At 52.5% G+C, this 243003-nt stretch overlaps 3 protein-coding genes across 4 annotated transcripts; 1 reads left to right on the top strand and 2 right to left on the bottom strand.

Annotated features, from left to right (window-relative positions):
• Positions 1-24618: 24618 nt before the first annotated feature.
• On the top strand, positions 24619-28607 carry RMI2 (RecQ mediated genome instability 2; the record flags this gene model as incomplete). The annotated part of the gene is made up of 2 exons (XM_080830688.1): positions 24619-24934; positions 27372-28607. The coding sequence occupies 2 exons, from the start codon at positions 24619-24621 to the stop codon at positions 27518-27520; spliced, it is 465 nt and encodes a 154-aa protein (XP_080686814.1). The 3' UTR covers positions 27521-28607.
• Positions 28608-67724: 39117 nt separating this feature from the next.
• LOC308359643 (uncharacterized protein) lies at positions 67725-191575 on the bottom strand (the record flags this gene model as incomplete). The annotated part of the gene is made up of 71 exons (XM_080830851.1): positions 67725-67738; positions 67852-67993; positions 68147-68260; positions 68476-68585; positions 69337-69514; positions 69671-69876; positions 71413-71594; positions 72223-72320; positions 72397-72536; positions 73460-73664; positions 73794-73886; positions 74114-74298; positions 74698-74866; positions 76174-76338; positions 77714-77881; positions 78470-78598; positions 78698-78811; positions 80389-80529; positions 81090-81217; positions 82957-83119; positions 84741-84878; positions 87799-87880; positions 88977-89089; positions 90222-90388; positions 92939-93146; positions 95621-95737; positions 95847-95996; positions 98605-98736; positions 100633-100986; positions 102179-102532; positions 103489-103848; positions 105111-105188; positions 106368-106597; positions 107340-107648; positions 114147-114340; positions 115910-116127; positions 125678-125770; positions 126815-126934; positions 127026-127163; positions 130673-130759; positions 130868-131030; positions 131977-132116; positions 132536-132724; positions 134285-134496; positions 139058-139238; positions 144720-144878; positions 145982-146115; positions 146475-146630; positions 147496-147682; positions 151247-151326; positions 151466-151625; positions 153670-153833; positions 155127-155218; positions 156408-156590; positions 157625-157809; positions 158454-158609; positions 161514-161708; positions 164361-164485; positions 165027-165185; positions 167247-167391; positions 168648-168800; positions 168933-169118; positions 172779-172944; positions 175405-175508; positions 180430-180560; positions 182845-183025; positions 183640-183774; positions 183858-184023; positions 185680-185750; positions 190230-190390; positions 191563-191575. The coding sequence occupies 71 exons, from the start codon at positions 191573-191575 to the stop codon at positions 67725-67727; spliced, it is 11118 nt and encodes a 3705-aa protein (XP_080686977.1).
• Positions 191576-211731: 20156 nt separating this feature from the next.
• Positions 211732-240246, bottom strand: LITAF (lipopolysaccharide induced TNF factor). Of its 2 annotated transcripts, none has more exons than XM_080830359.1 (4): positions 240184-240246; positions 220067-220291; positions 217424-217580; positions 211732-213333 (listed from the first exon to the last, which is right to left on the bottom strand). In XM_080830359.1, exons 2-4 carry the CDS (start codon positions 220284-220286, stop codon positions 213225-213227), a joined length of 486 nt encoding a protein of 161 aa, XP_080686485.1. In that variant the 5' UTR covers positions 220287-220291; positions 240184-240246; the 3' UTR covers positions 211732-213224. The 2 variants fall into 2 exon arrangements, with proteins under 2 accessions (XP_080686485.1, XP_080686486.1); XM_080830360.1 differs by lacking the exon at positions 240184-240246 and adding an exon at positions 239305-239323.
• Between the last annotated feature and the right edge of the window lie 2757 nt (positions 240247-243003).

Raw genomic sequence — 243003 nt, 5'->3', positions numbered from 1 at the left:
GTCTGGGGAGGCCAGCCTGAAATCGGGTGGCAGCCCTCTGGCTGTCAGGATTACGGGACTGGACAGCTGCCAGCCCCACCCCTGCCACCTGGTCTGGTGGGAGGTCATCCGTCGTTTTCCTACTGGGATATTGGGCAAGGGTCAGCTAACCGTGGGGAGCCTGCCGTGGCAGGGTAGGGCGACAGGTGAACACCAGCCCTCAGGCTGCCTGGCCACGCACTGCAGCTTGCCCATTGGATGAAAGGACTCTGCAGGTGGAGGGAAGAGAGCTGTCCGTGGAGTTAGGGGGAGCTTGGACAGGTGTGTTCAGGCCTCCGAACCTCAGTTTGCTCATCTGGAAACAGGGCTCATCAGCACAACCTTTGAGGGTCTGTGTAAAGATTAGAAGCAACACCCTGGGGGCGCATGGGTGGCTCCATGGGTTAAAGCCTCTGCCTTCGGCTCAGGTCATGATCTCAGGGTCCTGGGATCGAGCCCCGCATCGGGTTCTCTGCTCAGCGGGGAGTCTGCTTCCCTTCCTCTCTCTCTGTCTGCCTCTCTGCCTCCTTGTGATCTCTGTCTGTCAGATAAATAAACAAAATCTTAAAAAAAAAAAAAAAGAAAAGAAAAGAAACAACACCCTGATACCTATGCCAAAGGGCCTTGGAGACGTGTGGTTATTATAGACGTTAGTATAGACGTTCTGGAACAAGGCTACTTGGTTCAAAGCTCTCCCTTGCCAGTCGTGTGAGCTTGGGGCCAGGGTTTAACATCCCTTCTATTTATACAGTCCACACTCAGCAGATACTTCCTGGGTACTGATGCTGTGCCCGGTGCTACGGAGGGGCTCTCTGGGCCTCAGTGTGCCCACCTGCCAAATGGGAATAATGGCGCTTGCCTCGTAAGGTTTGGGAGGATGAAACACCGTATTCTCCGAGAGGCCTGAGGGCGAGGCCCAGACCCCAAATGCTTGGTTTGTTGTCCCCAGAGCAGTGGCCTTCCCCGAATGGCGGCTTGATGACCAGGAGGGCAGGGAGCATGAATTTGGCCACGGATGCTTTCCAGATCAGGCTTCTCTGCCTCCCGGTCAGTGTGGCGTTTGGAACTCTTTGCTCGCTCAGGCTGGCTGAGCCCTCTTGGTCCTCAGCGTCCGTCCCTCCTCCGGGTGGTTCATCCAGGGATGCGGATACCTTCTTCCAGAAAAAAAGAAAAAAAATAAGGTAATATTTTATGACTGCATTGGCATAAAGATCCATGTACCCCAGGCTGGGGTCATGGTAACACATTGGTTATTAACCATATTTGGTTTCCTTTTTATTTTAAAAGGACCTAAAACATTTCCATGGGCCCCTAAAAGCATCCTAGGCCCAGGCACTGTGCCCATGGAGCCCAGTGGATTATAAGTCGCACCCCTTCCCTCTTCCCGGAAGGGCATCCCTCCCTTGGGCTGGAAAGCTGGCTCAGAATTTTGCAGGAAACAGTGCTTCCCCTGCAGAATCCCCCCTGGAACTTACCCCATGAGCCCAGACCCCTGCTCTTTCTGCCCCTTTCCTGAAGGGAGGAGCCAGAGGTCCTGGGCGGGGCTTACCAAATTCCCGTGACAGCCACCACGGCAGTAGACAATCAGGAACGTTAGCGGCTGGCTCTGCGGAAGTGGCCACCCGTGCAGGTGGGCACATGGCATCTGCACCCTCCGGTCCCTACTTCGTGTAATCCGCCACTCCTGTCATGGGACAGATGGGACAGGTGTCACCCCAGAAAAGCCGGAGAACATGTCCGAGGGTACTCAGTGAGTGGGAGGTTCAAAATCAGGCAGACAAGGGAGGGATCCCCAAACGTTTGCCATCTCCCTCCTCATAACGACATAAAGCATCAGCAAGAACGTCTGTGTATTCATTTCCGGGGGCGACAGCAACAAATGACCACAAACTGGGTGGCTCAGAGCAACAGAAATGTGTTATCTCACAGTCCTGGAGGCCAGAAGTCTGAAACCAGGACTTCGGCCAGGCTGGTTCCTCCCGGAGACTCTAGGGGAGGGTGGGTTCCCTGCTTCTCCCCTGGCGTCTGGTGGCTGCCGGAACCTTTTGCTGGTCCTTGGATCATAGACCCAGGCACTGCGATCTCCACCTGGGTCTTCACACAGCCTTCTCTTAGCAAGATCCTTGTTGTTGGAGTCAGGGCCCACCCCAGTCCAGGATGATCGCGTCCCCAGAGCCTTCATCACACGTGCAGAGAGGCTGTTTCCAAATCGCCCTCCCAGGTCTCAGGGTTAGGACTCGCATGCGTCTAGGGGCGCTACTCAACCGGTTGCAAGCCAGATGCAGATAAAGCAAAAACCAGGATATAAATAATAGTAATATCTTAGCATGTGGCCCGGCGCCTGACTCGGGGAAATTATATACACATATACTTAGGTCTGTAAAATCCCTAGTCTCAGAAAAAAAAAGTTTGGGTACTCCCATGTTCCCCGATTTTGGAAGCGCTAGCTGGTGTGACTACAGCTGGGACCCCAATTCCCGGGTCTTTGTGGAAAACACCTTTCGTCTCGTTTTATGTTTGGCAAACGACCCGCCGTTCCTGTTCATGCAAGCCTGGCCTGTGCCACGGTTTCCGGCGAGTGGGGCCCTTTGTTTTCCCAGCCTCGGGCTTTTACTCCTGCCTTCCTTGGCCCGATGGGTCCACCCACGCCATCTCTGAGATGTATTTTGTAAAAGGTGCTTACTCCCTGTTTACCCCCCAGCTCCCAGAGAACTGGACCTCGTCCTGCCTATTCATTGCTATATCCTCTGGCCTGGGAAAGGAGCCGGGCGCACACACATTGGGTGATTGCACGGATTAACTCTCTCATCCTGCCCCTAATTATCTTTGTGATCTCCTCCCACCATCCATTATGTTTGAGGCCCTTGTTCCCTCTTTCAGTTCCTGGAATTAAAATCATGTTCCTGCCTCAGGGCCTTTGCTTGCCTTTTCCCTCAGCCTGCAATGCCTTCTTTCCATCCAGATCTCAGCAAAAGGTCACACACCCATCCTGCCCTCCCAGGCCCGGCACCGACCTTTTGCACTTGCTGGTGTCCTCGCCCCACCACATGTCTGGATGGATCTAGACCGTGCTTTGTCCCGGCTCATTATGTATTTGCTGCCTGCCTCCTTACACCAGTTCACAGTACCCTTGGGAGCAAGGGTATTCTCTGGCTCCCAGCGGCAGCCCTAGCACCCAGCAAATCACACGTGCTCAGAAAATAATGTGTTCAACGTCGGGATATATGGTTCTCGCTCTTTAAGACAAGGTGCTTTCATCTGTCGTGAACCAGCGGGCTTCAAAGATTGCGGAATCCTCTGTAATTGCAGGCAAAACAAGGTCCTCGCCAAAGCGTTTTCCCAGAGACAGGGTCCCATTGTACCCACCAGATTCTCCATGGGTGGGTGCTCCCCAAAGACTGGGAACCGTCACTTTATTTAAAACATTCATTTAAAAAAATCCCCTGTCTTCACCGTCTCTCTTCCTCTCTGTGTTCAATTTCACCTTACTTGTGGTTAAAGAGAGGCCAGGCTTTCTGCCTGGGTCAAGGGCACGGAATAACATCAGGGAATATCTCTGTCTTGGCCATTTGGGTCTCATGGCACCCGGCATACAGTTGGCGCCTCATTCATTCTGGCTAAGTGGAAGGAGGAAGTCAGATCCACATCAGTTGCTCTGTCTGTGGGACCCTGGACTGGTGGTATGCCCTCTCTCTCTCTCTCTCTCTGAGCCCTGATTTCCGGTCTGGGAAACCGTGCCCTTAAGTCCTTTCCTCAAATCTGGATGGAGGGACCGCAGGGACCGTGGGCTCAGCAGCTGTTGGGACCGCTCCCGACCACCGGCTTTGCAGAATCTCATCCTGCTCCTACCCTGCTGACTGAATGGATCAGCGTTTCTGGGGTAGGACGCCCCCCTCCCCCCCGCTGTGTAACAGAAGACAAGTAGGGCTTGGGTCTTGGGAGGGCCTTGGAAACGTGCTCCATGATGGAAGGCAGACACAGAAGACCGCGTATTGGAGGATGCCCTTTACATGAAATGTGTGAAACAAATCCATGGAGACAGAACATAGATTAGGGCTTTGCCTAGGGTTAGGGAGATGGGGCCAGGGGGAGTACATGGTACATGTACATGGGTACAGGAGGGTAACCGTTTGGGGTGAAATGCTCTAAAATTGATTGTGCTGATGATGGCACAACTCAGCCTAGACTAAAAACCACTTTAACTGGGTGAAATGCATGGTATGTGGGTTGTATCTCAAGAAAGCTATTTTTTTTTTTTTTTTTAATTTCCCCAAGAGAAGAACTTCTCACCCTTGGCGAGCCAAGGGTTGGGGCCGGTGAGCAAGGAAGGCCCAGCCACAGGCCCCCAGCTGCAGAGGGAGCTGGGGCGAGGCAGGCAGTGTAGTTTCAGGTGTGGGCTGGAGCCCCTCCCACGGTCCTGGTAAGATCCCGGTTTTGGGGTTCACCCCAGTCCTTCATGGAGGGGAGGCCCTTGGGGATGTGGGTTTTAACAAACCTCCAAGGGAAAGGAGCAAACCCCTGGCTTAAGATTGTGTGTGTGTGTGTGTGTGTGTGTGTGTGTGTGTGTGTGTGTGTGAAGGGGGCCCAAAGATGCCTTTGGACAAGCCACTGAGCACCAAGGACCTTCGGCCCAGAAAACCACACACTCAGGATGCAGAGGTCTCAGGGGATTAGGACTCTTGGGCCCTGGGGACATGGGACACGCCCACAAGCTGCTTATAACTAGATACAGCCCCGTGAGAAACGAGCTCGCTGGTTACCCGGAACTGGAGGGGAATAAACTAGAGCTAAAACTGGGCAGTGTTCAGTGACCCCCACTAATTCACTCAGTTCCTAGGAAGAGCCCCTTCTGCCTCCTGCAAATCCATTCCAGCCTGGAATTGAATGTCTCTAGGCTTTGGGCAAAGAAGACAGCCTTGGCATTGGCCGTCCTTCACAGACTCCTCAGGGACTCTCCTGACCTTGGCTTCACTCTGTAGGAGGGACTGCCCTCGGGAGATCCTGACCTCCTCTAGGGTCTGGGAACTGGGGGAAGAGCCGTGTGTGTGTGTGTAGGTGAGAACAGGAACAACGGGGTAGCTCGTACTGATGGGACCCCACGCTCTGCCAGGCCCGTGCTCAGTGCACACCATCGCCCAGTCCCCCAAGGACGGCAGGGTTATTCAACCTGCACAAGGTCCCCCGACCTGTCAGTGCCTGGCTGGGTCCCCAGAACTCAGCTTCAGAACCTCTGTTCTGCCTTTGCTTCATTTGTGTGTGTGACACAGTAAAACAAAAGTGTCGTTGGGGCACCTGGGTGGCTCAGTTGGTTAAGCATCTGGCTTCAGTTCAAGTCATGATCCCAGAGTCCTGGGATCGAGCCCCCTGCTCAGCAGGAAGCCTGCTTCTCCCTCTTCCTCTGCCGGCCGCTCCCCCTGCTTGCTCTCTCTCTCCCTCTCTCTAATAAATAAAATCTTAAAGAAAAAATGGCATGCATTAGCACACCCATGGTCGTCGCAACGTTATACACAACAGCCAAAGGCGTAAGCCACCCAAGGGTCCTTCAGTGGATGAATAGATTAAACCCAGTGTGGTCTCTCTATCCCGTGACCTATCATCCAGCTGGAAGAAGGAAGGAGATTATGACACTTACAACACGGGTGAAACTTCCGGAGATCATGCTAAGGAGAGAAGCCAGTCACAAAAGGACAATATTGCCCATTTCTTAGATATGCCTAGAGTCCCCAAAGTCACAGGGACAGAAAGTGGAATGGTGGTTGCCAGGGGCTGCAGTGGGGCCTGGGGCATTCGTGTTTAATGGGGCAGTTTCAGTTTTGCAAGATGAAGCGTTCTGGAGATTGGAGGCCCGACAACGGAAATGTACTTAACACTATTGAACTGTGCACTTAAAAACACTTAAGGGGCGTCTAGGTGGCTCAGTTGGTTAACTGTCCAGCTCTTGGTTTCATGGTCTCACGGTCATGGGATCGAGCCTCGGGTGGGGCTCCATGCTCAGTGTGGCATCTGCTTGGGATTCTTTCCCCCTCCTTTCCCGTCTGCTGTCCTCCCCTCCCCCTCCCCCCCACCCTCGGCCCCTGTGCACACACGTACTCTCTCGCTCTCTCAAGTAAGTAAATAATTAAAATCTTTTTTAAAAAGCAGTCCAGGGGTGTCTGGGTGGCTCAGCGGGTTAAGCGTCTGCCTTTGGCTCAGGTCATGATCCCAGGGTCCTGGGATCCAGTCCCACATCGGGCTCCCTGCTCAGCGGGAAGCCTGCCTCTCCCTCTCCCACTGCTTGTGTTTCCTCTCTCATTGTGTCTCTCTCTGTCAAATAAATAAAATCTTTCAACAAAAAAGCAGTCCAGACGGTTAAGTTTATGTTATGGGTATTTTACAACAATAAAAAATAAAATTATTGTGGTTTACCCTATAAGTGGTAAAGTGGTTACAATCTTGAATAGTGGGTACAATTTGACTTGTACACTCACTCGCGTGGGGCCCACCAGACTGACGGAGAAAACGCAGCTCCCGCGGGCCCCCGCACCCTTAAAACCTCTCCCCAAAATTGGTCCCTGGCGATCAGACTCCCGTCTGACCAGCATCCTTCCCTGTTCTCAGATGTCATAAATGGAGTCGTGCAGCGTGTCCTCGTTTGAGTCTAGTTGCTTCGAAGGCTGTGTGTGCAGGGAAGCTCCCGTCCTCTCGGGGCTGCGTGCTGTTGTGTTGTGTAGCTGCTGTCTTCCTGCAGAGGCCCGCGTTCCCAGTTTGGGCTGTTAGGAGGGTCGCCGATCTGAGCGTTCTTGTGCGTGTGCATCTTTTGGCGAACTCGCGACCACGTTTCCCCTGGGCATATCCTTGGAAGTGGGATCGCGAGGTTGCAGCCTGTGTATGTGTCCAGCCTTAGTAAGTGCTGCCAAACAGATTTCTGTGAAGTTGGGCCCGCTCACATGCCCGGTGGCCATGCCCGGGAGTCCCCCACCCCATGTTCGCTGTACCTGCTCTTGTCTTTTTCGTTTCGTGCCTTCAGGTGAGTATGTCCTGAAGTGGCTTCTCATTTGGGGTCTGGTGAAGCCCAGGCCACAGGCCACAGGGTACAGGTGAACGTGCGTGAGACCTTTGGTGAAAAATCCCTAGTGCGAGGGCCTTGATGACCAACCCTTGTCTGGTACAGGACAGAGGGCCGCTGCTAATGGGCTTGTTTTGAGAAAGTTCTACAGGGCTTACGGCAGCGACTCCCACAGTGTGGTCCCTGACCTGGAGCATAGCATCCCCTGGAGCTTGTGAGAAATATAGACTCTGGGTCCAGCCTTGCACCTAGGGGTTTAGGAACTCTGGGGGTGGGCGGGGCCCAGCAGAGTGGGTGTCAACAAGCCCCGCCCCCAGGGGATGCTCGTGCCTTCCCATACAGGAGAGCCCAGCCGTTGCCCATAGCTTCACGGTGAGGACGTGGGCTCTGTCCTGGGTAGCTATGTCACCTGGCCGTGGTTCTTAACCTCCGGCCTCACTTTTCTCCTCTGTGAAAGGGGCGTAATAACCATACCTACCTCAGTATGTTTTTGAGGATTTGATGAACTAATATCTCTCCTGTTCTTAAACCCAGGTAGCATTCCATAAACGAGTGGAAAGGGAACAGGTAGGGCTGCCTGGTCCAAAGGAGGCAGGCACCCACGTGTCCTCATACATCTGCCCCACGTGATTGTTGGTTAAGTGAACACACCAGAAAGTTTCCACTGCCTTCCAGACCCCGGTCCAAGGCAAAGCTCAAGTCCGGGAGGTTTTGGGGTGTGTGTGTTGGGGGATGAAAATCGGGTGAGGCTGTCACCCTAGGAGGTTCAAGGAAAGGGAGGCTCCCCTTCTGGAGAAGGGGCTGCACGGCCAGGTTTCCTGCTCTCAAGGAGGCTCGAGAACTGCTCACAGTTTCTCTGGTTCCATTTTCAGTTTCTTGGAAAGCACCGACCTTCCCTACCCTGGACCCTTCCTGTCAGCCCCCACCCAGGATATGCACACCAGAGGCGCCAAGCATCTTGGAAGCCGTCCAGAGCTGGCAGATAAGGAGAGCTCCTTGTAACTGCCAAGGTCAACATCGCACACAGCAGCAGGGGCGGGGCTGGTCTACCTCTGGCAGGCGTCCTGCAGCGACGCCCCACAGGCGCAGAGGAGCCCAGGGCAAGGTGAATTATGGTGCTTCCGCACCATAACCCAGGTTTTATGTGCTGATAGGGAGACGAAGTACAGGGTGGTAAAAGCAAGGGGCAGGTCTGGTGGCAGAATAAGCTCCCGTTTGCATGAGGAAGAGAAAACATGAGTTAATTCCACAGGCTGGTACCAGCAGAGCATCTTTTTGGAAAGGCACACGGGAAACTGACCAGAGTAGGTGCCCCCAGGAAGGACAGCCAGGAGGCTGCGGAAGGCTGGGAGGGAAGCTGTCTTCTTTTTTTTTTTTTTTTAAGATTTTATTTTTTATTTATTTGACAGAGATCACAAGCAGGCAAAGAGGCAGGCAGAGAGAGAGGAAGGGAAGCAGGCTCCCCGCTGAGCAGAGAGCCTGATGCCCAGGACCCTGAGATCATGACCTGGGCCGAAGGCAGAGGCTTTAACCCACTGAGCCACCCAGGCGCCCCAAAGCTGACTGTCTTCTGAAACCCTTTGGAGGCTTTGAATTTTTTGATTAAATCATCAGCACGCATCATTATGGTGGGGTTCTTTTTCAAAGGAAGAAAGAAAAGAAAAGAGGCTTTCTTGCTTAAACCAGCTTTCTGGAGGGATGTCCTATGTGGCTCTCTCTCTGAGAGATTTAGTAAAATCAGGGCAGACTCAGTCTGGGTTCCCATCTGGACTGCCCCACTTTGTTGCACTGTCGGGCCAGTTGTGAAACCTCTCCAAGGTTTGGTTTTCTCCCCGGTGAAATGGCACAGATATGGCATGGCATATGAATATTGACATTAATACGATAATAATAGTTTCTGCTTCATAAGCTTGTTTTGCAACCTGAGAGCGGCAAACTTGTTTGATATGCTTGAGAAAGTGCCCGGTGTGGGGGCTGGAGCGGGGGGGGGGGGGGGGATGAACCCCCTGGGGTCTTGTTCAATGGAAGACAGATTCTGACCCACTGGGTAGGCGTTGGACCAGGTAGGTGCTAGACAGGCAGGCAGATCTGCATTTCCATAAGCTCCCTGGACAGCTGGGTACCGCTGGCCTGAGGACCACACATGTTGTAGCCAGGGCCTGAATCGTGATGGGGGCAGTGACTTTCAAGTGTGTGTGTGAAAACTGATCGAGCCGCACGCTGTATGAAGCAGACACCTCCGTGGAAAGGATCACAAAGGCGCAGATGGTTTGGGGTGCTGTACGGATGGGGGGAATGAAACAGCATTGAGCGACACTGGAGAAAATACCCAGCCTGGGGATGGTCTCAAGAGGAACTCGCTGGCCTGGCCACCCACAGTGCTCTCTGTAACCACCCCGCCTTCCTAGCAGGTGCTGGGGGAAGGAGCGCCTTTCTCAGGAAATGCGTGTGGTCCCTGGTTAGGGAGACAAAGCCACCCGCACTGGTGTTCGGCCCCCAGCAGGAGGAAGGGGAGCATTGCCTCAGGGCAGGTTCCAAGAAGTGGGATTGAGGCTTCAAAGGGAAGGCAGACGATGATGGAGGGGTGGAGGTCGAGGGCAGCCGCTGGTCCCCCCACTCCCCCCACCCCGTCACACCCCACAACCCGTCCCCACCCCCACCCCATGCCGCCTGTCTGGACACACCTCCTGGCTCAGCGGCACCACCCAGGCCCCTGCTGGGGCAACCCCAGCGCCTGTGTAACCCTGCCTGCTCCCCGCCCGTGGTTGTCCCCACCCTGTCTTCCCTGGTCCCTGTGTCTCTTCATGCTGTCATTTCCTCACTGAGTCCCTGGTCCCCCAGGGCCTCAGGGCTGAATGATGCACTGTGGCCTCTGGAACGCTTGTGCGAGGTCCAAATCAGCTCCACACAGACGTGCTGTGTGACCTCCAGCGGCTCCTCAACTTCTCTGTGCTTTGATCTCCTTGCCATAAAACCCAGCCTCTCCGGGTTGTTGGCGAGGATGAAGCGTGCAAACCTAGGAGCAGCCCTTGGAATTCTGACCCGTAGTAAGTGCTGCGAAGCCCCCAGCCGCCACCCACCATCACTCACGCCCCTTCTCCTCCATGTTGGCTGGCGGGGTGGGGGGGACCCCTCGGTCCAGCCTGGGAGCTGACCTTGCCCCCGGGGTCCCCACCCCTCCCACACGGGTCGCAGCTCCTTGCCTGTGGGCTGAGCCCAGCGGCTGCATTCCTCCTGGGAGTCCTGCCCCTGGGCTCTCTGGGGACGACAGGCAGACCAGAAACAGTGGGCTGGTGTTGCTGCTTCCGCAGTTTCTCAGAAACCCGAGATCCCCAGGTCAGGAGCAGGAAGCCATGTTTCAGAGGCCGCAGCTGGGACGGGCAGGTTCTGTAGATCGTGCCTCAGCCTCTGGGTCTGCGATCTGGCACTCGGCTCCGTGTCCCAGACAGCTGTGGGGAAATCGGGTGAGGTGGAGGGACCCTGAACCCCTCCTGGGACAGGCGTGGCATCTGCAGGGGGAAGTGCCCCCGCCCCCACCCCCAGCTTCCTTGGCAGAAAGACAAGGACAGTGGATGGATTTGGAACCTGCAGCGTCCCTCTTCCTCAGCCTTGGTCAGGCCAGGCTGGAGGCTTGGGGGGTGGTGTCCAGAAGTGCCTGGAGGGCCCCAAACCTGGAACTCTCCCAGGCTTGGAGGCTCGACGCATCTCAGTTTGAATCCTTGCTCTGTCCCCTAGCGGCTTGGTGGCCTTGGGCTCACACCTTCAGCTCTGGGCCTTAGCGTCCTTGGCTGTAAGGTAGGAATGTTCTCCCTTTGCAGGACAGGTGACCATGAAGGGCCCCTGGGATTTTTGTGGTCCCTGGCAACACCCCTGTGGTGCCGCTCAGACTAGCAGGGTCAAGGCTCCCCTCTGGGTTCCCTCTGCCCAGGTGAGGCTCTAAGAAAATTCAGGCATCTGGGGAAAGGCCCCACCCATCTCCTGAAACTACCCATTCCTGATCTCTCCCGAGAGATTTCCATGGAAATTTCCATGGAAGCCAAATGTTGTTTCCTATGGGGTTGGCATTCCCTGAAGGGGCCCAAAGGCCAGCTACCACTGCCATTTCAGTTTCAAGGGGGCCGCCAGGGAGCCTCAGTTTATCCACTTGTGAAAGGGCCGGTGACCTCCCATCTTAAAGCATCGGCTCCCTGATTTTAGGATCTCAAGGACCTTAGACTTGATTGGAAAGTTAACTACCAACCTTAAAAACTTACCAAGAAGAGTTTTTTTTTTTTTTTTTTAAGATTTTATTTATTTATTTGACAGAGAGAGATCACAAGTAGACAGAGAGGCAGGCAGAGAGAGAGGGGAAAGCAGGCTCCCTGCTGAGCAGAGAGCCCCATGCGGGACTCAATCCCAGGACCCTGGGATCATGACCTGAGCCGAAGGCAGAGGCTTTAACCCACTGAGCCACCCAGGTGCCCCCCAAGAAGAGTTTTGAAGAAACCAGTTAATATCTCCGATTTTCATCCCCTTCGAAAAAGGAATGTGCGCACACCAGGGGAAGCTCCTGATGTCCGGGGACGGCCAGTCCCTGCCGTAGGATAATTACAGGGATTAATGCACACTTGCTCAGTGCCAGGTGCGAACTTGAGGCCTCGGCGCAGCCCTGTGCCCCAGACTTGATCATGACCTTCATTTCCCGCGGGGAAGTGATGCCGGGGCACAAAGTGATGCGCCTGAAGCTACACAGCTCTTAGGGGTCAGATCCCAGATTCCAACCCCCCGGGGTGGCCGGCTCTCTGTCCGGACTTTGCACCCCTAGGCCGGTGGTCCTTAAATGTTGGCATGCTTCAGCAGCCCCTGGAAAGCCCTGTCTGCAGCTTTTGAAGCTCTGGAGGGGGCCCAAGGATGTGCATTCCTAGCCAGTCCCCAGATGACCCTGATGCTGCTGGCCCAGGCGCACCCTCAGAGAGCCAGGGCTCCTCCTCTTACTGCTCACCAGGATTAGCTTTGACTTTATGAATCAGCTACGAACTTGTCCTGCTTTTCTCTTTTTGCTTCAGAGCCATCGTTGGGGGTCAGATGTGGTCTGCAAGCCAGCACGTGGGACCCTCACCCAGGGGCAGGACCCCAGGGCAGCAGCTGTCCGTCCCGCCACCCCTGGAACTCAGTATTCTCATCTGATAAGTGGGAACATCGTGATAGTCCCTGCCTGTCTCGGGGTGGGGACAGCAGAGAGGGGAACCCAGGGAGACACTCGGTGAGGAGTCCTTCGGAACATTACCACCCACCTCCAGATGTGTCTCTTTGGCATATAGATTATTTTAGGTTGATTATTTTTAAGAATCAGGAGGCTCGGGGAGGAAGTTTGACCTTCCCCCTTAACTGTCTGAAAGAATTTAGACAGGGATGCCTGGATGGCTCATTCAGTTAAGTGTCTGACTCTTGATTTCAGCTCAGGTCATGAGATCGAGCCCCGTGGTGGGCTCCACACTCAGCGCAGAGTCTGCGTGGGATTTCCGTCCTCTCCCTCTGTCCCTCCCCCCAGCTTGTGCACTCTGTCTCTCTAAAATAAATAAATAAATAAATAAATAAATAATTTTTTTAAGAAGAAAGAATTTAGACAGAGGACCTGCTGTAGGGAGGGAGCTGTCCCCACGGATAACCACAACATGAACTAGATGATGGTAGACAGGGAGGAAGGTGGCAAAAGTCTGTTGATTAAAATTCTTCTCTGTGTCCCACTGCTTCTCAGGGGCCCTGCAAATACTTACCGAACATTCACTCTTTTTCATCGTTCTGTGAATTGTCTTCCTTCCCTTTGAGGTCCCAGAGCCCTACCCCCGTCTCCTCAGCTCTAGATACCATCGAAGTCTCAATTGCCTGACTGCCCCTGGGCCTCCTGTTCTCATGGGTCCCCTGCATGTGTGTAATTACATTTGATTTTCTCCTGCTGATCTGTCAATTTCATTCTTAGACCAGCCAAAAGAACCTTAAGGAGAAGAGGAAAATTTTTTCTCCCCAGCACCTCCCTCCGATGATAGTTAACCTTTACTGAACCAAGTGTGCCAGACATGATTTTATGTATTTATTTATCAGATATTTATTGAGAGCTTTCTAGGTTCCAGGCAGGCACTGTTCTGAGGCTTTATAGGTATCAACTCATGTAATTTCCATTTCCAAATGAGGACTGTCTTATCCTCATTTTACATGTTAGGAAATGAAGGCACAGAGAGGGTGAGTCACTTGCTTGAGGTCCTACAGCAAGTAAGAGGTAAGGTCAGGACTCCGAGCCATGTTGAAAGGCTCCAAAATCTGTCTCTTGTCCCACCTCTGGTCATGTTAATGATATCCCAGATAAGGGGTGGGATGTGGGGAGGTCTCTACCTGGTATTGACCCAGGCTCATCAAATATAGTGGGTTGAAGAGTGTCCCCGAAATAAATAAGTTCACATCCAACGCCCTCAGACCCTGTAAATGGGATCTTATTTGGGGGACTAAAAGGTCTTTGCAGGTATAATTAAGGGTCTTTTGAGGAGAACATCTGGCTTTAGGGTGGGGCACAAACCCAGTGACAGTGTCCTTAGAAGAGAAGGGCAGGGGATTTGGGCACACAGACACAGAGGGGCAGAGGCGGAGATTGGAATCAACTGGTTGGAAGGGGGAAGGAAGGAGTCTCTCCCAGAGCCTCCAGAGGGAGCATGGTCCTGCCAGCACCTTGATTTCAGACTTCTGGCCGCCAGAATTGTGCGAGAATCAATTTCTATTTTTTTAAGATGCCTAGTTCGTGATAATTTGTTACAGCAGCTCTAGAGACCCTACGTACTGGGTGACCCTGGGCAAGTCCCCTCCCCTTCAACCCCACTGTGCAGCTGCCGGGGTGCCTGCTGCCTGGCCCCCCAATGCCAGCCCACAGGGGACCCTTCCAGAATCAGTGGGGCATCATGGGCCAGGGTGCCTCCCCCCGGGGACAGCACTGCTTTTACAGACATGCAGGGCTAGAGGCAGAAGATGTGCAGATCTTGGGGCTCTGGACAAGACACCATTACCTTTGGGGCCTCTATTTCCTCTTCTGCAAGATACGAGCCCACCTGCCTCCTGTGGGAGCTGAGAGCCTCCACGGCATTCCACCTGTAAACACAAAGCCTCCCAGTTTGTTGTGAACGTTGTTTTCGGTCCCTCAGCAGGCTTTTCCTGAGCACCTACTTTGTGCTCAGCTGGCCACGAGCCCCCTCTGGAGGACACGAGTTGTTTTTCTGACTGCGATCGTCTCTCAGGTCTCCCCCTGCTCCCGGGCAGCTGTGATTGCCGGGGTGGGGGGCTTCCCGGTGGACAGGGTGGTAAGAGTTTGCCATTTGGGATGGAGCTGGTCCGCAGAGGGAGGGGCGTGCGGGCCTTGCCCGTGTGTGCCCGCAGGCATCAGTATGTGTCCGTATGCGTGTGTGTGTGTGCGTGCGCACACATGTATGTTCCTCTGTGTGCATGCATGTGTGCATGTGTGAGTTTTGCTTTCACATTTGCTGCTGCTCAGAGGCCCTGATTCCTGTAAACCTCATGGTCTAGTTTCCAGCACACGCTACACGGCAGTGACAGCAGGCACTGTGACCGAGGCTTGGTCTGACCCGTGGCTTCCCCTTCTTTCTGCTCTGGCTGCACGGTGTGCAAGGGATGTAAATGAAGGCAGGCCATCTGGCCCTAGTGGCAGCTGCGGGCCCAACTGGCTGTGGCCTTTGTGGCATGAAGCCAACCGGGGGGGCCTGAGGGAGGGCGTGTGTGACCAGGGCTGTTGAGGGCACAGCGCCTCGGGAAATGTGGGTGCCTCTGGGGGACCCGTCTTGAGGTCCCAGCTGGCCAGAGAAAGACTCGTGAAGGAGCGTCCCCATAACATATCCATGCGTGGGCCTGGGCCTCAGTTTCCCCTCCTGTAAAGGCAGGCGAGGAAGTCCTCACGATCGTGCGTCCGTCCATCGGGGACGTCTTGGCGACTCAGTCCTCCTGCTGGGCACCAGCCTTTTCATTCACCCAGAGGTGCTTCCCTGGGTTAGCGCAGGGGTCCAGGGGCAGAAATATCAAAGAACGCCTGCTTCCCCCGTGCCGTTTCATTTCCGTTCCACCTGGGAAAAACACCGTCTAACCCTTGGTGTCACTCCTCATGTTCTAGGAGCTGAACGAGCGAATGCACCTTCTTTTCACTTGCAACTGCCCCAGGGTGCTCGGGACTTAGATTTTCAACCCCATTTTGCAGATGCAGAAACTGAGTCCCACGAAGGAACTTGCTCAGGAGTACGTGGTAGAAGGAGGTCAAGGTGGAATTCAAATCAAGGAGGCTCTGGCTTTGGAGCCGCTGCCCTGGCCAGCCCTTTAGAGGCACCCTAACATGGGGGTGCAGGGTGGGGGGCCTCCTCCCAGCCCAAGGAAGCAAGGGCCTCTGGCAGGATGGACTGGACTGAGGATGGACTGAGCGGCAAAGGTGTGGGGGCGGGACAGAGATGGCATGTCCGGGGACAGACTGGGAGAGACTCTGTGCCTCGGGGAACAGCGTGAGTTCAGGATGGAGAGATGGAGGCCAGGAGCGATAGGAGTATGGGGCACTCTGGGTCTTCTCCCTTGGGGGGTGATGGGGGTTGCAGGAAGAAGGAGGGACAGTGAATTCCTTGCATACAACAATGCTTGCATACAACCGGGTTCTTCTTCCCTTGTCCAAAGGCTTTCCTGGAGCCCGGCTCCCTCCCACTGCCCAAGCCTCCTGCCCAGCAGGTGCCTGGATGGAAGTGCCTTCCTGAGAATGCCCCAGGGGTCTGCAGCCCAGCCCTCTGCAGCCAGCCTGCTGCCCACCAGTCCCGAAGGTGACGGGGGTGGGGAGGGCTTGGCACCTGGCACCCAACCCAGGGTCACGCAGACTTGTCCCTGGCCCTTGGGAGCACCTGAATACAGCCGTTTTTCAAGAACCTCTCAGGGTTGACTCAACTTCCTTTATTCCCAGCTGGGTTCGCTCAGGAGTGTCGCTGTTTTGCAAGGCTGAAGTTGGAGTCCTTTAGAGGTGAGGAGCCGGGCTCTACGCCTCGGTGAACCTCTGATGAGGGTCATGGCCCCCGAGAAAACCGCAGTCCCAGCACAGTTGGGAAACTACCCCCTTTCTGGCCGTTGAGGTATTGAGATTTGGAGAAACTGCTTTGAGGCTTCGGAGGGGGTGGGGCGGGAGGGAGTGGGTCGGGGTGGGAGGAGAGATCGTCCTGTCTGTCCGGGTGCAGCCTAGCCTCCGAAGCCCACGCCCTTGCTGCCCTTGGGGGGGCCCCGTGTTGACATCCCATGCACCCCCCTTTTCCTGTCTGCCCCCGATCTAAGGCATTCCTGTTCACTGCTTTGCTCAGGCCGTTTTGCTCTTTCTGTGCAAACACACAGAGCATGGTTCATTCTAGGCCGTGTCGAACAGCTCTGCTTTCACAGAAGTGTGATCGTTTTGGGAAAAGAGGTCCATGACAAGTACAAAATACTGGCCTGGGTTTCTTATTTTTTTACCTATTTGAGAGAAAGCACGAGCGGGGGGGAAGAGGCAGAGGGGGAGGGAGAGAACCTTAAGCAGACCCCCCCCCAACCCTGCTAAGCGTGGAGCACCCCCCAACGATCTCACGACCCTGAGATCACGACCGGCACCGAAACCGAGAGTCAGCCACTTTGCCGACTCAGCCACCCAAGCGCCCTTGGGTTTCCCATTTAAACACCTGAGAGGATTTTCACATAAATCAGGTCACACCACTCGGGGAGAAGGCAGCCTGGACGGGACTCTGTCCCCATGTTCGATGTGGGGAAATGTGTTCTTCCAAGTCACACCTACCCTGATCTGAGGTCTTTCGTGGCAAAGGAGAAGCAGCTGCCCAGGGCTTCCGGGTAATAGCTTCCAGGTAATAAACGTCACTTTTTTAACCCACCTTGTCACATGATGTCCAGTGGAAAGGATTCAAGCATGGAAGCCTACTGACCCAGAGTCACCCTCATACTGGCTGTGTGGCCTTGGCCGAGTCACTTGATCTCGTGTGAAGCCTGGTTTCTTGGGGGTAGATGAAGGGCATAGGGTTCTCTGGATATATTGTTGTTGTTTTCTGGTTTGAGATTTTTCCCCCCCTTTTTTAAAATCATGGGGGATTTTTAAAAAGATTTTACTTATTCATTTGAGAGAGAGAGAGAGAGAGAGAGCCAGGGTGCTGGGGGTGGGGAGCAGAGGGAGAGGGAGAAGCAGACTCCCGGCTGAGCAGGGAGCCCGACACAGGACTTGATCCCAGGACCCTGATATCATGACCCTACCTAAAGGCATCGGTAGAGCCACCCAGGCACCCCAAAATAAAGTTGAAATTTATATAACATAAAATATATATAAATATATATATTTTATATATTATATAAATATATATTATATATAATATATATTTATAAATATATTATATACTTATATATTTATTATATATTATTTGTATTTATAATATATATTTATATATTATATATTATATGTTATATAATATATATTATATATAATATATATTTATATATTTATATATTTATATTATATATTTATATATATTTTTATATTTATATATAAGTATATATATACTATATATATATATATATATATATATATATATATAACATAAAATCTACCATCTTAAAATGTACAGTTCAATGGCTTCAGCACATTCACAGTGTTGTACAACTGCCGTCTCTACCTAGTTCCAGAACATTTTCATCAGTCCTGGTACTCACTCTAGAAGCATTAACGTAGACGCAGTTGAACTTGCTTGGTCCCCTGGGCTGAGCCCCCTGAAGAGGAAGTGGGGTTTTCTGGCTGGGCCAGAGCCCATGCCAACAGGCAGCCTGCTGCCATGTGCACCAAGTATCTAGCCCGGGGCTGGGATGCTGCTGCACTGAGGGTGTGTGTGTGTGTGTGCACAGTTCTATGAATTTTAACACCGGTAGATATTTGTGTAATGACCACAGCCAAAACCAGGACACAAAATAAGTCCGTCACCCCAAAAAGTGCCCTCCTGCTACCCCTTTCTCTATTCAGTCCCTCTGCTTCCCCCAGCCCCTGGCAACCACTGATCTGTTTTCTGTCCCTATAGTTTTAGTCATGCCAGGATGTCACGTAAGTGGAATCCTACAGTGGGGTCTGGTTTCTTTTGTGCCTAATCCTAAGTTGCTGTGTCTATCAAACATCTATTCTTTTTTCTTGCTGAGTAGTATTTCGGGGCGTGAATGTGTCAGTTTGTTTCTCCATGCACCTGCTGAATGACCTCTGGGTTGTCCCCAGTTCGGGGCAATCATGATCAGATTATTATAAACACTCATATTTTGGGCGTGAACCTAAGTTTCCATTTCTGGAGGGAAGATACCCGGGACGGGAACACAGGTGGGGTGAGGTACAGTCAAAGTGCATGATTCTGCTCCTGGGCGAGGTAAACCTCTTTGGGCCTCAGTGTCTTGCATCTGTAAAATGGGTATAACAAGAGTATGTACCTCTTGTTATCGTGGGGATGAAATGAGATGTTGTATGTGAGGCACCGTGTAAGTGCCTGGTAATTGTCACTTCTTGCTCTTTATTTTTTTTTTTGGGTGGGGGAGTGGTTCCTGTGTGTCTTTGGTTGTATTTTTGTCTACGGTGAGGGGGTCACCGGCCAGGGTTGGCATGTGGAGAAGTAATTTCCTTTGAGGCACCAGAGGTTGGAGTCCTGGGAAATTCATGACCAAGTCTGGCTGTAGACTTGAGCTCCCATTTGCAGGGAAGCTCCTTGATTCCACAGAAGGGGAAACTTAAAGCTCAGAGAGGGACAGAGTCTTGCCCAAGGCCACCCAGCCAGGCAGTGGTAGGGGAAGACTTAGCCCCAGGGCTTCTGATGCTACAGCCTGGTGAATGCCCCCCTTGATTCCAGTGGCCGGGATCTGGGACATGAGTGAACGAGTGAGGGAGACAGCGTAGCAGGTATGAGCACAGGCTCTGGAACCAGCCTTCCAGGGCCTCTCATCCTGCCTTTTCCTTATGAGTTGTATCCCTCGAGTACATTCTTTGACCCTCTGATCTGTAAAACGGGCACAGTGATTTTCTCCACCCCATAGAGACGTCTAGAGGCTTACGTGCAAAGACCTGTAACAGTACCAGACTCACAGAATGTGCCTGATAAAACTTTTTCTTTCTTCCTTTTCATTTATGTATTGAAGATTTTATTTCTAAATTATCTCTGCACCCGGTATAGGGCTTGAACTTCTGACATGCCTGTCGAACGAAGGCATGTGTGTTGGTGGGAACTGAACTGGGCAGGTGGGAGGCATCGGACCTGCCTTCAGGACCGAGGGGCTCACTCCCCAGCTGCTGGCTGAGTTGGCACCTGATGGCGCCCAGCGGAGTCCATCTGTGGGAATGGCCCTAAGTGACAACCCCCCGTCCAGTGACTGGTCAGCAGGGAGCACGAAGACCCAGTCCCCTTCCCCTAGGTAGGACCCCAGTGCAGGGCTGCTTCAACGCCAGACCTTTTGGAGTTCACTCACCTTACTGCAGACCTGTCCACCTGTCCTTCCCTGCATCCAGCCACCCGTTCGGAGTGAGTTGGAGACGTCCATACACGGCCCCTCTTGGCCTGTATCTTCCGGCATGCATCTCATTAACTAAAATCCAAGATTTGTTTGTTTTATAGAACTGACCTCCTCTTTCCTTTCTTCCTTCCTTTCTTCCTTCCTCCTTCCCTCTCCCTCCTTCCCTCTGTCCCTTCTTTTCTTGAGTTCCTCAGGGAATTCTACCCTGGATGACCCAGGATAGTGGGGAAAAGTCCCCCTCATCTGATGGGGGCCTGATGATCAAGATACCCAAGAGGGACCTTTTGTTCTATTTGGGGATCAGAATCCCTGACTTCACCTCTTACTACTGTGTGGTCTTTGGTGTGTGTGGGGGGGCGTGTGTGTCACAGCGCCTCTCCAAGGATCAGTTTCTTCATCTATAAAATGGACTTACTGGGGCGCCTGGGTGGTTCAGTCGGTTAAGCGTCGGCCTTCGGCTCGGGTTGTGATCCTAGGGTCTTGGGATCGAGTCCCGTCTCCTGCTCCCTGCTCAGCGGGAAGCCTGCTCCTCCCTGTCCAGCTCCCCTGTGCTTGTGTTCCCTCTCTCGCTCGCTCTCTCTGTCCTAAATAAACAAAATCTTAAAAGAAAAAGAAAAGAAAAAAAGAAACACGCTTCCTGGGGCATCTGGTTGGCTCAACTCCTGATTTTGGCCCAGGTCACCACCTCAGGATCATGAGGTCGAGCCCCGTGTCGGGGCAGAGTTTGCTTGAGATCCTCTCTCTGCCCCTTTCCCCACTCATACGCGCTCTCTCTCTTTTTCTCTAAAATTGATGGATTGATTGATTATTTAAATTTTTTAAAAAATAAAAGGCTTCTTGGAGCAGTGCTGAGGAGTAACCAAGACTCTGCCCATGAAGCACATGGCCTGGTGCTTTGCACAGCTAATGACAGTTACGGCTCTTTTGAAGAAGCTACTGCGTGAATGTTCTTCCAGAACAAAGTCCTTTCCTTAGGGCGGTCGGGTTCAGTCTCTGCTCTGGTTCACCACGACGCATTTCGGCCTGATCCTCCCGAGAACTGGTGAATGGGTAGGTTGAATGTGAGGTCAAGGCCTGGAAATCCCCTTGTCTTACCTTTGTCCTCAGGTGGCCGGAAACTCCCCGCCCAAGGTCTTTGATCTGGCTAAGAAGCGGGGGCCCAGGGAGGGTGCTTCAGGTCCCCGCTGAGGGTGGCAGGTAGGGAGGGAGATCATCTCCCATGGAGGGAGGGCTCGCCCAGCGTGGGTCCACGGACCCCCGTGGTCTGTGCACTATGGGCAGTGAAGACACCGATTTTGCAACACCGGGAGCTGGTGACACGTGGGAGGCCCTTAGACGTTTTCCCCGAGGTTCCAAGGAGCTGCACGTTGGTTAACACACGAGGCCTCCACTCCCCACCGCACCCCCACCCCATGGGGAACTAGAAGAGCTTGCCTTGTAGAGACCGAGTTTGCAGACTGGCTGCTCCCAGGCCAGAGTCACCCGTGGACAGGGTTTATTTGGTCGTTTGTTTAGAGTTGAATACGTTGCCAGCATTTTTTTTCCATCTTGAGACATCAGATCTGGCAACCCTGGGCCCACCTTCCTCTGTGGCTGCCATGGCCCAAATCGGATCGGCCCGTTCACTGGGACACACGGAGACCAGTTTTTTGACTGCTCTGTGAGCGTTCCCTGCCTGGCACAGCTGGGCTCTGAGCTTGGATCCCTGGCAGAGCTGCTGAGGACACAGGTCCGCGCTTATGGTTCAAGACAGAGGAAAGCGAGTATTGAGGGGGGAGCAGGATCTAGGTCTCCCCGGGACACTGACGATGACTGAAGCCATTTCTAGAAGCCACGACTCCAGGAGGGGGCTCCTGGCGCAGAGTGGGTGGAGGCCAGAGATGCTGCTGATGTCCTGTGGGCACCTCGGGCAGCTTCCACAATACAGACTAACCCAGCCTCAAGGGTCAGAAGAGACCTTGGATTAGGGGTGTCAGCAAACAGCTCGGGAAGGGAGGGACTGACTCACATCGTTAGCTCGAGAAAGTCTCCCTGAACAGGTCTCAGTGGCAGCAGGCACTTGGTGACTAAGCCAGGGTTCAGCTGGGAGAGACGGGGGGTGGGGGGGTGGGAAGGATGTCAGGCCAAGGACAGCCCGAGCCGTGGTGAGGAGGCATCTTCGAAGGGGGAAGTGGGAGAGAGTGTGCACGATGAGATGACGCAAGTGGTTTTAAGAGCATCAAGTTTGGTGGACATGAACGTGAATCTTGGCTCTACCTGGCACTGGCCATGTGGCCTCAGGCCTGTCATTGACCTGAACCTCCTTCTCATCACCTGAAAAATGGGGCTAAGAAATGAGGTTACATAGGTACAGCCTTGTCTCCTCCGCGCTCCTCCGTTGGCACTCCGCCTCCCAGCCATCCTGAAATTCTGGCGGTTTGCACCATGCTTCTGGCTCCTTCTCTCCTCTCTGGGCTCTCCATGTGGGGTGCCATCTCTCCCCAGGATGCTTGTATTCCAGGTGTATGGATCACACCATCAGGAGGTTTAAACTGGGCACTGATATGTTCAGACTGGTGTTTTGGAAAGGTCACTGGAGCTTGAGGGTTGTGTGTGCCTGTGTGTGTGTAAACTTGAAGGCCAAGAGAATGGTGGGAAATTCCCAGGCTCAGACAAGAGGCATGGGTTTATCCCATGCCTTTATCCCAGCTCCTTTCCCCATCCTCTCTGGCCCTTAGGTAACCTAGGGGAAGGCCAGTGGGGACCCACCATACATGAAGGGTTGGCTTTCCTTTTTCCTTCTTTTTTTTTTTTTAAAGATTTTATCTATTTATCTGAGAGAGTGAGCAAGCATGTGCACAAACAGGGGGAGGGGTAGAGGGAGAGAGGATGCAGACTCTGTGCTGAGCAGGGACCCCAACGTGAGGCTCGATCCCAGGACCCTGAGATAACGACCTGAGCGGAAGGCAGATGCTTAATTGACTGAGGCACCCAGATGCCCCAGAGCATTGGATTTTCTATGGGTTAACGTGCCTGCTCCCTGCTCAACCCAGTAGCCTGGTTATGCTGCAGTGCAGAGCTGAGGTGTAGAGGCCAGAACCCCATAGAGGTTACTGCAAGAGAGCTCAAGGGTAAGTTCCTTAGCTTTCATGTGCCTACTTCCTTATCTGGGTAGAACACAGTCTTTCTAAGGTGTGGGAGAAATACTCCCTACAAAGCTCTTAGGACAGGGCCTGATTCAGTGTCTTAACTGCTTTATAAACATCGAGTTCTTGCTAAATTTCCTCTCTGTGCTCTCTGAATGCAGTACCCTCTGTACCATGAGGGGCCCTAGGAGTTCAGAGTCTCCTAAGGACTGACCTTGACTTTCAGGATTTGCCTGGTTAAGGATTTGTGGATTTTGCTGACTGGGGACATACAGTTCTAAGGGAGAAATTCCATTTCTAGGCATTTATCTGAAACGTATGTACAAGTAGGTTCACTGTAGGGGTTTCATAAAATGAAAAACTGGAAATGGTCTTAACGTCCAACTGTATAGGACAGCAGTTAAACAGGTATCTGACAAATGGAATATTATGCGGTCATTTGAGAGGAACCAGAGGGATATTTGTTGTTATGGGAAAATGTTATTAAGTGAAGAAATATAGAAAATGTTATTTTTTTAAAAGATTTTATTTATTTATTTGACAGACAGAGATCACAAGTAGGCAGAGAGGCAGGCAGAGAGGGGGGGGAAGGAAGCAGTCTCCCTGTTGAGCAGAGAGCCCGATGTGGGGCTTGATCCCAGGACCCCGGGATCATGACCTGAGCCGAAGGCAGAGGCTTTAACCCACTGAGCCACCCAGGCGCCCCTAGAAAATGTTATTTTTTAAAAGATTTTACTTATTTATTTGACACAGAGGGAGAGATCACAAGTAGGCAGAGAGGCAGGCAGAGAGAGAGAGAGGTGGGAAAGCAGGCTCCCTGCAGAGCAGAGATCCCAACGCAGGGCTCGATCCCAGGACCTGAACCGAAGGCAGAGGCTTAACCCATTGAGTCGCCCAGGTGCCCCAGAAAACGTTATTTGTATATCAAAAATATGTATATATACACACACACACACACACACACACACACATATATATATATATATATATATATATATATATTTTAAGATTTTATTTATTCAGGGGAGAAGCAGGATCCCTGCTGAGCAGAGAGCCCGATGTGGGGCTCGGTCCCAGGACCCTGAGATCATGACCTGAGCTGAAGGCAGAGGCTTAACCCACTGAGCCACCCAGGCGCCCTATATATATCTTTTTTTAATATGGATGTTTATATACTCAAAAGTTAGCAGTGGATATCTCTGAGTGATTTTTACAATTTGCTGGGTGATTCCAGATTTCCCTTTCTAAATGTTCTACAATGAATGTGCATTTCTCTTGTGAAAAAATAGATTTTAGGTTTTGAATTATTTTGTTTTTAAAATATAACAATCAAAAAAATAACAATAATCAAATAATAGTAATAAAATAAATAAATAATATAATAATCAAAATAGTAGTAAAAGGGGCAGTTTTGGCAGCCGTCTCTGGCCCTCATCCCAGCCTTCTCCCTGGACTCGGTTCTTCCATCACTCCCAAAAAGCATGGGCTCACGCTACTGTTCCTTCCAGCATCGACTGGTATTGATGAACCTCAGAGTAATCCCGCCGTGCGAGGCGACGTCAATACGGACATTGTCCGGGTGACTTGCATGCACATCAGGTTTTGAGATGCGCTGAAACAAGTTCTTCTCCCTCGTTCATTTATGTCTTCTCTGGTAATTCGCTTCGCCCATTCATTCACAGCTTGGGAAAGTTTATTTACTTGACACACGCATGCGCACTCCGGAAGGCTGGAGGAGGCCGCGGGACCGGGAAGCCCCGCCTCCCGGCGCCGACCATTGCTCCGTTCCGCCAGAGCGCCTCTGATTGGTGGCTACGGGCCGGGTCCCGCTGCCTATCAAAGTTGGCGGGAAAGCGGAGGCGGGGCAGCATGGCGGCTGCGGCTGCGGCCGCAGAGGCTGGGGACTCGGCTACCGGCGGCGGCCCAGCGGCCGTGCGGCTGCCGCGGTCACCGCCGCTCAAAGTCCTGGCGGAGCAGCTGCGGCGCGACGCGGAGGGCGGCCCGGGTGCGTGGCGGCTGTCGCGGGCGGCGGCCGGCCGCGGGCCCCTGGAGCTGGTGACCGTGTGGATGCAGGGCACGGTGGTGGCGGCGGGCGGCGGCGAGGCGCGGCTGCGGGACCCGAGCGGGGCCTTCTCGGTGCGCGGCCTGGAGCGGGTGCCGCGCGGGCGGCCCTGCCTCGTCCCAGGTAACGGCCCGTCCCGGACGCGGAGCTGACCCTGGTTGTGGGCGGCCCGAGGGCGGGGCCTGGCGGGTCCCGGGACGGTCCCTGGCAGGTCCCCCGCCGGTCGCCCGCCGCGGTGCCCTTTCGTCCTGTTCGCCGCCGGCGGCCAGGCTGACCTGCTGATTAGCCTCCCCTGCAGCCCGCTTAGACGCCGCAGGATCCAGACGCTCCCCTAGATAGAATCTCCGGTGGAGGAACCAGCCCTCCATCGGTATTTGTAACAAGCCCCTCCCCCACGGGTGACCTTTTTTCCCCTCCCCCATCAAGTCTTGGAAAACGCTGTTACGAGGAAGCCTCTGTTCATCCCTAACGTCTAGACTTGAGTGTGCCTTCCTCCTGGAAGCCCTCCCTGACTTCTAGGAATGGAAGCTCTCTGGCACCTCCCCTTCGTGGAACTCCTTAGGCTGTATAGTTATCAAATGTTTGCCTCTTAAATCAGCGGAGTCCTCAGACTTACCCTGAGGGCTTGTTACAACCCGGAGGTCTGGGTGAGGCTGAGAATTTGCCTCTCTAAACCAGCTCCCCGGTGTCACCGATGTGGATGGCCTTGGGGCCACACTTGGAGAACTGGAGCACCAGCACTCTTTCTGACCTCTCTGTCTTCGGCATGCGGTTGAATTCCTGGCTCTGCTCTTTACTCGCTGAGCCTCCTTGGAGCACTTTTCTTAACCTTTCTGGATCTGTCCTGCCTGGGTCAGAAAGGGGCATGTTGTGTGGCTTCACTTGAAAAAAAAAAAATGGTCTTAACACAGCGCCCGGCTCACAGTGAGGTTCAAGACATTGTGCTGTCCTTACTACGCTCTCCGTCCCTTTTCGCCCCATGCCTCGCCCCATCCTTCAGCCTCCTCTCTCCGCCCTCTCCGCTGTAGCATTATTGAAGCACACGGTCAGCAAACCACAGGCTGCTGCCTCTCCAAATGGCCACAAGCCTTTTTTTTTTTTTCCAATTTTCAGATGGTTCAAAAAACTAGAGGATGATTTCATGACATATGGAAAGTATAAGAAATTCAAGTATCTGGAAGGCCAGAGCCACATTTGGGGAAAATCGCGGCCCCAGCGGGGTGGGGGTAGTTGTGGGTCTGTGAAGAGGAAGCAGCTGGAGGCGGAGCTACTGGAAATGGTGTGGTCCAGGCCAGCAGATGAAGGCCTGGTGTAAAGGAGGGGGCGTGGTGGGGCAGGAGAAGGGAGACAGTGTGGAGACTGTGCTGGGGGCAGAGAGGGTACGGGTAGGATGAACCCTCCTAACCAGACTGTCTCATTGACAGAGAAGCAAGTTCATGCCAGCTAGCTCATCCCTCTAGCCGATTGTGCCCTCATGTAGATATCCTGTTACGCTCCCCTGGCAGGGATCTGACTTGTTCATCTTCCTTGGGTCTTCAGTCATTCTTTTTCTGAGGGTTCTGCCTTTACCAGCACTGGAGAGTCCCTTGGGAGGTATGGCAAAGTGTAGTTTTAGCACTCTCGTCTGTCACTGAGGAGCCCCACGTTATTTGCTCAAGTAGAATCTGGTGGTGGGTTCAGAGGAACCAAATTAGATGGTGCATCGTGCAAGGGGTAGCCGTCCAAAGAGGCAGGTGTCAGCTTGCCAGACTTCCTTCAGCCAGAGCCCGGGGGGCCTGCGTGCGAACTCAGCCCTGCTGTTAGAAGCAGTGTGATTAAAGTAGCCTCGCAGGGGCATGCAGTGGGGGCTGGCAGGGTGCCTGCCCTTCCTGCTGTGTTTGGGGTTTTTTACACAATTGAGTTTTGTGTGGTTAAGCCTGGCCAAGTTTTGCTTTCAAGGAGAGCCACTTCCCCAAGGGAATGGGAAGAGAGTCGTGGTTAATATTTCATGAGATCATCCCAGTGGCAGCCCGTTCTCTTGTTGATTTGCCGGCATGTGCCCGGCTGGTGGCAGGGATTGGCCCCGGGCAGCTGGAACAGCTGGGTGGCCTGGTGGGGTGCTGTGGCCTGCCCAGCTCTGAGCTGGGCATCAAGGGAAAGTCAGATTTGCTTTGGGGCAAATCTGGGGATATCTTTGCAGAAAGAGGACTGCTCCCGTGCACAGAGATCAGCCACATACCCTGTGGCACTGGGCAAGAAACAGAGATAAGAGAAAAGCTTGGGGGTTTTGCCCCTGCCTTAGAACAGTCGAATTATAACTCCTAACTCTGTTGTGAGTCTCTTCCCTTCCTTAGGCATGATTGTTTCGTGCGTGATGGTAGCTCGCTGCAATTTTATGTTACGGTTTTTAAACCAGAAGCCAGAGTTAAACATTGATATCTACTTTCCATAGTTTTTTGGTTTTTGGTGTGTGTGTGTTTGTGTAATTTGCTTCTCTGATAACGTTAAGCTCTGAAGGATAGGGGTCTCTGTTTTGGTTTTGTATCCATGCAAACATCATCCCGGGCTTTTGTTCTTCCAGGGAAGTATGTGATGGTAATGGGAGTGGTGCAGGCGTGCAGCCCCGAGCCGTGCCTTCAGGCTGTGAAGATGACAGATCTCTCCGATAACCCCATCCACGAAAGCATGTGGGAGCTAGAAGTGGAGGATTTGCACAGGCATCTTCCGTAGATGACACTGGAACCCTTGCTAATAACAACAGGAATTCTGAAACAATTTAGGTTCTTATACCATGTAGACTTCACAGGGAGCATTCCGCGTACATTTCTCATGAGTTTCTCCAAGACACTGTACATTTCTCATAAGTTTCTCTAAGAGTTTTGCTTTGGTTGACCAAGGAGTCTGGAGATGGGATTTCTATGCACTAGGACATTCCTCTTAACTTAGCCCTTGATGCCTCTTGCTTTGACGACTGTAGATGAAAAGCAGATGTGTGCTCCGTTTTTGTTTTTTTTTTCCCTTTTGGTTTATGTGTGTTAATGCTCTTTAAAGCACGCGGAAATCTCATGTTGCATTTTCCAAGTCTTATAAGTGATGGTACTTTTTCCGTTGCCACTGGAACCCTGTTTTTACGATGTCGAAGTTGAATCTCGCTCATTGCCTGCGGTGATTAAACTGTGGTTGTGGGCTCGGAAACAGACAGCGTGAAATGGGAATGACATCATGGCCTGCCTCTTCTCCCATCAACAACTTCCATGCCCAGCTTGCAGGTCAAACAGCGTTTTCCTGCTGCGGGCACCAGCAGCCTCTTTCAAAGACAGCTCGCTCTTTGTGCTGCCGGGGCTTCCAAGCCATTAAGGTACGCTTCCTGGAGATACCGAGGGTTAACATCTGCCGTTCTTCCTCTCTTGGAGCTGTTGAAACACTCGGAAAATGTCTCGTTGAAACTAAAATCAAGATTGAGAATGACTTTTAGGCATTAACCAGACTTCTGCCTCGTAGCTTCTGGTGAGACGCCGCAAGGCAGCAATGTCCTGGTGCAGAGGTTTGGGGGCTTTTTTTCCCCCCTTCCAGTGTTACTGAAATACAATTGACATATGGCACTGTTTAAGGGGTCCTGCCTAAGGATTTTAGAGTTCTAGCATTTTCTGGACAGAATGATTTTTTGTTGCAATTATGTCCAGCGTGGGTTTCTGCTGTCTTACTGGTGCCTGTTTTTCCCAAGATTGTAAATATCAAGGAATCATATTCCTACGCTGCTGTACAGTTTTGTTGGGTTATTGATCTTCTACCACTAATAAATTATTTTATATGCTGTAATTTTCTTTAAGATTTTTTATTTACTTATTTGAGAGAGAGATAGAGCAAGGGGAACGGTAGAGGGAGAAGCAGACTCCCCGCCGAGCAGAGAGCCCGATGTGGGACTCGATCCCAAGACCTTGGGATCATGACCTGAGCTGAAGGCAGAGGCTTAACCAACGGAGCCACCCAAGTGCCCCCTTTTTAAAAATAGACTATTTTGGGGGGCACCTGGCTGGCTCAGGATCATGAGTTCGAGGCCCACATTGGGTGTGGAGTCTACTTTAGAAAAAAATAGAGTACTTTTTAGAGTAGCTTTAGATTTATAGAAAAAAGGAGAACGTACAGAGTTCCCATGTACCCCATCCCGCAGGTTCCTCTCTTGTTAATACCTGGCATTGGTGGGGTCCATTTGCTATAATTCCGGCACCACACTGATAAAGTATCACTACCTAAAGTCCGCAGTTTTCATCAGGTTCTTGCTTTGTGATCCCCGGTTCTACAAGTTTCTCCAAGACAAAATATCGTGTATCTTCCGTGACGGTGTCCTACAGAATCAGAGCATCGGCCTGAAACTCCTCTGTGCCCCACCGGCCAAGCCCTCCTTCTCCCTCTGGCAGCCACTGATCTTTCTACTGTCTCCATAGCTTGCCTTTTCCAGAATGTCTCACAGTTGGAGTCCTGCGGAATGTCATCTTTTCAGACCGGCCTCTTCTCCCTTAGCAGTATGCGTCTAAGCTTCCTCCGTGTGTCTCTGTAACTTGGTGCTCATTTCTTCTTATGGCTGAATAACACTCCGCTGCATAAATATCCCTTAGTTTACTTTTCTATTGAAAGACCCCTGTCTGAATCCAGTTTTTGCCCGTTATTAATAGGGCTGACAGAAACATTTATGTGCAGGTTTTGTGTGGACACAGGTTTCCATTTCTCTGTCGTAAATGCCTGGGAGCACCCCTGGGGGTCCCACGGAAGCCTGTGTTAGCTTTTGGGAGAAAATGCCGGACTGTCCCAGGCCACTCAGGCTACTCTCACAAGACGCCATAGACTAGGGGCAGGGGCTTGAAAACCAAGGACATTGATTTTTCACAGTTCTGGAAGCTTTGGCAAGTCCAAGATGCTAAGATTCAGGGTGCCTCTTCTTGTTCGTAGATGGCCGTCCTCACATAGTGGAAGGGGTAAGGAGCTCTCTGGGGCCTCTTTGCTGGGCACTGATCTCACCCATGGGGGCTTCACCCTCGTGACCTAGTCACCCCCCAAAGGCCCAAATACCATCACCCTGAGCGTTAGGTTTCAGCGTAGGCATGTGGCAGAGGGGACCCGTGCTCAGTCTTTAGCGCTGTCCTCTGAAACGGCTGTACCCCTCCATTCTCCCATCAGCCGCGTATGAGAGCGTTCATTATCCTATATTGTCGCCAGCATCTGGTAGTGTCAGTGTTTTTGGTGTTTTGGATTTGCTAGGCTTTTTTTTCCCCCCGATACTAGTTCTATTTTATGTTTTTAAACTTCTAAAGGCAAGGCAAATTGGAAAGCGCCTGCTGTCTTTTATTACTGATCTGAGTTCATGGACTGCTGGAAGCTTGGTTTCGAGCCAGCTGCCATTCAAAGTTTGGGAATTTTTCAGGCCCGGTTACTGAGCTTTATCAGTAACTTTGCAGGGGGCGGACCTGAACATGAGCCGTTCTCACGTCATTAAGCGTGCTGTGTGACTGTGAGCAAGTTAACTAACGTCTCTGTGCTTTACTTAGCTCATCTCCTAAAAATACAGATTTTCCCCAGCCCCCGGCGCCAATATGAAGAATAAAGGAGGGTGCACAGAAATCACACGTCCGTGCACCCGGCAGGCGTCAAGTGATTGTTTCTGGGAGGAGGAGAGAGTTCTTAGAGCCACTGACCGCCTTTCAAAAATTTTTTTCTAAAGAATAATTTTAGATCCACAAAAAAACGGCTGAGAGAGTACATAGAGTTCCCATGCACCGCAGCCAGTCTCCTTTATTATTAACATCGTATGTTAACATGGCATATTTGTGACGATTAATGAACCGCCACGGAGATGTTATTATTAACTGAAGTCTGTACTTTATTCAGACTTCATTTCTTTTTTTTTTTTTTTTTCCTAACGTCCTTTTTCTATTCCAGGATCCCGTCCAGGATCCCCTGTTATATTTAGTCGTCGTGTCTCCTTAGGCTCCTCTCGGCCGTGCCCGTGGACCTGTTGCTTTGATTACACGGATACTAATTCCGACATAGTCCGTGGGATCTCCATTACAGGACCCTCTGCCTAAAACATGATTTCAGAGTTGCTGTGGGCCTCCCAGTTGGAGTCCTCGAGCTGGGAGTGTGGTCAGCTCCTCGACCCCCCGGCCCAGAAGTCTGCCCTCCTGAGCATTGCCCGCCCCTTCCCCAGAACCCGCTTTCCAGCTAGAAAACGGAGTGGGCTGCCCAGAACCTTCTCATCTCCCTCGTGTTTGTCTTCACCTAACTTTGGTAAATAGTGCCCCGTTGAGAAATGCTGATTTAGCTGATAGGGTTGCCTGGGCGGTGACCTCTGTCAGGAGTGTGGGAGGTGGGGACCAGAGGGTGCCTGCACTTTTTCCGACAGTCCCCACAGACTGCCTGCGGCTCCCAGGGGCTCCTGCCGCCCCAGTGTGGGGGCGCGAGCCCTTGTGGTTCCCCCAAATATTAATAGCTCTCACCGATTCATAGCATTTTCTCCTTGACATCGCTAAATGAAAACGCATCTCGGTTGGGGGTTTTAGTTTTCAGGAGCCAAATCACAGTCGGTTTATCAGCAAGCACCTCCCCCCAACTTCCCCACCAGATGAGGGCAGGCTGTGTGCGCTCCTGCCACCCAGCTTCCCTTTTGAAATGGGCTCTTTTCTAAGAACTGAAAATAAGCACCCTAGGCCGTGACTTCACTTTTCTTGGAACTGCTTTACATTAGAAGAAGAAACACACACACACACACACACACCTTCATTTAGCTGGTTTTGGATCACTGAGTTCCCTTGTCGTTCCTGCTGCGTCTTCTTGTAAAGCTGAAGTTTTACCGCAAAATTCTGATGCATCAGGTGAAGCAGGAAGGAGAAGCAGGAACCCCGCGAAACAGTCGAGGGTGCTGTGTCCTGGCTGGTTCCAGTACGATTTAAAGCCGGAGGAGGGCACGAGCTGGGATGGACACACTGTGGGGTGACGTTCAGATCCCCAGGGTCTCAGGCGTGAGTATGTGGCCCCGAGAGCCGTCAGGCCACCAAATGGGCTAGGGCTGGTGTCACCAACCCCCAGGCCACAGTCCAGGTCACCAAAACAGCTGCCTGTTGGCAACGATAAGGAGAAAAAAAAAAAGCACTTTTCAGCTACAGTGACCTACATTATAGTAGCCATGTTGGAGCCGGTACAGGAGGAGGTCTCCAATAGCCCCTGCCCGCTTAGGATACGGGAGAGCGTGGCTGAGCCACACCGGGGGTCCAGTCGTGGTCCTGCCCTTTCCTGTCTAACCTTGGACTTGGAGGTCAGTCTCTGAAGTGGAGCTAGTTCTTCCCTCACAGAATGCTCGTGGGAACTGGCATAGATACCCTTCTCAGTGGGGATCTCTGTAGATAGGCACATACATTGTTCTGAAATCGGCTGTTGGTATCTCTGTACCCATCGGTGGAGGCTTTCCCCTGGTGTGATCGTGGCTTATCTATCTCTGCCCTTTCCGGGGCCTCGAAAAACCGATGTGGGCTGTCAGTAAATGGGGGGTGAATGGTCAGAAGACAGAGGGGGTCCACGGGGAACAATGCTTTTGAGTTGACACTCGGCACACAGCAGTTTTCCAATGAAAGGAGCCCTTCCAGGCCAGGCCTAACGAAAAGCACCCTTTGACTTGAGCACCTGGCTAATGTATAATCAGCCTGAGGGTGCTTGCTAGAATATTGGAGAGAACATGGCGTTCTGAAGTACAGAGACAGCTTGATTCAAAAAGGGCTGGAGGAAAAGAAAAGAGACAGCAGAGCGCCCCCCCCCCGCCCCAGCCTGGCAAATGTATGCACTTTGGGCAGAATCTGAAATTACAGTCCTATGGGAATCAGTAAACATCTCTTGATTTAAAAAAAAAAAATGCAAATTCAACCAGGAATTGCATGCCAGGGACTCTGCTAGAGTTCCCCTGTTACCTCATTTTATTGTGTCAGTGCCTCCCGGATGTTCATTTCCTCCTCCCCGACCCACCCACCCCGGAAAAGGGATGCAATCCTTCGCCCGAGAGCATCTAGCCAGCAGCCTGTGGCAGAGACAGGTGACACAGGCCTGCTGATGTTCCACATTGTAGGGGAGGTGGCCGGCGCCTTCTTTTGGAGCTGGCTCTTCTCCGATGAAGTCCTCAGACCCATTCTGGAAGCTCCTGGTCTTTCCACTTAGGTGCTGGCTCCCCCTGCTGGCCGGCCCCAGACACTACGGCCCTGTGCTGTCGGAAATGGGATGCCTGCCTGACAGGCGTGGAAAACCACAGAAGGGGGCAAAGGAACAAACTGGGGCCATGAGAAGCTTACAGATGTCCACCCTGGGAGTTGTGACCATCGTGGCCAAGCCATCTTGGGGGTGGGGGGTGGAGGACAGTGTTGGATGGGTTCCAATGGCTCGGCTTTTGAACCCTTGCCCTATTGCCTATTAACTGGGTGACCTTGGATGAGTGGGTTTCACTCCTCTGAATCTTATTTCTGCCATCGGTACAGAGGGGTGACTTGGGGTCTGAGAGGTGAAGTCGCTCATTCACGTGGGTGCTCAAAAAATGTTCACCTCATCGGTCTTTCTATCCCTAAGCGCTTGCTGAGCGCCTGCGGGGTTCCAGGCTCTGGGGACCCACACAGTGACCAAAAGACACGTGGCGGCTCCCTGTGGAGCATGGTGTCCACACATGCTTCACATCGCTGACCTCCCACTCTGCCTCCTCTCTCTGGCTTACAGCCCCACAAACCTCTGTGGTCAAATCGGGCTTACCGGGATAGCCTCCCCCATCTCAAGGCCTTAATCTAATCACGTCTGCAAAGGTAACATTCACAGGTTCCAGGGATTAGGACTCAGACCTCTTCGAGGGAGGCATTCTACCTACCCAGTCTGCCCTCTGTTCCCCCAAAAAGTGCATGTCTGTCCCAAAGGCAAAGATGCAGACCCTTGGTCCAGAGGCCCCGGATCTTCCCTAAATCTCATCTTTGAAATAATCTGGGTGTGCTGTGGGCGGGCCCTGGGTGTAACCCATCCGGAGTGCCGCTCCTCCCCCACAATGGGTGGGTGACAACCCGGAAGGGACACCGTCTGGTTCTGTCTCTGATCCAAAGGACCAGACATCCGGGCAAGGACGGTGAAGAAGAAGAAACAATGAAGCCCATGGAAATACCTAACTACTGGACATCCCTTCCCCCTGAGCAAGCAGGGAAAGGAAAGGAGCTTCTAGAAAGATCTGTCGGCACTTACCTCTCCGGGGCACGGGGAGAAAGTGGACCCAGCCGTTTCCATCAAATAGGTGGGGCCTGTTTTAGAAAGTCAGCCAGGGCCAGACCCCACCCTGGTGTCCTCCAGGGCACGGCTGTACGGCCTTTGGGTGCCGAGACTTCCTCCAAGTACCGCCCAGGCCGGGCGTCCCCACGGGAGCCTCAGGACCATCGCACGTGACTAATTATCAGCCCCACCTGGGCTGCCTTGAACCTCGTCTCTCCCCACATCTTTAATCAGAATTCGTGTGGGCAGGGCTCAGGAAGACGTAAGCATGCAGAAAGCTCCCCGGGGGGTCTTATAACCAGCCAGGTGTCGTAGGCCCAGATCTACAGCTTCCTGGCTGGGAGCACCTGGGGGGAAGTCAGAGCTGCCCGAGCCTGGTCGACGGCTGAACCTTTTGCCTTCTCAGATGGGGCCCCCCGGAGTCCACAGGAAGGGTAAAGGAAGAACTCGGGAACCCTGGGGACCAGGACCGAGGGGGGGGGCACCCATCCCCCAGCTTCCCTGAGGAGGAGGAGGACCAGAGCATGGGAAAAGCCCCCGCTGAGGAACTGGGCTGGACCGCTGCTGCTAAGGTGTCGTAAGGTAGTGATATCAAGACTTTTTTTTTTTTTTTTTTTTTAAGAGAAAGCAAAGGGAAGGGGAGTGGCAGAGGAGAGGGAACCGCAGAGGGAGAGGGAGAGGGAGAAGCAGACTCCCCGCTGAGCAGGGAGCCCCACACGGGGCTCAAACCCGGAACCCCGGAATCATGACCTGAGCCGAAGGCAGATACTTCACCGACTGAGCCACCCAGGTGCCCCTCAGATCTCCTGTTTAAAAAGTGAGTCCGTTTGAAGGAAAAACGTTACGTGAACCGTAGTACCAGTGGTCCGTGAAGGCCTGTGTTTGGGTAGCCCGTTGCCTTCCCTTGACGTGCAACAGAGCCGTGCGGTCCCATGCAGCAGCCGCTAGCCTCGCCAAGCTATGGAGCGCTTGTCATGCATCCGGGGCTGCTGGTAGGGTTGCCAAATTTAGCCGACAAGTACAGGACACCTCCCATTTCCTAAGTGTGCGTCGTGCGTGGTGGCTTCCGTCCAAAGAGGACCCGGTGGGAAGGTGTAGGGGAGAGGGAAGCTTTCCAGTAGAGAAACCTGGGCCCCCCCCCCATACCTCAGCCAGGTGACCAAGGCGAACATCAGCCATGGTAAGTTCTGCTGAGTGCCATTTGTCCTTGGTTGGGTGTGGTGAGAACGACCCTTCCCTCTGCAACCTTGCCCCCCAACCCAAGCCCTGCCTTCCGTCATGAGAAAAACCCGAGACAAGTCCGGTTTGGTGGGCATTCAACAAAATCCCTGCCCAGGACTCCTCAAAACTGTCAGGGTCCTCAGAAACAAGGATCGCTTAAGAAATGGTCATGCTCGGGGTGCGCTGGGACCACAGCCACAGGTGGGTGTTTAAGAGCAGGCGAAGCCTAAGGAGACCGGACAGTTCAATGTCATGTGGGATCCTGCAGGGAGGAAGGGCACAGGCCAAAAGGAAATCTGAACAGTATGCACTTCAGTTAATAACGTCTGGACAATGTCTGTCTGTAAAAAATGTACCATAGAACGTAGGATGTTACCAATAGGCAGATGTGGAGGTGAGGTACTTGGGAACTCTCTACTTTTGTCACAGTTCTTGTAGATCTAAAACTCGTGTCCCTGCCCCCCAGAAGTGGCTTTTATGAATTAAAAATACAGGTTGCCCAGGTAAAGTTGAATCTCAGATAAACTAGTACTCTTGGTGTGTAAGTATGTCCCGTGGGATATTTGGAATTTAGATATACTAAAAAATTGTCCGTTGTTTATCTGACTTTCACACTGAACTGGGTGTCCTGCGTTTCATCTGGCAATCTTACCTAACTGAATTCCTAGTTCTTTTTTTTTTTTTTAAAGACTTTATTTATTTAAGAGCGAGAGAGCGAACAAGCACAAGCAGGCAGGGGGCAGAAGGAGAGGGAGAAACAGACCCATTGCCAAGCAGGGAGCCGGACGCGGGGCCCGATGCCAGGACCCCAGGATCAAGTTCTGAGCCGAAGGCAGATGCTTCACTGACTGAGCAACCCAGGTGCCCCTGAATTCTTAATCCTTAATGGATTTAAATGTAAACAGCCCTGTGCAGCCAGTGGCTGCAGGTGGTACGGGAGGCAGGGATCTGGGTCCTGTGGCCCTGAGGTCAGCAATGAGAGGCAGGTGAGGCCCTGGAAACATCTAATTCCAAGTCTGGTCCTCTTAACTGCGCTCACCTGGTTCCCGCAGAGGAGGATCAGTGCTCCGAAGGACGTGCTGGGAGCCCAGTGGAGCAGTATGGGCCTCCAGGAGCCCGGGAGAGGCACGGGAGAGCCCTGAGCCTTTGCTCGGTGTGGCAGCTTGACACCATGGCTTAGGGACCACCAGGCCATGTAACAGATTGCCACGGGCTCAGCAGCCCACCTGAAACAGCATGGTTGGGTTTTCTGCTCAGAGCCTCGCTAGGCAGAAATGAAGGCGTCAGGCTGGCTGAGCTATTAGCCGGAGGCTCTGGGGGGCGTGGAGGGGGAATATACTTTGAGGCTCATTCGGGCTGTTGGCGGAATCTAGATCCTTGTGGCTGCAGGACTGTGGCCCCCGTTCCCTCACTGGCTGCAAGTTGGGGGCTGCCCTTCACTCCTAGAGACCACCCCCATTCCTTGCCCTCTATTCCCCCACCCCCATTTTCAAGCCAGAAACAGTGTCACATTCCTCTTTGGCTTCCAGTCCCCAGTTTCCCCCTCTGCGCTCTAGGCTCCTGTTGGAAGCACACATATGATAAGGTCAGGCTGGTCTGCCTCAAGGTCGGCTGGTCTGGGACTCTGATGACCTCCCCAGATTCCCTTCATAGCAACGGGTAGATTAGGGTTGGGTTGAATAATGCGGTGGGGATCTTGGGAAGGCATCCTAGAATTCTGGCCACCACGAGGACCTGTGACGTACAACCACAGAAGGGATGAAGGGTTCTAAGCCAGAAAACATGGCTTCAAATCCCAGCTCCCCCACCACTCGGTGTGTGGGACACCTGGGGCACATGGCCTCTATGAGCCTGTTTCCTCATCAGCAAAATGGGAATAAGTGTGACCTTGTTGAACTCTGACCGATCTCCGATTGCTCTTGGTGCCATTCTCCCTCCCCTGCCCTGCCCGTTGCAGGACCTGCCTTGTCTCTGTAGGCGTGAGAATGGCATGTTCCCTGCTTTCCCCACATTCTTTGCCTTTCTGGCTTGCGACAAGCCTCTTTCAGAATGAGCTCACTGGCTTGGGCTCTTGATCTCCCCAGTTTGGCAGGCTGGACCAGACTTGGCATGGGAGAGAAATGTCAGTGGGAAAAAATCTGTTTGAAAAAAAAAATGTATGCATGTAGTCAAATGCATATCCAAGTCCAACATAAACATAATTGCACACGTTGGCGTGTGTTAATGAGCCCGAGGTAGGAAATGTTTGGTGGGTCTGAGCGGATTTCCATCTGCTCCCTTGCTGCATGGCTCATGGAAGATGAGACTTGGGGCTTTAGCTATCTGGTGGAAGCATTTCTCTGCGAGCATCCTGTTTGTTCCATGGTCATGGGCCTTGAGAACCAAATGTGCCCGAAAGCCCTGTGAACTTACTAATGGAGAAAGACCAAGCAAGGGATCTTGGGTAATAAGAAAGCCAGTGGCCAGTTTTGCGCAAGTTCTAACATGGGTGGTTTATAACTAATTGGAAAAACATGCGTCTTTTCAGTTGACTTAATCCTTTCTGCAGTGCCCAGGACTTAAGTGTTCCCAGAAGGCTTACGGGGGTGTACTTGGCTCCCAGGGTGGTCCCCACAGTTCCACAAGGGACAGAGAGCTTATGCCTACGTCTCAGGGTCTTCCTAAGGTGTACTGCCCACTTGGTCTCGGGGAGCAAGGGCTCTGCCCGTCACCAGCTGTCTTGGCTAGGGCATGGGGCTAGATGTCAGGGATGGCAGAGAGGAGGGACTCGTCCTGGCTTTAAATTTAGCCTTCAGAAGGAAAGGCTCTGGAGGCCAAGTTTGGGGTCCAGGCAGGAAAAGGAAACAGGCAACGTTTGCGTCCTCTCCGACCCGAGGAAGCCCCCACCCTTCGATTAAGAAGTGCACAGTGTCGGGTCCCTCTATCCTTCTGCAAGACCATCTTCAGAGACAGAAGCAGACCGTCCTACTTTCCCTTCCTAATTGGGGTTCTCTGTTCCCAGGGACAGATGAGCTGGCTGGGCCCTGGGCTCCCCAGTGTCCTTCAAGAGAAACCTCCGTCAGCAGAGTGGACCTGGGCCCTGGCCCACCCCGCCAGCTCCTCTGGTCCAAGCGCTGCAGAAGCCAACGTGTGACCTCAGGTCCCCCAGGCCAGAGGGACCCAGAGCATCCCTGACCCAGCTTTGCCAGCTGGTCTCTGTCCCTGGGCCTCCTCTCTCAGAGCCACTGGGTGATTTCAGGGTGAAATGCAACGTGTGGAGCTCTGCCCCCCACCCCTCCCTCGTCACCACAGCGTCTGGCTAAGGGGGGTGCTGACCAAGAGGTGATCCCGTTATTAGAGTTATAAGCGTTTGTGGTTTCCTCTCTCTGTCTCCGCTTCCTTCCTGAAACCCCAAAAGAGGCTTCTCAGGAAAGGAAGGGCCTTTCAGATGCAGGAGCCCAGCCACGAATGGCTGGTCCCAGTTAGGATGGCTAGCTTGAGCCCGGAGTGGCCAGCTTGAGGTACAGGCTTGATTCACCAGGGCCACTGAGACACAGCTGGTATGCGGCTGAGCTGGGCCAGCCAGTGTGCCAGTGTCACCTTTGTGCAACCCTGGGAGCTGTCCCACCATTGGAAAAAAAAAATTTTTTTGTGGAGACTTGTCCTGCTCAGGACAGGCCACTTCCAGGGACCCCCATAAGGCCAGCCTGGGTCCTGTGCCTCCCAGGAGTTTTTAGCCCAGAATGCATGTGTACAAGGGGTGTGCAGTGGACCCACTCTTGTGCAAGTGGGATCACGCTCTTGAAGGCTCCTTTAGGAAGTGGCTACAGGATGGTTATTCCAGGGCTCTAGAGATTGGGCGCCCTGTTTGGAGGGCTCTGCGCTGGCCAGCCCCTTGCTTTATGGAAACTCTGGTCGGTTTCAGGCACCTGAGAACCTAGGGATGGGCAGCTTTGAAGCAGAACAAGTTACGTAACTTACCGGGCCCAGCCTAAAATGAAAATGCAGGGCCCCTGGATCAAACACTATTAAGATTCAAGATGGTGACAGCGGGGCACTGGGACAAGCATGCGGGTGCTTCTGAGGGCAGGGCCCCGACTCTCCAGCGTGCGCACCCGTGAAGCCAGACCCGGTCTGGAGAGCGAGTGCGGGGTGGGCGGCTGCTCTGGGCACCCAGATGGATTTGTTCACCCCACCATCTTTTCTGGGCTGCCAGCCTGCGGAGACTAGTGACATGAGCAGGGCTTGCCCTAGTCGAGGCTGAGAGGCTGGTTGGGTGTGACATGCAGTGACGAAAAGGTAGGGACCACTGGAAGGGGACAACAGATCCTCTGGGCCAGGCAACATCTCTAGAATGGGAGGTGCCTGAGGATGGACGCCTGACATCATCATCTCTCACAGGACTCAAAGCGAAATACAGAGGACCAGGCAATGATGCATCGAAGCCGCCACTCCCCAAGTCAACATGTTCTAAAACCACCTGCGCTTTTGGATGATAGAACTTTTGTTACTTCTATCAGAGAAAACCAACCCAATCGATGACCTTCAAAAACAAATCCATCCCTGCCAGGAGACTTGACTGCATGTGAACATGGAAGTGTCACCCAGACTGTGATCCTTGCTTCTTGTTTCCTTTGCCTTCAGCCCACAGCCCTGGACCTTCCTGCAAACGTTTTGCCCGTGGCCAACCCTGGCTTCCGTTGTTCCTAATGAATTCAGTGGTCATTCTTCCTGCCGTTCCCACGAGTGGAATGTCTCTTTCATCCTCAAGCTGCTTTTAAGATTTTTCTCCTTTTCTTCAGTTTCCATTAGTTTATGGTGTGTCTAGGTGTGGTCGTTGTGTTAATCCTGTTTGGGATTTGCAGAGCGTCTTGGACCTGTGGATTGGCATCTTTCATCGATTTTGATTAATTACTGGCTATCATCCCTTAGGATAGTCTTCTAGCCTATTCTTTCTCTCTTCTCCTCGTGGGACTCCAATTACACATATATGAGACAACTTGATGCTGTCCTGCAGGTCTCAGACATGTGTCCTTACATTTCCCTCCCCTCTTTCCATTTCATTTTTAATTCTTATTTCATTCTGTGCTTCAGTTTGGATAACTACTAATGACCTGTCTTCAAATTCACTGATTCCTCTCTTGGGCTGTGGCCAGTCTGTGGTTAAATTCCTCTGATAGATTTTTCATTTCAGACATTTGTATTTTAAATTCTAAAACTTCCTTTTGGTTCTTTCGTAGAGTTTCCATTTTTCTCTTAAATTTCCATCTCTTCCTCTTCCATCCCGTTTTACCTCCAGATTCTTTAACATATTTTCAAGTCTTTGTGTATTCCAGCATCTGGGTCATGTGTGGCTCTACTTTTATTAATTGTGGTTTTCTGGTTCACACAGCTAGTAATTTTGGATTGTATGGTGAACATCGTGGGTGACATGTTGTAAAGATTCTGGATTATATTATTTTCCTCTAAAGAATGCTGAGTTTTGTTTTTTTTTTTTTTAAGATTTTATTTATCAGAGAGAGAGAGAGAGAGAGAGAGAGAGAGAGATAGCACGAGTGGGGAGGAGAGCGAGAAGCGGGCTCCCAGCTGATCAGGGAGCCTGATGCGGAACTCCATCCCAGGACCCTGGGATCATGACCTGAGCTGAAGGCAGACACTTAAGCAACTGAGCCACCCAGATGCCCTGAGAATGCTGAATTGTGTTCTTGCAGATAGTGAAATTGACTGACTGATCAGTTTGCACATATCAAGGCTTGGTTTCAGCTTTATTAGAATGGGTCTATTTCACATCCTGCCTCCTCTTCTCCCAAGTTCTAGTGTCTGGCCCCTACTCCTAGAGTATGCTCCACACTCTTAAAGCCTGGCTTTTTGGGGGTGTCTACTGAAAGCCTCAGATGATTAATCAGAATCTTTCCTCCTAGGAGTTGTAGGACCTCTAATATTTCTGTTCAGTTTACTTGCCCTCCCTGCCTGCGCACATCTGAGCTGTTTTCCACTAGACCTCAGAGTCTCGTTCTGCACTTCTGTAGCTCAGGATCTGGTCAAGGATCTGAGGTGAACCTCCAGGCAGATTTTTGGGGCTCTCTGTGTGGCTCCTTCCTCTTTAGCACTTGCCCTGCAAGTCTTAGGTGTTCTAACATCTCTGAACTCTGATCTCTGTTACCTCCAGTTAACAAGACCCAGTTAACCAGTTAACAAGTGTTCTCTGTTGGGGCTCTACATCCCTGCTCAGTGTCTGTCCTTTTTCTCCTTTCCAAAGAAAGCCAAGGTGAACATGAACTTCATCTCAAGTACTTCTCTCCTGTCAAGAACTGCCTCTCTGTGCTGTGCTCTCCAGTTCCTGCAAATGATGGTTTTATGTATCCTGCTTAGTTTCAGAGTTGTTTATGATAGGAGTGGTAGTAATCCAGTGAGGCCAGTTTGCAGACTTCTTAAACTTTTTATTAGTTCATAAAAGATATATATATATATATATATATATATATATATATATATATCCTGGATCTCTGGGGTTTGAGTCCAGCTTAGAAAGGACTTTCCTACCAAGAAATGGTTAAAAGTTTTTTTTTTGAAACTTTCCTTCTTCTAGTACTTTTACAGATTCATTGTTTATGTTTAAATCTCTGACTCCTCTGGAATTCATTTGGATGAAAGAGAAAGGTAGAGTGGGGTCAACTGTTTTTCCCAGATGCTACCGAGTCATTCTAATACTGATAACTAGAGTGCTTCCCTCCACTGATTTGAAATGAAGTATTTCCTTATATGTTAAATTTTTGAATGTATTATGTGTATTTTTCACTTCTGTTCCATTGATAGGTTTTATGTACATTTTCACACATATATATGTTGGTATGAAACTGTTTTAATTACTATAAGATCATAATCTGTTTTAGTACCCAATAGCTTTCTTTGTTCTTTCAGAAATTTCCTGGTTATTACTGTTTTTAAAAATTTCATGAACTTTATTTTTTAAATTTTTTAAAAGATTTTATTAATTTATTTGTCGGAGAGAGACACAGTGAGAGAGGGAACACAAACAGGGGGAGTGGGAGAGGGAGAAGCAGGCTTCCCACCAAGCAGGGAGCCCCATGCGTGGCTCGATCCCAGGACCCTGGGATTATGACCTGAGCCGAAGGCAGATGCTTAATGACTGAGCCACCCAGGCACCCCTTTCGAGAACTTTAGATTCAGATCATCTAGTTGAAAAATGATGTGTGGGCACACACTCACACACACACACACAGAGGCACATATATCCCTGTGGGGTACTTTCACTGAGATTATATTTACATGTTAAATTTAAGAAGTTGCTTTTTTAGTGGCTTTATTTTTATACCTTAACAAATCGCCGATTTTAAGTGGACGCATCAGTGATGTCTAGTGAATTTATAGAGTCGTGTGTCATACTATGGTCCTGTTTTAGAACACTGCTCCCACCCCCAAGAAGAGCACCTGTGCTGCTGGCGGTCACTCCTCGTTCCTACCGCCAGCCCCCGGCAGCCACTCTCCCGCTCTCTGTCGTTACCCGTTTTCCTTTTCTGGACGTTTCATGTAAATGCAGTCACACAGCCTGTGGTCTGTGGCATCTGGCTTTTTTTGCCCAGCCTACTGCGTTCGAGACTCATCTCTCTTGTAGCGGGTACCACTGTTTCCTTTTCACTGCCGAGCAGCCTTCCATAGACTGGACACACAACAGCCTGTCTGTTCATCAGCTGGAGCGTCCTTGTGCACCAGTCTCTGTGGGAGCTCACGCCTTCATTTTTCTTGGGTAGCAGCCTAGGGACCTTGCTGAGCCATATGGCAAAACGGTGTGTAACTTTTGAAGAAATCGCCGACCTGTCTTCCTTCTGGATTGGCCACATCATCTCACACCCCCACCACGTATGAGGGCTCCACATCCTCCCCGACACTCGCTATGGACGGTTACACTTTTCCTCGTGTTGAGTTTTCGCTAGATAAGAATGTATCCACGACAGCTTTCTTTACAGTTGAAGTCTTTTATTTCCAGCTGCTTTAAAAAGATGGCTCCATCTGGATTGCATACACTCTGAGTTTTCTTTTTTTGGAGTCTGTTGTAAATGGAACATTTACTTTTGCTAACTTGTCCAACTGCTTACTGTTCGTACATAGGAAAGCTAGGTATTTGGGTATGTTGCTTCGATACCCTATCCCTTAGGGATATCTCTTTCCGCTTGCTACATTTTTCCATTGCTCCTTTTGGACTCTCCAGAGTAAACACAGTTACTTTTCTTCTTTCTTTCTCCTCAAATTTCTTTTTTTTTTTTTTTTTCCGCTTAACTACTTTCATCAGCCAGAATCATCCAAACAAAATAGTAATGATAGGGGGCATTCTTTAGTTGCAGAGTCTCATGGAAACTTCTCTTGTTTCCAACCATCACAGACGATGCTGATTGTTGGCTTGATGGATGTATGAGTCTGTGTGTGTAAATTTTATCATGTTAAGAAAGCATCCTTCTTTCTAATTTGATAAGAGATTTTGTTATAAATGGTAAATTTGGTCAAATGCCTTTCAGCATCTATGATGAATAGATGCTTTAAAATGTTAATATAAAGTATCCTTTAATATAAAGCCACTTTAATACATTAATATAAAGTAAATTAAAGTGTCGTGTGATACTGTACAAGTCTCACTTGGTTCTGGTGATCTCCCTTTAATGATCGTGGTGGATTTTATTTGCTAATATTTTATTTGAGATATTTGCATTGATTTTTTTAATTAACAATAAATAATAATGTATTATTTGCTTCAGGGGTACAGTACAGGTCTGTGAATCATCAGTCTTACACAATTCACAGTGTTCACCATAACACGTACCCTCTCCAGTGTCCATAACCCAGCCACCCTATCCCTCCCCACCAACCCTCCAGCAAACCTCAGTTTGTTTCCTGAGATTAAGAGTCTCTTATGATTTGTCTCCCTTCCCAGTCCCATCTTGTTTCATTTTTTTTCCTCCCTAGCCCCCATGACCCCCTGCCCTGCCTTTCAAATTCCTCATATCAGAGATATCATGATAATTATCTTTCTCTAATTGACTTATTTCGCTTAGCATAATACCCTCTAGTTGCATTCATGCCATTCATGCCATTGCAAATGGCAGGATTTTTGATGGCTGCAAAGTATTCCATTGTATATATATACACCACATCTTTATCCATTCATCTGTTGATGGACATCTAGGTTCTTTCCATAGTTTGGCTATTGTGGACATTGCTGCTATAAACATTGAGGTGCATGTTCCCCTTCAGATCACTACATTTGTATCTCTAGGGTAAATACAGGTAATGCAATTGTTGGGTCTTAGGGTAGCTCTATTTTCAACTTTTTGAGGAACCTCCATGCTATTTTACAGAGTGGTTGCACCAGCTTGCATTCCCACCAACAATGTAGGAGGGTTCCCCTTTCTCCACCTCCTCACCATTTCCTGACTTGTTAATTTTAGCCATTCTGACTGGTGTGAGGTGGTATCTCACTGTGATTTTGATTTGTATTTCCCTGATGCCGAGTGATATGGAGTACTTTTTCATGTGTCTGTTGGCCATCTGGATGTATTCTTTGCAGAAATGTCTGTTCATGTCCTCTGCCCATTTCTTGATTGGATTATTTGTTCTTTGGGTGTTGAGTTTGGTAAGTTCTTTATAGATTTTTGATACTAGCCCTTTATCTGATATATCATTTGCAAATATCTTCTCCCATTCTGTTGGTTGTCTCTTGGTTTTGTTGATTGTTTCCTTTGCTGTGCTAAGCTTTTGATCTTGATGAAGTCCCAATAATTGATTTTTTTTCCCTTGCTTCCCTTGCCTTTGGCAATGTTTCTAGAAAGAAGTGGCAGCTGAGGTCGAAGAGGTTGCTGCCTGTGTTCTCCTCAAGGATTTGGATGGATTCCTGTCTCACATTGAGGTCCTTCATCCATTTTGAGTCTATTTTTGTGTGTGGTATAAGGAAGTGGTCCAGTTTTATTCTTCTGCATGTGGCTCTCCAATTTTCCCAAAACCATTTGTTGAAGAGACTTTTTTCCATTGGATATTCTTTCCTGCTTTGAAGATTCTTCTATTCTTGAAGATTAGTCGACCATAGAGTTGAGGGTCCATTTCTGGGCTCTCTATTCTGTTCCACTGATCTATATGTCTGTTTATGTGTCAATACCATACTGTCTTGATGATTACAGCTTTGTAATAGAGTTTGAAGTCTGGAATTGTGATGCCGCCCACTTTGGTTTTCTTTTTCAACATTCATCTGGCTATCCAGGGTCTTTTCTGGTTCCATATAAATTTTAGGATTACTTGTTCCCTTTCTTTGAAAAAAATTGATGGTATTTTGATAGGGATTCATTAAATGCATAGATTGCTTTAGGTAGCATAGACATTTTTACAATATTTGTTCTAATCCATGGACATCGACAGTTTTTCCATTTCTTTATGTCTCCCTCAATTTCTTTCAGATGTACTTTATAGTTTTCTGAGTACAGATTTTTTGCCTCTTTGGTTAGATTTATTCCTAGATGTCTTATGATTTTGGGTGCAATTGTAAATGGGATTGACTCCTAAATTTCTCTTTCTTCTGTCTTGGTGGTGGTGTATAGAAATGCAACTGATTTCTGTGCATTGATTTTATATCCTGACACTTTATTAAATTCCTGTATGAGTTCTAGCAGTTTTGGAGTGGAGTCTTTTGGGTTTTCCATATAAAGTATCATATCATCTGCAAAGAGTGAGAGTTTGATGACTTCGTTGCCAATTCCCATACCTTTTTGTTGTTGTTGTTGTCTGATTGCTGAAGCTTGGACTTCTAGTACTATGTTGAATAGCAGTGGTGATATTGGACAGCCCTGCTGTGTTCCTGACCTTAGGGGGAAAAGCTCTTAGTTTTTCCCCACTGAGAATGATATTCGCTATGGGGTTTTTCATAAGTGGGTTTGATGATATTGAGGTTATGTATCCTCTATCCCTATACTGTGAGGAGTTTTGATCAAGAAAGGATGCTGTACTTTGTCAAATGCTTTTTCAGCGTCTATTGAGAGTGTCATATGGTTCTTGTTATTTCTTTTATTAATGTATTGTATTACGTTGATTGATTTGCGGATGTTGAACCATCCTTGCACCCCAAGAATAAATCCCACTTGGTCGTGATGAATAATCCTTTTAATGTATGTTGGATCCTATTGGCTATTATTTCGGTGAGAATTTTCGCATCTGTGTTCGTCAAGGATATTGGTCTATAATTCTCTTTTTTGATGGGGTCTTTGTCTGGTTTTGGGATCAAGGTAATGTTGGCCTCATAAAATGAGTTTGGAAGTTTTCCTTCCATTTCTATTTTTTGGAACAGTTTAAGGAGAATAGGTATTAATTCTTCTTTAAATGTTTGGTAGAATTCCCCAGGGAAGCCATCTGGCTCTGGACTCCTGTTTTTTTGGGAGATTTTTAATGACTGCTTCAATCTCCTTACTAGTTATGGGTCTTTTCAGGTTTTCTATTTCTTCCTGGTCCAGTTTTGGTAGTTTATACGTCCCTAGGAATGCATCCATTTCTTCCAGATTGTCAAATTTGCTGGCGTATAGTTGCTCATAATATGTTTCATATAATTATTTGTATTTCTTTGGTGTTGGTTGGGATTTCTCCTCTTTCATTCATGATTTTATTAATTTGGGTCCTTTCTCTTTACTTTTTGACAAGTCTGGCCAGGAGTTTATCAATCTTATTAATTCTTTCAAAGAACCAGCTCCTAGTTTCATTGATCTGTTCTATTGTTCTTTTGGTTTCTATTTCATTGGTTTCTGCTCTGATCTTTATTATTTCTCTTCTCCTGCTGGGTTTAGGCTTTTTTTGCTGTTCTTCCTCCAGCTCCTTTCTCCTTCAGGTGTAGGGTTAGGTTGTGTACTTGAGACCTGTCTTGTTTCTTGAGAAAGGCTTGTATCGCTATATACTTTTCTTCCCAAACTGCCTTTGCTCTGTCCCAAAGATTTTGAACAGTTGTGTTTTCATTTTCACTTGTTTCCATAGATTTTTAAAATTCTTCTTTAATTTCCTGGGTGACCCATTCATTCTTTAGTAGGATGCTCTTTAGCCTCCATGTATTTGCGTTCTTTCCAACTTTTCTCTTGTGGTTGAGTTCTAGTTTCAAAACATTGTGGTTTGAAAATATGCAGAGAATGATCCCAATCTTCTGGTACCAGTTGAGACCTGATTTGTGACCCCAATTGTCATCTATTCTGGAGAATGTTCCATGTGCACTAGAGAAGAATGTATATTCTATTGCATTGGGATGGAATGTTCTGAAGATATCTGTGATGTCCATCTGGTCCAGTGTGTCACTTAAAGCCTTTATTTCCTTATTGATCTTTTGCTTGGGTGATCTGTCCATTTCAGTGAGGGGGTGTTAAAGTCCCCTACTATCATTGTATTATTGTCAATATTTCTTTGATTTTGTTATTAATTGGTTTATATAGTTGGCTGCTCCCATGTTAGGGACATAGATATTTAACATTTTTAGATCTTCCTTTCAGATAGATCCTTTATGTATGATACAGTGTCCTTCCTCATGTCTTATTACAGTCTTTGACTTAAAATCTAATTTAGCTGATATAAGGATTCACTCCCACTTTCCTTTGATGACCACTAGCATGATAAATGGTTTTCCACTCCCTCACTTTAGATCTGGAGGTGTCTTCCAGTCTAAAATGAGTTCCTTGCAGATAGCATATTGATGGGTCTTGTTTTTTTTTATCCATTCTGATACCCTGTGTCTTTTGATTGGGGCATTTAGCCCATTTACATTCAGGGTAACTATTGAAAGATATTAATTTAGTGCCGTTGTATTGCCTGTACAGTGACTATGACTGTATATTGTCTCTGTTCCTTTCTGGTCTGTTACTTTTAGGCTCTCTCTTTGCTTAGAGGACCCCCTTTCAATATTTCCTGTAGGGCTGGTTTGGTGTTTGGTCTTTTAGTTTTTGTTTGTCCTGGAGGCTTTTTATCTTTCCTTGTATTTTCAATGACAGCCTAGCTTGATATAGTATTCTTGGCTGCATATTTTTCTCATTTAGTGCTCTGAATATATCATGCCAGTTCTTTCTGGCCTGCCAGGTCTCTGTGGATAAGTCTGCTGTCAATCTCATATTTGTACCATTATATGTTGCAAACTTCTTGTCCTGAGATGCTTTCAGGATTTTCTCTTTGTCACAGAGACTTGTAAGTTTTACTATTAGATGATGAGGTGTGGACCTATTTTTGATTCTGAGGGGGTTCTCTGTGCCTCCTGGATTTTGATGCTTGTTCCCTTCGCCAAATTAGAGAAATTCTCTGCTATAATTTGCTCCAGTATACCTTTTGCCCTTTCTCTTTTTCTTCATCTTCTGGGATCCCAATTATTCTAATACTGTTTTGTCTTATGGTATCACTTATGTCTTGAATTCTCCCCTCGTTGTCCAGTGGTTGTTTGTCTCTCTTTTTCTCAGTTTCTTCATCATTTGGTTTTATATCACTAATTCTCTCTCCTGCCTCATTTATCTTAGCGGTAAGAGCCTCTGTTTTTGATTGCACCTCATTAGTAGCTTTTTTTATTTCAACTTGGTTAGATTTTAGTTCCTTTATTTCTCCAGGAAGGGATTCTCTAGTATCTCCCATGCTTTTTCAAACCCAGCTAGCACCTTGATAATCATCGTTCTGAACTCTATTTCTGACACATTACTAATGTCTGTATTGATTAGGTCCCTAGCTGTTGGTCCTGCCTCTTGTTTTTTTGAGATGAGCTTTTCCACCTTTTCATTTTATCCAGATGAGAATAGATGAATGTGAGAGAACAAAATACTAAAAGGATAAGAATGACCCCAGAAAAATATACACCAACCCAATCAGAAGAGACCCAAAACTGGCGGGAGAAGAAAGGAAAAAGAAAGAAAGAAATGTATATGTGTGTAAATTAGACTGGTGAATAGAACAGAGCCATACACTTGATTTGGGATGTATTTTGGTCTGTTAGAGGAAACTGCCTCCCAAAATTTTAAAGAAAGAGAAACACACACACACACACACAACACACACACACACACACACACACACACACACACAAATAAGGGTAAACACAATGAAGGGATGGAATATGACTGTAAATATATAAATTTAAAAAGATTCTAAAAAAGGAATTGATAACATAAGAGGTTGGTTTAAAAAAAAAAAAAAAAGGAAAAGGTGATCAGTCTGGAGCCTAGAACAAAGCCATTCTGTAGATTTAGGGTATATTTTGATCTATTAGAAGAAACTGTATCCCAGAATTTTAAGGAAAAAAAAAGTGTACAAAAAATAAGGTGAAATCTAATGAAGGGATAGAATATGACTATAATGACGAAAATTTAAAAAGATTTTTTAAAGAGGTATTGATAAAATAGTTAAAACGTTAAAATAGGAAAGAGGAAACATTTTTGAAAATAGCATAAGAAAAAAATTTTAAAAATTTAACTTTGAAAGACTAAAGAATCATGAATTCCCATAGCTCTGGAGTTGCACAGTTCTCATTGATTGGTGAACTTGGTCTTTGCTGGATGTTCTTGCTGATCCTCTGGGGGAGGGGCCTGTTGCGGTGATTCTCAAATGTGTTTGCCAGAGGAGGAATTGTGCCTCCCTTGCCTGGGCCGGGCTAAGTCATCTGCTCTTGGGTTCTCTCGGTAGCTTTTATCCCTGAGTGCTTTCCAGTACCACTTTGGAGGCCAGGAATGACAATGGCGGCCTCCCAGTCTCAGATCTGGAGGAGCCAAGAGCTCAGGACCTCACTGCTCAGTGCGCTCTCAGATAAACAGTCAGTCCCTCCCGTCTCCCAGGTCTCTGGCCACACTCCGAGCTCACCCGGCCTGTGACCGAGCATTTCTATCTCTGGTGCACGGCCCCATTTGGAGTCTCCAAACCCAGCTGATTCCTGCAGCGCGCTCTGGCGCTGCTCCTCCCGGAGGAGGAAGGAGGGCGTCTCCCCAGATCTGCCACTTGTGGGGTCCATGCCCCAAGAGCAGTGGCCTGACTGTGCTGTTAATCACGTTTAAGGTAACCCGGAGCTGAGAGCCCACTGTTCGGCTCCGTCTCTGCATCTGGCTTCCCCACTCCAATACCTGGGAGCTCTGCCACCCTTAGGCACCCCTGGTCTTCTGTGTTCTGAGATGACACTGTCCCCGCGAGGGCACCACCCCTGCTCAGCCTCTGGTGTGACATCCCTCAGTGGAGCAGACTTCTACAAGTTCGGATTTTGTGCTCCGCTGCTCCGCCGTTTGCCGGGAGCTGGCCCCTCCCCCTGCGGTCTATCTTCCCGTCACTTTGGATTCACTTCTCCGCGTGTCCTACCTTCCAGAAAGTGGTCGATTTTCTGTTCCTAGAATTGCAGCTCTTCTTCTTTTCGCTCTCCTGTTGAGTTTGTAGGTGCTCAAAAATGGTCTGATAGCTATCTAGCCGAACTCCTGGGACCCGAAGATATTTAGGTCTCCTGCCCCTTCGCCATCTCGCTTCGGTTCATTCAGCCACGTCCATGGAGACACGGGGGTGGTAACTGCCAGCAAAGGGCTGACCTGCTAGAAAATGCTGAGAGGCACACTGGCATGTTGTTAAGCTGGGGTTCTGCAGCGATGACTTCTCCCGCCAAGGGGCAGTCACCACAGGTGGCTCCCCTCTTCGCCTTGCATTGATTTTTATGTAAGCAAAGTTGGTCTATGGTTTTCCTTTATTGTGCTGTAATCGTTGGCTTTCAATATTGATGTCCCTAATAAAGAATTTGGAAGTGTTCCTTCCTTCTGTAGGCGCTGGACAAATTTAAATGGCATTATGAGCATCCCTAAGGGTTGACTCAAGGTTGGTTCCCTTCACCTGGGAATGGATCCACGCCTACAGTTTCTCCCTTCCCTCCCACCATGGGGCTTGGGGAAATGGTAGTATGTCTGCAACAGCCTTCCCAGGTTTCTTCGGGTATAGCTATCTTCCCTTTGTAGTATGTTGTGGAGGAAAATTTTTCCTCTACCTTTCACAGACCCTTCTGGCTGGTCTAAGAATTAAATTGACATGAGACAGGTTAACAGGATGAAATCAAATTTAATCTGATAGGTATGGAAATCCACAGGAATACAGAGGAGGGGTTCAAAGACAGAAAGGAAAAAAGAGGTCTATATGCTGTCCTGAGCTGAGAGATGGGAAGGCGGGTCTGGGGCTTCAAAGGTGGGGAGGAGGGCATTTGCAGGCCAATGAGAAGAAGAGATGTTCGGTAATGAGATGCTTGCCCTGCCGTACAGATGGGTCATGCGGATAAACTCTATCTCTGGTAGTAGCTCTCATTCTGGGAAAGAGCCCTCATTTTAGATTCTTCTGGGTACTTAGGGAAGGGGCAATATTCTCTTGAGCTTGCAGGATCTCAGTTGCCTTCAGGGCAAAGTAGTCCGTGCCAAAGTTGCACATTTTGGGGAGACTTGTTCTAAACCCCTTCATGTTCTTGTTGGTACTTCCTGCCAGCCCCCCGAAAATCTGTCTCCTCTAGGTTTTCAAGTTTGCTTGCCCAGACTGTGGCCTTGACCGCCCCTTTCGTGTCTTGATGAGCGTTAACCCTCTTCCCCACTACCAAATAAGACAAGTCTTAAAGTTGACTTAAGGTTACCATTTTTCTCTTAATTAATTTTTTGAAAAGTTTTACATTCAGGAAATGCTACATTCTTCCAAGTTGTTCTTGGAGGAATAGGCTAAGATATACATCATCTCCTAGAGGACCCCACCCCCGTCCCAGGCAGTAGGAAGTCCCTGGAATGCGTCCTCTGCATTCAGCGGCCAAGGATCAGCTCTGCTCCTCTCCTGAGGGAGGAAGTCCTGGCCAGAGAGCTCAGTATGACCTCACTTCTACCCCTTCCCTGCTTTTAAAGAATAATCGAGAAGTGAGGTTAGGTAATGAAAGCTCCCATGGTTTTTCTCAAGCTGTGTGTTGACTGGGTCAGTTTCCTGCTTACTTAGACAATGGTCAAACATAAGCTGTTTTGCCTTGGCCCCCTTCTGTTGTAAAACTCAGATTTCACTCACACCATCTCATGGAGACTAGATTTGCTTAAAAAAATATAATTACATACATACACATGTATATATATATGTGTGTGTATACATATACACACATATGTGTGTGCGTACGTACACACACACACACACACACACACAGACTTTATACGCTTTTAATTTGGTCAGAAGCCCTGCAGGTGGCAAGAACAGGACTGACAGAGGCAAAGGGTAGCAGAACGTGGTACCTGGAAATATGCCCTAAAGGGTTTGATGCTGAAGGCAGCTGGGAAAAAGCAGACACAGGAAAAGCTCTTTGCTCTTCCCCTATTGGCCTAGAGCATGTCTAAAAAATTTTTTTTAAAGATTTCATTTATATATTTGACAGAGACACAGCGAGAGAGGGAACACAGCAGGGGGACTGGGAGAGGGAGAAGCAGGCTTCCCGCTGAGCAGGGATCCTGACGTGGGGCTTGATCCTAGGACTCTGGGATCATGACCCGAGCTGAAGGCAGGCACTTAACAACTGAGCCACCCAGGCACCCCTTGCAGGACTAAATTTATAAAGCTGTCTCCCTCTCTCCCTTCCCAGAAGGGTACAGGCTAATCCGGGGAGAGAACTCCAGTCCCTTAGCATCACCAAAGGCATCCGCATAACAAACCCCGTTAGTTCGTTCCCCTGTGTATTTACTCTTTCCCTCCACGTTCTGCCTCTAGCAGCTCAGTCCTTTTCCTTCGACTTGTCTCTTTTTGAAAACTGTGTCATTCTCTTGTTAACACCCTTTCTCTCTCTCTCTCTCCATTACTCATGCAGGTGCTCCCATGTACATGCTTGAAACACACGCTAATAAACTTCTCCTTTCCTCTCGCCAGGCTCTTGTCAGCATAACTGACAGGACCCCAGCCACAGAACCCAAGATTGGTAGAGCGTAAACATTTTTTCCCCCTCCCCTCCAGAAGCTTCCTCCGAGAAATGACCTGCCTGTTACTCTCCCTGACCACAGAAAACAGCTTCAAGTAGGAAGGGGTCCCCTGCCTCCTCCTTCCTCTTCCTCACCCTCCTCTGTCTCTCCCTCTAGGCTTCTGTCCCTATAAACATGTGCCACTCTTGGCTACCCCCAACCTGTCTGATTTCAGAAACAAAGTCCTTTGAGCCTGTGTTTTCCTTCCTATTTTTTTCTACTACAGTAGAAATGCACATAATCTAAAATTTACCATTTTTAAATGTCTCATTCAGTGGTATCAGACACATTCACAGTGTTGGACAACCATCGTCCCCATCCATTTCCAGAATGTTTTCATCTTCCCTGAGACTCTATACTCATTAAACACTCTTTCCATTCTCCTCTCTCTTCTTTTCAATTTCTAAAATTCTCTGGAACAAACAGCATCACATCAAGGTATCTATTTTTTTTAAAAGATTTTATTTATTTATTTGACAGACAGATCACAAGCAGGCAGAGAGACAGGCAGAGAGAGAGGAGGAAGCAGGCTCCCTGCTGAGCAGAGAGCCTGATGCGGGGCTCGATCCCAGGACCCTGAGATCATGACCTGAGCCGGAGGCAGAGGCTTAACCCACTGAGCCACCCAGGTGCCCCTCTTTATTTTTTTTATTTTTTTAAAGTTTATTTTTCTTTGTAAATAAAAAAATGTTTAATAGCTCCATGCTGGGCGTCGAGCCCAACATGGGGCTTGAACCCATGGCCCTGAGATCAAGACCTGAGCTGAGGTCAAGAGACATGGGCTTAACTGACTGAGCCACCCAGGTGCCATTGATGTTTATTTTTCCTTTTAGTGATCTCTACACCCAGTGTGGGGCTCAAATTCATGACCCGGGGATCAAGAGTCACATTTAGAGAGAGGAAGAAAGGAAGCATGTGGGGTGGGGGGAGAGGCTGAGGGGAAGAGAGAATTTCCAGCAGCCTCCGTGTCCCGCTTAGTCCGGACCCTGAGATCATGACCTGAGTCAAAACCCAGAGTCGGATGCTTAACCAACTGAGCCACCCAGGCGCCCCCCAAAGGAATTTTTAAAAGAGAAACGATCACCTACAATGTGATCCCTCTTCCTATATGAGCTGTTTCCATTTCAGGGATACTTGATGTATGCTTGCCCACATGCGGTCATTCTTAGTGCAAATATTTGTGCAGTCCTGCCTTCTGCTTGACTTGGAAGCTAATCTTTTCCTTCATGTTAATATATTGCCCTATGCTGGACTTCTTGACAAATGAGTCCGAGATAGTGTATCAAATTAATAGATCACAGCTTTAAAAAATCATTTCCCTGTTAGCTGTCTTAATTTTTCATCATTTTGAATAATGAAGTTATTTGGAAATTCTTGGGAATCATTCCTATTTCCCCTCCTCCCTGGTTTTGGATAAAGTCCCAGAGGTGGGGCTTATTAGGTTAAAGGAACGAATGGTTTTAAAAAGACCTTAGGAACCCACTACTAAGGGGCACCTGGTGGCTCAGTGGGTTAAAGCGTCTGCCTTCGGCTTGGGTCATGATCCCAGGGTCCTGGGATCGAGCCCCGCATCAGGCTCTCTGCTCAGCCGGAAGCCTGCTTCCCCCTCTCTCTCTCTGCCTCCCTCTCTGCCTACTTGTGATCTCTGTCAAATTAAAAAGAAAAAGAGGGGCACCTGAGTGGCTCAGTGGGTTGAGGCCTCTGCCTTTGGCTCAGGTCATGATCCCAGGGTCCTGGGATCGGGCCCCGCATCGGACTCTCTGCTCAGTGGGAAGCTTGCTTCCCTTCCTCTCTCTCTGCCTGCCTCTCTGCCTACTTGTGATCTCTGTCTGTCAAATAAATAAATAAAAATCTTTAAAAATAAAAAAAAGAAGAAAAAGAAAAAGAAAGAAACCCACTACTGAGGTGCAAATTAAAACTACCAGTTACAGAATCCGAGGGCTTTGGTTTTGCCCATAGCCTCACCGGTTCTGGGTATTATTACTTTAGTACCTCCTCTGTGGCGGAACAGAATGACCATTGTTATTTTCATTTGCATTTGGTCCCCAGTAAAATTAAATTTTCTGCCTGATATTTACCCCTTAGCTGTATTTCTGTTCTGATGTCTCCTTTCTCCTTTACCAAATCACTCCATGGAGACTAGATTTAAAAAAAAAAAAAAAACTTTCTTTGGACCTTCTCTTTATATGTTGTAGCCCTGTTTCTAGGTATTTTTAATGGAATCATTCCCTGTCCCATCCATCCTTCTCTGAATCCTGCACGTGTGCGTGCACACCCAGCCACACACCCCAAATTGCAAAGCATGGGTGTGGTCAAATCTGCCTTAAGAAAGGAGAACCGCGCTTACCCTTGGGGTCTGGGCGCGTGCCCAGCCTACTGCCGTTTTCCTGCTAAGTGTCTGGCTGGGGACAGAGTGTGGGACGCAGGTTGGGAACCTTCAGCAGTTTCCTGTCTGGACCGGAAACCACCAATCCTTTGAGCAGATCTAGAAACTGAGGTTGCGTGGTTATAAACCATGGGTGTGTCAAACCCTGAACTGCTCTGCCTCCCTCCCGGCCCCCAACCCCTGCCCCACACTCCAGTGATTTGCTTTCCACTGTGAAGTCCGGTTCCTTCCTCCTCCTCCTGGGTCGAGTGCACCTCTAGGGTGCGTTTCTGATCACGTGTGACGTGGCTGATGGGGACATTTTAATGTGGACTCGGGAAAAATGAGTAAGCACTACGGATGTGTCTTGGGACAGGGCGAAAGTGCAGTTGGCTCTCTTCATGTCTGTGGTAGACTGTATGAGCACAGCTCTTGGAACACAGGAGGTGGTGACTGATGCTGGCAGCCTTGAGGGTCCAGTGGGGCCCACATCAGCACCAGCCTGGCCGACGGGCGGTTGGATGACCTCGTGTAAGTCTGCTGGGTTCTCCGAGCCCGTTTCTTCCATTACGTGGGGTCATGCAGGCCTCACTGGGCTACTCTACGGTCTAAGAAAAGGTCAGACATCTTTCAAAGAGTCGTGCCTGGACTCTGGTGTCTTTCGGTTGTAACCCATGACAGCTCAACAAATCAGACCACCGCTCCCCTCCCAGGTCCCTCCGGCAGTACTGGGCTGGCCCCGTTCGCGCCATCTTCAAAAGACTCTCCAACTCTCCAGAGTTCCTTCTTCTAAACTTTATTGAGCACCTGCTGTGTGCTGAGTATTATTTATGTGTGGGGAGGCCGGGACAACTGTATCCGGCATCTGACCTTCTGGTTGACCCGTACCTGGTGTCTGATGCTTTGCCCTTTGTTCTGGAATCTCAGGACCTTAGGACTCTGTGTGCAGAGGGCTTGGGGAAGTGGGGGGGCTCCTCCTGGCGGGCAGATCTCACAGACTCCCAAGCCTCCCCCTTCATTCCCGTGGATGGTTAGCCCCGTCCATCTAGTGGATGTGTTAGGGATTCTGCCAGATTTATTTTTCGGTCAAAAATTCAAGGGATAGGTTTGCCTTCCCAAAGAAAGTGAACAGCTTTGAAGGCTGTAACCTTGGGGCCTGGGTGCCCCTAGCAGGTGTCTCTGGGAACCAGCCCCTCAAAAAAGAGGCCTCAAGTGCCCCCTGAAACAATTCAGTTCCAGATCCAGTATTTACCCCAAAGAGGGACTCTGTCCCACCAGGCTTATGCTGAAGGAATTGGGGACTATCAGTCCACCTCCAGGAGCCTCAGGTCTTAAGGGAGACGCTGCAGAGGGCAGGGGAAGCCAGTCCCGAGCTCGGAAGACTTCAGGGCAGGTCAGGCTCACACCGCGGAGGCCTCAGCCAGAGCAGCCAAGCACGAGGAAAAACATCTAGAGCAAGAACAGTTGCTGGACTGCAGGTCCCTCTGCAGAGGGGGAACCCAGAGGGCCAGGCTGTGTCCTGGAGGGAGTGCAGGTATCGAGGAAGGCATAGAGAATCCTTCAGACCACTGGGAGCTTCGTTGTCCCCAGAAGTATTTTGGAATCTTTGGCTCCGAGCCTTCTTTGCTGTATCTGGAGCACGTGTGGTCGCCACCCACTGGCGTTTCGTGCTGATGGTTCTGGCCCAGCCGAGAATCCCAGCCTTGCTGAGGAGCTGGGATTGGTGGGAGGTGAAGGAGGCTGAAATCTTGGGCCGCCTGGTGCTGGCCTAGGCACGGCTCAAACTGTAAAGAGAAGAGGAGGCCGTGCTGTGCTGGGCGCCCAGAGGACGAGGGGACGGGGTGTCTTTTGGCAGCCCCAGCATTGTCAGGCCCGGGGGGCCCTTTTTAAAAGGACCCCTCCCCCTTTGGAAAAGAGCAGGAGTTACCGGCCGGTCGTTCTCTACACCTGCGAGGCAGAGAACCAAGACCTGGTTTCCCCACCCACCCCATCCCCACCCTGGAGTTCCCAGCCTGGCGAGGGGGCTGGACCCCAGCACCCAAGGCTTTGGGAGCACAGGGGATGCCCCAAGCCCAAATCGGGTGAAGGGAAGGTCGGGGGGGGGGGGTCGAGCTGACTCATGACGGTTAAGGAGAGGGGATCCAGGGCACCAAAGCGGCAGGGACAGTCAGATGGATCTAGAGTATCTGGTGACTTCTGCGTGGTTTCCCTCTACTTTAGAGCAACCCAGGCTCACCCCGGGAACCTCTGGCTCACACAGAAGTGTGGATCCCGTCAACTGAGAAGGGACGGCCCCTCTGCGCCCTCCCTAGGCAAGTCGCCATTAGCAGGTGAGTTTGAAACGTTGTTCTTGGAGATCGCTGGTCCTTGATTGTTCTCCGGCCTGAGTGGGATGGGGTTGTCAACAGGGCGTGTAGCAGAAGCAGGGACCGTGTATCTTTTCTGGCTGCTGACCTCAGAGGGCTTCTGATGTGTCCCCACCCGCCCAGGACGGTAAAGGCTAGACACCAAACACCCGCTTCAGGGAGGTCCTTGGGTTGAAATTCTTTAAAAATATGAACATGAGGGGACTCTATTAAGTGCCTTTTCTGTGCTCTCCAGAGATTTTGGGTTCTTTTCCAGATAAGAAGCACTCTTAAACTACTTTCCAGCTTCCTGCCAAAACATACAGTCTGTGTCCCATAAACCCAGTCGTGAATCCCCGTGTGTCTGGGTGTCTGCCGGTCTGAGCTCATTCTTGCCCTTAGATTTCTGGCTCCTTAAGTGTGTTCGTCTCTTATCATCCCCTCGCTCAGGAGTACAGTGTTGACTGGCCTATCCCCATGCCGAGCGTGGAGTGGGTGCTCCGTAAACGTTCTTTCATGTAAAAAAATTTAATCACCATGTCCAAGGGCACAGGCAAGCCCTCTTGAGGACATCCACAGTGTTGTGCGGCCAACACCACCATTCAGCTCCAGAACTTTTTTTTTCCTTCCTGCAAAACTGAAACTCTGTCCCCATTAACCGACAAGCCCTCATCTGCCCCTTTCACCAGCAGCTGGAAACTCGGACTCCGTGGTTTTGACTACTCGAGATGCCTCCCCTAAGTGGACTCAGACAACATGGGTCTTCGTGACCGGCTTCCTTCACTGAGCATTAATGTCCTCAGGGTTCGTCCATATGTAGCAAGGTCTAGACCAGAAGGTCTAGACTTTATACATTGTATATATCACAATATGGAGGTACAGATGCCTGTTTGAGTCTGTACTTTCCATTCCTTTTGGTATGTGCCCAGAAGTGGAGTTGCTGGATCCTATGGTGATTCTATGTTTAATTTTTTAAGGAACCATCATAATGTTTTCCAGAATGGCTGTGTCTTTTTTTTTTTTTTTTTTTGCATTTCCATCAACAGTACACAAGAGTTCTAATTTTTTCCCTCATCGTTGCTAACACTTATTTCCTAATTTTTTTTTCTTACAGTAGCTCTTCTGATGGGTGGGAGGAGATAGGTCGTTGTGGTTTTGATTCACATTCCCCTGACGATGAGCGATACTGAACATCTCACATGCTTGTCAGCTGTCTGGATGTTGTCTTTGGAGAAATGTCTATTCCAGTCCTGGGACCATTTTCTCTAACATTTGCAAATTTATTTTTAGTAACCCCCAATGTGGGGCTCGAACTCATGACCCTGAGATCAAGAGTCACATGCCCCGCCTTCGACCATTTCTTAATCAAGTTGGTGGTGAGTTTGCAGGAGTTCATTATATATTCAGAATATTTTCCCGTCATCAGGTAAAATTTGCAAAGATTTTCTCCCATTCCATAGGCTGCCTTTATACTCTGTCTATTGTCCTTTTGTGCACAGAGGTGTTTATCCCTGATGAAGTGCAATTTGTCTGTCTTTAGATGACTGAGCCCTTGGTGCCTCTCCAAGGACTCCGTCAGATCCAACATCGTGCAGCTTTTCCCCTATATTCTGAGGGCTTTATGCTTTCAGTTTTTTTTTATTTAGACATCTGATCCATTTTTTTAAAGATTTTATTTATTTGACAGAGAGATCACAAGTAGGCAGAGAGGCAGGCGGTGGGGGGGAAGCAGGCTCCCCGCAGACCAGAGAGCCCGATGCGGGGCTCAATCCCAGGACCCCGAGATCATGACCTGAGCTGAAGGCAGAGACTTTAACCCACTGAGCCACCCAGGCGCCCCGACATCTGATCCATTTTGAGCAAGTGTTCGTATGTGGTATAAAGTAAGGGTCCAAGGTCATCCTTTAGGATGTAGACACCCACCCTTCCCCGCCCTGCTTGCCCACTATTTGATGGAAAGACTGTGCTTTGTCCATTGAATGGTCTTGACAATCTTGTGAGAAGTCACAAGGGTTTACTTCTGGGCTCTCTATTCTGTTCCCCTGGTTTGTATATCTTGTGTGAGTACCATAGTGCTTTGATTGCCACAGCTTTGTTAGAAGTTCGTCATAAGTTCGACACCAGGAAGTGTAAAACCTCTAACTTTGTTTTTTCAAGATTGCTTTGGCTATTTGGGGGCCCTTGAGAATCCATATGATTTTTATGTTGGATTTTTTTTTAAAAGATCTTATTTGTTTATTTGACAGAGAGACAGCAAGAGAGGGAGCCCAAGCAGGGGGAGTGGGAGAGGGGGAAGCAGGCTTCCTGCTGAGCAGGGAGCCCGATGTGGGGCTCGATCCCAGGACCCTGGGATCATAACCTGAGCCGAAGGCAGAGGCTTAATGACTGAGCCACCCAGGTGTCCGTTTTTCTTTTTTCAATATCTGTAGGAAAGGGCTTTGGGGATTTTGATGGGGCTTCCTTTAAATCCATAGATCCCTGGGTAGTATTGACATCCTAATGATATTAAGTATTCTGATCTATTAATATGGGATATTTTCCCTTTTTTTTTTTTTTTGTATCTTTAACTTCTTTCAGCAATGTTTCATAGTTGGCAGTATATGGGTCATTCAGCTCCTTGGTTAAGTTTATTCCAAGTATTTTATTTCTTTGAATACTAACATAAATGAAATTTATTCTCCTCATTTCCATTAGGTTAGTGTATAGAAATGCAAGTTTTTTATCGATTTTGCAGTTTTTGTGTTGATTTTATATTCTACGACTTTGACAAATTAGTTCTAATGGAGGATGTGTGTGTGTCGTCTTTAGGGTTTTCTGCAGGTACATAGGTTTTGTATCTATTTACATGTTCATTTTGTCTGAGAACAGACTGTAATTAACAGAGATAATTTCTTCCGTATCAATTTGGATGCCTCTAATTTTTTTTTCTGGCCTAAGCGCTCTGGCTAGCACTCCTAATACTGTTTATAATAGAAGAGGCCACGTAGACACGCTGTCTGAGTCCTGATCTCAGAATAACAGCCTTCGGTCTCTTACCATTGGATATGTTATCTGTGGGCTTCTCGAGCGTGCCTTTTATTAGTTGATTTCCTTCTAGTCTGTTTGCTGAGTGTTTTTATCATGAAAGGATACTGAATTTTTGTTCAGATGGTTGTTTTTTGTTTTGTTTTGTTTTTTTTGCATCAACGGAGACAAGCATGTGGTTTTTGACCTTTACTCTGGGAACGGGCTCTACCCTAGTGAGTAATTTTCCTATGTCTACCCACCCTTGCATTTCAGGAATAAATCGCACTGGGTTGTGGTGTATAACCCTCCTAACACTCTCTTGACTTCTGTTGGCTAGTACTCTTCCTTGTCTTTGTTCTCCTTTAGGATTTTGCATCTATATTATCAGGGATCTGGGTCTCTAGTTTTTTTTTTCCCTCGAAGTGTCTTTCTGTAGCTTTGGTATGGCGGGAATTCTGGCCTCACACGGTGGATCTGGACATGTTCCCTCTTTCCTGTTTTGTAAGCGTTTGAGGAGGATTGCTTTTCATTCTTTAAATGCTTGGTAGACTCCACTAGTGAAGCCTGGGATTTTTCTTTCTTTTTCCTCCTTTGTGAGGACGTTTTTAATTAGTTTCAATCCTCTCACTAGTGACAGGACTGGTCGGATTTCTACTCCTTCATGATTCAGTCCTGGCAAGTTGCAGGTTTCTAGGAATTGAACCATTTCATTTAGGTTGTCCATTTGTCATACAGTCGTTCATAGTACTTCTAAAATCTTTATTTTTTTAAGATTTAATTTAGTTATTTATTTGAGGCAGAGACAGCAGGAGTGGAAAGGGAGAGTGAGAGGCAGGCTCTCCACCGAGCCAGGAACCCAATGTGGGACTCGACCCCAGGACTCCGGGATCATGACCAGAGCCGAAGGCAGTCACTTAACCAGCTGAACCCCCAAGGCACCCCTATTTTTATTTTATTTTATTTTATTTTATTTTATTTTTTTTTTTAAAAGATTTTAAAGATTTTATTTATTCATTTGTCAGAGGGAGTGAGCACAGGCAGACAGAGAGGCAGGCAGAGGCAGAGGGAGAAGCAGGCTCCCCGCTGAGCAAGGAGCCTGATGTGGGACTCGATCCCAAGACCCTGGGATCATGACCTGAGCCGAAGGCAGAGGCTTTAACCCACTGAGCCACCCAGGCGCCCCCAGTCCTTTTTATTTTTGCAAAAATTGGCTGCAATTTCCTCTATTTCATTTCTGATTTTAGGTGAATCCTCTTTTTTTTTTTTTTAAATTAGCCAATCTAGCTAAATTTTGTCAGTTTTATTGATCTTAAAAAAAAAAAAACTTTTGATAGTCTCTGAATCTGTGTGATTTCCTCCTACTAGTTTTGGGTTCACTTTTTTTTTTTTTTAATTTTTTAAGGTGTTAAAGTTAGGTTGTTGATCTGAGATCTTTTTTCATGTAAGTATTTACAGGAAAAGAATATAAATTTCCTTCTTGGCATTGCTTTCTCTAAATATCTTGGTTTTGGCTTTTTTTTTTTTTCTTCATTTCATCATGCTTTCAAGATATTTGCTCATTTACCCTGTGATTTCTTTGATTGGTCAAGAGTGTGTTGTTTAATTTTGCACAATTTTTTATTTTTCCCATTTTCCACTTGCTACTGGTTTCTAGTTGCAAGTTTCTAGGAACTCAGTTTTCAAAAACTTATTAAGGCTTATTCTGTGGGGGCATTGGTTAAGCATCTGCCTTTGGCTCATATCATGATCTCAGGGTTCTAGGGATCAAACCCCACATCAGGCTTCCTGCTTCTCCCTCTCCCTCTGCTGCTCCCCCTGCTTGTGCTCTGTCAAATGAATACATAAAATCTTAATAAAAAAAAAAACAACTTATTTTGTGGTGTAACATATGGTCTGTTCAGGAGAATGTTCTATGTGTACTTGAGAAAACTACATATTCTGTGGCTGTTGGGTAGAGGGCTGTGTGTGTTTTTAGGTCTGGTTGATCTGCAGTGCTGCTCAAATTCTCCATTCGTTTTGTGATCATCTTTCTGGTCCCATCCATGGTTGAAAGTGGGGGGGTGGGTTGGGAGGGTCGAAGGTCTCAATGTGGAACTATTTTTTTTTTCCCTTAAGATTTTATTTATGTGAGAGAGAGAACATGATTGGGGGAGAGAGGCAGATGGAGAAGCAGACTCCCCATCGAGCAGAGAGCCCGATGCGGGGCTCTATCCCAGGACCCCGAGATCATGACTTGAACCAAAGGCAGATGCTTACCCCGCTGAGCCCCCCGGGCGCCCCCCAATGGAGAATTCTTTCTCCCCCTTCAATCCTGTCCCTGTTTGCTTCTGATACTGAGAAGCTCGGATGCCTGATGCATTTACACTTACAGTCGTTGTTCTTGGGGAATTGACCCTTTTATCGTCACATAATGTCCTTTCCTGTCCCTTGTAACAGTTTTTTTCTTAAATCTGATTTTTCCAATATCGGCACAGCCACCCTGCTCTCTCCTGGTTACTCTTTGTAGAGAAGATCTCTTTCCATTCCTCGGCTTTCAACCTGTGTGTGCCCTCGGATCAAAAGCCAGTCTTCCGCAGTCAGCATGAAGTCAGTTACTGGACTTTGCATCTCCAGAATTTGGTTATTACGGTTTCTCCTTGTTGAAATTCTCCTGCTCATACGTGGTTTTCCTCACAGCATTTAGTTGTCTGCCCGCCTTCTCCTTCAGGTGATGGAGGGTATTTCGGATGGTGGTTTTAAAGTGTCTGCCATGAAAGTCCGAGAGGCCTCTGCACCCTGGATGTTGGTTTCTGGAGGTTTTCTGTACTCCTCTGAATGGGCCCTCCTTCCCGGTTGCTTTGTATGTCTGGTCATCTTTGGTTGAAAACTGGGCATTTGAAAAGACTGTCACCTCTCCTAGTCTTTGAGGACCAACCCTGCCCAGGGGAAGACCTTCACGGATCAGCCCGGGGGAAAGGCACAGGGTTCTTGCAAAGGCTGTATCTTCCCTGGGCCTGTGTGTGGGCTTTAATTCCACACCCCCAGTACACCCAGTTGCTTTTATATATCTTAATTTCCCTCGGAGCCTCACCCCTGTTTCTTATGGGTTTGGATACAGCATTGCATTCCTCTAGCCGTCATCTCACCTAGCCCCCCTGGGGGTCTGCAGACTCCTTGAAGCCCCCTCTGGCACGGACGGGTACCCAGAACTGCTTTCAGCAACTTCCAACCCGACATCCAGACTCTGCCACCATTCTCACCAGCACTCTGAGCCCTCTGGCAGCCCCCAGGTGCGTCTGAACATTGTAAGCCAAGTTCCACATTTTTCCTTCCGCCCTGAGGCTTACTTGAAACCGTACTGGGACAGGCAAGCAGAAACTACCATGGGGTTCCCTACTGTCTTGTGCTCCGCTTTTCCCTGGTTGGGTACCCATTTGGGTGCTGCTTTTTGAGTTGTCACAGAGTACTGTGGTCCACTTTATTATACATTTGGTATTTCCAAGAAGGAGTGAGGGGCTGGGCTTCGAGGCCTGCCATCTTGCCAATGTCACTTGCCCTTCTCTGGATTTTGATCAAGATTATTTCCAACGCATGATTAGCGAGCCCCCCGGAAGCCTTCTGAATGATCTCCCTTCGTCAGTATGTCCCTCGGATCCCACAGATTGTTGAATCTGGCTTATTGCTCTATCAGTGAACTCCGTCCTCGAGGGCACCGTGGGGCTTTTCTCTTCCTGTATTATTGTTGTGGGATGTTCATATCATCCTACTTCATCAAAATGCGAGGAGAAAGGTTTTCTTTTTCTCTTCTGGAACAGGGATGGTAAATGATTACGACTTGCCTGTTGCAATCTGGCCCTGGTGTGTAACAGTTAAAACTTCTTGTTTTGAAATGATAGATTTGCAGGAAGTTCAACGGTAGGAAGTACAGAGCGGGCCTGTGTATCTCCCAGTTCCTCCCAATGGTCACATCTTCCGTTATCATTCGTACCACATCAAAACCCAGAAACGGACGTTGGTAGAAATGCATCTATGTCGTGCTGACATCTCGTCCCAGGCATGGACTCGTGTTACTACTTCTACGATCAGAAGCCGGAATTGTTTCTACCAGCACACACATCTCCCCTGTGCCACCGCAGGGCATTGCCATGACCGCTCCTTCCCCCGCCACCCCTGACCTCCGGCAGCCACTAACTTACTCTCCATCGTTGTAACTGGTCATTTTCAGAATGTTATAAAAACAAAATCTGATAATATGTGACCTTCTGAGTCTGGCTTTCTCTTGACTCAGCGTAATGCTCTCAAGATTCATCTGAGTTGTTGCCTGTATCAGGAGTGTGTTCCTTTCTGGGGCGCCTGGGTGGCTCAGGTCATGATCTCCGGGTCCTGGGATCGAGCCCCGCATTGGGCTCCCTGCTCCACGAGGAGCCTCCTTCTCCCTCTCTCTCTGCCTGCTTGTGCGTGCTCTCTGTCAAATTTTAAAAAAAGGATGCTCCTTTTCATTGCTGAGCAGGATCCCAGAAAATAGGGATGTACCGAAAGTAGGCTCTTCTGGTTAAGTTCTGGGCTATTAAGATACTGTGTTACGAATACTCACATACAGGGTTTTGCCTGAAGCATGTTTCTTAATTTCTCTGGGGCGCAGGTCTAGGAATGCAGTTGCTGGAACAAGCGGTCAGTGCATGCTTAGCTCTTTTGCAGAGTGACTGTACCGTTTCCCATTCTCCCACCAGCAATACACACAAGAACCAGCTTCTGCACGTTTTTGCCAGTATTTGGTGTTATTTTTTTTTTTTTAAACTGTCCTAGTCAGTATGTAGTGTTCTCATGTCCCTGAGGGCTGGAGCTGTTCCTCATTTTTTGTGTGTGCCGCTCATATGTCCTCTTAGGTGAAACGCCTCCAGGGGTTTTGCCCATTTTCCATTTTGTTTCTTGGTTTCTTAACTGCTAAATTTGAGTTTACATATCAGATAGGAGTCTTGTGTCAGATAGATGCCTTGTATTTTCTTTGTCTTTCCACGGTCTTAAAGAAGGTCTTTCACAGAACAGTAATTTTAACCTTGACGAAATCTATTTTTTGGGGTCCTCTTCCCTCAGCTCTCCCTGATGTTTTTTTTGAGGAACATTTTAGCCTATAGGTTCAGCCGACTGAAGGGCTAGGAGACTCTGGAGGTTAAACATTCTTTCTCAAATCGCCGTATTTTAACCTACGTCTGGAAATTGATCAGCGAAGTTGGCGAGTGGCTTTTCGAAATTGCTGCTGATCCGTAGTTTTGACTTCCTGTTTGTTTCATTAATTTCTCCCTCCTGCTTCTCCTGGTTCACACGGAGGACCGGCCAACACTTTCCCAACGGACAGTAGACACTTCAGACTTCACAGTCGTTGCTGGGACTCTGCTGTTGCAACGCAGAGGCAGCCACGGATGGTGAGGGAGTGTCCATCAGCGGGGAGGACATGTGGAGATAACTCGGGTCAGAGTTGAGCTGGGTTTCAAATCTAATGAGGCAGTTGTTCTCTTAGTCCTTTAAAAGTGTATATTCTACCACATTTGGTCCTTGCTGGTGGGACACTGGTCGTCTCCTTGTTCCTTCAAATATCCATGCTGATGTGTCTTAATAAGGGGTGGGATGGACAGTATCTGGGACACCTTGTGCTTCTGGAATCCAGGGAGTTCCAGCTCTCAAACCTCTATATTTTCTCATCCTGAACTTTCTATGAGACTCTTATATTTTCCTGTTCATTAATTTTTTCTTTGCTCAAATCTTTTTTAAAAAATATTTTAGAGAGAGGGCACGTGAGCTGGTGGGAGGGAGAGAGAGAATGTTAAGCAGGCTCCATGCTGAGCACAGAGCCAGACACGGGGCTTGACCCCACGACCCCAAGATCATGACCTGAGCTAAAATCAGGAGTCAGACACTTAACAGATTTTGGGGTGCCTGGGTGGCTCAGGGGGTTAAGTTTTAAATTTCAGTTAACGTATGTATTTAATAGTTTCAAATTCTAGCATCTGAAGGTCTTACAGCGGGGGTAAGAGTCGTTGTCTGACCAGACTCTACTCGGGCTCTGTGGAAATCTCAGTGAGGCCCTGTTTGGGGGTTCTGTCTCTCCCTGGGCCAGGTCCAGCAAGCATTCTGCTAGGTCAGTTAAGCCAGGATAACGGGTCCCCTCGCCATCTGACAGGGTTCCTCCGATCAGCCGGGGCTGCCTCTAGCAAGTTCCTGGCAGGGCGGGTTAGCAGAACTTCGCCGTCCCCGATGGTTCCTCTTGGTAATTTTGCATCCACAGACCATCCCCACCCCCACCCCGGGCGCTGCTCCTTGACTCTCAGTCCCCACTTTTCCTTGTTGTAACCGGAGCCTGATCTCTCTCCCCTCTATGGTCAGACCCCCTTGCAGTGGTTCCTGTCCCGCTCCGATAGTCCCCCTGAATACAGCCTGCCTGACCCTTCTTTTCCGACCGTCATGAATAATGTTTCCTTTACCAGGGGCCCTACTCCTGCTCTGCGGTGCACGTGCTGACTTCCATCCCCGAGCCGTGGGGCTTTAGCTGTGGGAATCGGAATCTTGCCCAACAGCAGCTGACACTGGGCTTTCCAGCCCTTGGAGAGACTGTGCATTCAAACCCCTGAGCGGCAGATCTGTGGCTCTGCGGTTCCGGGAGGTGAGTTTATCGTTGTCTATGCTACCGTCTCCTCTGTCAGCTCCCAGAACTCCATGGACTTGGCTTGGGCAGGGCAGTCTGGGGGCCTCTTCTTCCCAGTAAGTGCTCCTTTGCACAACACTTTGTCTTAACTCTCAGCTCCTGCCGGGCGGACAGGCACTCCGTTGTCATGCCAGGAACTAAGAGACAGTAACTAGTTTTCCCTCCGGGAGGGGAGGCAGGGGTCAGCTGCACGGAGGGCTGGGGCGGCTTACCGCACTGTGGAGGAGGGTCCAGGGGCACGAAGGCCCGGGCACACAAGTGGACGTAGGCAGCCGCCAGGTTACAGGCCAGGTGGAGCTCCTGGGGGCCACAGGCGTCCTGGACGCACAGGCTGAGGAATGGTGCGGGGTCCACCTGAAATCCAGCGCCCAGAGTCATGATCCTTGCCTGCTGCACCCTTGGGAGTAGCTCAGAGAAGGGGCAGAGGCAAGATCGGGGCCACTTTTGGTCTCCTGGTCTACCTGCTGCATGGTTTCTGCTGGGGTCCAGACCCAGCCTGACACTCACCACCCTGAAGCAGTTCCCCAGGCAGGAACGGGGGTCCTGGAAGAAGGCCCAGCAGGTGGGGCTCCGGCCGGGGCACTCCTGAGTTTTTTCCATGGCCTTGCAGTTGCCATCCACCTGGAGAGGCAAAGCCCAGACTCAGGCCTCCCGCCTGGACGTCCATCTTCTTGGGCAGCTAGAGCAGGTGCGTTAGTCTTCAGAGGCGATGCCACCCCCCTGGGCCTGGGACGTTGTCTGCAGAGTATGCCTGCCCCCAGCCACTCTCTACCCTCAGCCACAGCACCCCCGGGATGCAGGAGCCTGTGGGAGGAGGGGCTGGTGCACCAGCTCACCTGCCAGGCCAGGGCGAGCTCCTCTAGGCTGTGGGCCACTGTGCCATCCGGCAGTGTCCGCTCGTTGGCCGCCTCGTTGTCATTGGTGCCCAGAAGGCCAGTAGACACCCCTGTGGGGCAAAGGGGCCATGGGGGAGGCTGTCCTGTCCCAGGGGTGCCCCAGCTCTCCCGGCCGATGCCCACACCACCCCTGGGGCTCTGACTCTCCCTCAGAGGGGGAGGAGAAAAGAGAGGCAAGGAGGGGAGGAAGGCGTCTGTGCCCCCATCTGGACCTTCCTCCTGCCCGCCATCCTCATCCCGAGTGGCCCGGGCCGGCGGGAAAGCTGTCTAACCAGATCGAGGGGACATGCGGGAGCTGCCCTCGACCCGGAGGGGAACGTGCCCAAGAAGGGGCAGAACGTGGGGCCAGGGAGCGCTGGGCTCCTTTCCTGGCCGTGGGAACGGGGGCCAGCACATTGGCCTCCGTCAGGTCACCCCTACTACAGCCCACAGCGGGGAGGAGAGGCGGCGGCGCCCGTGGGATGAGAGAGGCAGCAGGGTCGAGGCCAGCGGGCACGGAGCCGAGCAGTATCGGTCCTGCAGTGGGGACGGTGCCCGCACTGGCACAATCCAGCAGAGAGAGACGCCTTGGGACCCCCTCCCCGTCCGAGTCCTGCAGACTGTTCTTCTCCCGCCTGCTTAGGTCATGAGCCCCAAGGAGCAGCTGCCGGGGGAGGGAGTCCGTGGGCGTCCTACCCACCACCCCTCGAGAGCACCCCTCGCCAGGGCTCTGCAGGCCTCAGGCCTGGAAGCTGACTGTGGGCTCAGCACGGCCAGCAGCACCAGCTCGGAGGCTGCCCCCCCACCGGGCCCCAGACCCACCGTGGAGCCAGAGGCCCAGAGTCAGGCTGCAGAGGCCAGCTCGGATGTCACAGGCGACAGAGACGCCGTCCTCGCTGCTCAGCTCAATCCGGGGGACGTCCGTCCTTGTCTTGGCAGGAGGCGGATCCGCGTGCGGACAGCTCCGTGTCGGCCGGGAGGAGTCGTGGAGCCTGTAGGTCTGGGGGCCAGACGGGGCAGAGCGGACAGGTGGTGGGCAATGTGGGGTGCCAGGGGGAAGGGTCAGGGGCCCAGGACACAGGTGTGTGGATGGGACGGGAGGCGGGAACGTGTTGTTGGCCTGGGCCACCTGCCCCTCATACTCTCGCGTGCTCACCTGCAGGCTCGGGTAGACGACCAGGGTGGTGCGGTTCAGCTCCACAGACAGGGACAGGAGCCCCGAGGGGGCCCGGTTCAGCGTCAGCGAGAACGTGTCGCGGGCAAAATCCTTGGCCAGCAGCAGACGACCACAGTGCACACCCAGGCTCCACACCTGGCCATCAAAGGTCACCACGTGCCTGGCTCCGGCCACCACAGCGTGGTCTGGGAAGAAGCAAGCCCAGGATAGGTAAGATGGCCTAGGGGCCCTGCACCCAGGGGAACCCCAGGGTGTCCAGGGCCTCTCAGGCCAGTGTCCTGTTAGACGCCCCCCCTGGGGAGAAGGGGCATCTATCCCCTGATCTTCTCCCCACCCACCCCGCAGCCCAGTACCCCGAGCTAAACCAGCTCCAGCCAAGTCAACAATAAAAAGAAAGAAAGGGCTGATACATGGTTTCATTTATCTAGAACAGGCAGATCCATGGAGCCCAAGGTGACGGCTAAGGGACCGAGGATGCTTGTGAGGTAATGAAAATGCTCTACAATTTATGGGGGTATGAGGGAGTGTGTACCTCTGTGAATATACCCAAAGCCGCCGAACTATGTGCTTGAAATAAATGGGGTTGTGTGTGAATTATGTGTGAGTGAAGCAATTGAAAACCAACCACTGTAAAAAAAAAAAAAAAATGCACAAAACTATGGCTAAAGACTCCATCCAGTGTAAGGAAGGTACCACAGGGGTCCTAGCTCTGCCCTCTTTAAGGTGGGCAGAAGATAGTCTGACAAGGGGACAGTGTGACCCACCAGGCCAGTTCCCCTGCTGAGCAGTGACATGGGGCGGTGTCTGGATGGGCAGAGCTGGGGGCTTGGGGGCTGCACTAGTGGACACGGTCCCAGGCCAGGGAGATGCAGGCCCGCCCAGCCGCACAAGGAGGGTCCTGAACACCCCTTCATCAGCAATGAGAGTTGAAGGTGATACATGTAAGGGACCCCAAGACCAGCTGGTCTGAGCTCACCGTGCTGCCTAGCAGAGACTGTAGCCCCTGACTCTAAGACGGGGTCTGCGTGCCCTGAGCCTCAGCATTCCCACATGGACGCTGAGGAGAGCCACGCTGATCCCCCAGCCCTACCAGGCCCGGAGGGCCACGCCTGCCCATGGACTTGAGACCTACCTCAGCATCAAGGAACTCGGCTCACGAACCACACGTGTCTGTGACCCAGAGGGGTGAGCTGTGTTGCCACCTCCCCTGGACAAAGGGGAAACCGAGGCCCAGAGAGAGGGGAAGACACGCCCAGGCCCCACTCGGGCATGAGCTAGATGCAAACTCCCTCGGGGCCCCAAGCCCCTGGAGCCGCATCCGGTCCGGGCGCAGCCCGTGGCAGCAGGCCCTGCCTGACCCGGAGTCTGGACTCAATTAGCCACCTTCCGGCTCCAACTGGAGGTCTGCCTTTTGTGGCTCCAGCTCCGTCCAGGGGGAGGGAGCTGGCCTGGAGCCCTAAGCCGCTTGGCCCACTTCGGGCTTGGGCCTCCGGCTCAGGCTTTCCTACTCTGGCCGGAAGCCCGGAGCTGCAGCCCAGCCCTCGTCCAGGATGACCTTGGGCAGTCCAGGGAGCTCTGGGCCCTGTGGTACTGGGCTCAGGCTCCAGAGGCCACCCAGGACCAGCCCCCTCTCTCTCTCTCTGCCTGCCCCTGCCCCATCCCGCTGCCACGTCGCACAGGGCCCAGGGCTGCCCCGGGGAGGAGGGGGGCCCGAGACTCACATTCGTGGGGGCTCTCCAGCCAGCGGCGCCGGAGCCCGTAGTACTCGGCCAGCATGTTGGTCCTGGACAGCTCTCGGAGTGGCCGCAGCAGCTTCTCCACCACGTAGCTGGTCATCCGGGCCACGGCCAGGGGCTCGTCCCCCGCGGGCAGCAGCGGCAGAGTCACCAGCACCGAACAGTCCCTGGGGGGAGCACGGAAGTGCCGGAGACCCCGGCCCGAGCCGTCTGTGCTTCAGGAACGAGCAAGACACGCCTGAGGGTCTGGGCTCGGGGCGGACACGGCGGCCTCCCGGAAGGACACAGGTGTCTGAGCTCCTGCTGGGCGTGGGAACATGTGTGCTGCCCCCCCAGGGCTGCAGGTCCGCGGGGCCATGTCGGTGGGAACCCCGAGGGTGGGCGGGCGCCCATCTGGGGCTCCTCGAGGTCGGGTGGATGAGGGCAGCAAAAGCATGGGACAAAGGGGAGGACAGAGCCCAAGGGGACCTTGGGAGTTCCTCCATCGAGGGAGGACCCTGAAACTCAGGGTGGAAAACGGGGGTTAGGTCGACCTTGGGTGTGAGGGAGCCGAGAGGTCTCAGCATGTGTTCGGGCTGGAGGGGGATGGGGAATGGTGGCCGCCCTCGACTGTGGGTGGAGGCGGGTGGAGGGGTCCAGGGGGGAGGGCTTTCACCTCCCCCAGGAGGCCAGAAGTGGCTCCAAGGCCTCCCTGCCCAGCGCAGCCCTTCCTCAGCACCAGCACCCAGTGGTGACCCCTTGCCAGCCCGGGGCCGGCCTGGGGCAGGGAGGCAGGCAGGACAGTCCCCGCGGTACCTGGCTGAGAAGCGGTACAGGGCCAGCACGGGCCGACAGAGCCTCCTCAGGGCCTGCGACAGACTGGCTTCGGCCCAAGACAGCATCTGGTGGGCAGCCTGCGGGGGCAGGGGGAGCCATCAGGGTTGGCCCCAGCTTGGCAGGCCCTCGTCCCACACCCTCACCCCGCCTCACCAGCTCCACGGCTGCCCCGATGGGCCTGGGTGCCAGGGCCCGCCACAGCCGCGTGGCCCCCTCCACCCGTTCCCGCCACACCTCATCCAGGGGCTGCGGCGTCACCTCCAGGTAGGCGTCCTTCAGCGTGGCCAGAGGCCCTGCAACGGGGGGCCAACACCCACCGTGAGCCCCGTCCCCACCTCCAGAGTCCAGGCGGCAGGAACGATGCCACGATCCCAGACCCCAGCAGGGAGACCAGCCCCCTGGACCACCCGTTCGTAGGGACTAGTGGCTTGTGCCCGACCCCCACTTTCCCTGCGAGTCGGAATGGTGGAGTGCACCAGGGGAGGCTTCCTACGTGCCCAGCCCCCCAAGAAACTCTCGGTGCAGGGTCTTCCCTGGCAGACCAGTGGTGAACACCTGTCGTCACGATGGGGCACTGGGGAAACTGAGGGTGTCCTGGGTGACCTCCCCTAGAGAAGATTCTGGAAGCTTGGGCCTGCTTTCTCTCCCTTGCTCAGGCCTTGGCCCCTGTACCCCTTCCGGAACTTTGCTGATCTTGCCTGTGGGCTTTCGCTGTACCAAATCCTAGCCGCGAGCATGAAGGTGTTCTGAGAACTGAGCCCTAGCGAGCCACGGAAGCTGGGGGGAGGCTGTGGGGATTCTGGCCCAGAGACACAAGCAGGTGGGAGAGGAGGACCAGCGGGCGGCCCTGTGCTCCCGTGGGGAGGCCGGAGGTTCCCAGCATCACTCAGAGGACGCTCGGGGCAGCGGCCACTTACTATCCACAACAGGAGCCCGAACCACACAGCCACGCGCGTGCTGAGCACAGAACCAGAAATGGGCTGTGGGATATTCCAGCACCGGGCCTACCAGAAAGTAAGCTGAAACCCAAAAGAAATCAGGCAGGAACTGGGGAAATCCCAGTCCCCAAAGAACAAAGGCAGCGGGCATGAGGAAGATGAGCTTGGGGACCCCCAGGAGCGGAGGCAGCAGACGGAACCAAAGGCTGCAGGCCCTGGAGGCCACGCAGGCGGGGCGGGCTCCGGGGGGCGGGGGGCGCCCTCGCTCGCGCACTCACGTTCCAGCTCGTTCTGCAGCTGCTCCAGCCCCGCCCGCAGCCTGTCCAGGTAGAGGGGCAAGTGGTGTGTCAGCGCCTGCCGGGCCTGGCTCCGGCCCCACGCCGTGGCCACTGCCCGGCCACTCGCCGCCACGGCCCCCAGGCCCTCGTGGGACAACCACAGGAGGGGGCCCACCGCGTTGTCCGGGGTGCCCGCCGGCCGCACCTGGGCAGGGAAATCGAGGCAGGATCGGCGGGAGCATCTGGGGCACCCCGCCTGGTGAGTGGAGGGCGTCTCCCCACAGCACCTCCCCTTCTCCAGTGTGTCCCCAGCCCCCCAGTGTGGTCCACCCACCAGGTGCCAGAACCTCTCCACGTAGGCATCCAGGCCTCGGATCTCCCTCTCCAGCTGGGCTCCCACCTGGGCCCCAATGGCTGTGATCCTGGACTGTGGACAGAGAGGGACAGGCTGGGGGCACCGGGGTGGGGGGGTGCTTCACGGAATTGGAGGGGCCGAGAGGTTCTTGGTGCCAGCCCTAGGGTCCCAGGATGTGTTTGCAGGCCACAGAGCTGCCTCCGGTTCTCTGGGCCCTGTTGGGCCCCAAGGGCTGCACCCCTGGCGCTGGGGCCTCTGTCCCAAGGAGAGCAGCGCCTCCCAGCCCCAGGCTGTCTCACCTCCACGCGGCCCAGCAGGGCTCCGGGGCAGCCGTGCACTGCCAGGCGGAGAACCTGGGGGGCAGCCTGCAGGCTCAGGCGTCCCAGGGGCTGCACGGGCCGCCCGCCGTCCAGGAGCAGGGCCTCCGCCTCGGCCGTCCGCCCATGGGCACATGCCCGCAGCAGCACGCTCTCCTCTCGGCGCCCTGGAGCCAGGAAGGGTCCTGCTGTTGCCCCCGGGGCTTGGCTGGCTGCCGCCCAGCTGTGCACACCGCCTCCTCTCTCCCGTCACCCCCAGGCCCCAATGGTTGCGGGCCTGGAAGCACACCACCCAAATCAGCTTCCCAGCCCCGCTGAGGCCTGGGCTCCTCCTTGCAGCCCACACCCACCTCCACTCTGCCCATCTAGACCCTCTGCAGCCTCTCCAGGCATCACAAGCCCATGCAGGTGGCCGCAGGGAGCTCACCGTCTCCTCCGAGCTGGGGGTGCATGAAGTCCTAACGGGGCTCCCTCACTCAACTCTCAACACCCCAATCTCTGTCCTCTCTGGGGTCCAGCTGGCCCACACCCCAGCCATCTGAGTGACCCCCGCTGTCTCTACTCACCTTCCTCATGGGCCCCAGTGGCCTGGAGGCAGCTCTGGGCCCGGGACACCGACAGCCTCACTTTCTTGTCCCCGTTGTCCAGGATTCCCTCCAGCTGGACGCTGCCCTGAGAAGCCGAGGTGGACAGCCGGCCCCGCAGGCTGAGCTGCTGAGCCTTGGGGCTGAGGATCTGTGAGAGCAGGAGGACGGAGAGCAAAGTGAGGCCTGGCCCCCCACTCTTGCTAGCCCCAGGTCCAGGGAGAGGAAAGGCAGCACCCACCCCCCGCCCCACATCTCCCAGAGCATAGGGACACCTACGTACTTCCCTACAAGGTTTGCTACCCCTGCCAACTGCAGAATGCAGTCCTCTGTTCGGCAGCCCTAGGGCTCTGATTCAGGGGTCTCCCTACAATGTTCCAGAAAATCCGTCCGCAAGGTTTGCAGGTGGGCGGGGTACAGCCCAGAGAACCTTATGAAGTTTCACAGTGTCGTGAGGACCAAACAAGGATGGGAAAAGCCTCTCTCCACCGCATGGACCCCCATATGGGGCAGGGGCTCACTCCCAGGCCGGCAGGCCTTGGGGCACTGCGATTCCAGAAGCTGGAGCACCCAAGGGCTTGGCTGGCAGGCAGGGAAATGAAGCGGCCAGCCCCGGACCACCTTGCAAAGCAACGCTCTTTTGAAATCACGATGCTACAGTGCAGGGAAACAGAGGCCGAGTGAGTTCCAGAGGCAGAAAAGCCGTTCCCATCCAGCTCTGGAGGCCGGAAGGAAACACCCACCCCAGGAGCACCTGCTCTGCGTGGGCACTCTGCAAACAGCTCTGCTGAGGGGTTGGGATTTGTGCCCACTGGACAGAGGAGACAACTGAGGTCAGAAGAAGGAAAGCCCCAAGGTCAGGTGCACTAGGCCAGGGAGACACAGAGGTGAGCAGATGGGAACAGTGATGGGATACCTATTGTGTGCCTATGCCAAAGGGGGCAGAGGAAGGGGGTGCCCAGAACCCTACAGCTGCCCTGGGAGATCTGCCCGCTCCCCACTTACAGATGAGGAGGGAGGGCTCAGCAAGGGCCCTTCCCAAGATCACTGGGCCAGTGGGGGCAGAGCAGGCACGGAGCTCGGCTCTGTTCCCTCCTACCTTCCAGGAGGCAGGAGGACCCATAGAATATGTTACTGGGGGTGGGGGCTCCCTGTCAGGCCCTGCTCCCAGTGATCTACACGCAGTAACATGTGTAATCCTCACGCCATGAATCCCCCGGGAGGGAGGGTAGGTGCAGTGACGAAGCTGGGATTTCAGCTCAGACAGTCCAGCCGCTGCCTTGTCTCAGGGCTGGGGCTGGGCCAGGCCAGAGGGTCCCCCCAACCAGGTTGCCAGCCTGCAGTTCTACAAGTGGCCACTAGGTGGCAGGGCCATCCAGGCGGTGGTGGCCTCACAGGCCAGAGCAGGAGGGAGGGCATCCTGGGGCGGGGGCTGACAGCCCTGACCTGGCCACTCACCTCCAGCTCCCCGGAGAAGTCTGATGTCCGAGGCTTGCTGTGGTCGCGGACAGTCAGGTTGAGGCGCAGGCCATGGTCTGGGTCCGGGGCGAGGCCCAGTTGGCAGTGGGAACACAGCAGGAGCCCACCGTGGCCCAGGGTGTGCTCCCCAGAGACTAAGAGAGCCTAGAATGACAGGGTGGGGGGTATCAGCGGTCAAGGAGGCACGGGGCAGCAGCTTCCTCTCCCCACCATGCCCTGGCCTCTTCCAGACCTCCAGGGCTGTCACAATAGCCTATTGGGTCTCCCTTCTTCCAGTTCAGCCCACGGTCCCTGCTCCACACTGTAGCCAGACTAACCTTGAAAATGCAAATCAGACATTATCTTATCTTCCCGAGAAAAAAAAGCGGGTTGCCTTAATATGGTCCACGAGTCAGCATTACCTTCTTAACCTCACATCCTTGCTCTCTATAAAGGGTGCCCTATGTTCCTCCAATACCCGAAGCATGTTCCGTCACAGGGCCTTTGCACTGTCTGTTCCCTCTGCAGAACTTGGACTTGTCAGCGAGGCCCCACACTTCCCATTCCCTCTCCCTGTGTCATTCCTTCATGGCACTCATTACACCTGAGTATGTATCAGGCGTCTTGTTTAACTTTTTCCACCTGCTGGAGCTCCAGGCGGTGGGGCACCGGGTCTGTCCCTTTCGCCATCCTTGTCCCTGCATCTAGTAGAGGGCCCTGCGTTATGTAAAACCCACAAATGCCTTCTTAACAGATGGATGGATGGAGTTGGCAAACTGTCCCAAGAGCCAAGTTTGGCTCAGCGCTTGTTCTTGTAAATAAATATGCATTGGAAGATGGCCACACCCATTTGCTTACATAAGTCCTATGACAGTGAAGTTGAGTGATGGTAACAGAGATCATATGGCTTGAGAAGATAAAATATTTGCTATCTGACCCTGTACAGGGAAAACTCTGCCCCTGGGATGGATGGATAGATGGGAAAATGGATGGACAGACGGACGGATGGGGGAATGAGGAGGCTGAGTAGGTGATAGGAGGGTGGGTGGATGGGTGGGTAGATGGACAGAAGGACGGACAGGAGAGTGGAAAGTAGGATGGATGGACAGATGAGAGGGTGGGTGAGTAGGTGGGTGGATGGATAGATGGACAGACAGGAGGATGGGGAGAGATGGATGGATGGATGGATGGATGGAAGGAAGGGTGGGTAGGTAGGAGGAGGGACCAAAGACCCAGCTAACAAACCCAGGAAGACTGTTGGGGGAAAGGAGTCCCAACTCCTCACCTCCAACCACGATGAGGCTGTCCTGTGTCCCGTCTCTTATATCTCACCATCTCGCTCCATGCCGAAGCCCACTGCCTCTTCTGTTGCTCAGATGGGACACAGAGGGCCGACCTGCCCTGCCCGGGATCGCCCCACCAGCAGACGGCAGAGCGGGCACCCAGCTCCCTCGCTCACACCCCTGGCTCTGCGGATGTTGTCCTCTTTCCTCCTCCTCCCTGCACGGGTCCCCGGTCCCCTTCCCCGGGCCAGACTCACCCTGGGCAGGTCGCAGAGCCCCAGGTGCAGGGAATGGTGCAGCCAGTGGGCGTAGTCGGTCTCCACCTGTCCCTGGAGGCTGTGTGTGGCACAGGAGCCGGTGAAGGTGAAGACGTGCTGGAGCACAGCCTGTGCGTGGAGCCGGTCTGGCTGGGATGGCCAATGCCTCTGCAATGCGAGGGCACCGTGATGCCACAACAGCCCTTTATATTCTGGGCAGGTGTTTGCTGGGAGCACCGGGGGCCTGAGCCCAAGGGGTCCCAGAACCCATAGTGCAAGACCCCAGCAGGAACAAAGCTGGCTTTCAGGGCGAGCTGCCCCCATTTCTCCTCGGCCTTGTCTCTGTCCCAGGCTCTATAGAACAGTGTTCGGCCCCAGCAGCAGTCCCCCATAGGCAGTGATAATGGGGAGACCCCGACCCTGACACCTCCAGGAACCTGAATTCATGCCCCCCCAAAGCCCCCTGGTGTCACCAGCCCCTTCCCTTTTCTGCTCTGAGTGCTCACCTCAGGCAGGATGCCTTGCTTCCCTCATCTCCCAGAGCTGTCCCTACACACCAGTCAGCGAGGGATTTTTGTACCCATTTTACAGATGAGCACACCGAGGCTCACAGTGGAGAAATGAAATGCTCACGATCCTGCAGCCCGGCTAGCACTGGCACCGGACCCCATGGCCTCAGGGCCAGGCACTTTCTACAGCAGGTGCCCCCCCGCCTCCAGGGGTGACCTGCCTGGGACCCGGCTTTCTAGGCCTCACCTCATACGTCAGGTTCTGCTGCACCCGGCGTCGGTCCCAGGACAGATCGAGCTGCTCGCTGAACACAGCTGGGGTCTGTGTTAAGGCCCCACAGGCCCTGAGGGCGCTCAGACCCCAAATTTCCTGGAGCTGACAAGAGGATGGAGTGTGGGACTTGGGGGAGTCTGCACCGAGACCCCGAGGTAGGGAGAGCCCCGTGCGTGGCTTGGCAGTCCAGCCAGTGCATACCTGCCCCGGGGAGGCGGCCAGGCAGCCATCCCAGATGGTACTGAACTCCGAGGACCTGTTGGTCCAAGCGAGGTGCCAGGTCACGGGCTGCCCTCTGTCCCAGGCCAGCTGGACCTGCACGGAGACGGAGGGTGGTGGAGGGGAGGGGCAGAGGAGAGGCTGATGCTCTCCTCTGGGTGTGCGCTAGGGATGGAGGAGAAGGGAGTTGGGGGGTGGGAAAGGCTGGTGCCAGTGCGTAGAGTGGGGAGGGTGGGGCCCGCCACTGTAGGGGACGAAGGCGGGGAACTAGAGACACTGGCCTCCCTCCCGCCCTTGTCTGCAGGCGTCAGAGCCAGGCCCAGCCTGGGAGACCGAAGATGCCTCATTGCCAGTACCCAGGCCAGTACCAAAGCCAGAAGGAGCTCCGCGCCCCTCACTCATGGCCCCTGGGCTGCTCTAGACTGAACAGTGGGCCCCGCCCCCCTGCTCTTCCGTTGACGCCCTCACCCCCAGAGGGGCGGTATTAGGACGCAGGGCGGATGGGAGGGGAGCCGGTGTCGATGAGGTCATGGGGTGGGCCTCAAGATGGGATTAGTGCCCCTACGAGCAGAGACCCCAGAGAGCTCTCTCCCTGGTGCGTGAGGCTCCAGGAGAAGACATGAGCCAGCCAGAGAGCGCTCACCAGAACCTGACCAGGCTGCCAACCTCCTCTCGGGCTTCTAGAAGTGGGAGAAATACCTGTTCTTGTTTAAAGCAACCAAAACCACCTAGCCACACACCCAGAGTGTTTTGTGATGGCAGCCCAAGCCAACTGAGGCAGGGGCCCTCAGCGGACCTCCTGTTCCCGGCGTCTGCCCTGCCACTTAACTCTGTCCCAGCCTAACTGCCCCTGGCTCTTCCTGAAGCTCGCCAGCTTGTTCCTACCTCAGGGCCTTTGCACTTGCTGTTCCATCCGCCCCCCCCCCTTGGAATGCTCTTCCCCTTGCTTGCCAGAAAGTGGATCCCTCGCATCTGGAGACCCTCAGCTGACAAGCCGCCTCCCCCAGGAGGCCCTCCCTGACCACCCCATCTGATGAGTGTCTGTCTCTGCCTCCTCACCGCTTTCTTCACGGGGCTTATCACAGCTCTTCATTTTTTCTTCATTCACTGGCTTGAATTTTAAGACAGGGTCTCTGGCCTGGCCCAGAGGATCTATTGTTGACCCACCCTGGCCAACTGTCTTCCATTTCACAGCTGAGAACACTGAGGCTCAGAGAGCGTCCATGAGCGGCCCGAGGCCACCCGGCTGGTCAAGGAGCCCAGCCGCCTTGCGCGGACCCCCTGCGGCTCCCGACTCAACTGACAAGGATATAAACAGGAGTCATTGTATGTATGCACGTATGTGTGTATGTATGTACGTCCTATGAGGTCATGCGTGTAAGCTCTTGCCCTGCTGAAGTGTGGGCTCTTTAAATGCAGGACTGTGTGCTCCCAGCCCTGCCTGGCATGCAGTAGGTGCTTAATAAGGTATCAGTGAAGGAATGAACAAATGAAGGACGCTTTGGGCTGCAAGCTGCAGGAGTCTGACTCTGGACGAGTCCTTCCCAACGGGAGACAAGCACAGCCTTCTGCCCCTGCACGCGGTACCCAGGTGGTGGGCTGGGGGCTCAGCCATGCAGCTCCCCACCCCCCCAGGTCCCCCCTCCAGGGGCCCTCGGATGCTCCCCACTCACCTCTGCGCTCCGCCGGCCACCCCTGGCCTCGGCCAGGCCGCTGGCCTCGATGTGCCACAAGGAGAGGCTGAAGGGGTGAGCCAGGGCCAGGCGGCCGGCCAGCTTGCCCTTCCCCAACTGCAGAGAGGACGAGACCAGCACCTGGGGGTGGGGGGACAGGCTGAGCTGGAGGCATCAGCTGGAGGGGCCACTCCCCATCCCCCCCACCCTGCACAGACAGCCTCCCAGGGCCAGGGCGTGGGGGCAGCGGGCTCCGAGCGCACAGCCCAGCACTGAGGGGGCCCTTGGGAGAGGCAGCCCATTTCTGCAGAGGAGAAAGTCGAGGCTTGGAGCAGAGTGGACAGGGACAGTGTATGACTGAGGAGACTGGAGGCCTTTCTAAGAATGCCAGCCCTGCTTTCCACTAGCTCTGTGACTCCCAGCAAGTGGCTATACCTCTCTGGGCTCTGATTCTATCACATGAAAGGGGGACTGAGGAGCTCCCAGCAGGTGTCAGCCAGTGGCATTCTTGTTGTGGTTCACATGTTGCTGGAACCCGATTCTACCCTCCTACCCAGGGCCTTTCCCGCCGTCTCCCGGGGACTGGGACCTGCCGGGCCAGCCCTGGTGAGGCTCCTCCGGCAGGCCTGAGCCCCGAGTGTCCCGCTCAGGGTCCAGGCTCGGTGGAGTTCCTGGGGTCTCCTTCCGGCTCTGACACCTACATGGTCCTTGCCATCCCAGCCCACGACCAGATCGTCCTGGTGTCTGTGTCGTGAGTGCTCGCAGGACAGACGGAGGCTGCCACGCCGCGGTGGGGACAGGGACAGAGGCAGCGGGTGGGTGAGCTCTGCTGGGAGGGGGACACAGGGAGAGGCAGGCACATGAGGGGAGCACGCGGCTCAGGGGCATCTCAGCGGACACAGCCGCCAACTCGGGCAGGTGGCCATGTGGGGCCCCCCATGCTCGGGTCATCTGCTCAAAATTCAGGGGGTCAGCCCTCACTCGGCCACCACACCACTCCGTGCACTCCCCGAGCTATCCCCAGGAGAGCTCCAAATCTTTGTCACCCAGCAAAACCTGCCTGGTCCAGCTCCCAGCCAATGTCCTGCACCACTCTGACCTCCCTCACGCTCGCAGGTCCCCGGTGCCCCACCAGGGCCACAGTCAGCTGTCCTCCGCTCTCCTTCTGTCCAGAGTGTGACTCAGGTGGTGCCCCCACAGCTGAGACCTCACAGCGGACAGTCTCCGTGCCTCTAGGTCTCCCTCCCTTGTCCCCTCGGCGGAGCCCAGCTGCTCTGACCTCCTGCCTCAGGTGACCCCAGATTGTGAGGCCACCAGTGGGTCCTGCCTTCCCAGACCCATGGGCAGGAGGCCAGCAGAGATGCTGTGGTAGACAGAGGCCACCTCGGGGACCTCTCAACTCTCTGGAAGGGGTGCCACCTGTCCCCTAGGCCGGCTCCTGGGAACTGCACCCAGAGACGCTGACAGAGCTGTGTCTTGAGGAGCCATCACTGGTCCAGGGAACAGTGACCACATTTGTGGGCCCCACACTCAGCGCCATAACCCTCAGTCCTTCCACTCCCTGACCCCCCAGCTCCCATGCTCTGCAACCACAGAGCAGGGTCCTCGGGCTGCTTGGCACCCCCACAAACCCCATGCACGCACGCCTGCTCACACACATGCACACACATGCTGTCCTGGTGGGTGGAGTCACGCGTTTCCTCTGCCTTGTGGGGTACACGGGTGGCAGCAGCCGTGACCCTGGGGGGATGCCGTCTGACCACCCAGAAAGCCGTGCCCCCGGGAGCGGGGTCTGCACTGTGTTTCCCACTTGGCAGATGGCAGGGCAGGCTTTGCTCTGTGTGGTAGGGACTTGTCCCACAGAAACTGACAGTCCGTGTGACAGCACGGCCCCTTCCAAGCCCTTGGGGGACACAGGTGGCATCCATAGGGCTGCTGGGGGACAGCACTCACCTCCCCTGCTGACCGTCGGCCTCCGCTCTGAAACCCCCCGGGACCGCTCAGGGTTGCCCCATTTAACACACTTCCTGTCTTCTTACACTCAGGGTAGTCCTAACTCCGGGCTGGGGGGCCGGGACCCTGTGTGACCTGGGTCCCTCAGCCCTCCCGCCGGTCTCCTCTCCTCACCCCCACTTCAGTGCACTCCGGCCACACCGGCCTTGCTGCTGTAGCTCCAGCACCCACCTTGTTCCCACCTCAGGGCCTTTGCACCTGCTTTCCCTTTTGCCGGTGATGCCCCTCCTCAGATCCCTGCCACGGCCAGTTCTTCCTCATCATTCAGGGCTCCGCACGGACGTTACCTCCTCAAACACGCCTTCCCCGCCTACCTCACCCGAAGGAGCCCCGCACCCCTCAGTTCAACCCTTCTCACTCTCAGAAGCATTCTGATGCGATTTCCTTCACGTTCACACCCCTGCTCACCACCTCTCCCCCTGACGGCCGGGACCTGGGGCCGTGTTACTTCCGGATGGATCCCCAGGGCCTGGGACAGCACCTGGGATAAGCAGTTGTTCAAAGACGGTTCGCTAGCGAACAGGGCCCCCTGCTGGTGACCTCGCGGACACTCACCCTGGACGCGGAGGTTCCCAGCGGGCTTGGGGAAGGGCCCCAAGAGGCTCCCGTTGAGCACTGCCTCCTGGTCATCCCACAGAACTGCCTGGTGCAGGATGTGGGTCCCACGGGCTGTCTTGTACAAGGTCTGCAGGACCAGCTGCCTGGGAAGGGCTCTGAGCTGGAAGAGAAAGACAGCTCTGGGTCACTGGCGAGCCCGGCCCACGCTCCTGCTTCGGGTAGGAAAGAAGAGGTACTTTCAGAGGAGGAAAGACAGGGAACGTCTGTGGGGGCATGAATGATTTACTGGGACGTCATAAAGCCAAAGGCTCCCCAGGGATGGGCAGACAGTGTGAGGAAGGGGTGTGGGGCACGGGGAGCGGGACACAGGGAGACTGTGTCGCCCTCTGAATACCTCACCACCTCTCAGCTCCACTTCCAAGCTGTGTGGCCTTGGGCCGGTTTCCTAACTTCTCTGAGCTCAGTTTCCCTGTCTATAAGAGCGGATGAGACGGACAGCGCTAACCTCTGAGATGATGCGAGGGTGTGTCCGCCCAGGGCCGACCCGTGGGCAGTGCCACGTGGGAGCTGCTGTGGCTGGGACTAGGTTTTCTCAGACAGGTACTGAGCATGTATTAGGATCCGGACCCAAGGCTGAGCGTGGGGGTACAAATAACCAAGACGGGTCCTGGCCCTCAGGGGCCCCTGGCGGTTAGGGAGACATCACAGAGACAGAAAATGACGGGCCCAGGTGACAGGGGTGGCATGAAACATACTCAACAGGCAAAGGAACACAGAGAAAGAAGCTGGAGGACAATGCAGGGAAGGGCATTCTAGGCAGGCGATGGGTCTATGCAAAGGCTCAGAGAAGGGGAGTTTCCCCGTAAGGTGGGTGCCCCCTTTGGAGGGGGGGGTCAGGGGCCCTGCAGGGAGACTTGCTGGGAGGAGGGGGGAGTTTACTCTTGAAGGTCTTACTGCCCTACCTTCACTCAAGACACCATTATTTCTTGCCCCACTAAGCACAGTGGCTACCTCACTGGTGTCTCTGCTGCCCCCTGTAGGTCGCTCCCCATACAGCCGCTGGTGGGATCTGAAATCTTCATTTGGACTGTGTCCCCCCAGAAGCTTCCAATTTCAGAGAACTAAATCCAGACTCCTCCCTGTGGCTTGTCATGCCCTAATATCAGAACCCCACGATCTCCTACTGCCCCACCCTGCTGCAGGCCAGCGGCCATGCCTCAAACAGGCCTACTCATTCCTGCCCCAGGCTCTTTGTAGGTGCTGTTCCCCCAGCCTGGAATGCCCTTCCACCAGATTTTCAAACGGCTGCCACCCGCTTGTCATCTGGGACTAGCTCAGATGTCACCTTTGTGAGGCCTTCCTGGCCACCGGAAGAGCTGCCCGGCCACACACCCACTCTTAATCACCCCATTTTCTTTTCTCTCTAGAATGTATCCATCTGGATACATTCCATCTGGAATGTTTTCTTATTTATTTGTGTGATTTTTCTCTCGAGCAGACTGTGCAGTTGGTGAGAGGAAGGACCCACCAGTCCTGTCCGAGGCAATACCCTCAGCTTCTTGAGTGGTTCCTGCCCTGGGCCCTACTAGGGGTTCAACAAATAACATGGGAGGGAGGAAGGCAGGGAGGAAGGAACAGACAATGAGAGCAGCTGAGAACCCATTCCAGCACATTTCCCCCACTCCAAAGCCCCTCCCAAATCCCTCTCTTCTCCCAGAGCTTCCCCCGGACCCTCCCACCACCACCCCCTCCCCAGCCCACCCTGGCCACCCTCCATGCACCTGGGGGAAGGTCTGCTCCAGCCTGATGATGCTGGTGACACTGGCCTTTGCCGTCACCAGCCTGGTGCCCACAAGGAAATGATGGTCCTCCCCTTTGAAGAAAATCGTGCTCTCGGCCTCACGCTCCAAATACTGTAGCTGGGCCAGAAGGAAAGCAGGTGAGATATCTTCTCCTTGGTCTCTGATGGCATATTCCTACAGATCCTGGCCCCGGGCTGTACGCTGTGGCCCCAGACACCCACGGCTTCCTGGACTGTTTGAAATCTGGTGAAAGGCGGGTCCTGAGCCTCAGTTTAGGCCAATGACAGCCACCTCCCCATCCTTCCTGCTGCGGTCCCACCGACTGGAAGACAGCTATGGGCCTGGGGCCATCAGGCAAGAATTCCAGTTGCATTACCACAGTGGACGGCAGGGGGCAGTCTAGCGCAAGGAACGAGGCACGGGCTGGGCCATCCCACAGATGCCGGCTGCAGCTCTCCGTCACAGGGGGTAGGTCACCTCTGCCTAGGTCCTTCACCACCTGAGTCTGCTTTCTAACCTGATACACTGGGATGATGACACTTCATTAATGTGTCGATGTGAAAATCGTTTCAAACAGTGTGCTCTCTTCCAGACTGGCTATGTGACAGAATCAGGTAGGGCACCAGCTACACATAGAGACTCTGTCCCCTACCGACAGCTGGGAGAGACATTCTTAAGCAGCTCCGCAGATAGGTTTGACCTCAGTCAAACCTGAATTCGATCACCCTGAATCTTGAACAGAGTCTGACAAATCCACACAGAGGATTTCTGCAAAATAATTGCCTGGACATTGCAAAATTGTCAACGTGTGACTTCTTCTTAAAGGTGGTTAAGGACTGGGGCGCTGGGTGGCAGCATCCATTAAGTGTCCCACTCTTGATTTTGGCTCCAGTCATGATCTCGGGGTTCTAAGATCGAGCCCCTTACCAGGCTCTGTGCTCAGCGTGAAGCCAGCTTGAGATCCTCCCTCTCGCTCTGCCCCTCCTCCCTGCGTGGGCACGCGCATGCACACACACACACACGTGCACACACACACACACACACACACACATAGAGTCTCTCTCTCTCTCTCTCACAAATCTTTTTTTAAAAGGTGGTTAAAGGGGCGCCTCAATGACTCAGTGGGTTAAAGCCTCTGCCTTCAGCTCAGGTCATGATCTCAGGGTCCTGGGACCGAGCCCCGCATCGGGCTCTCTGCTCAGTGGGGAGCCTGCTTCCTCCTCTCTCTCTGCCTGCCTCTCTGCCTACTGTCAAATAAGTAAATAAAATCTTAAAAAAAAAAAAAAAGGTGGTTAAAGACAATGAAATGCTTAGGGGCAAAGTCTATCGATACCCGCAACTTACTTTGAAATGTGTCAAAAATTCAGGATAAAGCGCTGACAAAGCGAGTGGAGTGGAACAGGGGTAAGAAAATGGAGGCAGTGGGTACGTGGACATTCACTATAAAATTGCTTTAATTTTCCAGGGTCTGAAACGTTTAATAACAGAACAATGGGGGAATAATTTCTGGATCAGGGGGCTGCTTTAGCCACATTCGGCCCACCACTTGGTTTTGTAAATAAAGTTTTATTGTAACACAGCCATGGCCGTTTAGTTACATCCTATCTATGGCTGCGTTTCTGTTACGGTGGCAGCACTGAGCAGTTACAACAGAGATCGTACTGGGCTTAAAGGATAAAAACATTTACTTCTAGTCCAAGTTTGCAGACCTCTGTTCTAGATTAACTCCCTCAAGAGACAGGGCAACTAAATACTCCGGGTGATCCCGAAGTGTCTCTTGGGTTTAAAACAAACTGAAAACACACAAATGAAAAATTCAGCTTGAAAGAACATTATTGGGGCAACTGGGAAATGTTATTAGGGACCGTATATTAAATAATAGCATAACTACATCATGTTAAACTTCCTGAATTTTCTAATTATGCTGTGTTATGTAAGAAAATTCCCTTGTCATTGGAACCACTCAGCCAAGCATGTAGGAGTAAAGAGGTACGTGTCCAGAAACATGTTCATATTGTCCCTTAATGCTAAAATGTACGTGGGCATGTGTATGACTAGAGAAAGAAGATATGTGACACGTAAGTACAAATGAAGTTGTGGCAGGTTATTAACAACTGGGGAATGTTCTTGGTCCTAAAATAACTTTTCTGTATGTTGAAAACTCTTTAAAATAAAGACTGGGGGGAAACAAAGAGGCCCCTGAACGTGCAGTCGGCAGGGATGCTTGGGAAACACTAAAACCATGTGGGAACGTGCTAGGGCAGGGCCAGGCACACAGTAGGTGCTCTGGGAACAAAGGTAGCCGGCCTGGGCAGGGAGGGCAGTTAACAAAACTGGGTGGCTACGGGGCTAACCAAGCAAGGAGCTGGGCAAATGTAACAATCAGTCACTCACTCATTAGCCAACATCCTTCATGAGCACCTACTATGTGCTGGGCCCTGGGCCGGGTGCTGGGCATTCCTGATTTGGGGAAGAGGGGCAGACAGGCAAACAGGTCATGGTAACAGAGTGTGGGGGGCCGCCAGCCTGGGCCTCTTGTCAACCCCCCTCCCCACCCCAGGGCCCCCAAATGCTACAATGCAAGCCAGATGCATGACCGCGGGCTGTCCTGGGGGTTCCAGGTGGGGAAAGGATTTGCGGATAAGGGCGGGAAGATGTGCGGGGAGCCTGGGCCATCAGAAGAAGCTGGGGCACCCGGGAGGCGGTGGGGCTCAGCTCAAAGGCAGCACGCCAGGTCGGGTGAGGCGGCGCCAGGCTCCAGGCACGGCGTGGGCAGGCAGGCCTCCCCGACTCCCCAGGGTCTTGTGGGCCCAGCTGGGGGCTCCGGGCCTGGCCCAGGAATGTAAGCCTGGGGATGTTTGAGAAAGCTGGAGCCAGGGGCTTCAGGGGGCAGCCCCCTGGGGCCTGCAGCAGGCCCGTGCACACAGATGTGGATGCATAAGCCCTCCCCGGCGGGGCCCGGCCCGCATGGCCCCCGCCCACCACGGGCAGGGTGTCTGGAACCAGTTAGGGCTCAGGGGCGGCTGGGCACAGTTACCTTGGCCGAGGCTGAGGCTCTGCGGGGGCAGCGGCCCAGGAGGGCGGGGAGGCTGTGCCGGCCGGACAGCTGCAGCTCTTTGCTGGAAGGAGACAAAGAGAGTGTCTGAGGCCCGCCTCGGACGCCCAGGGCCGGGTCAGGATTCAGACCAGCCTCCCCCCGCCCACAGAGGGCAGGAGATCCACGGACACACCCGGAGCCCAAGCAGGGCTGTTCACCTGCACGGGGCCTGAGGGCCGAGCAGGGCCGTGGTTAGGGCCACAGCCTGGTGCGAGGTGATCCACATTTCGATCCCCACCTGGCCTGTGCCTGGTTCTGGTATGTGCGATACAGCCCCTCTGGGCCTGTTTCCCCTTCAGCAAAAGGGGCTGCAGGGGTCCTGGGCTGAGTGTCTTTGCTCAGGTGTGGGCAGGGGAGGCCTCCGCAGGGTCTGGACGGCAGGATTTTAACTGCACTCACTCCTGGCAGCCCTGGGCTCACGGTGGCTCTTCAGGCCGGGGTGCTCGGGGCTCCCCACGGCTGCTGCCGTGGGGCGCTGCCCCCTTCTGGTCCTTCTTCCACGCAGCGCTGCTATCTTGGACCACATGGCCCACAGCCAGGGGCCGACCTGTGCCCTGGGGGAGGGTTAGCACTGCCTCTGGCCTCTGCCCCCCAGAAGCCACCAGAAATTTCCCCAGACGTCGCCAAGTGACGCCGGGTGGGCAAACCCGTCCCAGGTGAGAAGCACTGGTCTAGACCGCTCGCAGCTGGCTTCCTCAAGCCCCTCAGGGACCCCATGTGGGTGCGGGAGCCGGGCAGCCCTCGCCCCGGACACACACACACGTGCAAGGCCGCTGAGCTCTGGGCCAGGCGGCCAGTAGGTCCTCACACTGAAGAGCTATAATAATTATTAATTTGTATTTGAGGCCTAGCATGCATTTCACTTGTGAGACCAAGTCCTCGTCCATGTCGTACCCCTGAACGTCAAGGTTCTTTAACTAGCTGTGTGACCTCGGGTGAGTTACTTTGCTTCTCTGTGCCTTCCTTTCCACATCTGGGCAGTGGGGCTGCGGGGAGGGGTCAAGGAGGTGCCGGGGGTTGGAGGTCAGCGCACAGCAGGGGCTCCACTGATGTCTCCCCCGCACCCCCTTTTCTGGTGGGAGGAGAGGGGACCCCCAGAGCTGCAGAGAACCCCTCACCGGAACTCCTGGCTCTGGCCACGCACGTCGAGGACCAGGCTGGCTTGAGAATCGCAGGTCAGCCGTAGGGAAGACAGCATCTGTTCCTCTGCCCAGAGCTTCTGGAACATGAGCTGTGGAAGGGGCAGGCGTGAGGTGTGAGGCGTGCAGCGGGCCTGAGGACCCGCCTTGGCCCCACTCTGCAGCTCCCTCCCGGCAGCCGACACTGCACCCCACCAGACCCTCACCCCAGACATCGGCAAAGAATGAGCCCCCCCAAGTCTCCCCATCACTGGCCTAAAGCCAAGGAAAGGGGGTTTAGAGGAGGTGAGGGAGAGCGGAAACCGGGTCTGCTTGGTTGTGGGGTACAGTGACCAAGGACAAGGACCCACTGCATGAGGGGTACCCGGGCCTCTCCATGCGGCAGAGTGGAGTGGGGGCAGGGCAGTGCTGGTAACTGCAAACAAGAGGTTGTAAATGAAGCTTCCGGAATGGGCAGCCAGAGAGCCCAGCCCGGACAGGCGACCTTGAGCCAAGTGACAGTGACCAGGGCCTGGCTACATTCAGGAGACCATAGCAGATTCCCCTTCTCAGAGGTGGGAGGGCATCATGGGAAACAGCCCAGGTGCCAGCCCGAGTCCCTTTTGCTGCCTCCTTGCTACGTGACCTTGAGTAGGTGACATACACACGTGTGTCCCACGGACGGTGATGATGGGGACAGTTGTCACAGCAGCAAATGCTTCTACAGCATCTGTTCGACCAGGAACCACCCCGCTCTCCATTCTCCCAAACTCCATGTTGTACAACTATCATCCCTGTTTCGGGCACAGACTGAGGGCACAGAGAGGCTAAGGAATTTGCCTGAGGTCACACAGCATGCTGTGTGAGTCAGAGCTGGGATGTGACGTCCAGAGCTGGGGTTCTTAAGAACTATGCGACCTGCCTGTTGCGGGGCATTAGGAGGAGGAAAGGAACCAAGCCATGGAAAACCCCCAGGACGGCACTGAGCACGGAGCAGGGGCTCCAACAGCAAAAGCTGGGCTTTGGCTCGAGGGCAAGAGTAGAAAGGCTGAAAGCACAGGGGGTGGGGACCCAACACGGGGGCCTCCAGTGTCTACACACTGTAAAGCGCTGGAGAGACACAGCGCAGGACATCTGTTGGGTGAGCCCGTAGTTGGTCCCTTGCACGCTGGGGAACAGGACGGAGTGGACGGAATTAGCGGGGAGCCCAGCCTAGGGGGGGCGGGGGGCGCACCCACTCCTCACCTGGCTGGTCAAGGGCAGGCCCAGCTTCCGGAGAGCGGGGACCGTGTGGCTGGTGTTCACCAGCAGCTCCAGGGAGCCGTTCGCCGGCCAGGACACCAGGGCTGCCACGTCCACACTGACACCACCGTCCCCTCCGTGGAGGGCCACTCTGGCCCGGGTCTGGGTCTCTAGGGGCAGAGAAGGGCACAGGCTGCTGGGGGCTCGGTTCACCTCCCTGTGCGTGTGGGACCGATGCCAGACAAGGCTTTCGCTTCTCAGAGCCTCTGGGACTTCATCCGCCCCGTGGTGTCCCCCTCGATGAGCGTGGCCGGGCCGGTTGCTGCTGAGATGACACCTCTGAGAGCCCCTCAAGTACCCCGTGACCTTCCTTCTCCCTCCCTGGGGTCGGTCAGCCCCTTGAGGGCAGGACCTTCATTCTGTTCCCTGCTCTGTTCCCAGCACTTGGCACAGCTCCAGACCCATCGCAGGCAGTGAGGACACAAGACGAATAAATACTTCTCTCCGGGTTTATCAAACGTCCAAAGGGTATCAAATGATACTGACCTGGAGCCCACCCAGCCCAGGGTGGAGGGTCCCCGCCCATCCCACCCACCCACCCGGGGAACCTCCAGGGTCCTGACTCCCAGCCTGACCACACCTTCATGTGGCTGGCAGGAGAAAACCCTCCGGGAAAGGCGATTCCAGGAGCTTCATCCTTCTTATTTTTGGACTTAAATCCCCCCTGCTACAGTAGGAAGCAGTTCTCCAGGGTACAGAGGTGAACCCTAGCCTACCTCACCGGGGATGGCGGGGGTGGGGTTGGGTGCAGCTCTCAGCTCCTGCCTGTGACACCTGACTAAGTACCATCACCTGCCATCTGGGCCCATCGGGGCAGGTGGCCTCGATTTCCTCATCAATAAAGTGGGCACAGCCCGCCCACCTTGAGCGACCTTGCCAAGATGAAGAGAGATAACACCCCTGAGAACACCTGCCCATCGCCACGCAGGTCCCAGGAAGGGCTCTCTTCCTTCCTTCCCAGGCGGTGTTCAACCTGCTGTGCATGGGGCCCAAGGAGGAGAGGACACACATTGAAGGAGCCCCAGTCTCCACGCCTGGGGAAGTTTCAGATGGTCAGGCACAGCAGGAATGTTAAGGCCAAGCAGAAAATGCCCCCCACTGAGGGGTTGGGACAGCCGAGCGTGAGCAGCGGTGCGGAGGTGAGACCTCTCCCTGGCTGCAGGTGACCACATCAGGCCTCTCAGGGGCCAGGAACTGGGTCACCCCGGAATGACCGTCCCATCACTGACACACCACATCCCCAATAAGCCCTTCCTCGAAGCGGTCTGTGAGGTCAGTCCCCCCATCTGCTCCAAGTACCCAGTCATCTCGCAGGGGGCTGAAAGCCAAGGACGGAAAAGTCTGAGGCCAAGAGAAGATGACCCAAGTGACAGGGGATCCCCCGAGGGGTCCTGATCTCTGCATTCTACACAGGGGCCAGAGGGGGGCCTGGAGCCACGCTGCCTAGATTCAGGTCCTGATCTCATCGTTCCATGGCTGTGTGACCTGGGGCAAGTGACTCACCCACTCTGAGCTTCCTTTCCTCCCCTGAAGAATGGGAACAGTTACTAACCCCTACCTCATATATTCACGAATTCACTCAACAGATTAATTGAATAACTACTATGCTCCACTGTCTAAAACAGGCAAAAATCATCCCTGTCCTTGTGGAGAGTGCATTCTAGGGTGGGGTGGGCTGAAGATAGGCAATGAGAAATGAAGGTCCTGAGTCAGTCAGTCATATCGTATGTTAGAGCGACCAAGCCAGGAACAGGGATGGGGTGAGCTGGAGGGAGGCAGGGATGCCAGTAAATAAGCTGGGTGGGGAAAGCCTCACTGAAGAGATGACACTTGAAAACTATCTGAAGGCAGGGAGGGATTGAGACAAGCAGATGTGCAGGGGAAGAGCCTCCCAGACAGAGGAACAGCCTGTGCAAAGGTCCTGAGGCAGGAGCCAGCCCAATGTGTTTGAAGACTAGCAAGGAGTGAAATGAGCAGGGGCCAGAAGATGGGGTGAGAGAACGGAGGGTGTGGATCCTGAGGGCTCAAAGGCCCCACTACGGGCTTCGAGCTTCCCTTGGCGTGAATGGATGGCTGAGCAGACTCACGGAGCTTCCGTGTTCAGAGAGCTTGCCTGGTATATGGTAAGCACTCCATCAACACTGGCTCTTACTACCTTCCCCCTCCATGAGAGGTTAAACTATTTATCCCTAAAAATCATGTCGAAGCCGTAAGCATTAGTACGAATGAAATGTGACCTTATCTGGAAATGGGGTCCCTGCAGAGTAGATCAGGTTGAGACGCGGTCTTGCTGAAGTAGGGAGGGCCCTCAGCCAGTGACTGGGGTCCTTAAAAGAGAAGAGGCCCAGACACAGAGGCAGAGATCAGAGGGAGGCGGCCACGAGCCAAGGATCGGCTGGGGCCTCCGGGAGCTGGAAGAGGCCAGGAAGGATTCCCCCCCCCCCCCCCATCGAGCCTTTGGCAGAAGCACGGCCCTGGGACCCCTGGGCTCCAGGACTGCTAGAGATGACACATCTCTGCAAGCCCAGGAAAGGAATACAGCCCCGGGAACCAGGGCTTCAAGGGCAAGGATGTCCTTTGGTTCTGAGAGTGGTGAGCAGGCCTTGGGGGCGGGGGGGAACCAGCCCTCCGGTCCTGGGGCACGGCCCTGGGTGCCTTACCGTGTGTCTGCAGCTGGGCGCTCAGGCGGGCCTGGCCCGGGAGCCCGGCCTGCAACAGGGTCTCGCTGTTGTGCTCGCTCCAGCCAGAGAGCTGCAGGTGCCCCGCACGGTGACGGCCACTCACGGAGTAGTTCACAGACGTGGGCCCGGCTGAGATGCGTCCGGAATGCTGGAAGCTGGAGCCGCTGCTGGGAACGTCCACAGAGGCCTGGAATGACACGCCGGAGAGGGTGGCTTGCCGGGGGCAGAGAAAGCCGGCCCGGCGCAGCTCACTCCGGCTCCCACAGACCCACAGCACTGCAGGGGCTGGGGGGAGGAGCTGAGACCCACCGCTTTGCGGGAGTCCGTTTAGCAAAGAGCAAGGGGACATGTGCTGTATTGCCGGGTGGGGCGTGCTGGCCCAGGAACGCTGCCTGCAGCTATGGGGTTTCCGTGTGGGGTAGTTAAGAAGTTCTGGAATGAATGAAAAAAAAAAAAAAAAGTTCTGGAATGAGAGAACCGAGGCACACCACTATGAATGGACCCGGTGCCCTTGAAAATGCTTGAAAATACTTAAAATGGGGGATGACTGAGTGGCTCAGTGGGTTAGGCATCTGCCTTCAGCTCGGGTCATGATCCCAGGGTCCTAGGATCGAGTCCCTCGCTGGGATCCTTGCTCAGCAGGGAGCCTGCTTCTCCCTCCGCCTGCTACTCCTCCTGCTTGTGCTCTCTCACCATTAAATAAAATTTTTAAAAAAATACTTAAAATGTAATACTTTTACATATTATACTACAATAAAAAATGTTTGCAAAATACACATAACTTTGGAAGGTTTTCGACAGGCACGAGCTCTTTATGTCTCCAAGCAGCCCCCCGACCCATTTTCAGCTCTCTACCTGGCCCCCAAAGGCTTTGAGTTTGCGACCTCTGCCCCCCATTGGAGCAGCAGCGACCAGCACGGGCATAAAGCCCCTCGCTGCGTGGCGTCAGCAGCTTTACAAAGCAGGAAGTGCTGTCCCGCCCTTCGGTGATGCTGGCTGAGCACCTACTAAGTGCCGGGCCCTGTCCTACACCTGGAGATGCCGTCGTGCACCAAACACGGGATTGCTGGGGCTGTGCAGCCTGGAGGCCGCCTACGGGAGACAGACCAGGACAAGGTAGAAGGCATCGCAGGCCAGACGGAAAGAGGATGGAAAAGAGAAAGCAATCGGGGAGCATGTGAGATATTAAGAAATACACAGGCGTAGCTATCTATGCCTTTGTCCCCAGTTCCTGCCCACATCTGGTCTGTGATCCCCGTTCCTGACGCAGAGCTCCCGCCCTTGCACGCTCCCTAGTGAGTGGGAGAGGGGAGCATCTCACTGGAGCTCCTCAATCCCTTGGAATTTCGTGGGTGAGACAAGTGCCTTCTGTTCTACCGAGGGGACTCTCGGTGGGTTCCCCAGAAAGACCAAGCCCTGGTGAGAAGCTGGAACCTTCAGCCCCCAGTCCCTGTCCTCAGGGAGGGGAGGAGGGGCTGCGGGGCGAGTGAAGGATCCAGCACGTTCACGGGACGAAGGCCCATGAAAATCCCTCAACCCTGGGGCTCAGGGGCCTCGGGGCAGGCTGAACACATCCGCGGGCAGGGAAGGGGCGCCAGCGAATGGGTCGGGGTTGGGGGAGTCCCCACCCGTCTGGTCCCACGTGTGCTCTGAGTGGCAGACGAGAAGCAAAGCCATCTTCTTTACAGAGGGTTCGGTTGGGGAGACACAGGCCAGGGCAGGGGTCTTCAGGGAAGCCCGGAGAAGGGACATGTGTGCGAAGACCCGGGGAGGCCAGGAGCGGGCGGTGGGCATCGAAGGGAAGAAACATCTGGCGAGCCTGAGTACGGGGGCCACCGAGCCGGAGGACAGTCAGCAAGCGGGGAGTCCCCGGGGGGTGAGCTCAGAGAGGGCACAGCACCAGATCCCTGCACGAGGTTTCTGGGGCCAGGCTGGACGTGGAGGGGCTCTGGGTGGAGACCCAAGGGGGCAGCCATGGAGGCGGGAGCCCAGTTAGGTGGCTGGAACCTGGGTGTGACCCGAGGTGGCGTGGAGCAGATGACACAGTTGGAGGTGGGGGACAAGGGGTCAGGCTCCGGGCACATCTGGGAGGACACGCCATCTGCGTCTGCTGAAGGCGGGGTCCAGGGTGTGAGTGAAACAGGGATGAAGGGATGAAGGCTGACACCGAGGGTTTTGCGGTGATGCTCGGGGCATGGGGAGGAGGTGCCACTGAGATGCGGAAACGGAGGGGCAGGCGGCCGGGTTGGGCAAGCCAGGTCCCACCCGGCCTCCAAGGGGAGAGACACAAGTATATGGACCTGCGGGTCTGGGGCCCAAAGAAGGAGAAAGGGGGCAGCTTCCGTGCATGGATGGCAGCAAAGAGAGATACCGGCCCAGAATGCCCAGGCTGAGAGCAGGTAGATAAGGCTAGAAAGGGGCTCAAGGACACGTACTCGGTCCACAGAGAGGCTTTGGATCCAGGGGCATGTGGCTAGGCTAGGGAGAGGAGCCCTATCCCCACTATCCAGATGAGGAGACTGAGGCTCAGAGGGACGTCTGAACCTTGTTCCACCACCCCCTTGCATCCACCTTACTTCCAAGAACGTTTGTTGAGTGAATGCACGAAAGCACAAATGCATGCGTGGCTTTCCATGATCACCGGCGCTCGCCGAGGCTGACCTGCAGGCCCAGCTTGTCCGCCGGCCACAGTGTCCGCAGCACGGGGATGTTGTGCCGGAGCGTGTAGGACAGGGAGACGTGCTCTGGCTGCCGAGTGAACGTCAGCTCCTCCAACACCTGCCCGCGGGGACGACTGTGAGACCTGGGCCTTGGGCTGGGGTGTCCCCAGGACCCCCACAACCCCCCGCCCCCAGCTCCCGGAGGCCCCACCTGCAGAGCCCCACACCTGTTTGTCATCGACTCCGACCCGCAGGGCACGTCTGTAGCCCGGCCCGTGGCTCTCGGTGGCCAGATCCAGCAGGGCACGGGCTGGGAGGCCCAAGGAGCTGGGCTGGGGGAGGCTGTGTACCAGCAACATCGCCACCTCCCGCTGGGTCTGCAAAGGAGGGAGAGAAACAGACTCCGTGCCTGGCAGGTGGCCAGAGTGCCCCACAGAGGGGAGCATAAACTACTCGGACATTAAATCAAGCCCCTCTCCCCCTCCCTGCTCTCTACCGCACCCTAGAAGAACAGTCAGGGGAATTTCCACCAAAGGCAGCGAACGCATTTGGGATGCCTGATAGAAAGGAAGGGGAAAGTGCAAAGTTCACGGGGGAGGAGAGGAACCTCGGAAAGAAAGGCTTCCGCGAGGTTCAGGGAGGGACCCACAGACTGTTTGAAAAGGACACGCCTTGCAGGTTGGGACGCAGCAGAGAGAAAACCACCTGGACAAATAAAAGACACAAAAACTCCCAAGACATTCAGTCGACGCTCACAGAAGGGCGTCAAGAATGCCCTGCAAGGCTGCTCCGCCCACTGAAGTGAGGGTCAGCGACTTTCCCAGGGAGCTCGGGGCAGGCCAGGGAGCTCTCAGAAAATCAAGCAGGCGGTACACACCTCCTCTGAGCTAGCGGTTCCGCTCAGGGCGTGCTCACCGAAACACAGGCATACCAGCGAGCTTGAGGCAGCGCTATTGGCAAGGGGCAAAAACTGGACGCTCGCATCCCTAAGAATTGAAAGCCGGGTCTTGGAAAGATATCTGCGTGACCATGGTCCTAGGAGCACTGCTCCCAGTGGTCAAAGGTTGGAAACAACTTGAACATCCGCGGACAGATGATCAACACGGTGTGGTCTGTCCACACCGCGCGGCATTGCTGGGACTTAAGGAAGGAGGGACACTCTGACAGCAGCGACAATGTGGGGGAACCCTGAGGACGTGATGGTCGGCACACAGAGCCAGTCACAGAAAGACAGATGCTGTGTGGTTCCGCCTGCAGGAGGTGCCCTGAGTAGTCAAACCCAAAGAGACAGAAAGGGGAAGGGTGGTTGCCAGGGGTGGGGGGAGCAGGGAGTTGCTGTGTCATGGGCATAGAGTTTCAGTCGTGCAGTAGGGAGAGAGTCCCGGAGACGGAGGGTGCGGAGGGCTGCACAAGAACATGGGTAGGAAGACCACTGAACTTTAGACTTAGAAATGGTTAAGGTGTGGGCGCCTGGGTGGCTCAGTGGGTTAAGCCTCTGCCTTCGGCTCAGGTCATGATCTCAGAGTCCTGGGATCAAGTCCCGCATCGGGCTCTCTGCTTGGCAGGGAGCCTGCTTCCTCCTCTCTCTCTCTCTACTCTCTCTCTCTCTCTGCGCCTACTTGTGATCTCTCTCTGTCAAATAAATAAAATCTTAAAAAAAAAAAAAAGAAATGGTTAAGGTGGTTAATTTTTAAAAAATTACATATTTATTTGTCAGAGAGAGAGAGAGCAAGCACAAGCAGGGCAAGCGGCAGGGAGAGGGTGAAGAAGGCTTCCCACTGAGCAGGGAGCCCGATGTGGGGCTCGATCCCAGGACCCTGAGATCATGACCTGAGCCGAAGGCAGACGTTTAACCAACGGAGCCCTCCAGGCATCCCAAGATGGTAAATCTTTTTTTTTTTTTTTTAAAGATTTTATTTATTTATTCGACAGACAAAGATCACAAGTAGGCAGAGAGGCAGGCAGAGAGAGAGAGAGAGGAGGAAGCAGGCTCCCTGCGAAGCAGAGAGCCCGATGCGGGGCTCAATCCCAGGACCCTGGGATCATGACCTGAGCCGAAAGCAGAGGCTTTAACCCACTGAGCCACCCCGGCACCCCCCAAGATGGCAAATCTTATATGTATTTTATAATAAAAAAATTCTGAAACAAAATAAAAACAGGTGCATGACTAATTAATAAGATCTACAGTAAAAGGATGACAGCCCCCAAAAGCTAATGGGTAGAAGCACAGACGGCCTGTAACACATCCACACTGTCCAATACCATATGGCAATGAGGTACGATCGACAGCAAGGCAGGAAATCTCACAAACCTAATGGTTTTTTGGTTTGGCTCTTAAAAGATGCACTTATTTGAGGGGAGAAGGAAGGAGAGGGAGGGAAAGCCTTGAGCAGACTCCACGCTGAGCGCAGAGCCCGACACGGGGCTCGAACTCACGATCCTGAGATAGGGACCTGAGCCAGAACCAAGAGACGGATGCTCCAACAACCGTGTCCCCCAGGTGCTCCACACAAACATGTTGAAGAGGAGGCAGGTGTGAAAAGGAACACGCTGAGCGCGTCTATGGATGGACGGGACATTCAAGAACGTGCATGTGGGGGGCTCCTGGGCGTGCCCGGTGAGAGGAAGGGGGCCCGAGTGGGGCTTCTGGGGTTCTGGTCACATTCTGCGCTTCTTGAGGTAGGTGGTATTTGCTTTGTGAAAATGCCACCAGGCTGAGTACTTTTCATCTCTGCCCTCTCCTTGTCATGTTTATGTTGCATTTCCATAAAACCTTTTTTTTTTTTTAAATTTTAAAGCAAACGAGCAAGAGGAAAGTGGGGGGCCGTGGGGCTTCTTGTTGGAAGCCTCATGCCTCCACATATGGGTCCCGAGGCTCCCAGCTCCCAGGGCCTCTTCAGAGCTAGGAGAGCGCCTGGTGCTTCTCCTCAGACCTCAGCACCCCTTCCCTGGTGTCCCCAGGCACCCCGACCCCCGTGATCTGACCTCAGTAGCCTTGAGGGTGAGCAGCCCCTGCAGCGAGCTGTGGTTCACGGCGACTAGGACCCGGGCGTCCACAGCCACAGAGTTCACAGCGACGGCCCCGGAGCTGTTGACTCGGCCGGGGACCCCCAGGGCCTGAATGGGTTTTGAGACACAAAAACAGGGCTCTTGATCAGGGATCCTAAGACCTCCCTCCTCAACTGTCCACCCAGTGGGATGTGAACGTCTTTCTAGGACAGGGTCTGTGGCTTTGATCTCAAAGTCTCAAAGTGCCCGAGGGCCCCCTGGCTGTAGCTCTCTCCACTATTTAATGAGTTTCCCCCTCCTGCCTCCCCCGCCCTCCCCGAATCCCCAGGGATCTGATTTTGGGGGCTGGAGAACCCAGTCTTGTGGACCAAGCTGCCCAACGATCTTACAACCAGAGGAGCTGAAGAGCCCTCCTCCTCTCCCTTCTCCCCTCCCGGGGCAGACCCGGCTCTCCCAGAGAGCTCCCAGGACACGCAAGAGCCCTCCAGAGAACGGCCAGCAAGGCTGGTACACAGAGCATCGTTCGGCCTCCTTGCCTTAGCACGGGGCAGGGAAAGACAGGTCCATTCTCCAGCCCCTCACCGTGCACTGGGCCGTGCTGGGCAGCGGGGGTCTGCCGTTTTAACTAATCCTGATAGCAGAGGGCTCTTTACACCTCATTTTGGGATAAAACAGACTCAGAAAGGAACGATGACTTGTTCAAGGCCACCCAGAGACAAGGGGGCAGAGCCGTGTCTCAGTCTAAGGCTTCCTGGCCTCCCAGGCGGCCTTGCCAGCATGGGCTTTGCTGAGACCCGCACCTGCCTGACACAGCCTCCAACCCTCTTACCCCCTCCCTCTTTGAAAGGCCTTCCTCCCAGGCCTCCAGGCCCCTCCTTCCTTGGGTTTCTCGCCCTCCCTGGCTTGTCCTTGGTAGCTGGTACCCGGAGCTGCTCCCCGATGCTCCGCCTCAGTCCACACCCACACATGGACATCTCAGCCAGTCCCCTGGCTTTCAGAGACCAGAGCCAAGCTCCTGACTCCAAGAGCTGCCCGCCACAGCTTCACCTGGGTGTCCAACAGCCCTGGCAAGTTTAATACGTCCAAGAGGGGACTGAGTCAGGGACGCCTCCCCGGCCCTCCTCTTCCCACTGGGCTGCCCGTCACAGGCACCAGCAACCCCAGCCCTTTCAACACACGGGACACAAGCAGAGGAGGCGCCCTGCTCCCCCGCCCCCTCTCTCGCACCCCCGCTCCCGAACCTCCACCCAGTCCTCTGTCTCAGCCTCTACAAAGGATCCTGACTCTGAGTGCTCTCCCACCTCGTGTGCTTTTCATACAGCAGGAGTCAACAAATGATGGACCACAGGCCATATCCAGCCCACTACCTGCTGTTATAAATAAAGCTTTCCTGGCACACGGTCACACCCATTTGTGTATTTATTGTTTATACGGTGTTTTGTGCTGTAACCACAGGGCTGAGCAGTTACCACAGAGGCTATACACCCTGCAAAGCTGAAGATATTTACTCTCTGGCCTTTTAGAGAAAGGCTTTGCTGACCCTGGTCCTAGCAAATGCTTTGCCTCTCTGGCTCTGCCTCAGGACCTTTGCAGTGGCCCTGCCTAGAAGATTCTGTCCCTAGATAGCCACGTGGCTCCTCCTTCTCTGCTCAAATGTCATCTTGTCTTTGGGGCCAATCTCGACCGACTTATACAAACTGCAGTGTGTGTTATTCATGCCCCCGCTCCCACTTTCTGCCTCACCGTAGTCCTTACCACTAACTGATACAGCCTGCACCCCGCCGATGGATGCCTGGGGTTGCCTGTCTCCCCCAGGCAGGCATTCACCTCTGCTTGGTTCATGGCTGCATTTCCAGGGCACAGAGTGGGCTCAATAAGTAATATGACGAGTCCCTTCCCCTGGGGTTTAATCTCTCTTGCTTCTCCAGTGGTGGAAAAGAAGGCCCCGCCCTGCCCCCTGGAGACCGTGGGGTCTACTGCCCCTCATGCCTCAGCTCCCCTTACCTGCAGGGCCTCGCAGGAGCTCTCAGCCAGCACCCACCAGTGCAGCCCATGGTCTAGGCGCAGCTCGCCACCACCCTGCAGCTCACAGGCCCCCGCCTGCAGCTCCAGACCCAGCCGGTGCCCGGCCTCCCACCCAAGCTGGACGCTCAGCAAGGCCTCTGGGGGGACGGCCCGCAGCATGGGCAGCGTGTGACTCAGCTTCACTCGGAGTGTGGCCTCCAACAGGTGCACGGCCGCCGCCAAGGTCAGGGACGCGGTCTGGCCAGGCGATGCGAGGGCTCCAGACACCACTGCTTCTCTACCTGTGGCTTGCAGGGAGCCATTGAGCTGCGTCCCTGCTGGGAGGCCCAGGCCCTGGCAGAGGTCAGAGAGAGGTCCCAGATCAGGAGCGAATCTGATTCTCCGTCTGCCACCATCTCATCCCTCCAGCCTCCCAGCCCCCCAATCTGTGCTTCCCTCGCCCCACAAAAGAGCAGCAGTCCCAACACACAAGTCACCAATGTAGAAAGTCAGCACCCACACAGCCTCGCGCTAAGTGCTCTGCGGGAATCACCTTTCTTCAGCCTGTCCCCAGCCTGGAGCTGGGCAGTCGCTGTCCCCATGTGACCGATGGGGAGACTGAGCCTCAAAGAGGCAAAGTGAACGAATGCCCACAACACCAGGGGTCACCAGCAGAGCTGAGGTCTGTACCCGATCGGTCTTCTACAGTCTGTGCCTTGAATCTAGGCCATCCGGTAGGATAGTCACTAACCAGGTGGGGCTGTTACCATTGAAATTAAAATGAAGCAAAAGGAGAAATTCAGCTTCTCAGTTGTACCGGTGAGCGCCATGCTCGGTGGCTACGTGAGGCTAGTGGCTACCGTCCCGGACAGCAAAGGAAGAACTTATCCATCACCCTAGAGTGCGAGTGGGTGGATCTCCCATGATGCTTTATGCTCTTGTGGGTGGCTCAGGGGTGTGCTGATTGAACAGTGACAGGGCATCTGTGAGTGCCTGGGGATGCCGAGGGGACCAGACCCTGTCCTCACAACCAGGAGGCTCCACTGGGAGGGGAGAGACAAGGTGACAGGCAGGATGACAGTCTGTACTGTCTGACTCAGTGTCCCCCCCTTTCCTGAGACTCGGGTTCTCCTCCCCCAAATTTCACAGGAGGATTCTCGGACCATCTCGTGGCCCAGATAAAGCCCAGGCTGTGGTTTCATAACCGAGACGTGCCTGTCCCCACTGTCAGCAGAGGGGAGAGCCCCTCGTTGCCTTCCTGCGCTCAGAAGGTCATTGAAATGACAAATCCATAAATTGCAACTGTGTGGTCCTTCCGTGGCACGGCACTGAGTGACCCTTATCTCTCTCGGCCTCAATTTTCCCATCTGCCAAATGGGAATATGAGACTAGAGAGGAACCAAGAGTTGGAGAGAGAATTTGGGGAGGAGTGGCAGGGGTCTTGAGAAGGCGGAGGAGGGAGCCGGCCAGGCTCAGGCTGCACACTGGCAGGGGCTCTGGAGGCCTCCCCCCACCCCCGGCTGCCTCGTTGGCCCACCATACATACCTCCAGCAGCGGGCAGCCGGGCTCAGTGGCCAGTGTCCATGCGCTCTGGTTCCCACGCTGCTCCAGCACGCCCTGCAGCCGGCATGGCCCCAGCTGGAGGGCCAGGGAGCTGCGGGCGGCAGGGCGGGGCCAGACAGCCAGGCTGATGGCGCTGCTGGGGGGCAGGCCCAGGCGGCCCAACAGGGGCAGGGAATGGACCAGGTGCCCGACAACAGAGGCCTGGGGCCCACAGGTGCGGGCCAGCTGCAGGAGGGCGTCTCCTCGGTCACTGTGGAGGCCTGTGGCCAGACTGACCTCACAGGGGCCCCAGCTCAGGCTGCCCTCAGCGTGCAGGGCCTGCGGGATGCCCGTTGCCTGGAATATGGAGATGTGGCTGGAGTTAAGGGCAGCTTTGAAAGCCAATGTCGGGGAGCTGGGCATGAGCCTGGCTGGGAAGACGGTGGTGTCGCCCTATGGGCTCAACTCCACCAGCACCTCCCTCTGCAAAGTAGCCAATACCCTGGGTACCCCATGGACAGAGGTAGGCTCCAGTTCTGGGTCCACCACTGACTCTATGTTGCTGAACCTGAACTTCGGTTTACCCATCTGGGAAATGGGGGTTGATCATGGCACCCCGAGTCCCTGGGAAATGTCAATGAGTTAATGCTTGTGACTCGCTGGCCAGAACCAGGCACCCAGAAAACATGGGCTGCTGGAAATTCAGCACTGACATCAATGATCGTTGGTTGGAGGGCGGAGAGCCTAAGTAATTTGTCCCACTGGGGCTGACGACATGCCCCTCATGGAGGCACAGACCCAAGATGGGAACGAGAGGGGAGTGATGGGGTTAATTCCACTCCGGTCTCCCAACTTCTCTGGGCCCCAGACCCCGGGACTAGGGACACAAGCACCCCTTCCTAGAGGGGGTCAGGATTTGGGGAGCACATCTGAGAAGCCTCAGAGAGCACTCAGCACACAGTGCTCACAAAAGTCAGCACGTACTTCTCAATATTCTCATGAGTCCTCCCAGACCCTGAATCCTAGGGGCAGGATGAGTGCGATCAGGAGAAAACAATGAACTTGAGCCCCAGAACGGAAGCCAACCAGGGAGGCCCCTTTGTGAGGGAGAATATTCATGTTGGGGTTCCATTTTTGGCTCAAAGTTTTGTACTCAATGCCTCCCCCCAAATCAGGGGATAATGGCAAGACGACAGAAGTTTTTCATGCTGAGAGCAGAGCTGGGTATACAGTAGGAAGTTAATAATATAGAGGGGGGCAGGGGTCTTGCCAGACCTCTGCACTGCTGGGTGTGGGGCGGGGAGGGGGCTTACCTCCAGCAGAGGACAGCGGCTCACCAGGGACAGGGTCCAGTTGGTGTGAGTGGCGTTGGCCTCAGGACCGACATCCCCACGCGCGGTCAGGGTACACCGGCCAAGGGCCACCTCCAGCCCGGCCCTGGGGGGATCGTGTCCCCCGAGAGACACCTGGATGTGGTTGTCAGGGGCAACCCCCAGAGCCTGAAGGGGAGGCCATGTGTGCTGGAGGCTGGCGTCCAGGTGGGTACGGCGGTGGCCACAGGCTGTGTGGACGTGGGTCTGGGCGAATGTGTCACCGGAAGTCATCTGAGCCTCCAGCCTAGCCGTGCAGGCGTGGACCAGGAAGGAGCCATTCAAGGACAACACAGCCAGATTCTGCCCCCAAGAGAGGCATGGTGAGGCCGAGCAGAGGTCCCCAGAACACCCCACCAAGTGGTGGTGCGCCTCTGCCCGGCCCGAGTGGTCAAGGGAACCCCCGACCCCTGGGCCACCCACACACCCAGGGAACCAGCTCTAGTCCCAACAAGTGCTTCTCTCTGAAGAGCTGGAAACGGCCACTCAGGGAGTCACGAAGAAGTTTGGCCTCTCAGAGCATTTCGGGTCCCTGATGTCCCCTCCCTGTAGGCCCGTCTCTGGGTCGCCCCCATCCTGAGCGTCCTCGTCTCATTTCTGTGACAGGGTCTCAAGTCGCTCAGCCTCGCTCATGTGGCTTGTCGGGGACATGTCCTTTCTTAATGCCCCCGGAGGAAGTTACCGCTTCTCGGGGGGGGGGGGGTAATGTATTCTCAGGACCTGGGGGCCCAGCCTGCAGCCCCGTCAGAGAACCCGGAGCTGCTCGCAGCCCCTTCCCCTGCACCAGCACTGGAGCGAACGCACACTATCGGTCCCACCGCAGCTAAACGGAGGCCACATGGGGGAGCGCATGGTTGAGGGGTGCGCGGCCGGGGGGGCCCAGACCACAGGCTCTCCCGCCTCTCCCTCCTGCTCTAAAACTGAGGAATGCCCTGATTTCTAGCCCTTTCCTGGAATTCCAGACCACAGCTACCTGAAGGAAGGGCTATCCACTCACCGCTCCCGTCCCAACCCCTTCCCCAGTTACTCTTTCTAGCAACCAAGCCCCCCCCCCACCGGGTGCCAGGCGCACAGCTCCCCATTCCACGTGCCCTGGCTCTTCAGTTTCATGGGGGGAAGGCAGCCCCTCTGTCCAGTCTGTTAAAAACCCTTCCAGTCCTGACCCCCTATTCTCTTATTTAACTCTCCCACCATTTAGGCCCCAGTGTGACCTCGGGAAAGTGACCCAGCTCCTGCGGGGGATGCCAGCACACAGCCAGGCCAGGACGGTGAGCCGCAGGGGCAGAATACCTCTGTATTCTCCAGGCAGCCCTCTGGGCTACATCCCCCTCCACTGCTATCAACTCACAGAGCTCAGCCAGGCCAGGCCTGCAACCAGCTGCCCCTGCAGGTGCCTACAGAGCAGCACTGACAAGGTCTGCAGGAAGCCCTGTGGTTGCCCCAGTGTCTAGTTCACCCCAGGTCCAGGAGCCACAGGACCTGCCGGAGCTCAGGGAGCCCACCCTGCCACGATCTACCCGTGACAGAGAGGACCCACTGCCCGCCTATGACAGGGATCCATGTACCTCGAGAGGCTGCCTGGCGAAGTCCCCCCTGCAGAGCCCTGAGAGCTGGGTGGGCGAGGCGTCTCCGCTGCAGTTGACCTGCGGAGAGCAGGGGGGTTAGGAGGCCACGCTGACCGCCACTGCTGGGAATATGGGGACGGGAGGCCTCTGCCCCCAACCTAGAGCCCACATGAAGCACAGACCTCCAGCTCCACCCCATCTCCCTTTGTGGGAGCCTCTCTGGGAAACAGCCCCCAAAGAGAAGTCCAGAAACCCAAGTGCAACCCCACAGCATCGTCATTAAACCGAAGGAACCAGAGCTCATGTGCTCGTGGGGTCTGTGTGTGCCAGGCTCGAACTGGTTCTCGGAACCCTCAGCGATCATGTTTTACGGATTAGGACACTGAGGCCCAGAGAGCAAGCAGCTTGCCCGAAGTCACGCAGGCGGTAAGCCAGGAGGTAGCGGGGCAGCACTGAGCCGCGCTGCACCCCGCGTGCCCAAATCCGCTCGCCCCGCCTCCCACACACCGCGGACGGTCCGGCCACCCCCGCGCCGCCAGGCAGGAGGCTTCCTGCTTTTCGTTCTGGACAATAATGCCCAAGTCAGCTGTGCGTGCGGTGCCTTCGGCAGTGAAGGCTTTGCCTTCACCGGAAGTACCCAGAGGACCAGCTGCTGGCCAGGGTATTGGCAGTTTTACCTTTGCTAGATGGGGCTGGGGGGTGCGAGGGGCAGGACAGGTGGGCAAGAGGACGAGTGGACAGAAAAGAAAGAAAGAGATACAGGCACGGTGGCCAGGATGGAAGGGATGGGGGATGGAAGGGAGAATGGGAAGTTGGGAGGGACGATGGGGGGTCAGGGGAGGGGCCAGGCCGGGTGGGAGGAGCCAGGCTGGGTGGGAGAGGATGGACAGGGTTGGGCAGGACCTGGGGAGGGTCCTGGGTGTTGGCAGGAGCCGGTGGGTAAGGTGACCTCCAAAGTTGGAGAGACAGGAGGCACCTCTGGTACACACACTGGGGACGGGTCACTCACCCAGAGCCTCGCGGGCACGGTGCCCAGCAGCGCTGAGAGGCCGTGGTGCAGCCCCAGGGCCAGCCCATGGTGGCCGCGCCGTCGCCTCGTCTCCAGGACCACACGGAGCTGCTCGCCGTCCACGCTCGCTGTCAGCCCAGCCGCCACGCGGTGTCCCATGCTCTGGGCAGAAGCAAAGCTGTGGGTGTCCCTGCGACCCGCTACCCCCCAACCTGGGGCCAGCACCCAGCCCCCAGCCCCCAACCCACCTGGACGTGGCCTTGGCCATCCATGGAGAAGGGGAGGCCCCAGCGCCCGAGGCCAGGCACCGTGTGGGCCAGGCTGGCGTGGAGCCGGCTGCCCGGGGCTCCAGGGGCCGGGCCATCCAGGCTGAGGGCGGCGTCCAGCTGACCCCACGCACTCCGCAGTGCCAGGCTCGCGGACAGGTTGGAAGCCCCATGGGTGTGTGACAGGAGCACCTCTGCCTCCGAGGGGAGTCCTGAGGGTGGAAGGAACCACAGAGATGGCTGAGCCCAGTCTACACTCCACAGGACAGGGTCCACAGGCCTTGAGGCAAACTCTGGCCTCCCAGGTCCCGTTTCCCCTAATATACCTGATAGAAGCATATAAAGCGTCAGCATTAAACCATGTCTGATCCTCAGGAGAGATGCCATGCTCAGCAAGTGAGAGGTCGAGTGTCCCCTTCCCATTTCTAACCCCCCAGGGACACGGACTGGCTCTCGGGGAGCAGGAGGGGAATGGGGGAAGGGGAGTCTGACCCACTCTCCCCTAGCGGCTGCACCTTAGGGCCCCCCAGGCCTTCCTAAAGTCCCCAAGGAGCTAGAGCTGGGGGTGTCCTATTTCCTAACTGTGGTGCAGGAGCATATCCTAGAGCCCCGAGAGACCAGCTTCTGAGACTGAGAAGCCAGTGGGAGGGGGGAGCGGGTATGGTGGGGGGTCGTGGGAGAGGGGCTGGCAGCAGGGGCTCTCTGCCACCAGGCTGGGAAGCGTGTCAACACTCAGCAAATGCTGCTGTCCCTGCCTTGTGTGTTCTGAATGACTCACAAACACCCCGAGGAAGACGCGGAAGACGGAAGCCCTGGGAGACGCTGGCTGGGAATGGCAACAGAGCTGGAAGGTGGATTTGGGGGCTGGGGGCTCCTTCCTCTCCCCTCCCCCTTGGCTTCAGGCACTGGGAGCCCTTGGGGAGGAAGGCATGTGGTCCCATCCACCCCTCCTACCTGCCTCACTCAAGGTGCTGATGTTGTGACTCAGGCTCCCCGAGAGCTGGCCGTGCCTGGGGCCCCAGGCACAGACCCCACCCAGAGCCAGGCTGGCCTCATCGGCTCGGAGGCGGGCCTGGCCCCCAAGGCTCCCCGTCTGGGCCTGCAGCCGCCCTCTCAGCCAGAGCTCTCTTGGCAAGACCTGGCTGCTGTTCTGGGTGAGGATGCCAGTCAGGGTGTGTATGCGGGTGCTGTTCCCTGCCGTCTCATGCTTGTCCCGCAGGTGGAGGCCCAGCACGGCTGAGTCAGCAGTGACCCTGATGGTACCTGCAGAGGACGGCAGAGAATTTGTACAGAGCAAGGGGTCAGCCCAGGAGACTGGGCTGCTCTGGGCAGGAGGGAAAAGGATCCTGGGGTAGGAAGCTCCTAGATCTGTGATGTACTTCTGACTCTTGTCCTGGGGGTGGAGCCCATCTGGGAAATGGACCAAATTACACCAGCTCCGTCCCAGGATGCTCTGAGGACCGAGCAAGCTAATTCACAAAGAAAAAGACTTTGCGGGGGGTGGTGGAAAAAGCAGCATGCCTGCTGGGGATGCCAGGTAATACCAGTGCTCCATTCCCGTTCAAGAGACTCACCGGCCATATTGATAGACGGGCCCATTATACAGACAACAAAACTGAGACTCAGGAAGACTTGAGGGATTCAACCCAGAACTCTAGAGACAGAAAAGGTCTCATCCTTTCTTGGAGGTCTCATCCACCCAGAGAAGAAGATTCCACACTTTTGGGCAAGCCCATGTCCATATATAACCCATGCAATAGGGAAATTCTTGCTGTTATCAGAATCATTTGCCTCTCCTGCCCCTACCAGGTTCTCTTGAAGCCTTGGTGTGGTCCAAGTGCCTTTATAGCTCTCCTCCACCACCACGCTCAAGTTTGGACTCATGGGTTATGACCTCCAGGAAGGAGGCCCTTCTGCCCGCCCCCCCGGACTGCTTTAACACCCCTTGTTCTGTGCTTTCAGACACAGAAGGCACGCAAGTCTCAATCAGAGAGTACACCCCACTTTCTGCACAGATAGAGTCTCTTGCAGAATCTTGTGATCATCTTTTTACAAATTCCTTACATCGTAGGGCCCTACATCACCATATCCTAGAAAGTATTAGTAACCAGTTAATCATGGGTAACCAGACTAAGATTTCACTAGACTGTTAAGAAGTGAAAGCGAAATGTTGTTGATGGGACAACACAGAGTCCAGGAACAGACCCACACACATGGTTGACTGGTATCTGACGAAGGTACAAAGATAATTCCAGAGAGAGGACGGTCTTTGTAATGAATGTGCTGAAAGACGAAAAATCTGCAAGCAAAAAAATCACCTTCACCTTGACCTGATCATACACCCAAATTAATTCAAAATCAACCACGAGCCCAAATTTAAAAACCTAAAACCATAAAACTTCTAAAATGGGGCCTCAGATTTAGTAAACAGAGATGTCTTATATGACATCTCTTATAAGCCCAAGCATTATTCATTTAAAAAAAAATTATCAGTTGGACTTGATCAAAATTTAAAGCTTCTACTGTTCAAAAGACCCCCGTGAAAGAATATAAAGCCACAGCTTGGGAGAAGATATTTTCAAAACACACATCTTACGCAGGACTTGTGTAAGCAATTCCCAAATTCCGTCTGGGAATTCAAGAAAATGACTCAATTTTGTTAAATGGGCACTTGACTCATGAAAACGTAAAAGTAGTCCATAAGCCTCTGAAAAGATGTTCAACATAATTAGTCCCAAGGAAAACACAAATTTAAACCAAAAGGAGATTCAATTATAAATCACAAGTGAAAACCCCAACACTAAAAATTGACACCACCAATGGCTAGCAAGGGTGCAACGAGGATTCTCACCACGCTGGTGAGAATGTGACATGGGACAGCCACTCTGGAAACATTCTGGTAGTTTCCTATAGATTTCACCGTATATTTGCTGTACAATCCTACAATCCTGCTTCTAGGTATTTACTCAAGAGCAAAGAAACCGTACGGTCCCACAAAAACCTGTAGGCCGATCATTACGGCAACTTCATTTATAACTGGAAACAACCCAAACGTCTTTCCACTGTGATAACCAAACCACGCAGTACTATTCAGCAATAAAAAGGATACACTATAGATACGGGCCGCAGCTTAGATGCATCTCAACCACATTATTGGGCAAAAGATACCGTACTCCTAAGTTTACGTACTCTATGTTCCCACAAATGTCACATTACAGAAAGACCAAAACTGTGGGGACGGACAGCATCTCAGTGGTTGCCAGGGATGGGGGTGAGAGAAAGATTGACTACAATGGGTGGCAGGAAGGGATTTTGGGGGGAGATGGGACTGTGCCGTATCAAGACCATGTTGGTAACTACACAACTCTATGAGGTTATCAAAATATAAAGGGCTTTTTCCTGTATGGAAATTACACTCTGAGAAATTATACCTCGGTAATTGCCTTCAAAAATGAAACAGTAGGTGTTCAGTGTTGAAGGATGAAAGAGAGACCATCAGTGTAACTCAAAGTACACTTGACAAGAAGAGTTCTCTTCTCTGTGACCTTTTTTTACTCGATTGTGTTTAAATTTTTTCAATCCTTTGTTATTTTATGATGAAATTTGGTTTTGGCACGTTTTTGCCAAACTGGGAATTGGAGCGTTCATGTTAATGTTGCTACCGGGCCAGAGAAGGGCATTCACCTCTTGGGCAAAAGCAGAGTCTTCAGGTTCTGAAACACTGGGACCTGGACAGATGTCCAGCTAGGTTGCTGGGGTCAAGGACGCTTGGGCAAAGGGTCCCTTTTTGTGTAATCCTGGCTTTGGGAACACGGTTAATGTTTCAAATAATCAGAAAACAAATGCAGAAAATCAGTAAGGATAAGGGAAAACCTAAAAGTGGAATACAAACAGAAACCAGTGAACCCGACTGCCTTTCAAATGATTAACAGAATCACATGGTGGGTGGGTTGGGAGGGGGGGGATTAACCCTAATGAACTTGTGAACACAGTGTTTGGATTTATGCCTTCAACAACTGCCCGGGTGGATCTCAACCACATTATGTTCAGGCCAAAGACAGAAAGAACTCTAATCAAATGTTGAATTCTAGTTAATAAAGCTGACTTTCACAGAGGTATAGGTTAGGAACTCTGAAACTACTTCCTATGTATCCTTGGGCTGAACAAGTAAGTAAATATATTGTGGATGATTGGAGTTAGGTTTCTTTTTGTTGGGGAAGGGAATGAGAAATAGAAAAATGGAAAACAGTAAGAATGAGTTTTTTGAGGATAGACTGAAATTGAGGACATCACTGTGAACTAATGGTTGTAAACTTATCTGTAGACAGATATAGAAATGTGTGTGAGAGAGAGATAGAGAGAGAATGTGTGTATATACTTCTATTTTCTAGATCAATCCATTGAGAAGGCCCAGGACTGACAGTCCAGTAGCAATAAACATACCTAGCACCCAGATCTTACTTTCTACCTACTATTTTGCACTTGAAAATATATATATATATGGGAAAACAGAAAAAAAGAGTAAAATAGACATGAATCCAATTATATCTATAATTACATTAAACATCAACTAACTAGTATAATTAAAAGGCAGAGATTATCACACTAGACATAAAAGCAAAATCCAACTATATGTGGTCTACAAGAAATTTACCTTAACTATAAGGAAACAGCTATGTTTAAAGAAAAAAGGTGGCAAAACATATACAACGTAAATGCCAATAAAAAACAAGAGCAGGTCCATTAGGCATATTTCACAATAAATGGGTTGATTCATCAAGAAAGTGTAACAATCATAAATGGTCATATATCTATTTCCAACATGTCAATACACTTGAGGCAGAAATGGACAGAATCAAAGGAAGAAACAGCGAAATCCATAATCACAGTTGGAGAGGTTAACACTCTTCTCTCATTAATGGATACAATAACAAGACAAAAAGAAAATCCGTAAGGATATATATCAGAACAGCACAACCAAGCAGGCTGACCTAACTGACCTTTATAGAACATTACACCCAACAGCAGCAGAACACAAATTCTTTGTCAGTGCAGAAGATACATTCACAAGATAGATTATATGCTGGCTTGTAAAACAAATCACAACAAATTTTAAAAACCTGACCCTCTGGCCACAATGGAAATAAATATCAAGAAGCTACCCAGAAATTTTTCAAATATTTGGAAATTAAGTAACATGATTCCAAATAACTGATGGATCAAAGAGAAAATCCTAAGAGAAATCCAAAAATATTTCAAAATAAATAATAATGGAAATAAGACAACATCAAAATTCGTGAGAAGCAGCTCACGGAATAGTGGGAGCCAAACATACTTACATGGTTATATTGGGAAAGAAAAAGATCTAAAAATCAACCTCTTGAAGGTCCACCTTAATAAACTAGAGTAAATCCAAATTAAGGTTAAGAAAGGAAATAACAGATAAGGGCTGGAATCTAAGATACTGGAAAGAGACAACTAGAGAGAAACAAAACTAAATGTTGGTTGACAAGGTCAATGAAACTAATGAGATCCTAATTAGCCTAAAGGAACAGAGAGAAGCTCCAAGTAACAACTATCAAGAAGGAAAGCACGGACAACACTATAGATCCCACATACATTGAAAGGATAATAATAGATACAATGAACAACTTTATGCCAATAAATTGACAACTTAGTTGAAAGAGACAAATTCCTTGAAAAGTATAACTTACAAACTGACACATGATGAAATAGAAAACCTCAGTAGCTTTATATCCCTGTATGTCCCAAAAAACGTTTCCACAAAGAACACTTGGGGTGACTTTGTGGGTGGAGTCTATCCGATCCTTTAAGGAGCATGAACACCAACCTTACACAAACTCTTTTGGAAAATAAAAGAGAAGGAAATATTCTTCAACCTGTTCTATGAGATCAGAACCTGAAGGAAAAAATAAAAACAGGGGAGAAACCTGGCAGGCACTATGTTAATCAAGTGATCAAAGCTAATGTCACCAGTATTGGGACATACCGACGTCAGGTACCTCTGGATATGAAGATATGATGACTCATTACTACTCTGACCTCCTTGAAAGTAGTCATGAGGAAGCATAAGACCAACCCCCAAATAAGGGACGGTCTACAAAATGACTGTCCCGTACCTTTTGAAAATGTAAATATCACAAAAGGGAAAGAAATACTCTCAATTTTCTGATTTTGATACCTGCACTGTGGAATGTAGGAGACTATCTTTATTTTATTTTTTAAAGATTTTATTTATTTATTTGACAGAGACAGAGAAAGAGCACAAGCAAGAGGAGTGGCAGAGAGAGGGAGAAGCAGGCTCCCCGCTGAGCAGAGAGCCCGATGCAGGGCTCCATCCCAGGACCCTGAGATCATTACCTGAGCCTAAGGCAGAGGCTTAACTCACTGAGCCACCATTTTAGGTAGGCTCCAAACCCAGTGCGGAGGTCAATGCGGGGCCCAAACTCACAACCCTGAGATGGAAACCTGAGCTGAAATCAAGAGGTGGACACTCGTCTGACTGAGCCACCCATGCACCCAGAGAGCATCTTTATTTTTTTTTGTATATTTTTTTAAAGATTTATTTTTTTCAAGATTTATTTTTTTTATTTGACATAGAGATAGAGCACACAAGTAGGCAGAGCAGCAGGCAGAGGGAGAAGGAGAAGCAGGCTCTCCATTGAGCAGGGAGCTCGATGTGGGGCTTGATCCCAGAACCCAGGGATCATGACCTGAGCCGAAGGCAGAGGCTTTACCGACTGAGTCACCCTGGCACCCAGAGAGTATCTTTATTTTTAAGAAATAAACACTGTCTGTCAAAAGAAATGAAATCTTGCCATAGACAACAATGTGGATGGAACTAGAGGGCATTATGCTGAGCGAAATAAGTCCATCAGAGAAAGACAATTATCATATGATCTCCCTGACATGAGGAAGTTGAGAGGCAGAATGGAGGGTTTGGGGGTAGGGAAGGAAAAAATGAAACAAGATGGGATCGAGAAGGAGACAAACCATAAGAGTCTTAATCTCACAAAATAAACTGAGGATTGCTGGGGGATGAAGGGTAGGGATGGGGTGGCTGGGTGATGGACACTGGGGAGGGTATGTGCTACGGTGAGTGCTGTGAAGTGTGTAAGCCTGATGACTCACATACCTGTACCCCTGGGGCAAATAATACATTATATGCTAATAAAAATAATTAAGAAAAATAAACACTGCACTATTTAGGGGTGAAGAACCATCACGTCTGCACCTTACAACTGTGTAAAACACAGTTCAGGAATAAAACGAAATAAATGTGGTATGTGCAAACATATATGTGTGTATATATAGAGAGAGAAAGAGATAAGGAAAAAGAACGATAAAGCAATTGTGGTAAGATGTCAGTAACTGATGTAGCTGGGCTTATAGGATTCTTTGTACTATTCTTGCCACTTTTCTGTAAGTCTGAAATTACGTCAGAATTAAAAGTACAAAAAAAAAAAAATATGCTTGGGAAACACTGCCCATAACTCTTCCTCCTGGGTTTTTCCAACATCCATTAGTACATTAAAGACTCTGATAAGTCCTGCATAAGGAAGCCTGTTTGGTATCTTTGCCAGAATGGGTGTTTGTTTCTCATACATCAGTGTGTGAGATGCTGAAACGGAGTATTAGTGGACTTGAAAACATGCAGGGTTTAATCTACTCTGAGGTTCTACAGAAAGTGCTTGCCCAAGACCCTCCCTGACCCTGCCTTGTGCCATTCCCCAGGCTCACCCTCTCTGAGCGTCTCCTTGTGCTTTAGCATGCCCTTGATGGTCAGGAGGCGGGGTACAGCTGTCCAACCAGCCACCGTGTGCTGGGCATGGCTCTGCAGAGTCAGGAGCTGGCCTCCCCTCTGCTCTGCAGAGGCCTTGAAGAGCAGCTGAGCTGTGCTCTGATCCACCAGCACCTTATACAACAGCCAAACCCTAGGAAGGAAAGTGATGGGGTAACAGATAGTACCTACCCCTACAGGCAGGTCATAAGAGGTGGCCTGAACCCCACTGTCGAGGCCCATCATAGGACTGCTTTTACTGGGTTCTCAACCCACAGGGACACAGTGTAATAGGGGTTAAGATCATAGGCTTTGGGGTCAGCCAAACCTGGGTTTGGATCCCAGGGCCGCTACTCACTAACTGTGGCATTGGACAAGGACCTGACCTCTCTGAGCCCCAGTTTCTCCTTCCATAAAGTGGGGGATAAAACAGAACCACAGATACGGAGCTGATGTTGCTGGTAAGTTATCAGTGCATCATCTGATGATGAGCGATGAGAAAATAAACAGCTTCAACAAGTCTAGTACTCAACTCTCTGGAGAACTGGGGAAGAGGACACGGTCCCAATCATCCACCCAGATGTTCTTCATAGGACACCATGGGAGACGCCTCCCTTGAGGGTCACCACCAGAAACAAGATCAGTCATGCCTTCCTTGATGCATACTCACACAGGTGCGAGCGGGCATATGTCTGTGTTTCCCCATGGCCTTTGCAAATACCACCACCCGTTGGTTTCCCTTTTCACCTTGACTACTAGGATGCTCAGAGCCAAATTTTAAGCTGAGCTCTAAAAAATGTATGGGACCTCATGACATGCATTTTGTTTCCTAAAGCCACTTTGAGCACCTTCCTATATCCTCCATTTTTCTCTTCCCTTCACGCTCTCATCCTCATGTGTTTGGAAAAATCTAGAACAGATGGGAGACAATGACGGACATTCAGACAGATGGGTGAATCCACGGATGGACAGCTCTAGGTGGTAATTCTGGGGACAGGGTTATCTAGAACCATCCCCAGAGCCTTGGGTCTCCTCAAATTCACAAAAGCTGCCAATGCTGGGACGGCAGGGGAAACAGGGCACTGACATTTAATGGAGAAGTGAACTATGCCAGAATGAGTCCTACTCAGAGGGCCAGGGACAACGGCAGCTGGGCAGTGGACATCCTCTCTGGCCAGGCACTGGTGGGGCAGGCACGTTAATGCTCCGTTAACCTGAGGACAACCCCAAGAAGCAGGAGGAGAAACTCAGGCACAGGAGGGCATGGTGGCTGGTCCAAAGTCCCAGAGGCTGAGCTGGGGTTTGAACCCGGGCAGCTGGCTCCAGACCCAGGATCCTGAGGGCCATATTGTAATGGGCAAACCCCCATGCGAAGATACAGTCTGAGGTGAGAGGCTGCACCCACTCACTCCCTGTGACTATCTCTAGAGACTCGTGTTTTATGTTTCATACTTTATTGCCATCTTTCAAGTCAGCGACAATGAATGCAGTCATTACTAAGAAAGCAAAGAAAAAAGATTAATGTGGAAAACTGAATGCCTCCTCCTCCCTTTCCCTCAATGGCTTAAAATCAAGAACAGCCTAAGGAGCGGGGATTTAGACCTGATCCCTGAGTGATGCAAGAGGGTTCCTCTCTGCGCAAGGATTTCCCATCTCCCAGGACGCCAGCCCTTTGCCCTCGGAGGCCCTTCCCCCTCCTCGCATGGCCCCCGGAGACCCTCACCTGGCTGGAGCCACCTTGCTGGACAGCTGCAGCTGAACAGCTCGGGGGGCACTGAAGACTGCCTGGTGGAGGAGGACTGTCATGTCGCAGCCCCGGCTGCGTCTCCGGGTGTCCTGGCTGGTGTCGGCCTCCAGCAGAAGCAGCTCCTGGCCAGACATGTGAACAGACAGGGAGCCACTGAGGCCGTGGTCTCTGTAGCGTCGGGTAGCCGCCTGCACCTGAAGGGAGGCAGGAGAGGGCTTAGAAGTGGAGGGAGGACTGGAAGGGTCTGTGGGAGCCTGCTAGGTGGGAGGGCCCCTCCTCCAGGAAGCCTTCCTGAGCCTCACCAGCTCTAAGAACCACCAAGCACAGCAGACAGCAAGCACACAGGAAGAGGGGAGGTGGAGGGAGCGGTGGCAGACTGCCTTCCCTGACCCCAGCTCCTGGCCCAGGGGCACAGTCTTACCCTGTCCTTCCCAGCATGTGTGCAATGGGGATTACCATCTTACAGCTAGGGAGACTGAGGCCCGAGGAGGGTCACATATTTAATATGGGCCTGCCTGGGCTCTAAAACTCATGCTTGTGCTGGAAGGGAGGAGCTGGGTGGGAACAGAAGACCCCTGGGCCACTCCATTACAGGAAAGGATGCCCCAACAGTGCCCCTCCCCCGGGGGGGACCCAGAAGACCCATGAAAGTTCTGGAGCTCAAAGGGGAGGGTGCCCAGGGCACAAGCAAGAGCTATACTGGGGGTCAGGCTCCCAGGGGCGGGGATGGGAGCAGGGAGCCCTGCTCCACCACCAGCTCTGCAGGACCTGAAGCCCCTTTCCTCATCCAGGCCTCAGTTTACCCATCTCCAAGGCAGAAGTTGCTCCTGCCCTAGGATGTATACTGTAGTCACATGGGAAACTTTTAAAAGCATGCCTGGTCCCTCCAAAGAGGAGCTGATAAACTAAACTGTCCGTCCACACAAGGGAGTATCAATTAGTGATGAAAAGAAATGAGCTCTCAGGCCACAAAAAGACATGAAGAATCCTTACATGCATCTTACTAAGTGAAAGCAGCCAGTCTGAAAAGGCTACACACTGGATGAGCCCAGCTCTGCGGCCTTCTGGAAAAAGGTAGAACGAGAGACGAAGGTGGTTCGGTGGTAGCTGGGGCGGGGTTGGGGGGGGAGAGAGAAGGGATCCACAGGTGGGACATGGGGGATTTTTAGGGCAGTGAAACCCTTCTGTGTAGTAAAGACGGGTACATGACATCCTGCATTTGGCAAAACCCACCCAACTACAGACCCCGAAGAGTGAACCTGGATGTAAACTAGACACTTTGGCTGATAATAACGTGTTAGTATCTCTCCAATTGGAGCGTAGTACACTAACGCAAGAGGTTTGTAAGACGGAACACGGTGTGTGGGGGGTGGGGCGCTGTATGGCAACTCTCCATACTTTCTGTGCCACTTTTCTGGAAACCTCGAAGTGTTCTGAAAAATAAAGCTTTATTAATTTTTTTTAAGAAGTTCGCCTCAGGGGGGCGCCTGCGTGACTCAGTGGGTTAAGCCTCTGCCTTCGACTCAGGTCATGATCTCAGGGTCCTGGGATCGAGCCCCACATCAGGCTCTCTGCTCAGCTCTGCCTGCCTCTCTGCCTGCTTGTGATCTCTGTCAAATAAATAAAAATCTTTTTAAAAAAATCAAGATTAAAAAAAAAAGAAGTTGTTCGTGGGGCACCTGGGTGGCTCAGTGGGTTAAGGCCTCTGCCTTCAGCTTGGGTTGTGATCTCAGGGTCCTGGGATTGAGCCCCACGTCGGGCTCTCTGCTCGGTGGGGAGTCTGCTTCCCTTCCTCTCTCTCTCTGCCTGCCTCTCTGCCTACTTGTGAACTCTGTCTGTCAAACAAATAAAATAAAAATCTTTAAAAAAAAAAAAAAAAGAAGTTTGCCTCAGACTCCCTGACCAATCAACACAGCATCTCCAGGCTGGGGTCCAGGCAGGTTCTAAAACCCCCCATGGGGAAGTCCAACGTGGCTTGGGCTGAGAACTTTTACGAGGCACCCGTGTTTTCCTCTGACTGGCCTCTCTGTGGACCTGAAGACTCCCACAGACCATGCATTCTCGACAGGGGCAGTATCACCCCCAAATGCAAAACCTTGTTTGTTGGGGGTAGATTTAAATTAAAAAAAAAAAAAACAACTTATGTGCAAATCACAGATGTGCATATAGCACGCAAAAATACGGGATGTCGGGCGCCTGGGTGGCTCAGTGGGTTAGGCCTCTGCCTTCAGCTCAGGTCATGATCTCAGGGTCCTGGGATCGAGCCCCGCATCGGGCTCTCTGCTCGGCAGGGAGCCTGCTTCCTCCTCTCTCTCTCTGCCTGCCTCTCTGCCTACTTGTGATCTCGCTCTGTCAAATAAATAAATAAAATATATTTTTTTAAAAGACGGGATGCCTGTGCAATTAAAATATCACAAAGGGGGTTTATGGGACGCGCTGGCTGGATCGTGCGAGCACACCCTGAAGGACCCTGTTGGTCACTGTCTTGAGAATGTAGGGATCCCGGGCTCCCGCTATATTCCCATCGAGCAGCATACACAGAAAAAAACATGTTCTGCATTCCAGGTCACGGGCTCTGGCAGTGGCCCGCTTAGAGCATCTCCTTTGTAACAAAGAACATCCACATGGCGGGCCTTGAGCTCCTTGGAGCACTGGTCATGCAAGGAGGGAGAGGCTACAAACGGTTGCTATGCTATCCAAGCTTGCTGTGCAGAGATCCCAGCCGCGGATGTTGGGTCCAGTCCTCTGCTCCCGGACTCCCCGTATGTAAGTTCCCCCGCTAAACCTCTCTCTTGGTTGCTGTACCCAGGCCATTTCTTCGGTCTCACTGGGCCATCCCCCAGCCTTGGCTTAGAGCCTGCCAGGGATCAGCGGCATAACTGGGGAGCTAGCTAGGAAGCTGGAGAAAACCCTATGAGTTCTGAGGTGCTGGAAAGGGGAAAAGGGAAATCCGTGGGGGGAAATGCCAAGTTGGCCAGTGACCTCTGTGTGGGGTGGAGCGGCCCACGGGTCAGACGCTTGTGGACCACCGCATGAGAACAGGGACGGAAATGCCAGCAAGTCTAATGGACGTTGGAGAAACTGTGTGCTGTGGCAGGGAAGGGAAGGGAAGGCAGGATAATAAGTTAGAGACCTCCACGCACCGTTGTGCAAAGCCAGGAGGTCACAGGATGCCACGGATTAAGATCCGGGCCCTGGACTACTAGGTATTTATCCAAAGGATACAAAAATACTAATTCAAAGGGAAACACACACACCCCGATGTTTACAGCAACATTATCTACAAGAGCCAACTATGGAAAAAACCCAAATGTCCATCAGCTGATGAATGGATCAAGAAGATGTGGTGTGGATACACAACAGAATATGTCTCCGCCATAAAAAACGAGCGGAATCTTGTCATTTGCAATGACATGGATGGAGCTAGAAAGGATTATGCCGAACAAAACAAGTCAATCAGGGAAAGGCAAACACCATATGCTTTCACTCATATGTGGAATTTAAGAAACAAAACACATGAACATAGGGAGGATATAAAGAGAGACGAACCAAAAAAAAGACTCTTAACTCTACAGAATACACTGATGGTCACCAGAAGGGAGGTGGGGGGTGGGGGGTGGGGGAAACAGGTGATGGGGATTAAGGGGTGCACTTGTGATGAGCCATGGGTGCTGTATGGAAGTGTTGAATCCCTATGTTGTGCTCCTGAAACTAATGTTACACTGTTTTTTTTTTTTTTAAGATTTTATTTATTTATTTATCTGACAGAGAGATCACCAGTAGGCAGAGAGGCAGGCAGAGAGAGAGAGAGAGAGAGAGAGGGAAGCAGGCTCCCTGCTGAGCAGAGAGCCCAATGCGGGGCTCAATTCCAGGACCCTGAGATCATGACCTGAGCCGAAGGCAGAGGCTTAACCCACTGAGCCACCCAGGCACCCTTATTACATTGTATTTTAACTGAAATTTACATGCAGTCTTGGAAAAGAAAAAAAAAATCCAGGCACTTGTAATAAAATCCAGTAGGACACTAAGATGTAGAATCTCTAAAAAGTGACTGATCTATCTAGGGAAAACTGACAAGGAAACAGCAAAATTCCCCATGTTTTCTAACCGCCACTACAAAGAGAGAGTTTATACGGCAATTATCCTCCTAACTCTTAGAAGAAAAACTAAAATCCTTTCTCTGTCCCTTGAAGATTTAAATCTTGTCCTATCTTTATAATATGTACACCCCAGAAAATAACCAAACATCAACACAGAGACTGAAGAAAAAAGAGGAGGGAAGAAACTCTTTAAAATACAGATTGCTGGGAATAAGGAAAGCCACTCGGTACGTAGGAAAGGCAGGAGATGCCTGAGAAAGCTTTCAGAATGAGAATACATTTTGGTTAAGGAGAAAAAAAGTAAATTTGTCCCGAAATGAGACTGGCTGTTTAGAGAGAGGGAAGCTTAGGACAAAATCTAAATGAAAAAAGAAAGCTGTAGAAGGTTCGCGAAGGGGAATCTTAGGAAAGAATTTAATGCCTGGTCAGGACTAAGATTGGAATAAGTTTGTAAAGTACATTGGTGTAAGATTAGAATTTGATTTGTCCCTCTGTTAAAAAGACAAAAGGTTTCTTGGTCTGCTCTTGATTTAAAAAAAAGAAAGGTCAACAAGTTTATTTATTTATTTATTTATTTATTTTTTTAGTCTGCCCAGAAAAACAAAGTTTCTACGTTTTGCCTTTACTGGGCTGATAAGAAACTCTCATGAGATTTTTAACCACGGCCATTTTTTTGAGCCTTTGGCTGTCGGCAGAGTTACTGTTCTACTCTGACACTTTAACAAAATGCGTTCCTGCAAAAGTGCTCGTCTCCCCGGAAATTCATGGAAAGGACTTTGACGGGTACGAGTTTCTGGGGAGGAAGATCAATTTGCCTTCATGTAGGAGGGACTGGGGATGAACCTTTCCAGGGGTCCCCCAGGGCCACCTGTGTACTGCCACACTATGTCATGGGACCGTAGCCCGCAACCTCTCCCTGCTCTCCCATCCCCGTATCAGTGAGACGGGCACCTAGCATTGGTGATATTAACATTAGCACCCGAAGTCTTGCCTCGGTTGCAGGAAACCTTGCAGGCTTGGCCGGGGCTCCTGTGAGGGAGAGGATGGGCAGGGAACCCACAGACACGCCAGGGCCCTGGCTTATCAGTCAAGCACTCAGGTGTTATCTTTGATTGGAGAAGACAAAGTTGTTCCCGTGGCGACCACTAAAAGACACAGGCATACCATGCCTCACCACCCCAAAGTAGCTGCAGACCTTTCTAAGACTGTTAGGGTACCAGCGTCCGTTCAGCCTTCACCTGGCCTCATTGCTTCAGCCTCTTTTAGACTGGTTAAAAAGAGAGAGAGAGAGAGAGCGCCCAAAGTGAAGCATGTGACCAAGCCAAGGTGGCTGGTGGACAGACCCCAGCCTTGGGCGTTCTGGGACAGGGACAGCCATGCAAGTTCAAGGATACATTCCAAAAGCCCATGTCAGGCAGTGCACAGACCGTGCCTACTTGCAACAATGCTGTACCTTGACAAATAGCCCCTACCGGGGAGAAGCACTCCACCCACGGCCCGGTGACTCAGGTCATCCTAAAGGACAGCCATTCACGGGGGCAGCGGTGCCCCTGCAGGGGCCATCCTCTGTGCCGGAAGGAGACGGACCAATCCCTGAGCACGTGTGGTACCCTGATGAGTCAGCAGGGGGCAGCCCCACAGTCATCCCGCCCTACACGGGGAGTGTCTGCATAGACTCCAGCACTGGACCGAGCTTTGAGCATGGATGCTACGGTTCCGTGAGCCTGATCCCAGTGTTCCTTTTGTTTTGTTTTGTTTTTAATGATTTTGTGGGGTTTTTTTTTTATGATTTCATTTATTTATTTGAAAGAGAGTGAGAGAGAGAACACGGGTGGGGCAAGGGGCCGAGGGAGAGGGAGAAGCAGGTGCACCCCAGAGCAGGGAGCCCAACGTGGGACTCGATCCCATGACCCCAGGATCATGACCAGGGCAGAAGGCACCCACTCACCCTGAGCCACCCAGGAGCCCCTTCAGTGATTTTAAGTAATCTCTATAGCCAACGTGGGGCTCGAACTTACAACTCCAAGATCAAGAGTCACGTGCTCTACTGACTGAGCCAGCCATGCACCCCACGATACCACTGTTCTGTGCACAGACAGCTGACAGCTGGACGGCCTATGGAGGACTGACCCCTAGGAGGACCTCCTGCTCCTGCAGGAGGCACAGGATGGGATGGGGGCAGGGTGCCTGCTCTGGGGCAATGACCTACGGAAGGACATACTCCAGCGCCTGAGAGGGATGAACATCACCGCCTTCCACGTGGGGGCACACACAGCACACGCCCCAGCTGGAAACCAACAGGCTAATGGGTTGGCCTGTGTCTGCCTCCTTACAAAGACGTTGTGCCCGTCTGCCAACAATGCCCAACCTATGCCGGGAATGACCGTGGCCTTGGCCAAGACACGCCGGACAGGGAGCAAGGGGGCAGACTGACGGCATGGGTCCCTTGTGTCTCTCTGGTGGCTGCCGTTCTGCCCGGAGGTGTGTGGACACTGATGAAGGACTGATGAAGGACCCCCTGCAAGGCTGCCCCAGTAAGCGGGCACCCCAGTGAGGCCACCGTCAGGGGCCTGGAACAGCTGTGCACATCACGCAGGGTGTCCGCTGACACGGACAGCCACCAAGGCCCCCAGCGGCATTTCCACGTACCATACCAGCCCACTGCAGCTGGACCGATGGACCAATGCAGTGCACGGATACAATGTTGCAACAGCGGTGATGACAAACCCATTCCCTGGCCCTGCGGACATGCCTCCTCTCAACAGCTGTACGGACATGAATGCCCACGTACGTTCCAGTCGTCCCAGTGCCGCTACACTCGTCACCCTTAGAATACAAGCAGACCCAGCATGCAGGAAGGCTGTTCTCTGCTGCAGGGAGGGACGCAAGGTCACCTTTAATGTCCCTGACACAAGATCTACCTACGGGGGGACATATAAAGAAATGACCCCCGAAATGCCCGGTAAGTCCACCATGGTGTGGGGTTTGGGTCCCATGGGGAAAAGGGACAGGAGAGGACCTATCCACCACCCCATTCCTCTACCCCATTTCGCCAAAAACAACAGAGGGACACAACCCGGGCCTCGTATAAACAGGGACGCTATCATAATCGCCTTAGGAGGGATCATTAGACATAGGTTCGCCCCACTGCGTAACAGAGTGGGGACAACCCGGTGTCGGTAAACACAACCGCAGCCGGGGGTGCAGCTTCATCTCCCGCGTTCTGTTACGCAATCGTGACTTGCCTTCCCTGGTGCCCACTCCGAGGCATACTTCTCCGCTTCGATTCCGCGTGGGAAGCTGTTTGCTGACTGGGCTAACCTTGGCTCCCACCCACAATCAGACCGCCTGCTGGGCGCCTCGTGAACTCCCATTATCAGCAACCCCGGCCTGCCCCAGCGAATCCAAATGGCCAATCTCAGCCCTTGAAACGCCTCTACCCTTAACATAACCCCTCCTCGCCCATCTCTGGACTGACCCGTGTTCCCGGGCTGGGCGGGCTCCCCTCCCGGGAAGACAGAAAGAGGTAAGTTTTCCAACTGATAAGGCAGCAGATAAATCAAGACTCTTCCAGTAAGATATGCTATTTGGGAAGGCCTGGTATGGTCCTCGGTGCCATTTATAGATGTAGCAGAGAGGTACAAGGGGACCCCGAATCCTATAGGTTGTAATGTCAGGTAGACAGCCACACAACGATGCAATCATCCCATACTTGTTACCGCTGGTGTCTGGCTGGAGAGACAGCATGCACCCAATCCCACAGGTGCAATCCAATCCCACAAGGTCCCTCACCTTGGGCCTGGCTACAGGCATGTGGCACCCTCTGGCCCTGCTTCCCCTATAACTGGGCTGAATGCTACACGCGGGAGCCCCCCCTACCTGCTGGGCCATATACTCATTTATAGGATGAGAGTGGCAGACGCACGGCGGGCCAGGCACGCCTGCCGCCTCTCATTCCGCCTGGAAGGCAGTCCCCCTCCTTCCCTGGGAGAGTTCCCAAATAAGACAGGAACTTCCTGCGACACGGAACGGCTCGTGACATGTAAGCCACAGCACAAGGGGGGACATGAGCTCTTCCTAAGACAGAATGCTGCCTGTAGACATCTGAGTATTCCCACAACATTCCCTAAGCCAGCCATAAAGACAGAACAAAGCTGCTGAAATCCCTACTGACCCTTTCAGCAATTGCTTAAATCGCTTGTCTTCTTCCCAGCCGAAGTTTCTGAGCCATCTGTGTTCTCCTAGGACCTGGACGCTGTGGCTTACACTCTTGCTGCAGAATTTGGTGGCAGGGCATCTCCGCGTAGCTAGCCCAGGAGATACCATGGAAGAGAGGCGTGGCAAGAACCTATGGGCCACCCGGGGTGTATCAGGGGTGGGGGGGAGCGTGTGGTCCAGGCCAGGCCACTGGCTCGTGCAAACCCACCCCAGGACACCGCTGCCAATCCACGTCTTGACAATGTACGGATGCTGTGCTTCCTCTATATTCCCATCAAGCAGGATATATAGAAAAAAACATGTTCAGGGTTCAAGGTCTGGGGCTCCAGGGAAGGCCAACCGGGTGCACCTCCTTGGATAATGAAGAATGCCCGGATAACAGGCCTTGATCCCCTTGGAGCGCTGGCCGGGCCGGGAGGGGAAGGGCTATGCATCGTCGCTAAGCTGGCTGAAAGGCTATCAGAGCCGCCTGCAGACGGGGTGCACCAGCGGATGCTCTGCGGGGGGCTTCCAGAGTGGGGGAGAGGCTGACCACGCTGAGCTCCGCAGCCTGGCTTCACCTCAGATCTGGGATGCCAGGGGCTTGAGGTGTGCCAGGATTTTATGGACCCCCTCCCCCCATGAAAGCAAAAAAGCGGGCAACAAGACAATGTGCCTGTGGGAACTGGAAGACACATCCTGATGTCCGAGCTGTTGACCCATGAAAACAGGTGCCTCTGAGAAGGACCAGTTCCCATCATCGAAAACTCCTCTGGGGCTCCTTTAGAGTTCCCAAAGCCTCCAGCACAGCGCTGAGCACACAGCAGGCATTTAAACATTGCTGTCAAGTTCTGGACCTCATCACAGGTGGAACTTCCCGCCTATACCTCCATCCGCAGCCTGGTTCCTGTGTACACAGCCCATGCGGCTAAGCAAGCAACATGTGGGGTCTCCTAAGCACCCAGCCCTGGGGCAACAGAGCCCAGGCCTCCCGCCTGGCCCCCTTTCTCTGCCCTTTATTTCCTTGTAGAGTAAAACCTTTCATCGTTTCCACCCCACACCGCGCAAACATACTCCCGAGTCCAAAAAGGTTCGGAAGGCTTCTCCCAATACAGGACAGGGTTGAGAGGACGGGTCTACCTCTCTCCATTTTCAAGGGTGAAACGTGATCCTTCTACCCCCACCCCCCGACCCCAGGGAGCTCAAACTCCTTCTGGCCTGGACAATCACTTCCAAATGATGGATTTGGAAACCTCCCTGCCATCTGTTCTCGATTCTTGGACTGGCTGTCTGGCTAAGCTCAACATCCTGGAGCGGCCTCCCCCACCCCACACCCAGGCCGCCATCCTCCCTCCCTTCTTCCCGTCTCCCCGCAAGCTGGCTGCTCCGCTCGGAGACAACACTTGGCCGGCGATTCGAGGTCATCCCGGAGGGACCACGTCTGTACCTGTAAGTCTGGAGGAAACGTTGGTCTGTGGGGATGTCTGAGCTGGAAGAGGAATGCCAAGTGGGAGTCAGATCCGTTCAGCTGGACCGAGACCTGTTGAACAGGGGAGGTGGAGGAAGAGGGTCAGAGGGAGCAGAGGAGGGAGACGCAGAACTCCGGAAGGTAGCTGGCTGGGTACCCGAAGAGGGACAGGTCATCCCAGAATTTGCCCACAACCCAAGCCGAGAGCAGAAGCCAGAAACGACCTTCTGTGACGCTTCTTAGCCCCAATCTCACTCAGGCTGCGTTACTTGGAAGTAGGAGAAGTGAGGCTCCAGGCATGGGGCTGGGATGATAACTCTGGGACCTCGGCCACCCTACGTCCCCTGCCACGTTGCCTGCTCATGCCTCCCATGTCCACGGCTGCATTCTATCTGACCCTGACCGTGAACCAGGCACTGGACTATAGCTTTGTATCTGTCACCTCATTTAATCCGCACCCCTGCTCTCACAGGCTGGTATCACTATCCGCACTTCACAGCTGGGGGGAAAAAACCCATATTCAGAGAGGTTGAGTCATTTACCCAAGGTCACACAGCAAACAGCAGTGGAGCTAAGATTTGAACTTGAAACCTCCCTGGAGATGGAGACAGAAACTGTCACCCGTGCATCCCCAGTACACACTGCAGAGCCTGGCATGTGGCAGAGACACAGTCTGTGTCGCATGAAGGACCAAACAAATACACCGATGGCACCTTCTATACAAAGTCACCAAGCTGCACTTTTTTCCCCTCCTGGACACACAGCTGAAACTACATTTCCCAGCCTCCCTTGCAGGTGAGTAGGGTCATGTGATGAGTTCTGGGCAATGGAATGTGAGCAGGAGTGGCCTGTCCCCCCCTACCACCCCCTTAAGGAACTGGCCCATGAAAACCTCCTGAGTAATTCTCACTGTTTTTTGTCCCCCTGTGCCAGCAGCGGCAGGGACACAGAGCTGCACTGCACTGGGACATGACTGGGCTAACAGGTTTTTATTACAACAGCCAGGGCAACCCGATTCATCCCACCCCCTCTTCAGCCACCGCACACGGGGACCCCTGCTCTCTGACAGGAACATCACTCCTCCCTCAGCGAGGAGGCGGAGCTGAGCCATCTGACCTCTGATGTGACGTTGTGGTTGATGGTGGCCCTTGTGTCCAGGCTGCCGTCAAATGCTCCCCGGGGACCCCGTCTGAAGATGATGTCCCCATCCAAACGCAGGGCCTGGGGGAGCCTCAGCTGGAAAGAAACAGCACCATTTGCTCTCTCCAACAGCTGAGGTCCACTCAGAGGCTGCAAATCAGTGTTCGCCCAACCCGGGGACAGGTACCTGGGAGGCGTGAGCTGCATCCAGCACCAGGCTGTGCCACATTTCCCCACGCTGAGATCGGTCACGGTGCAGACCCTTTAAGTGCAGTACGACCTTCTGGTTGACTTTCAAAGTGGCCTCGACCTCCCTGTTCTGAGCCTGGGTGAACAAGAAACCGTGGCAGAGAGAGGACTTCCCATCTCCAAGTACCTGCAGAAGCCCCCCTTAGAATCCAGCAGGTAGAAGAAAATGGCCCCACGATGGACGGGTTAAAGCTGTCTACACCATCCGCACACAGGGCAGCAGCAAGGGACAGGTGCATAGGGGCCTTTCAGACAGGGATGCTCAAGGTCAGTGCCCGCAGGTAGGGTTAGCCCCGTGGGCTTGAGGGAGCAAATCTGAGGACCCACGTCTCATTCCAAGGGAGTGCCCTGGTATTAGTCTCTTTGGTTCACCGCGGTGTCCCTCATACTTAACACAGGTCCTGGCGCACAGCAGGTGTTCGATTAACACCTGGAAGGGTGCAGAATCACATGGGATCGCCTGCAACCCCAAAGCCAAAGTCAGGCTGAAGTGAAAGAAAGTTGAATTCATAGTGCAGCGGGCAGGATAATACCCCCCCTCCCAAAGTTACCCACATCTCGATCCCCAGAACCTATAAATATGTTACCTTATATGGCAAAAGGGACTTTGCAGTTACAGATCTTTAGATGGGAAGATTATCATGGATCAGCGGTGGGCCCAAGGTAATGGTAAGCGTTCTGATAGGGAGGCAGAAGGGAGTAGGTGAGGGGCAGAGAGAGAGAGAGGAGAAAATGCTAAAATGCTACTCTTACTGGCTTTGAAGACGGAGAAAGGGACCATGACCCAAGAGACGTGGGTGGCTTTTAGTAGCTAGAAAAGGCAAGGAAATGGGTTCTCTCCTGGAGCCTCTCAAAGGAATGTAACTTGGCCAATGCCTGATTTTAGCCAAGTGAAACCCATTTTGGATTTCGGATCTCCAGACAGGTAAAGGTGAGCTTGCGTTGTTTCAAGCCACCAAGTTCATGGTACAGAGGTACAGCGGCCGCAAGACACTAACACGCGCGGTTCGTCACGTGTTCACACTCAGCAACTTTGCAGCCTCTGCCACATGCCGAGCCCACGGAAGCAGGGGGGACGCCAGCTGTGCCCATCTGTGCCGACGGGGACATTCAAAGTGTCTTGCCACCGAATTTCACTGTCGGGGTGTCACTTTGGAAGAATCCATGGCTTGATTTTAGAAACAATATGGCAGAGGAATAAATAAAAGCCCAAGAAGAGAAAAATAAATGTGTGTCGTCGAACAAAGACAGGGTTTTTGAAAGCACGGAGAGCCCAATCCAGCTGCGCTCAGGGTCCCCGTCGACTCGGTTCTCGCCCCCTGTTGGCGGGTGGGATTTTAGGCCCCGTGCTTCCGACCTTCTGATTTCTTTTTAATTAGAAGCAGAAATCTGGGTTTGGCCCCCAAATCTTCTGCTTTTTAAATGGGGATGATGGTTTGAAAAATGTGAAGTACAAACCAGGCCAAACAAAACACATCTGCAGGCTAGACCTGGCCCGTGGCGTCAGACTCTGCGATCTCCGGTTTGGAGGGGGGAGAAAAAAAACACTCAACACCATGGGGAGGCATTTCTGCAGGTGTGTTGGGTTGTCATTCTGTCCTTTGTCTCCTCTCAGGAGCTCCAAGGACTCTGGCTACCAAGCCTCTGGCGGCCTCCACAGCCCTGTTTAACTGGTGCGGCAAGAAGGGACCCTAGGAGGAGGTTTCTGGGCTCGACAGTGGTCCCCCCTCATCCTTCAGCAGCCCTCTGCATCTCCCATGAGGGAGGATCCACCACGAACTTCTTCATCCAGGGCCTGGCACACAGTAGGTGCTCAATCAATGCCTGCTGGAGAATGAGGTTAATTTCCAGGCCTTCTACTCCTCCGAGGATCAGGAAGGAGTCTGGGCCGAGTGGACGCGTGTCGAGTACCTGAAGCAGATTATTACCTTATGTCTCGGTCCCCACAACTACAGCCCGAGAGATGTAACCGTACTGCCGTCTCCGTTTTACTGTCCAGGAAACGGGGGCCCAGAGACGTGGACTCATTCACCACGGGCACATGGGCAAAAATGAATTTCACTCCTGGGATGACTAATGCCAACACCCTCTAAGTCCGGGGTCCGAGAGCCGCGGCCGGGGAGCCAAGCTGAACTCGTGTTTGTAAATGAAGCTGCCTTTGTCATTTCGGGCTGATCTCACAAAACTCCCATAGACTGGGCGGTGGAAACACCAAAATTTATTCCTCCCAGTTTTGGAGGCTGGAAGTCCGAGACCACGGCGCCAACAGGGTTGGATTCCGGAGAAGGCCCTCTTCCTGGCTGGCAAGTGGCTCCCTCCTTTCTGTGCCCTCACAAGGTGGCCACAAAGCTCACCGTCAGGGGGAGGGGGGCTCCACCCTCATGACCTAACCACCTCTCGGAGACCCCGCCTCCCCGTGCCTTCACATTCGGGTTTCAGCATACAAATCTGGGAGAGGGGGGCACACGAGCAGTTAGCCCAAAGCAAAAGTCTGATCGGAACACAGTCGTGTCCATTCCCTTGTGTGTTTTCTAGAATGTGTCTGTGCTACGAAGGCGCGGGTGGGTTTGGTTCCCGAGCACCCCGATACAGCGAGTCTGGCAACGAGCGAGGCAGATGAAATTCTTGCTTTCCCAGGGCATGCCACAGTTTGGTTTACACTGTCGTCAATTAAACGTGTACTAGCCACACAACTAAAGAAACAACGTACGTATCTTCATCTGAAGAATCCTCATTGCAAAAAAACGCTAACCATCATCTGAGCTTTCAGCCAGCTGTGATCACAGATCACCGTAATCAACAGGATAATAACGATAAAGGGAAATATTGCCGGAGTCACCAAAATGTGACCCAGAGACACAAAGTGAGCAAACGCTGTTTGGAAAAACGGCACCAACGGCCTTGCCAGACACAGGGTGGCCCCAGGCTTTCAAGTTTTATTTTTAAAAAGGCAACATCTGCAAAGCGTCACCTAATAAAAGGCCGTCGTGTGAGTATGCAGACACGGTCCCAATCACGGATCTTAGGGACTAGCAGGGGGAACAGTGATTGGTTAAAGAATCATGTCAAAATAGGACTGAGATGTGTGAAAAGTGCTAGAAACAGAAGTATGGGGTGTGCAGGACCAGAGGATGGGAGGTGGTCTGGGGCCAGAAAAAGCTTCCTGGAAGATAGGATGTGTGAGCCAGATCCTCAGCAACGCGTACAAGGGAAGGAGGCAAAGCTGAGGGAGTGACAGCTCCAGGCACAGAACACGCAAGGGTCCTGGGGCAGGAAAGAGCCGGTTGAGGAACCGGAAGGAGGCTGAGTGAAAAGAGGCAGCAAAAGGGAGAGAGTGGTCTCAGGTGGTCTGGAGGCTGAGCGAGACCAGAGAAGCAGGGCTGGGGTCTTCCTATAGAGACAAGGAGTAGAATAATTCTGACATACTGGAAAACCCCCTCTGGCCGTCAGGTAGGCAGGAACAGCGGGGGCAGGGTGGAACAGAAAACCCAAGCCGGAGAGCGTGCTGCTTGTCTAGTTCAGAGGAGAAGGCAGTTTGGATCGGGGACCACTGGGGTGCCCGGTCCCCGGGGTCTGCTCACTTACGGCGTGCTGGCTCCAAGCCACGGCGCACCCCTCCACGTTCCTGGGGATGGCCTTGCCGTCGTACGGGTGAGTCAGGCCTGCACAGACCTGGAAGAAAGTCCACACGTGCACACACATACAGAGACGGGTCGGCGACAGATGGGGGCCACCCCCTGCTCCCAGGCCCCTCCCCAGCTGCGCTGAGAGCCCACTCACGTAGGGGTGTCCGGCCTGGTAGCCCAGGACTATGGTCTGCAGGGTCTCCTCTTGGCTGTTCAGGACGAGCCTGGTTTCCAAGGAGGCTCGTTGGTGATGCCCATCTGCTGTGAAGGTCTTCTGCAGGAGGAGACTCTGCGGGATGGGCAGAGGCAAGGCGTGCCTGGCATGGAGAGGGGAGAGTGGGCCGAAGCCGTTAACGTGACTGGCAGGGTCAGGGCCCAACAGGGTGCCAGGAGCTCAGAGCAGGCCTGTCACGGAGAGGAGAACGTCAGGACACACATCAGCCCTGCGTCTCGCCAACTCACACTCATTTACCGTTTTGCCACGCCCTTGCGACAACCAGGTGACCTGGGCACAGCAGGGGTCCTCATCACCCTCGGGCAGCAGAGACCCAAGGACAGCCCCTGGGGTCTGTTACCTTGGGCAGCAGAGGATGCGAGTGACTTCCTTGTGCCTCAGTTTTCCCATCTGTGAAATGTGGGTTCAAATACAAGCCCCCCCCTTCCCAACAATGGTTGGAATCACTGAGATAATGTCTGTGCGGTGAATGCAAGCTCCCTGAGGGCAGGAGCTCTGTCCTTTTTATTCCCTGTTTTCCTAGAAAAGTGCACCCTGGCACATAGGAGGTGCTCAGCAAATCGGAGCGAAATGAACAGAGGAATGAGGTCTCTGCAGATGACGGCTGCTGTCACTTTGTGGTTACTGCTGTTTTGACAGAAGACGACTACGGTCAGGCAGCTGGTCTGGTCACAGGCTGGGGGCGAGGTTAGGTCTGCTGATCTCACCCCCTCCCCACCCCCTTACACTCCCCCGACCACAGAAACAACCTGTTCAACCAGCCGCACCTCCAGGAACTGGAAAGATCACCCCAGGAACTGGGGTGAGGACAGACTTCCGCTCCCAGGTCTCTAAGCATCCTAACGGAAGGGGGCCAGGGATGCAGGGACTTTCGAGGAGGGCAGGCAGCTAGTCTCTGAGCTCTGGGCTCAGCCTGGGCCCTGTGGGCCAGCGTGGGCCTCCCAGGTAGCATCACTCACCCTGTCCCCTGGGACCCAGAATCAGAGGACTGGCAGATGCTGCACATAAGGGGAAGGGGCCCCACGGACCTGAGGAGGAAGGTCCCCTGCTTCTGGTACAAGCTCCTGTCGTGCGTCCCCTCCTTCAGGTTGCCCTCCAACTCCAGGCCCCGAGGCTGGCCCCCGGAGCTGGTCACCAGAGCCGTCAGCGACACGTGGGTCTTCCGGGGCTGCAACAAAGGACCAGGCTGGTGGAGAGGATAGCCCAGCGGGGACTGAGCTCCTTACACATGGTGCCCAGGGGTTCAAGGAGCAGCTCCCACTGCCCGCCCCTCATCCCGGGAGTGACGACCTGAGAAGCAGCTGCTGAACGGGACCGTAGTCTCGCCCTAGAGCAGACCCCGAGACCACATGGGTGCACGGCCATGCCTGGACCTCCCCAGGCGCACAGCGGGAAAGGGTCTCGGGCTTCTGGCTCCATGAGGCAGAGCTCTGCTCCAAGGTCTGCGCTAATATGGCTGGGGTCCGATTTACAGATAAAGAAACTGAGCTCAGGAAGGCCCAGAGTGATAGGCCAAGCACGAAGCGCTTTCCCATCCCAGGTGAAGGATTTGAGGGTCTCCCAACAGCAGAGCCCGCCTGGACCCACCTGCTCCGTGTGCCTGTAGGCAGCTGTTAGGTTCATCTCCTGCACGGGGCCCTTTAACCAGCAGTGAAGTATCTTAAGGTCCTGGCTGTTCTCCGCGTGGATCTCGCTCTGCACCGCGGCAGTCCACGCTGACTCTATTTCACTCCGGCTGCGGAAGAGGCTCTGGGCCACGGTGGTCACCATGGACACCTACAGCAAGCCAGGGGAAGGTAACCAAAGCCTTTGCACGCCTTATGCCCTCCCCTGGGATGCCCTTTCTCCTCATTCCCACTTGGTGAACTCCTACTCGTCCTTCAAAACCCCATCGATACCACCTCTGTGAGGCCTTTCCTAAGGAGTCCAGGAAGAATGGGGTGTTCCCTACGGTGTCTTGAGGAAAAAGGACACGCTTCCCTCCATCTCTTAGCCCTGAGCCAAGAGAGAATCTGAAGTATCAGTTATTAGAGAAGATAACTCCCTTCCCCCTCTCTCCTCTTTGGCTCAGAAAGGAGTATGATCTCAGTGGGCCACTATTATTAGCAGGCAGGGTCTCTGTGTCCTGAGGGACATGCACCGGTGGGTGGCCTTCTCTCCCTGCATCATCGCTGCGGTCTTCAGAGCCCTGGGAAGAGCTCAGGGAGTTAGAGCACTACAGCCCTGCATGGGGCCAGGCACCCCAGCCTACCGCCCCGCACAAGCCCCATCAGGAATAGCACGGTGCCTGTACCCCGGAGGCTACTATCCCCTGTTCACATGGCTCAGGGCCTCCCAAGTGAAAGTGATGGGGTCATAACGGGGTTTAGACTGAACACCTGGCCACATTCTAGAACTCCACAGCACCTTGTCCCATGGGCCCCAGACCTTGGGTTCCCCCCAGAACCTACAGGCCCCCCACTGCCAGCTTCCCATTTCAGTGGAAGTTCCCTCCTTCCACCCAGCTGTTTGCGCTAAAACCTTGGGGTCATTTAGGTCCTGTCTTGCGCTCCCTCCCCACTGCCCAATCACCACCAAAGCTGTCAGCAAATCTCTCGGTTCCCCCTGAAAACTAGTTCTGGAATCTAGACACATGCTTCCATCTCTACTGCCCTCCCCCCACCCCGGGACGGGCCAGCGTGAGGCCCCTGGGTGGGGGATTTGCCAGAGCTGGCTGGCTGAGCCCACCCTGATACCACTCAGCCCTGCCTCAGAGGGGACTCTGCTGTCCCCAGGTGGACCCACAGAGCTGCCTCTTTCTGGGTCCAAGTCAGGCCCAGACCTCCTGCTGTGTCCACTCGTCATCCCAGCATGGGGAGAGGCTATGCGCCAGGCCTCCCTGGGTGACCCTTGGGGCATCTTTCATGGGCGGATTTTCTTCCAAACTGTTATGCTTCAGAGAACCAACAGGTGCAAAGAAGCACAACCAATTAATTACACCCAGCATTTGCTGTGAAACTGACCTACGACCTTGAAGTTTTCATTCTGGTTTTCGGCAAAGGCCTCCTATCTACTGGTTTCCGAGTTCCCCTTCAACCTGCTTTCGTATTTTAATCTATCAGCTGCTAAGCAAGAATATGGGAAACTGAGATAGGGGGCGGGGCGGGGCGGTCCACTCTCCCAAATTCACTTGGCAACTAATTCTGAGGACTGTCAACCCTGGGTCATCCAAACTGCCCACATCTGTGGCCTGGTATCAGGCCTGGGTGTCTTTCTCCCTCTGCATACAAGAAGTTCTAAATGGCAAGGAGTCCCCAGGCGGGGAGGGGAGCAGGGGGCATGGCCGAGCATGCGCACCCGAAGGTAAGTGGTAGCCCGGGTGTAGATGTGGATCCTGCCCTCCATGCCGAGGCCCTGGTTCCTGTAGTCCACGTTCATCACCAGGTTCTTAAGGGTCCAGGCCTTGCCCAGCGTCAGCTCCAGGACAGCCTGGAACGTGGGTCGGTGCGGCCAGTACAGCCTGTGAGCCACAGAGACTGTCAGCCATGGACTGTCCAGGTTCAAGGCTCCTGCAAGAGGTAGAGAGAAGCGGGTACAACCAGTAGGAAAAGAGCTACTGGCAGGTACCAAGAGGCCCCCGTAGCCTCATCACAGCCACTGTGGGCATGTGTCAGAACTGATGATGACGAGGATGGGACCGGAGGGGACTTTACAGAATGCTGGTCATGTTCTGAATCTTGATGGGGGCGACACAGGTGTGTGCACCTGTCAAACCTCATTCAATGGTACCCTGGAGTCGTATGCATTCCACCCTAGTTAAGGGGTGAATGCACAGAGGTCTACAGCTTAGTTTGAACTGTGCCAACAAATAAGATGGATGGATAAGTGGATAGACACTTGGGAGTACCATGTTAGCAGCGGAATCTGGGCTGACCGCATGTTGGCATTACCGATATGATCCACTGCACTTTTCTGGTTTGACCATTTTTTTTTCTTTTTCTTTTCTTTTATTTATTTATTTGACAGAGGGAGAAATCACAAGTAGGCAGAAAGGCAGGCAGAGAGAGAGGGGGAAGCAGGCTCCCTGCTGAGCAGAGAGCCCGATGCAGGGCTCGATCCCAGGACCCTGAGATCGTGACCTGAGCCGAAGGCAGAGGCTCAACCCACTGAGCCATCCAGGTGCCCTTGGCTTGACAATTTTTCATAGGGACATGTTGGACAAAAGACATGCACAGAGAAGTTGGAGAGGGGGCACAGGTATGTGGTAATGAAGAAAGTGGCATTTAATTTCCAAGTTGTGACCTCTTTGAGCCTCTGCTGCTATTATCTGCAAATGGGTACAGGAAGACTGCTCACTGGGTACTGGGACAGAGGAAGCACTCATTAAGAAGAGCAAATACTGGGGCGCCTGGGTGGCTCAGTCAGTTAAGGATCTGCCTTCAGCTCAGGTCATGATCTCAGGGTCCCGAGATCAAGCCCCACATTGGGCTCCTTGCTCAGTGGAGGGTCTGCTTCTCCCTCTTCCTCTCCCTCTGCTTCCTCCCCCACTGCTCATGCACCGTCTCTCCCTCTCAAATAAATAAATAACATTTTTTTTAAAAGAGTAAATACCATCACCAACATCATCATCAAAAAGGTGACAATCAACATAACCTTTTGCCCTTCCAGGATTCACTAAAAGCAGGTCTCGTATTTTGTCATAAATACCCCAATCCCTTTAAGGACTAATTCACCCAATATTGCTTGGGACACTTGGGATGAGCAGTGAACAAGCAGGCACGGCTGCTGCCTTCATACAACTTGTAGCCCAGAGGTGTCAGATGGCAGGAAGTACAGATCTTGAACAAATAAACATATAAGGAGACCTAGGTAAAAAACGCTGAGTGCCAGCAAGGAGGCTGCTTCTCCCTCTCTCTCCCTCTGCCTGCCTCTCTGCCTACTTGTGATCTCTGTCAAATAAATAAATACAGTCTTTAAAAAAAATGCTGAGTGCCATAAAGGCAAATAAAGGGGGGGTTTGATAAGGATCGGGCCAGGTCAGCCAAGGTTCTCATGAGGAAGTGACAATCGAGCAGGGACCTTAATGAAAAGCAGTGGGAGTCTGTCAAAGGGAAGGGTGACCTCCCACCTGCTGGAGATGGGAGATTTACGGTCTGGGGAAACTGAGGCAGGGAGGCCCGGAGGTAGGCAGACCAGATACAAGGAGACCAGGGGGTGAGTTGCCCAGCTGAGGACAGGGAGATGCTGAATAGAGTGGCCCAGGGCCCTGCCCTGCTGTATCCCTCCCATAGGGCATGCTCTGCGGAAGAAGGGAATGAAAAAGAAAAGTCCACGGATACAGACCGCAGGGCTCCCTTCTCGACTGCTCAACAGAGAACCCCACCAAAGTGCTCCCCCAAACACATGCAGAGCTTCTTGCAAATAAGGGCTGAGTGGCCAGTCTTTAAACACAGCACACACCTAAGTCTTGCCCGACACTTGAAAGCCGCTAATAGGAACTCAGCGAAAAAAAAGTTAAGAGAAACTCGGGGAGAACAAATTCAAAGTCCCCCAGGTCTGTAACGTATTCTCTCGAGAAGTAAGAGGAGTTGTGTTCTCGGAGCAGGACACTGTAAGAAAAGGACTCTCGGGAACCAAGACGAGCTCTTGGAGATACAAGAGAGTCACAGTTAAAATGTAGTAGAAGCGGGGGCAGATGGAGTTGAGGAAATACGTCCTCAAAACAGAACAACAACAACAAAAAGATAAGGAGATAGAACAAGAGAGAGAAAAGAAAGACAATCAGAGGCTCGGTTTCTGAGGACCAACATCTGTCCAACCGGAATTCCAGAATCCAGAAAGACGGAGACTATCCAAGAGATGGTACAAGCCAATGACCCAGGCCCACATGACGTTTCCAAGTTGAGAGGGTCTAAGCGAAGCACCCAGTACAATGGATGAAAGTTGACATACACCAGGGCACATGATAAAAAGATCTGAAGACGCTCGGAATACAAAGAAGTTCCTAAAAGCTTCCAGACAGTGAGAAAGTAGACACGTACAAAAGGATCATGGACCAGAAATAGGATCTTAACGATCTGAAATGACACCGGAGCGATGTCCTCAAAATCCCAAGGGGAAATCTAAAATTCTCTACTCGGCCAAATTACCCGGGTAGAACGAAGAAGACAGTTAAAACATTCAGGGTGATATTCCACTATGGGTTAAATTGTGTCTCTCAAAAATATACAAAATGCCAACCATCCCCCCCCCCCAGTATACCCCAGAATGTGACCTTATTTGGTAAGTAGTTACGATGAGGTCATTCTAGAGTAAACTGGGTCCTAAAACCAGTAGGATGGTGTCCTTATAAGAAGAGGGAAATCAGGGGCGCCTGGGTGGCTCAGTGGGTTAAAGCCTTTGCCTTCAGCTCAGATCATGATCCCAGAGTCCTGGGATCGAGCCCCGCATCGGGCTCTCTGCTCAGTGGGGAGCCTGCTTCCTCCTCTCTCTCTGCCTGCTTCTCTGCCTACTTGTGATCTCTGTCAAATAAGTAAATAAAATCTTAAAAAAAAAAAAGAAGAAGAGGGAAATCTAAACACAGACACACACACACACATACTGGGAGAAAGCCATGTGACAACAGAGATGGAGATGAGAGCCATGTCATTATAAGCCAAGGAACTCCAAGTAGCAACGGCCTCCATCAGGAGCTAGGAAAAAAGCAGGGAAGAATTCTACCCAGGTAACAGAGGGGGCACGGCCCTGACAACACCTTGAACTCAGAATTCTAGTCTCTAGAATTGCTGAGAGGAGACATTCCTGTTCTTTTAAGCCACTCAGTTTGTGGTCCTTTGGTAAGGCAGCCCTAGGAAACTAACACACTTCCCTCCGGGAAGCTGCTAGAAGATGTGCTCCATCAAAACAAAAGGGTAAACCAAGAAAGAAGATGTCATGAGTGCAAGGAACAGGACAGTGACCCAGGGAAGTGGAAGGGATTCCCAGGATGATGGGGAAGGGACGACCCAGAACCAAAGCTATGCAACCGGTCTACATCGGAACCGAAAGACAGAGGATCCAGGAAGAAGGTCTCCAAGAAAGATACAAGAACTAATTGAAGCTGATACATAATCTGATGTGTCTGACCACCTGGAAAAAGTTTTGTACTTACACTAAAACTTCGGGGAATAACTATAAAGAGAAAACTAGAAAATTAGTCAAATGGGGAAAAGACAATTATAACTCCAGGAAAAACACAAAGTTAGAATCTTAGTATACCATGTATCTCAGCTATGAAGGACATTTATACAGTCACAATTAAGTAACATTGACTATTCACTGACCAACTCTCTTAGGGGGATGAAGGGAAATAATTATGCGAAAAAGGCTGGTTTAAGAGTTAAATTCTCATCCTCTCTGGTTAGAAATATATCCAGAATGCCTAAAGAAGAACAATCAAGAAATAACAATATAATTACAGTATTTTAAGAGCCAAAGGGTTTAACAAAAAAGAGCTAACAGTTTACAGTGGTTGCTATTTTAGGCAAAACTTGGGATAGGAAGACATGAAACAGGAGATTACTGTATTTGTTATACGCTAGCTTTAAAAGAAACTTTTAAAGAATATTTCAGGTATGTACATGAGTACAGAACATAACATGATGAACCCCTACATAATACTCACCCCCTTCAACAACTACCAACTCGTAGTTTCTACTTTACTTTTCAAACTACATATTACTGCAAGAAAAATAAAATTAATTCAAGGATAAACTATGGCAAATCCATTTTTTTTTTTTTTTAAGTGAGAGAGTATTCCGGGGAGAAGAGACAGCAATTGCAAAGGCCCTGTGGTATGTTTGGAGGAATGGGAAAGAAGCCAGTGGGGCTGCAGATAGCAGGCAACAGGTAAAGTGGGGTAAGAGAAGACTAGAAAATCAGGCAAAGGGTTGGAGCGCAGAGCTCCGTCAACGAGGCTAAGCTGTCAGAATAGAACTGTAAGTGTCACGAGACATATGGAAGGTCTGAGTCTTGACGGCCAGACCAACGCAAAGGAAAGGTTATTCCAGGTAATGGGCAGAGCCTGAGCAAAAGCCTGGGGACCACAAATCTTAACTGCTAGCCCAAGAGTCTCCCCTAGATGACACTCACCTTCCCACTCCCACAGGGTAGCGCGAGACGTGTCCTTCCACTGCAAACCTGCCACGAAGGGCAGCCGCCCGTTGTACTGCACCTTCAGGTGTGTACTGCTCTCCACGTGTGGCTGGCGAAGGCTTGAGTGATACAGCTGCATTCGGTAATTCACCTGCCTGTCAGGCACCTGTAGCACAAACTGGAGGACAGCCATGCTCGAGATGTTCATCAGATCAGTCAGCTCCCAACCTAGAACATTCCACCGGCTCACCACGACAGCCAGGGGTTGGGCTGGGTTCCCCGGGTATCAGGAGCTGCCCAGCCCACTCCCAGAGAAGCCCTGTACCCAACCGCAGTTGCTCCCTGTGGTCCCTGGAAACCACAAATCTACTTTCTGTTTTTCTGTGGATTTGCCCATTCTGGACATTTCATATAATTGGCATCACGTAACACGTGGCCTTTTGTGTCTGGTGCCTTTCACTTACCATGATGATTTCAAGATTCACACGGGAATATATTCTAGTGTGTATCAGCACTTTTTTCCTTTTTACTGCTGAACAATATTCTATGTATGGATAAGCTGTATTTTATTTATCCATTCATTTTTTTTAAAGGTTTTATTTATTTACTTGACAGAGATCACAAGTAGGCAGAGAGGCAGGCAGAGAGAGGGGAGGAAGCAGGCTCCCTGCTGAGCAGAGAGCCCGATGCGGGGCTTGATCTCAGGACCCTGGGATCACGACCTGAGCCGAAGGCAGAGGCTTAACCCACTGAGCCACCCAGGAGCCCCCATCCATTTATTGTTGAGAAGCCTTTGTTCCTCCTTTTTGCCTCTTACAAATAATACTCTATAAATAATCCATACAGATTGGTGTGAACATAGGTTTTGAATTCTCTCGAGGACCTAGGAGTAGAACAGTTATGTCATATGGTTAACTCTGTTCTTAACATTTTTAAAGATACACCAAACTGTTTCTCCATATTGTCCTACCATTTTATGATCTTAACCAGTATACAGGAGTTCTCACATCTCCATGTTCTCACCAACACTCCCTGTCATTTTCGTTTTTAGCCTTGCTTGTGGGTTTGTACTAGTATCTTACTGTGATTTTGATTTCCCTAATCATGGTGAGCATCTTTTTATATGCTTATTGGCGGTGTGTCTACCCTTTGTAAAGAGATACCTATCCTTCTTTTTTTTTTCCCCCAAATCCTTTTTCTTGTTGAGTTGTATGAGTTGTCTTTATATTTGGCGGGGGGCGGGGGGAGAATCCCTTATCCATCATTAACTTGTAGATGTTTTCTTCCATTCTGTGGGTCACTTCTCTTTTGTGATGAAGTCTTTGGAAGCACAAACTTTTTGACTTTTGATGAAGCCCAGTGTATCCATTTTTGTTGTTGATTAATATACTTTTAGTGTCATAGCTCAGGGAACCTTGCCTACTCTGAGATTGTAAAGATTCACTTTTAAGTTTTCTTCCAAGAGTTTTACGGTTCTTCAGTTTAGGTCTCTACAACCTGGTTTGCATTAGTTTTTATATACGGTATCAGGGAAGGATCCAACTTCATTCTTTCGTACATGGAAATCCGGTGGTACCAGCGCTCGTTGGAGAAAGACTATTCTTTCCCCTGTTCGATGGTCTTGGCAGCCCTGTCCAAAATCAACTAACTGTAAATACAAGGGTTTATTTCAGGAGTCCCAATTGTACTTCACTGGTCTCTAGGTCTATCCTTATGCCACTACCATACTGTCTTAATTATCAGAGCTTTGTAGTCAATTTTGAAATTGGAAAGAATGAGTTCTCCAATTCTGTTCTTCTTTTTCAAGGTGGTTTGAGCTATTCTGTGTCTCTTGGGATTCCATATGGATTTTAGGATCAGCTTGTCAATTTCAGCAAAAAGAAATCATGTTGTTTTGATAGCGATAGATAGGGACTAGCAAAACTGTAGGTGAATTTGGGAAATGCTGCCATCTTAACATTCGTTTTACGATCTAAGAACCTGGGATGCCTTCCCATTTATTTCAGTTTGCCTTAATTTCTTTCAACAATGTCTTGTGGTTTTCAGAGTATTAAGGTTACATTCTTTTGTTACACTTAGGCTGAAGTGTTTATCCTTTCTTGACACTATTGCAAATGGAATTCTTCTCTTAATTTCATTTTCACAGTTTTCGTTGCTAGTGTAGAGAGAGACATCTGACTTTTGTGTATTTATCTTGTCTGCTACAATTTTGAGAAACTCGTTTATCAGCTGTAATATATCTTTTTGTGGATTCATCAGGGCCTTCCACATATAAGGTCATCTATAAGCAGAAATAGATCTACTAATTCCTTTCCGATCTGGATGCATTGTATTTCTTTTTCTTGCCTAACTGCCCTAGCTAAAACCTCCAGGACAATGTTGACTTGAGGTGGGGAGAGCAGATGTTCTTCTTCCTGATCTTAGAGGAAAAGCATTTTGCCTTTCACCATGAAGTATGACACTGGCCATAGTTTTTTCATAGTTGGTCTTTATCAGTGGGAGGACGTGCTCTTCCATTGCTACTCTATGGGGTGTTTTTATCACAAGAGGGTACGGGATTTTGCCAAATACTTTTTTTCTGCTTCTATTCAGACAATCATGTGGTCTCCATGAGTCCATGAATATGGTATATTACACCTTGACTGATTTTCAAATGTGAAACCAACCTTGGATTCCAGAGATAAACCCCATTTGGTCACATCGTGTAATTCTATTTCTACATTGCTGAATTCAGTTTGGTAGTGTTTTCTTGAGGATTTTGTATCTTTATTTAGAAGAGGTCTTTAGTTTTTCTTTTCTCATGTCTTGGTCTGGTTTCGGCATCAGGATGATACCATAGAATAAACTGGGAAGTCTTTTCTCATCTTGACTAATCATTGAATAAATTATTTTCTAGTCAACTAATTCTGGCATAATCCGGCCCAGCCGAGAGGTTAAGAGCCTAAGGTGTGCACTGAGACCTACAGAAGTTTCAATTCCAGTCCTGCCACATAGTAGCTGTGAGACCTCAGACGAGTCTGTTTACACAATTTATCCTCAGCAGAATGAGCAGAGTGGTTAGTTACTTCACAGGGGTTAAATGAAATAATACAAACAACGTATCTGAAAATATAGCCTGGCATTAACAAATGGCTCATCACTGCCCACTCTGCCCTTCCCTCTTCTGTTCCCTGTCAGCTTCTTAAGGGTAAACAGTATCTCACACGTGTCTCCCCAGAAGCTAGCATGGTGTCTGCCACACTTGAGAGGGCTTGCAGAAACAAGCAGTCTTTAATCTCTTCCCTAAAACCTTTCGGACCAGATGCTTTCCAGGAATAAGAAATTTCCATGATTGGGTACCTGGGTGACTCAGGTCATGATCCCAGGGTCCTGGGATTGACCCTGGCATCAGGCTCTCTGCTCAGCGGGGAGCCTGCTTCCCCCTCTCTCTCTGCCTGCCTCCCTGCCTACTTGTGATCTCTGTCCAATAAATAAATAAAATCTTTTTTTAAAAAAAGAAAATTTCATGATTTAGAATAGTAACATAACACGTACTGCGATTATAGAAAAAACTACCAATTAAGTCAAAATTCTAATTTTCTTCCAATGTCAATACAAAAAAAAGCTGTCCCCGGAAAGGGTAGTGCAAAGGGAGGGAAAAAATATAGAAAGATGGTGCTTAGGCTTGTTGATTATCAGGGAAATGTAAATTCAAACGAGATGCCCCTTCCATCCAGATCAGCAATGTGTTTTAAATGCTCAAAGTAAAGTACTGGCCAGAGTATGAAAATGGCTTGTCGTGGACAAAAAAAGAAGTTTAGACTCAAGTGTGACATTTTTCTCACAAGGGGAATTTAATCACATGGTATTGGTATTTTTTTTTTAAGATTTTATTATCTTACTTTAAGATTTTATTTTTTTTATGAGAGAGAGCGAGCACAAGCAGGGGGGGTGGCAGGCAGAGGGAGAAGCAGGCCCCCTGCTGAGCAGGGAGTCTGATGCGGGGCTTGATCCCAGGATGCCGGGATCATGACCTGAGTTGAAGGCAGACACTTACCCAACTGAGCCACCCAGGCGCCCCAAAGTATTGGTATTTAAAAGCAATTTTATGCTTAGGAATAACGTTAAGCAAGGAGGCCAAACACGTGCATGCTGGAAATTACAAAATGTTGCTGGAAGAAATTAGAGAAGACACAAATAAAGAGAAAGACGTCCTGTGTTCGCAGACAGGCAGACTAAATATTGGTAAGATGGCAGTACTCCCCAGAGCAACCTATAGATTGAACTCGACCCCTATCAAAATCGGAACGGCATTTTCGTGTGTGTGGGAGAAACAGAAAAATCCATCTTGAAATTCATACGGGATCTCAAGGGACCCCAAACAGCCCGAACAGTCTCGAAAAAGCAGCGCAAAGTTGGAGGTCTCACAAAGCTACAGTAATCAAAACAGTACGGCGGGGACAGACAGACAGACATACAGACTCATGGAATAAAACAGGGTGCCCCAAAATCAACTCGCACATCTGTCATCAAGTGATTTTCCACAAACACGGCACACACACTCCACCGGGGCAAGCACAGCCTGTCCAACACAAGCGGCTGGGACCAGGGGCTATCCCCAGGCAAGAGAATGTAGCTGGACACTTACCTTACCCCACTCACGGAAATTAATTCAAAATGCATCAAAGACCTAAATGTTAACAGCTGAAACTAGAAGACGTTTAGAAGAAAGCAAAGGAGAAAAACTAGAACATTGGATGTGGCAAGGATTTCTTAGCTAGGACACTCAAAACCCAGGCCACAAATGTAAAAAGAAATCAATCAGACCGAATGCACGGGTAAAATTTGGGGGGGGGGGGGATCAAAGAACGCTGTCGACAGGTGGAAAAGGCAATGGGTAAAATGGGAGGATGTGTTTGCAGACTATGTATCTGATTAGAGGTTAATATCCGTATGTAACAAGAACTCTCACAACTCAGTAGCAACAAAGCAAACAATCTGTTTCAAAAATGGGCCAAGGACTTAAATAGACATTTCTGCCAAGAAGACAAACCAATGACTGACAAGGGCGCAGAAAAGATCTCAGCATCACTCAGTATCAAAACCACAACGGGGTACCCCCAAACCCCTATCAGCACAGCAACCCTCTAAAATGACAGGAAATAACAAACATCAGGGGGAGTGGGGAGTAGGGGAGTTCTTCCTGAATGGGGACAGAGGCTCACGTGTTCAAGATGAACAAGTTTTGGGGATGTACGCTGGTGACGGCCACCCAGCACTGTGAATGTAACTAATGACACTGAACCGTGTGCCTAAAGATGGCAGAACAGTAAATTTTATGTTGTATCTCTTTTAATGCAATTAAAAAAAAAAGATATGGAACAATTTAAAAAGAAACACACTAAGTGCGTGCCTTACAGCAGCACGTTGCCTGTTCGGCAGCTAAGCACTCACGTATACGTTACTTAACCTGGAACAGAGAACCCTCGGCTGAAACCTGAAAGTGAAGCCATTTCCCAAATGCACTTACAGACGGAGATCTGTGCTTCCCAAGTCCCCTGGCCGGCAGCTGATGGCAAATATCCTTGCAGCTGAACCCCCCACCCCCGCCTTGCAGATGTTAGACTCCCAGCGGGGAGAGGGTGGGGGCAAATTCAAGTTCTGCAGAAGTTGGGCTCACCTCCACGAAGTAATTGCTCAGGGCCGGACCCGAGTTGTTCTGGAAGGTCTGACTGATGCGAAGCTGCCTCTTACCGCCGCTCTCGTTCCAACGCACCCCGTAGCTTGCCTCCAGCTGGGAGTGCAGAGAGCCCACGCCCTCCTCGTGCCGCACCTGAACCTGGGGACACACCCCACCAGGGAGAGCCCGGAGAAAGCCTTGTCTGTCCATCCCCGGGCCTCCTCACGGCCGCCCACCCTGGGGAAGGCAGGCTTGCTTCTCTGGGAAGACCGTTCTGTAGGAGGAGAACGGTCTTTGCGTTGATTTTTATTTGGCAAGACGGGGCATCCGAATCTGGTGCACCCTCCTGTGTTGTCGGTAACCCTTAAATGCTGAGCTTGAGGCGAGTGGCTGGTGGGCCTCACCCTGGTGCATGCCCCATTAAGGGTCTGAAAGAGCCAGCTGCCGTGGGAAAATGGCTCCAACCCCACCGTCCTCTGCCCCAGACTCTCCCACAGCAGCCTCTGGCTCCCCAGATAGACTCTAAGCGGATGAGGGTTTTATACTCAGCATTCGGCTGCCCTCTCCTATCTCTGAACCACAGGTCAAGCAATACAGGTTCATTCATTTATTCCTTCACTGAGCACATTTTCCCTGAGTACCGAGTATGATGCCCAAACTGGACGTCAGATACCCAAGCATAAAGAATCAAGAAAACCCCGCACTCACGGGGGCTGGAATCCAGCGCAACAGGCAAATGTGAACTAAGGAAATTAACAAAGGCACAGCCGCTTGCTTCCCCCTTTTGCTGACCCTGCCAGCCACTGTGGTGAACTGCTAGGTCCCATCGTTCCATTTCTCTCTCCTGTCCCAGGACCTTTGCACTTGCCATGCCCTCTGCCTGCAGCATGCTTCCATAGGAATGGAACTGTTGCATCGCTTAAAATTTATTTTTCCCAAAGAAACCTTCGCCACTGTCCCACTTGCTCTGTCTCTGCACTATCACCCATGTCACTTAGGGCTTTTTTGGTCTGGTCTGTCTCTCTCTCTGTCCCTGCCCAGCAATGGGACAGCACGGACCTAGTGCTGCCGTGTGCACAGCTCTCCCCTGAATGTTAGACATACTGCTGGTGTTCGATAAAGACCAACAGAACCAAGGCACGGGAGCCTGAGACCGAAGCTCCAATTCTAGCCCCGTTCCCGTACGTGACCTTGAGCAAACCCCTCTCTGTGAGCACGAGCTGCGGGCTCTCTCCAGACCCCCGGCCAGCCAGGGCACCCACCTTGTGGCTGAGGGCAGGGGTCTGCGTGCAGTGGAGCTCGTGGTCCAGCTCCAGCTCATAGGTCGCCTGTGAGCCACTCTGCACCTGCAGCTTCTGGCTGGTGCTGCATTCATGGGTCAGCTGCCTCGCCTGACCTGCGCAGGGTGACCAGAGACACCTGCCCATCCTCCGCCAGCCCTCCACCCCCATTCCAGGGAGAGGAGCGGCCAGCCCGGTCTCAGCCACCCCCCACCCCTGCTCTGAGGCACTCCACTTCATGTCGCCCATTGGAACCTATGGCTGGAGAGGTTTTAAGACAGGCTTAGGGCCCCCAAACACACACACACTGTTTTGTTTTGTTTTTTAAACTGGCGGGTTTGGGGCTACGGGACAGTGCGGTGAGGGCCAAACCAGGTGACAAGGGGGCACCTGAGCCCTCAGAGCCAGAGCCCCAGGAGATGCTGCGGGTTCCGCCACCTCCCACCTCCCCCCAGCCCGGCACGCGGCGCCGTACCCAGGAGGCCGTACTTAATCCTCAGGGAGCTGGTCCAGAGGCCGTGGTGTCTCCGCAGCAGACCCACCAGGTGCAATGCCACCACACCGGGCACAGAGAGCTCGCCGCCCACGGCTACCACCTGCAGACCGTCCTCCGCCTTCCTCTCCAGCCGCACTGCACGCGGGTTGGGGGGGGGCAGGCAGTGAGAGGGGCAGGTGTGGTGCGGCCACAGCCCACACCCCGGGACTGACACCCCACCCCAGCTCCGGGCAAGCCAAGGAAATGGGAACCGTCCAGGGGACCCAGAAGTGGGGGGTCCTAGCAGAACCCATGCCCACGTCTCTGCCGAGGAACCTGGTGTCCAAGTGCTCTCCGCGTTACTGGGTGGCAACGGTGGGTGGCCCAAGTCACTTTGGTGGGTTCAGGCCAAAATGTTTAAGTAAAGTAGAACAAAATAAGGATAGAACAGAAGGGAAATGACAGTGCCTTCTAGGCCATCTGGTAAATCTCACTCGTGCTCCATGGACATCCAGCCCTATCACACAGGGAGACTAGGGCCCGGGACAATTCCCGAAGTGCCCACACTGGGCGGCCAGCACCCCAGCCCCTGACATCGTTCCCTCGGAATCTCCCAGAACGTCCCAGACAGAGTGTAGCTGGGGGCCGCAGCCCAGCTCTGCGGTCAGGGCAGGGATCTGCCAGACCGGCCGTGCCCAGGCCAGGCCAGCGGTTCAAGGTTTAAACCGTGCCCCGGGCAACTTGGGTCTCGACGCAAAATGTGTGTTTTATGCATGGTGTAACGCAGGCCGGAATCAAAATGGTCCAAAAGCTGCTGTTCTGTGGCTCATGGAGGGCAGTCAGTGTTGGGGGACCGGAGGGAAGCTGTGAGCACATGTGCAGACCAGATTCTCCCGGGGATGGGACGTTAATACTGGCAGGCGGAGGGGACGGGGACCCCACGTGGGCTACTCAGCCCTCTGGCTCCTGTAGCCTGGCCCGCTGAAGAGAAGGAGTGGCAGGAGGGGGTCCCTCTTCCTACCTGACAGGTGGGCCTGGTCGCTCAGCAGGTTGCTCAGTGACACGGAGAAGGCCAGCTTGCGGCCGGCCTGCCGGCTGAGGTTCGCCAGGAGGACCACAGGGCTACCTGCCGTCACGAGCTTCCCCTCCAGCTGGGCCTCAAACCGCTGGGCCTCACCTCCAGCTGCTGGCCACAGGTCGCTCCGGCCCTGCAAAGGCCCCAGCATCACCTGGGTGGGGGCGGGGGTGGCTGGGCCGGGGTTGGGATGGGGGTGGTGCTTGGCCAGCAGGGCTGGCTTTGCCCGTAAGAACTGAGACAGGACAGAGGACAGAGGACAGAGCTTAGCCAATGGCCTTCTTGGCCATTGGTTCTTCTCCAATTTCTTCACGTTGCCCTTTTCCAAAGTAGGTAGTCCCTGTTGTAAGTTCAGATGTAAATGTAAAGGACTCCTCTCTCTCCCTCTCTCTCTCTCTCCAGTCAGCTCTAGGCCAGCTCTCCCTGCAGAATATTCTGGGATCTGACCACTTGGGCCACCTCCACCACTCCCCTGGCCATCAGGCCCTGTGTCATCACAGCGTCCTCGTCCTGGCTGTCCTGACTCCCGCCCTGTGCCCTGATGTCTGTTCCCCACCCTTCCCACCAGAGCAACCCCTCTGAGGCATGTAGGATCACACACTCCCATTTACCTAAGGGTCAGTGTCAAAGCCCTTGCAAAGACCAACAAGGGTGAGACTTTCTCTGGAAGTCAGCAGTGCAGACCTGGCCGAAGGGATTGCTTATGGGAGGACACTGGCAGGCAGGACACACAGAGAGCCCAAAACACAGGCTACATATCACCATGCTTGAGACTTTCTGGGAAACCCATAAGCAATTACAACCATTATTTCTGATGGTCACTGCCAAGTGCAGACCAATCCCACAGACCTCTGTGCTGACTGCCAGCTGACCCGCTCACCCCAAAGGTGTAAAACTGAACTCACCATTCCCAGACTGTCTGCTATTTTAAGTGCTCTCGAAATCCCATTTCTGCCTTTGTTTCTTGACAGTAATGATTTGCTCTCTTCTGATTCCTCTGTGGCAAGGCCTTACGTGATCTGTCCCCCCACTTCTCTGTCCCCTCTCCTATTTTGCACCAAACACATGAGCCTGTGTGCTATGCTATTAACACTCTGGGCACATTCTCACCTCAGGACCTTTGCACATACCGCACCCTTTACCCAGAGTCCCTTCCCCCAGAGAACTCCATGGCTCTCTTCTGCACATCCTTCATGTCTCAGCTAAGAGTTATCCTCTCCATCAGCCTTACTTTCCCATCCTGTTGAAAACTGAAGCCAAGCCCCAGACTCTTCTTCTCACATAACTTCAGACCCCTGTGCCCAGTTCAAAGACTCCCTTTTCCTACAGCACGTATACCCGGTTATCACTGTACAATTTGCTTATTTAGTTCATTTACTGGCTCTCCCATTATGGTGTAAGCTCCAAGAGGAGAAAAGTGTGTCTCCTTCATTGAGCTGCCTTCCCAGTACCTGGGACATTGTAGGTACTTGATAAATAGCCAAAGGAAAAAAAAAAAAGGAAAGCACTGAAAAATACAGGTTTTGATCCCCTCCTTAGTCTCCCCATCTCCCTCCATGGCCACCACTGCGCCCAGCTTCTCGTGCATTCTCAAGAAAATTGGGGCTCGGGGGGGGGGGTAGGCACTCTCCCTAATGTTTGGTTTTCTCCCCACCAGGGGAAGGAAAGACCTAGGTGACTCCGTGTGTGTGTGTGTGTGTGTGCGCGTGTGTGTGTTTGCGCGTGTGCGCATGAGTTCAGGCACACGTGTGCACAGAAGCATACACTTAGAGGCTCCCTCTTGCTTTTCCCAAACACAGATGGAGGCTCTCCACTCCGCCCTGCTTCTCTCGCTCTTCAAGGGGGGGGTCTCGGTGATAATTTTATGTTGTGATCGCAGAGGCTGCCTGGCGTTAGCCAAGGGCAGCCCGCGAATAGGACGACTGCGGAGTATTTCATCCAAACTGGGACCCTTAGCAGGTGAAGAATGCACTAGCCACAGGGAGCCAGGCTGAAGGGAAACCGGGGCTCCCCGGGCAGCCTGGGAGTCCTACCCCCACACAGCGGGAGCAAGCACTCAAAGCCACACGCTCCAGCCCCGCAGACAAGTTCCTCCGCCTGGATGCCCTCATCTCCTATGGTCTTGCTGAGAGGACTGAAGGAGGGCCTCCGAGCCCAAGGCAACTCAGGACTCCCTGAGAACAGGCTTTGGAAAGTGCCAGACCCCGGCTGTTACCACGGCACCTGGGGCAGCTGAAACTGGAGGTTTTCTAAAAGCAAACGTTTGCAGGCTGCAGACAGCCCTCCGGGGGACAGCCGGAAGGTCTGCAGGGAAGTGGAGGCAATTAACACTTGGGTATTTGGCGAAGGACCCCGGGACTCTGGCGGGCTCCTGGGAGTTTGGCATTGATCTGTAGCCTCAGGAGTCAGGCAGCTGGGGCTTTAGGAGGAAGGCGCTCTCCCCTGACACTTGGTGTTCTCCCCACCCCCGGGGAAGGAAGTAGATCTGGGAGTGGAGAGTCTGTTTGTGCAACGAAATCCCAGCCCTGGTTGCAGAGTCGCAACTCCAGACCCGAGAAGCCCCCAGAGACCAAGGTGGACAGGCCAGACCCGATGCCACTGGTGTGCAGATGTCCTGTTTGGTGGGAGCAAGGCTAAAACTGCTGTTTTTATCCAGACCAGGTTGAACATCAGCCAGATCTCAAGCCTCTCCCCAGCAGGGCAGACCGGCAGACGCAAAACTTATGCACGACGGCAGGGACCTCAATGGCCCCGCTGAGCCCCATCCAGGGACCTCTGGTGTAGAAGCTTCAGAAGTAGCTTCTAAGAGAAAAATGCAAGTACCCTTTGCTCTGGGAACTCCACCGCGGAGAAGGTCTCTCTGAGAAGACTCACACACGAAAACCTGACAGTGGCTGGCTCTGGGGAGGGGTGGCAGGGAGAGATTTTAATTCTAGACCTGTCCTGACCCACAGAACTTTCGGCAAGGATGAAAACATTCTTGGGAAGTGGTGCATGCCACTGGGGAACGGCATGTTTCTCTTTAACCCTAGTTTACTTCAAGAACCATGTGCGCCGCCGTTCGGGTGGGACGCTTGGTTCTATACTTTTTCCTATCCTTCTGAAAACAGGCAATTTGGACCCAGACAGAGGAAGGCAATGCAAAGACACAGGGAGAAGATGCTAGAGGCCAAGGAACGCCCGAGGCCACCAGAAGAGGGGAGGGAAGCATGCAACAGTGTCCCCCTCCCCACCTCCCAAGAACCAGCCCTGCCAATACATTAATTTGGGATTTGGGGCCTCCAGAGCCGTGCAAGAGAAATTTCTAGTGTTTCAGACACCCCATTTGGGCGACGCTGTTACAGCAGCCCTGAGGCACCAACAGAGATTGCCTGGGACATACACAGCCATTTCTTCTGGGAATTCGGGGAGTGCCATGTTTCAACTTGCCCTCCTCCACGGACGTTCGCACATGCTCCTGTATTCCTAATATTATCAATTTTTGACCTAAATGGTAGTAAGTTTTGAGCCCATGTTTTTCTTCTTTATACGTTTCTGAGCACCAAGAGGTCACACATGTTACGGTAGGAGGAAGGGGAAAACCCACTAACACACAAAAGGTGATGTCGACTATTAAGCAGGGACTGTGGGACCGAGGCCGGAGGAGCCTGGAAGGTGGCAGGGGCCCACACAGGAGGCCTGAGGGTGTGGAACAAACCTTAATGTAGTAGACGTCCCTGTCATCCAGTATCAGCTCCAGGTGACCCACACAAGTGCTCTGCAGAGTCTCAATCTTTCCTAGGGAACAAAACAAGAGTTTGGGGACCAAGGTTTAAGCTCCGCCCCTGCGTTCCCCAGGGGACAACCTCCTGCCGGGTTTATCTCTGAGCCCCAGCAGACCGACTGACCGACCGACCGTGGAGGGGACACTCATTACCATCCAGCTGCATTTTCTTTCTGGGATGCAGAAGCTTGAGGCGGAACTTCCCCTGGGGCAAGCTGTACCTGACGTCCACCCCGACGTCCCTGGGCACCTCTGATCTCGGCGTGCCCATGAAGAGGTGCGCTGAAGCTTCCTGAGGGAGCCAGCTGTCCTTCTGAAAGCGCAGAGGACTTCTCAGTCTTGAGAACCTCATCCAGCTCCAAAGGTTCTCCCTCTTCCCGGGAAAAGACCCTCAGCCCCACCATTCAAAAATGTGAGTTCTTGGGCTCCTCCTTGGCCCTCACAAGGCAAAAAAAACACACTGGGAGTTTGGAAATCTCAGGCGGTATCTGGAGAACAAAGCCCCTCAGGACAACTCAGCACCACGCGTACAGGGTCTCATTTTGTCCAGCCAATAGCCTGGGGCGGGGGCGGGCAGGCACAAGGCATGGTGTGCACCACAGGCACCCTGCAGAGACCCTCTCACACCCCCTATCCAGCTCTGTGTGCCTGTGTCTCAACCTTTGCACATACTGCTGTTAACACCTGGCACATGGGCCTCCAGAACATTGCCCTCCTTTATGATTTCCCAGGAGTAAAAAATATCCCAGCTCCTGAGCCTCAAGGCGCCCACACTCTGAGACGTAACCCATGCTCCAGGGCTCCCCCGGGGATCAGGCAGAGGCTGCCACCTCACCTGACATCACAACCACCCCCTCACTCAGTTCTTCCCCTTCCCTGGCCTAACTTCCCCACTCTCCTATACTGGGTCCCCCGGGAGCCTTTTCTTAACCTATCACTTCTACCCAAATCCATAGCTCAGGTCCGCCTTAAGGAAAACACAGTCTAAGACACAAGCCCCCTTTAATACCATGCACTAACGAACATTCTTATACCACCAGCAAAGGTTCACTCCTCTGTACAAGGCTAGTTGTAGGCACAGGGAGTGCAAATGAGCATTAGACCCACAAAGACATGCACCCTCATGGCACCCACATTCTAGAGGGGAAGCACGGGACCACCAGACACAAATGAAGAGCGCACAACAGCGGGGGATGGGTGTTCTGCTAACAAACTCAGTGGGAGTAAGGGGTCAGCCAGGGTGGTCAGGGAAGGCTGCCTCTGAGGAGGTGGCATTTCAGAAAGCGAAGGAAGCGAGAGAGAGAGAGAGAGAGAGAGAGAGAGAGAAAGCGCCAAGTGGGTGTGTGGGAGAGTATTCCCAGCAGAGGGAAGAGCCAGTGCAAAGGTCCTGGGGCAGCAATGTCCCTGGCATTAATTAAAAAAAAAAAAGGTCAGTGTGTGGAGAGTGATAAGCCTCGTCAAGAATCAGGAGACGGGGAGGACAGCCCAGCAGGTCCAGATATCCATCTCCCACTTGGATAGGAGCCACTGGAGAGCTCTGAGCAGAGAAGCGACAAGATCGTTTTAGGAGTCTGAAACACCTGTCTGGCTGCTGGGAGACAAGAGATGGCAAGGAGACGAGCAGAAACTGGGAGATCACATAGGAGGGTGATGAATGCCCATTCCGGGCCAGATGCTGAGGACACAGGAATGAGAAACACAGGCATTAAAGCTCTTCCTTGGAACTGAGTGACTGGGATGGAGGAGGGGGAAGACTGGTATTAGTCAAGCAGCTTTAAGCAACAAGTGTAAGAGGGATCGGGCACCTGGGTGGCTCAGGTGGTTAAGCGTCTGACTCTTAATTTCGCCTCAGGTCATGCGCTCATGGTTGTGAGACTGACCCCTGTACCAGGCTCCATGCTGGGCAGGAAGCCTGGTTAAGATTCTCTCCCTCTGCTCCCACCCCTTCTCTCTCTCCCTCTCTAAAAAAATAAAAACAAAAACAACAAAACCCCAAAACGAAACAAACCACAAAAAACCAAAACATAAAATTGATCTAAAGGGGGAAAACATGGTCCTCTTAGAGCAAGTAACAAAAGAACATGACCAGTTTGGGATAATTCAGGCAGGCTTCCCTGAGCAGCTGACCCCTGAACTGAGCTTCGAAGACTGATTCAGAGTTAACAAGTCACAGAGCCAGAGCCAGAGGATCAGCACGTGCAAGGGTCCTGAGGCAGGAGGGAGACCACGAATGGACCGACCCAGCCCAAAAGCCCCAGAGAGGAGACCCATGTCCTTATGAGGCTGATTCCGGAGGGGAAGACCTAGGGAGACCCACAGCATGGCTGGGAAAGGAGGGGCCATTCCACAGGGTCTACCTGGGGATGGAAGGTATAGGCGGCTTCCAGCAGATACTGTCGGAGGCCCCGGTCCTGCTTCGTCAGCGTCACAGCCGCAAACACAGGCACCGGGAGCAGGTAGGGCTGACCGGCTGCCGGCCAGGTGACTTCCGTGCACAGCTGCCAGCCCCAGGTCTGGGATGCTGCGGAGAAAGTGCGGCGGGCAGAGCTCTGGTCACCCGAGAGCCAGAGAATTCTAGGTGGGAGCCACAGCTGCTTATCCAGCAAAGGCAAGGGTTCTGTCGGTCTTTTTGACAACCTCGGCACTGCTGCCATGCTGAGCTGGATAAGGAAGGCTCTGCGGCGGGAGCCGTCCTGCAGGGTCGTGAGCAGCCACTCTGGGCTCCACTCAGTGTGGGTCAGGAGCAACCCCAGCAACAGTTCGGACAACCCAAACGTCTCCAGGCATTGCTAAATGGCCCCTCGGGGGACGAAGCCAGCCCCGCTTGAGGACCCCTGGGGGAGACTTTGAGAGTGCGAGTGTGCAGAAGGCAGGCTCCAGAGTCAGACCGCCTGGGTCTAAATTCCAGCCCCTCCACTTGCCAGCTGTGTGACCTTGGGCAGATTACTTAACATCTCTGTGCCTCAGCGTCACTCCTCTGTACACTGGGACCAGTAACAGTTCCTGCCTCAGGGTGTAGCTGTGGGGACTGACGGTCTGTGTCGGTCTGTGTCAGCGTTTCTGACAACGCCCCGCCTAAAGGTGTCCATTCATTTAGAGCGGCCCCTCCCCCACCTGACTCAAAAAAAATGACCTTCAGGATCCACTAGTGTTTGGTGTATTTCCTTTTCGATCTCTTGTCAATGTTGTTGCTTTTCACCAGATGTTGCTATCAAAGAATATTCCAGTGGTATCAAGCTATGTCCTTCATTATGGGGTTTTAAAGCTACAGGATAGCTCAGGTGTTTTGCTCAACTTGAAGGTGGAGAATTTTTTTCTATCCACGGCCAGACAGTAGATACCTGAGGCTCTGTGGATCACAGGGTCCCCTCACAACGGCTCAGCTCTGCTGGTGACTGACCAGAGCAGCCAAAGACGACAGGGAAACCAATGGGCATGGCCATGTGCCCATAAAGTTTTCTTTCTGGCCATTGCAACATCTTCACATATTTTTCACATATGAACTATTCTTTGATGACTTTCCCACCCTTTGAAAATGTGCCAACCTGTTGGCAGCTTGTAAGCTCCTGTAATGAGCCATTCACCTATGACCGTGCCCTTGTCAATAACGATGCAGCGATCATCTCTGTGTAGTGTGCACTTTTAAAATGATTTTGGTGTATTTTCCTGGGGTGGAGTTCTAGAAGCAGAAGCAAATAATTAAGGGATATAAACACTTCGAGGGCAGAAGAGCCACTGCAGCATTTGGAGCCGACACTGCTCCCTGCGGTACCCAGACGTCTGCCGAGGCAAAGGTAAAGACCCCGCCACCTACCTTTCTTGTCAGTACAGGACTGGGCCTCCGAAGGGCTGTGGGCATTACTGAGGCTCCTCACGCCGTCCCCAGTGACAAGATACAGCTTAGAGCTGGGTGAGGAAAGAGGAAAGTCCCAGACGGTCATTTTCACTCATTCACTGGACAGATAGGCCTGGAGCTGCCATAGTTTGACATGGGGAGCATTCCACCATGAACAGGATGGGCCTTTGGGGAACTCACCCACAGCACGCAGTGACAAGTGCCATGACAAACCTGAATGGGGGTGGATGGGGTCTGTCTTGGGGACAGGGAAAGGACTCCTTTAGCCGGGAGGTGGGGGTCTCTGCACAGGTTAACGTGTGAGCAGAGACTCAAAGGATGAGAAGGAGCTGGACAGAGGGAACAGTAGGTGCAAAGGTCCTGTGGTGGGAATAAAGTGGCCTCTTTAGGAGAGTAAAAAGAAGGGTGGTTCAAGGGGGTTAGGGTGGAGGGAGAGGGAGTGAGTGAAGGGCAGGAGGTAGTGGAAGGAAACAGGTGAGATGTAGGCAGGACCCCCAGGAGGAAGGACAATCATGAAGTCCTGGGTTATCCTAGAAACAAGTATAGGGTTTTAAACAAGTTGGGGGGGGCACGGGGGGGAGTGACATGACTCGACATTTTAAAGGACCTCACTGGTTGCTGCTGGGAGAAGGGCCTAGAGGATAGCCAGAGGACATAGTGTCCCTGGCTAGGGTGGGACAACATAGACTAAGCAGGTGTGACTGTGGGGAGCCTGGCTTCCCTCCTATTTTATCTGAAAGAACTCATTCTGCAACTTTCACCCGTCTGGGAAGCTGGGGACAAGCTGGTCCCAGGAGGGACCCCTGTAAAGAGCTGAGGAGTATGGGAGCTCCCCCCTCCTCTCAGCCACCCTGCAGTCCCTGTCACAGACACCCCCCACATACTGACACACACTTACACACAGGACACTCGCAGACACGGCAACACCCCTCTCATGGACACATGCACATGCTCACACACACACAATCAGACAGGCACGCTGCACTCACGCACGTGCCCAGACACATACCTGTGCATGCACAGACTCAGAAATCCACCCTCACGCGCGCACACGTGCGTGCAACAAGGGTGCAACACACACCCTCACACACACGTGGTCACACACAGTCTCACACACACACACAGAAACATGCGTGATCACGCACTCGTGCTCACGGGTGCTCCCAGACACACGTCCCCAAGCCCTCAGGCCACACCCACCCGCACACGGGCTCCCTCCCACGTGTGCAGGACGCCCACCTGAAGCTGAGTAGCTCCACGGCCTCCTCTGGAGTGTTCAGATGCACCTTGAGGTCCCGGCCCTTCCTTGCGTGGATCCCCCCATCCAGGCTGGCAGCACCACGGATACTGGTCACCCACTGCAGCCCGGCCTGCCCCAGGACACCCGTTGTACCCATCTGCGCCGAGATCTGGAGCAGGGCACTGAGGGGAGAGCCGGGCACTGAGGGGAGTGCCAGGCACTGGCTGCAGCCTGCAGGCCCTGGGTGGCCGCGCACACAGCGTCCCCTCGTGCACCGCCCCTGCTGTTCTCGGCAGCCCCTGCCCGGTTGTCCCCCTCCCCACCACCCTGTACACCCCCATCCCCGGCGCTCTCTGGGGACCACACCCCCCCATGTGTGCCAAGGACGCCATCTGGTCCATCTGGACCTCGCCATCACCGGCCTCAACTTAGAGACGCAGACCCAGGCTGGGAGCAGCGAAACCACCTGCTCGGGCCCTGTCGCCAGGACGCGGGGCAGTAGGACCCGGACCAGGAGGCTGTCTGAGCCCCAGCCGGGGTCTTTGTGCCAAAGAGCAGCTAGCACGGGATGCTCAGGCTCCCCACATCGGACCCAGAAACCACAGACGGGACAGGTGAACGGGGGACACCTGTGAGTGGACAGTCGTCCAGCAGGCCCCAGACCCCTCCAGAATCAGACCAAGCCCTGAACCAACTCTGCCCACGCTATGGGGCCTGGACCAGCAGCGCACCTGCCTAGAGCCTGTTTTCTCAACCATTAGTGGGAATACGGAGAGACTGCCTGCCTGGTCGTTGGTGATGCGGGGTCACAGGAGTCCCAGCCCATACATCTTAGATGGTCCTCCCTCCCTCCCTTTTCTCCTCTCGGAGGCAGAGTGGAGCCGAGGGAAGCATGCCACGTGGCAGGACACGAGAGTCCCGGTGGCCTGGCCCTGCTTCATCCTTGGGCACATGATGTCACCTCAATGAGCCTCAGTCTTCTCACCCATCAAGTGGGCACAGCTGCCCAGCATCTCCTCACAGTCTCTTGACACAAAAAACACTCAGTCATAGGACTGATGGTACGATGGTACCAGGGACGGTCTGCAGGGCAGGGATCCCCTCCAGCCCATGCTAAAGGCTCAGCTCTCTGTGGCCCTCTGTAGGGGGAGGCCCTTGCCCACCCGCCCCTGCCCACCCACCTCCCTCCTCCAGCTCCAAGAAGCCAGCCAGCTACCTGGGCTTGATGTAACCATTCACAGAGAAGTCCAGAGGGTGCTGGAAGGTGGCAGTCCCCCGGACTCGGAAGCTGACGGCAGCCCAGGCATTGAGGGTCAGTCGGGCGGGAAGGCCGGATAAGGTGGGAAAGGTGAGCTCCTGCACCGCTAGGTTCAGCCTCCGGGTCACCTGGACCTCCTGCCCCTGCGGCCAGAGAACCGTCATGACGCAGGTGACAGCCCCTGGTGCGGGCCAGGCACACACTGGGTACATAGTCTTATGTGATCCTCACACCAGAGCGGTGTGGGAGGAAGGGACAGGATCATTATGCCCTCTTTCCAGAGGAGGAAACGGAGCCCACAGACAGATGAAATCACCTGGCCAAACCCACGTAGGTAGAAACAGGTAGAGCGCAGTTCAAACCCAGTCAGTTTCCTGCAGAAAAGAGTCAGAGCTCGGGGATCCAGGGTGAGTCAGGTAAGGGGGAAGGTGGGCCATCCCCGGGATGCAGAGCACTTAGTATGCGCCAGGTGCATTTTAAATGCTTTGCTGCATTTTTACTGCATTATCTCATTTAACACAACAGCCCCATGAAGCTGCTGCTTTTGCTACTACCGTGTTTGTTACGCTATCATGCCTATTTTACAGATGCACAAACCGAGGCCAGGACCCGTGAACTCTCCCAAGGAGGTAAGAGGTGGAGCTGCGATTTGAACTTGGGCAGCCTGGCTCGAAATACCACGGCCTTAGGTCTGAACTGTACTTCAGTACTTTCCCCCAGAGCATCGAAGGAAACAAGACGGGGTCGGTCAGCGGGGCTGGGAGGGGCCAAGCCCAGGCGGAGGTACCTTCAGGAGCCTGATGGCCAGCTCGGCCAGGTTCAAGGACGGGCGGTTCACGTGGCTCGCCATCGCCCCACAGTTCATGAAGCTCAGCTCGTGCCCGAACACCTTCACACTCAGCTCGCACCGCAGCGTCCGCTGCTCTGCGTGCCTCCGGGCCACCTGAGGGAGAACCCAGACGAGACGGGTGACTAGGAGCAGGTCTGCTGCCTGGACGCAGGTGGGGGTCCGGGGCAGCAGAAGGGCGAGGTCAAGGGCTTTTGGCGTCTGGAATATGGCTTGCAAAACTCATGGCCTTCAGGCAGAATCCCTAGATGGGTTTTCTTTGGCCTGCACGGTGCTGCCGAAATGCCCTGGGCAGTGTGTGTGGGTGTGAGCGTTCTCACCATCCTCTTGTTTTGGAGTAATCTTACATTTACAGAAAAGTTGCAAAGATGGTACAGAGAGCTCCCACACACCCCTCGCCCTGTCTCCACTGGCACCGTCTTTCAAGGCCAGCGTGCATGGAAGGCAAGGAAGCCAACACAGACACGTAGTATTAACAAAACTCTGGACATTCAATTTCACGTTTTTCCAGTCTAGCTCAGCCTCCGTTCCAGCGACCACGCTGCGCTAGTTTGTCCCATCTCTCCTGTCTCCTCCCGTCTGTGACTATTTGTCTTCCTTCGTATTTTTCACCGTGCGTGTTTTTAAAGATTTTATTTATTTGAGAGACAGAGAGAGCACAAGCAGTGGGGGGCGGGGGGCAGAGGGAGAGGGAGACTCCCCGCTGAACAGGGAGCCCAACATGGGGCTCAACCCAGGACCCCGAGATCGACCCGAGCAGAAGGCAGACTGCTCCACTGATTGAGCCGCCGAGAAGTCCCTCACAGTGCATTTTTTTTTTTTTAATTTGAATTTGTTGGAGCACCTGGGTGGTTCAGATGTTAAGTGTCTGCCTTTGGCTGAGGTCATGATCCCAGGGTCCTGGGATTGAGCCCCGCATCAGGCTCCCTGCTCAGCGGGGAAACCTGCTTCTCCCTCTCCCACTCACCCTGCGTGTGTTCCCTCTCTCGCTGTCAAATAAGTGAATAAAATCTTAAGCCAAGAAATAATGAAATTTGAGTTTGTTTCCAGTGTTTAAAAATTAGGAGACTACCCATAAAAATCCAGATTCTCTGGCTTCTCCAAGCAGAGAACTATTGGCCTCCTGCCCACCACAACAAGGGGCGGTAAGAAACCAGAGTGGGACGGTGGCCACCGCTTTTAACTGAGGCATGAGCATTTCCCACCTGCCACAGCCCCCACCACTCCCTATCGCCCCTCCGACACTGAGGCCAAGCATTGTTCCCACTATCGCTGTGCTTGTGCTAAACAGATCTTGGGATTAGGACTCTCTATCCTGAGTGGGAAAATAACAGACAAAAAGGACGCAGATTCTAAGAAAAAGTCTTCACATCCCACCCACCACCCTCCTTCTCGTTGCCGGCCAGCCCCAGCTCTAGTCCAAGAGGCTTTAAGGGCACAGACCGCGTCCTGACCATCTTTGTGCCCTTGGGCCCAGGGGTTCACACCTGATGACTGGTAAAGCTGTGAGCATAGGAACCAATGCCCCTGCCACTCCTCAATCACCCTCAGATGTACGTGGCAATGACCTCTTACAAGAGTAAAAAGATGCCCACAGCTAAATGCCCATCAGTGGGAGAATAATCATGTAAAATAGAATTCCCCACCCACAGAATGGATATTATAAGACGCCACAACCCACCAACTCCATTCCTAGGTGTATCCCCAGCCAAAACACGTACATGCCTTCACCAAAGACACTTGCAAGAGTATTCATAGGAGGGGCGCCTGGGTGGCTCAGTGGGTTAAAGCCTCTGCCTTCGGCTCAGGTCATGATCCCAGGGTCCTGGGATCAAGCCCCGCATTGGGCTCTCTGCTCAGCAGGGAGCCTGCTTCCCCCTCTCTCTCTGCCTACTTGTGATCTCTGTCAAATAAATAAATAAAATCTTAAAAAAAAAAAAAAGAATATTCATAGGACTATCTGCAATGAGCCCAGAAACCCTAAGTTATCCAAAAGCCCACCGCAAGTAGGATGGACAAAGAAACCCTGGTGTGTTCACACCACAGCAGTGCTGAACAGAGGGGAGCACGTGCAAAGCATGACTATATCCAGTCCCGTAGCTGGATCTCACCCACAAAATTTACGCCAAAGAGGCCAGACACACACACGACAGGAATAGAATTATTCACACTTGCCAAGAGGCGGAAACCCAATGTCCATCAGGAGCGAGTGGGTAAACACAAGGGGGTCTACCCATACTGTGCAATGTTCTTCAGGCTTCAAGAGGGATGGAGGACTGATCCGTGTGATACGGATGCGTCTCAAAACGTGACTGATGCTCAGTGAGAGACGCTGGACACAACAGGTCACATGCCGTCTGACTCCATTTATAGGAAATGTCCAGAACAGGTCAGTCCACACACACCCAAAGCAGGCTAGTGGTTGCCAGGGGCTGGGGGAGGACAGGATGGGGACGGTTAATGGGGTGATGAGAATGTTCTAGAATCAGAGAGAAGTGGGTCTTGCTCATTTGGTACATGTGCATCCACGCACCCAAAATTACCAAACTGTCTGCTTGAAACACCCATTGCTATTCAAAGTAGACGATACGTCTGCAAAGCTGATTCTTACAAAGTAGAACTCATCGGTGCAGTTAGGAGGCAGATTAGTATCATCCTTGTTGGGGGTGGGTAGACTGGTAGAGGAGGGGTTGCAGGGGGCCTCTGGGGGACTGATAATGGTCCGGGCATTGATTAGAAGGAGGCGTTCTCTTGGTGGAAATGCACTTAGGACTTGGACACTTTCCTAATTGTATGTGACGCTTTGATCAATACGTTTTTGAGATAAAGCAGGCCAACAGCTGACGACTGAGCTCCGGACCAGCTTCTTGTCTCTAGGAGCCTGTCCCAGGGCTCAGAGACTGCCCAGTCAGAGTTGATGGAGGCCTGAGTCCACAGGCCAAAACCTCAGGCTGGTGAGGAGAAGGAGCTGGGTGGGTGCAGGTTCCCCGCTCCCCTTACCTTCTGCTGTAGGTCTCTCATCTTTCTGGACTTTTCTCCTGGACAGTCAGGGTGGGCCCCCCATGGTGTGGGCTCTGGTTCCGGCTCTGGGGAGTTCTCTGGCTGGGCCTCTGTCTCCTCTTCCTGTCCCCAGAAGGACTTGCCTCCAAACAGCCTGTGGACGATTTTCTCTGCGTTTTCCAGCCGGAGGCCAAGCTGGGAAGAAAAGCCAGGGCTCACTGAGGAGCCGCTCAGTTGGCTGATCCAAAGCCATACAGCTGGGGGCTCAAAGTGGGGGGAGAGGGTAGCAGGCTTGAGCAGTGTACTCTGGGCTCCCCAGGGTCCACCTGGGCCCAAGGCAAGTGTTTTGTGAGAGCGTTTCTGGATGAATTTAACTTTTTTTTTTTTCCGATTTATTTATTTTAGAGAGAGAGAGCAGGGGAGGGAGTGCAGGAGAGAGAGTGAGAATCTTAAACAGACTCCACGCTGGGCTCAGAGCCTGTCGCAGGGCTCCATCTCACGACCCTGAGATTACAACCTGAGCCAAAGCCAAGAGTTTGATGCTTAACTGACTGAGCCATCCAGAGGCCCCTGAATTTAATATTTAAATCAACAAACTGAGTCAGGCAGAGTGCCCTCCATAATGTAGGTGAGCCATGTCCAATCAGTTGAAGGCATGACTCAAACAAAAAGCTCCTTCCTCCAACCGCAGGGTAATTTCTCCTGACTGCCTCTGAGCTGGGACATCAGGGTTTTTTTTTTTTTTCCCACCTTCACCCTAAACTGAAACATCAGCTCTTTCCAGGTCCCAAACCTCCAGTCTGAAACTGTACTATTGGTTCTCAGGCCATCAGACTCAGACTAGAACAACACCATTGGCTTTCCTGGTCTCCAGTTTGCTGACCACAGATCTTGGAACCTGTCAGCCTTGATAATCATGTGAGCCAATTCCTTACAATAAATCTCTTTCCAGATATAAGATATTCTGCTAGTTCTGTTTTTCTGTTTCTCTGGAGAATCCTAATACTCCTAGCTTGGTCAGTTCTCAAAATCTGATGGATGAATGAATGAGTCCTCTCTGTTCCTCCTTCCTTCCATCTTCCATCCACCCAGGCATCTGTTCAGTCACTCTTTGACCCTTCCCATCCATCGATCCATCTGTCTATCCATCCATCCACCCGTCTTTCCATTCATCCGTCTGTCTATCCATCCAACCATCCATCAATCCATCCATCCATCCGTCCATCCATCCATCCATCCTCTTATCCTTCCAACCACCTTCCCTTCTTTCCATCTACTGTGCCTTCCATCGTTCCCACCAAAAAAAATGTTGAATTTACCCAGAAACATTCCCACAGAAACACCCATAATTCTGTGGGACCAAATAGGTCAGGATCCCATGGCCCAGTCAAATCAACACAAAATGACCCACCAACCAGGCCTTCAGCGTGCCTAGAGGAGGAGACATGGGTCCCTGCTCTCAGGGAGCTCAGAATCTTGCAAGGGAGACACACAGATGACAGCATTAAGTGTGACCCAGAAATTCTGTGCTGGACTCTCAGAGGAAGGAGTGATCCCCAAGAGCATCTGTACAGAAAACACCGGAGGGCCAGCCGTTGGCATATCTAAGCCCACACCCCCAGCTGATCGTGTCTGGACAAGCTCTCTGTTCTCCATATATCAGAAGGGGTCGGGAGAAGGCACAGAGCACCCGCCCTTGGACAAGCCTCAGGGGCCTGGGGGAAGGAGATGAAAAGGCACCAAGGTAATCCAGTATGCTCAAGTTTGCTGGACACAGGACCTCAGAGACACTGCCTCTTCTGTTGCTATACCCCACAATCCATTCTCCGCATGACTGCCAGAATGTTCCAATCATGTCTCATCCCTCTCCAGCTTAAAACCCTTCAATGCCGTGGCCCTGGTCCTCTCTGCCCTCCCATCTTACTTCTCCTCAGTCCCTGGTCTATTTTCGCTCCTCTGACACATCAAGTCCTTTCTCGTCCCAGGACCTTTGCACATACTGGTGCCCCTGCCTGGAAGGCTCTTACCCCAGCTCTTCGCCAGGCTGCTCACACTCCTTCTTCAGGTCGCAGCTCAAACCTCACCTTCGTACACAGTACTTAGAGTTGCCATTGTTTTATCAATGTGTTTACTCATTTTTTTATCTGTCCACCTGTCTGGGCAAGGATCACGTCTCTCTTGTTGACTGTCAGATTCTGAGAGCCTAGCACAGCACCTGGTTTACGTCGGGTTAGAAAACAGGTATTTGTGCAATGGATGGCAGGTGGGTGTGTGGATAAGTGTGATGTCGATGGATGGATGGATGGATGGATGGATGGAGAAGAGGGTAGATGGAAAGAGGGGTATAATTGCATATTAATGAACAGACAGAGGAGAAGGAAGGAAGGGAGGAAGGATGAATGGAAGGAAGGAAGGGAGGGAGGCAGGCTGGATGGGAAGATGGATGGATGGATGAATGAATGGTTGGGAGGATGGACGGACAGATATACAGATGTATATAGGGGTGGGTATACAGATGAGTGTGTGGGTATGTAACTCTGTGTGTGTGTGTGTGTGTGTGTGTGTGTATGACTAGAGAATGCAGGGGTGAGAGGCTGATAGGGAAATGGACGGGAGGCTACATGAATGGATGGATGACAGGGGTGGATGGTTGATGCACGAAGGTAGACAGATATACAGCTGTATGGGTGGCTGGGTGCACGGCCGGCTGACCGGGAGAACAGGCACAAGACAGAGCAGTCGATCAATACAGAGAAGAGGTCATCCATGGAAAGATGGGGGGATGCAATCGTTTCTGGCCCCAAGTCTAGAAGAGGCCCCAAGAGACCACAGCAGGCCTCCTCGTACCTCCAGGAGGTTGAAGGCATGACCTAGGGCGTGGATGGTCAGGTTGGTCGTGGCAGAACGGGGGAGAAAGGAGGCTGGAGAAAAGAGAATGGTCCTCTCCAGGTTGGCTCCCAGGCTGCCAGACACTAGGACGAGAGAGAGAAAGAGGGTCCGTCCACTCCTGCCCCTCACAGAGCAGGGTCTGGCCACTGAGGGGGGATAGCCTGGGAAAGGGAAAGACGGGGTGCGTCCTCTCCAGCAGGACACATGTCTCAGCCTTAGGCCTCATCAAGAGCCCAGGGAAGGCCGGAAGGGTCACAGATGTACCCACACCTGCTGACAGCCAGAGAGAGGGGGCAGCCAGGGCACCCCACCCTCCACCCCCAGACCTCCAGAGTGGCTGACGTAGTCTGGGTGCCTGGGCTAGAATGGGGTTTCCTTCTGGACGCTCTGTGTCATTGTGATAAGGAGGCGACAGCCTCAGCGTGGAGCTAATCTCCTTGTAACACCGGGGAGAAAGTTCTCCAACTCGCAGGCACGCCACAGAGTTAATGCCAATTTACATAGAAACAGGTGACATTAGGGAAGAGCATCCTCGATCCACATGTCCTCAAAGGGTTAGAGCTCCCAGGTCCCCAGGGCTTTGTGGCCCCAGAGCAGGACCGCACCTGCCCAGGACGGCCATACCGGAGCGGAAGGTGACATCAGAATAGGACGAGTGTTTCCAGGCCTCTGGCTGGAACTCCCGGCTCAGGATGTCCTCGGGGAGGGCCTCCTGGAGAGCTCGCTTCAGGGGGTCGCCGGTCTCCAGCAGCTGCGTCAGGTGACTCCACACAAAGGAGCCCACTAGAGTCGGTTCACGGCCAGCAGGCAGGGGAAGAGGAGAGAGGAGGGGAAGGATGAATCTGGAGCTGACACAGCCCAGAGAAAAGAGCCCCCTGAGCCCCAACCCCAAGTCCTACCATGTCCGCATGGCAGGGTATCCCTTGGCTTTCCACACTTTCTTTCCAGAAATACTGGCAAACAGAAGGGCCTTAACAGAATGTGGAAATCTAGCCTGTGCACGGCACTGGGACATGCCTCTCTTGAAGGGAGGAGGCGGCGTTGTGGGGAAAGCTCTGGCTTGACAGTCAGACCCAAGTCTGAATCTCGGTTCCACCACTCAGGAGCTGTGTGACCTCAGGCTGGTTACTCTCCCTCTCTGAGGCTTAGTTTCCTCATTTGTAAAATGCAATAACCACCCACCTCCCAGGGCTGATGGTGCAGACGAGTCAAGAGCAAGCCTGGGCCCAAAGAACTGGGTATCTTTCAGGCTTGGCAAAGGTGTGATAAGCAATTTGGGATGGGGGTCCTCTCTCTCAGGATCTCTGGAGGAGTAAAAATCAAATGAGAGCACCAATGAGAGTCCAGTTAGGGATACTAGAGTCTGTCTGGGAACCCTGAATCCTCTTGGTTGTCTCAGGCTCTCAGAAGGCCCAAGAGGGAGCTTCTAGAACAATCCATCAAGGAAGAGAATGGAATCAGGCTTTTGTTCCCACTGGGCAGCACACGCAGGCCTGGTACCCCAGGGTCTCCATCGAAGCTGAGCCCTTTGGCTGATCCCCAGGTGATGGGGCTTGGCCCAGTGGCCTCCCATCCCTCACACATCTCATCCCACCCCTGAAACTGCCAACGAACAGTTGCATCTTCTAGCAGTACCGCTTCTTTTCCCTTTGGGGGATACGGTTTCTTTAAAAGGTAATCCAGCAGTATCACAGAACTTTAAATGCGTACACCCGTAACCCGGCCATCTGCCCTCTGGAAAATTATCCTACGGCTAGATGAGCACAAGGTCCCAAAGGTGGATGCATGGAGAGGTTCACTTTGCTGGTTGTTTCTCGTGACAAAACCCCAGAAATGACCGAAATGCCCATCAGTGGGGACAGGTCAAAGGGAATATGGTGTAAGCTCCTAGTAGGATATCATGCAACAGGAGATAAGAGTCCACATGTCCTGATGTGGAAGGAGCCCCCAGAAATGCCAAAGGCAAAAAGCAAAGGCACAACAGCCTGTAAAACATGATCCTGAGGTGCTGGTGTTTGGGAGATTTGGGAGATTCATGGACATGCTCGTCTGTGCGCTCGCAGTTCTGCGGGGATATATAAAAGAACTGTTCACCATGAATGCGTTCAAGCAATGGGACTAGAAGGCCCGGGGAAGAAGCAGGTAGGTTTTAGTTTGCCACTTCTACTTTCCTGTCCACTTTGAAACTCTAGCAGCCACACACACACACAGAGCCCTTAAAATGTTCTAAAGGTCTTTGTGTATGAACTCAGTTTATGTTCCCTTGAAGAGGAAGGTGCTGTGGTCATCCCCACTTCACAGATACAGAAACAGAGGCTCAGAAAGACTCCGTAACTTGTCCAAAGCACACAGGTAGGAAGTGGCTGAGCTGGGATTTGAACCCAGGCTGTCGGGCTCCAGCACTCAACTCACTGTTCATCAGGGAAAGATTTGTTGAAAATCAGCTGAACTTATTTTTCAAAGTTTCACTTTTAGGTTTAGGAACTGTGGCCAGTAAACCCTTTTTAAAGGGACCTCACTGACCCCAGAAGGGATCTGAGATTCACAGATGCCATCCCTCCTCTGTCTCGAGTCTCCCTTCCAGGTACTAGGTTGCGAACTGACCAGAGCTACAAGGGAAGTCACTGACTTCCATCCCTTTTTACAGATGAGGAAATGGAGGACCAGAGAGGAAAAGGGATTCGTGCAAGGTTATCCCACTGCCATACGTATGAGGCAGGGGTATGCCAGGCCAGTTGGCCAGGTGGGGTGGCAAGAAAAGGAGAGCAGGAAGGGGTTAAGAGAGCACCCTCCAGGAAGCTCTGGGCCGGCCCCAGCACCCCCTCTCCCAGCTGCCCTGCTCACCCTGGGTGGACCGCTCGGCTGCCTGGGTCCGCCGCACCTGCGCAAACACGGCCTCGCCAGGGCATCTCATCAGGGCCAGGTAGGCGTTGATGCGGATCTCGGCATCCTCCTCAGGGTTTTGGTATAGATGGGAGAGTGCAGATCGCTGGCTTGGGCAGAGCAAAGGCCATCACCTGGGGCCCATCCACCTCCATCCCCCTCCACCCAGTAGCACAATGTCCCCCGAGCTGTTCTGGCTCCGGGGGCAGGGGGGTGGTGGCCCTGCTGCCCTGTCTCAGCTCACACACAGTCACAAAGTACTCACTGCAGGAGGCCTCCCCGACACGCTCATCCGTGGGCCGGCTGTGGCCAGTGGTAGGGTCACTGCTAAGCCCATCCTCCCCCAGCCCTCCCAGCACAACCGTTCACCCACCCACTCTTGCAGAAATATTTACTGAGCACCTACTATGTGCATGGCACAGTGCTAGGTGATGGGAGCCACCTGAAGCTTACATTCTAGTGCAGGAAGACAGACAGCAAACAAGGTTAAGATGCAAAGTATAGAACACATTAGGTGCTAAGTACTAAAAAGGGAAAAATTAAGTGCAGAAGCAATTTCAGGTGAAAGAGCCAAGAAAGACCCCACGGTGAAAGTGATTTTTAAACAAAGACCTACAGGAGGTGAAGAAGGGAAGCCTGGGGATGTCCAAGGGAAGGGGAAACAGCACATGCAAAAGGCCTGTGGCAGAAGTGAGCCTGGAGTATCTGAGGAACAACAGGCAGCCTGGCATGCCTGGAAGCAGTGGGGGACAAGGGAAGGAGGAGAGGAACCCGCAAGGTGCTAAGTGGACCTGTGGTCAGAGCACACAGACCCTGCTAGGTCACTGTAAAGACTTTGGCTTTGACTCACAGTGAGAAGGGAGCCACTAGTCCAGGGGCCAGCAAACCTTTTGGTAAAAGGACAGATGGTAAATTTTTCTGGCTTTGCAGGCCATACCGTCTCTCCTGCCACTGCTCAACTCTCCGGCGAGAGCAAGACAGCAGCACAGACAACACACAGAGAGGAGGCACGGCCGCATTCCAGCAAAGCGCTGTGTACAAAACAGGCAGCAAACAAGGAGGGGCCTGCGGTCCAGAGCTCACCGCCCCCTGAATGAGAGGGTTTTCAGGGATGGCTTCTCTGTGGTTTGCAATCAAATGCTTGTCTGTGTGCTTATTGGACAAGTATGTGCCTCCCACCAGACACTGGATCTGTGAGAACAGAGACATGGGCTGTCATTCACACCAGGGCCCAGCACATAGTAGGCGCTCAGTAAACATGTGATGAATGAATGACCACATAAAGAGGTGAACTGGCAAATGGTGGTTCAAGACCCACAGTCGCCCCACCGTCACCCTAGCCGATGACAGGCAGGAGCTCACATCTGCAGAGCAGGGGACCCTCCGGAAGGCCTGGATGGCCCCCAGCCGGACCTCAGGGGGGCAGTCCCTCTGGGATGCGTAGGTACTCAGTGTGGGGGTGAGAGCCGTGGCCGCCAAGCCTGCATTGCCAATCGCCTTCAGCACAAGCTGGAGCTGGAAAGAGATGGCGGCGGGGCCTTGAGGCTTGGTGGGGGAGCTCAGCCCGCCCACCCATGCAGCCTTAGGCTCCCCTGCGTGGCTCGGGCCCCACCAAGGGGCTGTGCCCAGGATTCTGCTTGTCCTCACCTGCTCAGGGTCTGACAGCTCCCGAAAGGTGCAGTTGGCCCCCAAGGCCTCTCCCAGCATCCTCACGAGGGAGCTGACACCAGGCAGGTGTCCGCAGGGCCCGCCCAGGGAGGCACAGAGGTTGTGCGTCAGGGCCGAGACACCAAGGAAGGCACTAGGGCTGGTCCCTGAGGTCTGCAGAAGAGGCTAGGGACAGAAACCGGCCCCCACCCGAGCCCAGAAGGCTGGTGAGGTGGCCCTTCCCAGGTCTCCCCCCATAGAGCTGGGCCCCCACCCTGGCTGCCCATGGATTCCTGAAAAGACAGAGGCCTGGCCCCCACCCTGAGAGTCTGAAGAGACTGCTCCGAGACAGGACTTGTCCACAAGGATCCTTCCTAAATCACTGGGGGGGCCTGTGTATCAAGGAGGGAAGACCACGCCATTGGGCTGACCTGGGGCAGGGCGCTCGGCCATGTCCGAGGACGGTTTTGGCTGTCCCACCTGAGAAGCAGGCTTGTCCGCGTCCAGCGGGCAAAGACCCAGGCTGCTGCCGGAGGCCCTCTACTAGGCACAGCGGCCCCCACGATGAAGAATCGCCCAGCCCCACCACCCACAGTGCTGAGGTTGAGAACCCCCGGCTGCGGTCACCAGGTGGGAGGAGCAAGGCGCTGGCGGGGACGTCCTCAGAGCAGGACACGATGGAGTGGCCAGAGATGTTAGGGTAAATGGTTAGTAACCAACCCGCCGCCCCCCACCCCGGGGAAAATGCCAGCCCTTGTGTGGAGCGCCTGCCAATTTCCGGGGTGTAAATGCTCCCACCACGTGCTCTCCGCAGACTCAGTGCTGCGGGGCCAAGAAGAGCACACGTCCGGCATGCGGGGAGCGGCGGCCACGCGGCACGTGCACGCGCACAGCCAGCATAAGGAAGCCCAGCAGCAGGCACGCCAGGCAGGACCAAAATTGGGAATTAAGTCTCTATTGCTTCTGCCTGTGTGAGCTCATCTGGGCGGTATGAGCGAGTGTGTGTGTTCTCATATGGGTGTGCACGTGTCCTCCAGCACACTCGTCTATCCTGGAGTGCGTGTCCCAGTGCATGTGGCTGCACGTGCTTGAGTGTGTGTGTGCACATGGGCCAACATCAGTGTGTGCCTTGTGTATATACATGTGTGTCCTGATGTGTATATGTACCCGTCCCAGTGTATCCTGGGAGGCACGTGTGTAGCCAGGTGCGGGTGGCTGTCCCCACTTGTCCCTATGAGTACGGGGTGGGGGGGGCACATAGATGACGCATCTGGGTGTGGACGTCTACACGTTTAGGTATGTGTGTGAGCATCTTGGTGGGTATGTCTCCATATGTTTCAATGTGTGGGTGTGTGGCCCCATGTGGCCTCAGGGGAGTGTCCTCGGGGTATAGGAGTCTCCATATATGTGTTTTCTTTGTGAAAGGAAGGGGATGTACAGCTTAGAAAAGTACGTCCACCGTTAGTGTAGATTGGGCAAGTAAAGACAAACCCTCCCGATTTTCTGCATGTAGAGGAGAGAGCACAGGGGTTATGGAAAGTGGAGAGAAGCCCCTGAGCATGCGGGAGGAGGGTTCCCGCCAGCCAGAGGCTCTTCCCCAGCAAGGCTGCTGAGGGGAGGCGGGGTGGACTCGGGCCCTCCCGGCTCCTGGACCTGGATGGAACCGGAGAGATGGTAGAACCCCGTGGGGAAGGCCGGGTGGCTGCAGCCACTCCACTCATTGCAGGACCCGGACAGCCAGGCCAGCTCAGGCCAAGGCTCCCGGAGCAGCACAGACAGGAATGACCCTCTTGAGTGGATGGCCGTCCTGCGGGGTCTGCCCCAAACTGCCAGGCTTCCTTCACAACCGATTTCCCTTTTCCAACGGGACCTGAATGCTCACTCCTTTTGTCCCAAAACAACCCTCCCCAAGACGCCAAACCGCAAAACTAGTAGGGAACCAAAAAAAAAAAAAGAAGAAGAAGCGACAGCACCCTGGGGAGCTCAGAAGGACCGCTAGGCTGGATTTCCCAAACCAGGAACTTCTAACTCCCATTCTTCAAGAGACATCATTCGGAGAAGAAATGACAAAGAGGTTGAATGCGGCCCAGCAATGGAACAGAGTCTGCACATGCACGTGAGCACATGCACGCGCACGCACCTGCATACAGATGCACGAGCACGCGCACACATGCACACGCACGTGTGCGCGCAGAGCACGGACGACTATCACAGAGGATCCGGGAGAAAGAAGCCACGCTTCAAGTGCACGTGAGCTCATGGCATGAAGGTCAAGAGCGGGCAAAACTGAATAACGGCCAGAAAGGTCAGCATCCCTGTGACCTGTGGGGCCACAGATGGGGAGGGACATGAGAAGGGGATGGGGAGAAGCGGGAACTGTCCTCCCATCATCTTCTAGGAGAGGGTGCACCAGTGTAAAACCATCAAGCAGGATGCCTCGGCACAGTCTCCTGACTGTGTGGTTTAATGTGTAATTTAAAACATGCAGCTCCTCCCTGCAGTGGGGGGCCCTGGTTGGGACCGTGCCACAGACGGAGTCTGTGAGGCAAGCGGTGGGATCTGAGCCACTGGAGGTCGGTTAATAACAACATACTGATGTCAATTTCTCGGATGTGACAATGACACTCTGGTGACGGCGGACGTTAACACTGGGGGACCCTGAGCCCCAGATACATGGAAACTCTGTACTAGCTTTGCAACACTTCCGAACACAAAAAGTTATTCCACAATAAAAAGTGTATTAAAATACTCTCCGGCCCGCCTCCCATCTCCCTCCTCCACCCTTCTCTAACCCCCTCCCTCTTCTCCCTGGCCCCTCTCCCCATCCCCTCCACCCCCCCTTCTAGGCTGCAACAAGCGAGCCCGCACCCCCAGCACAGGCCCAGCACACACCCGGCACACACGCATCCTTGTGGACCGGACAAGAGAACGAGCAAACCCATCCAGAGAGATGCCAGCTCTGGCCTGGAGGACAGGTGAGGCAGGGGACAAAGATCTTGGGCTCTGTGAGCCGAGGGACCCTGCCGGCTCTGCTCACTGTGTCTCCCTGACAAGGGATCACAGCAGCGACCCCTGCCACATGCAAGACACCTGGGACACATCTCAACTCCTTAATCGACAGAGTCTCCTTGCCATTGCCCCCACCACACGATGGGGAAACTGAGGCACAGAAAAGTTCAGTACCTGGCTGGAGGTCATCACAGGACAAAGCTGGGGTCCAAATCTGGATCACCCCTGCTCCCTGCTGGTGTCCTCTGAACCCACGACCCGCCTGGCACAGCAGGGTGAGGGGCGACGAGATGGTGCCCCTAGGGCAAGTGAGGACACACCCCACGCAGAAGGGGGGAGCAGCAGGGGGCCTCAGTTTCCTGCCATAGAGGCGCCATCCAAGCACCTACCTCCCAGAGGCATCATCAGGGTTCACTAAGACCTCCAGGTTGTTAACAAACCCTCGGCCTTGACTTCACACACGTTTTTTGGTTTCAAGACTCAGTAGACGTGTGTGTTTACAGTAACAAGAGTGGCTCTCATTTAACGTGCTCAGACACGGTGCCGGACTCCGGGAGAATGAATTCACATGCATCATCCTGTGTCCGAACCCCAGCCCAGGAGGGAAGTATTTGCTGCATCCCCCTCTTCCAGATCAGAAAAAGGGGCTCAGAGATCAGCAATCGCCCAGCAGGCAGAACACTGTTGAGACTCAAACCCAAGATCTCTCTGCTCTGTCCCCACCGGTACCACGAGGATCTGGCATGAAGGCCTGACAGAAGTGGTCACCCCCAGTGTCCTTTCAGCAGCCAAGTGGGGAAAGGAGGACAGGGGGCCGGGTGGGGGAGGGGGGCTCACCAGCAGCGTGTGGACCATGGCATCCGTGGGCTGTGGGACAAAGGCCAGCGACCAGAGCCACGCCTCCATCTCGTCCACCTCCACCTCCCCGGACACGATGAGGTCCTTCATGAGGCCCACACAGGGCTCGGTGCCACAGGAGGGCAGGGCGTCCACCAGCGGCTGCCTACAAGAGATGCCTAGGGAGGTCACAGAGGTGGCCTGCACCTGCAGAGTGCCTTCCAGGCCTCCTCTGGGCAGCCCGGGAAAGCTTTGAGGCTCCAGGAAGTGCAACAGACATGTGCCCAGGATCACACACCCCAACATGTGTCCGGGATCACACACCCACACCGCCCTGAGCTAGGGCTGGGACCCCAGCTTTTAGGGTCTACAGGGACAAGTGCAGCCCAATCCAAACCCTGGCAGGTCTGCCCCCTGCCCCCAGGAAAGAGTGGCTTCCAGCAAGATGAGCCCTGCCCACTGTTCTGCTAAAAGTCACGCCATGGTCACCAGGGAGGGGCCGGCACCCCTGCTGTCAAACAGGAACCAAAGCCAGGAGGTGCTTTCTCCCCAAGGTCAACATCAAAGACTCTTCTTTTCTTTTTGTAGATTGCAGAAAGGTTCAGAAGCTCAGAAAAGATTTTTTTTTTTTTAAGATTTTATTTATTTGCCAGAGAGAGAGAGAAAGAGAGTACACACAAGCAGGCAGAGAGGCAGGCAGAGGCAGCGAGAGAAGCAGGCTCCCCGCCGAGCAAGGAACCCGAGGCGGGACTCGATCCCAGGACCCTGGGATCATGACCTGAGCCGAAGGCAGCGGCCCAACCCACTAAGCCACCCAGGCGTCCCATCAGAAAAGATTTTTAACTTTTATGCAATGGTGGCTCTAAATAGGGATGCGACCGAAGGAGAGGACGGTCCCCGGGGGCACAGCAGAAGCAGGAGTCGCCATGAGCCAGCAGGGCACACAGCTGTGGGTAGACTGGGCCACCCACCCCCTGATGAGTGACGCCGGTGACTGGAGAGGACCAGACGCCCCACCCCAACCTGCCGAGCCACCTTCTGCGTGTAAATGGTCCCTGGCCTCAGTTTGCTCATCTGGAAAATGGGGGTGCTGATGAATGAACCTGCCCTGACGGGCCCAGGAGCCCTTGGAAACACAGAGGTCACTTTGTTCGAGTAACATCCTACCTGTTCTTCCTCCCTCCCACCTTCGCACTCCTCTTTTCCCTACAGGTTTGGGCCCCGGAAAACCACGCTCTGGCCCCGTGTGGAGGAGACAGCAGAGGCAAGAGAACTCCAAAAGGATCCGTCCTCTCAGAAACTCTGAGATTTGGGATGGGTCTCCCGCCTCCCTGACTCCCAGCATCTACGTGGACGGGGGAGACATGGGCTTGTAGGAAAATCCAGAGTAGCAGGCCGCATATATGTCACTGGGCAAACAGGCGGTTCCTCCCAAAGTCTCCAGGCCCTTGCCTACATCAGACACCATTAAAACATGCCTAAGTCAGACATCATTCTATTTAAGCCCATGGGTACCAGATGGAGAAGCCCAGACCGCTTAGGTTCAAATCTCATCTCGGCTGTGTGACTCTGGGCCAGTTTCCCAACTCCTCTGGGCCTTGGCTTCCTTCTGCACATGTAAAGTAGGAAACAGAATAAAGCCACCTAGCCCATGGGGTCCTTGCGGGGGTTAAGTCAGAGAATACGGGGGCACCTGGGTGCCTCAGTCGGCTAAATGCTCAAATTTTGATTTCAGCTCAGGTCATGATCTCGGGGTCATGGGATCGAGCCCCCGCGTTGGGCTCCGTGCTCAGCGTGGAGCCGGCTTGAGGTTCTCTCTCTCCCTCTCCTTCTGCACCTCCCCCTACCCCACATACCCTCTCTCTTTCAAATAAATAATGTTTGAAAAAATAAAAATAAATGCGAAAATACAGAGAGAGGGTTTCAGAAGGTGACTATGCCTTAGCCATTCCATTTTGCAGTCATTCGGTTAGACACTTGGCAATGCTGACTTTACAGCCCCCCCCCCCTTCATATTTTGTAGCTGATAAGATTTTTGAGATCTTTTTGATAGACTTTGAGAAAGTCCCAGATGTCTGGATCTCGGGGCCTGGAGAGCGGCTGGACTTCGCGTGTAGGAGCCCCAAGCTTCCCCCCACTGCACAGCCCTGAGCTCAAAGAGCTCCTCAGAGATCCCACTTGGCCCCTGGGGTCTCTACACACCCCCTTGCAGGCCCCACATCAGAAGGGTCCAGGTGGTGGGATCCTAGCCTGGCCAGCTCCCCCACCCACAGGCAGAGGGGGACCCAAGGCACATTGGAATGCTAATTCCAGCTCGAGCCAAGAGGATCCCAGTCTGGGGAGAGAACAAAGCCTGTATTTATTCTGCCAGGACTTTCAGCTTCAGTCCCAAGAGGGCTCGGCCCGTGGGAACCTCCAAGCTCCCTGCTTAATCACCTTCTTGGCAGCCATCCCCAGACTGAAGGACAAGTCAATATCCCAGGGATGAGAGGGGAGGAGTATCACCGTCCACGCCTCCATGGGGACCTGGGACAGTGTCAAGACCAGCCAGCCACCCACCCCCCGGCTGTCCCCCAGACTGCCAGCCAACTCCTGGTCCCCCTCCTCCGTGCAGAAAGGTCCTTACCAATTGTCCCGGCATTTAAAGGAAGACTGTCGCCAGAGTGTCCTCAGCTCATCTGGGGAGAGGCCCTGGAGCTCGGACACCAGCGTGGAGAACAGTTCTGCAGCCTGGGAATCAGAGGGAGGGGCAGCGTGAGAAACCAGGCAACCTGGGGGGCAGGAGGGGACACCAGGGTCATCTCAGCCATTCCCCTGCCTTCGCGCAGGACTGCAGAGAAAGTGGGAAAGTCATTAGCATCATCTTCCGCCCAAGGTGTCCTGAGACCCAATGAAATGAGGCCACGTGTCTGGGCTTTTCTCCATGGAATTCCCCCGGCACACGGGCTGGCCCATTTTTACTCTTTAACAAGCATTTACTGGGCGCCTACTGTGTGCCAGGCCCTGCACTAGGAGCTAGGGACATGGTGGGGAGAAAAACAGACATGATATCCACATTTATGGGCTTTATGCTCTAATAAAATCAGTAAGTGTTCACCATGAACATGATCTAGTTAGTACAAGGAGTCTTAGCAGATTTCGTATAATGAGATGGCAATATTTCTAGTATTTGTAATGAAAGAAACACATAAATGGGAAAAAGAAATACAAGAACCGTTTTCAGAATCCCGAGCAGCGATGGCAAAGAATGGTCTGGCAGGTTCTCTGTCTTGTGGGCAGGCCTGACCAGCACAGTCCCCGAGGGTCCAAACACGCCCGAGGAAATAAAAGACTGTATTCAGAGCCCGCACCCCTTAGATCACAGGAGATTCATGGTTTCATCCCGGCTAGCTGCTGGCAGCACCCACGCTTTCCCCAGGCTTGGCCAAGGCCAGGACTGAGCCCTCCCCCACCCCCACCCCACCTCCTGGACGGCCAGGGGTCCACTGGGGCTGGGAGCGGCGTGTCTGGCCTCGAGCTTCTTGGGCTGAGTGGTGGGGACCCAGTTTCCGTGCACACAGCTTGGCTCAGCAAGACACAGGCTGCAAACCAGACCCCTCACCGGCCAGCTCAGCCCAGCCCAGCCCCGGACTCTTGCCAGCACGTCTGCCCCCCAAGGTCCAGGCAGCATTCCCATAACGTGCCTTCTGTTAGCAGAGCTGGTGGCTACCCTTAGTGCTGTCTCTTGTTCCCTGTGCAGAACACCCAAGCCAGCCCCTTGTTGGGACGGGAGGTGGGGAGGTGACGGCTGGCCCTGACTGCTATCAGCCTTGAAGACTCTGTCCCCCCAGCTCGGGGCAGCTACCCTGGGGCCTCTCGATTCCAGGCCTGCTGCCTGCCTTCTGGAAGGGCTCAGACCCTTTTCCTTCCAGCTGGTGCCTGCCTTTCCCCAGCAACACCCAAGATCCTCTGGGCTCAGACACACATGCTCTAAGTCCTCCAGCTAGCATGCATACTGCTGTCCCTAACCAAGCATGCCGCCTCCTCCCAGGAGGCCTCCAGCTCCAAGTGTTGGCATCAAGACTAGCTTTCCAGAGCCGGGCATGCCCGGAAGGATCTCAACAGCTCGTCCTGCTTTCCCCCCTCAGCAGGGAGAGAAGAGAGAAGCCTGTCCACTAATAACAAGAACACACAGTACTAATACCACCAGCACCGGTCACCTTGAACAGAGCCTCTGCTGTGTGCCAGGCACCATTCTAGGCCATGTGCACGCATCATCCTGTTTGACCTTCACAACACCCTATGCAGAGCAGCTGTCACCATCTCCACTTAACAGAGAAGATCTGGGACTCTCTGAGCGCTTAAGTCAGGGGCCAGGGGTCTCAGAACTGAGTCAAGAAGTGAATCCAGGGGCGCCTGGGTGGCTCAGTGGGTTAAAGCCTCTGCCTTCGGCTCAGGTCATGATCCCAGGGTCCTGGGATCGAGCCCCGCATCGGGTTCTCTGCTCCGCGGGGAGCCTGCTTCCTCCTCTCTCTCTGCCTGCCTCTCCGCCTACTTGTGATCTCTGTCTGTCAAATAAATAAATAAAATCTTTAAAAAAAAAAAAAAAAAAGTGAATCCAGACCACTTAGCTCCTAAACCCACAGTCTTAACCAGTGTCCTCCGGGTTGGCGGGGGGTGGCAGGAGCAAAAACAAACAAAAACCAAAAATCACAAGAGAAAGGAAAGTCCTGATTTGTAGCAATTGCTGATTTCCACGGTGCCAATACCCCCACTGCGGCCCCTCCCCAGTGGTCCACGGGCGGCACTGGACGCAGACTCGGGAAGAGCCTCGCAGAGGTGCCATGGTGCGTCCTGTTCCCACAGGCGCCAACAGCAGGTGCAAACGACCTTGAGGGTGGAGGTCACGGGCAAGCGACAGTTCTGAGTACTCACTACCTTTGTTTCTAATGGGACTTATTTCTAACTCAATCGCTCATAATGTCTGCATGGAACAACTGGCCTGCACAATTCCTACCGTCAGCTCTGATACACCATGGTCTACCCTTGGCTGTACACAGTTGGCATTTAATAAAGACCCATGACTTGAGCTCCCTATTCTTAGAATACTGGATGCTAACACTGGCGGTAGGTAGGGGGAGCTCCGGCGGCGGTAGGGGGGAGCTGAGCCACCCTGCCTCTGTTCAGGCCTCCTCCCGCATCGCTGACTGATGCTCAAGGCTCAGCAGCCCGCTGCCCCCCACGTCGAAGTTCCTGGGCCTCTCCTCGGAGGGTCAGTCTGGGGAATTTGCTCTCTATTGAACACAGAGTCCTGGTTTTGTTTCCAAACCGAAAAACCAATCTTGTCTCCTGCCCACCGACAATGGAGAGGGGCGGGGGCATTCCACACTGACACTGCGGAGGTCGGTCCCCCCGGCAACCAGGCGGGGCCCCCTCACCCCTCCAGGGGGGGCAAGGAGCTGCTTGGTGTGCACTGAGGCATCCCTGGAAAGCCATTTTCAGGAACAAGGTCCTCAGCCACTCACGCCTACCCCAGGGGACCTCCCCAGTGGGAACAATGTACTTCCTTCCTCGAGCTATAAATACACAGCAGCCGACCTGTGCCCTCTGGGGCTGGTGCTGCCAGTCTCCCGGAGGGGGAGCGGCAGACTCGCAGCATGCCTTGCCCTGAGTCACCGCTGCCAGGGGGAAATGCCCAGTCCAGGAGTCAGAGCGTGCTCTGGGGGCCAGACGAGAGGAAGCAGGCCTGTCCTGCAGCTTCCCAACGGGTCACGAGGATCAGCAGCATGACAGTTAGCACAGAGGTTGTAAAGCAGCCATTCTCAAAGAGGGGTACCGGGCAGCACCTGGAGTTGGTGCTCACAACTGGGGAAGGGGGTGCTGCTTACACCCTACCATGCAGAGGACAGCCCCCATAGTAAAGAATGATCTGGCCCAAGGGGCCAGTCACATCAAGGTAAGAACCCCACCGTGGGGGCAGGCCGCCTGGCTTGACGGCTGGCACGGTCACTTACTGGCAGGTGGCCTGGAGGACCATCTCATGAGGCAGGTGGCCCCTTTCCCATGGGCTGCTCTCTGACTCCCACAGAAGCCCCCAGGGAGGCCCACCGGATCGACAAGCTGGGAAGCTGGCTCCCAAAACAGCGAGGAGAGATATCCACACAGACACAAAACGTACCGTGTGCGTGTGTGTGCGCGCGCACTATGCATTCGGTATACTCATATGTAATACAGTCTCCTTATTCAATATTTTCTACCACATATTTAATATGTAGTCAATAAAGGCAATATCGTCTCCCTATTCAATATATTGTTAAATATTATATATATTTTCTGAATATATATTTCTTTCTGAATCTGACCCTCCTCTCCCCACCTCCCACCTGCCACCCAGACCACTGTCCTTCACGTCACATCCCCCCCGCGTTACTGCAAGAACTTCTTAGGGGGCTCCCGGCATCCTGCCTGGCTCTCAGTCCGTTCTCCAGCCCCAGCCAGCGTGTGAGCGTTACAATGCACATCAGATCGTGACCTCCCTCCACCGCACAACACCCTCCAAGGCACCCAGACGCCTGATCCCAGCCCACACCTGCCCAGTCCGAGTATCGGGGCCCGGGGTCTGGGCATCAGTGTATCTGAGAAGCACCCACACCCCATGCTGCCAGGAAGGCTGAGCTTTGGAGGGCGACGGTGTGCCTGGAACACTCGACACCATGCCTACAGCTGGGGACAGAGGCCCAGCTCTGCCCATCCCCAGTGACCAGTTTCGGTTCCCCAAATCCTAGGTCCTGTGTAAGCAGCCAGTGAAATGGGTATGATCCAGAATAAACAAGCAAGGATAGTGGGAACCCTCCCAGGCTGTTATGGGACCAGAGGAAAAACACCCCTTTCTGTTCTTCTCAGCACACAGGCGCTGGGGCCTGAATCAGAAAAATCCCTGTATCTCTCGTGCCTTCCATGGGAGGCCCGGGCTCTCCCGCTAAGTCAACAGCAACTCTGGATTGGGGCAGAAATCATGGCTGCGGAGGAATTCTCCACAATGTCAGTGGTGGTGGCACCCAGTGCTGTGAAGGGCAGGATTGTGGTAGAAAGATCGTTCTGTGGGCTGGAACATTCTAGAAATCATCCTGACCATAAGACCTTACAGGAGCCGGCCCCACTGGTCCTCACCATCCAGCTCCAGTGAGGCTGGGTGGCCTGCTCTCCAGACCTGTCCTCAGGGCTCAGGCTCCGGATTCTGGTCTTTCCAAGCTCTTTTCAGACCTCCTTCCCCCTAGATTTCAAAGAGACTACCCCAGGTCTCAACTCCAATGTCTTCTGCTTGAGACTCCTAGTCCAAAGTGGTCACTCAACCACATCCCTACCCCATTCAGAAAGCTAGCCTGAGAGCCCAACAGGACTACTTGTCCATATACAGAAAGAGGAAAGAAAGGCCTCCTCTTTGCTCACATCCTATCTGTACTGGGGCACAAGATTGGGCACACACCAGCTAGATCTCTTCCCCTTCTTTTGCTTGTGTAACCAGGCACAGCTGTGCAGTGCACAACCTGTGCAACTGTACATAGCAGCTCTGATCCTGAACATGTAGATCATAAAAGATTTGACAAAAAAAGAACAGGGTGTGCCAGGGACCCAGGCCAGATTCTGGCTTAGGGCTGGAGAAAGCACTTACCTCAAAGCTCGTGGTCTGAGCCAGACACAGTTTCCTCACTGATGCGGCCACCATGACCACCGTAGCCTGAGACGGTGTTTCCTCCCATTCGTACAACAGGGTGCTTGGAGTCACATCTCCATCATCTGGATCTGATACGGGAAGCACTAAATGGGGATGACCATATGGGGGAATGCCAGAATGAGAAGAAGGTCCCCTGAGAGCCACCCCCAACCCTACCAATGCTTCCTTCTGCATGTTTCTGACAAGGGGCGTAAGGAGGTGGGGGTGGGGACATGCACAAGGAAAATCATGGCAGCACTGTTGCTACCAGCAAAAGACGGGAAACCACCTTTATACCCATCTGTGAGCAATAGTCAAATAAGGTAACTCCAAAGCCCTCATGGGATCGACAGAGAAAACATGAGAAGTCCCTCCATGCAATCAAAGGCTATTTCAGAAATTAAAAGGTCAGACACCTGCTACAATGTGAACAAACCTTGAAACATATTAAGTGAAAGAAACTAGTGATAGAAGGTTACATACCATATGATTCTATCCACATGGTATGTCCTGATGGGGCAAATCCAGACAGACAGACTGGTTGCCAGGGGCTGGGGGGGGGGGACAGGGGGTGATGGCAGGGGGGTGTGAAATTTGTTTGTGGAGTCATGGAAATGTTGCAAAGTTGGTTGCCATGGTAGGTGTAGGACTCTGACTATACTAAAAGCCATCGAATTATACACTTTAAATGGATTAATTGTACAGCAGGCCAATTAAAATTTTTTTAACTGAAAAATAAAAAATAAAAATAAAACCACTTATGGGGCACCTGGGTGGCTCAGTCAGTTGAGCGTCCAGTTCTTGGTTTCAGCTTAGGTCATGATCTCAGAGTGATGAGATCAAGCCCCACATTGGGCTCTACACTCAGCATGGAATCTGCTTGAGGTCCTCCCTCCCTCTCCCTCCTGCTCTCCCTTTCTCTCTCTCAAAACAAATAACTCTTTAGGGGCGCCTAGGTGTCTCAGTTGGTTAAGAGTCTGCCTTTGGCTCCAGTCATGATCCAGGGGTCCTGGGATCGAACCCCGCATCAGGCTCCCTGTTCAGTGGGGAGCCTGCTTCCTCCTCTCTCTCTTCCCTTCCCCCACCCCCACCTGCTTGGGCCCTCCGGCTCTCTCTGTCAAATAAATAAGTAAAATCTTTAAGGAATAATAAAAAATAGACATATCATTAAAAGCAAAATAAAACCACTCGTATCCCAGTGAAACAAAATAAAACCACTCATATCTTCACTAGGATAAGACTAGACACGACTAGCTGCCCCCTCACGGCTAGCACGGTGCCCGAGGGAGCGCTCAGGGGGCAGGTTCTTAGCCAGTGTTCCATGGGGCCAGAGAGGGTGCTGCGAAACCACAGGGCTCCGTCCCCACCTGCCAGGCTCTCCCGCAGTGGAGTAGTGAGCCTGGGCTCAGAAGCACAAGGGCTCCCGGCCAGGGCTACAGAACAGAACTGGGGGTTTGAGTCTCGTCTCTGCCTCTCACTGGCCGTGTGACCTCAGACAAGTCCTCTTACCCTTGGAGGCACCATTTCCTTATTTGTTTTGTTTTGTTTTTTTTTTAAAAGATTTTATTTATTTATTTATTTGACAGACAGAGATCACAGAGAAGGAGGCAGAGAGAGAGGAGGAAGCAGGCTCCCTGCTGAGCAGAGAGCCCGATGCAGGGCTCGATCCCAGGACCCTGGATCATGACCTGAGCCGAAGGCCAGAGGCTTTAACCCACTGAGCCACCCAGGCGCCCCGTTTCCTTATTTAAAAACGCAACTAATAACAGTACCTTCCTAATGGTACCCTCACAATAAGAACCAAATTAAATAACCCACATAAAACACTCAACACAGCTCGTGGCCCGAGTAATTCCTTCCCAAGCGTCAGCAGTTAGCAGCATTTTCATTATTCAGAGAAACAGTTTTTCAATCATGCCAAATTTATCTTTTCCCTCAGATATACACCTTGCTTCTTTCTTCCCATGCAAAACTGGCGGAGAGAGCCAGGTTCCGGGGAATGCTATGTGTTGGCAGAGACTTCCCAGAAAAATCAGGAAAGCTGAGTCAGCTTGCCCTCCCCCCACCTCCCGCCGCCACCCAAAAATGGTCAGGTCATCAGACGGAAGGTTTTGTGGGGGAGGTTCCCCACAAAAGCAGGGAACCAGAAGATCCTATCTCCACTGAAGACAACCCAGGGAGAAGGTCAAGACCCAGCCTGAGCCATCTGAGCCAGCAGAAACTTCTGGAGAAACTTCTAGAAAAAGAGACTGACTCTTCTGACAATAGCAATTTTCAGAAAGGGTTCAAGACAGAGCCTAGGCCTGCTTGAGCCCCTCCACCAGGGGAGGTCCCAAGACTCCTCTGAGGGCCCTCACGTCCACCCTTGGTCACCTGTGACAGTCGGCTCCGGGGACGTCTCGCGCAGCAGGGTGAGTGAGTTAAGGGTCCGCATCTGCACAGCACTTGCCTTCTCCGAGAGGGGCCCCACAGTGTCCAGCTCCGTGCAGGAGGCCTCCCTCAGCGCGCCAGCCTGGAAGCTCTGCAGGCAGGTGAGGCGGGAGGCCAGGCCAGCCTGCTGGACCACACGGACGGGAGAGGCCGGGGCTCAGGGGAGGCCCAGGCTCGGAAGGAAGCTGGCTCATGGGGCCCCTGGAGGGCAGGAGGGAGTGAGGTGGGGCACACCCGGGCCTTCAACAGGGGACCTGGCACCCCCTCCCCAACCAACCTGGGTCATAGTACCAGCAGCCCAAGCAAAGCCTGATTGGTGGGGGGAGGGGGGCGGTGAGGGAGCACAGGGGAAGGAAGATAGTCCCAGAAACAGGCACCTGCACCGGAGGCCAGATATCAAGACTCTGTCTAATAGTAACTTAAGGGCATCAAGGATCATCTCTTTTTCTTCCCTAGAAACATACTATTTACAAAACATATTCTCTGCAGGGAGCTGTGGGCAGGAGGGGAGGAAAGTGGGGAGCAAGGGGAGAAGAGGGGGAGGGAGAATGGAGAGCCCCGGGGCGGGGGGGGGGGGGCTGGAGGAGGGGCGGGAGGGGAGAAGTTTGGAGGGAAGGAGAAAGCAGGAAAGGGAAAGGAAGGGACTGACCGTGTAGATGGGGCAGGACAGGGAGTTGAGGGAGGAGGAGAAGGAAGGCGGGACTGGGGGACTGGGTGGGAGGACCCGGAGGCACTTACCTCCTCCCGCCGCAGGGCCTGGGAGCGCAGAGAGGAGCGCACTCGGCGCAGGGAGCAGCGGGCCAAGTCCTTGGTCTTGTGCAGTCGGCCACCCTGTGGCTGGTACGTGGTGGGACACCTGCCCAGGACGTCCACCTGGGCGAGCGGGACCCCCGTCAGCTCCCTGTGAGCCCCCAGCTCCGCCCCTGCCCCCGCCCCCTCCAGGCTCCCGGCCTCACCTCTTCGAGGGTCTGGGGGCCGCGAGCGTCCGGGAGCCCCTGCAGGAGGCTCAGCACTGCGCGCTTCACGTTCAGCGCCCAGCGCGGCTCTGCGCGGCGGGGACACAGGCGGGCCACGCGCCCTGCCTGCAGGACAAAGCGCAGCGGGTGGCGACCCAGGGCGGCGCTGGGGACGGTGGGCGGGAGTCACGCGGAGGCCCTCCGAGGCACCAGGCCGCGACTTCACTGCGGGGGCCGTGGTACCCCTGCTCCCCCTGCTTTAGGTCAGTGGGTCTAGGAAGCCCCCTGGGGAACCCAGCATCTTCCCAAATAGCCTTGCTTCCCCCTTCAGCTGTGTTCTCCGGCAACTGGTAACTTCGGAATCAAACACGAGGGGCAGCCGACTCTGCTCAGAGCTGCTCCCCCCCCCATTAACACTTGCCCCCAAATTACCTGTGCGTGCCCAGCCTCAAAGAATACAAGTCCGCACTTGTAAGAGCTTTCTGAACAAAGATTCTCATTCGCCCAGCCCACCTGGGAGGCACCTAGCATCCCTCCCCACACACACGTTAGGGAGGAAATTGAGGCTCAGGACCAGAATGTGACTGGTTCCAGACACCAGCTGGGATTTGAACCCAGGCAGGCAGGCTCCGGTGTCATGGGTCTCAGAAGTCTCACCACCCTCCATCCCCGCCCCCACCCACCGCAGGAAATGACTTGAGACTCCATCACTGTGCAAATGAGGAAAAGAGGCCCACAGAGGGCCCGCTCCCCGCAGCCCCTCTGCCCACCCGTCACGTGGCCCAATGGAGCCTGCGTCCTGCGTCTGCCAGGTGCCAGGTGACGGATGGGAGGGGGTAGGTGACGGGCAGGGACTTCCCCACCGTTTTGGGGGGTGGGGTGGGCAGAATAGAGCCAAACTCCAGAAAAGTGTCCTTACTCGTACCTCCTGGGGAGGTCACTGCCCCTTCTCCAGCCCCAGCGGGAATCTGGGGGCCTTCTGGGAGAACCCCCCCCCACACACCGGTCTCAGGCCTGGCCCTAGAGAAATGCTAATGGTGCCCGCCCCTTCCAGAATAGCAAATGTCAGTCTGGCCTCAAGGAGCTGACAGCCCCCAGCCCCGTGACTTAGCATTTCTGATGAGGGGCCCACGGACAATAGCCCGCACTCCCCCCGGGGAGGAGACCACCCTAGGCCTTTCAGCGGGGATCCACAGCGTCCCCCATCCCTGCACCCCCCCACACACACAAAGGCTTTATTTTTAACAAGTGAATTTGCAATAAAAAAGGAAGAGGAATCTGCAGAGATGGGCTTGTCTTCAGTCTGGCGGCTGGACTGAGCTTTGAGGCCACAGAGGCCACTGTCAGCGAGTCCTGGGAAACAAGCCGGAGAGAGAATTCCAGGCTTGGTCCTTGGTTGGGTCACAAAAGGGAGGCTTAGCTTGGGACGGGAAAGGCCATGGGTCTCCAAGAAAACCCCCATCTCAGCAGAGATTGGGGGGGGGGGTTGCTTTAATGGAAGATACCAGTGTCTTCCAGAATGCACTCAAGGACAATGCCCAGAGGCTGCCTGACAAACACAGAATCTAGACATGCTGGGGGCAATTGGCAGGGTAATGGGAGGTGAGTTCCATCCACCAGGTAAGGGAAGGTCACCGAGAGTGACTTAAGCCTCCTACGTCGGGTCCTCATCAGTGATCTGCTCTGGGAGCCTACAAGGTCAAAATCAAAGGGGGTGTCATTCTTCCAATCTAACTTGGTGCGGCCAGCACCTGGCAGCAGTCGGAAGAAGATACGGGGCTCGCACGTCCTGTCCCATGAGGAGCAAGGCGTGGTGTCTTACCTCAAATTCTCCGAGTCCTTCAGAACTGCCACTTCGGACCCCAGAATAGATGTCACCTGGAACTCTTGGAGCTGAAGCAGAAAGGCCCACGAGTCAGGGACCTCTCCCGGGATACCCAGGACCTCACCAGCTCCCCTACGCACAAAGCAGTTCTGGGGTCCAGCAGGAGACACAGCCCCAGGTAGGGGGGTAGGCAGAGAGATCCCTCCCTTGAGCAGAAGTTTCTCGTTCCTAGGTGGGGGAGGCCAAGTATCTCCAAAGGGCAAATAGGAAAAACAGCCAGGGCCTACCGCTCCCCAGTAAATGTTCGGAAAGTTCACCCTAGTTTCTCCTTTTGCCCAAAAGTCCCTAAGAGATTCCTATGGCTATCCAGTAAAAACAAAACAGGTTCGGACTGCAAAGCAAACAAACAAACAAAAAAGACTTTGCCTACCATGAATAAAACAGCTGGATGTCCCCATAGCACTATGGGCATATGCACACACACACGCGCGCTCGTGTGCGTGTGTCCTTCCTGCCGAAGAAGGTGGACTTCCTAAAGATGAAAAATAAGACCGCCCCTAAAAACTGCCTCCCTAACCTGACTGATACCACTTTGTAAAAAACAGACTCTTCCGAGAGAAGTCTTAGGTTGATAGCAATATTGAGAAGGATGTACAGATTTCTCATATACCCTATGGATACCCATACCCACGCCCGCCCCCCAACCCGAAACCCCCACCAGCATGGCACATATGTTACAAACTCATCATCACCACCCGAAGCCCATGGTTTACACCGGGGTTCACTCTGGGGGGTGTGCGTTTTGTGGGTTTGGACACACGTACCACGACACGCATCCACCATTAGAGCATCATACAGAAGTTTCCCTGCCCCAGGATTTCGCTTTTTCCAAAGTGACTTATCTTCACTCATCTTGTCTAAAACCCATTTCCTCTCTCCCCTGAAAACCAGCTCCCCTCTGCCAGCAGAGGGTCTGTCATCTCCCCAGTCACCCAGGCTTGAAATGTTGGGGTGAAATACAGTCCCCCTTGGCCCCGAGAGGCTGTCCGGTACAACTGATCCCTCAGGCAGGAACGGACACCGCTTACTGGCCGACCACTTGGTTGAAAGCTGCCCACTGCGACTGTACTCCATATACCCCAGATTTTCCATAGAGACACGGAGACATGGAAGATAATTTTTGAAAACCCACTGAACTGTATACTTCAAAATGGTTAAAAAGAGGGTGTCTGGGTGACTCCGTCGTGAACCATCCGACTCTTGATTTTGGCTCAGGTCATGATCTCAGGGTTGTGAGACTGAGCCCCACAATGGACTCCCCTATCAGCAAGGAGTCTGGTTCTCTCTCTCGCTCACTACCCCCCCACTCCTTCCCCCTCTAAGATAAATAAATCTCTAAAAATATATATTTTTAAAAATGAAGATTTGATTAGAGCTACCCATGACCCAGCAATCGCACTACTGAGTATTTACCCTAAAGATACAAACATAGTGATGGGAAGGGGCACGTGTACCCGAAAGTTTATAGCAGCAATGACCACAACAGCCAAACTATGGACAGAACCTAGATGTCCATCAACAGATGACTGGATACAGAAGATGTGGTATATATACACAATGGAATACTATGCAGCCATCAAAAGACATGAAATCTTGCCATTTGCAATGACATGGATGGAACTAGAGAGTATTATCTTAAGCAAAATAAGTCTGTCAGAGAAAGACAATTATCATATGATCCTCCCTGAGGAATTTGAGAAACAAGACAGAGGAACCTAGGGGAAGGAAGGGAAAAATGAAACAAGATGAAGCCAGAGAGGCAAACAAACTTTAAGAGACTCTTAATCTCAGGAAACAAACTGAGGGTTGCTGGGGGGTACTGGGTAGAGGGTAGGGAGAGGGTGGTTGGGTTATGGACACTGGGGAGGGTTTGTGATATGGTGAGCGCTGTGAATTGTGTAAGACTGATGAATCACAGACCCGTACCCCCGAAACAAGTAATGCATTATATGTTGATTTAAAATATAACAATAAAAAAATGAAGATCTGATACAGACTGTGATGTGGATGAACCTTGAAAACATTACACCAAGTGAAAGAACCCAGACACAGAAGTTGACATGTTGATGGCGGTATTGATGGCGATAAGTGATTCCACTTCTGGGTGGCACCTCCCCAGCAAATTCCCAGAGGCAGGAAGGGAACTAGAGATCCAGGGGGCTGGCGGGGAGGAGGAAGGGGATGCTACTGTATGGCGGGTACAGTGCTTCTGTTTGGGATGACGAACAAGCCGCTGGAGACGGTAGCTGTAATCACATATGTAATTTGTACATACGTACACATTTACAGAACTTCATAAATGCATTTGTTGCCACGGAATTATACACTGAAAATGGTTAATGAAATAGGAGGGGCACCTCGGTGGCTCAGTGGGTTAAGTGTCTGACTCTTGATCTCAGCTCAGGTCTTGATCTCCGGGTCCTAAGTTCAAGCCCCGCACTGAGCTTCACACTGGGCACAGAGTGTGCTTAAATAATTAACTAAATAACTAATTAATTAATTAGTAAACTTTGTGATATGAATTTTACCATAATTTTAAAAAAGGACTAAGGGCACCTGGGTGGCTCAGTTTAAGCATCTACCTTTGGCTCAGGTTATGATCTTGGGGTCCTGGGATCGAGCCCCATGTCAGGCTCACTGCTCAGCAGGGAGTTTGCTTCCCCCTCTCCCTCTGCCCCAACCTACTGCTCATTCTCTCTCACTCTCTCTCTCTCTCAAATAAATAAATACCTTTTAAGAAAGAATAAAAAGAAGCCAGACACAGAAGAGAAAGAACATCCCACCTGATGCCATCAGAGAAAAAAAGTCCAAAGACAGGCCAAACTAATCCACGGTGTTAGAACTCAGTGGGATCTTTGGAAAAGTGACTGGAAGGGAGAATGGGGCAAGGTTAGAGGGTTTGTGTTTCATTTCTTGATCTGGTGGTGAGTACACACATGTCTCGTTTGTGAAAATTCATTGTTCTGGAAACTTCTTTTCACACTTTAATTGATGGCTTCCTGAGTGCATGTAAAATTTCCATTTTTACCAAAAATCTTTGATAAAAGCCAGTTTTTTCTATTCTTGACAACACTGGACATTATCTATTTTTTAAAATTATTTTTCAGACAGTACAGCAGGGGGAGGTGCAGAAGGAGAGAGAGAATCTTAACCAACCTCCATGTCCAGTGTGGAGTCCAACAAAGGCTCCATCTCACGACCCTGAGATTGTGACCTGAGCTGAAATCAGGAGTCGGACGCTCAACCGACCGAGCCACCCAGAGTCCCATCAATTTTTCTTAACGCTAAGAGCAAAGCAACCAAATCAGTCAGCGGCAGCACATCATTTGCTTTGTGAAAACTGGCCCTGTGGGGGAAAAACCAAGCAGCTGCTGGTATTTTGAGGGACACAAACAGACAAAGACTCCACCAAAGTAGCAGGTCTGAGCCAGACAGACATTCTGGATGGTTTAAGAATCCAGAGGCAAGGCCGCCTCGGTGGCTCAGTCAGTTAAGCCTCTGCCTTTGGCCCAGGTCATGATCTCAAGGTCCTGGGATGGAGCCCCGCATCGGGCTCCCTGCTCAGTGGGGAGCCCGTCCCTCCCCCACCCCCACTTGTGTGCTCTCTCGCTCACTCTCGGCTCTCTCTCATAAATAAACAAAATCTTTAAAAAGGAAAAAAAAAAATTCAGAGGCAGCTCAGAGTCACCCCACGGAAGACCCCGTCCTGTGATCTATGTGAAACATAAAAAAAATTAAAAGTTTTGAGAAACTCTTATCAGCAAGCGCTCCAGCCAGTTCGAAACTGCTTCTCAAGCCTGAGAGAAGACTCCAGTGAAATGAAGTGGCCATTTACGCAGGGTGGGAGGGTCTATGCAGGAGAATCAGCAGGAGGGAGACAGGAAAGAACGGGCAGGCAATTCCACTACTGAGAACACAGGGAGCTTTGGGGAAAATCCTGATGAAAGGCAATCTGTGACCACCAAGTCCAGCTCATAATTCTGCCTCGACTGAACCCAGAGCAAACACCAGCACACCATTTGGCTTTAACCCGAGCTGTGGACCCGGGCACTGCAAGGCCCAGTGCCCAGTATAAAGCTGCCCAGGGCAGGCCTGGGGGCCCCATCCAGGCCTCGGGTATCCACCCCAGTGTGTTCATTTGTCACCAAGGCTCTTGACTCGGTTTGGCTTTGTTCACTCCTGGGGCCAGTGGGTTCCCCAGCTTTGACCCTCATTTCTACCAAAGACACATCCCCCTGTCCCCATCCCGCGGGTCTACTTGCTCCACGGAACACCGTCACTCTTTTTTTAACCACTGCTACTCCCCCCACGGGGCACTTCCTTCAACCAAAATGGCACCATGTTCCCACGTCACCCTCCAGAGTCCTGACTTGTTGATTCTGAGAATCCTCAGAAATCTCTTCTCTGCTGGAAAGCTGGGGGTCTGTGGCTTCCCATTGGCCCTCCCCAGTATCACTGTGACTTCTCTGTTGCCCAAAGACACTCACCCATAAGGCCATCTGGCACGGGCCCAGCACATCGATGATGACCAAGCCTCGGAGGCCAAGGCCACTCCCCTCCACTGGGTCCCCCTGCAGGCCAGTACTGGTGTTGGTGGAAAACTGATAGATGTATCTGGTGCCCACAGGGAGGTGGGGATCAGCTGGCCCTAGAGAGCAGACAGAGGGCACTGGGTCACCTTGACAACCCATCACCCTTGGGGACCCAACTGCACAGAGAATATCTGGACATGCTTGTTCCCACCTCCCTCCCTCCATCTGGGCCCTGAACTGCCTGCCCCCAGTACAGGAGAAGGCTGGGGGGCTGTACCCTCCTATGAAGGCAAAAAGAAAATTAAAATATTAAGAGTTAGTGCTTAATAAATGGTAACCCGTGTTCTCAAGTACTAAGAGCTCCTCCGAAGAGCTTTAAACGTCAACTTTGGCCTCTGCCCGCTTGATGGGGGACCCAGTTTCCAGAACCAAAACCACCTCTAGGCTTTGCAAAACACCCCTGAGGGGCACAATCGCACTGGTTCAGAGCCACTGATCTACACCTACGTGAACCCATTCAGGCCTCTTAACCAACTCTGGGGTGGGTGCTCTCATTTTCCCCATTTTACACAGGTAGAAACAGAGGCCCAGAGAGGTTAACTAACTCACGCAAGGTCACACAGCTGGGACGCCAACCTTGGGAGTCCGACTCCTCACCTACTGCCTTAAGGACTGGAGTGTGTGCGAGGAGAGCATTGCCCTGATCCCTTACCGGGGGCAGAACCGTCAAGCTGACCAGCCTCAGGGGCACTGAGGTGGCGGAAAGGGCTGATTTAGGGAGCAGACAGCTCTGGACTTCTCTAACCCTCTACTTAGGCCAGGGGACAGATTGCAAAACCTGACTGTGACACCCCACCCTTCTCTGGGGCTCACAGGTGAATTACCGTGTTCCTGAGCTCAGACAGAGACACACCTTCCACTCCCAGGATGCTCTTCTCCCTCCAAAGAATTTGCCTGAGGTTCTCTCAGGTGTTCCACCCCAAAATGCAAATAGAATCACCCAGCACAGATGTTTATTGCACCGGAGGACCAGGAGGCAGGAGGCCAAAGCCCCAGGCGTGTTACCTTGGGTGTGTTGTTTGCTTCCTAACTGCTGATGACCAGATGGCCTTTCCAGAACTGGCCTCGCTCCGCCCAACCCGCCTCTCCTGGGAATGGGGACATGCCCTCCGAGGCTGTCCCTAATCACACCTGGCAGCTGGTCGGCTTTGTTCCTACCACCACCCCCACCCCATCCCGTCTCCTGGTCACCAGAGGTGTGATAAGGTCTCCCGGGAGAGCTGCTCACCTGCGCACGCCATCATGCAGGAGGCCGCCGGTCTCACCGGCGAGTCTGGAATTTCTGAAATCACAGATCAGATAGAAGGAGGGCAAGGCCAGAAGGAGGACAACCCACGGACCTACTTGTGAATGGGGACACTGAAGGGTTCAAGGGATAAGAGGCAACGCCGGCTCTCCTCTTCCCCATAGGGCTGGGAGTGACCTCCCCACTCCTTACCCAACCTGCTCTTCCCCATCTTGCTTGCCGGCACCACTGTCCCGACTGCTTAAGCTGGCGAGGCAGGGGTCATCTGGGCTTCTACTCCCTTCCCTTACTGCCACCCCTGTGCCGGCACATCAGCACGATCTGCCATTTCCATCACCAAATCCAAGTCTCCCTCCCTCCCTCCCTCCATCTTTCCCTCCCGGCCCCTCCCCACTCCCCCCATCTCTCTCCCCCTCCCTCTCTCCCTCACTCCTCTGTGAGTCTCCATCTCCCCGGCCATCACTCTAGGCAACGCCATGCCTTCTCTTGCCTAGACGACGGCAGCAGCCTCCTAACAAGTCCCCATGTCCCCAGTTCATCGTCCACAGCTAGAGTCATCTTAAAAACCTAAACCTGATCGCGACACTCCTGGCTGAACAGCTCCTGAGCCTCCCGCCCACCACGTGCACTCATAAGGACGTCCTTAGCGCAACCCCCGGCCTCGCTCTGCCCTCTGGCCACATCTCATCCCGCCCTCACCGTCCAGCCACACTGGCTCTCCTCCAGCCTCTGCCCATCCTGTTCCCTCCTGCCTGAACACTCTTCCTCCTGCTCGTCACAGCCCAGGCTCCTTCGGGTCTCGCCCCAGCAGGGCCATCCCCGACCACCATGAACCAACAAAGCCAAACCAAGAGGCTGCAGCAGTGAATGGTGGGATCTAGCGCCGCTGCCGGGGCGGGGGGGGGGGGGGGGGGTGGTCTCAGGACATCTCCTCCCGGCCGCCCACCACCACCTTCTCAGCGGCAGAAGACGATCACAGCAGGAACAGCATGGGCTCCCGACCTCCTTAGCCCCCACCTTGGGCCACTGAGGTCCCTCTGCAGGGAATCTCCCAGCCCCCCTCCCCAGCATCCCTCCCTCCACCCATCCCAGCCTGAGACCTCCCCACTCCCACCTGCTATCACCCTTGTGTGTCCTTCCTTCCAGCCACTCCTCTGGATCTTTCCAGGCTACCATCTGCCCTCCTGGGACAGCCTCAGCTCCGAGGATCCTTCTATCCGCAGCCATTTTCACACAATGGCTTTTCAATAACATCACTTCTATCCTCAAAACCACCCCACTGTCCCCCAACTGCCAATCATGACCCATGCCAGCCTGCTTAATCCCTGGAAAGACAAAGCACGTCCATCAGGCCCGGGAAAGTGCATTTTATACGATTTCGTACAGACCCTTTGCAACGAAATAAACACAGTAGGATGTTCCCACCTCCGAAACGTTGTGTGTCATCTAACAAGATGCTCTTTGCATTCAAGTACAGCATTTACTGATGGATAAAGCTACCTTTCAAAGACATCTAACTCAATGGATTTCTCTCCCAGTTGTCCTCCAGCTCTGTGACATGTACTCTGGGCACCAAATTAAACCTGTTTACGTATAATCGTTAATTTACACATGATGCTTAAACTCCAAATCGTGCACAGATCCAGCATTCTGCTTGCTTGCTCATCCAACAACCTCTACACCTGCTTTACCTCCCAGCTAAGGCTGAAAAAGCACCCCAGCCTGCGAACGCCCATCTACCATGAGCTCCAGAAACCAGGTGTGTTGCAAAGAGCATTAAGACCCAAACTATGTCCTGCTCCCTTCCACTTCCCACACACTTAAAAAAACATTTAAATTAAAAAAAAAAAAAAGTTTCAAAACGATTCAATAATCCTACTCAAGAGATCAACAAAGGAGGGGGAAACATAGAATCTTGGGAGGTAAGAAATCTTCCCATCGGATCCTAGTCATTTCTAGGGGGAGAACTGAAAGAGACTGAAACTGAGGTTATCTCTACATCCTGGAAATGAGATCAGGTCTCATTCCAGCTTTCTCAGATGTCAGTTCTGGTCCCTGTTCATTCATTTATCCTGCACGGATTTACGGAAGAGCTACTGTACGTTGGGCAGGTAAGTGCTAAAAATATAGCAAACAAACAAAAACAAAAACAAAAAACCCACAAAAACAACAAAAAAATGAAAAACAAAGCAAGACAGAAAAACAGCTATAATCTGACCTGCACCATCCAGCTCGAGAGAGAGAGACACCAGCCATGCGAGGCTATCGGGCATCTGAAACATGACTGGTGCTATGGGGGAACTTTCCGCTCTATAATTTGTTAATTTAATTTTAAGTTAAAAACTGATCCTAAAGTCAGCCACTGGAAAACTTAACTACGTTTAGAACAACTTAGGATACAAAACTCCTTTTTTCAACTCCAAATCCTAGGAAATCAAAATATACATCGAGTACTTGCAATGAAAATTTAGCATCCGAACCAGAATGCGGGGGTCAGGGGCGGGGGGGGGGGACACTTGCCTGGCTCACTGGGCAGAGGGCGCGACTCCTGCTTTTGGGGGTTTTAAGTTCAAGCCTCACGTTGGGTATAGAGATGACTTAGAAATAAAATCTTTTTAAAAACATTGAAATAAGCTCTCAATATAAAATATACCCCGGATTTTTGGAAATTTTGTCTCATTAATATTTTTTTTACATTGATTACATTTTATAATGAGACTTTGGTCCAGTAAAATATATTCTTAAAATTAATGTCACCGGTTCCTTTTTAACATCTTTAAAACATGGTTGCTAGAAACTTTCAAAGTACACATTGGCTCCCGTGATATTTTATTGGATAGTGCAGCCCTGGGCCCTTCTGCAGGAAGCAGACAGCAGATAAAAGCTCATTCCGCCCAGTTACCCTGCATCAGAGAGCTACTTAGTATCCCTGGAGCCCAAGGTCAGCATTTCCTCGCTCAGGATTGCAGATCTGGTCTCAGGTTTCAGAGGATGTTGGTGCAAGACAGGAGCAAAAAATGCAGGACCACCTGGAAGCTCGCTCTCCTTTTCCCCATCAGAAGCCAAACCAAGGGAGGCAGACGAACAGGTGACCAGGCATCTAGCTGCAAAATACACCATGCCAGGTGGACCAGCTGCTTTCCCAGCCCCGCCCCAGCTTTACTTACTCCCAGAAGTCACTGCCACCAGCGCCCAGAGCAGGACCAGACCGAGGGGCCCCATGGGCACCGGCACCGCCACCAGCCCAAGGGAGCCCCACACCATCAGCCTCTCTCTGAGGGCACGGAGCACCCTGAGAGGAATTCTCTTTCCCAAAGGGGCGGGCTCAGCCTGGATCAATGCTCCCATCCCAGGGCCCATGGGGAGGCGGGGAGGGGGCTTCCTAAGCAGAGACCCAGCCAATCAGAAGCCTCCGATAAAGTTCTCAGCGCTCTACCCGGGGAAAGGGGGGGAGGGGTGGCTTCTGACCAACAAGGGGGAAAATCCCTTTTCTGGAGAGGGGAAAGAGAAGAACGCTTTGCCTCTTCAAGCCTTGTAAAGGGAGCTCTCGGGCCAGAAGGCAAACACGGCCATGGTCTGATTTCTTTCTTCCTTTCTTTTTTTAAATGCTAATCAAATCCACCATTTTAACCATTTTTAAATGGCAATTTGATGGCATTGAGTGAATTCACAATGTCGAGGGAACCATCATCGCTCTCAGGTCTGGCCAGTCTGTCCCACTGCTCCAGGCAGGCAAAGCCAGGCCTTAGGCGTGGCTGTCACCAAACAGGGGACGGCAGCAGGGTCTCTCAAAGCTCAGGCCCAAGGCCTCCCTCCGTGACACATCGGGACGAGCAGTTAAGAGAGGGGGAGGGGCGCCTGGGTGGCTCAGTCGGTTAAGCATCTGCCTTTGGCTTGGGTCATGATCCCAGGGTCCTGGGATCGAGTCCCTGCTCCACGGTAAGCCTGCTTCTCCCTCTCCCACTCCCCCTGCTTGTGTTCCCTCTCTCCCTGTGTCTTTCTCTGTCAAATAAATAAAATCTTAAAAAAAAAAAAAAAAACGGGGGAGGTCTGCTCACCTGTGCTCTGTGTCCTTTTCCAGACCCCACCTCCTCTTCCTAAGCTCACAGTGGCCTCCATGCACACTTCTGGATTTAGGCTCCAGGCAGCCTGGGCCACCACCTCCTTCAGCGCTGCAGGCCCAGCACCTCCTCACCGGCACCTACCTCTGGCAATAAATCTGCTTTTTATAAACCACTTTATTACCATACAATACAGATCCCACAATTCTCCCACTGAAAGTGCACAACTCAATGGTTTTTGGCCCATCCAGAGCTGGGAAACAATCACCACAATGATTTAGAACATTTTCTTCACCACGAAAGGAAACCCCATCACCAGGAGACTCCTACAGTCCCTGCCACCCCAGTCCCTGGTCACCACTGATCTGCATTTGGTCTCTATGGATTTGCCTACTGTGGACATTTCATAAGAATGGGATCATTCCCTAGGTGGCCTCTAGCGACTGGTCTCCTGCACCGGGAGTCATGTTTCCCAGGCTCATGCACGATGTAGCAGGCTGAGCGTGCTCCCTTCCTTTTCATGGCTGCGTACTATTCCACAGGACAGAGGAAACCAGATTGTTTATTCACTCATCCCTTGACGGACAGTGAAATGACCATTCAATGCAACTTTCTTGGAGTTAAACTGAGACACAGTTGACAGGCTGACACATGATGTTGTCTAGAAACGATTCAAGTTTTATACTAGGTCCACTTCCTGCTCATATTTTGACACCAGAAATTCTGCCTTCCCATCCTGCAGCTCAAACATGTTCCCTGGCCCCCAACGCATAGGGCTGAAGATTTAAGAGTCCCCTTACAGCGATGTCAAGGCCCACGACATGTTCTGAGTGCTGCCAAATGCTATAAAGGAAAGAAGAAAACTGCATCGAACGGGGCGGGCCTCTAGGAACTAAAATCCCAATGGGGAAATGAGGCACAGACAAGATGTGAAGCATACGAAGGAGAGCCCTGGTTCTGAGAGGGAATGGTTTTTATGCAGGGGGATCATTGGGAATTTATGACAGAGAGATTGCCTTGAAACCTCAAAAAGACGGATAATAATGTTATTAGAAAATTGTACACTTGCAACCAGTGGATAAGTAAGTCCTAGAGACCTAATGCAGAGGACAGTAATCACAGATCAGAACACTGGATTATAAGCATTAAACTCACTACAAGATTAGATCTGAGTTGCCCCTGATACCAGAAGAAATGATGGTTAGGGGGCACCCTGGTGGTGTTAGCTAATGCTACGAAAACAACCATGTTGCAACGTACACGTATCACATCAGGACCTTGTAAACCTCCAGCTTATCCAATGTTCTATGTCAAATGTATCTCAATTTTTAAAAATTGTATCAGACTTGGGGCGCCTGGGTGGCTCAGTGGGTTAAAGCCTCTGCCTTCGGCTCAGGTCATGATCTCAGGGCCCTGGGATCGAGCCCCGCATCGGGCTCTCTGCTCCACGGGGAGCCTGCTTCCTCCTCTCTCTCTCTCTCTGCCTGCCTCTCTGCCTAGTTGTGATTTCTCTCTGTCAAATAAATATTAAAAAAAAAATTGTATCAGACACTGGGCAAGCCCTTCACTGAGTATTAACTCATCAGTCAAAGCTTCCCCGCACCCCGCCATCAAAAATCACCAGTGAGGTGGAACTAATATCATCCCATAGTACAGACAAGGAAGTAGGACACAGAGAGGTTAAGTCATTTGTCCCAAATCACACAGCTGGACTCCACCTGGCTCCAAAGTATCCTTTCTCTCAACTCTGCTGCTTAGCTCAGTGGTTATCACTTCCTCCTCCTCCAGGAGCCTCTAGTCTCTGCCCATAGTCCTAGAATCCTCCCCTGTTCACAGTCAGGAACCGGAGAGAAAACCTTGCCATGTTTCACATGGTTGTTCCCAGACAACATGGTGGCATCACATTCTGGGCCTGAAAAATCAGAACCACCAGGGAAGAGGAGGAGCTCCCTCCAGAACATGCTGATGACCAGCTGATAGTGCCATCACCCACATGGTACCAGAGCTGGCCAAGGCAGGGTTCCCTGCATCTCTGGTCCTACTTCTCCATGTTTCTATCATTACTCGACAAAAAGCTGATGAACCCATTGGATGGAGCACGAGGACTCAAGGACTTGATTCACAGAAAGACCCTCCTAGACAAGCCTTCCCACCCCCTCATCCGCCCAACAAAGCAAAGTCCAGCCTCCTCTGGCGGGACAGGAATGGCAGGAGGCAGGGCTGAGCTTGCCAGTAACTGAGAATTGACCTCCCAGTTCTGAATTCAGGCAGAGGGTAGACTAGGGCCTATCACTCCCAAGTCGGAATTGAGAAAATTAACAAGCCTTTGTTTTAACCCATCAAGAGAAGGCATTATTTTGCATAGGTGGGGCAAGAGACAGGCCATTGTAGACAACTAACCAGTAGGGGGCGCAGTGAGCTCTGCTTACGTGGGCGGAGGATGTCACAAAAGATTTGGTCCTTAATGAACCACACCCACAATACTTCTTAAGTCCTCATTTTTTACAGCAGTTTTAGGTTCATAGCAAAACTGAGAGCAAGGCATAGATGTTTCCCATATGCCCTCTGTCCCCACACATGCAGAGTGTCCCCTGTTAGCAAATGACCCCAGCACATTGGGACATTTGAGGCCATTGGAGAACCTACATGGACACATGGTTATCATCCAAGGTTCATACTTTGCCTTAGGGTTCACTCTAGGGGTCGTACATTCTGTGGGTTTGGACACATGTGTAATAATCTGTATCTACCACCATAGTATCATACGGAGTGTTTCACGGCCATAAAAATCTTCTGCGAGTCACCAATCCATTCTTCCCTCTCCCAGTCCGTGAAAGTCACTGACCTCTTCACTTAGTGCCTCCATATTTTTGTCTTTTTCAGATGTCATATAGTTGAAATCACATAGTACGTAGCCTTCTCACGTTGTCTTCTTTCACTTAGGAATATGCATCTAAGGTTCCTCCGGTCCTTCCCTGGCTTGACGGGTCATTTCTCTTTAGAAGGGAAGAATATTCCGTTGCCTGGATGTACCATGTTTGTTTATCCATCCACCTACTGAAGGACACCCTGGTTACTTCCAAGTTTGGGCAATTATGGATAATGCTGTTATAAACATCTAGGGGCCAAGCTTCATATGGATGGAAGTTTGTTTTTTAAGCAGGCTCTGTGCTCCACGTGGGGGTTGAGCTCATGACCCCGAGATCAAAAGTCACATGCTCTACTGACTGAGCCAGCCAGGTGCCCTTGTGTGAACATAAGTTCTTAACTCCTTTGGGTAAATACCAAAGAGCATGACTGCTGGGTCTCATGGTAAGAGCACGTTTACTTTTCTAAGAAACCACTAAACGTCTCTGAAAGTGGCCTCGGCATTTTACATTCCCAACAGCAATGTAGGAGTTCCTGTTGCTCCACATCCTCACCAGCACTTGATGGTGTCAGTGTTTCAGATCTTAGCCATTCAAATGGGTATAAACAAGCATAAAGTAAGAGTCTGCATTTCCCAGGTGACATATGATATAGAGAATCTTTTCATGCACTTATTTGCCATCCATAAATCTTTGGTGAGGGGTCTCTTAGAGCCTTTTGCATATATATTTAGTTCTTTTATTTCTTTCAGCAGAGTTTTGTAGTTTTCCTCGTATATATGAATATGTATCTTGTTAGGTTTATACCTAGGTATTTCATTTGGGGGATGCTACTAGAAATGTTGCTTTTTATTTTCAAATTCCACTTGTTTGCTGCTAATAGAGAGGAAGGCAATTGACTTTTGTGTATTGACCTTGTATCTTGAAACTTTACTATAATAGCTTAATAGTTCCAAGAGCCTTTTAGTCAATTCTTTCAGATTTTATACCTAGATGGTCAGGTCATCTGGGAAGACGTTATATTTCTTCCTTCCCAATCTGTACATATTTCCTTTTCTTGTCCTATTGCATTGGCTAGAACACCCAGAACAATGTTGAAAAGGAGTGGTGAGAGGGAACATCCTTGCCTTACTTTGGATCTTAGTGGGAAAGGTTCTAGTTTCTCACCATTAAGTATGGTTTTAACTGCAGATTTTGGGGTAGATATTGTTTAACAAGTTGAGGAATATCCCTTCTATTTCTGGATGACTCATTTTTTGTCATGAATGAGTACTGGATTTTTTTTTTTTTTTTTTTTGACAGAGAGAGAGAGAATACAAGCAGGGCAGGGGGAGTGGGAGAGGGAGAAGCAGGCTTCCCACCAAGCAGGGAGCCTGATGAGGGGCTCGATCCCAGGACTCTGGGATCATGACCTGAGGCACCCAGGTACCCCTGGGTATTCGATTTTGTCAAATGCTTTTCCTGCATCTACTGATATAATCATGTGATTTTTCTTTAGTCTGCCTGATGTGATGGATCGGATTTACTGATTTTCAAATGTTGAAGCAGACTTGCATACTTGGGATAAATCCTACATGGTCATGATGTGTAATTCCTTTTACACATTGTTAGAGTCAATTTGCTAATATTTTGTTGAGGATTTTTGCATCTATGCTCACGAAAGTTTTGCGGTTTGTTTTTTGTTTGGGTTTTTTGTTTTGTTTCTGTAATGTGTTTGTCTGATTTCAGTAGTGGGGAGTGGGTTAATCTGGCCTCACAGAGCTCGGGAGTATTTCCTCTGCTTCTAGCTTTTAAAAAAGCTTTTAAAAAAGATTTTAGAGAACTGGTACTCCTGCTTCCTTAAATGTTTGGCAGAATTCACCAGTAAGCTCATCTGGGCTGCTTAGCTTTGGAAAGTTAATTACTGATTACAAGGTTAACTAGTGATTGGTTAATTATGATTTCCTTAACAGAAATCGGCCTAGTCAAATTGTCTGTTCCTTCTTTTTTAAGATTTCATTTTATTTATTTATTTATTTGTCAGAGAAAGAGACAGAGAGAGCACACAAGCAGGCAGAGGCAGAGAGAGAAGCAGGCTCCCCACTGAGCAAGGACTGGATCCCAGGACCCTGGGATCATGACCTGAGCAGAAGGCAGACACTTAACCCACTGAGCCACCCAGGCACCCCTCGTCTGTTCCTTCTTGGGAGATTGTGCCTTTCAACTGGCCCATTTCATCTGGGTTATCAAGTTTGTGGGTATAGAGTGACTAAGATCCCTTTACTATTCTTTTAATGTCCACAGGATCTATGGTGTGATGCATTTGCTTTCATTTCTGTTATTAGTAATTTGTATCCTTTCTTTTTTTTAACCTGGCTCTAGGCTTGTAAATTTCATTTATCTTTTCAAAGAACCAGATTCTGGTTTTGTGGACTCTGATAACCCTTTTCAGTTTCATTGTTTTCTGCTTTCATATTTATGATTTCTTCTGCTTTCTTTGTTTTGCTTTTTCTAGTTTCCTAAGGTGGAAACTTAAATTGACTGTAGATCTTTCTGCTTATCTAATGGATTCATTCAATGCTATAAATTTCCCTAGAAGCACTGCTTTTGCTGAGCCCCACAAATTCTGGTGTGTTGCCATTTTCAATTAGTTTGAAATATTTTTTAGTTTTTCTTGAGATTTCTTCTCTGACCCATATGTTATTAGAAGTGTGTTGTTTTATCTCCACGTATTTTGGGATTTTCCTGCTATCTTGCTATCAGTTTCCAATTAAATTTCATCGTCATCTCAGAGCTGGCACTGTATGAGTTCTACTTTTTGCCCTATCTTTTATCCTTGTAATGAAGCCTGCTCCCTGTTGAGTAATGCATTTGGAAAAGCTGACGTGGGGCGGGGAATGTTAGTTCATCTTTTTACTTGTGCAATTAGTAGCGTGATCTTAGGAAAGTCACATGACCTCTCTGGATGTATTTATTCACTGGCCTAAAAAGGAGCTGGAAATTATTGGTCAAGCGTCTTCTGGCTCCATATTGTGTTCAAGTGGAGAACAGAGGGACCAGGAAAAAAAAAATCAAGTACACACAGGAGTTCCCACATGATAAAAATAGCATCACGTACAGTTGGAGAGGAAGACAGATTATTCAATAAATAAACCAGGTATACGATCACCCTGTTCACAGAAAACAACACATCAGTAGACTTTCATCCAACTAACAGGGACTCAGGAGCCTGGCCATCTCAGTCAGTAGAACATGCAACTCTTGATCTCAGGGTTGTGAATTCGAGCCCCACGATGGGTGTAGAGATTACTTAAAAATAAGAATCTTTTTGGGATGCCTGGGTGGCTCAGTTGGTTAGGCAGCTGCCTTCGGCTCAGGTCATGATCCCGGCGTCCTGGGATCGAGTCCCACATCGGGCTCCTTGCGTGGCCAGGAGCCTGCTTCTCCCTCTGCCTCTGCTCACTCACTCTCTCTCCCACTCTCTCTCTGACAAATAAATAAATAAAATTAAAAAAAAAAAAGAATCTTTTTTAAAGATTTTTATTTATTTGACAGAGACACAGCAAGAAGAGAACACAACCAGGGGGAGAGGGAGAGGGAGAAGCAGGCTTCCTGCTGAGCAGAGAGCCTGATGTGGGGCTCCATCCCAGGACCCTGGGATCATGACCAGAGCCAAAGGCAGATGCTTAATGACTGAGCCACCCAGGCGCCCCTAAAAATAAGAATCTTAAAAAAATTTAAAAATTTAAAAAAGGAAGTCTAACATGGATCTCAGTGGGCTCAGATCAAGGTGTTGGCTGGGCTGATTTCTTCTGGAAGCTCTGAGTGGAGAGAACCCATTTTATTGCCTTTTCCAGCTTCTGGAGGCTTCCTACGCTCATTGACTTACGGTTCCTGGCCCCATCTGAAAGATTATCCAAGATATTCTCCCCATCTCAAGGTCCCCTACATTCATCATCTGCAAAGTCATATAAAGGTTACATTCACAGGGTCTGGGGATCAGAATGACCTTATCATATCTGCAAAACATCTCTGGCTTTGCCTGTATTTCGAGGCAAGCAAGATGCAGAGTGTTGCACGTTTTAAGCCATCATCATGTGTTAAAAAAGGTCGAAGAAAGAGAAAATAAATGTGTGGGCTTGCTCATGTGTAGAGCTCTGTGGGCAAGAGACTGCCAGGAACTGGTAACCGTGGTTTTGTCTCAGGAGGGAGTTGGGGGGGACTGGGTGTGAGAGCTGGAGGTGTGAGGAAGAGTCCATTCTTACCGGACCATTTGAATTTTGCTCTGGGGCATAGAATGCTTATTCAAAAATTAACTGTTTGGGGCACCTGATGGCTCAGGTCATCATCTCATGGTCCTAGGATCCAGCCCCATGTCCAGCTCGCTGCTCAGCGGGGAGCCTGCCTCTCCCTCTCCCTGCTGCTCCCCCTGCTTGTGCTCTCTTTGTCAAATAAACAAATAAAATCTTTTTTTTAATTAAAGATTTTATTTATTTGACAGACAGAGATCACAAGCAGGCAGAGAGGCAGGCAGAGAGAGAGGAGGAAGCAGGCTCCCCGCTGAGCGGAGCTCAACCCCAGGACCCCAGGATTACGACCCAAGCTAAAGGCAGAGGCTTTAACCCACTGAGCCACCCAGGTGCCCCCAAAAAATAAAATCTTAAAAAAAAGAAAATTAACGGTTTATGGGGGCACTCCGGCTGGCTCTGTTGAAAGGAGGCCGTGGGTTTGAGCCCCATGTTGGGTACAGAGACTATTAAAAAATAAACTTGAAAAAAGACTCTAAAAGACATTGTTGGAAACATGTAAAAATTTTTGCCTGTTTATGAGTCACAGAAGTCTGCATGTAATGTTGGCAGCTAGTGAAGAATGAGGGAAAAGAAACACAAAAGGTGACTGGATGTTTTGCAGGAAAGAGGAAAGGCAGGTAAGCACCAGGGACACGAAACTCTAAACAACAGTGTAATAACGTCAAGGGCAAAGATCACCCTTCTCTCTGCATCCCTCAGTGTGGGTCGATTGAGTGCTATGCAGGCTTGAGACCCTAGGACAACCCAGCTCACACCCAGTATCTGCACATTTAAGAGGAGATTAAGATTCCTGCTCCAAGTTCCCACCTCGCTTTCCAAGGGGGGGGGGGGCACCTTTTACACTAACCACTTAGAGTTGAGCACTCAAAAAGTCAGGGTCCTCCCCCCCATCAAGTCACAAGTGTAGGCTTACCCTGCTCTCCCTCTCCTGCTCCCTGGTGACCCGGAGCAGAGGACAGCCCATCCCCCCCAACACAATGGGGTTCCTCCCCGTTGCTTTACCTAATAAATCTTGTGATTCTACTTCCTTTGTGCGGGTGTATGGAAACCACATCTTCAAAGAAAACCAGCCGGTGGGTTTCACTTCCCCAAGGTGGGATCTCTGCTGCAGAGGGAACTATCTGCCTACGGACCCCACGTGGGTGGCTGGCCCCCCTACTCATTCAGCGGGTCGGGTGGCCATGCCTATGGTTAATTTCACACACCAACTGCAGGCCTCCCAACACAGTCACCATTTCACAGTCGAAGACCAAGAACCCATTCCAGCTGCAGTCAGGTGTGGAGCATCGAGTTAAGGCAACCAGCCCAAAATGATCCCATAATCCTTTCATGGCTCAATGTGAGGGGGGTAAGCGGGATCCCCTCCCGTTCCTCCCCCAACCCCCGCCCCGGGGAACAGGGCACCCACTGAGGTTCAAGTGCATCAGCCAGCTGTGGGGGAGTCTTTTCACTGTTGGGGGACTCCCAAAACACAAGGCTCTGGTTGTTTTATGGACTCTGGGCTGGAGGGCGGTGGGAGAAGAGTGGGAAGCACTGAGCCCGGTGGTCAGGCCTGAGAAATCCCACACAGGGTCTTCAGCAGGAGCCGGTCTCCTTAGCACCCTTACCGAGGGGTCTGCTGGAGCAAGACAGTTCCCTGCCCCCATGCGGTCCAGGAGCGGGGCGTCCATGCCTCCTGGTTTGCCCAGGATCGCCCCCACGCCCACCTGCCATCTGGTACAATCATCAACAGCAACCACTCTCATCCTCAAAAGTTCCTACCTTGGTTTGCCATAATTAAAAAAGCAAAAAACAAACAACAACAACAAAAAACCTGGAAAGAACACAGAAAAAAAACCTCTAACAAGCAACCATTTTACTAATAAATAGCACACAGTTGATTCTTTTTTGAATGGCCCATTACAAGGAGCCATTTCACAACCGTGAATTTCTTAGCAAAATGTCGCCATCAACAGAGAAACAAAATGCCGTCTATCCGCACAGCGGAAGGCTTCCCGGCACCTGCTACAACAAGGATGAAACTCGGAGATGCTATGCTAAGTGGAAAAAAAAGCCAGACGCGCAAAACCACACACTCTATGAAATATCCGGAAGGAGCAAACCCATAGAGATGAGGTAGATTAGTCGTGGCTTAGGGCTGGTGGCAGGGTGGGGGGTGGAGGAGCTGGAGATAGATTTGAGGGTTGGCAACCTTAAGGAACAGGGGGTCTCTTTTGGGGGTGATAAAAATATTGTAAGATTGGGGGCGCCTGGGTGGCCCCGTGGGTTAAGCTTCTGCTTTCAACTCAGGTCACGATCCCAGGGTCCTGGGATTGAGACCCCCATCAGGCTCCCTGCTCGGCGGGAACCCTGCTTCTCCCTCTCCCACTCCCGCTGCTTGTGCTCCCTCTGTCAAATAAATTAAAAAATCTTTAAGAAAAAATGTTGTAAAACCAATTATGGTGATAGTTGCAATTATGCAATTATGAATGAAAACCCCCAAAGCCCCCCTTGAGTGTACGCTTTAAATGGGTGGATTCTATCTTCACAAAATAAAGCTATTGCCCCCTCCCCCAATAAATATCTCACCTTGAAACCCTTTGTCAGCGGCTGTCTACAGAGGTACTGCACAGTCTGGATGCTTCTTCCGTGCTCAGAAGCCTGCCTCTCCCAGCCCCTTCTCGCCCACTTCTCCCCACTGGGAGACCCACCAGCCACCTTGCCTGGGTCTCCGTTATATCATCCACACCTGTTTGCAACCCCATCTCCTCCAAACCCGAGGACACCTGTCCGGGATTCTATTCACACCCGTTGCTGGGGCCTGCAAGGTCATCCGGGAGCTCCTATGAGCACTATACGCCACGTCCAAGCGTTTGCTCATTTCTGCTTCCGGGGAACGGGCTCCGTTAATGACAACCCAAGGAAGAAACACCTCGCCTGTGGCCCATGAATGCACAAGAGATGCTCTGATGATGGCTTTGCAGGCTGGGGAGGAAGACGGCCCCTCACACCTGGCAGCAGGTGGTGGAAAGGGGGGACCCAGGTGGTCGGTTCTTGTGGCTGAGTCTCACCTGCCTGGCTCTTCTGAACCGGCTCATCAAAGCTGAACGCTACCTGGTCCTAACTGAGACGGACTGGTGCTGAGCCAGTGTCTTGAGAAGTTTCCTAGCTTGCCCCGAAAGGCCAAGAGAGTCGGCCCCTGCCATATTCCAGCATGTTCTGGAATGTTCCATAGCCTTCCCCTGGACCGGCCTATTCCCCCAACATAGTCTTTTAGAGCTGGAAGGATCAGCCCATCTCTCTTTGGAGAGGAGAGGAGCTTGGCCCCGGGGACGTTTAAATGACTCGCTCCAACCACACCTCGGGCTGTAGGCGGCTCAGGCACAGTTCTTGAAGGAACCGCTGCTTTCAGTTCTTCTTCCTTCGGACGGTCAGCAAGCCTGCACTGCCCCCTCCTCTACACCGTCCTGGTCCCAAGGAGGGTAGTGCCGAGGTCCCGCCCTCAAATTCTACCCTTTGCTTTGCCAATATTATTTAATGACATGTTATACTCTTATTATACTTGTTAGTGGTTACGACCTCATTTAGATAGCCCTTTTTAAAAAATATTTTACTTGTTTATTTATATATTTATTTGAGAGAGAGAGAGCAGGGGGGAGGAGCAGAGGGAGACGGGCAAACACACCACCTGCTGAGTGCGGGGCTCGATCCACCACCCTGAGATCCTGACCTGAGCTGAAATCAAGAGTCAGACACGCTCAACGGACTGAGCCACCCAGGCGCCCCGAGATATCCCTTCTGATGCACCCAGCACCCACAATTCGCCCTGGCCCTGTTTTACCGACTGTCACAGTGACTCACGCACACTGGTGCGTTTTGCATGAAGGTAAAACTCACCGACCCGACAAGCAAGCATTTTCCAGTGAACAGTTCAGTGGCATTTCACACACTCAGGGTTGGAGGATCACCACCTCTGCCTAATTAAAGCCATTTGCATCCAGCCCCGAGGAGACCCCGTCCCCACGAGGCCGCCACTCCCCCTCCCTCCCCACTCAGGCAACTAGCCAGCTGCTTTCCAGTCCCCATGCAATCGTCTGCTCTGGAGGGCTCGCACAAACGGCGTCCTACCCCTCTGGCCTCTGTGGCTCACTCTTTCACTGGCCATCGCGTTTTCAAGGCTCATCCATATCGTAGCATTCATCAGTGCTCCGTTCCTTTTTAGGGAAATGGGCGTATTTTAAAACTACCTGCTTGGGTCCGTGAGAATCGCCCCAACTCCCGAACACGGATGTTTGCTTCGACCCATGTACTTAGCACCAGGGTCAGGGGGTGGTCTGGTCCCCTGGGGGGCATTTAGCAATGTCTAGAGGCATTGTGGGTTGTCACAACTGGGGCGTATGCCCTGGACATCTGGTGACTGCTGGCACCGACGCTTCCCCACCTCCTGCGATGCGCGGGGCAGCGCCCACAACAAGGGACACATCTGGCAAGCTGCCAGTAGTGTCCTCGGTTCCTCATCCGAGCTGACCCCAAGTCATGTGCTGAAGTATTTCCCAAACTCAGCTGTGGTGAGGAACCACATGTGCTTTTTTTAAAGATTTATTTGAGAGAGAGAGAGAGAGAGAGAGAGAGCAAGTGGGGGAAGGGGCAGCGGGAGACCCGAGGGCAGGGAGATGATAAAACAAGGTGGAAGCTTTCCTGGCTAAAAAGGCAAGAAGGGACGCCTCGGTGGCTCCGTCCGTTGAGCCTCCGACTCTAGGTTTCAAGGAGACCTCGAGCCCTGAGTCCTCGAGCTCGCTGCCCAGCGGGGGGTCTGCTTGTCCCCCTCCCTTTGCTCCTCCCCCTGTGCGCTCTCTCTCAAAAAAGTATCTTTAAAAAAGTTATCTTTAAAGAAGTTAAAAAACTTATTTTAAAAAGTAACAAAACAGGGAAAGTTAACCAGGGCAACCACAAAGAAAGGCTCTCAGTGATGGGGGAAAGAATCCTGTAATTACATGGTCCAGATGCCCTAAAATGCCACGATCATACAGCCGTGCTCACGCGCGCGCGCACACACACACACACACATACACGAGGTCACTGCTGTGCTAACAGTTTCGGGTTTGAGAATGTACAGAAAGGTGAGACCCCGACCCACAACCTCACGGCGAGGCATTTTTTTCTACCCTTTTACTTTCAAACATGAACAAGGAACGTAAAAGAGTTTTGAGAACTAGCTAAGACACTGTGCATGTTCTTATACCACCCATGCCCTTCCCTCCTCTCTCAGCCTGGGACACCTCAGGAACTAAGAAAAAGAAACATCCCCACTGGACACTGAAAGTGGTCGTCAAATGCTTCGCACAATGTCCTTACCGGGGCTGGCCATGTCGGCTCAGGGGACGCGGCTTCAGGAGGGGGTGGGCAGAGCCACACCCCACCAGGATCCACCCGCTTACCGGAAGCCAGCCCCATGCTTCCTGCTCACCCACAGGAAATCAGGAGACTTGAGAGCTAGAGAAAAGGATTACCTTTCAAGGACACCCGCTCTTCCAAAGAAAATGGCAGGAATCCCGTGATTCCAGGCAGAGAGGGAGAAACAGCCAATTAAGTCCCACAAAGGGACAGAACAACAAACAACCTTGCAGCCCCCTCCGCCCTAGGCGGCCTCCAAACATATAGAGGAAACCTCAGGTGTATCTGATCACCCAGAGGATGCGACGCCCCTCCCCACAGGTGCAATCACTATCCTGCACTATTTCCCTGCCCCTGGCAACCCCCCCCCTTGTAAGTTTCTAACACGAAATTTATGGGCTGTTTCTCTCTTGCTTTCTACCGTCCTTGACGCAGGGGAGGGGATCCCATCGCCTGTCACTGCTGTACCCCAAGCAGGGCGGACAGGTTAATAAGTTTGCCCCCGAGGGCTCTATTTCGGAGTCCATGGCACCTTCTCAAAAGACGGCCCACCCGGAGGGCTGAGATACAGCACCCATCCCTCCTCAATTTTCAGGGTCCGTGAGAACCCCAGAACTAGAGGGGCTCAGGGCATCCCAGGAATCGCTGCTCCAAAGAAGGACGGCTCGGTTCGTGCTGGAAATCCCTAGAGAGATGCCACTTTGCAGTAGGAAACATTTAAGAAGCAACGGGGAGGTTCCTCCAAACGTTAAGCTGAATTATCCTATGGTTCAGGATTCCACTCGCAGGGAGATACTCAGGAAAACTGAAAACAGGGCTGCATTTATATGAAATATGCAAAACAGGTAAATCCAGAGAAACAGAAGGCACATGGGTGGGGGGAGGCAGGGGGGCCCAGCAGATGCTGGGAGAGGACGCGAAGGGGCGTGGCTGCTTCACTGGCGTGCACTTTTGTATAGGGGGCGGCGCAATGAAAATGTCCGGAGTTGGGTCGAGGCGAGCTTTGCACAACACTGTGCACTTTCTAAACCACATGCAACACTTGAATGACAGGTGAATTTTAGCTTAAAAAACAGAAGCCCCCAGACCTGTTGGCAGGGCCGTGCTGGACCCACTGCTCAGTCTTCTCTGGTAGGGCTGTGTTTGGTACCCCAGCTGTCAGGGTCAACCAATGACAACCCAAAGACCAGAGGGGGCAGGTTGGAGGCTCCCAGATGTCCCCCTGAGCCCTCATTTTGCACTGTGATGCCTCCCCCAACACACATGCATGACTATACATACAGGTTCACAAATAACACTGTGCTCAGTGAGGACCCCGACCGGCTGCACACACCGGGAGGAGGATGCTGCCTATTTGGGAAACGGCCCACAACAACTTAGGAGAGGAGGCAGCTCAGAGAGCTTGAGACTCGCTCGAATGTGTGACACATCAGCACCACGGAATGCTATTCAGCACCCAAAACAAATGAGCTCTTGGGCCACGAGGACACGAGGAGGAACCTTAAGATCCCGAAAGGCAAGGGAAAGGTGCCAAGATGATTCCAACTCTGGAACATTCTGGAAAAGGCCGAACTGTGGAGACAGTAAAAGGATTAGTGGTTGCCAGGAGTTCCGGGGGAGGGAGGGATGAGCAGATCGCACAGAGGATTTTCAGGGTGGTGAAACTAATCCGCAGGATACTTGAACGGGAGACGGGACATCACTCATCTCTCCAAATTCACAGAAGGTGCGCCACCAGGAGTCAGTGAGCCCTGATGGAGACTGGACTTTGGGTGTTGATGGGACCATGCACGTTTATCAGTCCTAACAAATATCTCCTCTACTTGGGGGAGGCTGTGCGTGTGTGGGGAAGGAACAGGGGATGCCTGGGAAATCTCCGTACTTTGTGCTCAGATCTGCTGTGAACCTGACACTGATCTCAAACAGCTTATTTAAAAGGGAAATAAAGGTACTTAAAAGCGTGAACGTTTACCTAATACTGCGGAGATCAGTCACAAAACGGTTAAATGCACTAGCCGGTATACTTGGCTGTGAACTGGGGTTTTCTGTGTTTGTGTTGTGTGTGTGTGTGTTTTAATCTGAGCCTCAGAATCTTGCTTCTTTAAAATTCTTAGACTGGGGGGGGGGAGGGGAAAGAAAAGAAAAACCCTCCTGGTTTCTCTCTTTCATCGCCTTGCTGGATCTACTTACAATTTCTCATGCGCCTAGGAAAAACAGACGGCTCATTGTAAACATTCGAGTTGTAAACGCAGGAGATAACTTTAATAGCATCCAAAATGCAAATCAGAATTTTGGAAGTAAAATTCCAACGTCTACATTTACTCCTAATAGAGATCTTGGAGCCCCGAAAGTCAGCAAAGGATTTTAACATCCTGAACGCAGAGGCTGTCGCTGGGGAGAAAACTGGGGCCAAGCTGTGTGAGCGTTAAGACGCCGCATTTATGAATAGCTCAGCGCCCAACAGAAACGGTCTCACTAGCAACTGGGAAGCCAGCTGTCCCAGAGAAAACATTTCCATGGGCTGCGCTGTGGTCAGCCAGGAACCAGTCATGTGCGTCCAGCGGGCTTCAACAGAAGCTGTAACTAACCGAATGCTTTTTGTTAACAAGACGCAGACCCCACACTTCTGTAGAAGCCCGCCTCTCCCAGACTGGACTTAACTGGAGTTAAGGACAGACAGCCATCGGGGGCTTGAAATCGGTACAGATCTACTTTGAGGTCTGAGCAGATACGAGCGAGTCTCTTTCATCAGCTGAATGCAAATTCCGTGTTAACAAACTCAAGCCCAGCGTCCCCCGTGCACGGAGGCCAAACAAAAGAGCCTTTTAGTTTGTAACCCTACACGGGTGAGCCCGCACTCGGAACAATACGAGGGAAGGACCGATGGAGGCGTCCTCCTCCAAGCGACATTATTTTTAGTCCCACAGAGTATATGTTTTATGGTCCTTGAAACAGGCTCCTGTTTTGCAGGCTCTGCATACGTAATTAATAACAGCTTGAGACCATTTCTATACCCCCATCGGAGCAAAATGGCTAAATACGCGTAGCCCTCATTTTGTCAAATCAAAGAACACACAATCAAGATCGGGCGAGCGGCAATTTTTCCAGGGCTGTTTAAGTGGAGAGTTTAAACGACAACGTTGGCCGCACCAAGAGGACATCATTGTTCTGTGCCTCCCAAAATGAAGTTTTATCACCAGGTAGGAGAGAGGTGGATGACAATGGCCCCCTTCTCGCATCTCACCACTGCCCCGATCAATTAACAAAGCGTGTTTTGTTTGGAGAATGAATGAGAAAGCTTGCGTCTGTGCATTTTATTAGAACTTGAAAGCTAGGGTTTGCTGCCATGGATAATGCCTAGTGAGTTCCAACAGCCTAGCGTCGGAATCGGACTCCCTAGCAATCCACCCAACGCAACATCGGTCATCTTGACGTGGAGGGATATTCAGCGAGTCTGACGTTTTTATCATGAAGGGTTTCCTACCATTATGGAACAAATAAAGGCTCTTTGTAGCAGCGGCTGGAAACGCAACACAAGACCTTTCTTCACACCGTTAAGAATTGATAAATAGTTCACCGAGTGAACCGAAGACTTTATTTTTTTCAAAAGCAGATAACACCAAAGTACTACGTAGTATCCGTACTCATTGCAAAAATAATTACTGGAACTTTCCAAACATCGAAGGGGTAAGCGGGATCACTGGTTACCACTATGATTTTTGGCCAATATACAGATTTTCGTTCCAGGTCTAGGCTTGATTTCTACATAATATTATTCACGTGCATTCCCTGTGTCTGTTTATTATCAATACGGGGACTCTGGAAAGTCGAGCCCAGCTTTATCTCGCTTTCGAAGATGACACAGCAACTAACCGAGAACTCTGGCTTGCTGATTGAGTCCTAGAAATCATGTCTCCTGATGTCCTACCACAAAATGTATTTCTGAAAAATAAAATCAGAATTTAGATTCCTCTCAAACAGGTCCCCAAGCTCTCCAGCACCTTGGTACCCAGATGTGCTCGCCCTGTGCGTCCCTCTGTCTCTCTAAAGACTCCGCCGGAAAGCCCCAAGGGGCCCCCCTTGAAGAGTCCCGTTAGAGAGGTTTTTAAGAACCGCACCAAACCCAAGCAGAGCCAGTGGAGAAAATTATCCATTGCTTTTTCTGTTAAGGACCAAAAAACAACAAAAACAAAAACAAAGAACGCACCGACCAATAGGAAAGTGGTGGGAATCATATGGTCAGGAAAAATGGATCTATAAATCCTTCTTTTCAAAATTATGTCCAAAGGTGTTTAAGACCAAAAGGAGGTCACAGAAAGGGTTAAGACAAACAATTCCTCTAGTGGGAAAAAGCTCTTCCCCGGAAGGGGCGGAGGATGGTGCGGACAGCAGAGGGAAGGCGGATCCCAGGTGGGATCCAGCCCCGCATCTCCAGCACACGTCGCACGTGGGAATCTGGTGGGTGGGAACAGGTCCTCCTGGTACTTAAAAAGGAATGAAGAATAAAGTGAATTTGTGTGCTACTGAAAAGCCCGCAGTGGGAGACTGTGCGAGCCAAGCCCTTTGCTGATAAGGCAGAGATCCTGGCCCCGTGGGAACAGGTGAGCGGGACGCAGGCACTGAAGGTGGGGTCGGCCGTATTTGGGCCAGAACAGTTTCAAAAAGTAAGGCAACCTGTGGCTTCTGGGCTTGAGACCGCCCCTGGAAAGGCCCACGGAGGCAAGAAGTGAAGCTGGCCGATGGCCGATCACTGCAAGATCCCGATGGGGCAACGATCCCGGTTACGTGGGGTGGCCTGGCGTCCCCGGAGGCGGGAGTCAGCACTCGGGGCGAATGTCTTTGCAGGTCCTGTGCAGGACTCCGAGCAGCGATCTCTGGGGTTTTGGAGGTGTGTTACTTTTGCGATGTTTTTCCCCCAAAAGAAGACACGAAGGTGAAGACCCTGGAGAGATGAGGCTAGCGAGGTGGGACACCACTCCCCCCAGGGGCAGGACGGGGTGAGAGTCGGAGAGCACTTCCGGCAGCGTACAGCTCCCTCCGGGCCTGGCTGAGTCCTACAAACGCTTGTAGGTGCCCAGGAGAGCTTTGCAGTTGGGACAGTAGTGGTCCACGTCCTGCAGGGCGTCCACACAGAAGGGGATGAAGCAGCAGCCTGCTATGCACCTAGGGGACAAACACAGCCAGACACGAGCGCGTCACCCTAGGTCACAGAGCTACCCGGCAGCCGCAGCCCCAACCCCAACCCCAGCCCCAGCCCCAGCCCCACAGAAACACTCGCTCTAACCATACTCGGAACCAGGGTCTTTGTAGGTCTCCAGCTGGGATCATCCTGGAAGAGCCAGGTGGGCTCCCTCCACTCAATGACAGATGTCCTTACTGTAAGGACCTATTTTATGTTTATATTTTGTCAAGAGGCTTTCATTGAGGTTAAACAAAACCTTGTTGTTTAGCCCTTGAACTGTCCTTGCTCCCCTTCCCCCAGGGGATTCACTTAAAGGCCGGTCCCAGAAACCAGCTCCGGGTAACAATGCCCAGATACAAAGGTGGATCAGGCCAGGTGGAGACATCCGATCAGTAGGGGGTTGCATACTGTCTCCCTAGCTACCAAGGAGTATGGGCCCCCGCCCTTTGGGAACCCTTTTGGCGCCAATCCTAATCAAGATGTAATAGGCTGATTCAAATGTCTACTAGGGTAAATTATAATTCAATTGGTCACCTAGCATCACTGTGGAGTTTCCTGTGTGTGTTACAATCTCATTGGTCACCTGTGCGTGGCCAGGCCCAACCGCATGGCCTTTGCCCTTAAAAGCTAGACTGTGAAACAGAGAAGGGTCGCCCTCTCTTGTAAGAGGTGCGGCCCCGAACGTTCGGTTAGATTCTTGATGCTTGGTGCGAAATAAAGCTTTGCTTGACCTTCGCTTTGTATCAGTCCCGCTCCTTTAATCACGGACCTGTTATTGGGGCATAACACTTACAGGAAGAGGAGGGGACACACAGAACAACAGGGAGGGACACAGGCGGAGACTGAATGTCTTGCAGCCCGGAGCCAAGGACCACCCAGGGCCACCCGAAGCTGGAAGGGGCAAGGAAGGATTCTCTGCCCTCCAGAGTCGTCAGAGGGCGGCACCTTGACTGTGGACTTGCGGCTTCCAACACTGTGAGAATAGATCTGTGTGGTTTTACGAAGTGGTTATCTGTTACTGGAGCCCTAGGCAACGAGCACACGAACCAACGCCCAGCCTGCTCTCTCAGACCCGCCGTCCTGGTGGTATTTTCTACTCTTGGGTCAGCTCAGCGTCTGAGTCTTAGACTGGGGCCGGTGACTTTCTTGTGTCAAGGGCCAGAGAGTACATATTTTAGGCTACACCTTGCTCGGCCAAAACCGCCCTAGAGAATCTGGAAACAGACGGTGTGGTCTGTTCCCCACGAACTAAAATGGTCTGGATTTGGGTCCAGGGCTGCAGCTGGCTCCCCCCACTGTGACTGATTAGGCTGTGTAGACTGATTACTCTCCAAATGGAGAGGGCGCTTCTTACGGTAACCACTAAACAAAATTCCCCAAATAACATCTCTCAATCTCCGTAACCCATTACCCCCCGTGCCCCAGGCAGGAGTCCCAGACAGCCTGTGGCAGAATAAGCAATAGGTCTGGTCTTTGTCCCCAGTTCCTGGCAATTAGCGCCAAGAGCCTGGGAATTTCCCAAGGGCCGGGAGTGAGGGCCTTCTGCTATTCAGAACAAGCCCCTTTCTGTCCCACCTGATTCTGTGCTGATAAGGAGACCCCACCCCAGGTTCCCTGCCTGAGGATAGGGCAGGTCACCACAAAGACCCTTGGTTCGTGGTGGTTCCAAGGTTAGAACCTTCAGCCCCAGCTGCAGACCTCTGGGACGCAACAGGCTAGATCAGGTTATAAAACCCCTAAACTCTATTCCGAGAGCTTCAGGATTGGTAAACACAGCCTTGTCCCAGGAGAGCCGTAACACCCCAGGTCCACGGGGACGGAAGCTTTGGCACCGGGGACCCCTTGGACCGTGTCCTCTGTCCCTCTTCGTCTGGCTGTTGCTCATGTGTATTCTTCATAATAACCTGGTAAATGGAAATACAGAAGTGCCTTCCTGAGTTCTGCGCTGCTCTAGCAAATTAGCAGACCAGGAGAAGGGATCATAGGACCCTCAGTTTATAGCTGGTCGGCAGACGTCTGGGTGGCCTGAGGCCTGTGACTCGCATCTCTTCTGGGGGCAGTTAGGGGACTGGGTCCTTCAGCTATGGGCTCCGTGCTAACTCCAAGCAGTTAGCGTCAGAATGGAATTAGATCTCCGACACCCAGCTGGTATTGGAGAGCTGGCTGGTATCGGAAAATACCCCTACAGGCTTAGGACTGATGTTGGCCCAAATTTAGTTAAAAATCAACATTTTAGGGGCAACTGGGTGGCTCAGTGGGTTAAAGTCTCTGCCTTCGGCTCAGGTCGTGATCCCAAAGTCCTGGGATCCAGCCCTGCATCGGGCTCTCTGCTCAGTGGGGAGCCTGCTTTCCCTTCTCTCTCTCTACCTCCCTCTCTGCCTACTTGTGATCTCTGTCAGTCAAATAAATAAATTTAAAAAATCAACATTTTAGACAATGCACAGCATAGAGATCAATCCGTAACATTGTCCTAACTTGATAGGGCGACGGATAATGTATAAAAACACCAAATCACTATCTTGTCTATCGGAAGCCGACATAATATTGTATGTCATTTATAATTCAGTAAAAAAAAAAAATCAGTAAGTTACGGGAAGACACTGGTTTGCATAAAGCAGAAACAGGACACAGCCTGATAAGGAAACAATCTTACGCAAAAAATTTCCTCCTACTGAGGAACTCTGCTGAGTTCACCCAAGTTCAAGTAAGGGCGGCCACAGGGCATTAGTTCTAATCCTTACCGCCCTCTTATGCAAAAAAACAAAAAAACAAAAAAAAACAGAAAAACCCACAGCTCCGAGCTGCAGGACATATATATTCACTTATTTTATCCTCAACCACCCCCCTGGGTAGGAGGGCATTATTACCTCCAGTTTTTAGAGGAGAGAACTGGAGCACAGAGAGGTGAAGTCACTTGCCCACAGTCACACAGCAGGGAGAGGTACGATTTGAACCCACAATGCCACATTTAAGGAGGAAAAGGAGGGAGGGACAGAAAAGCTGCCTCTATTTGAGAGCTAGATCAGCAGAGGCTGACATTCAAGATTTCTCATTCTGTCTTTCCCTGGCTTCCAAGATAAAAATGAGTTTTAATACAAATGTCCAAGGACGATAAACTTTCATTTCATATTTTCGCTCCAGGGACTAGAGAGGTCAGCCTTCACTACAGTCCCCTGGGCAGGACAGGGAATCAGTCAAGTGCCAAGAAACCTGTTTGCTCTGCTTTCTACGCCCACTGAACATGTGCCCTCAAGGAAGCTAAGCTCTCTGGGGTTTTGGGCCTCCCTTCCAAACAAGGAAGAGAAATATCGTTCCTTCTCAAGATAAGCCACAAACAGTGAGGAACAAGCCAGTTGTAGGAGAGGCCAGAGATCCTAAAAAAGAAATGCAGACACCGTTGCCTTCCAGGGAGAAAAGAGAGCCAGGAATAAGGAGGTTGCCTTTATCTGTTGGGGGGGGGGGGTGGTTAAACTGTGCTTCCTCAAATTTCTCCCAGAACAAAAATCATGATCTCTTTCAATATAATACCCTTGGTGGGCGCCTGGATGGCTCAGACGGTTAAGCGTCTGCCTTCGGCTCAGGTCGTGATCTCAGGGTCCTGGGATCGAGCCCGGCATCAGGCTCTCTGCTCAGGCGGGAAGCCTGCTTCTCCCTCTGCCTGCTGCTCCAATGGCTTGTGCTCTCTTTCTATTAAATGAACAAATAAAATCTTAAAAAAAAATTTTTTTTTTAAATGTCGTACCCTTGGTACAGACAGAAAGACACACTTTCCCCGTGTAGACAACAGGAAAAATACTTGGAGTCCCAAAAGGGTAAGAAGGGTCCAACGGATGACTATAAAGTATTTTGACCTCAATCTGCTGATACGCTCAAGACCAGTGGTTCCCCTCTGGGGACGATGTGGTTGTGGGGAGGTGCCACTGGCACTGAGAGCAGAGGCCAGGGGGTGTGGCTTAAGGCCCAGCCGTGCACACCCACCCCTCCCAACAGAGATAGCCGAGCTGTGGTGGAGAAATCCTGCAAGAGAGGAACAGAGGAGGAGCCTGGGGGCCTAGTGGGCCCTGGACTTACCCCAGCAGGCACAGGCTCCCACAGGAGAGCCAGGTGAGGGCGCCGGCATTATAGGACAGCTGAGTCACGATCATCTTGTTGCAGGAAGGACAGCACATCTGGACCGGACGGTCGAAAAAGGAGACGGGCTGCTGGACGTACACGGTCTGCACAGCAACTGGGGGAAAAGGTCCGGACGATCAGTGAATGGGAAAAGCGTCCATCGGACAACCAGGAGGCAAGGGGCCTGGTCTCCACGGGGGGCCCACCCACCCACCATTCACGAGAGCCGAAGCAGGGGAGCCACACAAGTGTCCACGGGTGAGCAGACGGATCAGCACGATGGGGGGCTGGCCAGACAGCGGAGTCTCGTTCAGCCTTAAAAGGACATTCTGACACATGCTACAACACGGCCGAACTTTCGTGATGGGATGCTGAGTGACGTCAGCCAGCCACAGGACACACACGGCAGGGTGTCACGGAGATGAGGCACCTGGAGTCATCCAGTTCACAGAGAAGAGATGGTAGACGCCAGGGACAGGGGCAGGGGCACCACGGGGAGCTGCTGTTCGGCCGTACAGAGTTTCCATGTCACAAGACTTAAAAGTTCTAGAAAGGGATGGCGGTGACGGCTGCACAACGTGAACGTGCTTATTAATACCACTCAACGGTACCCCGAGAGACACTTCCGGTGGTTTTATAGGACGTGTATTTTACCAAAATGGTGGCACATTGCCAGCATGATCATTTGAGAAATGATAATTTTTCAATAATCCCCCACCTCCCCCAACACGAGATGGGGAGAAGTTCCTGGAGCGGGGATTTGGCTCATCACGACCAGGCTCTCCAGCTCGCTAACCACAGAACCGGGTGGGGAATTTACTGCTCATGCAGATTCCTGGACCCCCTCCCCGCCACCCTGGCCCTGACGCTGGGACAGGCCGAGTCAGCAGGTCCCGGGCAGTGTCCCCAGAAGGCTCTTTCAGCCCCCTGTGTGGTTCCACGAAGGTGGTCTGCAGATGGTAATTCCAGAAATGGCGATATGACGGGGTTTTAGCCTAATTTTCTTCATCCAGAGATTAGTGGCTGCCAGGGGCCAGGGGAGGGGGACAGGGCGGGGGGGTTCTGTCTGGGGCAGTGGAAATAGTCTGGAGTGAGTGCTGACGCTTGGACAACTGTGATTATACTGACCCCACCGAATCAGACACCCGGCAAGGGTGAACTAATCTGAGGGGACGGGAATCTCCATAATGCTTTTATTTTTAAAAAATGGAAGGGACAGGAGTGGTGCACGGATTCTACAAGATAAGGACAGTAAAGCAGCTCACACTCTGGGACACAGTGAACCCTCGATGACACAGTTCCCTCGTGTCACACGGGCCTCCTGACTCAGTCCGACGCCCAGCGATAAGGCTGGTGACTGCCCACCGGCCGAGCCCAGGGACGCTGGCCTGGCCTTTGCCAAGGAGTCCAGGAATCAATCAGACCCATGAAACGAGAACATAAAATTGTGCTAAAAGAAAACCATGTGGAAAACATGTACAGGTGTTCATAGTCCCCAGCGGAGAGCCCACAGTGACAGAAATCGTGAAGTCCTTAGCATTCAGAATGGTTTTGGGTTTTGGCAAAGCTGTCTGAGCTCGTATTTCTGTCAAAGTGACTTCTTCTGTTCCTTTCCGCCGTGCTGGAATGCCATTTTTGCAATCTATGTGTTAGGGGAAATTCACTGCTGTCCAAGCCAACAGAACTTAATACCTCTAGAAAGACCCAGAAAGACTCTCCTTCCAGAAAAGCGGTATTTAAGCATTCTTGACCCTTTACATGTCAACTGTATTAAAGCCTTTTCTTTCTTTCTTTCTTTTTTTTTTTTGGTGCAATAAATTATTGATCAGAGCATAATCAGCCCGAAGTCACCTTGTTCTCTTCTATCTGAAGGGGTCAAAGTTACTCGAGCACGACAATAGCTCACTTTTTATCAAAGGATTACTCACAGATCTTTATTTCATCGGAACGACCCACTGATGGAGGCATTTGATGAGCCTCATGTTACAAGCGGGGAAACTGAGGTGCCAGGTGGGAGGTGAACCCAGGCAGTCTGACCCACAGGGCTGCCCTCTGAGCTGGCGAGTCCTTCCTCCTCAGCTACTTGGGATACTGAATCAGCTATGCACCTGGGCGCACCTGGGTGCACCTGGGCACACCTGGGAGCGGGAAGTCCCAGGGGCAAGGCCACCAAGAAGCTGCCCGAAGGCTGGGAAGCCATGCATACACGGGCAGGCTGTCGGTTCCTAACTCCTGGCTGTTTCTGCACCGCCCCCTACTCCAGCCAGGCCTCAGCAGGAGGGTTGGGGGCCCTTAAAAGCAAACTCCCATCCCCCAGTTTCTCTGGGATTGTTGGTGGGCCTCTGTGGTTTGAACGGAAGGATCGCTTTTTGGCTGACTTGGGACTGTGCTTTGCAGGGAAAAGGCCCGAGCCCCCCAGACGTGGAACGCGGACGACCAGGTGGGGCACATTCCAGGATGAGCGGTCAAGCCAGACGGACAGGGACTTGGCTTCGACCCTTCGGCAGGTCCAGTCTGTGGCTCCCCTGACTGTCGCAGAGTCCCCAAGGCCAGGGTGGAGGACCTAGGAGAGGTAAGGGGGGCGCGGGAGGTGGCACCTACTTGCATTGGCATTGGGGACGGGCACTGGCTGCGTGTAGTAGGCAGGCGGATTCATGCCCTTGCCATCCGGGCCCGTCACCAGCCCTGTGGTCGGCCCCGGCACCGGGCCAGGAGGCATCGGGTAGTAACTGTTAACAGCCACCGTCTCTTCGTAGGATGGGGGCGCGGTTGGCACCGAGGAAGGCCCAGCGGCCGCCTGGTAGGATCCTGGAACAGACATTTTACCTAAAGCAAAACCAGAAGACACCAGATCAGAAATGCAAGGGACACCCCGGCTCCTTTTTCCATCCGAATCTTCCAATTTCTCCCGGACAAAGAAAACGTGAAGACGTGGCTCGTGTCCAGCCTTGTCCAAAAGCCAGGAAGGGGAGTTAATGTCTCTTTTTAATGTCTCTCCCAGAGCCAGGAACCATCACCTTAAGAAGGGATTCCCTAAATAAGGCTAACAGGTAAATAGCTACAACCCCCAAATCATCAAAACCTAGGAAAATCCCAAGGGCACACACATCACGCCGATTAGAGCAGAAGCTTCTCTTCACACTTCAGAACTAGCAAACGGCCTGTCTTGCACACCAAGTACCGTCGTCTTCTTTCTTTCGAACCACTGCGGGTTTTACTAAAAGCATTTTAGATGCCGGGAAAGACAAAGGCATTCAAACTCAACCGCGAACTACGGCAAACAAGAGTGTGTCGCTGTGACCGAAGCTGGAGGGCAGAGACGCACACCCTGGTGTGACGCCGCGTACATCCAGAAGCGGCAGAATGAGTCCCGGGCCAGGAGGCCCAGAAGCAGGTGTTCCTGGAGGGGTGGGGAGGGCAGGCTGGAAGGGCTTGGGGGGGGGGGCGGTGCGGGGTCTTATAAGGGGCTGCTCCTGTCCTTGTTCCCCGTCTGGGGGCGGTCACATGGAGTGCCCACCATGTGAGAACGAGCGGTACAATGAAGATGTGTGCACTTTTCTATTTGTATGTTACAGTTTTTTTTTTTTTTAAGATTTTATTTATTTGACAGAGAGAGACAGCGAGAGAGGGAACACAAGCAGGGGGAGTGGGAGAGGGAGAAGCAGGCTTCCCGCGGAGCAGGGAGCCCGATCCCAGGACCCTGCGATCATGACCTGAGCCAAAGGCAGACGCTCAAAAGACTAAGCCATCCAGGCGCCCCATGTTAGTTTTTTAAAAGTCAACACACACACACACACACACACACACACACACACACACACACACACAACCAGCTCCCATTCTGAAAACGGAGTATCAGAGGAGCCAAGCACATATTTCCTTTGGTGAGGGCAAAGAAAGAGTCCCCCCCATCCCATTCCTGCTCCTGCCCCCCCCCATCTCTTCCCCGCCCCAGGGACTGGGGACAGAGCTGATGCCCGCCTAGAATTACGTGGCCCGTACCCAGGGTGTGTTCCTGCTGTGGCCCGTACGCAACGGCCCCGGGGCAGCTGGAGGAGGACACAGTGCAGCTCTTTGTGTCGCTCTGTTTTTCTAAAGGGGCAGGGCTAAGGCGGCCTTAGAAGATCCATTCAAACCTGCTTCAGGAGAAACTGGGAAATGAGCTCCCAGGGCGGCGTGCCACGGTCCAGGGGCTTGGACAGGCCTGCCGCCTTGTCCCCCCCCCATTCTGCCTTGTCTTTGAGAACCCGTGGGAAGCGGAGGCAAAGTTAATTCTGCCGCGGGGAGAAGGGGAGACTCCTTCGAGGAAGCTCTCCGTCTTTAAGCAGAGACCAAAGGAGATGTCTCCAGGGCAGGAAGGGGGGCGGGGGGGGGGCGGGGAGGGAGAAACTTGGGAAAGTGGACACGTGTCAAACACGGTCAATAAATCAAGCTAGACAGGTTGGGGCCGGGTTGTAGGAAATGTGAAAGCCCTATGGAGGTGTTTGGGCTATTTTGTGTAAGCCTGCCCAGTGGAACCTTCTGGAAGCATGGAAATGTTCTCCATCTAGGCTGTCCAGTATGGTTGTCCAGCAGCCACACACACACACACACACACACACACACATACACATACGGATGCTGGGAACTCACAGTGTGGTTGGTGTGACCCAGGAACTGAATTTTTACATTGTATTTCAAGCGTCAATGGTTTAAATGTAAAATCTAGGGACGCCTGCATGGCTCGGTTGGTTAAATGTCTGACTCTTGATTTCTGGCTCAGGTCATGATCTCAGGGTTGTGAGATCGAGCTCTAGGTCGGGCTCTGTAGTCAGCACGGAGTCTGCTTAAGATTCTCTCCCTCTCTCTCTCTGCCCCTCACTCCCCACTCACATGCTCTCACCTCCTCTCTTAAGAATTAAAAACTAAATAAATAAATAAAAATCTAACACACCATGCAATTATTGGAAAACTTACATTAAGTTTTCAAGGGGCACCTTGGCTATGTGAATCTATTTTTCTAACAGTGACTATAACAGGCTCTGCATCTAGAGCAAAAGTTTCTGCCAAAATATTAGCATCCAATTTCAGAGATGATGTCAACATAAAATATCCCCTGGATTTCAGAAAAAAAAACATTCGCGTGAAATACTTCATTCATAATTTTTTATATTGGAAATGGCAATATTTTAAATAAGCGGAGTTAAGCAAAATGCATTGTTACCATTCCTTTCATCTGTTTCTTTGTACCTTCTAAAACGTGGCTCCTAAGAAATGTTTAAACTAATCGTGTGGCTCACACGTTCCTGCTTCTACAGGACGGAGGCACTATGGAACACAGGGGGAGCCATGGAGGGTTGTAGAGAAGAGGAAAGGTCCGACCCTAGATGAGGCAGGTCTGTTGGAGAAGCAAGAAGCAAACCTTGGAAGGCCCCTAGGTGGTGGTGGCAGCTACATCCTGTCTGCAGGGACAGTTAATCAGGAAGGCTGAAGGGGAGCTAATGAGATCACAGGACATCTTTGTGCAAACAGGCCCAGGGTTTAAAAATGAGAACACAATTGTCAAAAGTGGTTAAGACATGTTGTCCGTTTCCTCTGACACACAGGAACAGAAAACCAGAAGAAAGAAGGGAGCCAGACTACAGACATGAGCCCCAGCACACTTCACCAACTTCACCTCCCAAGCTGGCTTGGGGTCCCTCGCCGGCCAGGGCCCCCGGAACACCAACCCCACCCCACCCCCAACCCTGGCCCTCCACCGCCACTTCTGGCCCGGCCTGCGCGCGCACCGCCTCTGGCTGCCAGCCGCCTCCGAGCACTGGAGAATTCACGACCTCGCCGAAGGTCAGGGACTCGCTGTCCCTTCCTGTCTCAGGAAAGGCAGACCCCCAGCTGCCTACACAATTTATTATGAAAACTGACTCACAGCAGAAAACCGCAAGGACCGAAAACACCGGGCTGGACAGACAGAGGGCCCAAAATAGCACGGGGCGCCGCGGTGGCAAGCGGGCGCGCTTTCGGAGGGGAACGGGAGGTCTCGGGCGCCCTGGGCTGTGCAGAAAACACAGTCTGGGTCAAACAGCTGGGAAACAATGACTCAACTCGGAAGTCGAATCCCCCCCCGCTTCAGAACCACTGCTCCCTCCTCCAGAAGGGACCCACGGCAGCTGCGTCGTCAAGGGCGGACATGGGGGTGCCGGGGTGGGGGGGGGCCTCCTTTCCTCTCGAGGAAGGAAGGGCCTGAGCTTCTGGAAATCAAGGCCGGCCTGCCGGCTTATCACGCCCGCATCGCGGGTCACGGGGTCACCGCCCGCGGCAACCTATAGCTTCTGAACTCCAGGCCCCTGCCTCCTGGGAACATCCATCCTGCATCCAACAGCCACATAGACGTAAACAACACTGAGGATTCTGAAAAGGGACAAAGCGACAGGCAAAGGGCCATGAACACAAAACCAAACCCATCAACAGCTGGATGGAAGGGTTTTCTAAGTACATTCCGCAGCCTCCCTCCCCCAGGCCCCAGGCCAGGAAATGCCACTTTGCTCCGTCCCACTTCCCTTTCTTCTTCTCCCTTCACCAACCTTTTTAATTTGGCTTCCCCAGCGGGCAGGAGGCTCACCTTGCCTCCACCTCCTGGTCCTCGCGCCCCAACACTCTTCAAGGGGAGCAAACAGACTCTCTCGGTCCAACACCCACACCCTCCACTGTCACCAGGAACCCTCTGTCCCTCCAGATCAGGCCACCCACGTGCGGCGGTGCGTGCACAATTCCATGTGACACCTGCGCTCCCTTTTCCAGGACAAACTGGGAAGCATCTCGGAGTTCAGAGCAAAGCCACAGTCTTGCCACTGAAAAGTACAGCCTCGAGAACCGCCTTGAGAACCCCCTTGGGCGGGGTTGGTTAACGCCAGGTTGTCATGGCTACAGGGAGGGGGGGATAAAGGGGCCAGCGAGGGGGTCTCCTTCCTCCCTCCCCACTTGTTTAACTTTGTTACTAGGCCCCTGTGAGTGGGTTTTCTCGACTGCCCGTTTAAAAGCACACGGTGAAGGCCATTCTCCACCCTGCTTTCCCCCTGGGCCCCAAAGAGATGAAGGAAATGCTCAGGGATGGGGCGCGCCACGGTCCCCACCTCAGAATGCCGGGAGTGACTCCCGAAGCCACAGAGAGAGACAGAGAGGCAGGCATCCCAAACCCCTTGTTCCAATCAGAAAATGTGACCAGGGCTGCCTCGAGGGGCGTGTGGCCTGGGTAGCCCCACAGGCCCTACACCCCAGAGACTGCACTCAGCCCAACACTCTGCGGCTACCATCCTGACATTCTGAAGGCTCAGGGAACCGGGGGGCCCTGCGTGTCCACACTGCACCGGGGACCCCAGGTCGCGGGAAAGGGGGCCTGCCTGATGCGGGAAGGGCTGGAGGTGGACCAGGAAACTGGCCCGTGACCAGATGCACTGGCCCGGCCCCCACCTTCTCACCCGTCAATGTGCCACTTGGAATTCTGGGGTCCCTTTGCTCCATGCCTCCACGATTTCCTCGGTGACAGAGTCTCTCTTGAGGGGTTCTAGGGTATCTGTTCCTGGGCCCAGTTCAGACATGGTACAGAACAGGGTTCCTCAGCCTTGTTTTCATTACAGCTGCCTCTGCCCCCCGCTGCCTCCCCCAAGGAGAAAAATTACATTATATTAAATTTAATTAATTAATTTAAATATAATTTAATTTCTGCCTCACAAGAGAAAATGCAATACTAAGAAATAAGATTTCATTGGATACGGTTGAGTTTTGAAGGGCCACACACCACTGTAATATCTAAGACTTGTTTTTTCTTTCATTCTTTTTTTTTTTTAAACTCCCCCCCCCCCCACAAGTGACTTTCACTCCCCTGGGTCCCCGCTGAGAATGGGGGAGGGAGATGGGGAAGGAGGTATTTGGGGTACCAATGAGTTTTTCAAATAACTAACATTTGTTCCTTCAGTTTTCCTTGCCATCGTAAATGCAACAAATTTTAACCTTTTACTAACTGAGGCCTGAGGTCCCTCCTATCTGTATATTCTTTTCCAACCATGCCCAGCTCTAGGATTTAATCTAACGAGCCACAACCAAGGGAGATGGGCAGGGTGAAGGTGCCCAGCCCCGGGAGGGCTCCCCTCTGCCTAACGGGGCCAAGCAGGATGGGTCTGGCTGGGGTCACCCCTCTGAGTCTTGAGTCTGCATCGAATCTGCTGGATCCTCACACAGGAAGAAAACGAAGGGTGCTACCAAGGGTACCAGATAACCAGGCCGTTCAAACCATACTTGGCTATCTCTGAGTCCAGAGGTCCTGGTCTGAGCAAAATCCACTACCCGTCAACTACCCCCCACCCCCACCCCAGAGTCACAGCTGCATTAAAATAAACCACAATGGGCTCTTACTTTACTGTACCAGGCTCTGTAATTCACACCCTCACGTGTGTCATCCCGCGTGGTCCTCACACCATGGAAGGGATTATCGCTATCATCCTCCTCACTCTCGCACGGAGAAACTGGGGCCCAGGGGGGTCAAGCTGCTGGCCTAAAGTCACACAGATGGACTCCAGGAGGCAGGGCTAGGGTCTGAACCCACAGCTGGTGGACTCCAGACTGCTCCTGACCTCACCAAACACCTCCCAGGCCAGGAGACACAGACACCACCAGCGGCCTCGTTTTACCCCCAAATGGAACGTGAAAATATGGGAGCAACACCTTGGAACGCCTTTCTCTCTCTCTCTGCCTCCCTTACACGTGTAAAAAGATGCATTTCCTGCAGACTCTCACCGCACACACTCAAGATAGGGCTTTTTTGGAAAGAAAAAAAAAATCTATATGGATTCCAACTCATTTTTCACTGATGACTTTGTGACTCAAGATAACCACGTGGGCGGCTCAGTCGGTTCAGCGTCCAACTCTTGGTTTCGTTCGGCTCAGGTCATGCTCTCAGGGCCCAGGGTCCTGGAGATTCTCTCTCTCTCGCTGCCCCCTCCCCCGCCAAATAAATGAATCTTTAAAAATATCCAAAAACAAGAACAATCTGCTTCTCTGATAAGGATCAGGGGGCCAGGACCTTCGTATCAACCAAAGGCACGTATCCACACACAAGGCTCTTCCTTCTCGTTCTGGAGGACAGACAAGACAGAAGGGAAAGATCCCAGAACCTCCCGGAGATACAACATGGGCCCAAAGCTCCCTCTTTAAGGCACCACGTGATGCCAGGCGTCTCCACCAGCTGCTTTAGCAGCTGCGGTGGGAAAGGCAAAGGCTCCTTGGCAGCAGGGTCTCCGGGCAGCTCAGCCTTGGCCTTTTCATCCTGCTCTGTGGAAAGAGAAGCAAAGTGCCCTCACGACCCCGGAGAGAAGCCGCGCTGTCCAGCCCGGTGATCCTCACGTCCCGAGCGAATATTAATGAACGGGTCCTGAGACGGCGCGACCCTGGAACGGTCCCAGAGAGGCCTCGCTTTCAGCAACAGATTGGCTCCTATAAAGTTCAGCCTGAATGGTCTCAGAACTTCCTGGAACACCCGAGTGGGGGCTGCGATTCTGGGCATTTCCCGCTGCTCCGAGGAGCACGTTCCCCGTTCTGTGTCCACGCAGACCTGCGTTCCGGGTTTGTGGAGCCGAACCCAGCAGAGCTCTGCCCGGAATCCTAAACTCTCGGGCAAGGGTCTGACCTCTGGGAGGTCTGGGGACAACCGGCAGACCAGTCCGCCCCAAGAGATCGCCAGGGGATGGAAACCAGATGCAAAGACCAGACTAGGGTTATGAGTCCATTTCCACAGGTGCAACCCAGACACAGGTTGTCAGTCGGTGTGGTCAGGGGTTGGAGGGAGGGTGTGGGGAGGAAATGGGGGGAGTGTGAATCGGTACAGGTTAACTGGGGTGATGAAAATGTTCTAGAACTAGACTGAGGTGGTGTTTGGACAATATTGGGATCATGCCACACACCACTCAACTGTTACTCTGAAATGGGGGAGTTTTACACTATGCGAGCTTCACCACAATCACAAATGGGTAAAATAAAGGCATCGCTAGAAATCTCCAGTCTCTGGGTCACAGGCCAAGGCCGGCAATTCAAGCCTCCAAATTCTACTAGGCTTAGTTCAGCCCATCCTGGGGCCCCATTTACCTAAAACCAAAAACACTGGGGTCTTTCTGACATTGACATGCCAGTGCCCCCTAGGCTAGGGTGACTGGAGATCCTGGTCGCCCAGGAGGGCGGTGGGGTCCCAGGGCGCCACAAACCCCTATGTCTACCCCGTCTCCCACCTGCTACACTGCACGGCTGGCTTAGATGTCCCCAGACACATACCCGGCACACTCTTTCCACCGCCCTGGTGTCCTTCCTTCCCGATGGGCTGCAAATTCCTCTCACCTGTCCTATCCGAGCTTCTACATCTCCTCCCCCAAGAAGCGAGCTCAGGGGAGAATCCATCCCCACCTGAACCTCTACTACACAGTGCAGAGATCAAGGGCATCAAGATCAAGATACAGACCCTGTAGCTGGACTGCCTCTGGTCAGCTGGCATGCCTCATGGCACGACTCTGCTGCCTCGGTTATCCCATCCATAAAATGGGGACACTGGCAGTGTCTTAAGGCTCTTGGGAGGATTCAAGGAGCACCCTCGTGAAAAGCACACTCATCCGGATCAGTGTCTGGGCCCTAGGAGGGCAAGGATTGAAATTTATTAAAATCCGCATCCCTAGCACCTAGAACTAGGCTCAAAACACCAGGGGTGCTATACAGGGTGCCGCACCAGGATGGACAGGCTTCCCTGGATGTGGGGTGTGCGGGCTCATCCCAGGAAATCCATGACGAGCTGGTCACCCTGACAGTTGCAACAAATGTGGGTAGAACACCAGACCCGTCTTGGAGGGCATCAAGGTCTGGAAGCAGACGTAAATGGGAGGGTCTTCCCCTAATGCCCCAGCTCAGAAGCCGAGAACGTCTCTGCAGGGAGTTGTCTGTACAAGGATAAGCCTCGGGAACAGAGAGTCTCCTGGTTCAGCTCAAGGTAACACCAGCATTTGGCCAACGTGTCACCGAACACACTCGAGAACCAGAATCATTTAATTGGGTCTGAAATCCTTCCTTTCCTCCAGGATTCCTGAGGAGAGTGGTGCTTCTCAACAGGGCACCCTGTGATGTCAAGGCAGGAGAGCGAGTCAGGATGTGGGTGGGAAAGGGAAGTGTGGAGGTGTGCAGACACGAACAAGATAGAATCAGAAAGACGTGCGCCTGGGTGGCTCCGTCGGTTAAGTGTCCACCTTCGGCTCAGGTCATGATCCCAGGGTCCTGGGATCGAGCCCCGCATCAGGCTCCCTGCTCAGCAAGGAGCTTCTCCCTCTCTCGCTGTCCCTCCCCTGCTGTGTTCCCTCTCTCTCTCTCAAATGAATAAATTAAAAAAAAAAAAAAAGAATTGGAAAGAAAAAAAAACCACAATCTCTGAACCTCAAGACGGGCTCTCTCTGCTCCTCGATACAAGTTTATGACGCCATTGGTATTCCCGCTCTGCAGGAGGTGCTCCCGGTTCTGGCTGGGGTTACCGAACAGAGTGAGGGGTTCATCCTGCAACAGGCGCATCTGTTCAAAATCCGGACCCACGAGCAGACTGCTTGCAGCCATCAACCCAAACTCAGAAACACCTGCCCCTCCACATTCATTGCCTTCTCTTTGGTGTGGCTCTCGAGCCTCCTGGCCTACATGGACAGTGTGTCATCGTTCTCCGGAAATGACCATCTGTCCTTTTTTCATGGTGTCCTGAAACTCAGAGGCTCTAACCATCCTGCACCGCCAAGAAGCCAGAAACGTCAGCAACTCCTGCTGACGGGTGTTGGCGGGAAAGGGGGGACAGAGCTCACACCTGTGATGGCATCCCTCTCCTCGGTGCCTGTTGATAACTGGCAAGGACAGAAGGGATACCCTCGGCAGATGAGGGAAAGGTGTCTCTCGTCATTTTTCCTGCCCATTCCCATCCCTTTCTTTCTTTCCTTTTTCTTTTTTAAGATTCTAGTTATTTGAGAGAGAGTGAGATACAGAATGCATGAGCCGGGGAGACAGGGGCAGAGGGAGAAGAAGCAGGCTCCTTGCTGAGCAGGGAGCCCGACACGGGGCTCAATCGCAGGACCCCGGGATCATGACCAGAGCCAAAGGCAGACGCTTAACTGACTGAGCCCCCCAGGTGCCCCTCCCGTTCTTTCGGGTGAGACGACCAGCAGGCAGCCCCCAAAGCAAAGAAGCACAGAGAAATGATGCCTGATGCTGAGAGGTCTCACTGGGACAAGACACAGTAGGCTGCAGTGCGGATTCCAACCAGGAGCTGAGCTGGTGTGGAACATGGCCATGGCCACCACTGAGCTCGGGGGCAGAGCAGGTGGGCCCGGCACCCAAGCTATGGTCACACGCAGGGTTTCCGGAAACCCCTGTATGCCATCCCCAGTCATTTACAAGAGTGGGCGGGCACCACTCAGGTCTCAGGGGTCACTAGGAATGGCAAGGACCAGGGCCTGGCCCGTTGAAGACCCACCAGTGATCACGAGACAAGAGAAGACCCGGAAGGATGGGATCAGTCAGGGCACGGAGAGGGCAACGGAAAAGCTCAAAACAAAGTCAAGGTGCTGGGATATACTTATTTTAAGACAATGTAAACTAAAGGCAGGTGGAATTATTTAAGAGCAGAAACTCTGGAACTGATAAGCTCCCTCGGTTCGGGCCCCCAACTCTGCCACTTCTTGGCTGTGTGAACCTGGGTGGGTTGCTCGACTTCTCTGTGCCTTGGTGTCCTCATCTGGAAAATGGGCTAATAGTACCGATACCTCAGGGAGGGGGAAGTGGATGTGCTCAGAACCCTGGGCACGAGGGTAACTGTACCAGCGCTCGTGCTCACGACTTGTAGGGAAGCAAACAAGGGCCAGCGAGGGGATCACTTGCCCACAATGGCCCAGAGGTTTCACTGCCAAGATCCAAACAGACCCCAATGCACCACATTCTGGGGCCACGACCTACCGCAACTCCCACCTGAAACAGCGCCCCCTAGAGTCGTCCTCATTCTAATCCCGAGAACACGTGAGGACCCGAGTACGGAGCCGCACACGGCAAGCGGAACCTGGCAGCGGGACCTCAGTTAAGAGATGAGGAGACGGTCCCGAGCTCCTGGTGGGCCCAGCGTCACCACAAGGCTCCTCCGAGGGAGGCAGGAGGGCCTGAGAAGAGAGGAAGTGCGCCCCCTACCGGCTTTGAAACTGGAGCAAGGGGCCGCGGGCGCCCCGGGAAGCCGGGCAAGGCGGGGAGACGGGTTTCCCCCTAGAGCCTCCAGGAGGGACGGGACACCTTGATTTTAACCCAAGGACACCCGTTTTGGACTTCTGACCTCCAGACCCGTGAGGTAATCCATTTGTGTGACTTGAGCCACTGAGCTCATGGTCATTTGTCATGCTCCCCTCCCTCCCACGTGGGGCCCCCACGCCTCTGCCCGTTCCCCTCCCCCCCCCCCACCTGACTCCCTCAGCCTCCCATCCCAACCCCCAGGCCTCTGTCCACCCACCCTGAATTCAGAAGGAGCCCTTCTCTGGCTCAAGCTTCATTTAACCGTGTTGAGTGTGGCCAGCCGGGCCTGCCCTGCCATCTTCCCGGGGATTCTGTCCCAACAGCGTCCCCCAGCTGCCAATCCTGCCTCTCAGTTGGCTCCCCTCCTAAGAGCTCTTATAGGATGGCTCAAATCCTTCCTTATCAAAATGTAAAAAGAAACACCCCTCTTCCCTCAGCCTGGGTGCTCAGCCCCTCTGTTCCTCCCCGTCCCCAGGTCCGCACCCCCCCCACCCCAACTGGGCCTCAGTTCTCCCTCAGCCAGGACCCCACTAAGCCCACTTCCCCTTCCTGTTCTCTCCCCAGGCTGGAGGGCCCCCCTCATCTGACCCAGGCCTGCACCTCTGTCTCCTTCAGGGGGTGCTCCTTCCCCACCAGCCCTCCCCAAAAAGGCTCCCAGGGACCCACGGGTCTGGCACCCAGTCCTTAACCGCACCCCTGTCGAGCTGACCCTGGCCCATCTTGGACAACTCCCCTGGGTCGTCACAGGCAAAAGGCGGCTCATCTCGTCCGAGGGGGTGCGGTCAAAATGGCGCAGAGACAGAGAGTCAAGCTTCGTATCAGTGCGAGGTCACACGGACATCACGCACCTGCCGGCAGGATGGGGTGAAAAGGGCGCTTCAGCTCTGAGGCCTTCCTCCCCCAGACCGTCCACCTCGGGCTCATCACGAGAAAACATCAGACAAACCCGGACTTGCTACAGAGAACCGGGAGAGTACTCCTCGAAACTGCCAAGGTCACAGAAAGTAAGTCTGAGAAACCATCACAGACCAGAAGAGAACGAGGCATAACAACTAAATACAGTGTAGGATCCCGGATTGGACCCTGGAACAAATCTAACAGAATAAAAGCTTTTCCTCCAAGTTCACATAGTCTAGGGTTGGTTAAGAGGTCAGTACACCGACGTCAATTTCACGGTCATGACAAACACAGCCTGATGATGTGAGGGTGTTTACGGCAGGGGAAACTGGACGGGGTAAATACGGGACTTCTGTGCTAACTTTGCAACTTTTCTGTCGATGTGCAATGAAAGCATCTACCAAAATGTAATGTGCATGAGACCACTGACCAAGCAGTTCCTCTTCTAGGTGTCTGTCGTTGGGCCATCCCGTGCATGGGTGAAGGGACAAACGATGAGCACACAAGGGTCTCCAGTGTGATGTGGCTAGAAACCACATAACTATTGGCAGGGCATAGGGCAGATCCGTGATGGCCCACCCACGCCAAGGGAATAGTACACAACCATTGAAACAGTACAAGCAAGAGGTTTTTTTGTTTTTTTTTTTTTAAGATTTTATTTATTTATTTGACAGAGATCACAAGTAGGCAGAGAGGCAGGCAGAGAGAGAGGAGGAAGCAGGCTCCCCGCTGAGCAGAGAGCCCGATGTGGGGCTCGATCCCAGGACGACCTGAGCCGAAGGCAGAGGCTTTAACCCACTGAGCCACCCAGGCGCCCCTACAAGCAAGAGTTTTACGTGTGGAAATGCATCTGTTAGACATATCGCTGCATGAAAAAAAGCCCCAACAGTGTTCATAGCAAGCCAACATTTGGGCCTAAGGAAGAAGGATATACATATCTCCTTCTAGAATATGCACAAAACGTCCCCAGAAGGATACACAAGAAACTGGTAACAGTGGCTGCCTATGAGCAGGGGAGGGGGGCGGACTGGGAGATACAGTGGGAAGGACATTCTTCGCCTCTGCTCTGCGATCTTTTGTATACTGAGCCATAGCAATAATGATATAATCAAAAAATGAAATTCAGAAGAAATTCTATAAACTAATTAATTCCAGCTTATTAAATTTACGTGACTCAGTATTTATTAATCACATTTACAATTAAAGGACATAAATTAAAAATTAACCCGTAGCTGCCCTCCCCAGCCCAGCCTCCCATGTACCCCCACCTGTGGGTGAAATGTCATCACAGCCCTTTGTCCCATGAACCATCTCATGTTGCTGCCTGGCACCTGGCCCTTAGCCCCTCCCTGGGTGTTTGCAGAGTGATTAAAGCTTCTGATTACTTCTATTTGGTGAGAAGATGTGTCAACTATTAATCTCACTGTAGTTTCCCCAAATTTGTACCCAAAATGTCCTATTTGCCAAAATAAAGTTCTCTTTAGAATTTTGTGCTGTGACCCATTTTTCATGCAGGGGGTTCTGAAAGCTGGTGGTTTATATGGGACTGGGGAGACATGGACCCTCCCTCTCCGGCCTTAAGGAATCCCTCTGGGGAGGCAAAGTTCACCAACATGGGGGAGACACAGGAACAGACCCAAAGGGGAAACTGAGTCCGGGTTCTAGGGCAAGCGGAGGATCTGGGGGGACACAGGCAAGAATAGGTCAGGGGGTGGGTAATGGCGCGGCTGGACATACAGAAACAGGCACACCTGTGTCCTGTGGGGAGGTGTGGAGCAGCTGGCCAGGAGGGAGGGGTCAGATCATGGGAGCCTTCCAGCCACCAAGAGACTGCCTGGTCCAGGCGAGGTGTGTGCCAGGCTGGACCTTTCAGGGAGGGACCCCACATAAGGGTTCTGCATAATTAACCAGCAGCCCAAGAACAACTTGAAAACCCCCCTTAAAATATTCAACCCCTGCCAAGAAGGAGAGTGAGATTCTAAAAATAAGCCTCAAAATGTAGAACACCAGGAGAAACCAACCACGGCAGAAGCCACACAGCAACTCCCATCAGAATAAACACACATCAAAGGCCCCATGGCCCACAGCCAAGGGGGTCCCTCTCCCCACATCATGTCTGAACACAAGGAAAACTCCAGCCTTGTAACTTCTCATACTGCTTCATTCTGTATCCCTCCCCAAAATGTATCTGAACTATGTTCTAATATCGATCCCATAGTTCTCTCTGCTTCCTTAAAATCTACAAAAAAGACAATGACGATGCCTGGGTCAGCATCTGGGGGTTCCATGCTATCCCAGATGGAAGAAGGTCCAGCCTGGGGCTGTTGGCAGCCCCCATCCCACCCCTGCCCTTGCTGTGTCAAAGCCTCTGAGCATGGGAAACCAGCACCCACTGGGTAAGAACTCTATGCAAAGAGTTACTGGTTTCCTTGGTGCCTTCTATGAGTAAGGTAAACAGGCCTGGGCGTCTGTCTTGATGATAAATATCTGTGTTCCTTGGAAGCCTCCTATTTGCTTATTTCCTCAATTCTGGCTATATTCCAGTTGACTGTGGGGATTGTAACTGTCATGTCTTTGAAAATTATGGGAAACATCCGCCTTGCCTTTAGCAAGACTTCAGGTGAGAACAGGGTGGTAAACGTTACCTGCTGAGTTCTCTTAAAGTGTGCCCCCCGTGCCCCTGGCCAAGCCTACACAATCCAGCCCTCCACAACATACACCTTTCTTGTGCATCCTAATTGCTTCCTGTCTGCAGGTTAGACTCTGTCTCCCTAACTGGACCACATTACACCCCTCTGGGGCAAGGGCTGGGTTCTATACTTCTCCCAGGTCCCCATGGGGCTTTAGGAGAGTGATGCCCACACTACATCCTTACAGAACTGAGATCTTACACACATATACAGCATAGATACCCCACATACGATGGGGTCATCTATCACACAAGCCTTTTATAAGTGTGTATTTTTAAGATGCAGAAGACCACTCTTCCTTACAGAAAAATTCCAAATGGCATGTGTCAATACCCCTCCCTCCAGAGTGTGGGGCTTAGTCTCTCCATCCTTCTCCTGGGTGTGGGCTGGATTTAGTATCTTGCTTTCTAAGGGACAGTCTACAAAAAGACAAAGACAGGAATTTGGCAACCATGAACCTGACAACCATCACCTCAACCTAGTGAGGAACGTTCAGATTATTAGCAATGTCTTGTGGATATCAGGTACCCCCCTGACCATCAGAAAAACACCAGACAAACCCAATCTGAGGGAAATTCTACAAAATCTCTGACCGCTACTCCTCAAGAAGTCACAGAAACGAGAATGAGACATTTTAGAGCAGAGGATGCTGGGGAAAGGCATTAAAATGCCATGTGGTACCCGGGATGGCACCTGGTACAGAAAAGGGAACTCGGGGGGGAAATGGGTGAACTCCAAAACAGAGGTTGGAGTTTTGTTAAGGGCAAGGCACCAACGTCAGCTTCTTGGTTTGATGGTACTGTGGGGATGATGGGCAACATTGTTAACAAGAGAAACTCCCCAAGCTAGCTGCAACTTTCCTGCAAGCTTAAAACTAAACTATAAGGTGAATCAGGGCAGGCAGGCCTCATCCAAAGGCATTCAAGTTCAATTTTAAAACATAGTTTTTTAAGGTTTTTGTTTTTTTTTTTTTAAGGGTCTTTTGGTTAAAGCAAAAGATGAAGTGAAGCCAGTTTTGTGACCAGGGTTTCTAAATATTTCTTTTTCTTTTCCTTTTCCTTTTTTTTTTTTGGTCTTATAACTTCATATATGATTTATTTATTTATTTATTTATTTAATTTTTTCAGTGTTCCAAAATTCACTGTTTATGCACTACACCGGAACACTGAAAAAATAAAATAAAATAAACAATGCATTTTGGAACACTCTAAGTATTTCTAATTGGGGAAGGTTAAAGAGAAAAAAAAAAGAAAGAAAGAAAGAAAAAGATATCCCCAAGCAGAAACCAACATACAGTCCTCGAGAGGTTGAGGGATCTCCAAAACCCTTCCCGGCTGGAGGCACAAGGCTGCTTGGCCACGGACCTGCACCCCTCCCTTACAACATCATTTCAAAACTCTCACAGTGGTTTTAAACACATGTGGGTGATAAAGTCTTCTAAAAATACATCAGATCAACACAGAAAAGGGCAAGGCCCTCAGGGAGAAGATAAAACAGCCTTTTCACCACCCGACTTAATCCTCCTCCTTAAAATGAGTTCTTTCAAGGAGAGAAAAGGAAGATTATTCACTTCTACTCCCTGCCCCCACCCTCCAGCCCCAGAAAAAGGAACCCGGAGACCAGCTCCCAATATTGGAATATTCCCATCACTGAAATGACCCGCAGGGGAAAAGGGATTCCTTTGGCAAAAAAAAAAAAAAAAAAAAAAGGTGGGGGGGGTGCTGGGGCAAAGGGCGCTCCTGCAAATTGTCAAGTCGCCTAAGGAAAGGGCCCTGTTTGTACACAAGGTGGAGAACCAGCTGGGAAGACCAAAAAGATCTGGTCTTTAGCGGATCTCTGGAGAAAAATGTTCTTAACAATAATGTGAACATAAGTGAAACCTGATTATAAAAACTCTTAAGGACCTATCCCGCTTGTACATGTAGGAAATCGAATATGGCTCAAAATTCTTAGACTAAGGACCACTGGCTAGCAAACTTCCAGATACCGCAATGCTGTTTTTGTTATAATGGAACTCAACCGGCCCACGGTTCCTGAAGATGTCCCAGGTGAGTGGTGCTTTCTAAACTCTAAATGAGTAAGGAGGAAGAATTTAGACAAAGGGGGAAAATGGGGTCTCCAGTCCTCTTCGGGAAAGGAAGTGGGAAAACACTACTACCTACAGCTCTTGGGCCATCTGCCCTCACACCCGTTCAAATTCAGTATCCCTCAGTAAGAACACGGAAACTCCTAAGAAATATTTCAGAGGAATCATTTTCAAATACCATCTTCTGAATTCTGTCTGCTTTCATGGAGTGACAGGTCCCACAAGTCAAAGATAAAGTTACCACAGTCTGAAAGCCAGGTTCAAGGATGGCGTAAGTACAAATTACAGTGATTTGCGGGATGGAAAATCCTTCCACTGGGGAGGTGGGCTGCTGCCCCCGGAATCAGAGAGGGCGACTTCCCCTCTGGATTCCTGGTGAAACCACATCCTCAAGTTTCCAGAGGAATGGTGAGTTTTGATGAAGTGACACGAGAACGTTAAGAGGACCGGGATACAAAACTGTATGAACCCTGATCGCAGCTTCAGAAATAATCAGGCACCAGGATAAGAGATCAAGCTGCGGAACAAACAAGGAAACTTGGGGTGCCTGGGTGGCTCAGTGGGTTAAAGCCTCTGCCTTCGGCTCAGGACGTGATCTCGGGGTCCTGGGGTTGAGCCCCACATCAGGCTCTCTGCTCAGCGGGGAGCCTGCTTCCCCCTCTCTGCCTGCCTCTCTGCCTACCTGTGATCTCTGTCTGTCAAATAAATAAATAAAAATTTTAAAAAAAGGAAAACTGATGCTAGTTGTTTGGTTCGCAGGCTGAGCTCATGCCCCATCTTTTTTATCTCCCACGCTATCTGCAATATTGTTATTTTTTATATCACTTTCAAAAACATCAATGCATCGCCTACAAATAACCTCCTTGGATTCAAGGTTAAGGCAAAACAATGCTGAGCTCTTAAATTTACTCCAGGAACACTAAAGTTCCGTGAGCGAAGCAGCTGAAATTCTCTGTTCTTTTCTCTCTAGGGGTTAACGCCTATAAAGAAGAAAAGTGATAAAGGAGGGAGTGCCTCGAGCTTTTAGGACCCTGGTGAATGAACTTCCTACCTACTAGAGCTGGGCAGGGAACCACCACACAAACACCCTCAATATTTCTTTTCTTCTTCTTCTTTTTTTACGATTATTATTTTTAAGTAATCTCTCCACCCAACACGGGACTCAAACTTACAACCCTGAGATCCCGAGTCACATGCTGTATCAACTGAGCCAGCCAGCCAGCCCTCTGTCCATGTCTTTTTAAAGCCTGAGAAATTACACACAAGAATTGAAATAACCTGCACGCAAGGGACGACTACATTCGCCAAGGAAGTGTTCACAGCAGCCCAGAATACCAACACAGGCTCAAACGGTAAGAAGAAATTGCGGTGACCTAGGAAAGTACCACTTTGAGCACAAATAACAATTTTAAGGTTAAGAAAACACCAGCTGAGTTCAGAACAGACCAGGGCAGGCCAGCTGGGCACCAAAGACATCATAAACACGTCTGTACTAGAGAAAGGCAGAGTTAAGGAGGTCTGCTTGCCTGGTGCGATGGACCACCTCTCCCACTGGGCTGTTTTCACTGCAGGAAAAGCAAAAAGAAATACAGGACAAGATGTAGTGCCAGGGCTCCAGGACTTCTTCTTATGAGTCTCCTTTCTTCCATCATCACTGTAGCTCTGGGTTGATTCATCTTTGGTGGGAGAAGTTTAAGTCTCAGGTGGGCACCAGTCCATTCTTAGAGCAGAATTAGACACACCTCCAATGAGCAGGGGTGGTTAACAGCTGAAGTAGGTACTGCTGATCTCCTTGAAAATTAACTTAGGCTGGAAATGCCTTCTGGTTCCTCCCCTCCCCGTAGCACCCCTTTAACCCTCGTCTAGTCTGTGCATCCTCTGAAGTTTTGCCGAGCCCCTTCTCCTCCTCCAGAAAGGGGCTGACCACGTCCACCATGTGCCTTCCGCCACATAAGCTCAGCCTCAGCTTTGCTGCTCAACCCACTGTGGCTATCCTGGCTCCTTGCTCACACCTCCCTCCTTTCCATTCCCCTCAACCTCCTCCTGCGCATTAGAGAGCACTGGCTTCCCCCACCTCCCAAACCTGGCATGTGTTTCCACTTCCAACCCACAGGGTAAACCCCTCAGGACCAGGAGCCATTTCTCTTGTGTCTTTCAAAGGCTGAGGCTAGCCCTTTGTTTCCCCACAGCCAGCCCATAAAAGGCACTGAAGGAGCAAAGGGAGGTATAGTCACCCAACCATCTAGTATGTTAGAGACCTAAGAAACTGACCACCCGTCTCAGATCAATCACCCAGTCACTTCACCGGCACAAACATTACAAGGGTACTTTTTCAAACGCGAGTAAAAGCATCTATGATTAATGCCTTAAAGTAATAGAAAAACAGGAAAGAGGGAAGGTGGCCCTGCCTCACAGCAGATCTACAATTAAGGTTTCTTAGAGAGGCTGGAGCACATTGAGATCCCAGACAAAAGCTGGCTTAGAGGTAAGCCAAATGCAGAAGGCATTATTCCACGCCAGGTAGAAGCGGTCACCTGCTCTCTGGGTTCTGATCCAACTAGGATCAAACCAAACATGGTGGTGGAGTCCCCCCACACACCAGCTCATGCCTCTCTTTACAATGGCATCCAGGTTAGTCCTATTTTAAAAGAACCACCCTGAAAAGGCTGGGGGTAGGGGCAGGAAGGTTAAGTGAGGCCGTCAAGCATACACTAGTGCAAACCATGTCTTTCCTTACAAGGGCTCCAGGGCACCCGGGCCAACCTGCCTTCCAGGCAGCCCCTGAAGCAGCGCCAGCCCACCAGGCCCCTGGGAGGGATTTCTCCCTCTTGGGAAGACTGGTGGGAGAGTCTAACCTGATGGGTTCAGAAGGAAAGGCCCATGGCTTCCAGAAACTGGGTTTCCCAAACACCAGTCGGTCCAACAGGTAATGACGTCAGCCCCGTGAATCAGAAGCACAAAAGTGACCAGAAAACTAGTGAAGGTCCAACTGGCCTGATCTCTGCACTGTACCGCCCCTTCCAGAATATGCCCATTTCCCCATCCCCTGACCTTGACCAGGAGGTGCAGACACAACACCCACCCCACTGCCCAGATCCATACTGGCCTGGAGAGCAGAGGGGAGGAGGTCACCTGCCAGGCTTGGCGGGGGAGGGGTGATGCCCACCTCTGCCACAGGTTCCCCGGCGGCTCGTGCCACCCGCATCCACTCGGCACGGGCACTGGGCGGGTCTGGGCCGACCCCTGCACTCACCCGGTGCCCACCTTAATCCGTGGGTGGGGGGTCTAGCCAGAGCCACGGCTCCTGTCCGCACTTTCACCTCTCGGGGGCTCCCTAGGCCCCCCGGGTGCCCACAAAGACACGCGCTGAAGTTGGCGGGGCAAAAAGCGCAGATACAGCGCGGCCCTTAGAAGCCGAATTTCTAGGACCCGCGTCCGGAAATTCTTTCAGACGACCCCAGCGCGGGCGATGGGCCCACTCGCGGGAGCAGGGCCGCAACCCGGCCTGTCCCCGGCCCCGGAGGGCCCCGCGAGGCACATTTCGGCAGGACCCCTACGCCCTCCAGCCCGCCTCGACCCCCGGGACCCGCCGGGGTCTCCGCCGCCGCCACCCGCGCGATGCCGCGGCTCTCCCGGCTTGGGCTGCTCCGGAGCCGGGGACCCGTGCCCGCGCCGCCGAGACCCGCTCCCGCCCGCCGCGTCCCCACCAGCACCCGCGCCCGCGCCGCACTCACCGCCGCCCGCGCCGCTGGTCGAGCCGGGAGGTCTGAGCGCGCCGCGCGGGCGAGCCGCGGGGCCGGCCCGAGGGTGGGGCCGGGGCGGGGGCGGGGCGAGGCCCACCCGGGGGCGGGACCGGGGCGGGGGCGGGGCGGGGGCGGGGAGAGGCCCACCCGGGGGTGGGGCCGGGGGCGGGGCGAGGCCCACCCGGGGGTGGGGCCGGGGGCGGGGGCGGGGCGAGGCCCACCCGGGGGCGGGGGCGGGGGCGGGGGCGGGGGGCGGGGCAGCTCCGGCTTCCGCCTCTCTGTTCTCCTCCGGCTGCGGCGACCCGCGTGCCGGCCCACCCGGCCCCGCCGAGTATACCCTCCGCGTTCTGCCCACCCCCTCCGTCCCTCGGAACACCCCGGAGCACACCCCGACCCCACGCATTCCCGGGACCCCCTAGTTTCAGCCCAGGCCCCTCGCTCTGACCTCGGAGCCCCCCAGTCGCCCCGTCCTAGGTCTCCCCTTGGGGATTCTGCCCCCGCACGTCGGCCCCCTCCCCTCCCGATTTCCGCGTCCCGCTCTCCCCACTCCCGTAGGGACCCCACCTCTGGCATCCCTTCCCCTTCCCCACCCTCAGACAACGCAGACCATCAACCTCCAGTCCCAGATCCAAGGTTCCTGGACCTTCGTAGGGCGGCCCTTCTCTCCCCAGTACTCAGTTCTGTACGTTCAGACGCACCCAGACAACCCGAAATACTCCGTGCACCTTTGGGCAAATCACCCACTCTCTCTGGGCCTCAGCTTCCTGCCTGTAAAATGGGCATAACAGTACCTGTCTCATAAATTCTACTAAGAATTCACCGACATAAGGCAGGCAAAGGGGTTAGCACAGACTGTGTTAAATAAAACCAGTCTGCTGTCTGACTACTTCCTGTGCCCCCAGGGTGGTCCTTCGCGCCTAGGCACCTTCTCCTTCCATCACCAAAAGCTCTGGAAATCAGTATCTCCTGTTTCAACACCCACTCAATCCTCTGTCCCTAAGTGGGTACCGCCTGTGTATCTGATAAGAGCCTTGTCTGCCCGCCCCAGTAATAACAGCATCCCTGATCCAGTGGAGCCGGGAGGTCTCTGAGCAGTCATCAACCGTAAGAAGTCATCACAAGGCATTAAGGGGTTCATGTGGCTTTCAGAGTACAGAGTCCCGGAGATACCAGGAACCTTAATGGGGCCATATAAAAAAGGCCACTTGGGTGGAGAGCCTACGAGCCTATCAGATCCTAGAACTCCTCCGGGGATAGAGTGCCCTGCCTTTACACTGAGACCCCAGAGACACTGAGACCCAGACAGGGAAAGGGACTTGCCCAAAGTCCCACAGCAAACAAACTGTCCCCTCTGTCCTTGTCTAAAAGCTCTCACCACCTTTCATCATATGGACCAAGCCATTATCATCCGTGGACTCAATTGGAGGAGGGGATGTAAAACTCCTCCCAACCATTAGAAATTGCCAGGTGGATCTTACTAGGGAGGCCAATCTTTTCTTTTTAAAACCCTAGAGCAGGGGCGCCTGGGTGGCTCAGTGGGTTAAGCCTCTGCCTTAGGCTCACGTCATGATCTCAGGGTCCCGAGATCGAGTCCTAGATCCGGCTCTCTGCTCAACGGGGAGCCTGCTTCCCCCTGTCTCCGCCTGCCTTTCTGCCTACTTGTGATCTCTCTGTGTCTGTCAAATAAATAAATAAAATCTTTAAAAAATAATAATAATAAAACCATAGAGGAAGCTGGATTATGCCCAGCCTCTGCCATTCTCCATTCTCAAGGTGACAGAAAGACCTTTCATCCTGACATGAATCCAGAACATCAAAGCCTCTAGAGTTCTAGAGGAAACTCAGAGCAAAATGTTTGGGAAACAGCCCCCGTGTGAATGCTTTCCTCCCTGCTTCCTTTCCTCTCCTTCCTTCCTGCTTTCCTCTTCCCCTTTTTTTCCCTTTTCCTTTCTGCATGGGGGAAAAGGAACTGCACACCTGAATTCACTGCTATATTTTACTCGGTGCTACCACGTTTTCCCTGCTTTTTCTCCCTGCAACTGCTGAGCACCCCAGGAGCTGGCTTTGTTTTGTCTTGTTGTTTTTTTTTTTTTTTCACATATCCTAAACACTTAACTGCGCCTGTGAGTTGGCGATCATTTATGGGGAGAGCTGTGAAATGGTAACTGTTTTTTTAATCCCCGAGAAACCAGAGATTGAATTTCCAACCCAAAAAAAAAAAAAAAAAAAGAATTTCCAACCCAGCGCTTCAGAGAAGGGAAGGAAAGCAAACCAGGCACACGATCATCTCAATAGACGCTAAAAAAGCATTTGACAAAATCCAACACCTTTTCATGAGAAAAACACTCAAAAAAGTCGGGAGAGAAGGAAACGTTCCACAAGCTGATGGAGAGTACCTACTGCTCACATCCTCCAAGGTCAAAGACTGGACATTCCCCGACCCCGCACCTCCAAGGTCAGGAACAAGTAAGAATGTCTGCTTTTGCCACTTCTATCCAACCTTGTACCAGAAGTTCTAGGCGGGACAATTCCCCAAGAAAAGGACATACAAAGCATCCAGATTGGAAAGGAAAAAGTAAAACCATCTCTGCTCATATGATCCTATATAGAGAAAATCTTAAGGAATCAACCAAAAAAGGGGCACCTGGGTGGCTCAGTGGGTTAAAGCCTCTGCCTTCCGCTCAGGTCATGGTCCCAGGGTCCTGGGATAGAGCCCCGCATCGGGCTCCCTGCTCAGCGGGAAGCCTTCTTCCTCCTCTCTCTCAGCCTACCTCTCTGCCTATTTGTAATCTGTCAAACAAATAAATAAAA

Source organism: Martes martes, assembly GCF_963455335.1.
Source record: "Martes martes genome assembly, chromosome: 18".
NCBI classification, from domain to species: Eukaryota; Metazoa; Chordata; class Mammalia; order Carnivora; family Mustelidae; genus Martes; species Martes martes.
Note: the sequence above shows the minus strand (reverse complement) of the source record. Positions and strands in the feature narration are given on the sequence as shown.

What these genes read in the sequence shown, in the direction of transcription:
- LITAF (XM_080830359.1), bottom strand. Translation starts at nt 220,286, where the DNA reads ATGTCTGTTCCAGGATCCTACCAGGCGGCCGCTGGGCCTTCCTCGGTG. An exon ending in CGTCCCCAATGCCAATGCAA is followed by an intron (nt 217,581 to 220,066) that starts GTAGGTGCCACC and finishes CTTTTCCCCCAG; the next exon opens with TTGCTGTGCAGACCGTGTAC. An exon ending in GGGAGCCTGTGCCTGCTGGG is followed by an intron (nt 213,334 to 217,423) that starts GTAAGTCCAGGG and finishes TTTGTCCCCTAG; the next exon opens with GTGCATAGCAGGCTGCTGCT.